Below are 288,358 nucleotides of genomic sequence, written 5' to 3'. Positions count from 1 at the left end.
CTGAAGGACATACCCTCCGGGAGGACCCACCTGTAGCAAATGTTTTTTAGCATCAGGGAGTTTTATTGCTGAGTGGTATGCTCTCCTCTTTGGTTAGAGCCAGAACCTGCAAGATCAGTACGCTGCTAGACCTCCAAATAACATGCCTTCTTTTCCGTGACTCACACAGAATTAGTTCTTTCACTGGATAGGATGTCAGGTGTACTAACACATAACTTGGCCTTGTTGCCATGACCTCTGTCTTCTTTTCTACTGTGTGTGCTCTTTCGATTTTGAAAGCATTCTCTTCTCCTTTAATTGTTGTTTTCCTGAACAGATCCTGCAATACGTTTTCCAAATAGTCTCCCTCTTTCCCTTCTTTCAGTGCTCAAATTTTCTGATTCTTTCGGCAAATCCTGTTTTCCAGGTTTTCACAGTTTTCTAAAAGATACTCGAGCTGGGATTCTAGTGAAGTAATTGTCACTGTGTTCAACTAGGCCATGGCAACATTGAATGGAAAGACTGTTCAGTGGCCTCTACACTGAGTTCATGTTGGTCATATCTCTTTTCATTTCCATCATGTCTGTTGCCAGTTCAGGCTGCAGTTTGTTAAGGCTCTCTGATATTGATTTTTCAAAGATCTTTTTAGGCTCAGCGAGGCAGGCTTGTGGATCCTCCTTTTTGAGCGTGGAGCTTTGATTCACCACCTTTGTAGCTTTCTGAGACCCGTGTACATTCGGGTGTTGTGTCGTTTCTGCTAAGCCTGCTCTGATGATGTAAGTATATAGTTTTTTTTGGTTTTGTGGTCTTTCTCCGGGCCGACATAAAATAAGTCACTAACAGTTTAACTTGTTAGTGGTCGCCCTCCTTTCCCAGCCTCACTGTCCTAGTCAGTGTCTTGCTTGTTTCCTCTTCTTGGTACTAGATAGTCTCAGCCAACATTTCTGCCTATTTAATTCTTCCCTGGATCATTTGAATGGGTCATACTGTGCACACCCCCACTGTTTTTTTGCTAATCGATGCAACGTTGCACTGCCCCCCTTCTAGTATCCAGCTCTGAGCCCCAGGTTTAGAGTCTTGGTATAGGGGCTGCTCTACATCCCATTATTTCCTCTACCAGCTCCCATCTGCACCTAGCACACTGTGATTTCCTCAGTTGCACCCACCTCAAACGTTCAGCGCTGACTGATGTGCACCTCCACAGTCCTCACATCTTTCCTTTTCCCTGGTGTTAGGCTCCTTTCATCTCACTATTCGCCACCCCAGGTAGGCCAACTCTCTCCTCTCTATAATACTTTAATGGGTGAGGCACGGCCGGACCTGCCAATGTCCAGCCTTGCACCTTACAGGGGCCCTCATTCTCAAGTCTGTCGATGGAGCTTTCCTCAGGCCTGTGAATCTCCCTCCCCCCAATCTTCGTTCTTTCCTTCAGTGATCAGCTCTGGACATTGGATCCTGTCGAGAAGCTCTGGGTGCCCAGGGCAATGAACTCACAGACTTCGTGGCTGACACCCTCATACTAGCCGCTTGCCAGTGTACTCCGTTCACCGCTGTCTCCCCTTCATATTCCTGGTCTCTGTCGTGGGTCTTTAGAGTTTACAAGCTTTCTGCACCAGAGTCTCTGCTGGCCAGTTTTCTATATGATAGAGGCCTGTATGACAGAGTCTTCCTATGCTCCATGGAGCCGCAAACTGGAGCAGCAGCCCATCACCATTTGGCACCACCACTGACCCGGAATCCATCTTGGAATCTTTGAAGAGGTCAGAGATTATGGGTAAATGGGTGCTAGTCCTTCCCTAGCCTGGGATAGTCCTGCATTAAGGGCTTGATTCTTGGTGGGAAGTGGTTCTCTCAAGTGGACCCCACTGGTACACTCTTCTTTTGATCTCTCCTGGAGTTCAGGCCTGGAGTCGAAAGATGGGCCTCTTCCCTGCACATGGATCCAAATCTGAGAATGAGCTGTTCCCCAGTTGCTGGTGGGTACAGAAATCTCATTGAACATCCATATGTTCAGAATGACCACAAATATTCAGGGCGCTTTCCTACACCCTACACTAATAAAGGTAGATAGGGCCTGTTGCCTTGTGGGGTACAGTGGCTCCATCCTGCAATCCCCTGCTGGAAGTCATTGAAAGTTCCTTTACCACTTCCACCTCCCCTCTGTTTGCTGCTGGATTTTTTGCCACTACTTTGTTTCATTCCCATGATCCTTATACCTTCCTGGCCTTCAGCATCCTCCATCTGCTTGGGGAAAAACCTGATGGCACTGCAGTTGGGTTGCTCAGTTGGTGAAGCATCATGAGGACCATGCTTTCGACCTCCAAGTCCTATCTGCTCCCTTGATTAATGTCTGATTGATGTCTCTTCCACTACCTGGTTTATCCTAAGACTCACCAGCAGAGGCACACCACCCTAGTTGACTAGGTTGGTCGATGGTCTTTTAGACCTCTTTTCGACATCCGACAGTGGAACAAAAGCAGGTGCTAGCTCCCTGGGTGGAGCTGGTTCCTCACTGACAGCCTTGTGAGGCTCATGTCTCAGCTTTCCCTGAATTTATCTTCTGATATGTTATGTTCTAATATTTTATTTTACATTTTTACAGTCTGGAGTTGTTAACAGAATTTTAATGCCATTTACTGTTTTGAGATTCCAGTAGACCTCACCCAAAGTGGTGTGTGCACATTTTATTTGGTTTTATTTCATAATGTTTAGAGATGAGTCATACTGGATGATGGCAGGCAAGGGTGAAAGAGATTACAGTATTGTTTAATAATCCATTATAATGAAAGTAGCCAGCTAGATCCTGTTATGAATCTTTGTAAAGCAATATCTGTATAAATATGTGGGCTTTGGGGTTTTACTCTTAGTTTCTTCTTTGAAGGTTGCACATTTGCCAGTCGGTTGGACTATAGTAACTGTTTAAGGCATATTGTTGGTACAATGTTGTTTTCATGCAGGTATGGTATATTTAATGTAACTTTTGAAATCCTAATTTGTAGGCTAGTAAGAGGATAGAGATGTGATGATTAAGGTGTCAACACTTACTTAACTATGTGAGGTTGCTGCTAGGTTGTCCATGAGATGGTGCCACTTGTGTGTCAAATGTGCTTTCCAGCTACATCCCTGATCCTCTGAATGGAGTTATTGCCTCTTGGCCTTTTAGTGAAGAGGGGGAGTGGTTGTGCAGGCATGACAACTTGCTAGGAGGAATACCTACAAGGAAAGTCTGGTTGTCTCACAAAGGAGACACCAGAGCACTTTGACACCTGTGGGTCAGTGGGTCAGTGGTGAACCATTGCCTAGCCTGGGTAAAGATCCACAAGTCTCTTCTAGTACTTCCATGGGAGTGGCCTTTCTAAAGGACAGCCAATAAAAGGGAAGAAAGGGCCTTTCTCCCTTACCTCCTCTTAGCATTGAAAGCAGGCTCAACTCCACCTAAGAGAAACCCTTAGTGACAGACCTTAGATTTGGGAGACTAGGTTTCCCCAGGTATAGTTGATCTCATACAGGTTATACTCGGTATGGGCTAGCCCCAGAAACAACCAGATGATTTCAGACTTCTACTCCAGGATAAAAGTGAATGGGTTCCCGTTGAAGACGTACTAACCACTCTCATAGGATTTTTAAAAAGAGAGAGGCTGGAGGGCGGTTGTTGATTTTTTATAGTCCCGCCATCAAGGATCTCTGCTTGTCTTAATCTGAGGACTAGAAACAGACACTGTGCCTCATATACTTGGAGGTCACTTGGGCAATGAAACAGTTACTTGTCAGAAGGGCCCTGTCAGAACAAGCTCAAACTTTTCTGTAGTAGTGATATATAGTTTTTTTTTCTGAGCCCCTGTGAGGAGACAGACTTCTCGCTCTTCCTTATGAATTTGTGTAGTATGCTATGTCAGGGCTCCCTCATTCCCTGTGGTTAAATCTTATGTGCATGAGGGTGTTCAGGTACATGTGGGTTGTGGTACCTCAAACTGGCACCCAACATTGGTGTATGGAGCGCCTAAGACTGTAGGTGGTTTCATAGGGTTTAGTAGCAGTTAGTGTTGCTGTCCTCCTCTCCCTCTCTGTGTCTCCTTAGGGTGCCATTCTGATCCTCTTTTTCCTGAATTCAATATGAAGCCAAATACATCTGGACTTTGGATTCACATGCAGTAAATATGGTAGGAAGGCACTTTTATTGCCCTAAACTTGAAACTAGTCCATTCCAGAGGTCAGTATTGGGTATGACAAGTGCAACACTTGGACAAAGGGGTGGCAGTCGTACCTAAAATTGGTTGCCGTGGAGATGTGGCATTCCTAATACACAATGTCCTGTTTTGGTTCCATGAAAGATTAGGGCTACCTTTAAGTTTGATTGCAGAGTTGCTTTTGAAACAACTACCAAAGGGTTGGAAATAAGCAACCATATGCTGCATGTTCATAGTTCACCTTGTGCAGAATATGAGAACCAGAAGTAGAGTTAATAGTTGCCTGTCTTCTCTTTGAGGGCAAACAGCGATATCACTAGGACTGCCGAAAAGCCTCTGATGCTGCAGCTGCTGTGAGCACAGAGATTTTGTTGTGAATAATTTGTCTTTACGTAATCATACTTATATACTAATTTGGGAAATAATGTGATTATAAACTCATGTTAACACGAAAATTATGCTCTACTTAGTGGCCACCATCAAGCAAAAGGACTGCATATGTTTTCTAATGTCATATTAATATTGCAGTGAGAAAATATTCTGTCTCTTTAAGAGCATGTTCTGTGCTAAAATTAATGCTGGAATAATTTAAGTATTTCTTGGTCTTTACTGAGTCTGAAGCGGAGAAGGCCACTGTGCAATGTTATCTGTATTAAGTGTTTTAGTGTACTCTGCTCTTATGACTTCATTTACGTTGCCTAACAGACTTCATTCATTGAACTTGTATATTTGACTGTAGTTATGTTTCAAACTCGTGTATTTCTTTCAAGGGAATGGTGCAGAAGAAATGTTTCCATGTTTTTGTAATCACTGTCCAGCAACAGTGCATTCGGAAGGTGCCAAACAATGGGTCTAGAGATGCAGCCAGAGAAGGAAGTGTGCAAGAAACATTTTGTATTAGTTCGAGTTTCGTCAATAGAGCAATGGCCAATAAAACTTTATGGAGCTAACATTTTATATAATTGTGATAACTAATAACTGTCTCATTGGATATATTCTTCTCACCTTATGTTTTAACCAATCGCAGGAGTTTAGCAAGTTTACTTTAATGTTCAGTCACCATTGGTTTCGTGTGCTTTTATATTGGACTTCAGAGACTTTACTTTATGCATTTGGTGTGATCTGTCACTTTGACACTTCATGCTTTGCCAGACAGTCTACTGACATTCTGGTGTTTTATTATTTTCTGAGTTTACTATGTCTGTTCAATACTGAACTAATGCTTTAATGGTTTAGTAATCTTATTGTCCAAATTCTAAACCATTCCCCTACCTTGTTCCTGTTCTGATGCTGATGCTGCTGTCCCCCTGATGAAGTTATAATCTGATTGCTGACTACCTTAAGGATAGGTAATTATGTAGATCTGTATATTGTGTTTGTCTTTTGTTTTTCAGGTACCAACTGCTATTGTTTTAATACTGCTGCTTATTTTTGATAGTGCCATAGCTAGATGTTTTCTAAATTTGTGTTACTAAGGGCCACATGTACAAAGATCCAGTTTTGCGACTCACAAACTGCAAGTCTTAGTGACTCACAATTTGCGAGTCACAAAACCAGATGTACAACAGTGTACTTTATACTGTTTGCGATTCCCAATGGGGACGCAAATGACCTACCTCATGAATATTCATGAGGTAGGTCGCAATTTGCGACCCCATTGGGAATGGCCGCCCTCACAGGGAAGGTGGCCTGCTGGAGACAGCAGACCACCATGACTGTGACTACTTTTAAATAAAGCAGTTTTTTTTTTTTTAATGCAGCCCGTTTTCCTTAAAGGATGCATTTCAAAAACCAAAATGAAAAGTTTTCTTTTTAATTTTTCAGAGCAGGCAGTGGTCCGTGGGACCACTGCCTGCTCTGAAAAAATATTTTTGCTGCCATTCACAAAGGGGAAGGGGTCCCCTGGGGACCCCTTCCCCTTTATGAATGGGTTAGCAACGGGTTTGAAACTGGTGCTAGCTGCGATTGTTTTGTGATCGCATTCACGGTCACAAAACAATGCTACATCGGGCTGCGACTCGCAATTAGTAAGGGAACGCCCCTTCCTAATTGCGACTCGCAAACCTATTTTGCGATTCGGTAAATAGATTACCGAATCGCAAAATAGGCTCTTTACATACCAAAATGGTTTTTTTCCTGTCGCAAACGGTCCGATTCTGTGAATCGGGCCTTTTGCTACAGGAATAATGGCATGTACATGTGCCCCTAAATCTTTTACATGAAGTCCAACATGTTAATGCTAATCAATGGTTAGTGAGGTGTTACTCTCATACTCATAAATGGTCATTGATTCTTTTCATTTGTTGATTCAATATATTAAATTTCTCTTGCTCAAATTCTATTGCTGTGGTTTTGTGTGTTCTCTATTGAATTATTCATTCTTACTGCTTTGATTAAGCTTAGTTTCATTCGTTGTTTTAATCAGCCTTTAATGTTTCTTTGCATGTATCAATTGAACTTGAGAATAATATTAGTGACTTTAGCATTGTTAATATAGGGAAGTAAATATTTTAACTTATTAAGAAACTGGTGTGGTTATTAATGGTTGCATTGTTCATGGTCTGTCTACATTGGTTTATAATGATGTATAGTGTATTGTTGACTCACTCTGTAGTCTTAGTGACTCACAATTTGCGAGTCACAAAACCAGATGTACAACAGTGTACTTTATACTGTTTGCGATTCCCAATGGGGACGCAAATGACCTACCTCATGAATATTCATGAGGTAGGTCGCAATTTGCGACCCCATTGGGAATGGCCGCCCTCACAGGGATGGTGGCCTGCTGGAGACAGCAGACCACCATGACTGTGACTACTTTTAAATAAAGCAGTTTTTTTTTTTTAATGCAGCCCGTTTTCCTTAAAGGATGCATTTCAAAAACCAAAATGAAAAGTTTTCTTTTTAATTTTTCAGAGCAGGCAGTGGTCCGTGGGACCACTGCCTGCTCTGAAAAAATATTTTTGCTGCCATTCACAAAGGGGAAGGGGTCCCCTGGGGACCCCTTCCCCTTTATGAATGGGTTAGCAACGGGTTTGAAACTGGTGCTAGCTGCGATTGTTTTGTGATCGCATTCACGGTCACAAAACAATGCTACATCGGGCTGCGACTCGCAATTAGTAAGGGAACGCCCCTTCCTAATTGCGACTCGCAAACCTATTTTGCGATTCGGTAAATAGATTACCGAATCGCAAAATAGGCTCTTTACATACCAAAATGGTTTTTTTCCTGTCGCAAACGGTCCGATTCTGTGAATCGGGCCTTTTGCTACAGGAATAATGGCATGTACATGTGCCCCTAAATCTTTTACATGAAGTCCAACATGTTAATGCTAATCAATGGTTAGTGAGGTGTTACTCTCATACTCATAAATGGTCATTGATTCTTTTCATTTGTTGATTCAATATATTACATTTCTCTTGCTCAAATTCTATTGCTGTGGTTTTGTGTGTTCTCTATTGAATTATTCATTCTTACTGCTTTGATTAAGCTTAGTTTCATTTGTTGTTTTAATCAGCCTTTAATGTTTCTTTGCATGTATCAATTGAACTTGAGAATAATATTAGTGACTTTAGCATTGTTAATATAGGGAAGTAAATATTTTAACTTATTAAGAAACTGGTGTGGTTATTAATGGTTGCATTGTTCATGGTGTGTCTACATTGGTTTATAATGATGTATAGTGTATTGTTGACTCACTCTGTAGTCTTAGTGACTCACAATTTGCGAGTCACAAAACCAGATGTACAACAGTGTACTTTATACTGTTTGCGATTCCCAATGGGGACGCAAATGACCTACCTCATGAATATTCATGAGGTAGGTCGCAATTTGCGACCCCATTGGGAATGGCCGCCCTCACAGGGATGGTGGCCTGCTGGAGACAGCAGACCACCATGACTGTGACTACTTTTAAATAAAGCAGGTTTTTTTTTTAATGCAGCCCGTTTTCCTTAAAGGATGCATTTCAAAAACCAAAATGAAAAGTTTTCTTTTTAATTTTTCAGAGCAGGCAGTGGTCCGTGGGACCACTGCCTGCTCTGAAAAAATATTTTTGCTGCCATTCACAAAGGGGAAGGGGTCCCCTGGGGACCCCTTCCCCTTTATGAATGGGTTAGCAACGGGTTTGAAACTGGTGCTAGCTGCGATTGTTTTCTGATCGCATTCACGGTCACAAAACAATGCTACATCGGGCTGCGACTCGCAATTAGTAAGGGAGCGGCCCTTCCTAATTGCGACTCGCAAACCTATTTTGCAATTCGGTAAATAGATTACCGAATCGCAAAATAGGCTCTTTACATACCAAAATGGTTTTTTTCCTGTCGCAAACGGTCCGATTCTGTGAATCGGGCCTTTTGCTACAGGAATAATGGCATGTACATGTGCCCCTAAATCTTTTACATGAAGTCCAACATGTTAATGCTAATCAATGGTTAGTGAGGTGTTACTCTCATACTCATAAATGGTCATTGATTATTTTCATTTGTTGATTCAATATATTACATTTCTCTTGCTCAAATTCTATTGCTGTGGTTTTGTGTGTTCTCTATTGAATTATTCATTCTTACTGCTTTGATTAAGCTTAGTTTCATTCGTTGTTTTAATCAGCCTTTAATGTTTCTTTGCATGTATCAATTGAACTTGAGAATAATATTAGTGACTTTAGCATTGTTAATATAGGGAAGTAAATATTTTAACTTATTAAGAAACTGGTGTGGTTATTAATGGTTGCATTGTTCATGGTGTGTCTACATTGGTTTATAATGATGTATAGTGTATTGTTTAATATTTAATCTGACGCATCTGATGTTTTCTTTAAAGCGGATTCGGTTCATCAACCTATAGTATGAAATCTGCTATCTAGTCTGTTGTGACCAAAATATAGCTGAGATTTCTGCTTTGACACTGCTCAATTAAACAAGGAGATGGCCTGTCCTGTGTGTATAGGACTTTCCCTGCTTCAGTGAGAGCTCGAGTTCAGTGTTTAGAATACTGGCATGTGATAGTTGGAGAAGCCAAGCCTGCTGAGACCCAGAGCTGGTAATTGCTGCCAAATCTGACTTGCATTCTCCTTTCTCTCTGGGACAGATCTGAAGCACTTGTGCTTGATCCTCTTGCTGCTGCGTGAGAGCCAATATGTGCCTTGCTGATGTCCATTTGAGCCACATGTACCTGCCCTCTGCAGTGCTGTACTCCTTTCTACCAGTGGCATCGATGTCTGTGTGAGCCCTGTGTTCTGGCAAACTGCATCACCATGTTACTTTTTATCAAGCATCAAAAATATCCATGTGAGGTTCATGCCCCTGCACTCAACAATGTGTAGCTCTTCTTCAAGCAATATTGGTGTCAGTGTAGGAGGTGTCACACACCTGCATTCTTGCTGCAGCCCTTTTCCCTATCGAGTAGTCACCTGAGCAAAAAAGTACCGCCACCTGTTATCAGTGCCCACAGACTCTCGCTGTACACTGCCTACTGGCACTGCAGCTCCTTCATCAGCGGATGATGATCTCAAACTGAGCTACCGCCGCATACAAGGATGTGGTGTGCAGTTCCGTCCTCACACATGCTCCCACAACCCTGTGATAGAGACAAGAGAAGAGAAGTGAAACACATCAAACAGGAGAAAGCTCGTAAAGCAGACATTTGAACTTGACTAAAGAGTGGAATTAACAATGCTAATGTATTATCTGGTAACCATGTAAAGATGAAAGCTACAGAGAAGGCACTATGTATTTACGATATCTCTTCCAAAAGACTGTTAGTATAAATTTATTACAGTTACTAACAATTAAAGTCATATATGTTTTATAAAAGAATAACAATGCTTGGATTATTATTTGTATTATGAGAGTTATAGTTGCTGCCTAAACTAGACGTTCTACCACACATCACCCTCCAAGGGTAAACCTTCATGTTTCAATTTCACTTCTCATTGAAAGTCAAAGTCTAAAACGAGCCAATTGGCGATCCAGTTATCTTGCAATAGTACATTACGCCTCTGTTCCCAAACACAGATGCAATATTTGTCAGAAGGACTCTGTGACTCTTCCCCACCCCCTCTGAGTTACACAGGCCTCATAACTGGTCTGATATTTGCTGTCCTTGACTCGGTGATAGTCCCCTACCTAGCTGTTACAGTGCAGGCAATCAGTGTAAGACCAATTCGTCTGGCCATCGCTACTTCTGTACACCCTCAAATCCTTTCAACCTGCCCTGTTCCATTTTCTTGATGCGTTTCCTACTCCATCATTCTCCCCCTCAGGTTGGCGCAGAGTCTCTGGGGGCACAACTGGTATTGCACAGTGAGCAAAGTAGCATTGGGTCCATTTTGGTGTCACCACACTCCCCATTTGTTCCTTCTGCTCTCACAGTATTCCCTGGTTCCATTAGGGTTTATTCCAAGGTTATATTATTGCGACAATCAGCTCCCACTCCAAGTTGGCTAGGTTGGTTCTATATCTTTTAGGACCTCTTGCCTGCATTCCCTACTGTCCGAAAGGAAGCCTCTGCTTTGGTTTCCTCCCTAGCCATTAATCAGAGGCTAGCACCCTTGATGTTAATGTCCCTCTTCTGGCTGTCATTGTAAAGTCCCATGGCTATGACCTGCCTCACTTTTCATGTCCTGCATTTCCTTTCATCTGCTTTCTTTCATTCTCTCATTCATTTCCCACTGCAGTCCTCCTGCTCAAGTGGTGGCTAGCCTCCCTCTTCGTCACAGTGATGTGTTGAACAGTCCTATGAATTAGGTATTATCTTGAAACATGGCATTGGATTATCTATTTGGATCCCTCTGTTCATGACTGGTGTGAAAGCTAGCAGGCTGTGATCACTAAGCAGAGGATCAGCAACCTTTAAATCACCCAAAAGACAGACCGAAGTACGGCTTACCACCACACAGTCCAAAATGGACAACCCCCCAGGAGTTCTATGAGTAGATACTGCAGGGGAATCAGAGGGTAACCTCCCATTAACTATATTACAATCGGTCCTTTCCAACTCGGTCAACAGTACCTTCCCTCTTTTATTTGCTCTTATAGGGTGGGGGGGCGGGGTGGGAGCTAGCTGGAGGGATAGACAATGTTTCCTCTTTCTCAGCATTCCGCAATTGATCTAAGACCGAGTTAGATATTTTACAATTTAAGTACCCTACCAGAATTATATGGGAGGCTGATCCTTTTCAGCAATTTTTCCAGTATAAGAGAAAAACAAATTACTTGGGTCTTCATAACACTCATATCTCCACTTGAGCCTGTAAGACAACAGGCAAGCCACCCCTCCATTTGCATGTCTCTGTTTACAGGGCTTTGGTTCGCACTCCAAGGTAAAAAAATCTTCAAAGACCAAAGCCCCTACACTCCATGTCTCCTGGAGGCATAGTACATCCGCTTTCGATTACGCCAAAAATTGCAGCTTCTCCTGACTGTCCTTTACTCTAGCTATATTAGAATAAGTGACTTTTAGCTCATTGCTAATTGTGAGGACATTGCAAGCGACCATTCTGGGAAGTGCTGGATAGAACACCCTGTAACTAGTCCCATCTAGACAATTCATCTTCACTTACTGCTTGGGTAGAAGAACTGAGAGGTCCCTAAGGGATACCTGTCTACCATGCTAACCTAGGTGGACTTTCAACCCCTTATAATCTAAAGGGTGACCCTTTACTAATGGAAGGAGATTTGGGGGGGGGGGTAACTGCTCTTTGCCCATTACATTAATTTGATGAGGGGGCCATATCTAGGATTCGCCTCCCCTCGTCTTCCTTGAGAGGAATAACATCTATCCCCCTACATTGCAAACATTCAGATTTTCATAATATCATATTTGCCGAAATTTTGAGTGAACGATTACCCTGTTGGTGAAACTAGGCCCTACAGACAATATGGAGACCAATTTAATAACATTACCTTCAATTAGTCTCAGGTTCTCAATTTCAGGAGTAATGAGGCCCTATTTAAAATTAAATCTCCATCAAAAAGAGGGATAAAGTCCAACATACAGGAGTCCACATTGCCCTCCACAGCCTTTGCCTTTTCTAACACCAATTGACTTCTCTTTATTCCAGGACCAAAAAATGGCGCAGCCATTAAATTTAGAGATGATGGAATATAAGACGCTTGTGGCATTTAGTCATCTTCTTTTACTGCTGTGGATCTCTCGGCCAATGTCTTTGCGGGTTTTTTATAGAGTCACCTACAGCCTGGACTAAAGAGAGAATTTGCTCAGGACCCCCAGTGCTTTGTAAATTACCAGAAACTTCTCCAAAGTGTAACTTCCTTCGACCTTTCTTCAAAAATCTACAACAAGGTTTTTTCTTACATTTGCAAAGGATCTCCCTCTTCCCAGGTTTTACTTGCTTTGGATCATCAGTACTTGGCATCTGCTTGGGACGGGATTAAAAAATCGGAAACAGGACCTGCTCAACAGCCTGCTCAACTGCCAGTAGATTTTCCCTCAAATTCTTTACATTTGAGCAGATATTGAAAAAAATCGAAGAGTCAACTGGACTATCTGGACAGAAGACTTCTTTGATGTGCTTCTTACATTGTGGTTTTCCTGCCTGGGAGCCAAAATCGTTTTGATAACAGACTTCTTTATGGTGAGTATTTCTACCCAACAGCGAAGGCCCTTCCAATCCAATAGGTTCCCCAGGACCTGAAAATTAACCATCTTGTCGCCAGTCAATCCTTTCAGTATTGCTGTAACTGTATCAAAGATACAGTCTGACACTCCAACAATTTTTTCTAATAGCTGTAGAGTTTAAAATAAAAGTATTTCCAAACACTGTAAAGAATGTGAAACTTTACTTCTTGGCCAGTAGGTTGGTAAAATTGTGTTCTGCTTACTTCCAGGTCTGAGGTGATAGACAAGTTAGATGTCAATGAAGGATGGTTTGACGGTGTACTACTGAAAAGTTGCAGCCCTGAAGGTGGAGGAAGGATCCCCACAGGCTGGGGTTTCACCTTTTCCCTGAGAATAAAGATCTGACTTTTCCCTTTCAACAGCGAGGATGGCGGGTCCTTATTTCGAAGAGGATTAGATTTCATTTTTGCACAAGCTCTTCCCTGGAGCAAACGGCGAGATCCCAATTTTTTACAGTAATTGTTTCAGGATAATGTCCAATAGTTTAGGCCGGTGACTTTAAGATGACAATTGGTAACAATTTAGGTGATTTATGGCAAATAGTGGTGCAAGGGGTAATGGGGCTGCAAGCTGCACCACAACCTGGAGTTGCTGCTTCTGCTGCACAACCAAAATCTTCCCTTCGGCAACAGGGTCCCTACTGACCACCTTGTCAGAGTGTCTTTCCTTCTTCAGTTCCAGATATTTGAGGTGCTGTTTACCTACCTTTAACAGCGACAAGTCAGAACCTGTACCACTCAGGGGCATCCCAATCAAACTGATGTGAGGGGCAAGACCAGCTTATAACACATACATTAATATAAGCCTTAGTTGGGTCTCCTGATGTTTCTCCTCCACGGTCCTCGGCCAAGTAAAATGCAGCTCTGCTGTGCTCAGCTCCACTCCAGCTCTGCTCAGCGGTCTTGGGGCTGCCATTCCTCCCCCACAGGGCCACCTAGACTACCACACAGGAAACACAATGAAGGCGTGCCATGATGACAACCAAAAGAAGAGCTACTTAGTGGTCATGGCCACCCTCTGCTGCATCTCCTTCAGGTCCTATACAGGTTATTACTGCTTGTGCAGCTTATGCTTAGGGAGCCGCTCCAGGTGCTCGGACACAGCACATTTCCAGTCCCCGGCTCGTGACCCCTCTGAATCACAGTTCGCCGCTGCTGCTCCCTTCTTCCCGGTCTTCCCGGTCTTCCCAGCTTTCTGGTGGCTGCCACAGCTGCGTCAATTGCAGCTCTGTTTAGCTCCAGGCACAATGCTGCAATGTCGCTGAAAGTTAGCAGAGGAGCAGGAGGAGTGAATCGGTGCAGCAATGGTGCGCCGATCTCCCTGCTTCAACTGCCCCAACCACAGCGACAGCTTCAGCCTCAGCACTGCTAACAGTCTTCCTGCTTCAACCGCTGAGCACCACGGTGAACTGCACTGGGAGCACTTCTGGGGCAGCCGGGAATCACTTCCTTGTCACTCATCTTCTGGAGTGTCTCATGCAACACCCAACTCCAAGTTCTGACAATCCATACAGATCCCAACAGCTTACAGCACTATTACCTGTGTTTATACAGAATCACTGGTGTATGTTAGCTTGAAAACAACTACCTGTTTATGTGATATTGACTTGTTTATGTATATATCAAAAGTAATCTATTTTTGCATAAAACAATACGCTGTTCACTGATTCATTCATATATTGAAAAGTTAGATGACCGATGAAGCAATTAACTGCCTATTATACATTATTGTTGACTGGACTATAAGTAATTAATCTAGGAACATTTTCTTTAGACTGTATTACCCAGTTCCATGGGGGAAAATTGGGTTGCCCCTTATCCCATACAACTTTTAGAAAGTTGCCATTTTCTTATCTTAAATCGGGAAACATCCTGAACAATGAGGTCAAAACCACTACTTGCCTGAACCACTACTACTAAACAACTAAAAAGTCTCTACAACTAAGCACTGAACAACTACTGTCTAAACAACAATTGTGCCTGAATAACAATTGCCTGAACAGCTAATTTTAAGGTAAGTTTTTATTTTATTTTTATTTTTATGGTTTATGAGTTGTTTAGAATTTACATATATACATATATATATATATATATATATATGTAAATATATATATATATATACATATATATATATAAGTTGTTTAAAAACCAAAAAGAAAACCTTACCTTAATATTAGTTTTTCAGACAATTGTTATCCAGGCACAATTGTTGTTTAGGCAGTAGTTGTTCAGTACTTAGTTGTAGAGACTTTTTAGTTGTTTAGCAGTAGTGGTTTAGGCTATAGTTGTTTAGGACCTAGTTGTTCTGTCACACATTCCTTAAATCATCTAGTGCCTGCAGTCTGTCTCCAGTTCACATCTGGGCTGGGAGACAGATGGACTTTGTGCATTTCTTCCAAACAGCCACACACAAAGAGAGCTTAGATGTGGCTGATGGACCATCAACATTCTGAAGGCCCATCCTGGGAAGGGTGGGATGGGGGAGATGACACTTACACCTGAATGGGCTGTGTCCTGGTTCTACACATAGGGCTGCATAACCTCTGTAGTGAGTCTGGAGCCAGGGCAGGAAGGGCAGAGAGACTGTGCACTTCAAAGACCTCTCTTTGAAGCCTTCCCCACTCCAAAGGCACCACTGGGTATAAGAACTGTACTTCTGACCCCACCAAACCAGTACATTTCTGGACATGGGAAGAACTCTGCCAAGAAAGGAGGACTGCTGTGCTGCTTCAAGGACTGTCACTCTGGACTGCTGCTATGGAAGAAATGCTTTTCTGATGTGCTATCCTGCTGCCCTCTGCCCTGCTAAGGAAGCACCTGCCTCACTTGAACCCAGAGTGACTCTAAGGGCTTGCTGGCCTGCCTCCAGTTCTTCTGAAGTCTCAGGGATACAAAAGTCGTCAACCCATCATCATCTACAGCACCTGGACTTTGCTTGCTGCAAGTCTTCCCCTGCCAAGTAGTGACAATCCAGTCCTGGGCCCTTGGAACTGGGAATAAAGTGCTGCAACTTCCAAAATCCATGCATTGCTGCTCTTGTGCTGGTGGGAACTGATACATCTCCTTCAATGCCAGTTCATTGCTGCTCGAAGACTTTGCATTGTCGTCTGCGAGGCTCAATTACATCATATCGCATTCATTCCAAAGGGTTTACTGACGATGCATCTGTGATTGCAGAGATCGGTAAAAAACGCATTGTCTGCATCCAATGGGATCAATGCCGACACATCGCCTCCTCTGCTCCATGCATTGGGTCTTCCAAGTCACTGCAGCCTCCATCCAAAGGTACTTTTTCAGCGGGACAGGGTTGGTCCCTGTCTCTAACCCATGCTCCATTGCGATCGGCCTGGACTTTTAGATTTGACCCACTCAAGCGCGACCAGATAGCTCCGGTTGACGCTTTATATTTCTAAGCACTCTATTTGCAGATATTCTTTAAAATGTATTTGTCGGCCTTCTACTTATCGGATTTTTGTGTCTTTTGGTCTTGTTTTGTTAATTTAATTAAGGTCTATTTATCTAATCAGGTGTAGTATCTTTTATGTATTATTTTCACTGTTATACTGTTTTTAGTGTTGCACATAATCTTTACACATTGCCCCCTAACTTCCCAGAGGGTGAGCACAGGTTAATTTATGGTGTGCAACTGACTTCCCCTGGCTAGGACTGTGGTCCCTACTAGAACAGGGTGCATACCTCTGCCAACTAGAGGCCCAACTTCTAACATAGGTGATCAGCAGTGAGGATAGGACTTGCGTTTGTCCAGTACCATACACTGACTGGGTGTACATTACCATTCCACTCAGAAGACCATTACGAGTTTTACATTTTCCTGGTTCTCTCAATTGGTAATTTTTCTAAATTGGACTCCTGCTTCACCTTCAGACACCTGGGACTCTTGTTTTTGCACTAGTAATACCTTGCCAGAACGTACAAGGATATCACTGCAAAGTCTATTACACTGTGAGGTAGCTGAAGGAGTGCTTCAAGGAGAGGGCTCTGCCTGTGAAGAAGAGGTCCACTGAGCAGGGCCTAAAGAAAGCCCTAAATGCTTATGAGGAAGCATGCTGGATAAAGGACACAGAGAACTGGTAGGGTGATGACTCTGGGGATGTGTCTGAGGAGGAGGAGGAGGAGGAGGACCTCTTTGCAGCTCTAAGATTAGAGAAAGCAGAGCCATGGTTATGCCTGGACTCTCCACCAGAGGCCCAAGAGGGCAGTGGCCATGAGAAGGAGGAAGAGGAGAAGAAAAATGACTGGTCAAAGGCACCAGAGGAGAGAGGGGATCCCACAGAGAAGGGGTCCCCTGCTGGATCCATTGCACCTCCTTTCAAACTCTGAGGCATATTTACTATCTGTTGACAGGGCAGCACTGCAAGCCTTCTTGCAGCACTGCCCTGCATCAAAAGGAAAGAGAAGGAATGGACTGTATCTACAAAATTCACTGCATTCCTGTCCTTTTCTCCTGCGTTGGTACACAATGGGCTGCCATGTGCCAAAGGGAGTCTGCGTTGTGGGGATGATTGCTTTTGTGCAGGAAGAGACACCTTCCTGCACAAAAGCAACCATGAAAGGTGTTTTCCTATTTCTTTGTGTGTTGCAGCACACACAGGAAGAGGAAAAAACGAAGATAAATAAGGATGTTTCTCTTCATTGTGCCTCCCTTATGCCTACCCTGGGGAGGCGTAGGCTTTTGATGTATTCCCAGGTTTACAAATTCTTGCAAATCTGGGAGTGAGTCAAAATATCTAGGTGCTGCATTGGAACACCCACTGCAACACCCATGGAACGCCTCTGATGCAGAGTAAGGCAATGCAGCGACTTGCGCTGCTTTGCCTTACTCCATATCTACAAGGCCATGAAAAGCCATGCAAAGGGACTTTGCGTGGCCTTGTAGGTATGAGCCTGTGCCAATGATGGGTCAAAAAAAGTGATGCACCAACAGCGCAAGGCCCTTGTAAATATGGCCCTCTGTCTTCTGAGGAGTTAAAGGACGGACAGACTAAGAGGGACCTGAGGCTGCAGCTGGCCCAAATGACTGCAGAGGGGAGAAGAGCTGAGGCTGACAAAGTCCTAGCAGAAAAGAGGAGGGCTGAGGCTGAGAGGGCCTTAGCCAGAGAAAAACTTGCCATGGAGGCAGCTGAGGCTGAAAGAGCCTTAGAAGAGAAAGAAAACTGGATCATGAACTGAGTCTGAGAGAGCTGGACTTGAAAGCTAAACAGCTAGTAGAGTCTAAGAACAATGGTGGCAGCAAACCTACAGTGTCCAGTGGTGAGGGAGGGATGTACACACCCATGGACTTGGTGCCTGACTTCAAGGAGGGAGATGACATAGGCATGTGGTGTGTTGTGAGGCATATGAGGTCACTCTAGAGGTGCACATGATCCCTAAGGAGGATTGGGGAGCTGGCATATGGAGGCATGTGCTTAGTGGTGGTAGGGAAGCCCTACTGGCCCTCGAGAAGGGGGACAGGCTGAGGTATCCAACCATGAAGGAGACCCTTGCCAAGAGGCATGGCTTCAATCCAGAAGAGTGCAGGTTGAGATTCAGGGACAGCCAGAAACTGTTTCATTGATCCTGGGGGAATTTTGCGAGTTACTTCTGCAAGGCACTGGATGGTGGGGTGAAAGTTAGTAAGGTAAACACTTTTGAAGGGCTGCCCAATTTCATTGCTAGAGAGAACATGTTCAGTCACTGTTTTCCAGAGCTACCCCAGCACTTGGTTGATTGCAGGTTCCCTGACCCCAGGGAGCTTACAAAGGAGGCAGATCTCTGGGTGAGAACTAGAGTGTTTGAGAGTGTTTGAGAAGGCATTGGGGAGTGTTCCTAAGGAGGGTAGTTCAGGTTCCCTTCAACAGAGTGGGAGGGAGGTACGCAGGGACCCAGGCAGGGCCCAGTATGGTGGGGGGAAGGGTCCCATGTCCCTTCTAAGAGTCAGTGGAGAGCTGGGATGGGTAGAGGCCAAGGTGCCCTATTTCAAGTCCCAAAGCTTGGGTTGTTCCTAGACGGAGCACATACAGGGAGACCTGGTCTGTACTGACAGACCATCCACTGGTGGGAGCTCCACAGTGTCAGGAGAGCTTAGTGGGGCTGCTATCACAAGCACCTACCAGTTCTGTTTTCTGGTGATACCACTTCACAGAAGAGGGTACAGAGGGAGGGGCAGGAGGTGGAAACCATCCAGAGTGGGAGGACCAGTGGGTCAGGGGTTGCCAACTCCGAGGACAGAGTGCAGTCAAGGCTGACTGGCCCAACATTTCTAACTTTAAACAGAATAAATGTGAAACACCTAATAGTCACCTTTTCCATTCAAAAAATCTATTTTAATGTTTTTTTCTGGTATTATTCAACCTACCAAAAGTAGTTAAGAAGCTGTTGGTGCTGCTTTTGTTCGAGATCTGCTGCTGAAAGTACAGGAACCAATCCATGCTACACTGTATTGGATGGCAGACCAAAGGTCTACCTGGGCTAGTGTCTGTCACCAACCACTGCTTGGCTGTACAAGAAAGGAAAAGGGAATCAAACAAATCAATATTGATGAATTTACAGATGCAATCATTTCAAAAGACGAAGAAATGGTGAGCGGGGCCGAAGTGAGGAGGTGGGATGAAGCCAAGAATAGGGCTCTGGAGATCCAGTTGCATGCGGTTGGTCCTCATGCATCATTTGTGACTAGCTGGGTCATTGAAAATTATGTTGCCCCAATTTAACCTCAACACTCTCATCCAGTCTGAACAACCTGAGCTTACCCAAGTTCCACAGAGTTCATATCCTATCCTTTAGGACAAACCGAGCAGCGCTGACTCCTCCATGAACACCTTGATCCCAGTAGACCCTCAAGGACAATATGGTAAACGTGTTATTCAGAGAAAACATATCTCATGGCTTTTTGAAGCATCTGCTAGCCAATCTGCTTTGAAAATATGCAAGCAATGCTTGAGAAGAATGGGGTATCTTATTGTATGAGGCAACAGGTTAGCAATTCAATTTTCAAATGTAATGAAATACTCATTTATAAAAAATAATGCACACAGTGAATTGGAATGAGCTATAGAATAGTAGATTTCTACATGAAGTGAATCCAAGGCCTTGAACGTTATTACAATTTCTATTAGCAAGGCTTGACAAATAATACTTACATAAATATATACTGTGGCAATTTAACAGTCCTTAAGGCTACACATCTTGCTTTTATATCTGCATGTCCGGGACACCAGTGAAAAGACATAGGGCCATATTTATACTCTGTTTACGCCGGATTTGCGTCGGTTTTTGTGACGCAAATTCGGCGTAAAACGAACTCCATATTTATACTTTGGCGTTAGACGCATCTAGCGCCAAAGTTCATGGAGTTTGCGTCATTTTTTAGCGTGGACACCTTCCTTGCGTTAATGATATGCAAGGTAGGCGTTCCCGTCTAAAAAATGACTCCGAGGCATGTGCGCCGTATTTATACTCCCGGGCAAAAATGACGCCCGGGAGTGGGCGGGTCAAAAAAATGACGTCCAGCCGTTTTTGCGTCGTTTTTTAGCGCCTGGTCAGGGCAGGCGTTAAGGGACCTGTGGGCTCGGAAGGAGCCCAGAGGTGCCCTCCCATGCCCCCAGGGACACCCCTGCCACCCTTGCCCACCCCAGGAGGACGCCCAAGGATGGAGGGACCCACCCCTGGGACATTAAGGTAAGTGCTGGTAAGTATTTTTTTTGGGCCTGATTTGTGTCCCCCTACATGTCACTATGCCCAATGACCATGCCCCATTGGGCTAGGGGGCATGGCTCCTGTCTTTGCTAAGACAGGAGTCATTTCAATGGGGGTTGGGAGTCTAAAAAAATGGCGCAAATCGGGTTGAGGCGAAAATTTTGCCTCAGCCTGACTTGCCCCATTTTTTGACGCCCAAGCTCCATATTCCCCTACGCCGGCGCTACCTGGTGTAAGTCATTTTTTTTTACGCACACCAGGCAGCTCCGCCGCCTAACGCCGGCTAACGTCATTGAATAAATACGGCGCCCGCATGGCGCTTCAGAATGGCGTTAGCCGGCGTTAAATTTATTGGCGCACAACTGCGTTGGCGCAGTTGTGCGTCGAAAAGTATAAATATGGGCCATAATTTCCTCTGTTGGCCTACCTTAGTAAGAACATTTGGCTTCTGGACAAGTTATCTATCGTCTAAGCATGTTATTCCTATTGTAAACTCGCCATTGCCATAACGCTGTATCAGTTTTCTATCACAAGGTGGGTAGATTCTGTGCATGCTGAGAAAGATTTCGAGACCACATGTAGGACTTGGAGCGGGGGGGCGAGCCTGTGGTCAGTTCTGGGTAGAGGTCTGTTGCTTTGATCTTCGGAGTAAATAATATTCGTTGTTCGGTAATGTTATTATTGCATCCAAGTAGAGATAGTGTTCAATGAAACAACAATCAGGAAGTGGTGGGCGAGATTAAAGCACTGCAGTCTGTATACTGTTAGAACACGTCGAGGTTCAATTAATTATGTAACCCTTCCTCCCACGCTGTTGGAAGGTGAACGCCAAGTGTAGGAACGCTTCACCTGCCAGCCAGCCTATGAGGGGGAATGGTCGGAGGTAAGGTGGTGTGGAATGCAAAGGCAGGGCTTGGTGAGGTTCTAGTGGAAACAGGTGCCTCGCACGTATTGTTCTTAAGGATTAGGCGAAGGGGTTCACTTAAGGTCGGAAGTCACATAATCACGTTGTCATCCTTTGCAGGCATTGCTAACACAAAAAACTCATTTTCTAATTTATTTTATGAATGTGTTGAAGCGCACTCCTACCTCCATAGGAAGGGAGTGTTTTACAAAGATCACTTTATTCTAGCAAAATAACCTAAAATGGCTTTAGGGGAATTTCATTCAGGCAATCTCAGCAAATAAGTACCCACACCTGTGATCTCCTTAAGCTAAATTCCCATCAACACTTGATTTTCCCCGATTCTTGTGCAAGTGGGGTCCTTCATTAGACCTTTAGGTTCTACCTTGTCTGACTACCTCTCTTCCCCATCTCCATAATGTACTTACTCTCCTGTTTTTGTCTCTACACAGGGATTTTATGTCAATTATATCAATTACAACTACTCGTGTTTTTTCTTCTTGAACCACACCCATCTGTTCATCTCTACTGTTTTTTTTTAGGCCTGGTGTTATCCAAGACCACATTTTGCTTCCACCCACCTCAGCATATAACATGGAGTACAGGCTCAGCCTGCTCCAGACATAGGCTTACACTACTGCGAGTGACAGCATTCAACTATTGCACAATGTGCATGCACATCAGAATAATAAGTAGCCCCCTACAATACCAGGGACTATTGGTGCAATGTGTGCTTTTACATAAAATAAGATATGTGTAAGAGTAAAATAGTCATCAACACCAGCAACAGATTTTACCTTTGCATGGTGAATGCACCCAAAGACATTCAAAAGACACATTCAAACAAAATATCATACATGATGAAGTTATGAAGAAAGACGTAAACACAGAGCAATAGAACACATATGATTACAAATATAAATAAATAGACTAATAGACATACAGCGTCCATACCACAGACACACAGAGGTGAAGACACCCCTCTGGGGACGGCCCCTCCGCTATGGTGGAGCAGCGTCTCCACGCTGCTGAAAGCAGAAAAATAAAGTGATAATAAAAGTGTTTTCATATCACTTTATTTTTCTGCTTTAGTTAGAGCGGGGAGGGGCCAGCACCCCGACGTCACCAGGGAGGATTTGTATGTGCACTTCTAATTGTGCATGTCACTTTGGCTGGCCGTTCAAGGCCCGCCAAACTGACATGCGCACTTAGAACCCTCCACCCGGCTGTGTTGCAGAGCGGGGTGAAGAGACCAAGCGCACGCTCCCTCCCACTCCCTGAGTGCCGTTTCTGCCCGCTCAGGCCAATCCTGGTACTTCTCTCATGCTGGAACCAGCATGAAAGGAGCGTCGGGATTCGGTGGGGTGGGGGGAAAGAAGAGAAGAAGATTCGAGGCGACAGAAGCGACAGAGCACCGAGGTGGCAGATATGTTTATTTTATTGTTTTATTCCCCCCGGCCCCCTTCCGTGCGCTGCCTCTCGAGGAGTACCATTGACTTGGGAAACAGAAAAGTACATTTGTAGTACGAGTCTTGCTCATACTTGCGGTTCAGTCCAGTGAGTTGAGAACTTATGCTGTTTTCTAATGGTTTAATAGCCCATTTTCTAAACCCCGTGTTAAGCAGTAGGCAGCCATTTCGTATGCCCATGTTATATTAATGCGTTTGGGTTCTCTTGCCTCTGACATTCTCGTCCTCAGTTCCATGCCTGGAATCGAGGACTACGAAGCAAAGAGAGGATTCTCAATCAGGCTAGCTAAGCTTCTTTCATTCCTTTCACATGAAACCCAGGCACGTTTCTGTAACGGGCATGCTGCGTCAACCGCATATGTTAAGAAAATATATAAAGGTTGGGTACATTTGGGGAGGACATTAGCATTCGATGCCCAATTGGTTTGTGAGGCAAACCTCTGTCTTGCTGAGCAGTGATACCGCTTTATTTGCGCTTAATAGACATGTTATTGTCTAGCGGGGCATAGCGTGTGGCCCTATATCGAGTCATGAAGTGTGAGGGACAGACGACTGAGTTAAGGGAACGCCATAAAGATGTGAAATCCATGTATTAAACAAACTGCAGCGGTTGATTCTCTTCTTCTGAGAAAGAAGGGGGCAAGTATTATTCTGCTACATTGGATTGGGGATATTCCCGTACCATTTTGAGAATGAAAGTCTGCACTGTGTGGTTTGATGTAAGATCCAGCCCATTTTTTACTTCCCTGACCTATTCTGGGCATTCCTCCCAATGGCCAAATGTTACACGAGACAAACAGTTGCTGTATTTTACATTTTGATCTCCAAATGATTTTGCAGATCCGAAGGTACTTCCAAATCGTACATCTAGTACCTCTTCCCTAAATTGTAGCGAGAAAGATGGTTGGTGGAAGTCATTTACGGTATTATTTAATTGCTGGACTTTTCTTTCAAAAACTGTCAAGCTGTCAATAACTCAGGATGTGTACTCTACCAAATTATGTGGAGTGCTCAGACAAGAACGGTGCCTTGTGCGAGCAATTGTGGCTTTTTAGAGTTTCCCACTATTCCTGCCATTTAAGAGTTTTCAGGATCACCATCCGGAGTCCCAGTCGTCCCCTTCTCTTGTCAATGTTTGACCAGGAGTATAGATCGATGTTCAAAGTTTCCTTACCATTCTTGTCACACTTTTCATGAAATAGTGCGAAAAAGCCAAGAGATTTATAACATTAATAATAAAAAAAGCCTGGCATCATGGTCAACGGGACACGTTGAGATGAAGCATGAAGGGTGACCCATGTAATTCTGCAATATCCTGCTGCTCCCCAGGAATGGGGTCCGGAGGGGTGTATTATAAGATATCACTGTGGGAAGGATTCTGCACTTTGATGCCCAACTGACCACCTGTCTTGGATCCGGCACAGCCTCAGAACTGGTGAGGCCAAGACCGCATGATTGTGCGGTCATCCGGACCTGTGCTGCTGTCACCAGGGGTGATGATTAGATCGGTCTGCTCCCTCCTAAACTATGTATTTTTGGGGCTGGGATCCAGATGACAGCAGGGGCTTCTCTGACTTCGTTGGAGAGCAGTCTGTTCTGCCCTGGTATGGAACCCATGAGCTGGCCTAATGTGGTGCCTGATCAGAGGAATTTGCTTGCTCTCACTGTGGCCAAGATGATTCAGGTCCTGGAGTGGTGCACCAACTGGAGAGACCGAGCCTGGTGGCATTGTGAACATATAACAAGAGCCCCAACCTCGCCTACGGTGGAGCTGAGAGAGGTGCCGGTGCTGTTGATCTGTGTGGGACCATGGTGGGACTTGAGGCGCACTCCAGACCCGGGTCTGTATATGCAGAAGGCTGCAGATGAGACCTGTGGGCGGATGGTTAGGAGCAGCGCTCTCTGGGCTTACATAGGAGCTGAATGTGCCCCACTGAGCCTGAAGATTGCTCTGAACTTGCAGAGAAGTAAATCAAGTACCCCGGAGACACCTGACATATTGAGTGAGTCCACAACCTGGCTCCGGGGGAGGTGAACAAAACTGCACCAGTCCCTGACTAGGTTCGAATTCTCTTCTCCCATGTTTGGCTCATAAAGGATCTCCACATGCCCATCTCCATGTGTTGGGAGTACACGGAGCCAGTGGAGTAATTTGATGGAGTCTACAAAATGCTTATAGCCTCGGAATGCAAACAACTTTTCTGGGTGAGTCTTGGGATCCGGATGGTGAGCTGCACAGCCCTCAAGGCTTAGCCCAAGAAATGTGACTATCTGTGGGACTTAACGTTCCTCCTGAACTTTTGGGTGAGTGGATATGTTGCCCTTGAGAGATCCTGGAGGAATTTGTGACCTCTGTGGTCCATCACCAGGAGGGGAGCAGGGGATCCATGCTGGACACTGACTTGGATTGAGACCTCCTGCCTTCTTGTGTGGCCTTGAGGGGGTCTTTCACTTGTGTCCTAGGCATGCAGTGGAACATGTAGGCTGGCTGATCTGTTGTTAGGGAGTGAGACATGGCTTCAGTGACTACAGCCCTGAGGGTGGGTGTATTGGAGCCTCACATGAATCTTATGGACTGGAGACCTGTGGTGCCGGCATGTGCGGGAGAATACTGGGGGGTGTCTTCTGGAAATGAGGGTGAGACAGGAACCACTGTTCGACCTTTGGCAGGATGAGAACTCTTATCCCCTCTGGATGTCATTTTGGTGAAGTGAGAAAACTGATGATGCCTCGATAGTGATAGGTGAGTTATTTCCAAAGATCACAGATGGGGTCTTGGATCAATAGCACTGCAGGATTCTCTTGGGAGCTGAGTGGTATTTTGGTCTCACTTTGAGATCCTGGAGTCATTTGGAGTGCCCGGGGTGGGGTGATTTAGTCTCTTGATTGCTACTGACAGGGGAGCAGGGGTGCCCAACCTATAGACTCTGCCATAGCAGATGAAAACGGACAGGATTGCAGTGGACCAGAGAGGTGGAGGCGGTTTGGAGGAGGGGGGAGAGGTCAAAGGGCCCCCCTACCAAGTACTGAGCCTCCAACAGCACAAATTATCCCCCATCAAGAGTTTTCATCGAAAATTAGAAAACAAAACTGAAGCAATGGAAATATATGTTAACCTATTATGAGCAGACCTCTGTAAGGCAAATGAACAATCCTTGGCCACACTTAAGTTTGTGGAGGAACTGAAAGTCGAATTGTTCACCCTGAAGGCAAATATGTTGTTCCTCTTGGAAGTGACTCATAGACTAGATCTCAAAAAAGAGGGCGCTGAGGGATGGGCCCATCGCAGAAAATTCCGAATTGTCAAGTTCCCTCAGCATGTAGAGTCCAGAGGAACTGAACTTTGTCTAGAACAATGGATTAGGGACATCCTCAAGTAAGAAGGCTTATCTTCATATTTTATCATAGAGAGACACACATAGTTCTACTCCCCCACTAGATGCCTTTCCTAGAGCATTCATTACTAAAATCTTCAATTACAAAGACAGTAAGTGGCGTTTGACAATAAAATAAGCTGAGTGTTTCTTGACTATACACAGAGAGTTAAAAAACTTTCAAAAAGCTTTTCTTGCTGTGAAACAAACGTTGGGAGCCATAAACCTCAAATACATGCTACTGTACCCAGCAAAGTACGAGTTAATTATGATGGTTGATCTCATGCCTGTCTTCACCGGAAGAAGTTTGAAATTGGCTGATGGTATCTCAGTGTCAGTCCTCAATCTCAGTTTTTTTAATCTAAGTGAATAGTGTTTATGAGTGGGTGTTTTGACACTTAAATGCTGATTTAACCCTATTATATATTACAGGTTTGTTTTGCATGGGCATTCACTCGAAAGTTGGGATGCAGTCTTTAACTGAGGTTTGAGGGGGGAATAATGTTTAATTTGTCATGAAGGTCATAATCTGGTTTCAATTTAAAAAATGACGACTTGAAGTTGAGAGTGAAAGAGGTAGAGAGAGGATACCAGGGAATAGTGCATGGAGGTCTACATGCTTTAATTTTGTAGCTGGACAATGCTTCCGTCTGTTAAATATATCACTTTGAATTTCCAGTGATTAAACAATGTGAAAGGTTACAGAGTACTCATATACTGATAATGCAACTCAGTGAGTCAAGCGTTCATTATGTGTATCGCTCTGGGGTGCCATTCGAGCACAGATACACCATCAGAGATCATGAGGGGAGGTACATCATGATATACAGTCTTTTGGATTGTAGCAATGTATGCCTCCTGATAATTTAGGCCCCAAATCAGAATGACAGGGCCTTCTTCTATTCTATATTAGACCTGGGAACTCCAAAATTAGAAGTTCCCTTGAATGGGAGTGGGATTGTAATTGCATAGAGGCTGGGACAATGGATGATGCAACAATAGTCCTGTGGGACTCACTTATGTTCCACTTCAATATATGTCATTGCTTGTGAAATCATTTTAGTCTTCAGCAATTATGGTGGCAGCTAGTTGAGAGAGAGCAGCAATTCTGCATGGATTTTGATTCTACTACAGTATGTTTCCTCAGCCTAGGATCAACCAGATGTTGTCTGTGATGAAGATCAGGGCAGTTTTGGTACTGTGGTTGAGTAAGAATCCAGACTAGGTGGTGCTGAGGAGTTGGTGATCACTGAGGTAGTTGTTGACACATTTGCTGCTGTATCACTATAATGGAGATAAGATGTAATTTATTATGACAGTGCCCGGCTTGTTCATTCATCTTACTTGTATGATCCTTATTAGGGCGAACGTATGTAAGTCAAAATAAAGATGTTAAAAAAATTATAGAAATTCTCATGAATTTATGTCTGGATAAACCTAAAAAGTCCTCATAGAATGGCTATGTCATCCAGAATCCTACATGCCTAAACAATAGGTAATGACTCAATTGCTGGATGGACTCAAAGTTTCAATTAACTTTTTGAAAAAGTGAATCAGGAAATGAAGTTCTATATTTAAGAAAAGTTAGCGCCGCCTTTGCGCCTTTAATTTTTACGCAAAAGTAGCGCTAACCTAGCGCCATATTTATATTTTGTCGGTAGACTAGTCTAGCGACAAAATGCTAGACTTTTCGTCATTTTTGGGAGCATCATCCAACCTTGCGTCATTTAACGACAATGATATGCAAGGTAGGCGTTCCCTCCCCCAAAAAATCATGCTAGCCCGCTAGCGCCATATTTACAACCTCACGCAAAAAAGACGCACGCAAAGGACCCATTCCCAAAAATGACGGTAACTCCAATTAGCGTAAAAATGTTAAAGTCTGGTCAGATCAGGCGTTAAAATGAGACCCACACACTACTGCATAAGGAAAACTCACAGAAGGAGCATTGGCAAGCGATTGGACAACATGGACCTGTTACTGCTATAGTGAGGCACACGCTCGGCACATGCCTAAGACGACAGCAACGAAAACAAGTGCTACCAGCACCACCGCAGCAACCCCAAACACCACCACAGCAGCCACAAAGGCAACGCAGAAGGCAGTAGAGGATATTTTGGCAGAGCAGGACCATCTTTGCCCTTAGGGAAGAAGATGTGACCAGACTCTACCATCTGAAACGGGAGTCTATTGTACGACTGCTGCACCACATAGCGCCAGACATCACTGCGAGTAGAAATTCAGACAACAATTCCACCCATCACCAAACTCCTGGCTGTCCTTCATATGTTGGCGTCAGGATTTTTCCAGACTACTGTGGCACAAGTATCAAGGTATCTCTGAGCCAACATTCTCTGCCTTCCTACCGAAGTTCCTGGACGTCATCATCCGTCTCACACCCCACCAAATTCGGTTGCCCAACACCCAGCAACTGCAGCAGGAGACCAAGCAAGGTTTCTACCAAATAGCTGGGTTCCCACATGTGCTGGGTGCAATGGACTGTTGCTACCGAAGGGTCTTTAGTTTTAGTTTGGGCGGCACCTGAATTACGTTTTAATTCATTCTGAGAGTACTGTTGTACCGTGTAATTTAAAATTTCTTATTCTGAGTGTAGAATTAAGGCCTGAACCAGCTGATTAATTTTTGGTTCTGACCTATCATTTCTGAATATATTTGGACTCCATGGTAAGTCCCATGGCTATGAGGAATGCATGCCATGAAATTGAAGATATTGTGGCTATGTTATGAAATCAAGGATATATCTTCAGAATGGATGAGGGATATATATAGATTTGGAATCTCTCCTTTTTGTTTTTTGTTGTTAGTGTAAATAAAAAAAATATAAAAAAATCTTGTTTTACACTTTTTACGCACATAGGGGTGATGGATAGCTTGGAGGAACTTTTTATCACTACACGGGTTATCACATGGTGTTTTGGCCTCTGAGTTATGATGGACTATGGATTGATGGTTTCCTTTTATTTTATATAGAAATATAATCCTCAAAGACGTGGATGTTAAGGAAAGTATCTAAATTGTGTCAGTGTGGATGTTGTGTATTGGCTTTTTTGGAGGTGAGTGGTGGTCATCGCTTTTAATGGTCAATTTTATCTTATATTAAGTTTTTTTAATAGATGCTAATGTAAGAGTATTGAGGGCTGGACCTAGAAGGTGGTCAATGAAATATCTATTTTGTGACGCTATATATTATAGGAATCTGGGTGTGATTTGGATAATGAATCCGTTTTCCTGGAAGGGGGGATATTGTATCTGGGGATTAGAAATGTGATAGTGTGTATATATATATATATATATATATATATATTCAGTTTATTGTGTTGTTATGTGTAGGTCTGAATGAACAACTCTGGGGAATACAATATTTTGTCCTGAAGAAGGTGGCGAAAAAGGTCTGGAAGTCCACCGAAACGCTTCAACGCTTTATTTTTTCTGGACCCATAGAAGGAGGCTTTTATCGAATAAAGAGTATTGATAATTATCGATAGGCCGATTCCTATCAACATTGGGACTGTTCCATTTTATAGACTATAGTATATGTCTTTTGTTAGTTTCCCTTTTATCTAATTTTATCTGATGTCTATCTTGTGTTATTGATGTTTTTACATTTATGTGTTTGTTTGGTCATTGTATGATCTGGGATTTTGTCCCGAATTATATTAAATATTTGCCTTTGATTCCTCTGATTGTAGCTGATCAATAGAGAGATTCAGTGTGTGTGTACGAGTGAGTTGTGATTGGTTTGGTATTTCCGGTGGGGATCTTTTTATAATTTCACTGTGTTACGTACCCTGTTCCCCCCGGTATTTTGGATACAGGAGGGTCCCCTCTCTATTTCTGTCGTTACCGAACACCTCTACAGGAACTGCAAACATACCCACTCCATCAATCTGCCGGCCATTGTGGACCACCGTGGGATTTTCACTAACATCTTAGCTAAATATCCCGTCAGCGTCCATGATGCCTACGTATTGCAGCACTCTACCATCAACCAGCGGTTCCAGGATGGTCAATATGGCAATGGGCTACTCCTAGGTAAGCCACCATACTAACCATTACACATCAACACACCAAACTTGTGGGACAAACAATACATACACCACACTAAACACACATGGACAGGGGAACATGTTTAGACAACAGTACATATGCCACATGCCACACTACACCGCATTCAATGTACATCACACACACAAACACCCATATGTACAAGTTCCTGGCACCACCTGATTGACACACTACATTAAGGACAGGTGGAGCTAGGTCCCCTTTGCATACAAAAGCCTGGCCCAAACCACTAATGGTGTGCACAGGTTGACAACAAAATACAGATCCTTCACACATAACAATTACCAAGGACTAGCTCAACTATGTGAATTGCATTGGCCATGCCAACGCAAAGCAATTCACATATAGGCACTGCCCCACATTTATCATGGTGTTGAAAACTCAGGTAGCACCAATATGACATGCCATCTGAGTGTTGCCATCATCATCTACATATCACCAAAACATACCAGATATGCCCATTGTGTTCACCTTTTCCTTGTCTGGTGCATAGTGCAGAACACACAGAAATACCACATCACCGACTATGAAGGATCATGTGTAGGAATAAACACTTAACAATTATACCCAGTAATCCCACATCTCCCTACCATGATACAAAGGTAACAACAGTGGACTGTGGCAGCTGGACTACTGACAGTGGACTGGGGAAGGCCAGAAATTCATGTGAATGAGGAGACATGGGACTTAGCAGGACAGGTCCCGTGATGCAGGACACTTCGGAAAACAACATCATGCCCTGTCATACAGGAGTCTGAAAACTTTTGCATAATCGCAAAACATACCATACAACTGTGCCACACTGTGCATATGAACCTCATGCACATGCACATGCCAGCCAGCTCTTGGCTACAACAACACTTTGTGCAGGGGAGGTATTCCAAGGGCAAAGGGGTAGGATCCACATAAAACACAAAGGGCCAAACACCTGTTTCATGGCACACAACACACAAAATAGGTACACGTTTTGCAGGTCTAAAGTGAAGGGACTAAGGGCCACATGTCAGGAAAGTGGTGCATCGTCTGCAGAAGCATCACTGTCATTGTGCCCCTTTGTGGCCCCCTACCATCCCATGTGGGTGCTGTATACAATATACGGCACACCATGACGCAGAGTAGGTGCACTAGTGTCAAGATAATGGATGCCATTGATGGGCTCTGTAGGAATAGTTACAACATTTCTGACCAAAGCCTGCGAAAAGTATCTGCTAAAAATGACACGTTGAAACCTTGGAGATTTCTCTGCACCAATTTTCCAGTCCTCCTAATGGGGGTATTCCCCCCTTGTGCCCCTTGCATACATGATGCCAGTCACAGGCGTACTCTTCCACAAAGGGTCACTAAGTGTCACACTGCATCTCTAGTGCCACATGGAAACAAAAATTATGACGCCATTGCTCCCTACCCTGCACCATGGTGAGCCGTATCTTAGATACGGCACACACATAGTGGCGGTAAAAGGGTGCTAAAGGGGCACAAGGAAAGTGGCGCTGCCCTGGGTGCAGTCCCACTTCCCTATTATCTGCCTCTAAGATTCTGACAATTAACAGTGTCCTGTCCCCCAGTAAGTGTGACGTATGAATCTCAGACATGTATATATGGATGAGTCACATTGCTATATATGTTGTTGGGTGCTACCTATGTCTGTCTGACTGACATGTTGTAGATGGCAATGGGTCATTCCTCACACTAAGTTGACTAGGTCACTCAGCTAAACAAGCGCAGTGTGTAACAGTTGTCCATGCTACTCTTTGTTCACAAATCACAAAGCTATGTTTTCCTGTCATGTCTTGCAGGCAGACCACCATGCTACACCATCAGCGAGGTTTCCACTTTTGAAGACCTTGATGCAGCCAGTAATTGTCACCTTGTGTTTCATATGTGTACATACAGTGCTGTGTATGAAAGGGTTTGATGTGTGTAAAGCCATGTAAAAATGGCATGTGTGTCAATTTAGAGAAAAACTAAAAAATATATATATTTGTTTAGGACATAGAATTAGTTAGTATATGTGTAGCTTTAGTTCATGTTGTCCTACACGTCTATTGTCTCATAAAGGGGGGGGGGCAATGTTTATTGAGTGGTGTTATGTGTGTAAGATAAGTTTAGGTTAAGATAGATAGCTGTAGGGTTAAGTTAAGACAAGCTAGTATAGGTCATCTAAGTGTAGGTTAGTGAGTAGTTTAGATTTTCTTAGTTAGTGTATTGTAGTATCAATGAATCTTGTTGGTTTTCCAAATTATAGTGTGCATGACAATTAACTGTCTGGGTGTTGTCAGGTCTGCCCAGGCCACTTGGTACAACTGCCTTTGGGAATGCTTTCAGTAATGATTTACATGTGGGACTATGTGTATCCCCTACAACCAAAGACCTGTCAGATTGACATTGGTATGACATCAGCAACTCATTACACTTTTCTGCGCAGTTCCTCACTCTCTGTGTAAGGATACAAAATCTTAGGTGACCTTGCAACATCAATTGTTAGTGCAACGTTAATTCACAGATCTTAGGGCCATATGTACGAACACTTTTTCCCATAGACACAGAATGGGTGAAAACCTTTGCTACATCTGGCCCTTAGTGAAAAGATTAGCACATTGCACTCCAGCTCACTTGGGGAAAGGATAATGGCACCTTAACGTCAGCCCCTCACTGTCTTACCTATGCCTATTTTGTTGATCACATCAATGTTGTACTTGTGCATCAGGGAACTTTCCAGACACTTCTGTTCTAAACCACACATGCCGTATGTCAACTTGCATGGATAACTGTTTAATACATGTAATAAAGACTCAGAAAGTTGTTTGTATTCCACAATGCTATCAGTCACTGTAATCATGTTTGGGTCCTAGTGTGTGCCTTTGTGTCTGACAAAAACCACACGTCCTTTCATTCTGTACTCATTGTCATAGCTTCACACAACACGTACACTTGTATCAGTAGATGGATCACTAAATAAATAGCACAACACGTGATCAGGGTGATTTATTTACATGTGCTAGTTTTGTTTTAAATGGTGTGCAATGTCCAGTTCACTCCCCCAATGAGAGATCGCAAGCCATTGAATGTCCAGTCAGAGTCCAAGGGAGAGGGACATGTCATGAGACATGTGAAGGAGAGGTGAGCATCAGTGAGGAGGTGTCCAAATTGACAAATCGGTGGGAATTGAGACAATGGCAGTCCATGCATGATAAGTCAACAGTGGGAGGGTGAAGAGGGCATGTTGCCAGCTGTCATAACATTGGCATGATCTTGAGCACAGAACTAAAAAGATACTGTCCAGGTGCCACTGACTGTAGTTATCAGGTAGTTTCACAAGTAAGATGTTCCTTCCACATCTTCATTCTCTGATGTATCTGGGGCCACCTGCGTCATCAGTAGTGCTGTTGATGAAGTTGAGGGGGGCACATATACATCAGGGGATAGAGATGTGGAATCAAATGTCCTGGCAGCTGCCGTTTGTGTGAATGCAATAGGCATCACTGCAGCAAGAGAAACTGCTGGTTTCGCAACACAGAAGCTACGTCATGGTGGTAGGCAGCCATGTTGTCACTGAGGGAGGCCAGATTCTGCTGCACGGACTCCAGGACATTTTGTATAGACCCCAGCCTGTAATCAGTCATGCTGCTGGCACTTTAGGAGGGCAGTTGTTCCAGCCTCTGCCTTAGGACAGCAGCAATGTTGCACAGGGACAGCTGGAGTCCAAATAGCTCAGAGTGGGTGCCTCTAATGTCAGCAGAGTTTTCCCTATTTGGACTGAGGCACCTCTGCACTCCCTCTAGGCTGCCTGTCATGGTCTCCATCCCCACCCCCACCTGCTGTGCCAGCTCCATCTGGAAATCTACCAATATCCTCTGAAAGATACTGTCTGGGTCCTCTCAGAGACCAGGGCTTTGGCTGTACTGGTCAGTGGTGAGTGTTGGTTGTTGGGTGGTTCATGTGGAGACCACGCAATGCTGTGTGTCCTCCTTGTGACTGGGGAAGGTGTCTGGAAGGTACGCAGGACATCCTGGAGAGTGTCAGCATTGATGGTTGTCAGGTGGTCATACAGATTATCTGTGAAATCCAGGACAGGCAGGTCGCAGGAGGTAGGCCATCATCATCTGCAATGGGATAGTGAAAGGTTAGTTTTTGAATGTAGTGGCTGTAGACACGTGTCATCATTGATTTGCTGCTGGTGGGTCAGTGACATGGTACTGACCCCTACATCAGGATACACATTTATGGACCCTTTATGGCACACAATTTCACGTGAACATCATTTCTGTGGAGTGCCAATTGGCACCCAAGACCCAAGTTCCCAGTTTGTTACACCCACCTTGATTATTTAATCATGGTATTCTCCACAAGTGCCCCTTACAGTGACTTGACTGTGTTACATATGCATGCCATGGGTGTTGTTTGGGATTTGTGCTCACATGACAAGTGGAGATGTACAGAGAAACTTGGTATTAGGTTGTACAGATGTTATGAGTGAGTAACTGACTCCTCTGCCACCACTTTGTGTGTTTTTGGAGTGATGGAAGGGGGTGTGCTGTCCATATGCATCCTCCTAGCTACTTTGGCTCTGCACGCCTGGATCACGATGACCAACCTGGTCCATCAGGAGCCTCTGGGCAGTCGGTGACCCAGCCACAGTCCCAAACCACCACAGAGCCTCCCCCCTCAGGAAACATCAGCACAGCACCCACCCAGTGGGCCCATCCCTCCGTCCCCATGACACGTCAATCAGCAGTGTGTCCACCACTACAGGGACCTCAAGCAAACCCACAAACACAGGACGATCAGGGACCTGGGGTCAGTGGCAGTGGGCACATGGTTCAGGGGACAGAGGCACAGGACAACAGGGAAGCAGAGAGGACTGCTGTGCGACAGAGGGAGGACAGGCCCAGGGAACTGACTCTCCGCAAGGCACTCACCAACATCCTGGGAGCATACCACCATTCCCAGGAGACCATGGGCCAGATACTGGCCAAGTTGCAGGAGACCCAGCGGCTGCAGGAGGGACAGTACCTGGGGATCAGGGAGGACCTGAGGGACATCCACACCACCCTGGTCACCATTGCAGGGGTGCTGGCAGACATGGCCAACACCATGAGGGATGTAGTGGCACACCAACGGGCCCCTGACACTAGCCACACCGAAGAACAGCCCTCCACCTCCGCCGACGCTAATGGACAGGAGGCCCTGCAACTGGAACAACAGGCCATCAGCACCCCACCCCCTGCAGAAGGAGCACCACCACTCAAGCGGTCCCTGCGATCCAGACAGAAGCCAGAGAACATTGCCAAGACCCCTGCCAGGAAATAAGACTCTCTTGTTTGTCATCCTTGTGTCCCACTCTGTCATCCTGAACTGCCATTGCTCCCCTTCCTATGCCCCATTGGACAATGCACCTGTGATACAAATAGACTGGACTCTACCCTGGACTTTCCTCCATCATCAACCCAGCCCATTGCAATGCCCCCTCCACTTATCAGCACCTAAATAAACACCCTTGGAACAAAATCAAATATGGAGTCTGTCAATTGTGTCACAAATGTATTAGTTTCACAAACTGTAAACATTGCACTTCAAATGTACTGTAATATTTACATAGGTATGACCTGTAGTAGCCAGCAGTAAACACACCAGGAGCCCGAGTGGGTCCAAGAGATCTGAAAATAGAGATGGCAAAGGGTACAGTAAGTGGCCATAGAAATAGGGAATTCAGGCTGCCATGCTCAATGTCCAACACAAAACTGCAATGGAAGGTGAAGTTACAGTGTCATACCTGTGAGTCACTGGAAGTACTGTTGAATTAGTGTGGTTCTGTTGTCCACATCTTTTTCCGCTGCCTCTTCTTTGTCACTGTCCACAGGCTCCACCGCTGCCACATGCCCGAGGCTCATTCTCCTGCAGAAAAGGCACCTGGAGTCTCAAGGCCAGGTTGTGCAACATGCAACGATCATCTGGCACACTTTCTTTGGTGAGTAGTACAGGGATCCACCAGTCAGATGGAGGCACCAGAATCTGGCTTCCAGGAGGTCAAAGGTGCGCTCAATGATCCTCCTTGTTTGCCCATGTGCCTCATTGTAACGTTCCTCTGCCCTTGTCCTGGCATTCCTCACTGGTGTCAGTAGCCATGAGAGGTTGGAGTCACCTGCAAAATCGAGGGATACCTGTTAGCTACACACTCACCAGTAGGACCAACCCCACAACCGCATATCAACTGGGTGGGGACCATGGGCTCACCTATTAGCCACACCCGGTGCCTCTGGAGTTGAGCAGTCACACATGAGATGCTATTCCTCAAGATAAAGGCATCATGCACAGAGCCAGGATACTTGGCATTGACATGGGAGATGTACAGGTCTGCCAAACACACCATCTGTACATTCAGAGAGTGAAAGCTTTTTCTATTTCTGAACACTTGTTCATTTCTCCGGAGGGGGGGGGGGGCGGACAAATGCAATATGTGTACCATCAATGGCACCAATGATGTTGGGGATATGTCCCAGTGCATAGAAGACAGCCTTCACTGTGGCCAAATCCTCCCCCTGGGGGAATACGATGTAGCTGCACATGTGTTTCAGTAGGGCAGTCAACACTCTGGTTAGCACGTTGGAGAACATAGGCTGTGACATCCAGGATGCCATGGTCACTGTCCCTTGGAAGAGACCACTTGCCAGGAAATGGAGCACTGACAGGGGGGTATACCTATGGGGTGGCGGTTAGCTGAGATCAGGTCTGGCTCCAATTGGGCACACAGTTCTTGGATTGTGGCCCTATCAAGTCTGTAGGTCAGGATAATGGGGGTCATTCTAACATTGGCGGGCGGCGGAGGCCGCCCGCCAATGTTCCCCCTCCAAAATACCGCTCCGCGGTCGCAAGACCGCTGAGGGTATTTTGGGATTTGCCCTGGGCTGGCGGGCGGCCGCCCGCCAGCCCAGGGCAAATCAACCTTCACACTAGGACGCCGGCTCAGAATTGAGCCGGCGGAGTGGGAAGGTGCGACGGGTGCTGTTGCACCCGTCGCGTATTTCAGTGTCTGCAAAGCAGACACTGAAATACTAAGTGGGGCCCTCTTACGGGGGCCCCTGCAGTGCCCATGCCATTGGCATGGGCACTGCAGGGGCCCCCAGGGGCCCCGCGGCACCCCCTACCGCCATCCTGTTCCTGGCGGGAGACCCGCCAGTAACAGGATGGCGGTAGGGGGTGTCAGAATCACCATGGCAGCGGAGCGCGCTCCGCCGCCATGGAGGATTCCCCCGAGCAGCGGAAAGTCGGCGGGAGACCGCCGACTTTCCGTTTCTGACCGCGGCTGAACCGCCGCGGTCAGAATGCTCGAGGGAGCACCGCCAGCCTGTTGGCGGTGCTCCCGTGGTCGGTGACCCTGGCGGACACCGGCCGCCAGGGTCAGAATGACCCCCAATGTGCCTGTCCTCCATTGACGCAAGGTCCACCAGGGGTCTGTACATGGGGGGATGTCGCCATCTCCCATTCATCCTCAGTGTTTGAACTCTAGGGTGGAAAACAGTGAGCAGATGGTCATATTCAAACATATTTCAACCGTAATAGGCTTTTTTTTCCTTCACAGAAACAGTATGTGAACCCTGAAGTCAGTTGATGTGCCAATCTCTGCTGTGACGCAGTTAGGTGCCATGGCCTGTGCCCCCCTGAAATGGCGTCTGCCTGACCTGTGAGGAGGGACAAGTGGAAATTAGGTAATTCTGCTGGTGTTGGGCACCGTTGTGGTAGGCAGTCGCTGACCGCCGCGCAACATGGCATTGGTTATCATTGGGCCCTATGGGTTCCAGAAGCCAATGTCGATGTAAGCCAGCGGTGACGGTACGCACCGCCGCGGATGTGACCGCCATTTTCTATCTGTGCACTCACTTGCTACCTGACCTTCAACAGGAGAGGACCTACACTGCAAGTGCTGCTGTGACCGGTGTCTGGAAGCAACAATGGCTCGAGTGTCTGGGGAAAGGGCCCCTGCCTTCACTTCGGAAGAGTTGGAGAGACTGGCGGATGGGGTCCTACCCCAGTACACTTTACTCTACGGTCTTCCAGACAAATAGGTGAGTACACTGTGAGCATGATGCGTGGGGCCAATAATGTATGGATTGCTGTGTGTGTAAGCCTCGTGTGGGGGGGGTCTGAGGTGTCCTGGGCAGAGTGCTGCATGTACAGTGGTCAATGTATGTGCGTAAGGGGATGGGAGGGATATGGTGGGCCATGAGTATAACAGTCCGACGGTATGACTAATACCTTTTCTGCTGTTTTTTTCTGCAGGTCAGTGTCCATCAGAAAAAGGGTATTTGGCATGCCATTGCCAAGGAGGTATGTTGTTTCTGGCATTGACCAAGTGGATCCTCTGTATCTCCCCGCCCTTTTTGTTGTGTCACCCTGTCCTTGTGTGCATTAGCATCATCTGGCGGAGGAACAGAGGCACCGGCGACGGAGGGAGCTGCATCCCCCATGGGCCTGGAGGCTGAATCCACCGACGGTGAGGGCACCACTGGGACGGAGGGTGAGGGGAGCACCACGGCGGAGACAGGAGGGGACAGTTCTGAAAGTGATACCTCCTTCGATGGAAGCTCCCTGGTGGTGGCGGACACCTCTGTGCCCACCCCAACTACAGGTACAGCCGCCACCCCCGTACCAGCACCACCCTCCCAGCAGCCCCTCAGCGAGTTTCACGTGCTTGCTCACACAGGAGGGTGGGCATCTCCTATGCCCCAGGCACCTAAGGCCCTGCCCCAGTCAGCCCTGCTGCCCTCAGTGAGGAGGCTATTGACCTCCTGAGAGCCCTCCCTGTTGGGCAGTCAACCATACTGAATGGGTGTAGCAGGTCATTTTCAACAAACAAATGCAGACCTGGAGGGCATTCACTCTGGTGTGGCGGCCCAACAAGAGCATTCCAGGCTCTGGCCTCCGCACTGATGGCAGCCATTGTCCCTGTCTCCAGCCTCCCCACTCCAACTTCCTCTACTCAGTCCCAATCCCCTCAACTCCAGCCTATCCCAAACACACCATCAGACCAGCTATCACCCAAATCAACACACAGAAGTGGCTCAGGCAAACACAAGCACCACACTTCATCTCACAAGCACTTACACAAGCACCATCCAGATGCAAACACACCAACATCTACTGCCTCCACTGTGACCCCTCCTCCTCCTCGTCCACCTCCGCCCAGTAGCATCTCCACTCACAGCTGCCTGCACTACATCCTCATCCACTGCCTCCATCACCAGCACACCTATCACTACACACCCCTCACTGGCAGTCACCACACCCACATCCATGCACACGTCCCCTGTGTCCTCTCCCACTGTTTCTGTGCCCTCTCCTCCTAAAATACACAAACGCAAGCACACAGACACCCAACAGCCGTCCACCTCACAACAGCATCCAGCCCATGCACCTGCACCCAAACACAGCAGACAGACACCTCCTACAACCACTCCCTATTCCTCCACTCCCAAACCTTCCCCTCTTCCCGCCACAGTACCCCTAAGAAGCTTTTCCTCGCCGCCATTGACCTATTCCCTACCCTCCCCCCCTCCGTCCTTCACCTCAGCCACCCAGTCCACGGCCACTGTGGTTTCTGCAGCTACTGCAGATGTGGGAGGCTCCAAGGAGGCACCCATCAGCCCAGCCAGTGTGCCAGCACCACCTGCCAAGAAGGGTCTGCCACCTAGCAAGGGCAAGAAGGGGACACCAGTCAGCAAGGGGAAAGAGTCACCACCAACCAGCAAGAAAAAGACACCTGCCATCTGCCAAGGGCAGGAAGGGGCACACAACACCAGCCATGGCACTTCAGCCGTCCGAGGCTACAGGTGAAGGTCTGGAGGCTACCACCACCACTGCCAGCACCACCTTTGCACCGCAGCCAGCACCGCGACCTGCACTGTGTCTAGCACCACCACATGCACCACCACCAGCAGCACCACTGCCAGCAGCAGAAGCCCCAGTGGGTAGCCATCCGAGGCTGCAGGTGAACGCCTGGAGGCTACCACCACCACTGCCAGCACCCCAGCCTGCAATGCGGCCAGCACCACCACCTGCACCGCGGCCAGCACTGCTACATGCACCGTCGCCAGCAGCACCACTGGCAGCAGCAGTAGTCCCAGTGGGCTGCCGTCCAGAACTGCAGGTGAAGACCTGGAGGCTACCACCACCACTCCCAGCTCCACCACCTGCAGCGCCACTGGCATCCATTGAGCAGCCGTCACCGCCGGTGAACAGTGTGTAGTGGTGACTACGTGGGCTGCAGTGCGTCCTGGCCCCTGCAACACCTGTCGGTGTGACACACAGGTGAGAGACTGTGACTTTGCCCCATCCAGGATTAAGCACACTAGGAACAAGGCCCCCTCCAGAACCAGTGGAAGAAGCCATCCACTTAGCCCCTCCTTGCCAGGATGAAGCATACTGGGCACAAGCCCCCCCCCCCCAAGAACCAGTGGAAGAAGCCATCCACTCAGCCCCTCCTTGCCAGGATTAAGCACACTGGGCAAAAGGCCCCCTCCAGAACCAGTGGAAGAAGCCATCCACTCAGCCCCTCTTTGCCAGGATGAAGCACACTGGGCACAAGGCCCCCTCCAGAACCAGTGGAAGAAGCCATCCACTCAGCCCCTCCTTGCCAGGATGAAGCACACTGGGGCACAAGGCCCCCTCCAGAACCAGTGGAGAAGCCATCCACTTGAGAGAGTGTAACTTTGCACCCCCAGGACCGAGCAGTGGGCAAAGCACCCACTTGAGAGACTGTGGCCTTGCACTCCCCAGGACCAAGCAGTGGGCAAACTACCCACTTGAGAGACTGTGGCTTTTCACTCCCCAGGACCAAGTAGTGGGCAAAACACCCACTTGAGAGTCTGTGGCCTTGCACTCCCCAGGAGCAAGCAGTGGGCATGAAGCCCTCTCCAGGCCAGTGGCATTGTACTATCTTCTGGCTGAGATGCCCCCCCATTCCCCTTCCTCCTGAGGTGCCTGTGTGTTTTCGACCTGATGCCCCTGCAGTGTGTCAAGTGTGCCCTTGGCCTATGTGTTTTGGGTCAGTGGGCCACGGACATTTTAGAGTGGGCATTGTCCCTCCTGTCCCTCCTTTTGTATATATTGTATATATTGTACATACTGTTTATTGGCTTAAGTACATATTTTTCTAAGACTTTACTATTACACTCATTTTACTCCATTCCGCTTGTCCTTGCGTTATACCTGAGGGTTACGGGTGTATATTTAATGTTGTTGCATCTGTTTGTGTGTATGGTGTTGGGGTTGAGGGTGGGGCTGGGGGTGTAGCGTGTTGCATGTGTGTGTCACTCTCTATTTCCTCTGCCACTCACCGCAGTACTCACCGTGGTCGTCTTCGCCAGCGTTCATGTTCCTGGTGTATAAGAAGGTACACCAGCATTGGGAACACCTGCAGCTCGGGCTCCATGGCGTCGTGGTTCTTCCTTGAGTGTCAAGAGGTGAGTTGTTTCCCTTCAGAGTAGTGTTTCTGTCATGCTTTTGATGGTGTTGGTACTGCCACGGAAAAGCTGGCAGATAGGCATGTTGTGATGCAGTGGGAGGTACATTGTCTTCCACCTGGCTGTTGGCGGTTACCGCCGCGATGTTGATTGCTACCGCCGTGGCCTTGGGTGAAAAACACCTTGTTGCATGGGGCCATTAGTTCCAAAGTTCTGTACATCAACCTAGTTCGGACCTTAGATATCAAAAGGAAATTAATCACTTAACTGGGGGAAAACTGCAGTAGGCAGAGCTTGACTGCCTTGATAGCCAGAGAAAGTTCTGCAGGCCTCTACAGTAGGCCTCAGTGCCCCAAAGGTAGATATAGCAAGTGTTCATCTGCACCCCAAGGTATGTAAAAAAAGACCTCTCATCATTCACTGAGCAGGTTGATGTTATATGCAATCACCCAGTGGCATGATCTTTGCTATTTCTTCTTCTACTGAGTTCCATCGGAGGAGGTACTGAAATCCACCAGGACCATTACAGTCTCAGGAGACCTAGATGTGTAAGGGTGGCTCCTCAGGAACAATGCACTCAAGCAAAGCTTAAGTAGTGACACTCTGTTTATGGACATGAGATTTTTCCTCTGGGGGTGGTGGATGGAGACCATCTAGATAGAGCAAGTCTGACATAAGACATTGCAAGGTGAAGCTGAATCAGTCGGAGGCAAAGTAGATTCAGAAAATCTGTTGCAAAGAATTCCACCAAAGGCACTCATTTGTTTTTTCAACGTATTAGCTTTGGTCAGTACTTATAATTAACATTGCAGGAGTAACCTAACTAGCAAAAATAGAACCAAGTATCAGTACAATAGTATGCTAAAGAAACATAAATTGCCTAAAGAAACAATCTGAAAGCCAAATCAATAGGGCATAATCAAATAGCCAAATTAGTATCCTGAGCACCAGAACACTTGTAGGTCAATTCGAGTCTTCTTACAGGGTTTTGAACAATAGAACAATGCAAGTTATAAATAACTAAAAAAATTGTGACACATTTAATACATAGCATTCTGACCAGAATAGGAATCGAAATGTTACATGAAAATAAAAACATGATCTATTTCGGTCAGAGATTTGTATCTTTAAAATATAAATATAGCACATTATGATTTCCTGTGTGGGCATTTCATTACATTCATGTAACTTTCCACCAGAAGAAAAATAACTTTGAGATAAATGTCATTAATTCATTTCTTTCTACAACATTTTCCCGCATGTAGTTTTGGCTGATAAGATCTGCACTTCTGCCAAAACGCGCTGCCGACTTTTCTTCTTGCAATGTTACATCTGTTAGTCATGGAAAGATACAACAGATCAGCAAACCAGGCAGTTTCATGTGATTCACAACATTTTTCTATTTTCCACAGAAAGAAAGACATCCACATTTGTTGTTGTGTGCTTTTATGGACTATTCTGTTAGTAACTACAGAAATGATGTCGTATACATTTCTATTTTGTTAATTAGCGTTCTCAGCAGGTAGTTGGACTGGGGAGGGCCAAGGGACTCCTAACCTATATTTAATAAGCAGGGATCTAGAGTGTTCAGCTACGTTCTGCCAAGATACCACTTCTACCTAAAGGTGTGATAAAGGTGAATTATTTATGTGGAGTTTTTTCAAAGCGCTGCGAGGCAGATTTATGGAAAGTGGCGCCCCTTACCACCTGCCTACCGCCACCATATGTGCGCCGTATTTAAAATACGGCAAACCATGGTGCAGGTTAGGGGGAAAAGCGTCATTTCTCATGACGCTATTGATGTACTCCGCAGGAGTAGCGCCAAAATGTTGTCGCTACTCCTGCAGAATACATGTGGCCCCATTCTAAAAAATGGAAGCCCCCTTTTAACACCTGCTCTTGAGCAGACGTTAAAAGTACTGTAAAAAATGGCGCAAGGAAATCTCATAGATTTCCCTTTGTCATTTTTCTGGCTCCACTAACGGAGGAAAGTTTCCTTTGCATACATTATGCCTGACGCAGGCATAATGTAGCATAGAGGGTTACAGAGTGGTGAAATGCATGCATTGCGCCACTCTGTGAATACGGTGTGGGGATTTCGGCCTCGTTGGGACACATTAATGTAAACAATAGTGATGTTAATGTGACGCAAGGTGGTGCTAGGGCATTACAAATATGCCCCTAAGTGTCATCTTGCAGTAAGTTTGAGGGCTCAGGTGCGCAGAGTCTAGATAAAACATAGAACATCAGGCAACTGCACAGTCCAGCATTTGTTCGTTCTTTATTGTTAAAGAAGCTGTTATATCTTTAAGCATACTCTTAGCATTGTTACTAAGGTTATTCCATAATCCTACACAATTCAGCCCAGTTAGAGGTCGCTTGATACTATGAAGGATGACATCTTTCACAAATTCCTGAGTACAGGGACGTCGTATAGAGCTGCTCTAAATATTACAGCAACAGGATTGCTCCAGATACAAACCAATAGCAACTATGGGAGGACGTCGACAGACTAAGTAGTGGACCTCGTATCTAGTTCATACTTAAGGGAATGATCATCCTAAAGGTTGAGAGCTTCACATTTGTTATAGGAATCTATTTTCTACAGAAAGAAAGGTATCAGATTTTGCCTGCCTCCACAGCTCAGCATCATAAATTGTTGCTGACGATTATGAGTGCCAACTCTTTTCCAGATCCCTGTGCAAGCACATTTTTGCGCATGGACTACAGCACACGTTTAGCACATCCCTTACAATTTTCCACAGTTGAATTTTGGCAGGTTGAACCTACTGAAATTTACCGGGGGACTATATCTGGTAAATACCAGTGCATGTGGGGTATGACGCAGACAGCACAAAACTAATAGTTGTGCCTCAACTGGATGGGCAAACACATGATAGCAGGTACCCATGGGACCCAGTTATCACTGATCCTTCAGGGTATCGATTTTTATAACGCCCATAAAACATTTCCCCTCTAGTCCACTCATAGTGTCGTTTACATAGAGACAAAATGCATATAATCTAAAATTCTGTTGAAATGTAAAAGGTAATCTTATTTGGTGCAACACCCTCTTTTTTCAATAACTAGGAACACCAACTAGAATAAAAGAATGGCAAGGTAGCATATTAAAGAATATGAACTGATTCTTTTGCTATTAGGGGAAAAGAACCAATGAAATATTCCGCACCCCAATACGACATTCTTTCGCATTTGGAGATATTGATGAGTAAGTACTTGCTTATAAGAGAACTGGAAGAGGAAAACAGCAATTTTCAGAACTTCGTTTTTAGCTTCGTCTAGGGAACCAATAAAAAAGATTGAATGACATTGTCACCAAAACACATCTTGATCAAATAGGTTTGGCAGCTGGATATTCTACCTCTCAACCTATGTCGCACTCCAGCTACACTGCTAAAGCTTTTTGAGTTCTCTAACAATATGTCAAAGGCCAAGGAAGTCCGTACTCATTCATTCACATTCACCGACAGTCACTGATAACGCGTCCAGCCCTTAAACTTTACCTGTACCTGGACACATTGGAGGTCGGTGAATCTTTTAACCGAGTCAGGCTCTCCTGATCCTAGAATAGTCGGGTCACTCAGATCAATAATCGATAACTATTGTAATCAGTAATCGATATGCAATTAATGGATCAATATAGCACATCAAAAATCAATAACAGTTGATATTTCGGCGCACCATGACCTTTCAGTCATGAATAACCACACCAGTTTATTAAAAATTAGTGAATTTATTTCCCTATATTAACAAAGCTAGCACGATGTATATAAGTATCAAAACCAAATGATATATGTATATGAACATTACTAGCTTTCCATAGCGGTGGAAGAAACTCAATCTACGCAAAATCTGGATAATGATACATTCAGTTAAGGCAATGCAAATCACTAATATGAGTAACTGTATTTGACTAATTTCATACATTGGTCAGCATAACAAGATTTCAAATTTGCATGGTGCATCGAATGAATACCTCGACTAACCTCTAATTAGCATTGACATGTGGGGCTTCATGCAAAACGAATTTAGTCCACACAAATTTGGAAAACTTCTAGCTTGGGCCCTATCAAAATAGCAGTTGGTACCTAAAAGGAAAAACACAATGCATAATACAATTATCCTTTCATATTTACCAAATACAATCAGCATTCAAGAAAAGTCTTAGTCCCTCAGGTACCGGTTCGATCAGCATGGGGCAAGTTTCAAAGGGGCAAAGTTAAGGGCAAGCTTCCTTGCAGCGGCAAGGAGAATGGGGCAAAGTTACTTCATGGGCAAGACGGGGCAAATCAAAGTTAAAGTCTCTAGGGTGAGAATTCTTAAAGTCTCTTTCTCTCAGATAGAGAAAAGAGCATCAGGGTGTCGTCCAAATGGAGTCTGGCATCTGGCTTCAAATTGGCATCAAGGAAAATGGCTGACTTCTCTTTGTCCAGTGGGTTTAAGTAAGAAACATTCCAAATTCTGCAGGGTCTTCCATTGGAGGGTTCATAGGTTGGCTTCAAATTGTCCAATGAAAACTGTCTTTTTACTAGCGCTCATTTATGCATACATTGTCCTTGGAGCCTTGGAACACAAGTTGTAACATGGTTTGCCAATTATTTTACTATCTGTACCTTCATTGTCCGCACCTGCAGAGACTGACCATGTATCAAAGGGGATGAAACCTACCTAGTACGAAACCTTGAAGATAAGTGCATTAGCCATCTCTACTGGAAAAATACAACTTCAAGCAAGAATATATGTTTCATTAGTTCAAGGAAAAGCCACGCAGTTAGAATCTGAGACCAGGCAACTAGGCCAAAGCCTCTACTAAATTTAAGCTAAGCAAAACAGTTTCAAATCGTGGCATACATTTGCAATTATGACGGATTACTACAATTTTTAATTCTTCATGATTAATAAAGCTCATTTATAATGATGGCGAACTACGCCGAGGGCACAATTTCCCTCGTTCATTATTTTCTTTACTAAAATCACACTACATTATCGTCATCAATCCCTCCTCTGATGACTAATTATGTCATCACATCAAATCTACCCACAAATTTTACTCCATTTAAAATTCTGTATCGTAATTTGGCACTTCAGTCAATTCCCTTTTTCTTTTAATCCCTTTAGATTTTTCTCTATATATTTCTACCATTTTAGTTTGTTCTTTTTCTTCTCTTCTCCTTTCGCGTCTTGTTTTCAATATTTTGATAGCTTTCCATATTCCCCAAAAGCCTAATAAACAAATTAATATTATCAATATTCCCTTCACTATTTTTAGTAACAATCCGTTCCAAACGTTGCTGAGCCAATTTCCCACAGAAGCAAATCCTTTTCCAACTTTCTCCCAGACTCCTGGTTCTTTCAATTCCTTCAAATCTGTACTTTCATTAGTTAAATTTGTAAGCATCTTTCTAATTTTTCCACTGCTGTCTGGTATATATGTACAACAGTGACGTGTACAAAGCATTTTACAAACGCCGCCATCCTTTGCTAAAAGAATGTCTAAGGCAAGCCGATTTTGAAGACTCATAGCTCTTTCTGCAGCGAGTTCAGCATCCATCAGGATTACAGCTCCTGAAAATTTTGTCAACATGTTATCCACAATGGTAGACAACTTTCGTATTTTGATTGAATTCAATATGACCCCTACTGACGGAATCAGTGCTCCAAATATATCTCCTACCACACCAGAAGCTGTCTCCCTTTTCTGAACATGATGTGATTCAGACAGCTTTGGAAATGTCTTTAAGTCGTCCAGTTAATAAATCTTTGGGAACACTATTCACAAATAACATCTCCCATACCATCCTTTAGGAAGACGACAATAGGCGTTAAGTCCACAAATATAATATATTCCAGGAATAACTGGGTCTTGCCCATTCAGCATGAACATCCACTTAGGTTGAAACAAAAACGTATGTTTGCATTCACTCGTTCCCACAAAAACTGTGTCATAATATGATTTATGTCTATTTATGCAGAATCTCCCTACGTGCAATGTATCTAAAGCTATTTTCCCTTGTGTCTTTATTGCGGCAAAAGCATAGTTATCTACAGATGTCCTTTTGTGTAATTCCCTTTCTAATTCCTCCTTCATTTCTTTCTTCCTATCGTCAGTGCGGTCTAAGAAGTTTATTTCCACCGGTGAAAGCAAGCATGTAAGGTTCTCTCTATGCGCGTGAGCTGTGTGAAAAGGTGACAACGGCTCAAAGGAGCCTCTCATCAATTTTATATAACATACGTAAGAGGCATGCTATGATACGTCACCCCTTCCACTACTGAGGTAGGTATTTGTGTGCACACATAACAATCTTTCGCATCCATTGTCTCAACATACTCACTCAACAAGCGATAGAAAACGTTATACGAAAGTTCCTTTTTATCATGCAAATGTCTTTCATCTTGCTCGAGTCTCTTCAGAGCTGTTAGTTCAGTAATAATAGTAGGTTTAGAAGTAGAAGCATCATTCGTCTCACTCTCGTTCTTCCCATGCATTCCAAGAACTATTGCTACAATGATTAGTACGCATGCGGTTATTAGACATATACACATGTATTTACAACACTTCATTTTATGTCTCTGTGTAGTGTAGCCTGTCATGATCTGTATAGAATCAGAAAGTTGAAGACACCTTATCAAAGCGGATTTGCAGATATATACAAGGCTGAATGAGTTCAATGTTCACACAGTTTTCTTTTAGCAGCTTAGTCTCTTATCGGTTAGCAGCGTTGTCTCAAAATCGGTTTCAAAGTCAATCAAGTTAGCAATGTCTTAGCCGGTTGAAAAGTCAATCAGGTTATCAATGTCTTTATTCAGTAAATTTCATGGAGTTTTACTCGTCAAGTACCAAAGTGAAGTTCTGCCTCTTCGTTCTCGAGACTGAGGGATACGAATTCGTCTGACCAATCGTTAGTGGCTATGTATGCCCACTCCGGACCAGAATATCTTTTGCTCGGTATTCTTTTTCTTTTCAATTTTGCATCTCTTTTTTACTCTCTCTCGCTGGTACTTTCTTCCTTGGCCAAGTCTTTCTCTTCACTTGGTGCTGCTGTTGCGCCAGACACTTCCTTTCTTTTCTCTTTCACCTTTGGCCCTTCACTGTCATTTAATGTTTCTCTTATTCTTAATTTTACTGGCGATATGCTTTGTCTTCTTTTTGCACTGTGTCCACTTGATGGACTTGCAACCTCTTCTGAAGGAGTTTGAACAGCTTCGTTCTGCCCTGCCTTGTCTTCTCCTTCTGGGAAGTCAATCAGGTTTTCCTTTTCTTTTCCTGTATCGTCTGCTTCTGGGAAAGCCCTCCTCTGATCAGGCTCTCCTGCTCCTTCACCTGTCTCGAGCTCTTTGCTACTGTTACCTGCTTCAGGCTCTCTGTCACCTTCAGCTATTTCAGGCTCTTTGTCACCTTCAGGACCTTCGTCACTCTCTGAGGCTCCTCCTTGGTCTTCCCCAAATGAATCAGTTGCTTCGTCCTCAGAAAATATTTCTCCTTCCTCTATTTCTACCTGTTCGCTTCTAGTTCCTCTTCGCTCTGTCTCGGCGCTTGGCACTTTGTAATCAGACACTGGTGATTTCAGCGCTTCAACTTCCTCATCTGTGGGACACGTCACCCTCTTCGTGTGACTGGCGTGAATCCAGTTGGGAACTCCTGCACACTTCACAGCGGTGGTAGTTGTCAGAATCACTTGGAAAGGTCCTTTCCAACGGGGTTCCAAACACGACTTCCTCATGTGCTTCTTTATTACAACCCAGTCACCTGCTTTCAGGGCGTGTCCTGGACCTTGGATCGGTGGCAAGGTGGTTGCCTCCACCTGCTGAGAGAAAGAGCGGACCACATCAGCTAGACCTTTGCAGTAGTCTAACACCATATCATCTGTAATATTCAAAAGAACATTTGCAGGAACTGCTGGAAGTCTCATGGCTCTGCCCATGAGGATCTCGTGCGGGGACAATCCAGTCTTTCTGTCAGGGGTGTTTCTCATTGACATTGGCACCAAGGGCAATGCGTCAGGCCTTTTTAAGTTTGTTGATCCACATATTTTCGCCATCCTTGATTTCAATGTACCATTCATTTGTTCCACTAATCCTGATGCTTCAGGGCGGTAGCTAAAATGCAACTTTTGCTCAATGTTCAGCGCTGCACAAAGCAATTTTATTACTTCGTTATTGAAGTGACTTCCCCTATCTGATTCTAAGGAGATCGGGAATCTGAAACGTGGTATTAGCTCTCTCAAGAGTAGTTTTGCAACTGTGAGACTGTCATTTCTGCGTGTGGGGTATGCTTCAATCCAGTGACTAAAAATGCACACAACCACCAACACATACTTCAAGCCTCCATGCACAGGCATCTCAATAAAGTCCATTTGCATCCTGCTGAAGGGGCCCCCTGCTCTTCCAATGTGGCTCAAATTTACTACGGTTCCCTTCCCTGCGTTCATCTGTTGGCAAATGACGCAACGATGGCAAACTGCTTCAGCAACTTGACGGAATTTGGGGTTAAACCAATCAGTTTTAAATAGTCTAATCATGGCATCCCTCCCAAGATGGGCTTGTCCATGGTAGAATCTGGCTAACTGTGTCAAAAGACTGTTTGGCAGAACAAATTTCCCTTCACTTGAAACCCATAATTCGTCTAGTCTCTTTACACATTGCAATTTGGTCCATGAGAGTTTCTCATCCTCACTGACATCACTCTGTAAGGATTTCAATTCATCCATTGTATCTACAACCTTTAGAGCGAAGATTTTGCTTGGTTCAAGTTCTGGCTCATTTATCAAGTTCCACTCATCCCTGAGCAATATACAGTTCAATGCGCAAAACCTTGCGACTTGATCCGCATATCCATTTCCCAGAGAAACATAGTCTTGTCCCTTTGACTGTGCACTGCATTTTACCACTGCTACTTCTCCTGGTAATTGGATGGCATGTAACAATTCTTTTATTCTTTCACCATTTTTCACTGGTGATCCTGAAGAGGTCATGAAGCCTCTCTGTGACCACAATTGTCCAAAGTCATGCATTATTCCAAATCCGTACTGACTGTCAGTGTAGATGGTAACTTTCATTAATGCGGAAAGTTGGCAAGCTCTGGTAAGGGCTACCAGTTCCGCTACCTGTGCAGAGTAAACTCCTTGAAGCAAAGAGGCTTCCAGAACACCTGTTACCGTACATACAGCATATCCTGCTTTCAATATTCCCAGTGCGTCTCTTAAACATGAACCATCAACAAAAATAACTTGATCATTTTCTTCCAATCGGTATCTTTGATATCAGGTCTTGGTTTGGTGCAAAATTCAGTCACCTGAAGACAGTCGTGCTCGATGTCTTCAGCGTTCTCAAATTCTGCATTTTCACTGGGAAACAAGGTTGCTGGATTCAACGTAGTGCACCGTTTCAGCTGCACATTAGGTGATCCCAGAATTATTGTTTCATACCTTGTGAGTCTAGCACCAGTCATGTGCTGTGTTCGGGAACGTGTCAAAAGTATCTCAACTGAGTGAGGGACCATGACTGTTAAAGGATGTCCCATCACTATTCCTTCACTCTGGGTTAGGCTGATACCAACTGCAGCTACGGCACGCAAGCACCCTGCCAGGGCAGCTGCAACCGGATCCAAAGTAGCTGAAAAATATGCTACTGTCTGTTTACGCCACCATGGGCTTGGGTCAAGACAGACAAGGAACATGCATCACGTTCATGACAAAACAATGTGAAAGGCTTTGTGTGATCAGGCATACCTAAAGCTGGAGCCCTACACATGCATTCCTTTAATTCAATAAAAGCATCCATCTCATCTCCTTTCAGCTCTATTTCATCCAGTGCATCCTTCTGGGTCAGTTTCAGTAAAGGTTTTGCTAGGGTTGAGAAATTGGGAATCCATCGGCGACAGTAGCTCACCATTCCCAAAAACTTTCTCACTTCTCTTCTCGTCTTTGGGGGACTCATTTGAAGTACACTAGTTATTCTTTCCTTCATAATTCTCCGGGACCCTTTCTCTATTTGGTGACCCAAATATTTCACTTTCTTCTGGCAGAACTGTAATTTTGAAGGGGACACCTTATGTCCGTTCCTTCCCAAATGGTTCAATAGGGCAATGGTGTCGGCTGTACAGTCGCTTTCTGTCTTAGATGCGATCAGCAAATCGTCAATATACTGTACCAGGGTTGATTCAAACGGTAATTCCAATGATTCCAAATCTTTCTTTAGAATCTGATTGAAAATTGATGGTGACTCCGAAAACCCTTGAGGAATTCGACACCAACTGTAGGCTCTGTCTAGAAATTTGAAACAAAAGAGAAATTGGCTGTCCTCATGAAGAGGCACAGAAAAGAATGCTTGTGATAAGTCGATGACTGAGAACCACTCAGCATCACAGGGAACTTGAAACATTATCAAAGCTGGATTTGGTACTACGGGACAACATTTGATTATTATGTCATTTATTTTCCTCAAATCCCGAACAATTCGGACCTTTCCACTTGGTTTTATTAGTCCCATGATTGGTGAATTACATGGGCTGCTTAACACTTCTTTCAATACTCGCTGTTTTACAAACTCATCAATAGGTTGGGCGACTTTCATGAGGGTGTCTTGTGCCATATGGTACTGTGGGGTCTGGGGAAAGGTTACATTGGGTTTTACAGTCACTCTCACTGGTTCTACTCCTTTGACCAATCCTACCTCTTTCCCTGTCATATCCCACACTTCCTTTCCGACTGTTTCCTGTAACTCAGCAGGAATATCTGCTTCAGTGAGCATTGAATAAAGAGTAATCAGAGGATACTCTTCATCGACAGTTTCCACTTCGTCCCCTCCTACACTGTCCTCTTCTTCCCCATCACTGTTTGTCTGAATTTTAATTCCATCGTTTGAACACATAATCGAACACCCCAATTTGCACAATAAATCTCTCCCTAACAGGGATATCGGGCTTGAGTCACATACCACAAATTTATGTGACCCTTGATAGTTACCAATTCTGACTTGCACTGAATCTGTGATTGGGTTCGTCAGGTACCTATTTGCTACTCCCACTACTTGAACTGTTCTCCCTGAAAGTGGTAAATTTGGTACTTCAATGCTCCTAACAGTGGAATGTGTAGCTCCAGTGTCAACCAAGAATGAAACGCGGTGACCCATAACTCTTCCCTCCACATACGGACCATTTTGATCAACTTCCAGAGATGCTGCAAGCAAACAATTTCCCTCCTCATCTGAACTTTCACTCCCCCATGCATTGTTTATTCCATTCTCACTATGTAATGGGAATTGGTGTACTGTGTCACTTTGATTCATTCCTTGACCCGTGACCTGTTGAGGAAGCATTGCTTGTTGCTGATTCATCGGTGCTAAGGGTATTTGCATTTGCTGATTAGGTACCATAGGAAACTGCTGTTGCATTGGCTGCAATTGTGCCATTTGCACACGAGGCATTTGCACCTGTTGCGATTGCATGGGCTGTAAACCCTGCATCTGGTTCACATTATTTTGATAATTTGGATTTGGACCTCTCAAATTTAGTCCTCTCATATTCTGAAATGCATTGACATCATTGTTTTGCTGACCTACACCTTCCTGCACCATCATTGGGCACTCCCGTTTCCAATGCCCGACGATTCCGCACGTGTGACATGGCATCACCTTCTTCATTGCCTGTATGCCATTTGGAATCATGGTATTCAAATCAGGACCATTATTCACAAAACCTCCTCGCCCTCTGCCTCTCATCTGCGGCTGAAACATAGCACTTCCCTGCTGCTGCTGCAGCATCTGTTGTTGAAAACCTTGCAAACCTTGCAAACCTGTCTGAGCTGCTCTGAGCTGCATCACCTTTTCTTTCAACCTTTTCTGCTTTGTCTCAATCTCATCACTGCAGTATTTAGCATAGTTCAGTACTTCATTGATCGACTTTGACTGCCAACAAATCAAATGCGTTTTAATCATCTGGCTAATTTCGGGTCTCAATCCTTCCACAAATCTGAACACAAAATGGAGCATGTCCTTTGCCTCAATCGTTTCTGTGCCACTATACTTCTTGAACGCTTTCAACAATCTCTCATAGTACGCATGTATAGACTCTTTAACCTCTTGGGCTGTTCTGTCAATCCTCTGCCAATCCACATTTTTCGACACAACCTTGGTTTTCAAGTGCTCGATCACCTTGTGGTACAAACTCATTACCATAGGTGATGGCGCACCTGTGTCCCTATCTCTCTCTGGCTCACTCGTCGGCCAACCTACAGCCCTTTTGCAATCCTCCCACAAATCTGCCGGAACCACGATTTCAAATAAAGTGTTTAGGTCTTCCCAGAGACATTTTGCGAGTTTCACAAATCTATCTGTTTGTTGATACCACTCGATCGGTTTCTCTCTTAATTTAGGGAAATCATCCGTAAAGGATTGAATATCGCACTTGTGCCATGGTACATGTACAAGTTTTCCCCCTGCTGTCTCTCTCATTGGTAACATAGTTATCAGATCGTCATTCTGTGGTGCCTTCTCATTCCGCTCTGGGGTATTTTCTTTCTTTTTGTCCTTTTTCTTAACCCTCCTGCTTTCCCACTTGTCTAAACATCTCCAGACCTGTGCGCTCTGCAGTATCTCTTTAAGGTGTGTTTTCATCCCTGCAGATCTCATGTGTTCAAAGTCTTTTGTCTCAAAGTCTAGCCTGTAACTTCTGCTCAAGTGTTTAGTCTTACCTATATTGATCTCGTTCCTGTCTGCAATTTCCTGTAACTTTTTATGTATGCTGCTTACTTATTTTGTAATTCTAGGCTACATGTGCCTCAGCTCTTCTTCTGTGTATGACTCTAATCTGTTCAGACCCATTGTTCCCTCTACCAGTTCATCTGCCTCCATGCCCAACCTTATTTTATTCAGGTGTTCTTCTCCCTTCCCGCTGGATGTACTCTGTGGGGAGTTCAGGCTGTTGAACCATTGTGTTAGCTGTTGTGCATTCAGTCCCATCAATGTAGCACTTACATCAACTGCCACCGAAGGTTTCTGTAAGGTTTCAGACTCTGAGGTTAACGGTATTAATAGTGGTGGATTTGACCGTACCACTGTTGACGGAGCACAAATTGGAATTTGACTAAATCCCGACAAGGACCCAGATCCATTTGACAGTGTCGCTATCGGAGTTGTTTCTGGAGTGGTTTCTATGCATATTCTCCCTGTCCCACTTTGTGTCATTACTACCCCTTGTTCGCATGTGTTTGGGTTTTCCTGTATGTATAGTGGTACTGGTGGGCCTACAGTGATAGGCAGAGATATTGCATCTGGATTCTGTCTGTTCCCCGAATTCTGTGGCATGTTAATCCCCACATTATGGTTCATCACTGCTGGCATACCTAACTGGCTTTCTGTTACTCGAGTATACCTCGGCACTTCTTGTGCCTGCTTTTGAGGCATCAAAAACTGTGTTGATTCGGCTTGAATCAATGTTGGTCTTTGATAATTCTGTCCTCCCTGTGCCAATGAATCAGATGTCATTCCCATGTTATGCTCGACACAGCAGTGCCTTTGAACCTGTGGCTGATAGTTATCAGCCAGTTTCAATTTAGGCATGTCTGGTATATCCTCTGAATCTGTGGTATTTGTGGTGAGAAAGGCATATCGGAACTGCTCTGCCTCTGAGATATTCTCAAATTCGGTGTTACATTACCCTGTATTGGTTCTGGAGGGGCAGTACTAATGCTTGAGCCTTTTTCGCTTTCCACATATGGTGGCGGGCGATCATTCAGCAATTGTATAATGAACTCCTCATCGTCTGACTCGTCTGACCTTTTCGAGTTTCTGTTGTTCTCTCTATCTCTGGACTGACTCCTGTTTGTCTTATAGGTAGCTTTCCTTCCTTCCGTCTCCACTTCATCAGTAATTGCTGGAAACAATTTAATCCCCTGCAATACATCTGATCTCCAAACCTTTTGTGTGCTGTCCCATCTAGCATCCGCTAGTGTCTTTTCTACTTTTCTTATTCTTGTCTCAAATTTCTTTTGTTGTTGGTTTCTAGCTATTATCTCCCAAATTGCTAGTGCCTCAAACTGTGCTGGTCTTGGAGGTACTTTCATGTCGTACAACGCAAACCTTAGGTTCTCCAAAACCCTTAGATTAAACGACCCTTGGATAGGGAACGCTACACTTCCTTGCTTCTCTGTTAATTTGCACCATTGCTTTAGCCAAAGACATGGTGCTACCCCCTTTTCTTCAATCATGATGTAAGCTGGTGTACCCTCAGGCGGTGTTTCTTCTCCTACATTTGCTTTGATGTAAACGTCTCCCCTCATGGCACTCTTAAACGCTTTGAAAAATTTCATCTTTCCGTCTTTTATTTTTCTAAAATGTGTAATCAATAAGTGACTTTAATTCCCGGAATACTCTTCGCTTGCCTTTCCCCTACCAATTGCGCTTCACGGACTGTGTCGAATCCGTGCGCGACCCTTCTCACCAACCGACCTATCCCAGCGCGGCTCCTAGTGACGTCACACTCACACACACTGCGGCTGACAAAGTCCCGCGGCTTGTCCTCTATCATTCGGCTTCACTCACAAACGAATTTCTGCAATGTAACGCGAGCACTAACCAAAAGAAGAAAACAAATCTGTCGGTTTACTACAGGAAGGGAAATACACTCGCTTCAGAAACCTTAGGGATTTTTCACTAGCCTCAGCAGTTATTCCATCTTTCTCAGTTTCCCGCTTTCGCAAGCAAAATTTGACCCGCAAACTTTACCCTCAACTGATCAATGAACTATTCTAGTGCACTTTAGAATTCGTCAAATCTCAAAGTCGAAAATTTTCTTTCATTCCTAAAAAAATTCATACCTAGTTGTTGACCACGCCCGATCAACCTATAAAACCGACCAGATCACAACATCAAACAAGTGTCTCATACACTTTTCAACATACTCCAGAGTCTCTTGACCTCGCAGGGCCCGTCTCAACATCAACAACCACGTGGACAATTCTTTTTTTTGCACAAAGCGCTACACACACGTGAAGTTCGACGACTTCCCTACTCTCACACTTTGGAGTAACACTCCTCTAATATCTTTTAACCCCCTAAATTCCTCACAAACTTCTCAATTCATCTGCGGCGACAAGCTGTGCAAGCGCAAAACCCTAACTTCTCTCATACCGTCACTAGAAACGCCGAAAACATTTTCATACCTCCATGTGCTCCATTCGCAAGCTCCGAGATCCCGGGAAAGTAATTGGGGACTTAGGGCATCACCATCCCTCTAACTTGTTTTATCAAAGAAAATTCTAACTTAACTCCGTCTATTGCTCGGATGTGGTCCTAAAGGGTTAAACCATCAATCTCTGCTACCATCTACTGATAACGCGTCCAGCCCTTAAAATTTACCTGTACCTGGACACGTTGGAGGTCAGTGAATCTTTTAACCGAGTCGGGCTCTCCTCATCCTAGAATAGTCGGGTCACTCACATCAATAATCGATAACTATTGTAATCGGTAATCGATATTCAATTAATGGATCAATATAGCACATCAAAAATCAATAACAGTTGATATTTCGGTGCACCATGACCTTTCAGTCATGAATAACCACACCAGTTTATTAAAAATTAGTGAATTTATTTCCCTATATTAACAAAGCTAGCACGATGTATATAAGTCTCAAAACCAAATGATATATGTCTATGAACATTACTAGCTGTCCATAGCGGTGGAAGAAACGCAATATACGCAAAATCTGGATAATGATACATTCAGTTATGGCAATGCAAATCACTAATATGAGTAACTGTATTTGACTAATTTCATGCATTGGTCAGCATAACAAGATTTCAAATTTGCATGGTGCATCGAATGAATACCTCGACTAACCTCTAATTAGCATTGACATGTGGGGCTTCATGCAAAACTAATTTAGTCCACACAAATTTGGAAAAAACTTCTAGCTTGGGCCCTATCAAAATAGCAGTTGGTACCTAAAAGGAAAAACACAATGCATAATACAATTATCCTTTCATATTTACCAAATACAATCAGCATTCAAGAAAAGTCTTCGTCCCTCAGGGACCGGTTCGATCAGCATGGGGCAAGTTTCAAAGGGGCAAAGTTAAGGGCAAGCTTCCTTGCAGCGGCAAGGAGAATGGGGCAAAGTTACTTCATGGGCAAGACGGGGCAAATCAAAGTTAAAGTCTCTAGGGTGAGAATTCTTAAAGTCTCTTTCTCTCAGATAGAGAAAAAGGCATCAGGGTGTCGTCCAAAATGAAGTCTGGCATCTGGCTTCAAATTGGCATCAAGGAAAATGGCTGACTTCTCTTTGTCCAGTGGGTTTAAGTAAGAAACATTCCAAATTCTGCAGGGTCTTCCATTGGAGGGTTCATAGGTTGGCTTCAAATTGTCCAATGAAAACTGTCTTTTTACTAGCGCTCATTTATGCATACATTGTCCTTGGAGCCTTGGAGCACAAGTTGTAACATGGTTTGCCAATTATTTTACTATCTGTACCTTCATTGTCCGCACCTGCAGAGACTGACCTTGTATCAAAGGGGATGAAACCGGCCTAGTACGAATCCTTGAAGATAAGTGCATTAGTCATCTCTACTGGAAAAATACAACTTCAAGCAAGAATATATGTTTCATTAGTTCAAGGAAAAGCCACGCAGTTAGAATCTGAGACCAGGCAACTAGGCCAAAGCCTCTACTAAATTTACGGTAAGCAAAACAGTTTCAAATAAGAAATCGTGGCATACATTTGCAATTATGACGGATTACTACAATTTTCAATTCTTCATGATTAATAAAGCTTGTTTATAATGATGGCGAACTACCCAGAGGGCACAATTTCCCTCGTTCATTATTTTCTTTACTAAAATCACACTACATTATCCGCTTTTGGTTACATGATATGTGAATATATGTTGGACCCTCTTTTTCTGCGTCATCATCACTCACATGCCCACACTCTCTCATAGTACTCCTTGGCTCACCATCTCAAACACTGGATCGCTCACTCTACTATTCCATTCATTTACTTACACTGGTGCTGATGCACCACCTCCATTCGCTCGCTGTCACCCGCAATTCAAGCCCCCACTATTTTAATGTGCCGCAGGACACCTTCTATTGTTGGGTCTGGTTCTGATACGCTTGTGAAACATCGACCTACATCGTGGTTCACCAATTTGTGGAGGCTCCTCTGGGACTGAGGGGCGGAGCACAGGTGAACAGCACTGGAGGCTAGAATCCTGACTCTGTTGTTGACTGGGATTACAGCAATATACATCATGTGTAGAGAAGAACTAACTTGTCAGACTGCATTAATAATACATAGAGAGAAAGGCAAAAGGATGCAGAGGATTAAAGAGGTAGAACAGTGAAGGAGAGTGGCTCCTTTGCTCCTAGTGGGGAATTTTATGCTTACTAAACTGGTATTAACTTCAATAGAAAGCACTTATGTACATATTCTGCTTCAGTATGCAGGTATTTACAGCAGAGTCTGGGCAATGAAAGACGATCCCAGAAATGCAGATGAGCTCTCAGCAGTTTTATCAGTGAACACAATCGTCCATTCTGAACAACTGGCCCTACTCCACCCAGACAGCATTTTCGATGGAACTCTTCTTAGGGGCTATTAGAGAAGACGCTGAATAGGAAATTTCAGGCTTTTCCCGAAATTACCAACAAACAAGAACATTTTATCCAATTAAATTTGTATTTCTAAATTTTCTAAATGTACACATATTGTGGACATATGTAAAGTCTGACTGCATTATACGTTCTTTGTGGAATGATGGGCCACCCCCCTTATGTTATTGTACATGTTGGGAGGAAGAGGGTTTGGACTATAGATACAATAATATTTATCATTTTCAGACCTACGATCATATATCAATTAGTGGTTAAAATGGAAGCCCCTATGCAAAGGTAGATGTAAGAAGATGGGTGCACTATATAGCTCAGTTGGGGCCTTATCATGCCGTACACTCACATTTGTCTTCTTGGATCCAGTCAGAGTTATTTACTCAACCTTCAGCTCAACCCTTTGGTAACTATAGCACAGAGCAGCAAGGCTTAGCAAAGGAACAATGTGTAAAGTATTTAACAGCACCCAACAACAAAATAAGAAAGTCACCCAACAAGAGAGACAGCACCAATTTATAAAAAATAGAGCATATTTTTGTAAATTTTTAGATTGCTTAATGACTAAAAATTTTGTAAAGCATTTAAAGACGTTGACATGAACCGCAAACAAGTATTGGCAAGTCAAAACTTTGCAAACTTTAAAAAACTTTGTAAAAGTTTGTAACACTGAGTTCGGCAAATCTGGCCCAGCTTGGGCTACCGAGTCCACCAGGATAGAGGTCTAGGAGTCTAACAAATAAACTTTGGCCACCAGCCCCGTTTTAAGTTGAGTTCCAAACTTTACAGGACAACTGCCATTGACTTCTATGAAGTGGTCCTAATGCTGAGGGATACAGGATTAAAGATGCTCAAATTACGCTCCTGATGCTGTGTGGTCCACAGGGTTGAAGTCCAGACAAGTCCTTGGTCCGCAGGTGAGTGTGGGTGACCCCAGCCGTGTATCTCGGGGTCCCACAAAGTCTTCTATGTAGAGGTCAAAGGACTGCCAATGCAGACCTTCCATTCTTGCAACACAGCACTTACGGTGCAAACCTTTGGTGGGGGCTAGTGTCCCTTTGCTGGATGAATCTGGTCAGCACCAACACCTATGTGTCCAGCAGACTCACATGCAATTCTGGCTAGTTCCAAATTGTCAGTTGAAGTGCCTGGAGTTTAGTAGCAGGAAAATAGCTGCAATGCCTACCCGGAATGCAGTTTGGACTCTTCCAGCTTTAATGTCCCCATTGGTGTTCTGGGAGTTCAGCTATACTGACCCTCAGAGTTACTGGGCTGGGAATCAGCTTTTCTCCAGGCCAGGCACACAGAATAGGATCAAAACTCTACAAACCCAAATTGCAGCAGGTACAGTCGCTCCGGTGCCACAGCCCCTCTTTGTGTGCTTCCAATGAGTTCAGGGTGATCTTCTTCTTGTCATTCTTCACAATCCAGTAAGTACTATCTTCTCTGGTGCCAGTAAAGTGCCCAGAGGGGACAACACAGTCAATAGTGATTGGGCTGGTGGGTTCCCTCCTATCTCGTGACACAGTCCCGATAATGTGTGGCAACTGGCTATCCCAGAGTGCATCTTGTACACCCCAACCAACATGGCTGAGGTCTTCCTCGAGTGCAAGGACCATGATAGCCCATTCCTGCGTGTGTGGCTACCATAGGCAGCCCACCCAGAGAAAACTGGTTCCAAAACCCTTTCTTGGTCCTGGTTCTACCCTTTCTAGGGGAAACACAAGGCTTCCTGTGCGGGAGTGTTGTCACAGCCGCCCTTCAAAGGTGTGATCTTAACAATATACAGCTTGTTTGCCATATGACTACATAGGCCTGACTTATAGGAGGCATATATAGTTAAGGGACTTTGACATTAGTGGTAATAGCAAAGGCAGTTGTGTAGTGCATGCACAGCCTCTTCAGTCTTCAACTGCAGCTGAAAGTCATGTTTTCACTGTCACACACAGAGCAACACAACCAGTGCTGCAGCTCTTGTGTGGACAGTCAACCTTACTTGCCCTTGGTACCTGGTTACCATATTCTAGGGACTTATAAGTAAGTCAGTGCATGCCAATTGGGGATATACAATTACACATAGCACTTGAACAGAGAAAAGAACACTGTCACTGAGGTCTGGACAGCAGGTCTCAGGGCACTCACAGAGTCAAAAATCAGCAGGAAATAGTCCAAAATCGGGCAAAAAGTTAGGGGGAACCTCCAAAAGCCTGCTTTTTCCAGAAGAAGCATGAAATGGCATGTTGTTGCAGTGAACACTGTCCTGTATTTCATCCCCAAAAGACCACAGTGGTTCAGAATGTTAGAGAATGGAAGCTAGTGGGTGCCAGCAGAACCTCAAAGGCCCCTCCATGATTGGCAAACATAACCAGAATCCTTTTGTATTGTCTCAAAGACACTCAAGGATACAAGGTCCCTCTATTTTACTCTTAAAGATAATCAGCATATTCCTCTAAGGACCAGTTCTTAAAATGTGAAATCATCAGTTATAGCAATGAACCTCAGTTATCTAAAATGAGTAAGTGAAGCAGTTGCTGACAGAAGATTCAATTTGTTTTCAGGTTTTTTTGTAATTTAAAGTATTGTAATTTTTTTCTGTACACCTCATTTTAGCAATAGACTTTGAAAATGATTTAAAATGTCTCTTTGTGATTCATCATGCATCTGAACAGGAAGTGACATTACTGGATTTCCCATCATACATCTGCACAGGAGGTGTCATCACTGGATCTCCCATCATCCATATGCACAGGAAATGACATCACCAGTTTTCCATCAAAACTTTCTTTAAAAGAAGCCAAGCAAGAGGACTAATTTTCCATCATCCATCTGCACAGGAAGGGACATCACTGGATTTCAGATCATCCATTTACAAAGGAAGTGACATCTCTAGTTTCCCACCAAAACTATTTTCGCCTAACAGCGGTTGCAGTGTGAACGTGCATCAGAATCATGAACATGTGCACTGCAGATCTAAAGGCAACTCCATCTGTGTGTGTCTATGCCTTGCTATACCTGTGCCCAACGCTAGGACACCTGGCCCTCCACCAACCCACCTCCATTCCATCACCACTCCACCGCAACTCTCTGTGCCCTGAAACACTGTCACACCTCCCAGTGCTGCTGCAGTGCCTCTCCTTCAGGAGGGTAGTTTCATTCTTCTGTGCCTCCTACCATTTCACATGCACCCTCCCACACTAACCCCACTCCTCCTGTGGCTCACACACCTACAACAGACAACCACACCCACCATCCCTAATACACCACTGCCCTCCCGGCTCAACATTTGCTCCCTCTGTATACACGGCACTGAAATTTGGGATCTGATACATGATCACTCACTATATCTGTTCATCCTGTCTGGAACCTGGCTGACTCCTTGCCATTACCTGCAATCATCCCCGGATGCAAGATATCAAGACAGGACAGGACAGGACAAACTGACCTGGAGATGGAATTCCCATCATCTTCAAAGAATCCATCCAATGCTCCACCACCTCAAAAAGCACAACCAGCAAAATGGGACACTTAACATTCAACTGCCTCATCATCATCAATTACACCCTGAGTGGCAGCCTCATTTACCACGTCCACCCCACCCCATAGCCAGGCAACTCCATCACCTTCATCCTCCTCATTGACTTCAACTACCATTTGAAGGACTACACACTACAAATGGAACATCCTGCACCTCTGGACACCTACTAGCTCCCATCTTGACCAGCTTCGGTGACATTGCATTAGGTGAGCCCACACTGATTATCTAATAAGACATCCCCCTCAACAACTGAAGCATACCTATACCATACCACTGCAGAAACAACATAGCTAGACCTTCACGAGAGGCATGAAGAAGAGCTCAGTAGCATACTAGACTACCGAACTCATGCACCGCCTACCTCAACACAACCACCTCCCTTAATCCATTTCTAAGTTCAACACCTAGATCACAGACTGTGCACACAACATGGCTCCTCTCAAAGTCAACAAGCCATTAGAACCAGACCGTAAGCAAGCTGAAACACAGAATAGCTCAGGCTCACCAAATGCCACTGCAAGCAACTTGAATGCAATAGCGAAAAAGTCAGGAGTCTGACAAGAGCACCTAAAAATTGGCCCTCAGATGCTGCCATCAGCAAATCAGAGCCACCAAACGCCGTACGCTCACTGACTGCATTGAAAGCAGCACCAGTAGTGCCAAGGAAATCTACGCTATTGGGAAAGACTTCCTCTTTCCGACAGCCAATTCTACCAAGGTAAACCCCTCTCAGGACCTCTGTGCCCAGCTTTCCCTATTCTCCAACAAGATCACCAGCATCTATGACAACCTTAAGCCCCAAGTAGACCCCTTCCATTCTCATTGCCCTCCTGCACATCTCAACTAACATCCGAGGGACCACCCTGACAGCACCATTACTACTCAAGAAACAGCAACAATCAAGCAATCCATACACTCCATAACACCCTTGGATCCCTTCCCTCATCAAGTCTTCATCAGAGGACTGGACACATCAGTGTAGCCCTCACCCCAATTCTGAAATAGTAAGTCATCACAGCCATGCACCTGATGCCTTGAAATATGCTACAATACCCCCTCTCTTCAAGAAACACTCAGCAGACTTGAAGATGATAGCTAACTACTGGTATATCTCCCTGCTACTCTACCTGACAAAAGCCTTGGAAAAGAAGATAAACACTTAGCCATCCACCTCTATGACAATCACCTCCTTAATACCATTCAATCTGTATTCAGGCCCAACCAAAGTACAGAGACCACCCTCATTGCTACCATCGAAAACATCCAGATGATTATGGACAGTGGTGACTTTGCTGCCCTAATCCTGCAGATCTTTTCCGCAGCCTTTGATACTGGCTCAGTGGCCATCCTTGTCAAACAACAGCACAAAGATGTCATTCAACGAGCCACACTTTGGACTCTTTCACCTCAAACACTGTCCACATTTTCTGTGGAGTTCCATAAGGATCATCACTCAGTCCTATCTTGTTCAGCACCCAGATGACCCCACTTCCCATCATCATCTGCAGGTTCGAAATAAACATAATATCCTTCACTGATGACATCCAGCTCACCTCTTTCTCTCCCTCTAACAAAACAAAGAACAATTGGACCATTTGTCCCACTTGTATGACCGAAATATCCAGATGGATGAAAAGCAACTGCCTCAAGCTCAACAGAGACAAGACAGAAGTAGTAATCTTCAGCGAAGACACCTTGCTGAGGGACTCTGCCTGTTGACATGCCGAAACTAGACCCAAACCCTTAACGTCAACAAGCTGGACTACAACAATGGACTTTATGCTAGAATTAATGCTGAGCAGACCAGAAGACTCCAAACCATACAAAACTCAGTGGCCAGGCCCAACCTCCTACCACACACTCATATTACCCTTCACCTCAAAGAGCTCCACTGGTTATCAATCCACAAACAATCACATTTCAAATCTTCATGCACACATACAAATCCTTAAAAAAAATTGCCCTGTGTACCTCAACAACAGCATAAACTTCCACAAACCTGCAAGAAAGCTCTGCTCAACCGGAGTCCTACTCGAACACACACTCATATATACAGAACCAGATCCGGCTGCTGTACCTACTCCTCCTGCACTCCTAAAGCCTGGAATTACATTTCCCAGTACATTAGAGGTGCCTTGTCAGTTCTTTAATTCTGAAAAAAACTGAAGACCTGGCTCTTCATCTACCTCCAGCTCTGGCTTGGCCCGTGGAGCTCCTGCTTTCAGCACCAACATACCTTTTCAGAGTTACTCATGTAAGATACAAATATAGATAACATAACATTAACTCCTTCATTGGGTGGACCATTACATTCTACACAATTCAGAAAACATCACAATATTAAAACTTAAAAAGAAAATATTGTTATTCCAATGTTGACTGCGTTCAAAAAGAATTGTGGTTTTCATAGTGGTTTTACAATAATAAAATAACAAGCAATTACATGAATACCTTACCACAATTTTCCTAAAGCTTACATGTGGTGTTACGCTCAGAGAACATGCTGTAAGGGAGGAGATGTTCTTTTGGAGATTTTGTTGGTTAACAGCCCTTCTACTTTCCTATGAAATTCACCTTTTTTAGTTCATTTATAGTCCAACCTGCTTCACTATAGAAACTAATCAAGATACTCTTATTGTATTGTTTGAAATATTTGGACTTCAAATTTGTCTTCACCAAGAGAATGAACAGTGCTCTGTGCAATCCCTTATACAGACAGTGGTCGGTCTCTAGCCCTCCTTCTCTCTCATTCCTTTCAGTGTTTGAACACATTACATATTCACAAACTTGGACAGTGTACCAAACATGCTCCTCAAGTGAATGTATGTCGGAACAACGCATGCTGGAACCACGCATGCCTGAGCAACGCAGTCGGATCAACGACTGCATTGTTACCACTAATGCCTTTACCACGAATGCTTTAACAACGATTTTTCTTTGTAAAGGCATTCCTGGTAAAGTCATGCGTGGAATGGCATGCATTGTTCCAGCATGCAACTCCCCTGATCCCCCCCACCCTGCCCTTAAAACTACATCGGCCCCTTACCCCTAAAACTAGCCCGACCCCCCAACCCACCCCTAAAACAACCCTGACTCCCATCCCGCCCCTAAAACCTAAACTATCCCAACCCCCAACCCTGCCCCTAAAAGTACAGTGACCACCCACCATGCCCCTAAAACATAAAAGTACCCCGACCCCCCACCCTCACCCCTTAAACCTAAAACTATCCAAACCCCCCCCTAAAACCTAAAATACCCCAGCCTCGCCCCTAAAAACTAAAACTACCCCAACCCCCACCCCACCCCTAAAAATACCTCAACCCCCCAATCGCCCCTAAAACCTAAAAGTAACGTGACCCCCCTCAACCCCACCCCTAAAACTACCCGACACCCCACCCTGTCCCTAAAACATAAACTACCCCACCCCTAAAACTACAGCGACCCCCACCCCCACCCCTAAAACTACCGCAACCCCCCACCCCCACACCTAAAAGTACCCCAACCCCCCACCTGACCCCTAAAACTACAGTGACCCCCCACCCCACCCCTAAAACCTAAACTACCTCCATCCCCGCCCCTAAAACTACTGCAACTCCCCACCTCCGCCCCTAAAACCTAAAATTACCCGCCCCTAAAATTACCTCAACCCCCCACCCTGCCCCAAAAACCTAAACTACCCCAACCCAACCCCGCCCCTAAAACTGCCGCAACCCCCATCCCTAAAACCTAAAACTATCCCAAGCCCCCACCCCGCCCCTAAAACTACCCTGACCCCCCCACCCCACCCCTAAATCCTAAACTACCCCGACACCCACCCACCCCTAAAAATACTGCGACCCCGCCCCGAAACCCTAAAACTACCCCAACCCCCCACCCACCCTTAAAACTACCATGCCCTCCACCCCACCCCTAAAACCTAAACTACCCCCACCCCGCCCCTAAAACTACTGCAACCCCCCACCCCACCCCTAAACTCTAAAATTACCCAGACTCCCCACCCCCACCCCTGCCCCTAAAAACGAAAACTACCCCAGGCCTAAAACTACCCCCAACCCTACCCGAGCCCCACTTACCTGACCGCGTCCTCTCCGATCCAGAATCTGTTTTCGTCTGCCTCAACCACGTATGTTTTTTGTTCAGACTTGTGTGGTTAACCTCTTCTGTGCCTGGGATGAGGTGGTCTCGTCCTGCTATGGGCCCCCCGGGGGGAGCGCTAGCACTCCCCCGATGGCCAGGCACCCCCTTCCCCTGAGCAGGGATGGAAGGGGAATCGCTTCCCCTTCCACCCCTGCCCCCCCCCGGGATCCCCCGTAGCGCCTGATGACGTCAGCGACCTCATCAGAGGCCTTCCCTCCGGCGCTGGAAGCTCAGCATCCAGCGCCTGATCAAAGGAGAAATGCTTTGTATTTCTCCTCCGATCATGTGGAGGGGGCAGAGAAGCCCCCTCCACATGATCTCAGGCACTGGGCCTACCCACACAAGTGAGGTACCATTTTTATCGGCAGACTTGGCGGCACGCTGGGTGGAAAGAAATTTGTGGCTCCTCTGAGATTCCAGAACTTTCTGTCACCGAAATGTGAGGAAAAAGTGTTTTTTTGGCCAAATTTTGAGGTTTGCAAACGATTCTGGGTAACAGAACCTGGCGAGAGCCCCACAAGTCACCCCATCTTGGATTCCCCTAGGTGTCTAGTTTAAAAAAATGTGCAGGTTTGGTAGGTTTTCCTAGCTGCCGGCTGAGCTGGAGGCCAAAATCTACAGCTAGGCACTTTGCAAAAAACACGTCAGTTTTCAATGTAAAAATTTGATGTGTCCATGTTGTGTTTTGGGGCATCCTGTCGCGGGGGCTAGGCCTACCCACACAAGTTAGGTACCATTTTTATCAGCAGACTTGGGGGGACGCTGGGTGGAAGGAAATTTGTGGCTTCTCTCAGATTCCAAAACTTTCTGTCACCGAAATGTGAGGAAAAAGTGTTTTTTTGGCCAAATGTTGAGGTTTGCAAAGGATTCTGGGTAACAGAACCTGGTGAGAGCCACACAAGTCACCCCATCTTGGATTCCCCTAGGTGTCTAATTTTCAAAAATGTGCAGGTTTGGTAGGTTTCCCTAGGTGCCGGCTGAGCTGGAGGCCAAAACTACAGGTAGGCACTTTGCAAAAAACACGTCAGTTTTCAATGTAAAAATGTGATGTGTCCATGTTGTGTTTTGGGGCATTTACTGTTGCAGGCGCTAGGCCTACCCACACAAGCGAGGTACCTTTTTTATCGGCAGACTTGGGGGAACGCTGGGTGGAAGGAAATTTGTGGCTCCTCTGAGATTCCCGAACTTTCTGTCACCGAAATGTGAGGAAAAAGAGTCTTTTTGGCCTAAAGTTGAGGTTTGCAAAGGATTCTGGGTAACATAACCTGGTGAGAGCCACACAGGTCACCCCATCTTGGATTCCCCTAGGTGTCTAGTTTTCAAAAATGTGCAGGTTTGGTAGGTTTTCCTAAGTGCCGGCTGAGCTGGAGGCCAAAATCTACAGCTAGGCACTTTGCAAAAAACACGTCAGTTTTCAATGTAAAACTGTGATTTATCCATGTTGTGTTTTGGGGCATTTCCTGTCGCGGGCGCTAGGCCTAACCACACAAGTGAGGAACCATTTTTATCGGCAGACTTGGGGGAACATAGACTAGCAAAACAAGTGTTATAGCCCCTTGTCTTTCTCTACATTTTTTCCTTTCAAATATAAACAGTGTGTAAAAAAGACGTCTATTTGAGAAATGCCCTGTAATTCACATGCTAGTATGGGGACCCCAGAATTCAGAGATGTGCAAATAACCACTGCTCCTCAACACCTTATCTGGTGCCCATTTTGGAAATACAAAGGTTTTTTTTATACCTATTTTTGTCATATTTCAGCAAATTAATTGCTGTATACCCGGTATAGAATGAAAACCCACTTCAAGGTGCAGCTCATTTATTGGCTCTGGTTACCTAGGGTTCTTGATGAACCTACAAGCCCTATATATCCCCCCAACCAGAAGAGTCCAGCAGACGTAACGGTATATTGCTTTAAAAAATCTGACGTTGCAGGAAAAAGTTACAGAGTAAAACGTAGAGAAAAATGGCTGTTTTTTTCACCTCAATTTCAATATTTTTTCATTTCAGTTGTTATTTTCTGTAGCAAACCCTTGTATGATCTACACAAATTACCCATTGCTGAATTCAGAATTTTGTCTACTTTTCAGAATTGTTTGGGTTTCTGGGATCCAGCATTGATTTCATACCCATTTCTGTCACTGACTAGAAGGAGGCTGAAAGCACCAAAAGATCATACAAATGGGGTATGTCCCAGTAAAATGCTAAAATTGTGTTGAAAAATGTTTTTTCTGATTCAAGTCTGCCAGTTCCAGAAAGCTGGGAAGCTGGTAATTTTAGCACCGCAAACCCCTTGTTGATGCCATCTTCAGGGAAAAAACCACAAGCCTTCTTCTGCAGCCCTTTTTTCCCATTTTGTGGAAAAAAAAACGAATTTTTCACTGTATTTTGGCTGTTTTCTTTGCCTCCTTCAGGGGAACCCACAACATCTGGGTACCTCTAGAATCCCTAGGATGTTGGACAAAAAAGGATACAAATTTGGCGAGGGTAGCTTATGTGGACAAAACGTTATGAGGGCCTAAGTGCGCCCTGCCCCAAATAGACAAAAAAAGGCCTGGCACCTGAGGGGGAAAAGGCCTGGCAGCGAAGGGGTTAAGGCAGAGGAAAACAGGGTCACTGTTCACAAAAGCATTGTTCCACTTTCACGGACAATGACCCTTGTTGTTCCCGCATCGTTCTTCAGGCTGCTTCCCTCCTCGAGTGATCATGTGGGAATCAGAATTGTCAGCCCCGAGGTTGAGGGCCCCATCACCAGATTAGAAGTCAAGAAATTCAAAAAACAGAAACAGATAATGATATCTTCCCCATCTCTGCATTCAGAAAGTTGAACATCATCTCTCGGGCACACTGAACGTGTCCTATGTCTCCTGCAGATCATGAGAAAACGGAAGAAAAAGCTCTTCATGCAGCTTTTCATTTATCATCAATTGAATGTCTCCAAGCTTTCCAAGCCCAAGTGGACCATCATCTAAGAGGCTCCATTTTCCCTCTGCATCTATTGCACACATTCTTGATACTTTCCTTCTCCCCTTTCATGTATGGTGCTCAGTTGCTTCCTGCTAGGTTTGCCCTATACAAATACTCAAACATATATTTAAAAAACAAAATTAGTAAACTCCATTTCAATAACTACAGCACCTTTTCTATCTCCTGAGTTGCCTACAGCTTCTTTACCTCCGCTAGTTTCTCAAACAATTTTCATTATTCTTTTGTTATTTTATTTTGCTAAGATTGCATTACTTGTCTTTTGTCCTTGCAGAGAATTCTACCTTGCCATCAAGAATGGGAGCTGTATGAGCAAAGTTATTTTTATTTAGAGGAACTCTCCATCTTAAGGACTTAAAACTGTTTTAAAAACTTGATTGGGTAATTTGTGGCTTATCGATAATACTCAGTGGTACAGAATGAATGTTAAAAATGGACTGACCCATTGGTGTTATTTAAACTTATTTTAGTTTGTGTACAGCATACCATTGCATAGCGTGACAAATAAGTAATTTATTTTTTAGCTTTTGCCTGGACAGTGCATCCGCTGTCTTAGTGAGACATGTTGTTTATATTCAGGGGGCTTACAGTCCAGCCATAGCTTACCATTGGTTAGCTTCAGTGTTGCTCTGACTCGCTTTGCTTCCATTTGTCATGGCATGCATGGGTTGTGTCCTCTTCTTGTGTTTGGCCCTCCCCTAGAGCATGGACTAAGTACTTGTGTCCTTTCACTGCTCTGTTGTTGGAGCTACTTTTTATTTTTTAAGTTCAATCACTCCATATGAGTGTGTGTTTCCAGTCTGTATCCCATATCTCTGCCCATATAGCTTCTGTTTGCTTCCACCTGCCCCACTTCCATGTTGTTTCTTTTGCCTCCCACCCCTCTGCCAATCAAGGTAAACAAATCAGCTCATCTATGCCAGTGAATAGGTCTGTTGTTGTGGCACAGAATATGCATATCCTTGTACTATAAAGTGTGACTGGGATTCTGCATGCCTTCCAAATAAACCACACTGCAACATTATTTCTTGTACTCCAACTATCATTCACCAAGTAAAACAATGTTTCTGCCTCGTTTTTCCATGTCCTCCAAAGTACAGTGCTCACCAATTCTGTGCCTTTGTGAAACTCTGACAGACCCCATGAGAGTAGATTCTCTTCAGAGATTAAGGACTCCATAGAACTTGAACTGAGACACTGATGTACGCCTTTGATTGCATTCCTCCAGGCCACTGCACTCTATGCCACTGTACTCTACATCACTCCACTCTATGCTACTGCACTCTACACCACTCTTCTCTACTCTTCACCTTGCCAATCTATGCCTCTGCACTCTGTGTCGCTCCACTCCATTGCATTCTACACTATTCCATCTAGGCCACTGCACTCTATGCCACTCTACTCGTCTCTGCAACCCTCCATTCAACCACTGCATTCTACACCACAGCACTCTGCACAACTGCACTCTATGCAACTCTACTCTACTTTGCACCACTCTACACTACACCCTGCTGTCTATGCCACTCTACCCTAAACCATTCCACGCTATGCCACTGCACTCTACCCTACTGACCTCTGTGTCACTCTACATTGCACCACTCTTCATTATGCCACTACACTCTACACCACTCTACTCTACTCTTCACTGCTCTACTCTATGCCACTCTAGTCTACTCTGCAACACTCCACTCTGTGCCACGGCACTTTATGCTACTCTGCTCTAACCTGCACCACTCTATTCTGTGCCACTACACTCTACACCACACTGCTCAAATCTGCACGACTCTATGCCAGTGCACTCTATGCCACACTATTCTACTTTGTAGTATTCCAGTCTACACCTCTCCACTCTACACCACTCTATTCTACTCTGCACCACTCCATTCTATGTTATTGCACTCTGCACCACTCCACTCTACGTCTCTGCGATCTATACCACTGTACCCTCTGCCACTGTACTCTATTCCACTCTACTCTAATCTGCACCACTCTATGCTGCTCTGCTCTACTCAGCACCACTGTACTCTATGCAATTTCACTCTATACCATTGTACTCTCTTCTGCACCACTCAATCCTATGCCATTGTACTCTACTCTGCACTGCTCTGCTCTATACCACTGCATGCTAAACCACTCACTTTACTCTGCAGAACTCTACTCTCTGCCACTGCATCACAGCACTCTACACCACTCCACTCTGCACCACTGTGCTCTATGCCACTGCACTCTACACAACTTTAGTCTACTCTACACCACACTACTCTATGCCACTACATTCTATGCCACTGTACTTTATGCCACCCTACTCTACCCTACACCACTCTACGCTACTGCACTCCACACCACTCTACTCTGCATCACGCTCCTCTAGGCCATTGCACTCTACACCACTCTACTGTACTCTGCACCACGCCACTCTATGCCGCTGCATGTTATGCCACTCTACTCTACTCTGGATTACTCTACCCAGTGGCCACTCCACTCTATGCTACTTTACTATGCCACAGCACTCTACTCTATACCACTGCACTCTCTGCCACTGCTCTTTATGCCACCTCTCTCTACTGCCACTGCACTCTACTATAGTGCACACCTCTCCACTCTACACCACTGCGTATCTACATTACTCCACTCTATGCCATTCTACTTTCCTCTGCACCACTTTGCTCTGTGCCACAAACTTTGCACCAGTATACCAATCTACTCTATGCCTCTGCACTCAATGCCAAGGCACTCTACATCACTGCATTTTGAGCCATTTCACTCTACATCACTCCACTGTACTCCACACCACTCCAGTGTATGCCACTGCACTCTATGCCACTGCACTATACTCTGTACCACTTTGTGCCACTCCATTCTACTCTACTGCACTTTATGCCACTCCACTCTACTGTAGACCACTCCTCTCTACGCCACTACACTCTATGCCACTCCTGTCTACACCTCTCTACTCTACTCCATTGGGAAGAATTTCGCTTGGGCTCTTTGGAATTCATTCACAGGAGGCCATGAATCATTTCCGGGTTATGCTTGACTGTCGCCAAGCTGAAAGGAAATAAAGCAGCTACTCGAACTTTGAAACCCACGACACTAAGTCAATTCATATCTTAGGGCGTAAATGTGCCAAAGGTACCTCATTTGTATGCACAGCATCCAATTCGCTCTGTGTTAAGAGAGCACAATTTATTAAGCCATGAGCTTTCACTTAGCAAGTAGGTGCTTCCTAGGAAATATACAGGCATATTTATGAAAAAGTGTTGCATCATTCATGATGTGCCACTTTTCTAGTGCCCCATTGCGTACCCCTAACAATACCATGTCTGTGCCGTATTTACAATCTGGCGCACCATTGCGGTCGTGTCACCATTAGTATCATAATTTATGGCGCTAATCTGGTGCTTTGCTGGATTAGCACCATACATTACGGCGCTAATGCAGCAAAGCAAAGGGAGGCCAATTGTTTTCAATGGGAGTGTCCTCTTAAAGCCTGCCTTAGGCAGGCATTAATATTGATGCTAAAAATGGGTCAGTGAAATCTAGTAAATTTCAGAGACATAAGAACGCCTCTCCTTGCATAAATTATGCCTGGCGCAGGCATAATCTGGTGCAAAGGTTTACAAAGTGCGCCACTCTACACAAGCATTGTGCCACTGTGTAAATATGGTGCATGTGAAAAGCCACCTTAATGCCACATTTGTGTGAAAAAAAATGACGCAAATGTGGCGCAGGGTGGTTTAGGGACATCATAAATATGCGCCATAGTGTTTATGAATGAAGGAAGACAAAGATACAAAAATAGTGGAGATGGGAAAATGAAAGGATCCCAAAGAACCTGCACGAATGCGATAAATAGAAAGTGTAGGTTGGTGGTAAAACGAGGTTTGAAGAAGAGGAAAAAGTGGACAGGCTTGGTATTCTGCAGTCACTATGTACGTCAGCACTGGTGGTGGTCTCCTAAAAATTCTTATGCCCTCCGAACTTATTTATTTATTAATGTATGTATGTTTGTAGGTATGCATTTATTTAATGTTACAAATGATCATATTATCACAGTCATAAAATAAATCGTGCATAGAGCATGCTAGTGCTGGAAGTTATCTGGTCCAGCCACCACCTCATCTTCCATTCATTGTTTGTATTGGAGTCCGCGGTTTTTGTTAGGTTTTTACAACATGTTGCGTAGTTTGGTGGCAGCATCCTTTCTGACATCATATGGTATGGCAAGATCCCAATGAAATTTAAAAGATTTCACTGCACCATTTTTGCAGGCCTTCTAGTGCTGGAACTCCCTCCTTGCATACATTATGCCTGGCGCAAGCAAAATGTGGTCCAAGGGGTTACAAAGTGGCACAATGCATGCATTGCACCACTTTGTAAATATGGCGTGGCGGCACCTTAGCATTAAAAAAAATGACGCTCTGGAAGCGCTAAGATGGTGCTAGGGCATTTAAAATATGCTCCTAAGTTTCGGGACCTGCCATTTTACTGACTTTTCTCTACCATTTATAACTGTGTTGGACCAATTAAAAGGCATTTCTTACATCCATGGGCTCCAACTCACTGAGTTGTTACCTCTTGGCCCTATGGCCACTGGCAAACGAGGACAAAGGCTAGGCACAATATAGCACACCTGAATCTTGATGCTTACACCAAACTGTTGGGCACCACTGATCTGTTGCCTGGAGACTATAAACAAAGCAGTAGTAAAATGAGAGATCTGAGGTTTAAGAAAATAACTCTCGTTTCCATGTTGGAGAACATTGCCCGAAACACCCATGGAATATGAATAGTAGAGTCTTATCTCAAAAGCACTAGAAAATTGTTTATGGCCCTACCTCAACCCAGAAGGTGATAGACCATTCTCTTTCCTCATTATTTTACCTGACATGTATTCCTAATATGAAAATAAAGCCAATAAGGAACTTGTATCCATTTAGGACTTCCAAATATTAGCATAAATGTCAGTATAAATATTATTTCAGTATTGTATATTAGAGGACTGCAGTTACTTTTTTTTAATTAAATACTTTATTTCTAACCAAATAAAGTCAGAAACTGTATTAAAGATCTAGGAGCCCCATCTATGCCCCATAAGGGATCATGATTAGGTAGAGCATGGATAGTTCCAAGCAATAGTTCTCCACTGGTTCCTCGCATGTGCACTGAGCTTTTTTGTCTGTGTTATTTGGCAGGCTTGGTCTGCAAGTGTTGGAAGAATGCCCTCAGGGCCTTAGTGCTTCTAGTAGTGTGCACCCCTACACTGGCCACAGAGTGGGATTGTGTTGACCCTGCCATGACCTAACCAACATTGCACACATTTTGTGTCCTCTACATCCATTTGGTGCAGCCTAGAAACCCACCACACAAACCAAGCAAAGGCCCCATTCTCGGATGGGATCACGAGGTAGAGGCTGAAGCTTCCACCGTTTGTGGTCAGTGAGCCAGGCCTAGTGCCAAGGCTCTCAAGGTGTTTTGGTTCTTCAGATAAGGCCACAAAATGAGATCATGAGTGCTCAGCACCAAGTAGTCACAGTCACTAAGTCGACTTGGTGGGAAACTAGTGTTGTGTTTTTGGTGTCAACGAGTGTCCTGCAGTCATGGGTGCACCCGTTTTTGTGCACTTCTTAGCAGCAATTGTGTCTCACTGCCTCAAAACAGGGCTGCAGCAAGCAGCTTCCAGTTCTTTCTGCTTCAGCTTCTAACAGTTCCCTTCCTCAAGGGAATGCCTTATTCATCACATTCAGCACAATTCCTCAACAGTCAGCTACTTCATTCAAAGCAAGCTTCAAACTGCTCTTCTCCCAGAATGTTGAATAACTTTGAGGTTCATGATGAAGAGGAGTTGTTGGCAATCAGTGACCCCACCCTGGAGCACAAAAACGTTCCTCAGCCTCCACTGCTGTTGGACCATAGAATCTGGTAGAGACATTTCGGCACACTTAGTTATACTAAGTTTGCAGACAAAGTTTGTATATTCCATACGTCCAGCTCTCAAACCAGTCTCCGCTAATTCTTGGCTTATGGGCATTCCTCACAGACTACTGCAGCCGTAGTCTTTCTTTTACAGTGTCAAAAGAACGTGGAGTTGAGTCAGGCATCTTGTGTCAGGGAAGATCCCAAACAAAGACACAAAAGGAAGAGACCACCCCATAACAGGATGTGAGTATCACCTCTGGAGAAGAATGAAACAGGAAGGCAGGGCTTTCCCTACAGGGATAAGGGACTCTCTGGTTCTTCTCTTGCACACCCTACAGTATGATCCACTAAAAGGGGCAAGTACCTCAAAGGTGCATGGGAGAAGGCATGCAATTCACGTTGCTGTCCTAAGCTCTCTCCGAGCCTTCATCTTAAGTACCGCTCCAGAGCAGGAAATCACAATGGATTCCAGTGTGGGCACACCACATGTAGCACACAAATTCACACACAGAGCGTCATCCATGTTCCACAGGAGGCCAACAGACACATTTTAAAACACAGAACAGTCCAGTAGGTAATACCCCCTGAAAGGTGGCAAAGAGAAAGGCCTCCATTGTGAGCCCTCTAGAATGCAGAGACCAGCTCTGGGTTTTATCCCTTTTCAAAGAAAGCCCTCAGCACACATACATGATTGTTGTGTCCTCTGGTAAAAAAACTTGCTTTGGAGACAGTAGGGGTGTATGCTCTCCAGAACCATGCAGGGAATCTTTTCCATCTCAAAAGATAACCGCTCTGCCCCCACTATATCCAAATGCCTTGGGAGTTAATCCACCAATGCAGTAGCCCGGTCATCTGATTAAGAAAACAGGTATCTTTATCTGCATTCCCGTGCTGTAGTTCTGACTTGTGTTCCATGGTGCAATCCAAACCCTGTAAAACGTGTGACCATTGGACTAACTAGTGATTCTCTTCTTTAAATTTTAAAAGCGATCTACCACCTGAGGGTTTTATCTTGACTACAAACTTGGTGCCTAACAGATAAGGCTTGAACCTGCAGAGGACCAGCATTTTTGACAGCCCAGTTCTGCTCCTTAGGCAGAAATCTGAGGAGCCTGAAAGTGACTGAATGCTTCTTGCCATTTTCAGTTAATTGCCCGTCAATGACCTCCCCAGCACTCTTGTCGGAAGCACTTGTCTGCACAATGAAGATTTGAACGTAGACATGGGTCTACAAAACTGGTGCATTACACAATACAGACTTCCAGTTATCATAGCCTTCGGTCACTCCTCAGTCAAGATAAGGCACCTATGGTCGCATCGTTTGCCACAAAGAACTTGTAGCACCTGTTGAGGCCTAGAAAAGCTCTCAACTGAGTCTGGATTAGTGGGAGATGCCAAATCCAGAACAGCTGGTACTTTTGTCTCCAAGGGGTGAATCTTCCCATATTCCACCTGATTCCTGAAATACACTACAGAGAACTGACTCACTTAGCCTTTCCTAGCCTTGAAGGTCAGTTTTTCCTTCTGTATCCTCAACAATACCACACTTGTACTGCCAAGGGCAATGGCATCATAGTCTTCAACCCAGTGACGCAACAAAATGTGAGGGGGGCTCCTTGGAAAGTACATCGAGTGAGGGCCCCACCCTCTGGACCCAGTCAGAGACCTGCCACCCATGCACAGGGTACTCTGCTGAGGGGGCCCCCTGGAGTTCAGGCCCCCCTTAACCGTGAGGGCTGGAGGAGCCTTTGTTACGCCACTGCTTCAGTCCAAAGTGCAAATCCTTGAACTGATGGAGTTCTTCGAGTGTAGAAAATGCAGTGTTTTCCTTGGCACCAGATGCCAGCACAAACTGTCAGTAGCCAGTGGTCAGATAAGGCGCGGGTGATAAGATGGACCACATATTGGCACACTCCTGGCAATGCCACAAGTGACACTTGAGAGAAAACTTAAGTCTGAGAGTTACACAGGCGTAAGTTATTCACCCTTAGTTTACTCACTTATGCTAGTTCTAAAAAATGGAAATGCAATGTAATGCATGCAAGCAAAAGTTACTGTTATTTACAGGTACAAATATAAAACTATTCCTTCCTAATTAGGCTCAGTGACACTAACAAATTGAGATATAGCGCCTTGGATGTTAATGAAACAACTATGCGGCACCGATTGTATGCCCCCTATCAGAGGGACACGCAATGCCTACAATGGTTAGCAGAAATTGTGCTAGCATTGACGGTCATTTTAGAATTTTGCTGAGTGAGCGCTTTTGAACTTTGACTGCTTAAAAATATCTATTTGGAAAATAGTACACATAGCTCTTTGTATTACAGTTTTGCAAAATTAAGTACGTCGGGGCTCTAGAGAAAGAAATAGATCTGGTGCAGCGCCGTTTAGCAGTTCCATCTTCTCCAGCTATTTTTGTAGCCCACGACGACCTCCCCATACAGTCAACCTCGCACATAGGATCTCTACCTACAGCGACCCCCCTTTCCCCTTCCCCTGTAGGTACCTTCCAGAAGTCTCAGGGTAAAACGCCAAATGACTCCATTCCATCTGCATCGCTGATTTCGCCGACCAGGAGTTTTTCAAAGAGTGTGCTCTCTACCACCATCATTCCCAATCCCAAGGGCAAAAGGAAACTTAGGGATCCTGTCATTTTAAATAAACGTACCAGGACTCTGAGTCCCCTCCCTCCGACTCAGCTTCCTAATAAGGTTATGGATCCATCCTCCTCGCTTCTTACTAGCGACCAACAGTCAAATGAGTCTATTAGGGTTCTCATAAGAGAAGAGATCTCTAAGTTGCTTCTTCCAATTGCAACCCGCCTTCAAACAATAGAGGAGAAACTAGAAGTTTTTATCAAGACCCAGAAGCCAGTACCCTCTACCACTACAGACACCCAACCCTGTTCTTACCATTCTTACCCTACTCATGAGCAGGTTAGTGTTAATAGACAACCTGCCCTAATGAGCAAGAGCCACTTTTCTTCTTTAAACTAAGATTCAAGCAGTTCCGTCAGAGTACCAAATACTTTGATTATTTCTCAGCTGATGGCTCCAGTCCATCCCACAGAAAGGATATCTCTTCCGTTAAATCCAGTCCCTAGTATTGGTACTTTTAATTCTACTTGTGATCATGTTCTCTCTGGCTCCTTGCAGAGGACCCAGACCATTGGTCCAACTGGAATAAGAACATTGCAACTCCCCCCGGAGTCATGCCCATATGTCTTGGTTATTTCTAATGTGCCTGTACTTAAAACCAAATCTCCGGAATCTTTTACTGAGCTTAAAAACAAGGTTATTCATTGGTTACATCTTAATGCAGGGTTTGCTTTCTCCATGACATCCTCGATCTTGATGGTGAGAAGGGTTGGGTGGGTGGGTTTTCTAGAAAAGATCAGTACAGGGGACTGTATTGTCATCAATTTTGACTCCCCTGCTCTTGTACGGCAGCTCGCGTTAAATGCAGATAGACCATATCCTTTAGTAGGCATGGTCTCTCTGTGTAGACTTCAAGCATTATATCCGTCCGTATGGCCACCCATGAATAGGCAACTATTATTGTTTCGGAAAGTTTCCCGCAACATTGTGACACGGTCCAGCCCTGTTCTTGGTCCTAGACATCCTTCACGGTCACTCTCGGAGATAGATTGACTATGTGATGGCCCGTGGGGAGAGTATTCCAACACTCTTGCTTCTGAGCACACTAATCATACTGTCTCTAATGTTCCTACTTTAGTAATTCCATTGTCTTTGACGGACCCTGATAATCGGGGAACCTCTGACATTTTTCATTCAGCCAATAAGGAGGGGGCTCCTCCTCCCATAATCACTTCTAGGGATCCAGGGCTCTATTGTTTAGATACCTCATTAGATATGATTTCATTGGGCCCAGCACCTTGTGAAGTGTACACCACACAAGACAACATAGATACAGGCAACTATATTCCCCCAAAGGAAGCTAGAAATATCAAATCTAATGATCTTGCCAAGGTTCTTAGTTGGAATATAGCAGGGCTGGAAAGCAAAATGCAAAATTCGGAATGGGTCAATTTATTGACGAACATCTACTATGTCTATTCCAAGAAACTTGGGCGATGGGTCCCAAACATAGACTAGGTTTCAGAAGCTATTGGGTTCCAGCTCGAAAGTCACCGTCTGGGAGACCTTCGGGAGGGCTGCATATATGGTTAAGTAGTTCTCTCAGAAGTAAAGCTGTGGCAATAGATACGGGCTGCCCTGACCTACAGGCCCTATTGTTAATGATCCCCGAGGAGAAACCTTTACTAATAATCAATGTTTATAACAGGAGTGAGGGCACCCTTGTAGATCACGATGCTCTATTTTTATTGGATAGCTTACTTAAAAATAATATTTCTCACTTTATTCTGATTGGAGGGGACTTTTACGTCACATTTGAGCCCAACCCCCTGGTTCAAGAGATATACCAAGAAGAGGATGCCTATTGGGGGATTCCACAGCTAGTCTCTAACAAAAGGCCGAGATTGAACAAAACAGCTTGTTTAGTGGCTGATATTACAATAACTTATGGCCTTTGAGCCTGCAATGGTCGCTCCTGCTCTGACACAGATCTGCAGCCCACTTTCAAACGAGGAAGGTCCAGAAGTCAGATTGATTATATACTCCTCGATATTAGACTGTGGGGCCACATGGTTGATATGAGAGTACAAGAGCATGAAGAGAGTGACCACAACCCATTGATTCTATCGACTAGAGGCCTATTCCCTTTACTTGAGACACCCCATTCTAAGCTTTATGCCCATCAATTAGCTTTATCAAATAATAGACGGAATTTAAAATGGGAGTTTGTAACTACATCCCCGAGCATCTCTCATCAATATACAAACTGCTAGCCAATCAAATGGAGTGTATGCTTCATTACAAAGAAGATGATGAGGGTGATAGGCTTTTAGCAGCCCACAGTAAATTGTTTGATTCCCTAAAACACCTTTTCACAAAAGAGATCACCAGTAATCCCAAGAAAAAGTGCCGGGCACGGTGGTTTAATAATTTATGTAGGGAAGCACAGCTCACTTTATTGAAAGCTCTAAAAACAGGCCAAGTTGAATCTATAAGAACAGCCAGAAAAGATTATAAGAACGAATGTACCAAGGCACGCAGAAGCTGGGAAGAGGCTAGATGGGTAGCTATCCTGGAAACCGCTAAATCAAAAGATACCTCCAGCATTTTGGAAAATAATAGCATAAAACTGTGGAGACTCTGCCTCTGTACCTGGCACATCAATTCTTCCTGCAACCTGGGTTGAGCATTTTGGCCAACTATATGCAGGTCCTCCCGAGGTATCCTTTAGGTCCCTCGATGTTCCAATATCCCAAGACGCTACCCCAATCTTATTTACTTTAGCTGAAACAAGTGCCGCTATAAATTCACTAAATTGGGGAAAGGCTCCAGGTTCTGATAAGATTCCGGGCGATTTATACAAGACAAGACCTGACATATGGGCTCCTTATCTCAATCGAATTTGCAATGCAATCGCAGCTGGAGCCCCTATCCCTCACTCATGGAAAGGGGCTGAGATAGTCCCCATCTTTAAAAAAGGTTGCCCCAATATTCCAGCTAATTATCGTCTGAACAGTCTCCTAGATAATTTTCAAAAAATGTATGCCAAACACATTTTTGTGCCACCTCGATGAATGGATCATGGAATCTAATGCCCTATCTGATCTACAAGCAGGGTTCAGACCTGCTGTGAGCACTGTCGACCAAGTCCTGAGATTCCTGGCAATTAAATGGAAGAATGTGGACTTAGTGGGGGAAATCTGTACGTGGTCTTTATAGACTTGAGAGCTGCATTTGATCTGATCCCCAGGAATATGCTATGGTCAACACTCTCCAACATGGGGGTTCCTTCAGGTCTCTTGAGTCTTATCACCCGGCTTCATGACAACACCTATGCCCTAATTAGATGTGGCAAGGAGGGTGAATTGACAGATCCTGTGGCTATTAATAGAGGTGTCCGGCAGGGGTGCGTTCTGGCTCCTACCCTTTTTTTGCTTTATATCAATAATTGTATCCGTTATTTGGAGAATTGCATAAACGACTCGCCTAAATTGGCTGGGGAAAAAATCCCCTGTTTATTGTACGCGGACGATACAATTTTGCTAGCTAAATCTCATGTGGGGATCCAAAATCTGGTCAGCCAATTTTGTGCTTTCTGTAGGGATTTTGGGCTTGATGTCAATGCAAAAAAAGAAATTTATGATATACAGCTCTTCAAGGAAACAACCACGTGCCAGAATCGAAATGAATTCAATACTGCTGGAGAAAGTGGAAGAGTTCGACTATCTGTGAATTAGATTATCGACCACAGGAAAATGGGAGGCAGCCATTGATAAAGGGGCACTTATTTTAAGTCAAAAAGGTGGGGCCCTAGTTCGTAGGTCCAGAAAGGCTCTGAGTTCCCCTTTGATTATAATTGCCGAGATTTATAATGTCCAAATCCGTGCGGCGGCCCTGTATGGAGCAGAACTCTGGGGATTACATAGGAGATTGGATATTTTACAAACAAAAGAAAACAACTTCCTTAGACAGGTTTCCCGGTTAGGGGTAGGTACCCCAATGATTCCTCTCAGGCTCGACTTAGGGTTAAACAGCATTAAAACCATAGTGGCCCTGAGACCGCTTTCCTATTGGATCCGCCTTTGGATAACTCCCGAACTCGAATCATACAGGGTGCCGGTGAGGGAACTCATAGCTACTCCTCAGGGCCCGACTAAAATTCAATGGCTGCAGGAGATGAAATCTGCTTGGGTTAAAATAGGTCTCCCCCATTACTGGGAACATCCGGAACTGATTCCCAATAAGGCGAGACGACTTGTTAAAAGAAGATACTGGGAAAAAGCCAACGAAGATACACTGCGCCAAAAGGGGCTGGGTAGGTTAACAATAGAATTCCTTCAATTCAAACACGAACCTTGGCCTGAGACTTTTATGAACCTCCCCATGCCACCATATGCTCGTGCCCTTTATCTACAGCAGTGGTTCCCAACCTTCTGACTTCTGTGGACCCCCATTTTATCAGTACTGGAGCCCGGGGACCCCCACTGAATCATTATTGGAACCCGAGGACCCCCACTGAGTCATTTCTGATAGCTGGGACCTAATATTATTATTTTTTTTAAGCAGTCGCGGACCCCCTGAGGAAGATTCGCGGACCCCCAGGGGTCCCCGGCCCACAGGTTGGGAACCACTGATCTACAGCTTAGATATGGTTCCCTGCCGATTAATATTTATACGACCCACTGGTCATCCAGCGTCCCTTCGACTGATAGATGCATATCTTGCCCTCATTATAAAGAAACAATTGAGCATATTCTGTTTTTCTGTCCCTCATACAAGAGCCCTAGAGGAAAGTGGATTATCCCCCTCTGTAAAAATCTATCACTGTTGGACAGAGCCAATGCCACCAGAATATGCAAATATAAAACATCCACACTGGTTGCCTCCTCAGTTACCAAATTTTTATCGGAGGCTTGGTGTATTCGTCGTAGGCTCATTTCGGTGGAGGGCCCCTAGAGCTCTAGGCTGAGCCTTTGTTTGTTTATAGAGGGAGATTTTAACCAGATCCATATCTCTTCGTTCTTTCTTTTATTTTCTAATATATGCCAGGTACCCTGTTATCATTCTGAATGTACTAACTTATATGCAACATCCTTTCCTGTATTTTAGCAAGAATTCCCGACCTTTTTAGGAGCAAACTGTGACCGCACAAGCTTACAGAGATGTTTTTCTTATGTCAAAACTTGCCAATTGTCGTATTTTAAGTCTGATTTTAATTTTAGTTGTAAGGATTTTACTGAAATATTTTATATGTCAGTTGATTACTAGATTTTTATAGTATTACGAATGACTGTTATTATGAATTATGACGAGTTATTGCGATTCCAATGGATTTTATACAACTATGTAAGACTGTGCTTTTCTTTTTAATTTTAAATGGTCCAAACTTTCTGGACCGAATGCATTTAAATAAATAAAAGTACGAGTATCATCGTTATGTCTAAAAATGTTGACGCTTGAAATCAAATCCAGCCTCAATTTCGTCTTGATGTGAGGAAAATATATGTGTTACAAAAAGCAAACTGAAATGTAAAATGGTCTTTTTGAAATTCAAATTGTGATTATACTTTTATTATTTGTTTTTCTGTAGTGCTCAAGGAGTGAAGTGGTCAATTCAGAGCCCTGCCAGTAAAAACATAATATGTTCACAAGGCTCATGGAAATGTGCAACTGAAATATAAAGGATAAGTGTTTAAGAGTTAATCGGGGCATATTTAAGAGCCCCTAGTGCTGCCCCACTCCTGCACATAAACAATCATTCAAAATGACACTTTGGTACTTCTATGTGTGCTGCATTGTGCAGCACACATAGAAGTGCCCAATTGCCATTTTAGATTGTTTATGTGCAGGAAGGGACACCTTCCTGCACAGAAACAATTGATCCCCTCAACGCAGATACCCTTGCACTATGGTGCAAAAAGGCCTGTGTTTGCACCAGGTAGCTTAAACCAGTGCATGGGGAAACACAGGGGTGCGCCATATTCCTCTAAATACGACGCACCTCTGCGTATGAAAAGTGGCCCACTACTGCGCTGCTATGTTTGGCACAGCACCACGCTGCGCCACTTCAATATAAATCTGGGCCATAGTTTCCTAAAGTTATTTGGGATTTTCTTCCTGTACATTTAATAGTAGGTATGTACATTTCTTCACTTCACAGAGCTTTCAAGTTTTACAGGTCCTTTCCTGGCAGCTCACCCAGTCCACGTTTTTTCTTTGCATTCTGGTGTTTGCAGACCTTATTTATTAATTAGGTAAAATGTCCACAAGTGCTGTAATGCAAAGAGAGGCACGTCGACTGGACTCGCTAATTATACTTAAGCCCAGGAAACATAGGAGTGTTCATTTCATATTATGTAATAAATATTTATAAAACCACATATTATTCTTTAAATACAAACTTATTTTTTGCCTCAAATGCTTTCTGTGTTTCATCCATAATTAAATAGATATGAACATCTGGTTTAGTTCTGAATTTCATACATGGTCAACATGTTTACATCTAGCAAATTAGTTCCTTAGGGCCAGATGTAGCAAAGGTTTTTCCCCATTCTGTGTCTATGGGAAAAAGTGTTCGTACATATGGCCCTTAGTTCGTGAAATGATCACACGCTGTACCACAATGAAGCAGGGCCATTTATTAGAACAATGTTGAAAGCTGTTTGTTAACTCCAATACAACATTAACATAACATCAAACCACTTAATAACATCCCTTTCTTCTCCAAACAATTCACACTTGGCACCAATCTTTCACCCCAACGCCCCATACATTGTCCTCATTTTTTCCCTTTCACTCACTGGCCTCCATCCATTTACCTCTTTCTCTCTCACTTACCCTAACATACATTCTCAAATGAAGCCTCCTTGTCCTGTTCCAACAACTCTGCACACCGTCTTCCTTACCCTGTGCTCTACTCATTCTGCCGCCCCCAGGATTGAATACGCCCACATCTGACTATACATTCCCCCAACTACCGCCATATAGGAAACCACATAGGGTTACTGCCCCCCGCTTCACGTCCGTCTTATGTGTCTACCTGTACACTCCTTTGCACCAAATCTACTCATTCCACAGCTTACCAACCACATCCCTCATCTCCATCATATAATATGCATTTCCAAACTGTGACAAATGTACTCCATCATCTCTAAAGAGAAGCCGCTCTTCTTCTTTGATGCCCCCAGGAGCTATCACCTTAATGTCCGTAGACATGCAAAAAAAACCCTCATGGCTCTGTTGAGTTTTATTCTGGCCTTGTCTATGGCCCAATGATTTAAAGCCCCTGTCCACTGTCGCCTAGGAACAAACTCCATCATACCGAACATGCCTGGATCAACTACAAATCTTGCTCCATGTGCTGCAGTAACGTCAAGCCTGACAATTGCACCAGATAATTTCCCTTCAAATGCACATGGAGCATATCCGAGCATCCCCTCTGTGAAACCAATTTTGGCAAAAAACGCAAAATATCGCCCCAATGCATCCACAACCCCACCATAGTACCTCGTGCCTGCAACTGGGTACTGTAAGTTTCCATCCATAGATGAGCTGGCCTGCATACTTAGCTGGCCAGTGCACAAAAGAGTGTCCAACTATCCATGTCACCATTTTGCTCCTCCCTGGACTATTCATTCACCATAATGGCAAAAACAAGGCTTTAATAGTCTCAGTACACCTCAACCACCCTCACCCCTACCTCCCCTATTTCTGCACATAGCGCTCACTGCACCTGGAACGCCACCTGCCTATTCTCCAAATCTGGTTCCAGTCTCATCTCAGCTGCTCCACAGCCATTGCTGCCCCAATCCTGAACGAATGTATCTCAAATCTAGCTGAGTCCATCCCTAATTCACTCAACGCTTTGTGCGGCACTGCTAAGAGTTGGAATGCTGTAACTCTTGTCCTCCTTCAAGACAGAATACCATACTCTGCCTTCACCCCGGCCACTCAAGAAATCTGCGCCTCTGCTCGACTGGGCACACCTCAGCTTTACACCCTTTTCGCAGCCACACCCACTTCCTCCTCCCCACCTGATCTGTCTTGGAGCTCCTCAACCATATCATCAGGTACTGTCTTTTCCAGACAAATCTCACTATGCAGCACTCCTGGAACCCGGATGGACCCCAGCAGCTCTGACACCCTAAACGTGCCAAAGAACATCCATATTATGCATAACCTGAAAAGTGCCCCTTCAAACTCATCCTAACAACCATCAGGCAAAAACAGACACAGTGCGTAGTAACAACCCAAACGTTATGGCGTTTCTCAAACTAGCATCCCATCATTCCTTTTTTCTGTCCCACCTTTTGAGGATCTTCCCCACAATGTCATCCCTCACTGGGTCAAAACCCCAGAACAACTTCCCATAAAAGAAAACACCAGCCAATTTGCCCGCAGTAGTGGTGGGTGATAAACCTTTATCAATTGAATACAAAACAAAATGTATAACTCTGTCTTCCCTGCTTCTCTATTCTTTCCTTGTCAGCCTCTGGGTGCTCCCTTTAAAAGTCTTAAACTCCTTTCATACTAGTCAGTAACTCCTCTTTGTAGACTCTGCTAAAGATTTCTCCACCATCTCAAACATTCTCATTCCCTCCATGCCCAAATGCTATCAGGTAAGGGTGTCTTGCAGTCCTCCATGCTTGGTGCTGGGCTGTGGAAGTTACCACTTTGAACGAGATAAGGAATCTGCTATTTCATTGTTCACCCTGGCACATGTTTAGCCCTGAAACAATGTTCAGTTGCAAGCAGTGCAGCATGTACGGCCTCAACAGTCACAGAACTTTCAGGTATTTCTCCCTCTGTCTGTTCACAAAGTCCACCACGGTCATGTTGTCAACATTGAACATCACGGTCCTGTTCGTCAATTCACTGCCCCACACTGTCACAGCCACCAGCAGTGGCAAAACCTCCATGAAGGCAATGCTCCTAACCTGTTAAATCAATGTGGTGGCCACCTCTCCGCAAAGCACTGTCCATCCCAAAACAGTCCAAAATTGTGCTCCAGCTGCATCAGGGAAAATCTACACTTGCTAAACTGTATTGCCTTCCTGAAACAACAATGACACTCCACTGAAATCCTTCAAGAAGGTCCTGCAGATACAAAGTTCCACAATGACCGCCAAAGAAATAAACTCTCTTAGTGTGGCAAAACAGCACGCCACATTGATATGCTCAGCTCTCTACAAAAAGTCCATTCACCTCTCACCACTATACATGCAAAATTCAGGAACCTGATAGCTTCTGCACTTTCCTCAGCTCCAATCTCATCAGACCAATCACTTAATCCAAAAACGGTTTAATCTCTTGCACCTTCTCACATGGCAACCTTGCCACCAATGCCTCTGTGCCCAACTCAATACCCAAAAATGTCAAAATCTTACTGGGGCCTCTGTTTTCTCTGGGGACAAGGGGACTCCCATATCACCAGCCAACTCCTCAAAATGTTGCTCCGCCTTGCGGCACTCACGGGTATTCCTTCTGCATACAAATAAAAAGTCATCCAAATAGTGGGACAGCTCTTGATGGCCACTGCTCTTTGAAAATGTCCATTTCAAGAATGTACTGAAAGCCTCGAACGAGGTGCATGGTATGGCACAATTCATGGGCAACACTCTGTCCACATACATCGCCACTCCATATTGCATGCTCAACAATGGAAAATCGTCCGGATGCATGGGCAAAATCCAAAAGAAGACAAATTTGATGTTGCATTTAGCTATTTCAGCCCCCTGCACTGCCTCACCAAGTGCACTGCATCATCCACTGAGGCATACACCACCTTTGTGTCATCTGTGGTAATGAAATTGTTTACTGAGGCGCCCTCTGGCCAAGACAGGTGGTATATCATTCTGTTCTTCCTGTCCTCTTTCTTGGGCAGCACCCCTGGGGGGTTGATCATCAAGTCCTCAAGGGACCAGTCATAGAAAGGGCCTACAATTCTCCCCTCCTCAACTTCTTTCTTTAATTTAGTTACAACTACCTCTGGTGAATCCTTTTCTGATCTGAGGTTGTCTGCCCTCCTGCGTCCCTTTGGTCCTTGAAATCCCGCACAAAAACCTTCCCAAAAACCCCATTCCAATTTCAAAGCTGCCTCTCTGTCAGGGTTTACTTCTAGCCAGGGACTCAGTCTCTCTACCCTAACAGGTGTAGGGGACCTTACGGCTAGTAGGTCCTTAGTGTCCCCTCCCCCTTGGCACCTGCCATTCTTCCACTATGCTGGCCAGGGTAAAGCACTGCATAACGGAGTGTCTCCCCCCACAACTGGAACATTCATGGTTGAATTTGCAGGGTGTCTGGAGCAGAAACCCTTATTAAAGTTCCAGCATGCCCCCACATTGGTTCCTGTACTTTCTGGCACATAACCTTCCCCTGTTGAGTGTGATGTGTATAACAGGAGGAGTAAGTGACAGGAAGTCCCCCAGCTGCATGAGTGGTGACTGTTGGCTGGGTCAAGGACATGCACTGTAGCCACAATTCTGACTCCACATCCCCCTACGGTTTGTCAGGATTAATGCTGGCTCTAGTCCTGAACTCCTCATCGTAACTAAGCCATGCATAACCACCAAAATGCATCTGCGCCTTCCGGATAATATCCATGTATTTAAAAAGTACAATTGCACTGTCCTCGTGTCTCTTCTAATAAATGCTGGCATATATAAAAAAAAGCGGATGTCCAGTTCTCCATGGTGATAGGCACACTGGACCGACGTGCCAATTCCCACACCTCCTCCTTGGACCCTTCCTTCACTGGAATGTCTATACATAACAACTGAGCCCTGCCATCCCCACCTCTTCAGGCTAACGTCTTGAGGCATGTTGCACCCCATCAGGATCGCCAAGTGTCTGCCAATCACGTCTGCTGGCATTATCTCTTCATCACCCTCCAGGCTGCGCCAACCTGAAGGGGATCCTGCACCACCGGCCCCTCGAGCCATACCAGCTCCTCCTGTCACTGAGGGTCCCTTGTCACTGTCTGGCAGCCACAATCAATGCCCCCCCCCCACCTCCGCCCCCAGGCCTGGCTGCAAATCCTTCACCTCCTGGCATGTTTTTTCACTTTCTTTATCGTGTGTCCCCACTCAACAGCTGCCTCCCTCTTCCTGCATAAGTGCTCCCATCATTCTTCTGCGTCCCTTAAGAACTAGTGCTGTTCTTTAATCCTTGCCTACAGGCTTACCATCAGCCACTGTGATTGCTGTATAGACTGTAGCCCCGCCAGCCTCAGTGCCACATCCAGCCCTGTTGCACCCTCCCACACTGAGTCTGCACACTCCCCCTCTGGCTTCACCCTTGGCTGGTTTGGGACTCCCCCAGCTTCTTTTTTCTGGTGGACATGCTGGTCGCAGGCCCACCTGCCTGCTCCTGCCCCTAATGGGATGAACTCACTGTCTGTAACTGATGTATTTTAGCCCCCTGTGCCTCTGCAAACACAACAGCCAAATCAGACCTCGTACCAACCAGCACGCTCCTCCCCAGTTTTGGCCCCACTCCCCCAAACTGCTTTGAGCTCCGCGTGGACCTTCCCACTGTACTGTTGCCTTTTAAGCCAGCAAACTGTGCCGCCTAGCTGCCAATCATTTAGGGGGTGCTGCAGGTCGCTGCCCCTCCTTTCTTACTTTTTGACCTCCTGTGAGGAGAACAGGCCGCTATTGCAGCGTGACACCACCCGATGCCGCACGGGTCAGTCGACTCATCCGCACCCATGCCTGCTCCAGGACCCCAGGCATTAAGAGATCAACCTGCCTGGCCTCTCCCAGCATGAGCAAGGCCTCGGGCATGGCCTCATACATGTCCATCACTCACCCTGCCCTGAAAAGAACATTCCCTGATAGCCAGGTGGAGACAGGAAGAGGCTGACTATGCCCTTTCTGACCCTTAAGTACTTTTCCTAACCTCCGTCCAGTCCTATACCCCTGGCCTATCCCTCATCCTGGCTCGTTCCATTTCACGAATACACCCGCTTGGAGACCTGCTTCGTCCGTTTATTTATGTTGTTAGTGCTTCTTCTGTAACTGAATGCTGATGATCGCTGTCATTCTGTGCACTCAGTTGAAGTAAAATGGTAGTCCTTCTTCTATTTTTTGCTAAATGTCCAGTTGTTTTACTTTAAAATCTGGTCACCCTGTCATTCCATGTGACATAAATGCATACTACCTTTGTTAATTAATCCACCGATTTAAGATTTTGATGATTTATGCCCTACTACTCCTTCACCCCTCCACCCTTTCTGCCACCCAACCGTAACAGCGAAGTAAGGTTTCAAGAAACTGAATTATTACTAATGTGTCAGAGAGAGGCAACCAATACAATGTGCTAGTGTCTTTCAGTGATGTATTTGGTCTTCTCTTCTGTCTGGTCTGAAATACGTGTCATTTATCACACACACCGGTGAAAGAAAATGTCGTGTGAAAGAGAGCTCTGAGACGTGGCTACTGTAGCCGCCCTGTATGAACAGAATGCTCAGTAAAAGCAGGCACCATCTGACAGAGACAGATGACAAGGGTGGTGTCAATTTCTAATGGGACATATTTTAGAAAGGAGGGCGCTGAGAGACATATACCATTGCCATTAGCTCTGTAGAGAGAGGCTGATATTCTTAAGAGGAAGGGGCTTTCTTTGTGCAGATAGCATTGCGCATTCCTGCCTCGTAAAAAGGGTCTTGTGAAACGGAGGATGCTGGGAGCTGGTGCACAGTCTGACACTGCTGTGAGAAACCTCTTAAAATACAGACGAGCTTTTATTATGTATTTTATTTTATCTATTGGAAAGTGCAAATATGAAACATGGCCGTGCTCTGAGAAGCAGTGGAACGCTGCAAATAGATCAAGGGGGGTGAAAAGCATTTACTATTCTCGTGGCTTTGGGGAGCATTCTGAGATCACCCAAAAGATAAATGGAGGGAGAGTGAAGGGTTTTTAAGAGAAAGAGTTGTGGGATTTAAAAGGACCGGTGAGACTCTGGTTGGGTTTCATGTGCGGTCCGAGTGCTGAATTCTCTGGTGCGTTTGAGGAGGCCAAGCTGTGAAACAAGAGTGCCTAGAGTGCTGGGGCTGGGGGGCTCTAATGGCAGACAATCTCTCTGGGAGCTGCCAGTGCTGTGCTCTGATCTGGTTGTGGGAGCCTGACAGGAAGACCATCAGCGCCTGTCAGCACTCTCAATAGATTTTTCTGGAAATGAGTCGTCCCAGTAGCTTTTTCTGGCAAGTAGTTATTATCCAACTCTTGTTTGAAAATTCTCCACATGTATAACCATAAAACTGCGGACACGAAGTCTCTCCTCTCACACAATTCATGAACTTCAGCTTCTGCAGTGCCATATAGATACCTGCAAGTGCATTCCTCACTGGTGGAGGGACAACAACAACATGAATGGGATGACAAAACGTTCCACAAGTGGTCTCAGGCATTCTGGAGAGTACTGCATGCCACCCCAAGGAGTAAGGGCAGAAGAAGAAAGGGAAATGCCCAAGAAGGTACCAATCAGCGGATTGGTAAACCTCACCCTGCTTGCACTGTGAGTTATAGTGAGATGATTATGCTTGAGTTGCGTAGGGTGGGGGAAAATAACAATTATAAATAAAGAAGATGTAGCTTTAGGACATAGTGCAGATCGCTGGAGAAGATCTATGTAGATGCTGGCGCAAAAACTGGTGTATGAGGACCATGTTGGAACCATTAGAGTAACTTGTTGCAGACCAAAGAGACTATAATGGCATCAGGTTGGACCAGATACATCATCTGCCACCTGGTGATGAAAGGGTCGGACCAGCCTCTAGGGCAATTAGGCGATACCACATGGTCTGGTTGAACAGATCAGTGTGTGAACCGTCTTTTTTAGCAGTTTATGGGCTTGTTTTATGGCCAAGTTGGCCAATTTTTACTGCTGATTTCTCTGCAACAAACATTAGGTGTCGAAAAGACAAATGTATGGAATCTCCCAAACATTGAAAAATCCCCATACAGTGTGTCTTCAAAACTGGCATGATTTGCAAATGTGAGCAACTTTTTAGCGATCTGGTTCGTTAACTGTGCCCACTTTTATTTTGGTGCCTATTTTTCTGTCCCAGTCCGATCCTAGGTGATGTCAGCACTGGGGACAATAATCATTTAGGAAGAGAATATGAGTGCACCTACTTTGCCTTAAAAAATCTATAGGACTCAGCAGGCATACACCACGCAGCAGTGGAACAAGAAAACTAGAGAGAGATGATCCGCTATATGAACAGCTCTAGAGGGGAGTTTAAAGATGCAGAGGCATAGAAATTAAGTAAAGCATAATGGCAGGATGAAGATTCGATGGCAACAGGGTACCTGAGCCATCAGAAGATTTGCATGAACTATTTGGGCCAAATGAGGCACCAGACATCTTATAATGGAGAAGATTCCGGATAGATCCTGACAAAAACTTTGACATACGAAGAGGAGCTTGGTAGACTGCTAACCCCTTTTCACCAGCCCATTTCACCTGCTGGACGTATATTTTTGTAGTAAACCTACTCAGTGGCACTGAAACTATTTTAAGAGTGGGGTGTTGCCATCAACGTTACATCAGTGGAATCATAAGGAGTGTGACAACCCAATCATCACATAAAATTAACCACGACCATTCAGTAGGACGGTGGTAAGAATGTGTTATGTAGGCTCTGAAGCAGTTTGGCGCACACTGTCACAAATATAATACTATTTTTGGTGTGGTAGCACACTGTCGTTTACAGGCCACATTTTCATTGAAATTGCTACTAAATTTGTGCAGACATGCAACTTTACTGATAAAACTATAAAGTGCACGAGTGATGCTATGTGGAAATCGAATTTTAGTGAATGTTTATCATTTGCACATCACTAAATAAAGTGTTTTAATTTGTTTTGATCCTACCAAAACCTTTGCTTCCATCACATATCAGAATTATAAAAGAAAGTTCTTTATGGGTTCTTCCCTAACTGTTGAAATACTTTGAAATATGTATAGACTTCTTTTACAGGTATTAATGTTTTTGTTGCATGCTAGAAAAAATTACATCTTTTAGCCTTTCCTTTCACACTGACTGTACCCCTTCAAGATTGTCACTTTACAAAATCTTCTCCCATTGCAGTCAGAGAAAGAAAAGCAAACACCAAACTGAATGAATTTGTCAGAAGACAATGCCTTACATTTGACCCTGTCACAAGATAAAGGCAAAATTTAAATGCATCTTTATTGCTCTTTCCCATGAATGCCAGCATGGTTATTCAGAGGTGCTGCAGCATCCCCAGCACCCATAGTTCCAGCACCTATGAGCCTGGTTGGGGACCAAAAAAGTTACACGTTAGTGTTGCTGAGGCCCAACCTATGTGACTTCTTCGAGGCTGAAATTCAGGGCCAGACTGGCTGTAGTGGGCATCAGGCATTTCCCCGGGAGGCTGGAAGGGTGGGGCTGGTTTTCACCAGTTTCAGCTGCAATATAGGCCAGTCACAAAGGAACAAAAGCAGCAGTGCTTTGTCAAACCCCTCGCCCCCGGGAGACTGGGCTGACAAAATTGCCAGGGCTGCTTTGGATTCCAAGTCCAGCCCTGCTGCCATTAGTCTATCCAATAGTTATATCATCCCATGTTTTCCTTCCCCCACATGGAGCCTTGGGCTAGGGATCTGTCCCCCTTTCTTACTCCCACCTAATCATTTTTTATCCCACTTTCTCTTCCCTGTACAACTTTTACCCTTTCCTTTCTTGATTTGGCTGCACACCTTATACTACTCTGTGTGGTAGTGGTTCAGTAGAAGTCACAGCACTGCATACATGCACACCCCCTACTGATGATGGGCATGCCCTGTGACAGTGAATCACCTATAGGCTAATGTTCCTAGGGGCACGCACACAGGTCTTACAACAATGTATGCTTTAAGTGTGCAAATACTGTTTGACTTTTATTCTAATGGAGGTTGAGTATGAAACTTTTGACTGTCTCATGGGTTTCTGCATAATGTTAATAAAGATTGAATTAAAAAAAGATAAACACATGACCATTGACCTCTTTTCTGAATTATAAGAGGGGTTAGGTGTGTATGGTTTGGTGAGGAATCTGTTTTGTTTTAAGCACTAGAAAAGGTTTGTCTACTTCTATTTTTGTTTCCTTAACACTGTTGAAGTTCCAATTAGGCAAGTGATTGATCTATAGCGGAATAATTTCGACCTGAGATGAACAGTTTTACTGCACATATTTATTAAAGTGTTAAAAGAGTGTTATTCTTTTTAACTAAATTGCAAAGCTGGCAAGACATTTTATCATCATTATGATGATCATTGCTGTCTTTTGGGGTATTTAGCCCCAACCTTCACGCCATTTCTTCTTTTGAACTAGGCCTTGACCGCTCATCCAAGGTACCCCAGTAAGTGAAGCAGAGCATCCATCTCATACCCGTACCCACCAGTACTAAATAAAGTGAACGTGAAGTGCTTAGTGCAGTGAGTAGCCTGAAACATAAATATATATATATATATATGTGTATATATATATATATATATATATATATATATATATATATATATATATTTGTGTGTGTGTGTGTGTATATATATATATATATATATATACATATATATATATATATATATATATATGTATCAAACGAAACGCGTTGCCTGTTCACGAGCAATGCAGACATCACAAAGGCAACGTACCGTGGCTCAAATCCAAACAGCTTATTTATTTAAACGGCATGTATCAGCAAACTACCCAACGCATTTCGGAGCCTTCGCTCCTTGCTCACAGATAAATACAAGTTATTTCCTCTTCAATGACATTTATAAAGTAAACTTAAATGTGATAACTGACATAAATGACAGACAAACACATGCAAACACAATTTCGAAAAACATGTCGCCATATTGGAACGTTTCATATTCTACATAGATTCAACTAATACAACAGTATATAAAAATATAAGTGCTGTGAGTTCACTGTAAATTCTCTTACTTACTAAATCATTGTACAATTCTTTTTAGAATGACTAGGAATAAAAATAAGAATAAAAAATAAAAAATAAAAAATAAAAAATAAAAAATAAACAATATTAGATCTCAATTAACAAACTAAGCATTTAGCTAGTAGTATGCTGCATTTTAATCTGAGGCTACAATAATAATGATAAATACACAGTAGCTAAATCGCATATACTATCTCAAACAAAGATACAGATACATTGTTTTCATTTTTAGCTTAATCATTCCAATACACACTAATTACTCAGTTCCAAAATTATAATTCCCTTTCACAATATGAGAGAAAACAGCTTCCTACTTCAAAGTCACTTATTGATTCCAATCTATTAAAGCTCCAAATGGCCAAAATAGGGTTCATATATATTAGCTCTCCTGTATTCCAGTGCTTCTATCCCAGCTTCATCTTCACCCTAATAAATACAAAAATAAAGATGAAAAAATGAAATTCATATTCAAACTATTAGAAAATCACATTTCTTACCCACTAAAACCTAATGCCCAAACTATATGAAAAAAAATATTTTTTATGTTTTATTTTTTAGCACCTGAAATTCTGATTGCAATTAAAAATTCAACCTAGATGCACTGATAATTCTTCATCCAGATTCAGTCCTCCTGGATGAATAGTTCTATATATTGGATAATGAGTTTAGATTCCAATCTCCTTAAGTCCTGCTCCCTGTTTCCTCCTCTCAAATGGATAGGGATACTGTCCAAAACACAGAACTTGGTGTTTTTATGAAGGGTCAAAGCAAAATGTCTAGCAATTGGATACTGTTTATCTTCATTTAATATAGCTCTCATGTGTTCAAGCACTTGTTTTTTAGCTTTCTGAATTGTGCTGCCAATGTAATATTTTTGACATGGACAGCCTAATGCATAAATACTGAATTACAAGTCAGATGTTTTTTAATCATGTATGGTCTTGTTTGTTTCGATAGCTGTATTTTATGACAGCTACTACTATATTTACAAGCTTTGCATGAACCACATGTTAAAAAGCCTTGTTTGGATGTTTGTCTGCCAATTTGTGTAGATTGTACTAAGCACTCACAAAGTTTGTCCTTTAATGAGGTGCATATATATATATATATATATATATATATATATAAGAAACGATGTCCTGAATAGCGTGTTACGGCGCACTTGATTCTCCGGTGGTGCTGGTTTGAGGCAGGACAACCATATTTCAGAAAACAAGATTCTCTTTCTATTTAGGCAAGAGAAAACCGCACTCTGTCGTTGTGCCAAAAAAATACTTTAACTTTAATACATTAGTGAGATCATAAACAAACAAACAGGAATCCCCTGACGCGTTTCGGTCTCACCGGACCTTGTTCACAGGTGTTTCCTGTGTACTAATTTTAGCGCTTTAAATAAAATACTCCAAAGTAACAGAAAAAATACTCAAAGTTACACCACATATCAAAAGTTACTCCATAACATCACTAAATATGTACACTTTAACAAGGAAAAATTAAACGCTTTTCTATATACATGTTTATCAAATTATAACAGTGTTTTAACTACACTCCAGAGTGTTTTTCACTAAATTCCACATTGCAATGCATTCTGGTATATGTAGTTTATAACATGTCATTGAATCAAATTATTTTTGAATATATATTATGAAATCTCGTTTCAGCGACTAATGGAGACTTCAAAACAATTTCTGAGGTGTATTAACAAAAATTATCAAAAATTATAGGGGCCCTCATTAATTATTAATTTATATTCACATTGGATTCATATTAATTTATTGCATATTACCTACAATAGCACAATTCCCAAAGTTTCTTATTAAAGAAGGCCCTCACTAAGTTCTACACCTCTGATCTAAGAATATTAATGTTTGGATATTACTCCTTCAGTCAACTTGTTTTTATAGCGCCAAAATTATGTCTATCTGACAAATGACAACGGGAAAGAGAGCATCTTGTCAATTGATGAAATAAAATAAAATAAAATAAGTGAATGCCAACATCTTATGAGCTGTGACAAACCTTATAGGTGTACAAATAACTCTTCATCTTGATTTAAACCTAGCGGGGTGCGAGATCGGATATCAAGTATATGTCTAGATTCCAGTTGACGCAATTTCTTTTCTCTGTCACCACCACGTTCTGATTTTGGTACCTGATCAATTACATAGAATGTCATAAGTTCCCACTGGCTATCATGTTTCTGTTCCATATGTCTCGCTGTTGCATAGCTCCTATCTATATTGATAGTTGCTCGAATATGTTCTAAAATTCGCTTTTTAGTCTCACATATGGTACTGCCAACATATTTCAACCCACAAGGGCATTCAATCACATATACTGTGAATCGACTTTTACAATTCAAGTGCTTACGTATCACTCTCTCCATACCAGTATTTGTTGAGTACTCTTTCTTATTCACCCCAATTTTACATGCCTTAGAGCTGCTGCATTTACAAAAGCCATTTTTCTGTAGCCAGTTTGTTTTTGTAGTTTGGAAATGACTATGCGTTAATTTATCCCTTAGAATTGCTGTTCTTCTGAAAGTCATTAACGGGTATTGTCCCATGATTTCCCCCACTATTGGGTCCATTTGTAAAATTGCCCAGTGGTTTTCCAAGATTTTGCGAACTTGTGTGGCACTCTGTGAGTATGTTGTTATGAACCTCAGCTGTTGTTGTTTGGCAAGTTTGCTGGCTTGATTTCCTCCATGAATTAGTTGTTCTTGTTATGATTGTTTCACCTGTTTCTGTGCCACAGCTAAAAAAAAAATCGGATATTGTCTTGCCAGAAATCTCTCCTCCGCTAATTTCAAGTGCTTCTCACACTCTTCCGGCTTTGAGCAGATTTTCTTTATTCGTAGAAATTCACCATAAGGAATGTTCCACTTTGTTCGTGGTGGGTGAAAACTGTTAGCATGTAATATGGAGTTCGTAGCTGTTATTTTCCTATGCAGTGAAGTCTGAATTGTCCCCTCTTTTACATAAATTTCTGTATCTAGAAATGTCACACGTGTCGCACTGATGTCATAGGTGAAATTGAGTTTGGCTACATTAGAGTTCAAGATCTTAAAGTATTCATCAAATTCTGACTCAGTACCATCCCAAATAAGAAAAAGGTCATCAATAAACCTCAGCCAAGTCACTACTTTTTGTTGGTAAATCTAATTTTCTTCTGCCCAAGCTATTCGTTGTTCAAACCATCCCATTGTCAAATTCGCAAAATTGGGAGAAAAAGAAAAACCCATTGCCGTGCCCTTAATTTGCAAATAAAGTTGTTGATTAAACAAGAAATAATTATTCATTAGGCAAATGTTAATCATTTCCAAAGGCATCTCATTGTGTTGATAAAAACGTATATTCCTTTGGTTGAGAAATAATTTGCATGCCTGGATCCCTATTTGATGTTCAATGTTTGTGTAAAGCAAAACTACATCCATTGTTACTAATTTGTAGGTATCCTGCCAAGGTATCCCTTCCAATTGTAACAGTAAGTCTCCTGTGTCACGTAAATAGGAGTTCAAATTTCTTGCCAAAGGTGCTAAAAAGAAATCTATGTATTCTGACATAGGTTCTAATAGAGATGCTTTGGCTGATATTATTGGTCCGCCTGGTGGATGTTGCAAATTTTTATGAATTTTAGGGAGGAAGTATATTGTTGGAATTACAGGATGTTCCACTAACAAATATTTTGCCTCTAAATGATCAATGAGGCCTTGGTCTTCCCACCTTAAATACACAACTTTATCTCCTCCTTCAATTTTATTACTGGGTTCCCAATAGCATGTGCATAACAGGTTTTATCCGACAATTGCCGCATGGCTTCTTTCACATAATCCTGTTTGTTTTGTATTACAATGTTTCCACCAAACTAAAATTGGGATGAATGAGAAAGAGTACTCAACAAATACTGGCATGGAGAGAGTGATACGTAAGCACTTGAATTGTAAAAATCGATTTACAGTATATGTGATTGAATGCCCTTGTGGGTTGAAATATGTTGGCAGTACCATATGTGAGACTAAAAAGTGAATTTTAGAACATATTCGAGCAACTATCAATATAGATAGGAGCTATGCAACAGCGAGACATATGGAACAGAAACATGATAGCCAGTGGGAACTTATGACATTCTATGTAATTGATCAGGTACCAAAATCAGAACGTGGTGGTGACAGAGAAAAGAAATTGCGTCAACTGGAATCTAGACATATACTTGATATCCGATCTCTCACCCCGCTAGGTTTAAATCAGGATGAAGAGTTATTTGTACACCTATAAGGTTTGTCACAGCTCATAAGATGTTGCCATTCACTTATTTTATTTTATTTTATTTCATCAATTGACAAGATGCTCTCTTTCCCGTTGTCATTTGTCAGATAGACATATAATTTTGGCGCTATAAAAACAAGTTGACTGAAGGAATAATATCCAAACATTAATATTCTTACATCAGAGGTCTAGAACTTAGTGAGGGCCTACTTTAATAAGAAACTTTGGGGATTGTGCTATTGTAGGTAATATGCAATAAATGAATATGAATCCAATGTGAATATAAATTAATAATTAATGAGGGCCCCTATAATTTTTGATAATTTTTGTTTATACACCTCAGAAATTGTTTTGAAGTCTCCATTAGTCGCTGAAACGAGATTTCATAATATATATTCAAAAATAATTTGATTCAATGACATGTTATAAACTACATATACTAGAATGCATTGCAATGTGGAATTTAGTGAAAAACACTCTGGAGTGTAGTTAAAACACTGTTATAATTTGATAAACATGTATATAGAAAAGCGTTTAATTTTTCCTTGTTAAAGTGTACATATTTAGTGATGTTATGGAGTAACTTTTGATATGTGGTGTAACTTTGAGTATTTTTTCTGTTACTTTGGAGTATTTTATTTAAAGCGCTAAAATTAGTACACAGGAAACACCTGTGAACAAGGTCCGGTGAGACCGAAACGCGTCAGGAGATTCCTGTTTGTTTGTTTATGATCTCACTAATGTATTAACCCCTTAGCTGCTGGGCCTTTTCCCCCCCAATGCTGAGCCCTTTTTTGGCTATTTGGGGTAGTTCGCGCTTAGGGCTTCATAACTTTTTGTCCACATAAGCTAACCACGCCAAATTTGCGTCCTTTTTTTCCAACATCCTAGGGATTCTAATGGTACCCAGAGTTGGTGGTTTCCCCTGGAGGAGACCAAGAAAATAGCCAAAATACAGTGAAAATTTTGTTTTTTCCCAAAAAATGGGAAAAAAGGGCTGCCGAAGAAGGCTTGTGGTTTTTTCCCTGAAAATGCCATCAACAAAGGGTTTCTGGTGCTGAAATCACTATCTTCCCACCTTTCAGGAACGGGCAGACTTGAATCAGAAAACCAAATTTTTCAACACAAATTTGGCATTTTACTGGGACATACCCCATTTCTACTATATTTGGTGCTTTCAGCCTCCTTCCAGTTAGTGACAGGAATGGGTGTGAAACCAATGCTGGATCCCGGAATGCTAAACATTTCTGAAAACTAGACAAAATTCTGAATTCAGCAAGGGGTCATTTGTGTAGATCCTACAAGGTTTTCCTACAGAAAATAACAGCTGAAATAAAAAAATATTGAAATTGAGCTGAAAACAACAGCCATTTTTCTTTATGTTTTACTCTGTAACTTTTTCCTGCGATGTCAGATTTCTGAAAGCAATATAACGTTTTGTCTGCTGGACTCTTCTGGTTGCGGGGATATAAAGGGCTTGTAGGTTCATCAAGAACCCTAGGTACCCAGAGCCAATAAATGAGCTGCACCCTGCAGTTGGTTTTCATTCTATACTGGGTATACAGCAATTAATTTGCTGAAATATGAAGAGTGAAAAAGAGGTATCAAGAAAACCTTTGCATTTCCAAAATGGGATCAAGATAAGGTTTTGAGGAGCAGTGGTTATTTGCACATCGCTGAATTCCGAGGTGCCCATACTAGCATGTGAATTGCAGGGCATTTCTCAAATAGATGTCTTTTTTACACACTCTCTTATATTTGGAAGGAAAAAATGTAGAGAAAGATAAGGGGCAATAACAGTTATTTTGCTATTCTATGTTCCCCCAAGTCTCCCGATAAAAATGATACCTCACTTGTGTGGGTAGGCCTAGTGCCCGCGACAGGAAATGCCCCAAAACACAACATGGACACATCCTATTTTTTTTATAGAAAACACAGCTGTTTTTTCCAAAGTGCCTACCTGTAGATTTTGGCCTCTAGCTCAGCCGGCACATAGGGAAACCTACCAAACCTGTGCATTTCTGAAAACTAGAGACCTAGGGGAATCCAAGGAGGGGTGACTTGCGGGGCTCGGACCAGGTTCTGTTACCCAGAATCCTTTGCAAACCTCAAAAAGTGGCTAAAAAAACAAGTTTTCCTAACATTTCAGTGACAGAAAGTTCTGGAATCTGAGAGGAGCCTCAAATTTCCTTCCACCCAGCGTTCCCCCAAGTCTCCCGATAAAAATGATACCTCACTTGTGTGGGTAGGCCTAGCGCCCGCGACAGGAAACGCCCCAAAGCGCAACGTGGACACATCCAAATTTTTTGAAGAAAACAGAGGTGTTTTTTGTGAAGTGCCTACCTGTAGATTTTGGCCTCTAGCTCAGCCGGCACCTAGGGAAACCTACCAAACCTGTGCATTTCTGAAAACTAGAGACCTAGGGGAATCCAAGGAGGTGTGACTTGCGGGGCTCGGACCAGGTTCTGTTACCCAGAATCCTTTGCAAACCTCAAAAAGTGGCTAAAAAAACAAGTTTTCCTCACATTTCGGTGACAGAAAGTTCTGGAATCTGAGAGGAGCCACAAATTTCCTTCCACCCGGCGTTCCCCCAAGTCTCCCGATAAAAATGATACCTCACTTGTGTGGGTAGGCCTAGCGCCTGCGACAGGAAACGCCCCAAAGCGCAACGTGGACACATCCAAATTTTGGAAGAAAACAGAGGTGTTTTTTTAGAAGTGCCTACCTGTAGATTTTGGCCTCTAGCTCAGCCGGAACCTAGGGAAACCTACCAAACCTGTGCATTTCTGAAAACTAGAGGCCTAGGGGAATCCAAGATGGGGTGACTTGCGGGGCTCGGACCAGGTTCTGTTACCCAGAATCCTTTGCAAACCTCAAAAAGTGGCTAAAAAAAACAAGTTTTCCTCACATTTCGGTGACAGAAAGTTCTGGAATCTGAGAGGAGCCACAAATTTCCTTCCACCCAGCGTTCCCCCAAGTCTCCCGATAAAAATGATACCTCACTTGTGTGGGTAGGCCTAGCGCCCGCGACAGGAAATGCCCCAAAACACAACGTGGACACATCACATTTTTTCATAGAAAACAGTGCCTACCTGTGGATTTTGGCCTCTAGCTCAGCCGGCACCTGGGGAAACCTAGCAAACCAGCACATTTTTGAAAACTAGAAACCCAGGGGAATCCAAGATGAGGTGACTTGTGGGGCTCGGACCAGGTTCTGTTACCCAGAATCCGTTGCAAACCTCAAAATGTGGCTAAAATAACACGTTTTCCTCACATTTCGGTGACAGAAAGTTCTGGAATCTGAGAGAAGCCACAAATCTCCTTCCACCCAGCGTTCCCCCAAGTCTCCCGATAAATATGATACCTCACTTGTGTGGTTAGGCCTGGTGCCTGCAACAGGAATAGATCACACAACGGTCAATGTTGGTCCTTACGTGAGGCAGATGTTGACCCTGGGGTGATCCATTCCTGACACAAGCACTAGGTGTAGGCACTCAAGTGGGGTAGTGTTTTTATCAGGACAGGTGAGGAGTCACTGGGTGGTAGGAATGTTGTGGATCCCAGCATATTCCTGTAGTTTGTGTGACAGAAATGCGAGAAAAATTGAGGTTTTTTTCAACATTTCAGCTTTGCAGGGTATTCTGGGTAAGAAAACTTTGGGGAATCCACACAAGTCACACCTCTGTGGACTCCCCCGAATGTCTAGTTTCCAGAAATGTTTGGGTTTAGTGTGTTTCTCTATATGGCCGCCAAATCCAGGACCAAAAACACAGGTGCCTGCCTTACAAAACCAGTTTGTTTTGCCATAGACAATTTTGATGTCTCCACAATATGATTTGGGTGGTGGAATTTGGGGCTGAACTAAATTGGGGAGCTCCCAAGAGAGCACTCTCTCTCTGCTTGCCGCCGCATTCACCTGCTCTCTAGGTTGGCCTAACCCACTATTACCCAGTTGCACGAACAGCTTGCGAAGGGACAGCAGGACTGTCCTCATCACCTCCCTCATAATGTACTGGACGAGGAGTTTTCGAATGGGACTCCTCTGACTGAAAAATCACTCCCAGAGTCTGCGCCATTGTCCTATCCCTCAGATGCTGTCTCAGTATCTGATGTCTCAGTCTCTGATCCTATGTCAGAGCGGTCCTCTATAACCCGAGTGCAGGCAGCAGTCATCCATCAAGATGCCATCTCTGCTATTGGCTAAACTGTAGGTCTAAAACACTAGCCTACGTAGACAGTCACAAAATCGATGGTGTGTGTGAGATACGTGCAACAGTAGAGGCCACCTTACCTGCGCTTCTTCCCTCAATCAGCACGTACTTTCAAGACACTCAAAAAACACCTTGTCACATACCATTCGTCACAGTCTTTAGCACCTCCTGCGCCCAGTCCAACAATCATTATTGGTGCTCCCACTCCCTCCTCCTCGGATTCCCTCATTACCACCCAGCAAAAGTGCCCTTCATCTCTCCATAGACTTTACTAATGTACTCAGCTATTTACATAAAATACAGATGTGCTCTTTGCAGTAGGCATATAAACCTTCTGCGCTTCTTTATGGCACTAAAACTGCCACTAGACAAGTCGGACCCTTTTCCCCCCAGGGAAACCACACACATATTGACAAAAGTGATATATATATGACAGCCAACCACCTGAAACTCAACTCAAGCAAAACTGAAATAATCCTCTTTGGCCCACACAAAAACACCTGGGACCCCCCATGGTGGCCCACCACGCTAGGCCCTGCACCCACCCCCGCCAACCATGCACGCAACCTCAGCATCATCCTAGACTCCTCCCTCTCGATGACCCAACAAATCAACGCTCTTACCTCCTCATGCTTCAACAAACTCTGTATACTGAAAAACATTCAAATGGATCCCCACAGAGACCAGAAAAACTGTCACTCACGCACTCATCAGCAGCAGGCTTGATTACGGAAACGCCCTCTACGCCGGCACCACTCTAAAACTCAAGCGCAAACTACACGCATCCAGAACGACTAATCCTCGACCTCCGCCGACACAAACACATCTCTCCAGACCTCAAATCCCTCCACTGGCTCCCCATTGACAAAAGGATCACCTTCAAGATCCTCATCCTCGCACACAAATCACTCCACAACACAGGCCCTGCCTACCTCAACGAGAGTCACCTTCCACACCCCCACACGAAATGTCCGCTCAGCTGACCTCTCTCTCGCCTCTGTCCCCCGCATCAAACACACCACCACCGGGGGCAGATCCTTCTCCTACCTTGCACCCAAAACCTGGAACGCCCTCACAACCCACCTTCGCAAGACCCAAAACCTACTTCTTTTCAGGAAGGGCCTCAAAACCTGGCTTTTCGAACAGTGAACCTCCCAGCCCCTTTCCCTCCCCCCGTCCCTCCCCCACCCAGCGCCTTGAGACCCTCACAGGTGAGTAGCGCGCTTTATACATCTCTTTGATATAGATCTACCTCTATATATATATATATATATCTATCAAAATGGCCCCCAGGGAAACCCTACAACATCTAAAAAAAAAGATTGCCCCCACAGGGGGTCACCCTGCCCACGGGCGACCCCCTGTCATTTCATTTTATTTTATTTTTATTTTATTTTATTTTTTTCAAAATCCCCTGGGGGGGGGCGACCCGTTTTCCGGGGGGGCCGCCCACCCAAAGTGAAATCCCTGGTGTCTAGTGGTGTTTCCTGGCCCCCGATCGCAGCTATGCTGCGATCGGGGGCCAGGAAACAGTTTCAGAAGGCCTCGTAAGAAAGGGGAGACTCTCCCCTTTCTTACGAGGCCTTCTGAAACTGTTTCTGGCCCCCGATCGCAGCACAGCTGCGATCGGGGGCCAGAAACAGTTTCAGAAGGCCTCGTAAGAAAGGGGAGAGTCTCCCCTTTCTTACGAGGCCTTTTCAAAGTGTTTCCTGGCCCCCCCGATCGCAGCTGTGCTGTGATCGGGGGGGCCAGGAAACCTGAAAGTGTTTCCTGGCCCCCGATCGCAGCACAGCTGCGACCGGGGGCCAGGAAACACTTTCAGGAAGGCCTCATAAGAAAGGGGAGTGTCTTTCAGGTTTCCTGGCCCCCCCGATCGCAGCACAGCTGTGATCGGGGGGGCCAGGAAACACTTTGAAAAGGCCTCGTAAGAAAGGGGAGGCTCTCCCCTTTCTTACGAGGCCTTCTGAAACTGTTTCTGGCCCCCGATCGCAGCTGTGCTGTGATCGGGGGCCAGGAAACACTTTCAGGAAGGCCTCGTAAGAAAGGGGAGACTCTCCCCTTTCTTACGAGGCCTTCCCGAACGTGGAAAAGGCCGTTTTCCCCATCAAAGCAGGAAGCGGCCGCAAGGCTGCTCCCTGCTTTGATGGGGAAAACACCTTTGAAACGTCAACGCGCCTCGCGGCGCGCTGACGTCACAAAGGGGCGGGTGGGAAGCGGGGGGAGACACGGAAGCTTCCGTGTCTCCCGGGGGAAGTTTTAAAAAAAATAAAAAATCCTCGGGTGCGATGCACCCGAGGATTTATTAATGCCCTTCCTGGTGTCGCCCACTGGTCGTGACCCGCACCAGGGAGGGTGTGTGGGCGTCGGCCAGTGGCCGACGCCCGCACCAAAGAGGTTAAAGTTAAAGTATTTTTTGGGCACAACGACAGAGTGCGGTTTTCTCTTGCCTAAATAGAAAGAGAATCTTGTTTTCTGATATATATATATATATATATATATATATACACACACACACTAAAAAAACAAAGGTTACGGGAACGTTATAGTATGTTCAGATTTTACACACATAAAACCATAAAACCATAGAAATTCAGCTGTTATAGTTATCTCAAGGAACTATAACTTGTACCTTAAGGTAGCAATAACTTGCGTCCCAGCCAAGCAGTTTTCTTACCAATAATTTTGTTGCAAATGTTGTAGGGGTATTACTATTGATGTCATAGGAGATGTCATGACTGATGTAATATGTTGGTTAATTAGCGAATGGCAAGGGGCGTGAGTTATAGTCACCTTGGGGCACGAGTTATAGTATCTTGAGGTAACTATAACTGTAAATGCTGAATTTCTATGGTTTTCGGTGTGTAAAATCTGAGCCTAACTAAAAAAGTCTCTGTAACCTTTGATTATTTAGTGGATTTCTAAGTTTCTTTAAATTCTATTTCCTAACTATAGCACCCCTCTAGCCTTTGTTTTTTTCCTGTGAATTTCTAAATTTGTTAATGTTATTTCCTATCTATGACCTCTTTGTAACCTTAGTTTTTTTCTGTGAATTTCTAGGGTTGTTTTAATGTGAAGAAATATTTAATTATCTTACATTAATCCAACAGTCGACATGCATGGCCAAGTGCTGTGTGGGGTGGGGGGGTTGGCCGCAGGGCTTGGCCTGTGGCCACCCCTCTGCCTGCAGCTAACCCCTTGCTGTGGGTCTCTGAGTGTGAGTGGCTATATCGGTGTGTGAATAGGTATATGTGGGTGTGTAAATATGTAGGTGTGTGTGTGTATGTGTGGATGAGTGAGTGTGTGAATGCCTGTGTTGGTCTCTGAGAAGATGTGTGTGTGGTTTTATGGGTCTATGAGTGGGAGCATGAGTGGCTGAATGGGTGTGTGAGTGGTTGTGTGGGTGTGTAAGTGGGTGTGTTGTGGTTTTATGGATCTGTGAGTGATGTGTCAGTGGTTGTATTGGTGTGTGAGCGGGTGTGTCAGTGGTTTTGCTGTATGGGTATGTTAGTGGATGTGTAAGTGGTTGTTTGGGTCTGTGAGTGGGTGTGTATGTGCTGTATGGCTGTGTCACTGTGTGAGTAGATGTTTGATTGAGTGTGTGAGTGGTTATCTAGGCCTCTGGATGTATCAGTGACTCTACGGGTGTGTGAGTGGGTATGTGAGAGCCTGTATGGGTGAGTGAGTGGCTATATGGATATGTGACTGGGTGTGTCTGTGGCTGTGTGAGTTGGGGTGTCAGTAGTTTTTTGGGTCTCTGGGTGGGTGTGTGAGTGGTTGTATGGGTGTGTAAGTGGGCGTGTGAGTGTGTGGTGGGTGGGTGAATGCGTGGGTGTGTAAATGGCTGTCTGGTTTTCTGAGTGGCGTGTCAGTGGCTGTATGGGTCTGTGAGTGGGTGTATAAGTGGCTGTGTGGTTGTGTACGTGGCTGTGTGAGTGGGTGCATGAGTGCCTGTGTGCCTATTTGAGTGGCTGTGTGAGTGGTTCTCTGGGACTTTGAGTGGATGTGTGAGTGGTTCTCTGGGTCTTTGAGTGGATGTGTGAGCCCCAGTATGGGTGTGTGAGTGGGTGTGTGAGTGGCTGCACTGATGTGTGAGTAGGTTTGGGAGAGGCTGTGTGGGTGTTTGTCAGTGTGTGAGTGTATGTATGTTTTTTTAATTGGGGTCAGAATTTGTGGATCTACCATGAATTCACACGGGGTGGCTGAACTGAGCGCCACAGTGGAACCGTGAATCCTCGCATATCCCTAAAAAACACAGTTTGCGACAATTTCTTATCCATTAGGGGACCCTCACAGACTCCTCCATCATTCCCAGGGGGTCAGAATATCTCTATCATGAGTGCTTTTGTCCTATTTGCACTTTAAACCCGCCCTTCGGGACCCATATACCGATTCACAAAATGGCAGCTTCAGCTTTTCTCTCAGGGGGGCGGAGCCAATCATTGACATTGCTGTTGGCGAGTGGATTCAGGATCTGCCGTGGATCCGCATCTCTAGATATACATAAATATTTTTTCTTTACTAACTGCAAAATTATCAAACAGAATTACGCCATATTAAGTAAATACTCTTTCTGGACTGAGATCTAACTTTCTCTCAAATTTGGTGTAATTCCATCCAGCGGTTCAGACTGTAGTCGTGTCTAAAATCTCTACGGGAAATTGCATGGGGGAAATACATTCTGGAACCCCACCATCCCCCCAGCTCCTTTGCTCAGTCCCCACTTGACAAATATACCCAAAAACTTTCCAGAAGGCAGCTGAAGTCAGTGGCAGACTAGTTTTGAAAACTGTGACAAAGTTATTAGCTAAACAAAAAGCACTTCTCCTATGGAAACTAGATCCTAATTATAACTACCTACTGGCAACCCCCAGTAACTCATCATATATTATATATATTTAAATATATATATATATATATATATATATACATATATATATATATATATATATATATATATATATATATATATATATATATTAATGAAATATTCACTCAACTATACTCCTAAAACCCTGCATGAAATATTGACATTGACTTACTTCCACTTGATTACTCTCCTTTCTTTTTCCAGAGTGACCTTCTTATCGTCTGTCCTCTGCATGCTTTCTATTTCTGAGTACAGCAACTGGCTACCTCATTTCATAGATTACAACCTATACTCTTTAAAGCTCTATCCCTGTAATCTTACATTACCTAATCTCGCCCAGCCTATCTATCTCACCAACCATTCACCTGAAACCAAATAGCCCACACTAATGATCACACATAAATGGTATTGATATAATCTCTCAGAAAGTAACCGGAGGAAATGCATGCATTTTTTGAGAGCATGTGACTAATTACATTAACCACTAACCTTGGGCTTTGGGGTAGCTTGCTACTTGCCATTATGCACTTCAGCACCTCATCGGGGGTAGTAAGCTCTATATAAATACAATTATTGCACAATGTTAAATCACTCAATGATTTTTCAACTACCCTATAAGAGTATGTGAGGTTTTCTTCAGAAGTAACCACTGTTCTTTCCTATGTACTATACAGCTATACACCATAAAACGTTATTGGGATGGACTTGTTGGGTCAGGAGGATAAAATACTATGTTTGAAAGAGTATGAAGGACATGGTGTATGATGGAGAGTTTTAGGAAGTCTTTTTGATTGAATGTAAAGAACTCTTTCAGAGGGAGTTCAGAGGAATACAGTTGACTTGTACCAGGGACAACAAGTTACAATGGTGAACTTCACCTGAAATTACCCTTCGGATTATTTAACCAGAAATGTGGCTATTTTACAACTTTTTTTCTCACATTATCGTTCGAGCATCCTATTTTTATGGTTCCTTCACATGAGGGCTCAACAAGGAGGTTATTCAGTCCACAGTGGGTGCATAACAAGCAACTTACTGTCATGCCCACAAGCAACTCTGGGCTGTGAGCCGGGAACCAGCAGTCTCATGGAGGGGATTGCAATCTTGTGCTAGGCCGTGTGTCTCCGGCAAGTAGGGATTCTCTCGCAATGTTTTGGTTCTCCGATAGAAATGAAAGACAGAATACTTACCTTTTAAGGAATTCTAGTTGCCTTATAAGGATTACGTTTCCACCATAGTTCAGTCCGAATTTTCTTATTTACTCCAGCCCTAAACAAGATGGTGAATTCAGGTTTTTGTATTGTGTTTGTGCCCAAGTTAGCATGTCATGCGTCTATTTACTGCCTGTCTCGATAGAAGAATGACCCTTTACTCAGAAGATGCGCCATAATGCAGTCAGACTATTTCATGTCAGATTTGTCATCCATCAGCCATTATTTTTATCCCTGATTTATTTATCTTCAATTGTTGTTCCCAGTCTCCAGTTCCCTTCAGTTCCGTTCCTTGAGTGGTGTTTGGGCTACTTTTCTGGCTAGTCACCTGGATTTCTAAACACTTATGCCTCCAATCACATGCATATTTCCACCTGAAAATCAGTGCACTTTAGTGTTAGTGCTGGTTGGCTAGTACTTTCATTTTTAATTTAATCCTTTATAGTTCCCCTTTCATTTCTTTGCTTCTCCTCATCTCTTTCTAGGTTTGAGCGGGAAAAGTGTTCTGTCCCTATTGTAAGCTTTCTATGGGCTTGTAACCACACCCATGTCATGCTCATCAGTTTGGTTAGTTCGTGGGCTTGCCTTTTAAAATCTGCTTGATTTCATTAGTGAAAGGCTTGCATACATCATGCCTTTTCCTGTGTTTAGCCCTCCTCGAGCACACAGGACAAATAATGAAAACACAGGAGGCTCTATTTTTTCCGTATCGTTTCTGCACAACTATTTACCTTTCTTTCGTAGGCAGCGCAATCTCTCTGGGCAGTAGTTGAGCACTTTCCTTGACATTGACCCTTTTACATGGATAATTGCACTTTTGCCGGTTACATGGATAATTGAACTTTTGCCAATACATTTCACTGCGAGCGAACTACTGTTTCCTTTTGTGTGTCTGCTTCGCGCTGATTGCGGCCGTCAGCTCCCTTATGTGAAACTGTTTTACTTTTCATTTTCAGCTTCTGTGGCAAGAAAAGTCCAGTTAGGAGTTTACAACGGTAATAGCTCTAACTCGAGCAAACGCGAGACCCATTGCATTACAAATGCTTGTTATTTTAATGTTTCTTAAGAGGATGCAACACATCCACAGGCAGTCCTAACAGGTTGCTTTCTTGCCACTCTTTCATCCGCACTGTGGCGCATGACCACGTCCCTTAAACCCGGAGACCATTTTGGAATGCTATTCTCCATACAGTATCATTGCTTTACCATTTCAAGATAGCCACTGCCTTAATTCTAAAGTCGCGGCCATGATGGAACTTTTAAATAACAATACTCTATTTAAAATACCGCTGTAAATCGGACACCACTGCTATGTTTAATGTCTTTATTGCAAGCATTTCCCAGCTGTGTTTAGATAGCAGCATGTTTTCTTTTTGTGCTAGTATCTTTTTAATTTATATTGCATATGTTGTTGAGTTGTAGGTATTTTATTGCGGTTGTGTCAGAGGTTGAATGTAAAGATGAATCTCTGGATGGATTAATAAATGCATAATTGCAAAGATGAGTGACAGACTGGTTGAATTATGACTTATTGAGTTCTAAGCCCATCTATGATGGTGGGTCGGCCCTGGAGCAGAACACCAGAAACCTGCTTGATGGCATGTTGTTTGCTACAGGGCTGCTTAGCAGCAAACACCCTGGGAGTTGAGGAGAGGGTACTCATTTAAGAAATGGCTTACAAACATCATGGAGCCAGCGACAACCGGGGGTGAGGTATTTAACCTTCTCCATTATCCAGTTCATCAGCTTTAACTGATGTTCCCGCAGTTAAACCCAAACACGGGGACCTCTGCTGCCCGCGACACCGTTTATGCAGCTTGGACACCACACGCGGTGTTTTGAGTTGCTTTATTTATTGTTTTTCATATTAAGTAGTTCTTCGTCGCCTGCTGTGCTGGTGTCTCCATTCCCTGTGTAATTATTGTGTGCGCGCCTCGGTGGGAGGTAATACTGCGCATACCTTCTTAAATAGTTGGACACACAGGGAATGGGCCCAGAGAAGAACAGGGAAAAAAGCTGCCTAGTGTGTAATTTTAGGGAAATAAAGCGTGTGTTGAATTGTTTAGACCGGGGGGCTACTATGCTTGCAGGTTATATTTTGTGCAGAGATTGAAAGATGCATGACCTTGACTTGGCTTTCATAGCATAATTTGACTAGTCACCCTAACATGCACTTAAAGAAACTGATGACTACACTCCTACTTATTCACAACCGAATGCATGTTTATAATTTTACCTGGTCTCTAACCAACAGCGGAGGTCACCAATGTCAATGTCCATTTATTGTTTAGTTAATAAAAACCATAACAATTTACATAAATATATACAATATCCGACCAAGATCCAAATGTTACTATCCCATTTAAAAACACAGAACACGCTGCATTGTAAAAGGGGGAGTAAGAGTTAGTGTCAGCAAAAATCTTGTGGAAAGGTTTTGCAGGAGTGAGGGGAGAGAGTGAGCGCAAGTACCAAGGGTTTAAAGTGCATAGTGTGAGGGGTTAGCAGAGATCGTGAAGAGCGCTGCAAGCAACAAGTCTGAGGGTACTACAGTTGTGGTTATCCAGACAGTTGAACTCAAGATTTGCCCTTAGCCTCCGCATGCACCCGAGAGGAGCGAGATCATCCTAGGTTAAAGTGCATGAATATGGTCAGCAGCGAGATCTAAATCACCCCCACTGTTAAAATGATCGCGAGTGAAGCATGTCATGCTGCTGAATTGCCCCATGTCCACATCCGTTACCACGGTTAGACCTAGAGCCCCTTACTACCCTGTTGTCATAGTTCACGATTTCAGACTGCAATAGTCTGTCATCAGTTTTTGGGTGGAAGGGATGGGATGGGGCTTGGCAGTCCAGAGTCAAAGTTGAGCTCTGGCTTCCTTGATGTATTTCCCGCACCTCGAAAGAGCGCTCACATCGGTTTGGGTAAAGCAAAGCAATGAGGCCTCCAGGCAGGTGCCAACTCTCTGAGTCATTCTGATTCATGCTTAAAATTGCATAGCCTGACCCGCGGGTTGAAATTGGCATGCTGGTAAGCCAAGCAGGTCCATGTAGAGGATATCTCTACATGTCCTTTTGTTGATGGCTCCTGTAAGATATGAAAGCGACTTCCCTGCCAAATATGAATCATTCTTGGGGAGAAATATGTCAGGGGATCTTAAGGAGGAGGTATCCAGTTGGTACAAGGTAAATTGCACCTGCTTGTTGATTGCTTTTTTCCAGGCTGTGTAAGGTACGGCATCAGATTTTAGCACTTATGCCCCTAGTTGAAAAGAGGAAATGGCTTTATGTATTAGCTAGTGTCATGGGTTACCTGGAGTCTCAAACTTGTCTTTCAGGTGGGCCTTAAGCGAGTTACCCTGAGTTTTCAGGACCCCAATGTAGTATTTAAAGGCGTCCAATTCACAGGCCAAAGTTTGTATTGACAGACTGAATTTCAGGTGTAGTCTTGTCCTAAGGATGTAGCTTGGCAGTTGGAATACGTTGCTATAGCAAGTGCACTGTGTGCTCCAGAGTGGGTGTTCAGGCTCCAGGACAGGCCTGGTAGCCATATAACAGTGCAGGGAGAAAGGTCGCCTTCATGACCTTCAGAATAGGTCCAGCAGAGGGCCTTTTTAAGTTTGAATTGAGATGCTTATGACTGTGTGTGATGGCTAAGCCTTTCTTTTACAAGGAAGCTATGTGAGCCTTAGGTTTTGAGGTCACAGAGAGCCAGCCACCCAAGTAGCTGTACTTTATTGCACATTTCGTTGTCTTGCACCCTATTCGCAATGTGAGATGTTACTTGTTCTTATAACGGCCAAAGATCAAGACCTGGGTCTTGTGCTGATTTATCGTACGTTAGTTTTTGCTATTGTATATTTGGAGGAGGCTCAGAGCTCGCTCTATGCCAACTTTGGTGTGGTCCATTGTAACTATGTAAATTGGCCTTATCTTGACGGAACCTGGCAGCCATTTTGCAGGAATTTACCCAGGTCTGCCATGTATAGGTTAAAGAGGATGGGGGCAAGAACGCACCCCTGCTTCAGGCCACCCAGTATGATCATTTTTGAAGTATATGTGGGCCCGTTCTCACTCGAACCTACATCCACAATACAGAGAGATGATTGCCCCTAGATGTTTTGAAGGAACGCCCCACACACTTAGGGGTATTTTCTTGCACCCTTTAGCGGCCTCCCCAACACCACTATGTGTGTGCCATATTTAATATTTTGCGCAACATGGCGGTAGTTAGGGAAGTAGCATTATAATTTTTGATGCTAGTTCGACACTTTGCAGGATTAGCGTCAAACTTTTGACGCTAATCCTGCAAAGCACCCAGAGGCCCACTGAAACCAATGGGAACCTCATTTTAACGCCTGCTCTGAGCAGGCGTTAAAAATCCTGGAAAAAATTATGCAAAAAAATCTGTTAGCTTTCTTTGTGTCATTTTTTCGGCACCTCTAACGGGGAGTGCCCCCTTTGCATACATTATTCCTTGCACAGGCATGATGTAGCGTAAAGCGTTACAAAGTGATGCAATGCATGTACTGCGCCACTTTGTAAATATGGTGCAGTGAATTTGGCCTCATTGGGCCACATTAGCATTAAAAGAAATCATGCTAAAGTGGTGCATGGAGGTGCTAGAGGCTCTTAAATCTGCCACTAAGTTTCATCCAGAGCGTGGGGCGGTCTACCTTACATAAGGCAGCACTGCAATCGATAAAGCAGCAGAACAGTGGTGACTGATTCTTTTGGGCTGCTTTATGGCTCATGACTGCAAGTAGAGAGATGTAGTCAGTTGTTGATACAGGTGCTCAAAACCCTGTTTGAAAGAAAGGCAAAATATTGTTGCCCATGATCCAGGCCTCTAGCTCCTGGAGGAGAGTTCCATCATAGGTTTTGGTCTCTAGGTCTAGAAGTACTATCAAGCGATAGTAAGTTGGATTTGTCGGGTCCCCTTTCTTGAGTATTGGGCAAAGGGTGGATCCCCTTCATGACTCAAGGACTTGGGCAGAAAGAAAGGCATTGTTAGAAAGGGGGTTAGCAGCTTTGCCCACTCCTCTGAGGCCCATTTAAATATACCGTCTGGGAGTTAGTTGGGTCTAAGTGCCCTATTATTTTTCTTTGCCTTCATGAGTTTGCAGAACTGGGCCGGCGAGGTTACTCCCTGCAAGTTGTCTCTAGACTGATCTGCAATCCCCCATATGTCAGCTTGATCGAATGCTCCTGATTGATCGGTGTATAATGCTGTCATGTGCCTCACCCATGCTTTTTCTGAAACTCCAATTCCCTGGTGTTATTGGTGGATTTCAGTTTATTAATGTTGTTCCAAAGACACACTAGACTTGGTTGCTGGAGCATTGGGAATAGTTTAGACCATTCCGTTTCCTCTGAGTCTTCCTTTGCATCCCATGTTAGTTTTTTGTGCTTGTTGCACAGATTGACGATTTTCACGGCAGATTTTACAGTGGGATTGAGCTTGTGGGTGCACAGGGACCTCCTTAACATCCTTCAAGCTGTGACTATATCCTTATTGTACTGATAATGAAAGTGCACCCCTACCATTCGGATTTGGGGTTTGCGGGTGATCCTCAAACGCTAGCAGGGAAGCCCTTAACTCACTTGTGAGACCATCCCACTCATGGTGTATGTCCCTTGGGGGGGGTGGTGTTAAGTTCTGAAGTCATCTTCTTAAGCCATTTAACCACTATTGAGGTATCTGTGTCCCTCCATTTGATCCTTCTTACAAGCTTTATAACTTTGACACCCGTGGAATAACCCAGTGCCCTGCTTTTTGCCACCAAGGGAGCTATTCATTTGTGAGTCAGGGGATTGTGATCTCTTTCAGGCCTGATTGGAATCTCAAAGTTGATGAGACAGCTCGCTAGAGATTCTGAGTGAAAATATTGTCAATAGCCACTATGCCCCCGGTTCCCCCAGCAGACGCTGAGGCAAAGTCACAGAAGCGTAACTCACTGACACACTCAGCCACTCCTTCCCACCGGACACAGCAAACGTGAATTAATCCACACGTAACCGACACCCCTTGATCTCTGAATGCTCCAACAGTGTAGCTCCCCTCAGGAAACCCGCAGGAAACCAACAAAGCAAGACACCTAGATGATTCATGACACCTACAAGAATCCAAACACTCCTGCAGATGACTGGAAGGGAGGAGTAGCAACTCAACAGAAGACTGCATAGCCTACAAGAACGCAGTAACCGCGCACCACCAGAGCTGCAAAGAAAGCCGCCATTCAAGAACGCCTCAGCACCAGTGCTCAAAACAGCAAAGCACTCTTCACCATCATCAAAGAGTTCACAAACCCCGGGACAGACACCTCAGACAACTGCCCTGTCAAGACCTCTGCAACGACCTTGTCACCTTCTTCCATCAGAAAATAAAGGACATTTACAAAGGCTTCAAGAACCAAAACCTGCCCGCACCTCCCACTAACACCACCACAGAACGTACGTTGCACCAGATCTTGAAATCTTGGGTCCCCATCACCACAGAGGAAACCCGGAAACTCATATCTCCATCCACTTGTGAGCATCCTCGGATCTGTGCGCACTTCATATTTTCAACCTGGCCTGTGCCACCATTGCACCAGAGATCTGCCGGACTATCAACTGATCCTTTGAGACTGCCACCTTCCCAACCGATTCGAACCATGCCAAGAAACCTACCGCCGACACAAGGGAGCTGAAGAACGAAGGACCCATATCTCTGCTCCCCTTCCCAGCCAAAGTAACGGAAAAGGCCATCAACCAGCAACTCACGAATATCTTGAGACACACCAGATCCTAGACCCATCCCAATCCGGATTCAGGAGCAACCACAGTACCGAAGCAGCCACCGGCGACATAAGCACCATACTGGACCACCGAGACACGTCTGCACTCATCCTCCTCAACCTCTCTCCCACATTTGACACCGTCTCTCATGCCACCCTCTATGCCAGACTCCACAATGTCAGCATCTGTGATGAAGCACTGGAATGGATCAGATCCTTCTTTACTGGAAGAACACTGAGTGTCAGACTACCACAGTTCACATCAGAACCCAAAGAAACATGCTGTAGAGTACCCCAAGGATCCTCGCTCAGCCCAGTACTCTTCAAAGTTTACATGACCCTGCTCACCAAAATCATCAGACAACACAGTCTAAACATTGTCTCCTACGTTGACATTACCCAACTGATCCTCTCACTGACTGATGATCCAGCAAAGGCCAAGAGAAATTTCCACATGAAGCAGTAGCCACCTGGATGGAAGCCAGCTGCCTCAAACTGAACACAGACAAGATGGAGATCCTCGCACTCGTCTTCACCTACTCTGCTTGGAATCACTCCTGGTGCCTACTGTCCTGGGTAAAGCCCTTGCTCCCCCCTACCACGCACACAATCTGGGCATCATCCTGAACTCCTCTCTGTTCAAGACCCGTCAAATCAACACCGTCTCATTATCATGCTTGGACACCTTCAAAAGATCTTCAAGTGGATTTACACTGAGATGAGGAAGACAGTCACCCATACACTCGTCAGGAGCAAACTGGACTACAGCAACGCACTCTATGCCGGTATCACAAACAAAATGCAATCAAGATTACAAAGTATCCAGAATGCTGCAGCCAGGCTCATCCTGGACATTCCCTGAAAGCTACATCTCCTCCCACCTCAAAAACCTACACTGGCTCCCGATCAACAAACCCATCACCTACAAGCTTCTGACACACCTACAAGGCACTACACAACATAGGATTGGCCTACCCCAACCACCGCCTCACTTTCTATGCACCCAACAGACAACTCCATTTTTCCCAGCTTGCCCTTGCAGCCATTTCCAGAATCTGAAAAAGCACATCAGGGGGAAGATCCTTCTCCTACCTCACAGCCCAGACATTGAACATGCTACCACTCAAACTCAGACAGACCGCATCACTGAAGCAGTTCATGAAGGACCTCAAGATCTGGCTATTCAAGTGAACAGCACACTTACAACAGCGCTTTGAGACCCCACAGGTGATAAGCCACACTATAGAAGTACTGATTGCTTGATAGTTGATATACCTTTAAAAGTGTGGTTGAGGTTCATTTAGAAGTTGTGGGCTTGGGGGGTGTCTTGAGGAACACCACATTCCAGGATGTAATTGTGAGCATTGGCTCAGTCTTTGGCTTCTGAGATTGAGAATGGCCCAAGGAGAGGTGACTAGGAACAGTTTTGTAGGCCTCTACTATTGTAGTTGGCCAACTGTCCCCACCCACCATGGTTGTTACTTCCTGTCGTACACCATACACTTCTCAGATTTTGGGCATATTATATTTTTAAAGAGTTTGCCGCTTTTGAGTTACTTGGGAGACAATCATGTGTTGCACCCCACAGACCCCTCAAAACACTTCTGTGTGACCTTCGGAGCTCCTCTTGCAGTAAAATTCAGGTGTACTTTGAAGGGTGTAAATTTAATAGCGCCATTGCCTATTACTCAAGGTCTCCATCGGCCTCTCTTGACCATGCAGTTATGGTGGCTTCCTAGGGAGACTTTTTCTGGGATTCGGGTGAACTTTACTGATTTTAGATCAGCAGAAGTCAGCATTTTTAGTGTTGGAATATGTTTGAATAGACATAAGAAGTTACCCCTATTGAGTATACCATGGAAGCCCGTGGGAGTACGATATTCAATGAACACCAGGCCGAACCTTTTTTCGCGGCACGTGCATGGAAGCTCCCCTCGGCTGGTTTAATAAGGAATCCAAAACACTTGAGGATTGGGAAGGAGGGAGCCTGAATTTAGCTGCAAAGTGGCCTGTTTGATCAAGTGAGGGCTTGATTTTACAGCCAATCAGCCCCAGGCCATTTGTCAGAAAATTGTGGTGAATTGTGTCAAAGGTATTGCTGACCTCAGGTTTAAAATGAGCCTGCTGGTTGCGTGAACAGTTGCATGTAGTTTACTTTGTTTACTGGGACATGTTGAGGGGGCCATCTGGTCCAAGTTAATGGGCATAAAGCCATTGACCAAGGGGCATTGTGACTGTTGCTGGCAGAAGTAAGAGGCCCATTTGCGGGTGGATTTGCAATAAGTACATTGTGGTCCTAGCCATTTAGGGGCATTTTTATACTCTGTTTGCACCAAATTAGCGTCATTTTTATTTACTCTAATTCGGTGCAAAACTAATTACATATTTATACTTTGGTGCTAGACCCGTCTAGCACCAAGGCCCTGATTTATACTTTTTTTGCACCGCATTAACGTCCTTTTTTACGCAACAGTGGCGCAAACTTAAAAAATATTGGCCCTTATTTATACTTTTTGGTGCAAAACTGCACTAACTCAGTTTTGCGCCAGAAAGTTTAGCACCGGCTTGCACCACTTCTGTGCACCAGCCGGGCACCATATTTATGGAATGGTGCAAGCTGGTGCAAAGGGTAGGCTAGAGTAAAAAAAAAGAAATTACTTTAGTCGGGTAGGGCTGGCGGTATAGAAGAAGGGGGTTTAATACCAAAAAATGAGTTTAGGCAGGTTAGAGTAAAAAAAAGGACTCTAACCAGATTAGCGTAATTTTATGGTGCTAAACCTACCATGTCACATGACTCCTGCCTTACAAAAGGCAGGAGTCATGCCCACCACCCCAATGGCCAGCACAGAGGACAAGGGTCCCCTGGGCATGGCCATTGCACCCTGTGCCATGTATGGGGGCCCATTTCAGGGCCCCCTACGGCATTTAAAAAAATAAAATGCAATCTTACCTGTACTTACCTGGGATGGGGCCCCACATCCTCCGCAGTCCCTCTGGTGTGAGTGGGGGTGCCCCTGGGGCCTGGGGAGGACACCTGTGGGCTTATTCCATGGTGTTCCACCATGGAAATAGGCCCACAGGTCCACTAACGCCTGCCCTGACCCAGGCTTTAAAAATTAGGGCAAAGCAAGCTTTGCCCCATTTTTTGACCCCTCCTCCCTCCCTTGCACCATTTTTGCATGGGAGTATAAATATGGCGTTAAGGCCATAGAGTCATTTTTTGCACGGGAACGCCTACCTTGCATCTCATTAAGGCAAGGTAGATTTCCACTTCCAAAAAATGACTTTAACTCCATAAATTTGGTGCTAGACGGGTCTAGCACCACAGTATAAATATGGAGTTAGTTTTGCACCGAATTAGAGTAAAAAAAAAAATGACGCTAATTCAGTGCATACAGAGTATAAATGTGCCCCTTAGCGTCAAAAAATGATGCTAATCTGGTTAGCGTCATTTATTTTGACTCTAACCTGCCTAACATCATTTTTTTTATGCTAGCCTACCCTTTGCACCGGCTTGCACCATTCCATAAATATGGTGCCCAGCTGGTGCTAAAAAATGGTGCAAGCTGGTGCAAAACTTTTTGGTGTAAAACTGCGTTAGTGCAGTTTTGCACCAAAAAGTATAAATAAGGCCCTTAATGTCTTACAGACTGAGTCAATATAAGAAGGACTGTGTTGGTGTTTATCTCTGTCATTTGTTTCTCTTTGACAGTTGTGGCTATTGAAGCCCCAACTCCGTAAACAGTGTTTTTTGGTGGCTGATTGCCGTTGATCCCTTGGGTTCCCGTTGTTGATTTATTTAGAGAGTTAAATGAAGAGGTTGTGGCTATGTATTCTCTGAGCAGTCCTGCCATCATTGTGTCCTGGAGGACTTGGTTTCTCATTGCTTTTTTTTCGAACCAGTCAGTGCACATATGCTTTCCAGATTCTCCATGGTTGACCTGGGTAGCTCAGAGATAAGTGTTCGTGTTTGAACAACTCCTGATTCATGTTTGTTAAGCTTTGGTGACTGGATGTCATCGGTCTCCCGTGTGGATGTTATTGAATTATTTGGGGCACTTGTTAGAGAACTTAAGACTGTCTTTTCAATACATGGTCCCGCCGGCGATTTGTCTGAAGGGGCATGGGTACTTTTTTCTTGCAATGAGCTCAGTGTACATGTGCCTTCTTTGACTTAGGTGGCAGCTTGAATATGGAAAAGGGTTTTACCGGCCCTTGCCCTTTAAAGACCTGAAGGGTGTTGACTGCCTCTAAGAGCAAATATCTCCTTTGAGCTAGGTGATGTTTTTTACCTAGATGCAGTTTTTAACAGGTTTTTTCAATTTCTTTGTCACCCCTCTCAAAAGAGTAGAAGTTTTTGAGGAGAGTGGTGCCGATTTCTATGATGCTTCCTCCTCTTAGGTCAGGCTCAGAATAGCTATATATAGAATAACACAAGAGGGCTTGGTAGTCATTGTAATGGAAGAAAGGGAGCCGATTTCAGTTTCCTGGGGGACCATTGGTACCATGGCTGAGGAGGGAGAGTGAGGATTGTCAGATGGTTTGACCGGGACTCCTCTGTTCAAGGGCAGTTTTTTTTACTCCCACTCCAGAACAGCAAGTCGTGTCTTAACGCTATCCACAAGGGACCATAGAATTTCAGGCAGCATGCTTAGTTTGTCAATCATGGAGGAGCATAGGTGGGACACATATGGGGCTGACATTGTTACAGTCCGCAAGCATTATGTACTAATTGGCTCTTGTTTCCCTGTCGTTTTTGAATGGCGAGCTGGTGGGTGGTTGTTTCCTTCATTTGCTAGTCCCTCCGGGATAATTCCTTGGGTGTACATCTCCTTGTGTCCAGGTGGTGAGAAGGATTGAAGTGTCTCTTCAATGCGCGGATCCTCAGTACGCAGGTCCTTCCAGCGTAGGCCTGGGCAGGAATACAACCTGCAAGTTTTTAGCCCGGTAGCAGACGATGTCTCTTGGCCCTTGCTGTGTCAAGACCTCCGCAGACCAATTGGGGACAGTGGTTGAAGTCCTTGGAAAGACATTGTGTAAAAGCATTCACTAATTAGCTCCTGGGACACTCCTGGGTCAGATGATATAGCCAAGAGTGGCCTTTCTTGACAGGTGTTCTTCTCTCCTTGGCTACCCTGAGTGTTACAAGAGGCAGAGAGCACACACTTCAAGGAGGCTGATTTAGGAACAAAAGGGGCATATAGGAGAGCACAGAGGTTTTTTTCTCTGGTGCGGCTTTTCTTTTGGGCATCCTCCTAGATCTTTGTTTGAAACCTCCAATTCAACTCTCATCTTTTCAAATGTGAAGTCTGTGAGACACAGATTCAGCTGCGGAATAAGGTGGACAGGTGCCTCCATGCAATGGGCCGCCTGAGGCTAGGGAGAACAGCCGTCTGCAAGCTGCACCCAAGTCTAGTTGGGCTGCTTCCACAGACCAGGGCTTAAGCACACAATGGGATCTAAGCCTGCCGTTACCACACCACCCCTGCATTTGCCTGTTTACACTAAACACTAACTTGCGTTGGCTCAAGTTGAGAGGGTTAAAAGGATCTCTGAGAGTCTGGGAGGGCTCCACTCTCTGTGTCTGGCGATCTGCAGTTGAAGCAGTTAGTCTCAAATGGTAGGCAGTGGAAACAGCAGAAGAGAAGAAAAGATTGGAGGGGTACTCTGGTTTCAGCTCCAACTGGCAGCTTCCAGTGGCAGAGTCTCAGGCAGAGTATCTGGCGCGAGGGCCCAGCCCAGCAGTAGGCCTAGCAAGAAGACCAGACATGAAGCACCACCATTGAGCTGGCGCCCCTCCCCTCCTTTGCTCCTGGCTGAGGTTGCAGGGTCGACAACAGTACCATCAGTAGCTGTGGTGCAGGGTGATGCAGAGCATTATAGAGGTTCAATGCACCCCGGGGTGCCCACTCTCCAACTCCCACTTTTGTGGTCTCTTGCAACCTTCACCCCGCCCGGGGGTGAGGCTGAGGCATCCTGGCTGGGATCCCTCGAGGCTTGCGGCCCTCGCAGCTTTCTCTGTGTCTACAGACACATCCCCTTAGCCGACCTCAGGTTGCCCGTCAATCTCACTGTGGTCATGCCTCCACCTTCATCCAAATTTTGCTCGAGCCATCAGCACATAATATTTCAAAGATAGACCTGTGAAAACATCACATCTACTATAACTACATCATCAAGTTAAACAGAAATTAAGTTAGTGTAATGAATGTATACTTTCCTATATATGCTGCTCGTGGCATTATACAGGTAGGCAATATTTTGGAAGACCAATATTTCAGCCGCAAAATAGGGACATACTTACAACATACAAGCAATCAACCACATTTGTTGATTGGTGTCAAGTGGCGAGTAGGACACCATAAGACTCTCTGAATGGAACGCTACCAGGTCCACAGGCAGAGCAAGGGAAACCACTTCCTGTCTGGGGGACTGAACAGGAAGTATTGGGTGGAGTAGGTCATTCAAAAGCAGGGCATAGCAGGGACTGCTGGGGTGGATTCAAAGACAACCAGGATTAGAACAAGGAGTGCTAGCAAAGTGATTCTTAACCTAACGAGTCCAGGTAAGAACTATTCAACAAGTTAGTAAAGAGGGGGGTCAGAAAAGTTCCTGAGGATGTGTGTTTTCTGCCTTCTGTGACGTATACTGCATCATGCTGCAAAGAAAGGCATCCTCCTACTGACTCTTGCTGCCCTGGCTCCATTTCCCTAAGTACCTGACCCATTTTGCCATCTGCTATTAGTTTGCGTGCAACAGTGCCTTTCTGCTGCCTCCTACTCCCCGGTGACCCATCCTGCAGTCATTGCCCCGCTGTTCCCCTCCCTCCCTTATCTGCGCTCCAGAATCAGAGGCACTGATGGCTGGACACAAGTGCTCAGCTAGGCGGTTACAAGCTTCACTTGCTTTCCTCACCGCACAATCTCTGCACTGAAATTATTCCAGATCCTCCATTATACGTTTACCTGCAGAGTCCAAAACTAAAGAGAGAGGAGGGGAGGCTCAGAGGAAGGGAGGAAGGCAAAGCTAAATCCTATAGTTCTCTTGCTCCGCATTCCTTTTGTTTGCCATGTAAACCATTATTCCAATGTCTGTACAGCGCCGGAAAGCCCATGTTCACACATATAAACCAGCTAAATAAATGAATACGTAAATAATGAATCGAGGTCTCTCTGTCCTTTGACCTATTTCTGCGACTGGGGCTAACCGCTACTTTTTGCGGGAGCCCTCATTTAGTCTTCACAATGTTAAATCAATATTACATTTGAATGTTACTACTTACACCTATGCACATTTTTGTTGTTCCTTTTTACTGATTTTTTTTATCACAATAGAAAGAAGTAAAATAAAAAAAAGAGGGACTGACAGTATGGACCCCAATCCTGGTGGGTGGGGGTTATTGCAGGCCAGTTTGAAGCATTGCCAGCCATTTCCGAATTGATACCTCAATATGGCCAAGAAGCAACCTGTCGGAAAGGAGCTGGTGAATCCCGTGTGGCCGCTCTTCTTTCGCTTCTTAAGTTGTTGATCAGTCTGCACGACTAGCTGCAGCAGCCTGTAAGTTTTATGAGCATTGCTTCATCATGTTACTCCAGTGTCATCCCGTTCAGAGATTGCATTTCACTGAAACAACAGTATCACTGGTCTGAACCTTGAGAAAGCCTGCGGCCACAAGATCTTGGAAGGGGCATGCCTAGGTAGAGAAGCCTGATCTAGCACCTGCCTTAATACATCATGTGGGCTCCTCCTACTTAAATCATACAGTTTAGCCATTAAATGGTTAGTTTGTGAGGCAGCTCAAATAAAGCACGAAGACACCTTGACAATTCTCGTTAGTGTGTTTGCAAACAGCCCATTCTAAGCTTGCTTTTTATGGGCGAGCGCAAAGCGCTCCGTCCATAAAGTAATCTCTCTTTGGGCTTCAAACCACGCCCAGGTCACGCCAGTCTCTTTCATTGGTTCCTGGGCTTGTTCTTTAAAATCTGCTTGTTTTCATCCTGAAAGGCATGCCTACCTCATGCCTTTTCCGAAAACATACGAGGCTCGATGTTTTGAGCCTGGGGTCCGGACTACTTTATCTGTTAATTTTCCCCGCAACGCGATCACACTGGGGTTTACGTAGCGCGATCGCACTCAGTTTTTTCGTTTTCAATTGCAGCGTGATCGCACTGCATTTTACATAGCGCGATCGCTGTGTTTTTTTTCTTTTAATTTGTGTGGCAGGAAATGTTAGGTTAGGAGTTTACAACGCAAATAGCTCCAACTCGAGCAAATGCGAGCCCCGTTGCATTGAAAATGCTTGTTGTAGATGGCGGCAAGCAGGAAATAAGACGTGGTTCTTGGGAGAAGTGTCTGCTTTATCTATCTCCTTCCTTCTCAGTTATACCACAGGAGGCCTTAGATGACTCTGTTGGAGGTCCAGTGTGCGAGCGTGAATGTGGTGTCTAGGTCATTGAGTAAAATCGATTATTTGAACTCTGAGTGTTTGGAAAACTAAGTGAACTAAGCATGATGTTGTGCAGGCTTGCAGGTCGTAAAATTGCCTTCCTGAATTTCTTTTCTTGCTTTTCTAATTAACATAGGTGATTTGGTTGTGAGTTCTTCCCAACTTAAATATTTTATAGATGAATGTATCACTTAGCCTCAATCTCACAGTGCTGCTCACTATGGCCAACATTAGGTTCATTCTTGGAGTCCAGTCATTCACAGAAGAGAGTGTGCTTTAATTGTCCAATTCTGTAAAACCACCAACCTAAATCCTAGTGTTATAATATTGTGAACAGCAATGGACCTCAGTAGTTGGAAGCTGTATCTCCCCAGCTCATTCTGATGAATTCATGATTGTGCTGTCTTCCTTGTGGCATCCCTGTGCTGCAGCAGCTCTTATGCTGTATTTAATAGGAGGGAGTTGTTGTCCCCTATAATCTACTTACTACAACTAGTACTGCCCCACTTTCCCTCCTCACATCGCTCAGTGTGCTGGGCCTGGCCAAAAGTTGATTGCTTCTACCTTTGGGTTAGATATGTGGGTTGAGTCCAACTATTGTTCTATACTCTACCTGCTGTGTGAACCGACAATACATGAACTGGTAGAGGGGTGTAATATCACAATTATTGGCATGACATTTTGCGAAATTCACTTGTTGGTATCTCACATGTTCAGAAGTCACACAAGATTCCGACAGGAGATTGGTTCTACGAGGTGCTTAATGAGAGCCGATGTTTGGCAGTGGGGTCCACTGGCACTTACATTTGAGGTGTACAAATCACAAAAGAGAGGGGGGACTAGGAACAAAGAAAAGTCCATTACCTGGGTTCCCAGGACACCAATTAACTACAAAAGAAGGTACTGTTTCTAAAAAAGACCGCTGAAACAGGTTAGAGGACCAAACTCAATCCCAACCCAGGGGAGTCCTATGCATTATCTTGTGGTGCCCTCACATACCCCACAGGGATGTCATGCTTCATTATTGGGTTGCTCCTCATAGAACTGAAGGGGTCAAGTGTGTGAAGTGTAGGCAGGTAAAGAAAAAAACAATTATCAAAACCGTATAAGAGAGTCCATCTATGATCTTTAATATTGTGGCACTCTTGGGGGGAATAAAAACACTGTCTAAAAAATATGGGCTATGCCAGAGGTACAATGTGCCCACGTAGCCTACACAAACCAGGTCAACATGTTTCTCACCTGGTGGCCTAACTCAATAGGGTCTGCGGTATTTCTTCAGGACCAAGAAGAATTAAAGTGCAAGAAAGTTCAAGAACGCAATCCCCATGTAACCCATTCAGAACATGAAAGTAATGTGAAAATAATGCAAAAATACTGCCCACAAGGGTACTACCTCTTGTATGTAAAGAGTAATGGTAAGTTTCCCAATCTGAGGAATTCTCTCATGTTGTGGTCCCTGTTAATGCAACAGGGTGGGGAAATAAGTCGTTTTCCAACCCTAAATGAAATGAGAATGGTATCAATCCCCATAGGTCGAGGTGAGAGGTTAGTGTACAGCTGCTAGAAATCAGTAACATGATAAGCATGATCGATCTACCCCCTTGCTCACTTCGCCTACCCAACACTTCACACACTTGACCCCGCATTGTTAGGAAACCCTTACACTGACCACTATCATCATCATTTATCATAAAAATAAAGATCTCTGCTAAAGTGACCTGCCTTGGGGCCCATAGGACATTGCAGTGCTAGCCCTTTGAGGAAAAGCCTGATGATAAAGCATTACATCCTTAAGGGGTGTGTGATGGCACCAGGGGATAATGCATAGGACTCCCCTGGGTTGGGACTGAGATTAGTTCTCTAACTTGTTTCAGCGGTCTTGTTTAGGAAGAGTACCTTTTTTGGTAGTTAACTGATTTTTGGGGACCAATACCCTGCAGACAATTAACTCCAACCCTATTCCTCCAGGATACTGACCTCAGTTTTAATTTTTCCCCTCAAATTAAGCGAGCATGATACCACAGGTGTGGACCTCATAGGAGGGCCACGCTGAGTCTTGCGAGAGTACTATATTACCCATGACATTTTTTTTTTTGCCTCTAGGTCTGCTGCACAAGTGCCTGGGGGTCGGTGTGTCCCTACCCTGACCATTATTACCTTATTTTCTAAGTATTTTCTGGACACAGGGACCTAGTACCCAGTCCTCTTATCAATGCTGCAACATTATTCTCTGGATTTAGCCCAGCCAGTCAGTCAAATAGTTTGGTACCAAAGGGGCTCTAAGGAATAAATAAAGCTCCATCCTCAAATCAGAGGGCACAATTTTTTTACATTTCGGTACTGGGGAACCTCTGCTGGACCAACCGTCCAGATATAACATTTTAAACCCTTCAAACTCAACCGTAGCACCTCTTTAAATGAAAATGCCTTGAAAATGGATTAATAATTTTACACCAGATTGCAAAAAGTGCAAGTTTTGAGCAAAGTTCTAACTTTCTGACAAATTTGATGTAATTTCAGTTTTTTAGGTTGAGCGTAAGAGTATGACCTCTTGTATATTTATAAGTATACTTCTTCTGTGGGCTTCCAGCTATTTCATTTGTTAGTTTCAGTGTAATTAAAACATCCTTGCTTGCTAGTGGTCAGTCATGCCTCTTTATCCCTCCTTCTTGTGTGTGGGAGGAGGGCCCAACTACTGTATAATTACGCTTTGTCCTGTTTATCTGGTCTGTAGGGGACTTTTAGTTTTTACTTTGTTTCCTGCTTCTGTCCAGGGAAGCTTCGTTTTTAATTTGCAGAGCATTCTTGCTCTGAGCTTAGATGTAAACAAGGCTATAAATCAGGCTGTTATCTTGGTCACATTTGGTCTTTGTGGGCTCTCTGCACCCTCTCTCAGCTGCCTGGCTCCCGGTCTTCCTTGCCCCAGTGCCAACAACCACACACATACACGCATCTCAGTTCTTGCAGTCAGTACACTCTGCTGCTCCAGTACTGGGAACTGAGGTGCAAATCCATCAGTGCACCTCAGTTCTACCCAGGCAAGGTCACTTCCTTTCCTATTACTGGGACCCAGCCCACATACAGTTCCATTATAGCAGCTGAATTCTAATATCCAGTCCCACTGCCAAGCCAATACTGGACCCAAAAGAGCAAAGCACAGCTCAGCCAGTGCACCTCATGTCTAACATCCAAAGCCACTGCTGATGGTAACCACCACAACCTCGCCGAAATCCATAATTTCTAACATTCAGTGCACATTTATTGTCAGTACTAAGGCTCACACACACGCCCTTCAGAACTCCTCACTTCTGTGGTTCAGAGGCAAAGCCACTCCCATGCTGGGCACCACTTGCAGCTTCACCAGGGCACCTCCAGGCTAACGCTCGTCAACACTGGCACGCCAATACTAGGTTCCACATTTAGCTCAATTAACATACCTCACTTCTGACCTTGTGTGCCCGTTACTATTCCAGTACTGCATCCCACATACAACTCTGTCAGTGGACCTCAACCCTAACATGCAGCGCCCCATTATTCCAATACCAGGAATTACACATCGCTCCGTTTCTCATTCCTCACCCGCTGCCTTTCTGTTATTCCAGCACTGGGCTGGGACACAGCTCTACCCCAAGTCCTGCTCTGAAGCACCCAAATATTGCTGCATTGGGGTTCACAAACAACTTTGCTAATGCACCTCCTGCTGTTCTGCAGTGCCCCCTGCTGTCCCACACTCTGACTTCTGTTTGAGGATGTGGGGGAGCCAATTAAATCTATTCTCAGCTGCCATCTTTGTTTGTGAGGGGCTGTTTCACCTATCTCACTCCATTATTTCCTTTACTCTCAATGTTTTCTTTCTTCCCCACGTTTCTCTTTTCACCCCTCAAAATCCACGTTAATAGATTTGCTCTTTCTTTCAAAGGTTTCTTTCTACTCCTCTTTTTTTATTTCCCTCTTCCTCTTGCTACCTCTCTTTTCTGACTCATAAAAACTTGATTATTTCTTTCCTTGTTTCATTCCTCTCTTTTTTCCTCATCAGGTGTTCATTTCTTTGCTATTTTTCTCTTCCTTTCATGCTTTCTTTGTCTTTTTTATTTGCTCTTTCCTTTGACTCAGTATGCGCCCTTTCACTTTTTTTTAGGTTTTTCTTCCTTCCTTTTTCTGGTGTTTTTATTATCTTTGTCTGTCAATTCACGTTTTACTATAAATCCATCTTTTTTCTGTCTGTATGTGGAAGCTACAAGTTACTTGTCGGGATCCGAAGTGTCAAAGTGGTTTTCCCATTCTGTGTCTGTGAAAAATGTGTCAGTACATACATGCACTGGTTCTCTCGCTGCTTGTTTCTCCCACCATCTCTCTTTTTTCTCGAATGTTCATTTTTCTCTTTCTTTTCACAATTCTTTGTTTATTTCTCTTCATTATCTTTCGTTCACTAGCTTCCTTCCCTTTTTTCTTTTGTCTCACACATTTGCTCTGTTCCTTTTTAGTTATGTTTTCTTTTTCTTGCTCTTTTTCCCTTCTTTCTTTTATCTCTTTGCGACCCCTTCTACTTCTTCCTGTTGCCTGTTGTATTCCTTTCACTTCTCCTTACCTGCCCCATCCACTTTCTTTCCTGAGGCCAAGTTATCAGTGCAGCAACTGGTGCAGTGGCACCTGAGCTCAGAGACCTATGGCCCTCACTCAACTCTAATTCCTGCTGTATTTTCCTACTGAAATTCCAGTCAGCCATTGTCCTTTCTTACTCCAGGGTCCATGACACCGTTACTACGCTACTTGTCCTCTCCATCCTTACTCCCGACTCCCTCTTTCATTTCACCCTCTAACCCGTCCCAAATGATAATTTTGTGACGGTGTTTTGAGCATTACACTGTAATGCCAATAGTTTATTTGTGATAAAGGTTTATATATTTTAAGATAGAGGAAGAAGGTAAATGGAAGTGCTTTAGTTAAATGCTGTGCCACTGGAAGTATATGACAGGAAAGGACAAAACTATAAAGCAGGGTTGACCAATTTATGTGGCAAGAAAAGTCCAGTTATGAATTTACAATGCCAATAGTTCTAACTCAGGAAAATGTGAGACCTATTGCATTGCAAATGCTTGTTATGTATTGGAGAGCAAAGGTTCCTAAGGGAATTCCTATCAATTTGCAACCCCTTACTCTTTTTCTTGGCACACCCATGATGAATCGGTGTAAACTTTCCATGAAAGAGCTGTGTTGGATCAACTTTTTTAGGAAGTTTCATGCAGATTCTGCAAATGGTGCCAAAGTTATTAGCAAAATAATAAAACCACGAATTCTATGGAAACTCTGACCTAACTTTAAATACACCTTGACAACTGTATATTTTCAAGGTATGCATACTTGGAGTTAAGAATAGTAAATCTTTTTTCATCTTTGTACACTTATCTTCAAGATATTGTGGTAGTCAAGTCGATATTCTAGATACAATATTTTGATAGAAAACAATATTTAAAATAGGATACTGTGGTAGAACACTGCTATGTATAGAGATGGTGTAGGATGCATATGCAGTCTGTAAACATATATCCAGGTAAGAATGTTGACGTCACGAGTTTGAAGTGCTCAGTGCTTTGAAGTAAATGAAAGGTGACGGGGATCACTTTACAAAACTCTGCAGTTAACAAATAAAATATTGTATAGGGTACAAATTTATGGTGTAGCTAGACTCTAATATGTTTGCAAGTCTACCTGAGGGGAAGTATCCAATGCTCAGTGCGAAATGAGGACTCACGTACAAGTATTGTGACTTTACTAGGGACTGCCTGGGTCAGACCCTCTCTCTAGTGCTGCTGAGTTATTATTTAGGTCGGTTTGGGGCTTTGTGGCTCAGGCTCTCTTTTTGGGTGTAAAAATCAATATTTAGGTCGGCTGTTTCGTCCAGAGTAGCAGCTGGAGGGCCTCGGCCAGATGTGCAGAGCATCCGTTGACTTTCCACTGGTTTTCTGTTCAGATTATGCTTCTTATAACGCTCCACTGTATCACATTCCCCTGCCACCCTTTATGGTGGTGATCCGGTCTCATAGTAATGTAAACTGTGCACTCAGACACTAGAATCTCATTATAAGTGCCCTGCTATTGGGCCCAATAACCTAACAACCACGGGGTTACTAATACCAGAGACATTAGTAACTTGAGGGGGAGGCAATTATCAGGTATTGTGATGTGTACCTTGAGGGTACCCTCAGAAATGAGGAATTACCAAGGGAATCAATAAGTCTGCATCTGATTCTCCTGATAATTAATCATTTGTCACTGGAGTTTCTCCCGGATAGGTCATCAACTTGTGCAGTCAAATTCTATGAATAAAACACCACATATCTTCGCAGCTCTTATAACTCCAGTTAGCCACCCCATTAGAATTACAGGGCCTACCGTAACGAGACACTACACCTCCTCATTCTGTAGTTTTATGCACATTCACCATACCTATTAAGGCATTCTCAACACAGATATTGCCTATTATCTTACTATTCTATGACATCAAGGTGACTACACTAATAACCAAAAGAAGTGAACCCTCATACCATATAATTCCAGGCCCTCTGAGATCTTTCTCAACAGACCCTCAACTGCGTTGGATAACAGGATACTGAAGTGAATGGAGACCCCGTGATGATGCTACCCACATAATCACCCCACGGTGGTAACATTCACCGTTAAGGGTAGAATACTTGGTTAAGGGTGTGTTGAGAAAGATCTCAGAGGGCCTTGAATGCTAGCGTTATGAAGGGTTCACTTCTTTTGTTTATTAGTGTTTGGACAAAGGAAGCTGAGTGAACCTTACAGACAGCTTATTTCTCACTGGTTTATATGTAATATTCAAGGTGACTACAACATACATGCTTTCCTGCATGATATGAGTGCAGGACTACCTCTAGCAGTTCCCCTCAACCTAATTTCTGCTCCCTAAATTAAGCTTGATGTTTTTTACTGTAATGCTTTTAATATAAATATTAGTATACCCTCACTTCGCACTGGGTACTATTTTCTCTCAGACTAGTCAGGAACAGTTATTGTTCCAGTTAAGTAATACTATTGGTTGGCATTTACAAATATGTAGGTACATGCATAGTATTCTATAATAAAATAGAATCGAAAACCTTTTTTTTCAATTTCATGTATTGTAATTGTAATTGTAATTGTAATCGTATTTATATAGCGCTTACTACCCCTGACGAGGCGTCGAAGCGCTTTTCGATGAGTAGCACGCTACTCCGGTACCCAACAAGAATTAGTGATGGATTAGTATAATTTAATAAGGAGTACAGTTTTAGTATTATTATGAGTTAATTTGAGTTGCGGATATGAGAGTTTGTTAGTTAGATTGACTGGAGTAATGGAGGGGTGGAGGAGGAAAGAAATCCAGAAGTGTTAATTGGGAGTTTATCCTTCATTTACTCAATCCAAAGGCTTGAGATGAATAAAAGGGGAGCGGAGGGGAAAGAGGATGTGGAAGGGTTAGGGAGAGCATAGTAGCAGGGTGAGATGAATGCAGGAAAATTTAGTAGGGTTGTGTGGGAGGTCACAGAGGTAGAGTGAGGTTTGGTGAGTTAGATGTGGAGGTGGAGGGAAGACCTTAGGCAGAGATATTTAGGAGATGAAAGTGGTCGAAGGGATTTGGGATGAGTCCGAGTGAGAATGGAGGATAGTTTGATAGAGACATGACATAAGAGTGATGAGTAGATAAGTGTGATAAAAAGAGAGCAGAAATTCATAGATATCTAGTATAACAACCCAAAAAAAAAAAAAACAGGAGCCATGCAATGATCCACAAACATGCCAGGCACAGAAACAACATATACACATACATACACATATATATATATATTTATACACACACACACATGAATACACACACATATGCACATACAATACATAATTAGAATCATGGGTAAAAAATACTTAGTCAGACAGGTTTAAAAGAGTGTGTGTGTATTTTATTGTTATTGGTTTAGTTTCTGTAAAATGAGCATCGTGGCCTACCCAACCGGAGCATTTTCTACAAGTATGTCAGTAAGCGTTACCTAGCATGTTTTATACGCCCCGTTTATATTGTACACTAAGGGTACGTGATGGGCCACGGGGTAAGCGTCTCCAGCAACCTTGTGTGCCTTTGGCAATGTGATTGTTACTAGTGCGTCTTTGTGGAGATGTCCTTGTGCTTCTGAGCATCAACAACGCACCACCGGAATCGTCGGTAAACGCATTGGGGTCGTTTTGGAAAGCTGTCCATCATTCTGGTAAAAGGCGGGAATTCCTTTACCTACTTCGAGGGTGGACGGGGCGTGGCTCAGCGGGCGGAGCTTACAGGTGCTTTATATAGGGAGAACCTTCTACTCTGTGTCTCCAACAGAGGAAGATAGAACCCGCGCGTCTCAGTCAGATACAGATTACGCTCCAGTACATCATCAGTTCACCTCCAGGATGGATTCTAGATCTTTTTCTGCTATGGGATCTCTGAGCGCACAGCCTTGCTTTATCTTTGCCAAGCCCAAGAGTTAGGGTGGCTTGTCCTTTCCAGAAGCTGAGCTTCAACTGCGGCACCTGCTACGATTATATTTGTAAGTGCTTCCTTTGAGGTTTAGTTTCTGTAAAATGAGCATCGTGGTCTACCCAACCGGAGTATTTTCTACGAGTATGTCAGTAAGCGTAACCTAGCATGTTTTATACGCCCCGTTTATATTGTACACTAAGGGTACGTGATGGGCCACGGGGTAAAAACGTCTCCAGCAACCTTGTGTGCCTTTGGCAATGTGATTGTTACTAGTGCGTCTTTGTGGAGATGTCCTTGTGCTTCTGAGCAGCAACAACGCACCACCGGAATCGGCGGTAAACGCATTGGGGTCGTTTTGGAAAGCTGTCCATCATCCTTGTAAAAGGCGGGAATTCCTTTACCTACTTCGAAGGTGGACGGGGCGTGGCTCAGCGGGTGGAGCTTACAGGTGCTTTATAAAGGGAGAACCTTCTACTCTGTGTCTCCAGCAGAGGAAGATAGAACCCGCGCGTCACAGTCAGATACAGATTACGCTCCAGTACATAATCAGTTCACCTCCAGGAAGGATTCTAGATCTTTTTCTGCTATGGGATCTCTGAGCGCACAGGCTTGCTTTATCTTTGCCAAGCCCAAGAGTTAGGGTGGCTTGTCCTTTCCAGAAGCCGAGCTTCAACTGCGGCACCTGCTACGTTTATATTTCTAAGTGCTTCCTTTGAGGTTTAGTTTCTGTAAAATGAGCATCGTGGTCTACCCAACCGGAGTATTTTCTACGAGTATGTCAGTAGGCGTTACCTAGCATGTTTTATACGCCCCGTTTATATTGTACACTAAGGGTACGTGATGGGCCACGGGGTAAAAACGTCTCCAGCAACCTTGTGTGCCTTTGGCAATGTGATTGTTACTAGTGCGTCTTTGTGGAGATGTCCTTGTGCTTCTGAGCATCAACAACGCACCACCTGAATCGGCGGTAAACGCAGTGGGGTCGTTTTGGAAAGCTGTCCATCATCGTGGTAAAAGGCGGGAATTCCTTTACCTACTTCGACGGTGGACGGGGCGTGGCTCAGCGGGCGGAGCTTACAGGTGCTTTATAAAGGGAGAAACCTTCTACTCTGTGTCTCCAGCAGAGGAAGATAGAATCCGCGCGTCACAGTCAGATACAGATTACGCTCCAGTACATCAACAGTTCACCTCCAGGATGGATTCTAGATCTTTTTCTGCTATGGGATCTCTGAGCGCACAGCCTTGCTTTATCTTTGCCAAGCCCAAGAGTTAGGGTGGCTTGTCCTTTCCAGAAGCTGAGCTTCAACTGCGGCACCTGCTACGATTATATTTGTAAGTGCTTCCTTTGAGGTTTAGTTTCTGTAAAATGAGCATCGTGGCCTACCCAACCGGAGTATTTTCTACGAGTATGTCAGTAAGCGTAACCTAGCATGTTTTATACGCCCCGATTATATTGTACACTAAGGGTACGTGATGGGCCTCGGGGTAAACGTCTCCAGCAACCTTGTGTTCCTTTGGCAATATGATTGTTACTAGTGCGTCTTTGTGGAGATGTCCTCGTGCTTCTGAGCATCAACAACGCACCACCGGAATCAGCGGTAAACGCATTGGGGTCGTTTTGGAAAGCTGTCCATCATCCTGGTAAAAGGCGGGAATTCCTTTACCTACTTCGAGGGTGGACGGGGCGTGGCTCAGCGGGCGGAGCTTACAGGGGCTTTATAAAGGGAGAACCTTCTACTCTGTGTCTCCAGCAGAGGAAGATAGAACCCGAGCGTCACAGTCAGATACAGATTACGCCCCAGTACATCATCAGTTCACCTCCAGGAAGGATTCTAGATCTTTTTCTGCTATGGGATCTCTGAGCGCACAGCCTTGCTTTATCTTTGCCAAGCCCAAGAGTTAGGGTGGCTTGTCCTTTCCAGAAGCTGAGCTTCAACTGCGGCACCTGCTACGTTTATATTTCTAAGTGCTTTCTGTTGAGGTTTAGTTTCTGTAAAATGAGCATCGTGGTCTACCCAACCGGAGTATTTTCTACGAGTATGTCAGTAAGCGTTATATTGTACACTAGGGGTACGTGATGGGCCACGGGGTAAACGTCTCCAGCAACCTTGTGTGCCTTTGGCAATGTTATTGTTACTAGTGCGTCTTTGTGGAGATGTCCTCGTGCTTCTGCGCATCAACAATGCACCACCTGAATCGGCGGTAAACGCAGTGGGGTCGTTTTGGAAAGCTGTCCATCATCCTGGTAAGAGGCGGGAATTCCTTTACCTACTTCGAGGGTGGACGGGGCGTGGCTCAGCGGGCGGAGCTTACAGGTGCTTTATGAAGGGAGAACCTTCTACTCTGTGTCTCCAGGAGAGGAAGATAGAACCCGCGCGTCACAGTCAGACACAGATTACGCTCCAGTACATCATCAGTTCACCTCCAGGAAGGATTCTAGATCTTTTCTGATATGGGATCTCTGAGCGCACAGCCGTGCTTTATCTTTGCCAAGCCCAAGAGTTAGGGTGGCTTGTCCTTTCCAGAAGCTGGGCTTTAACTGCGGCACCTGCTACGTTTATATTGTACACTAGGGGTACGTGATGGGCCACGGGGTAAACGTCTCCAGCAACCTTGTGTGCCTTTGGCAATGTTATTGTTACTAGTGCGTCTTTGTGGAGATGTCCTCGTGCTTCTGCACATCAACAACGCACCACGTGAATCGGCGGTAAACGCAGTGGGGTCGTTTTGGAAAGCTGTCCATCATCCTGGTAAAAGGCGGGAATTCCTTTACCTACTTCGAGGGTGGACGGGGCGTGGCTCAGCGGGCGGAGCTTACAGGTGCTTTATGAAGGGAGAACCTTCTACTCTGTGTCTCCAGGAGAGGAAGATAGAACCCGCGCGTTACAGTCAGATACAGATTACGCTCCAGTACATCATCAGTTCACCTCCAGGAAGGTTTCTAGATCTTTTCTGCTATGGGATCTCTGAGCGCACAGCCGTGCTTTATCTATGCCAAGCCCAAGAGTTAGGGTGGCTTGTCCTTTCCAGAAACTGAGCTTCAACTGCGGCACCTGCTACGTTTATATTGTACACTAGGGGTACGTGATGGGCCACGGGGTAAACGTCTCCAGCAACCTTGTGTGCCTTTGGCAATGTTATTGTTACTAGTGCGTCTTTGTGGAGATGTCCTCGTGCTTCTGCGCATCAACAACGCACCACGTGAATCGGCGGTAAACGCAGTGGGGTCGTTTTGGAAAGCTGTCCATCATCGTGGTAAAAGGCGGGAATTCCTTTACCTACTTCGAGGGTGGACGGGCGTGGCTCAGCGGGCGGAGCTTACAGGTGCTTTATAAAGGGCGAACCTTCTACTCTGTGTCTCCAGCAGAGGAAGATAGAACCCGCGCGTCACAGTCAGATTACGCTCCAGTACATCATCAGTTCACCTCCAGGAAGGATTCTAGATCTTTTCTGCTATGGGATCTCTGAGCGCACAGCCTTGCTTTATCTTTGCCAAGCCCAAGAGTTAGGGTGGCTTGTCCTTTCCAGAAGCTGAGCTTCAACTGCGGCACCTGCTACGTTTATATTTGGAAGTGCTTCCTTTGAGGTTTAGTTTCTGTAAAATGAGCATCGTGGCCTACCCAACCGGAGTATTTTCTACGAGTATGTCAGTAAGCGTTACCTAGCATGTTTTATACGCCCGTTTATATTGTTCACTAAGGGTACGTGATGGGCCACTGGGTAAACGTCTCCAGCAACCTTGTGTGCCTTTGGCAATGTGATTGTTACTAGTGCGTCTTTGTGGAGATGTCCTTGTGCTTCTGAGCATCAACAACGCACCACCGGAATCGGCGGTAAACGCATTGGGGTCGTTTTGGAAAGCTGTCCATCATCCTGGTAAAAGGCGGGAATTCCTTTATCTACTTCGAGGGTGGACGGGGCGTGGCTCAGCGGGCGGAGCTTACAGGTGCTTTATAAAGGGAGAACCTTCTACTCTGTGTCTCCAGGAGAGGAAGATAGAACCCGCGCGTCTCAGTCAGATACAGATTACGCTCCAGTACATCATCAATTCACCTCCAGGATGGATTCTAGATCTTTTTCTGCTATGGGATCTCTGAGCGCACAGCCTTGCTTTAGTTTCCAAAGAAACTATAAATAAATAGAAATATACATATAATCTGAGAAAAATAATTATCCACATAGGCATATGCAGTTCATAGTTGTTTGAAAAAGGTGGTTATGAAGGAAAGAGCCAACTCTTGAGTAGTTTCCTGAAAACAAGAAAGTTATCTGTGGCTCTTATAGTTGGGGGTAATGAATTCCATAGTTTGGCTGCTTGGACGGAGAAGGATGTACCACCTACAGTCTTTTTCTTGTTTGGTGGTGTTCTAAGGCGGGGTGCCAGTCTTGAGCGGAGGGTTCTTTGTTGGATGTATTTGGTAATTTTCTTACTGATGAAAAGCGGTCCTGTTCCATGTATAGCTTTGTGGGTGATACAAAGCAGCTTGAAAGGGCATCTTCTGGCAACAGGTAACCAGTGTAGTGCTCTCAAGCAGGGGAGATGTGGGTTTGCGGCTTTATATGTAATAGTAGCCTGGCTGCGGAATTCTGGATACGTTGTAGTTTTTTCATAACAGATAGAGATGATCCATGGTAGAGGCTATTGGCATAATCCAGTTTGGATAATACAAGTGAGATAGTAGCTTGCACCTTGTGTGGAAATCCGAGGTGAGGGAAAATGCGTCGTAAAGTCTTTAAGGTGATGAAGCTTGTGCGTGCTAATTTGTCTACTTGGGCATTCATAGTTAGTTTGGAATCCATGGTGATTCCAAGGGTTTTTCACTTCCTTGGATAATTGAGGAGGTGGTCCGAGATCGTCAGGCCAGACGCACAGAGGGTCATAATGTTTCCAGTCTCCACATATGAGTATTTCAGTTTTGGAGGTATTTAGTTTGAGATGGCTCCAGGTCATCCACTGATCAACGGCTCTGAGGCAACTGAAGATTTGAGAGTTTTCAATGTTTTTGGGGTCTTCTAATTGAAGTAGTATTTGTGTGTCATCTGCATAGTTGTAGCATGTGAGTTGGAAATCATTGATCAGTTCTGGTAAAGATGTCATGTAGATGTTAAAAAGCAAAGGTGAGATGATTGACCCTTGGGGGACCCCTGTTTTTGTGAGGTAGGGTTCGGATGAGAAGGGGGGTGAGTGGATGATATTTGCTCTTTTTTGGAGATAGGAAGTAATCCAGTAGAGCGCAATCCCTTGTATGCCGGCTTCGTCGAGTCTTTGAGTTAGGGTGTCATGGTCAACCGTATCAAAGGCAGCTGAGAGGTCCAAGAGAAGTAGTGCAGCAACTCCATTTCGGTCAACTGTGTTTTTAAGATCGTCTCAGATTGCCATGAGTGCCGATTCAGTGCTTCTTCCTGGGCGGAATCCAGTTTGGAAGTCTGAAAGTATAGAATTGTCTTCAATGAATTGTGACATCTGGGCGAATGCTGCTCTTTCTATCAATTTGCCCAGGAAAGGTCCATTTGTGATAGGTCTGTAGTTGTTGGGGTCTTGCGGGTCTAGATTTGTTTTCTTTAATAATGGTCGTATGTATGCCTTTTTCAGGTCTGTAGGAAAAGTTCCTGAAGTTAAAGAGTTGTTGATGATTCTTCTTACAGGTGTGGCAGCGGAAGTAGATAGCAGGATGTTCTTGAAGATCTGTGGTGGGCAAGGGTCAGAAGGGCAACCAGAAGGTCTGCTTGCTTTGACCAAATCCATAAATTTATCCTGGGATATTTGTTTGAAGGACTGTAGAGGTTGGGATGGTTTATTCTTAAAGGGTATTTTAGTAAAGGGGTTGGTGCTGATGGTTTTCTTCTGTTTTAAATAGGAGTCCAATGTGTCTGCCTTGGTTGTGTAGTGAGTTGCCAATTTGTTTGTGAAATCTTGAGTGGTGGGATGACTTCCTTCCATGCATGTGGGTTTTCGAAATTCATTGAGAATTTTGTAAAATTCCTTGGTTGTAGATTGAGCATTTAGAATTCTGTCTGAGTAGTATCTTTTTTTAGCTTTTTTGATTGATGATTTGTATATCCTGTTAAGTTTGTGTAGCTGCAGTTTGTCTTGACTGTTGTTTGTTTTGAGCCAGGTCCGCTGCAACTTTCTGATTTGTTTCTTTATCTTTTTAAGTTCTGTGTTTCTCCAAGGTGTTGGTTTTCTTTTGTCATGTTTAGTTTTTCTGAGTGGCATTAGGACATCAAAAGCTTCCTGTAGCCACTCATAAAGTTTAGGTACAGAATTGATTGTATCTAGATCTGTGTTTGCTGTTAGTTGTGTTTCTAAGTGATCCAAATTGAGTTTTCTCCATGGTCGATAGGTGTATGTATGTAAGTGGTTGTGGGGTGTGTTGATTTGTGGAGTTGTCTGTCGGAAAGTTATCAGATGGTGGTCTGACCAGGTGGTTGGTGTGATGCTATGAATAGTAACAAGTTCAGGCTTAGCAAAAATTACATCTAGGATGTGACCAGCGATGTGTGTGGGATTGTGTACAATCTGATGTAGATTCAATGCGAGTAGGCCAGTGGTGATAGCTTTTGGATGGGGCATATTGGGTTTGTCAAACCAAATGTTTAGATCCCCAAGAATGCATAGATTGGAGTATAGTGTAATAAGGTTTGAGACTATGTCAAGAAAGGCATCTGGGAAAGTGGAGTTGTTAGATGGAGGTCTGTAAAGGAGGAGAAAGTTACAGGTGGAAGTTGGAGTAGGGTGGCATCTGGTAAGGAGGGCTTCACAACCTTGTATGGAGATGTTGTCTGTTTTACTGAGGTTTATTGCCTGTTTGAATATAATAGCTAGTCCACCTCCTCTCTTGCCTATACGGTTTTGTGTGATGGTTTGATAGCCTGGAGGAAGGGCTTCGTGCAGTACTGGTGCCATGTCATCTCCCAACCAGGTTTCCGTAATGAATAGTAAGTCAGGTTGTGTGTCTGTGAGAAGGTCGTAGATGTGGTGCTTGTTTTTTGAGAGTGATCGAGCATTTATGAGCTGGCAGTTTAGATAGGGTGTGTTAGTGGTAGTGTTGTTTTGTTTAGTAGAAGGGTAAGTAGTATAATGTGAGCTTGAAGCAGGAGTGTTGCTAGTTGTGTTAACTGTTGGAGGCTCACAATAGTCTTGCTTTTCAACATAGTGTTCCTATTCCAGAAGGTTAAGGAGGCATTTTGTTGGGTCTGTGTGTGTGGGTGGTGAACTTGGTGGCTGAGAGAGCCATGAGGAGTGTAGTGTTTTTTGTAGGGTAGTTTTATTATGAAACAAACAAGGGGATGCGAGGTTGCTATGAGTGGCATGTTTTTTATTTTGTTTGCGTTTGTTTAGTGTGGATGGAGTATGGGTTAGAGGTGGTGGAGGAGCATGTGGATCATGATGTAAGGCTCTAAATTGTGCAATGGAGGAGAGGCGACTGAATGAAGGTTGCTGGGATGGGGTGCTTATGGTAGGTGTTTGTGAAGAGTGGGGGGGTAGGGGTGGAGATAGGGTGGAATTTGTATCCTTTGTGTAGTCTTGGGGGTGAGAGTGGGTATGATGATGAGTGTAATGTAAGTTTGTGTTGCTTTGATGTGCTGATGTTTGTGGTTGGTATTGTTTTTGTGGAATAATGAGAGGGGCTATTGGTGTAGTTGTTTTTGGTGAGGGATTTGTATGTGAGTTAGTGCTGTTAAGTGGAATTTGAGTGTTAGATGGGGTGTTGATGTGTTTTGGAGATGAATGTATGAGGTGTATATGAGGTGATGGATGTGTGTCAGGGAGATAAGTATTAGTTGAGATGACTGGAAGAGGTAATATGTGTGGTGGAGTGAAATGTGGGGATTGTATGGTTGTGTGTAATTGGTGAGCAGGGGGGAAGAGTGTGTGTAGATGATGTTTATGAAGGCAGGGTTTTGGCATTGTTATGAGTTCAGGCGGTCTGTGTGAGGCGAACAGCGGATAGTGTTTTTGGTTAGTATGTGTAGAGAGTGTGTATCTGGGAGACTGAAACTGAGAGAATTGTATGTTGCAGTTTTGTATTGTGTGGGAGGTGGCAGGTAGTGTTAGTGGGAGGGGACAGAGGAGTGTTTGCTGTGAGTATGAAGGTGTTTGACTGTAGTAGTTATGGGGTGTATGTGTATATGTGTTGTACGTAGGGTATTGTGTTGGGTGGTGGGGCAATGCAATATGTCTGTGGTCAGTTTGTGATGCATGAGTTGGATATCTTTGCAGATAATGTGTTTGCATGTTGAGGGATGTGTTGGGGTAGAAACCATTCCTGGTGGAATGAGAATTGGGCAGCATTTTTGGTCCTAGTCCCTAGTCCCTACCTGTCCTGAACAGGCCCAAACAGGCAACTGCCCTTGTCCTCTCCGCCCTTTGCCTCGACGCCCGGGCTCAGACGCCCTGAATCCTAGCCTTTTATAGCACTACTGGCCAATAAGAAGCTGGTCCTAACCCTAGCCAATCCGATTTTAAACTCTGATTTAGCCACCTAATGGGAGACCCAGCCCTAATCACCAGTCACAGCCCTATTTCCTGACCCCCAATCACAGCCCCAGCCCTACAACCAACAGCCAATCAGAATCCCAGCCCTATCCACCAATCATAGCCCTAGAACCAACAGCCAATCAGAATCCCAGCCCTATCCACCAATCATAGCCCTAGAACCAACAGCCAATCAGAATCCCAGCCCTATCCACCAATCGTAGCCCTAGAACCAACAGCCAATCAGAATCCTAGCCCTATCCACCAATCGTAGCCCTAGAACCAACAGCCAATCAGAATCCCAGCCCTATCCACCAATCATAGCCCTAGAACCAACAGCCAATCAGAATCCTAGCCCTATCCACCAATCACAGCCCTAGAAACCAACAGCCAATCAGAATCCTAGCCCTATCCACCAATCATAAATGCATCCCTGGAGCTAGCAACCAATGAAACACCATCTCCCAAAAACCAATCACAACAGTATATGCAACAACCACGAGGAACCAAATAAGGAGCAAGTTAACTAAAAGTCCAGTCCCTGTGGCCTGGGGGGAGGCTACTGCTGCTCTATTCAGTATCTCCTTGGATACAGACAGGCTGAATCCACACTTCCAAGCTAGCAGAGTCTACTTTTCAGGTAAGGGGGAGATTGTTTAAGAGACAAACACTGCAATAGTTCTGGGCGCACACTCTAAAATCGGGCTTTTTTAAGGCAAAAAATACAGGGGGGCAGACAGCTTTTAAGCACAATTTAAATCACACAAACAGATTAAAAACAGTCTCCTAAAACCACACTCTGAAAGATCTATGTAGTCTTTTTACTAAGAATAGGGGTGAAAAAAGGGGGGCAGAGGAGGGGGGGAAAGGGGGGGGGAGCCACAAACTAGCAAGGGAATTCACACAGTCACAGCAAAAACGATTTTGAAACAAACACCACTTTAAAAGAGGCTAGGCTGCCTGAAAACACAGAGAGTCCACAGTAAAACAAACACTTTTTGAACAATTAATACTATTTGACTAGAAAATATCTTTGGGCTCCTTACCTAGGTCTCTTTTCAATCCTTGAACACTGGGCTGTATCAGGACACAGGAGAGATGCACAGAGGAACACAAAATGGAGGTGCCTGTCTTTGGCCTTCCCTCCACAAACTTAAGGAGCCAGAGCAGGTGGGGGGGCGGGTCTCAGGTGCAGCAGAGACTCAGGGAGCCAATCAGCTAATTCCAGTCCCTGGGGCCTTGGGGGAGGCTACTGCTGCTCTATTCAGTATCTCCTTGGATACAGACAGGCTGAATCTACACTTCCAAGCTAGCAGAGTCTACTTTTCAGGTAAGGGGGAGATTGGGTAAGAGACAAACACTGCAATAGTTCTGGGTGCACACTCTAAAATCGGGCTTTTTTAAGGCAAAAAATACAGGGGGGCAGACAGCTTTTAAGCACAATTTAAATCACACAAACAGATTAAAAACAGTCTCCTAAAACCACACTCTGAAAGATCTATGTAGTCTTTTTACTAAGAATAGGGGTGAAAAAAGGAGGGTAGAGGGGGGGAAAAAAGGTGGGGGGGGAGCCACAAACTAGCAAGGGAATTCACACAGTCACAGCAAAAACGATTTTGAAACAAACACCACTTTAAAAGAGGCTAGGCTGCCTGAAAACACAGAGAGTCCACAGTAAAACAAACACTTTTTGAACAATTAATACTATTTGACTAGAAAATATCTTTGGGCTCCTTACCTAGGTCTCTTTGCAATCCTTGAACACTGGGCTGTATCAGGACACAGGAGAGATGCACAGAGGAACACAAAATGGAGGTGCCTGTCTTTGGCCTTCCCTCCACAAACTTAAGGAGCCAGAGCAGGTGGGGGGGGGGCGGGTCTCAGGTGCAGCAGAGACTCAGGGAGCCAATCAGCTAAGTCCAGTCCCTGGGGCCTGGGGGGGAGGCTACTGCTGCTCTATTCAGTATCTCCTTGGATACAGACAGGCTGAATCTACACTTCCAAGCTAGCACAGTCTACTTTTCAGGTAAGGGGGAGATTGGGTAAGAGACAAACACTGCAATAGTTCTGGGCGCACACTCTAAAATCTGGCTTTTTTAAGGCAAAAAATACAGGGGGGCAGACAGCTTTTAAGCACAATTTAAATCACACAAACAGATTAAAAACAGTCTCCTAAAACCACACTCTGAAAGATCTATGTAGTCTTTTTACTAAGAATAGGGGTGAAAAAAGGGGGGCAGAGGGGGGGAAAAAAGGGGGGGGGGGGAGCCACAAACTAGCAAGGGAATTCACACAGTCACAGCAAAAACGATTTTGAAACAAACACCACTTTAAAAGAGGCTAGGCTGCCTGAAAACACAGAGAGTCCACAGTAAAACAAACACTTTTTGAACAATTAATACTATTTGACTAGAAAATATCTTTGGGCTCCTTACCTAGGTCTCTTTGCAATCCTTGAACACTGGGCTGTATCAGGACACAGGAGAGATGCACAGAGGAACACAAAATGGAGGTGCCTGTCTTTGGCCTTCCCTCCACAAACTTAAGGAGCCAGAGCAGGTGGGGGGGGGGGGGTGGGTCTCAGGTGCAGCAGAGACTCAGGGAGCCAATCAGCTAAGTCCAGTCCCTGGGGCCTGGGGGGAGGCTACTGCTGCTCTATTCAGTATCTCCTTGGATACAGACAGGCTGAATCCACACTTCCAAGCTAGCAGAGTCTACTTTTCAGGTAAGGGGGAGATTGTTTAAGAGACAAACACTGCAATAGTTCTGGGCGCACACTCTAAAATCGGGCTTTTTTAAGGCAAAAAATACAGGGGGGCAGACAGCTTTTAAGCACAATTTAAATCACACAAACAGATTAAAAACAGTCTCCTAAAACCACACTCTGAAAGATCTATGTAGTCTTTTTACTAAGAATAGGGGTGAAAAAAGGGGGGCAGAGGGGGGGGGAAAAAGGGGGAGGGGGAGCCACAAACTAGCAAGGGAATTCACACAGTCACAGCAAAAACGATTTTGAAACAAACACCACTTTAAAAGAGGCTAGGCTGCCTGAAAACACAGAGAGTCCACAGTAAAACAAACACTTTTTGAACAGTTAATACTATTTGACTAGAAAATATCTTTGGGCTCCTTACCTAGGTCTCTTTGCAATCCTTGAACACTGGGCTGTATCAGGACACAGGAGAGATGCACAGAGGAACACAAAATGGAGGTGCCTGTCTTTGGCCTTCCCTCCATGTATCAATTTGGAACTACAGTGCAAATGGGGGAGAGTCATTCTTGCATAATGTAGACGTGTCATAATTTTTAGCAAGTATGTTTGCTAATAAACACTTTACATTTATATGTCAATATGTACAGTTTCAGTCCTGAAGAAGTTGAGTGGATGAAACATGCGTTAAATGAACTAGGAGCTAATGTGATAAATAAACTATGGCATTATTGCTCCAAGAAGGAGAACTGTTTTGCTGGACCAATTACACAGCATTTAATTGAAAAGAGTATTATCAGTGGTATCCAAATGCTTTAATGCCATGGCCCCCCCCAGTTGAAAAATAAAAGTCATTGGGCCTGCCTCAGACGTTTTCACAATTATTTTTTAAAGCTGGCAATGTTTAAATGTGTCTAGACTTATTTAAACATTGCAGTTAAGTACTGTTACCTTTTTAAAAATGCAATAACATGTTCCTGCTTAAAACAAACCCCTGTTATCTCTATAATGATTCTTTTGGTCAGAGCCTTACCCCCTCCCCCTGCGATCACTGAGTCCCCCCCTAGGGCGGCCTGTCCCCCAGTTTGAAGACCCTTGGTATTATGCATACAGCTCAAAATAAGGACTGATGTTGCTATGCACTGTGTGCCATAGAATGCTTAAAGTAAAATGGACAAATTAGTAAGACATTTGACTATACAAAACTCTAACTACACTTCAAAATTTAGAGTTTTCTATCTTTAACACAGAGGGACGTTTACTCAGTAATTTACATTGGTGTGCAACTCTTTTTGATGGCTGAGGCAGGTGAGGTCATGTTGTATATGACTACCCCATGACTCATCTATCTGTGCTTAGCTCTTGAAAGCCGGGGCAGATGATTCAGGTGGGCTTTACATAAAAAACTGTCCGTAAGTAACAGTGGCTAACTGAATGCTTTTTACCCCAGGATTCTGAGTGACATTGCAGACAACTTGCTCTCTATTTGAGGCCATTCATATCCCACCAGTAAAAACATTTCTGTTATTCACTGCTTCCTATCTATAGTTTTCTTTGTTTATGCACAACATTTCTAGTGTATATTCTCCTAATAGTAGTAGGTCTGCAGGTGTTATGTGTCAAGCATAGAGTCACCGAAAGGTGCTGTTTCTTTAAAGTCATTTAAAGAAAAAATAAAAAGTGCATTTGCTCAGCACCCATGATATAAAACAAGCATTTTGCAATGTAATAGGTCTCGCATTTGCTCGAGTTAGAGCTATTTGCGTTGTAAACGCCTAACCGGACTTTTCTTGCCACATAATTTGAAAATGAAAAGTAATACAGTTTCACACAAGCGAGCTGACTCAAAGCACCTCACCATGAGCGTGAAGGAGACATATTAAAGGAAAAAGAAGTTTGTTTGCAGTGAAACATATTACCAAAAGTGCAATTAGCCATGTAACAGAGTTGATGTCCAAGGCAGAACCAAACTGCGCCAATGAGGGACAAACATAAAGCATTTACATATGATAAGAAAGGATTTTTGAAGGGCTGGCTGATGAACGAGTGACAGTGATGGGTGTGCAGTGGGCGTGGTTAAACCCCCTGATACATACCAACACGTCGGAAAAGCAGCTGCTATGCTCAACCTAAAAAGGAGCCAAAAAAAGAGCCAGGGGGGGCCACAGACCTTCAGTTGTTTCTTAACATCTTTTGCCGACTAAAGTGATTTATGATATTCCTATTCTTGTTCACTCGACCAAACATCTCTAGTTAAGCAGATGATAATACTATGGTACTGATCTGTGTCACTGTGGTCTAGAGAGAGTTCTGCTCTAAAAGCAAGATTGTTGCTTTTGGTAGGATACACCTGAGTATGTCAATTACATCTCATGCATATGTATCTTTGGCTTTGGCCCTGTACAGAGATCTGCTGTCTTTTGGCTAGGTTCATGCCATTCACATACCACATACAACCTGGAAACACGTCGCGTGAAGAGAATAATAACATTCAATGTGGTGACACATTACAAATTTCAAGGAAAGCAAGAAAAAGAGATTAGATGATAGAAAAGAATTTACTACGTTTTGCTTTTAACTGACATAGTAACAACAGGTGAATTAAGCAGCGCCTGTACCAAACATCCTTTCTTATATTTTAAAATAATTCTCTGATACCTGTTCATTTCTTGATGACAGCATGTATTTATTTAATGGAGTGTTTTCTGGGACATTGACATGTCAACTTGCCACCACTTGGACCCCATTCCAAAAAAACTGCACTAATGGGAGCAGACCCATCACACCCTGGAGTTACTATTATTGGCAGGTATGGTAATTTTGATGGTCTGAAAAACTGTAGCATTATGAACTGGACCTTGTGGATTGACTAAGAAATGAGGAATTTAATTTGCCCCATTCAGTTTGCCTGGTAATTACTCATTCTTGGTCTCACTTTTAGCTGGAGATTTCTTCTGCTTTGACCAGCTGGAGCCCCCAGTAGAGACTACCTGGTTCTGTGGGTTTACCACATTACTCATAATCTCTGATGGGGCTGGAAACTCGTGTTACCATGTCTATTGGAGATCATGAGCAACTCATAAAAGGGACCTTAGTAGCTCATATTTACCAACCAAAAATAGTTGGTGCTTCAGATCTGTTTAACCAAAAATGAAATATTTCTCATTTACTCTTTACCTTGGGTGTTGTGCCTTTTTCAGAGTGGTTGGCGTACACACTGAAAGCTTTTCTAAAAATGGCCACCTTCAGGGTGTTCTTGAATGTAAAAAGACTTGGCATGGCATTCATGTGTCGGTCTAGAAAGGTAAAGAGGCAGTGACCCTATAGACTGATTGATCTGAAATTTGTGTTTGGCGCTCCTAGGTTTTGTCGAGCAGAATGTTCTTGGCTCATTGAATTGGAGATGGTGGAGCAACTTTTTCTTCACACTGAATGCTATGTTTATTAGCTATTACTGAGCATCTTGTACATAGGCATCTGTGTCACAGGGAACCAAGGGACGGATATTAAGTTGGTTGTTGTGTGCTCTGTTTATCTGATGAAGCAGAGCAAATGAAGTTTGATTTATGGAGGGATTCTTATTCTTTTTATTGAGCCCTTGATGATGGCTTTGCAGTAACTAAGGCAGATCAACGTAAAATTTACTGCTGTGGTTCCACAGTGGATCACAATAATTTAATGTGCTCTACCCTGCTCAGCTACCACAAGACACCACCACTACTTCTTCAAGAGAGGCTCTGCAACATCCCATGGCAATCGGACAAGGATCCTCCCACCATGTTCCCATAGCTTCCATTTTGGTAAAGCCCACATTACAATGGGGGGGGAGGGTGGGAGCGGGGGGATAGACAGACAGATACTTTATTTATATCAGAAGGGCCCTACTTAGGTTCAAAAGGGTAGGATGACTGACATTTTTTAAGACCAATAAATGTCTCCTTCACTGAGTGGTAAGCATGCCCAGTACATATGGTGATGTTTTCACTGTTTGGATATAGGCATTTTCTGCTTACATTTAGAGCTGAAAGGGATGTTGGGGGATCAGTAAGGATCAATGAACACAAAAAGTCACTGATGACCTGGAGGAGATCTTTTTGACTCATAACATGGTACCACTAATCCAGAACCCAAACTAAAATGTTCACCCCTTTGGAACCAGACAGGTGAGGGGGTGATTGTAGTAGGCCTCAGGACAACATCTTTTGCAACAGAAAGGGGTGGAAGTGACTGGTCTTTTTGCTAGAAGTATTCTTCAAATAATCAATTCAATAGGAGTCGCATAATTCAGTGCTCTATACATTTATTCATCAAAGTATTCATCTATGTAATTAAATGTTAATCATTGTGCAAATGTATTCATCAAAGTGTCAACAAGTGACTATGGGCCAGATGTAGGTAGGTTTAAAATTGCGACTTGCAATTTGCAAGTCCGTGCGACTCGCAAATTGCAAGTCACAATTTGCTATGCAGAAAGGTGTCTCAGACACCTTCTGCAACTCGCAATGGGGTCGCAAAGACCCACCTCATTACTATTAATGAGGTGGGTCGCAGTTTGCGACCCCATTGTGAGTATGGGCACTCACGGGGATGGTGGCCTGCTGGAGTCAGCAGACCACCATGTGCGTGACTGCTTTTTAATAAAGCAGTCTTTTTTTTTTCCATCTGCAGCCCGTTTTCCTTAAAGGAAAACGAGCTGCCCTTGGCAAAAAAAAAACGAAACCGTTAGTCCATTGGACCACTGCTTGCTCTGAAAAAATATATTTTTTTCCATTCACAAAGGGGAAGGGGTCCCATGGGGACCCCTTCCCATTTGCGACTGGGTTACCATCCACTTCAAGTGGATGGTAACTGCGATTTCATTTGCGACCGCTTTCGTGGTCGCAAATGAAATTGAATAGCATTGCGAGTCACAAATAGGAAGGGAACACCCCTTCCTATTTGCGAGTCGGAAATACATTTTGCGAGTCGGATCCGACTCGCAAAATGCATTTCTGCATAGCAGAGAGGCTTCTGCGCCTCGCAAACGGCGTTTTTCGCCGTTTGCGACTCGCAAACCCTTTGCTTCATCTGGCCCTATATTACATGTAGCAGAAGCCACATTTGTATAATCGAACTTTAATCAAAGTATTTGCTGATGTTAACTGTACTCATTTGACTGTCATTGTCTTTCCTAATATTAATCTGACTGTGACTAAGCTCAAGCCACTCGATTTGTCTCTTTATAAAATGCACTATAAGCTTAGTGATTTATTTTCCCACAAGTGCCTTACCACTGGTCGTTAGTTAGAATACTCTTCTTTCTGTTTATGCTGAGGAACTGTTAGATTAGGGAGCCTTAACTGAAAATTAGCCATTGACCCATGCAGCGTGTGAGAAAGGGAGAGAGCATCCTTTACCGAGAAGACCGTCTTGTTGCAACTTTAAAGGCCGTGCAGTTGTGAGCTTTTTTGTACTGTGATTGGAACGTGGGTAATTTACCTGTTCCTAGGAGACGGTGTATCCTGATTGGTTCATCCAGATGGAGTTCATGGTACAAAGTTTCCAGACACTTCTGTTTCAAGATTGTATTGTGTGTTTCTTAAGAATAGTTAGTAGATCCTGTCCTGACTTCATGGGAGGCTTCTCCGTTATAGCGGAGGAGCATAGCCCCACTATTAAAAATGCCCACAGACTGTGCACTTGTTTAAAGTGCGCATGTCCCTTTGGCCGACCACCTTGCGACGGCCAGTCAGACGTGCACTTTAAACCTTTCATCCCAACAGTCTTAGACCACTGGGTTGAGAGCAAGCACAGGCCTCCAGTGCCCTCAGGAGTGCCGCGAGAGGCCTCTCCCTCCAACCCTTGTGCTTCTCTCATGCATACTAAAAGCATGAGACAGAGCCAGGATTGTTTAAGTGAGTTGGAGCCTGGACAGAAGACGGAATCTGGAGCAAGGAGGATGTCACCTTGCAAGCAAGTTAAGTTATTTTTATTTTATGTATTTTATTTGTTTTATGTACCCTCTACTTGCACTCACCCCCACTCGTCTGCCCGCCCCACCACTCTCAGAAGTTGTTGAATGCCTTGCCTGACTTGCTGAAGTACTCCCTTTCCTGAACTCTGCTGACTTCCCCTACTCGTGGTGTTGGACTTTATGCTTTAATATCTATGCCTATGCCCCTGAACCTTACTTTGGTTCGTCTGATGCTGCCATCTTCCCCTTAAACTTCCTCTTGCCACTTTTGATGTCTTGTTTAGATTAGAGAAGTTTTTTTCTTATTATGGAACCTATCTATTTCTTGTTTTTTTACTGTGTCTCTTGTTATATTGTGCATCTTTGTCCTTATCATATACAAATTCAGATTACATAATCAAATAGATAAATATGCCTAAATGACAAATTGATTCACTGGTTGATCGATTTATAACTTGAATAAAATGTACTAATAAACATTTGTGGTTTGGACACCATCCACTATGTTGTTGTGGTGGCGAATTGGTGTCACTGTAATGGAAATATTGTGCTGATGTTAGCTTCATTTATAAGCTTCTTATGAATAATCCAAGGTCCATATGACCAGTGGTGCAACTTGATAGATATTAAGGTACAGAAGAGTGTGCCAGATCAACTGGTAGTGATGAGGATGGTTTGTCACTGAAGTGTAGGGAGCTAGAAATATTCCAGAAAAATCTAGACTTTGTCCAAGCCCAGCCCATGCCCCTGTAGTCCATGGACCATTTTGGAATATTGGAGATGTGTTGGCACTTCTAAAGGTGGTTGCAGTGTCCGAGGAGTGAGTATAAATAGGGTTGTGCATCGCAAATTGTGTGTGTCAAGCTTGCAGTGCTTGTTTTAATGCTGTGTTGCTCACAGTGTGGTTTTACTTCAAGTCTGATATGGCCGTGAAGCTGGGCGGAGGAGCTAATGTGCTTTTTAGCTTTATTGTTTCTTTATGTAAATGCACATGTGATCGCATAGATACGCTATTTCTCACCAAGAGGAATCAGCTGAGAAGAGAGAGGTGTGGGTGGATTATAAAACGTGCTGATCATAAAGGAATGATCGAAGACAAATAGCATGGGGTGTTTAACTAGTCCACTGGATGGGACCTACAGCCCCAACCTCAGTCGATATACCACTCAATGGTCTTGGTGGGTTGAACATGAACAGGGGATATAGTGAAACTAGTGTTGGCATCTTCCTGTCACTTCTTTGAGTAGATCGTTGATCTCACATTCATCTGATGATGCAGCACTATGAACGGATCTGAGCCCATCAATGACTGGAAATAGATGGCAATGAGAATCTAGAAGAGGCAGAAGTTGAAGGAAAGCAACACAGAGGAGGGGGAGTAATGTAGGTGGCAACACCAAGGGGAGGTAAGCAACATGAGGAAAAAGCAACAGAAGGGGGTGCGCAAAGCAACACGGGGAAGCGGGTGAGAGGATGCAACATGGAGGGAGCAAGGAAAGAACGTGAGGGGCAAATGGAACAAGAGAGGAATGTAAGTGGAGCACACAAACAAGAGGAAGCACAATGCAGAGATCGGGGGATGGGAATGCCCAGGGGTGAAAAAGCAATGGAAGGGGTGGGAAAAGCAAAAGAGGGCAGCGAGAAACCACGTGGGCAATGAGTGCAGCGGAGGAGGAGATGTACATGAGGGAGACAGCATTTTCGCAGAGTCCTTAAACAAAAGAAAAATGTAGTGCCTGAAAACAGAACAGTGGAGGGACTCAAGTAATGGGTCTATGCTCCACCGAAGGGACAAACCTGAGAAGTGGGAATGAAGCTAACATGGCTTAATGAGTTAGAATCAAGCAGATGAGAGCAACAGCGCAGCCAACCACTGGTAAGCAACTGGTGGGTTCTATGCCCACTTTAAGCTAACAAAAATGTCTTGCAACAGAAATTTCATGTGCTGTCTTAGGTGAAACTTTAAAAGCGACCCTTTTTAACTTCCTTCCCAGCACTGGCCACGCCAATAGGGAGGATTTTAATGTTAAGCACATCATGTGTGCGTGCAATACTTGCAAACAACATTTGTGAATGCAGGTGTCTACTTGCATTGGCACATTAAAGTCAGGCCTATTGACTTTGCCAAAGCTTGTTTTACTAAAGGTGTCAAGCAGCACTGTTATATTTATGGCCTTGCACGTTACATCTCAGACAGAAATCAACAAAGCCAATAAACACTGAGGCAGCTAAATGCTGCTACCATGTTGATTACAGATCTTCAGAGTACCAGCCAGCTAAACAGAGCCCAGTGTCAATGTGTACAATGAAAGAATTAATGTGCACGGCACATGTGCTGCTGAATGTACGACCACAGTCGACATATTCATGTCCGTGAGAAGTGAAGATCCACAATCGAATTTTTGCTTTAGATTCTGTATCTCTTGCTTCATCCAATCAATATGTATGTTTTCTGCCGGAAACTGTCCATCCTCACCTAATTGCACTGGTTAGGCATTTGACCATCTGGTATTTCCATTATCAGTGGGCATCAAGTCTCTCCCCCTATGATGCACAGTCTGTGCCTGTTATCAAGTTATGTCTCGACCCCTCTGCCAGCTGCACTGTTGAAAGCCTTCTCCAAGCCAGGGCTGCGTATATTGTTTCTCATCGAGCCGTAGCTGATTTCAGCTGCTGGTGCTTACTAAACGAATAGTGCGACACTTCTTGCTGCACTCTAAACTTCCTGCACACCTCCTATGCATAACTGGCAAGGAAATGGCTCTTTGTTAGTAAAGGAAACGCTTTCACTTGATTTCTCAGCTCAGGCTGGTCACCAACTTTTGTCTAAAAGAACACAGACGTAGTTTAATTTCTCGAATGTCCAAGGGTGGTTTGAGTATCATTTATGGCTAGGATAACCACATGTTCACACCCTTCAAAATACATCAAATGGGAGTGGAGGTGAGTGAGGTCCAAGGTAGCCCGTATTTTAGATAGGGAACCGCTGGTGATCCTGAATACTAATGGGTTGTATTGACTTACATGCTGTTGAGCAAGGATGTCCAGCGTAGGCGAGAAAGTCTGGAAGCATGCTAGGCTTTAGGATAACCACTTAATATTTAAATGAGTAGCATTTAGACTTATGTTATCTACATTCTACCTAGGTATATATCCCGAAAACCTGGCATTCATTTTCCCCTTCGAGGCATACGTTGGGCATGCCGCACTAAAGACATTTTCTTGTGTTGACTCAGCCCCTTCTGTAATAATGTCGAAGATACCAATATGGTGGCCATGGGAGCATGGTTGGTAGATTTTTGCCCGAATATTATGGGAAGTTGCAGGACCTCCATTGAGGCGGTTATTGTACAGTGTCTTGTGGTGGCTAAAGTGCAGTAAACTCTTGTGATCCACTGAACAGCAGCTTTGATCTGGATCCAAATGTCCCACATGACAGAGGAGCACAGTGCAGAGCAGGCAGAAGTAGGCCCGTTCCTTTCAAACAGAGCTCTGCACAGGCCCTGGGAGGGCATCATGAAATTCGGGACGATTTTCAGAAAACAAACAATGACATTAAGGCCATATTTATACTATTTTAGCGTCGCATTTGCGCTGCTTTTTAACGCAAAAGAGGAGCAAACTTACAAAATACAACTGTATTTTGTAAGTTTGCGCCGCTTTTGCGTCAAAAAATGACGTAAATGCGGCGCTAAAAAAGTATAAATATGGGCCTAAATTCGCTCAATGTCTGAAAGGTCACGTTGCCCCAGACATTCATAAATATTTCCATATAGAAGCTCAAAAGTAGTTGGGCAATTTTTTTTCAACACAGCAAGGGAGGCATTTAGAATGGACTCTTCCTCCATGGCGCTATCAGACCTTACAAAATGTAAACAGGCACTGGCAAAGCCAATAGGTCTTGCACTGTCAATTAATTCTTGTTTTGTTTTGTCATGGTTTTTGTAAAACTTGTGGACGGGGTGCAGGGCCCTTGCTAATACAAAAACAGATTGGCTCAAATCAAAAATCTTTTTTGTCTCAGAAAGGCACGCGTTATCATAGTAGTCCCTGACAGTGCAGGAAACTAAGGGGCATATTTTTGAGAAACTGCTGCATCAGCACTGATGCGCCAGTTTTCTTGCGTCGCCCCTGCCCACCTAACAACACCATGGGTGCGCCGTATATACAATACGAGTACCATGGCAGTCCTTAGGACTATGGCGTCAGAATCTTTGACGCTATTGTGGTGCTTTGCTGCACTAGTGTAAAAAATGTTGACGCTAGTGCAGAAAAGTGCAAGTAGGCCCATATATTACTATCAGTGAGTTATTTTAATGCCTGTTTTGAGCGGGCGTTAAAAATGATGCCAAAAAATGTACATTTCACTGCACCATTTTTGCCTGCCTCCTAGCACCGGAACGTCCCCTTGTATACAGGCATAATGTGGCAGGCATAGTCTGGTGCAAAGGGAGGAAAATGGCGCAGTGCATGCATTGTGCCACTTTATAAATACGCCACATCAAAAATGCATCCTTAACGCCACATTAGCAGAAAAATGATGCTAATGTGGTGCAAGGAGGCTCTATGGGTTTGTAAGTATGTCCCTAATTTGTTAGTGGATGTGTTCTTGAGAAAGGGCAGAACACTGTCACTCACAGTGAGGTTAACTAATGGCTACTATGTATGCAGGAATGCAAGGAAGAAAAATGTGAATGACACTACAGACCAGTAGATGTTCGGAGTTGCCCGAAAGACCCGAGAAGTGAGAATAATATGTATGTAAATTTAGTAAAATCAAAAGGTCTTGGCTAACACCAGACCTAAAAATATAAAATACTGATGCCATCAGCTGAAGGAGTACCCAAGGAGCTGCAATAATAGGCATAGATGACAGGCTTGAAAGAACAGTGAATTCTGGTGCTGAAAACAAGATAGGGGTGTGAAAACTAATGTACCACACAGGCACAGTAACCTACAGACGTTTATGGTAGCAAAGAAGGAATTTTCCTCAATTTGCGTGGCTAAATGCTCAGCAAAAAATCTTATATGGAAATATCACAGGAGGAGGTGACCAGCAGACAAAAGATGTCACTATGGTTAAGCCGGGAGAGGCAAATTGAATGGCTTGATTGTGGATTTGGAAAGAGGACTTGTGAAGATAAAAGTTTTCATCCTTGGAATGAATGCTTACGAAGGTCTCTTAATGACACAAATGCCGAATTACTCGCTTTTCCAATGCTTGTAAAATATTGCATAAAAAGTCAAAGAAAAAATACTAGGATAAAAGTAAACACATCTTTTGGTATTTCAAAACTTTACATTGAATTCCGTTTTTAGTTTTTATAAATGGCATGAAACGACCTACCTTAACACATCAGAGCCTTCGGCTCACTTCTTGAGTTCTGCAAGAAGCTGAAGACCTGGTTCTTCACATAAACACCTTGGGGCCATACACCTACACGCCTGCCCAAGCACCGGGAAACCCTTTTGGGTGATAAGCGTGCTTCTACAAATCAATATAACATAACACGATATAACATAACATAACATGGTTTATTTTTTAAATGCATTTCACTCAGGACACTCAAACCAGAAAAGAAATATAAAGAATAAGGAAGGATGGAAAGGGAAATGCTTGCCAAGACCTAAATTACTTTTCTAAAATATTTATCCATTAGTACCTCCGTGGGACCAGAATTATGGTCCTCCAGGATAAGTGTCATGCTAATTTCCAAACACCACCTGATAGCCTTCTTCCAGCCCCTTTGAAAAATCTTTCTGTGCCAAACTTGTGCTTTTATGCAATATGTGGAATGCAGGAGATGCACATACACATCCCCTGCAATAAATCTCTGTTGCTCTGCTTTGACAGACAAGCTGGGGGACATGGGGAGCAACGCAGTGCAGGGGGAGGTATTGGGGGACAACAGCACACAATGGGGAGAGCTAGAAAACACAAGCAAATGAAAAAGAAAAAACAGGGTATATTTACAAGTAAGTGGCGCATCAGTCCCGATTTGCCCCTTTTCTTGTGCGCCCCTACCGCCACCTAACAACACCATGGTTGCACTGTATTTACAATACAGCACACCACGGCAGTAGTTAGGACAATAGCATCAAAAATGTTGGCGATATTGTGGCGCTTTGCTGGATTAGCGCCAAAAATGATGGCGCTAATCCTACAAAGTAAAGGGAGGCCCATTGAAAAAAATCGGAGCGTCATTTTAATGCCTGTCTTGGGCAGGCATTAATAATTGCACTAACAATTGTGCAGTGAAAGCTTGTAAATTTCACTGTGCCTTTTTTAGGGTCCTCCTAACAGGGGAATCCCCCTTTGCATACATTATGCCTGGTGCAGGTATAATGTGGCTCAAGGGGTTACAAAGTGGCGCAATGCATGCATTGGGCCACCTTGTAAATATGGGGCGACGAAAAGGCCACTTTAATTCCAAATTAGCATAAAAAAAGGTGGCGGAAGGGGCTTGTAAATATGCCCCATAGTTTCCAAATATGAGCAGTGGACGACACAAGTCAGACAATTGAAAGGATTGTAAAGAGGCTCTGGTTCAAGGGATTACAAACACAAAACGAGGAAGGCAAGCCATTGAATAAGAACTAAACAAATGAGTATGACTATAATGCCAACCAATGGTAAGCAACAAGTGGACTGTAAGCCCATTATAAGTTCACATTAAGTCTCTGGTAACCGGACTGCTCTCGCTATTTGGTAGGCTCGACCTAACAATTGCCAGAAATGCAAGGTCAGGAAGCTCAAAATGGAAGATGATGGCAGCCATGGTGTAACAGCTGATGCCGAAGCCACCTTGTGCTCTGTGTGACACGATTCAAAAATCCCAATAATATGACATAGGGTCATATGTTTGAGGGGTCCTCTTAGTAGATGAGCGTCGTTTACTAAGAATGATGTGCAGTACCTTAGAATATTGCTTCAGAATCTGTGACTCAAAGTTAGTAATCCTTCGGGACATCTTGTTCCAACAGATTTCATAGAAGAGGGAACATATTGCTAATTCCAAAAATGTTCACACCACTGCAGTGCCATATTTGAATGAAACACCCACTGGCTAATAGCAATATTTACTGGAGCCTTATTTGAATATTAAAGCGGCCTCGATTCGAGCTTGCTTTTTTTGCTGGAGCACTATAAGTAGCTGAACAAATACTTGTAGAATTCTTTATTCCATTATGAGAGGACAGATCCTCAGTTGATTTTCATTGAAACTACTTTTTATATTTTCTTCACATAAAATAATAGTGTTCTTGGCAAAGAGTTCATATTTTCGTATTAATCCTAGAAATCTGTATAACAGTCCAGGTGGAGAAGTGGTATACCGTGAATACACTGTTATTGATATATATGTATTTAGGTGAAGCAGCTGAAATGAGGGTGATCGGTATCCCGGATCCGGCAACCAGAACTGGAATCTGGACTGTGTCAGTGAAATATGCTGACTTTGACCCTATGCAATTTGGCCACACCCGAACACATTCAGTGGCTCAGTGTGCTTTGTGTTCAGACTGATAGAATGCTGGGTGTGCTGGATGTGTTTCACTTTCAGTTCCAGCCGGGTCCAGCAAAAATGCTTTGATGGAAAGACCATCAGCACACGTTTTGTTCAAGTCCCATCCTTGCTGGTGGTAGCTGGAGATTAACACCTTCATGTGAATACCATTGAGGATACAGACACTTAGCTTGTCGTGTCACAAGTACTTTAGAGATAAATTATTATGTGGGGCAGATATTTGAGTTTTCCATGTTCTGTATGTAAAAGGTAGGAGAGATTCATGTGCTGTAAAGAGGTCTGATATATATGTCTATGTTTACTTACAATTCTGACCATTTATATAGAAATGAATAAGTATTTAGTGCTACCCAACAGAACCCTTTTAGCAACCCTAGAATAATAATTGACTGCAACAAACTAAGGTTGTACACTTGAGCTTTCCAGTTTGCTTGCAGCACTTTGATGCATTTAACTAACTCACTGGGCTATTACAAGAATAACAACGTGTGATCTGCAAGTAACAGTAATATTTGCAGCAAAAGTAGTTCCTTATCTAGTTGTCAATACCAAATACATTCTGTCTCCTGCATTTTATATCATTCTGCGCATCAACTGTATGCTATTGTACTAGTCAAGGCTGTGATTAGACTGCACATAGATTTCTCCAGCAAGTGATTTAACCACCAGAGTTATCCTATGGTTATTATACACTGAAAAGTACTGGGTAAACAAGCATGTATAAAGCAGGTGCCTTATCAAACACGATATTTTAAAATGTAGTCTGTTAGTGACCAATACACTAAGTCAAAATTGATTTACTATTACATTTGTCTTTGATGCCAGTGTCTTTGGCAGAGAGCTTTTAATAAATGTTCAAGTTGGCTGTCAGATTGTGCTCTTCCTAACTCCACCCCTCATGAGTCCTCTTTTTTTTGCTTCCATCTATTGACCCCCAACTTCTGGGAAGCAAAGTAAATATTCTCCACTTCGGGAACTCTTTAGGTGGGAATCCCCACACGCTGTTTGGTTGGATGTGGGCGATTGGCACAGAGATGGGAACGGTTTCCAGACTTGAGGAGGGTGCACATGTGTTGTTGACCTTTTGTTTCATAGGATGAAAACTCTCGCATCAGTGAAGAAACAGGCTGGGACAAGGAAATCCTGTAAAAGAATAGTGGGCAGGGAAATAACTAAATAGGAGCCAGTTGGGACTCGGCCAGTCACCCTTAAAGTTGGATTTCCTGTCGAGAGATCGCTATCAAAGCAAAACTGCCATCTCTTGCGCCTTTCGACGGGGGCGTGAAAAAGGCCGCACAATGGGCAGCTTATATGACACCAGCTCGTGCAAACACGCCCAGAGCGAGGCTTGTTTCATCAACAGAGACACGCTCTGTTGCGTCCAATGACAACACACGCCAGCGTGTTACAGACTGACACTTGGCAAAGGACAGCAGCCGTGCTTAACTTGTGCCTGTGGTTGCAGGTGGTTAGAGAAAGATGGGGAAACGGTGACAAAGGGAGAATGCAGGAATGAGAAGCTGGGAAAAGGAGTCAAGAGCAGGAGTCAGGAGTAATCACCCCTGGTGTTTAACAGCTCTGGCATTTGGCGAAGGACTAAAGACATTACTGTCACTTTTATATCTGGCCTGTCCCTTTTTTGCGTAGCTTTGTGAAGGTGTGCCTATACATGTGTGTGTGTTTATACACACACACACACAAATTTACAAGACTACATCTATAAAATTAGTTATGTCTTGACCTCCCACTCTGCACCCCCAACCACCTTTCTCTGCTCCCTACTCTGCCTCTCTGCTGGGAGCAGACAGGGGACTGTGCTGTCAGACAGTAAAAGATAAAATACTTTAATTATTTCATACTTTGTAGGCCTCTTTAACTTATGCTTCCCTAGATGAGCTGACCTTTGTTAATTAATAATCTGACCTTTGGCCCAAAAACCAGGACATTTATTTAAACTTAAGAGAAGTGTCTGGACAAAGGGACAGACCTCTAAAAACCGGGCCTGTCAGGGGAAATCCAGGACGTCTGGTCACCCTACCAAAGAAACACCTTGGGCATCTGCAGTTTTTTTTCCAATTAAGCACTGTGTATATAATCTTCATTGGTTCGCTATACCATCTGTCCCTTATTTTTTCTGCTATATCTTACGGGTATGGTTTTCATCTTAGTATATGGTATACATTTGTTTTGTTCTTATTCATCTGCTACCATGAGAGGCACTCAGTTTTCATATTTATTAAGTAATCACTAGAGCTGGTGATTCCTTATATTCTTTACATTTGATCCTTTGAAATTGATTATACTGTTTTGCTGGGTATAATGAGGGCCACTGGAATTATGCGTCAGAGTTGGCTAAATTATGCAGCATGAAAAGCCAAATTATGTGGCGTAATGCAGAACATTTTCTGATAGCATTCCTTCATTATTTTGTCATTTTTACACTTGTTAGCAATGGTTATGCATAGATTGCACCTCTTTTTAACACCCAAACATAGCAATAAGCAACAGAAAGGTGACCACCCCAACTTTTCAAGGGGCCTTTCACTGCGCTATAACACGTCAGTGTGACTTTAGTAACTTTTTAACTGTTTGAGCTATAAACAATTAATTTCTGTTAAAATCTGCAGATTATACAGCAGATAATGGATTATGTGGAAAATGTGGCAGATTCATAATTATGCAAAAAAGCCCCAGCTATACAATCAATAACTCCAGTGGCCCTGATATTATTAATGTGCATTGTAAAGTTAAATGAACCAAACCGCAATTGCCTTTGTTTTCATCAATTGTATGTATTGAGGAGGATGATATTTTCCTCTAAACCGCCTAGCGACAAGAACGGCTTATCAATTACCGGTTTCCAGCATAACTAGAGTATTCTACCCTCCCTCTGTTCTACTCAATCTAATGTTGGGGTTTAGTCGGATTTACACAGACTCTTCATAGTCCTTTGCTCCTTAGTCTGCTCTGCCAGGCAAGAGGAGGAGAGATGAGATTTGGACAGGAGAAGTGTGCGAAGTGTTGTTTTGGTAGGAACCCTGGCATTAATTACAGATTACATAACATCTATAAATGAGACTAGAAAGTAAGAGTAAATGTACGTGTTTAAGTTATATAGGAAGCAGAATAGAGATCACCATAAACCAGTGCTTAGTTTGCAAATAAAAACGTGCCGGTGCCCAAAGCCCTCCTCTTAAACACAAGACTGCTGCAATTAAATGTGCAGCGTAATCATGAAGCCATCTCGCGCCTCTTAAATCCATTTACAGCCACTCCCTGTCCCTTCAGCTCACTCTTGCAGCTTTCTGCTTTCTCCCTTTGTGACACTTTTTCATTTTTCTCTTCCTCTGTCTTTCTCATATGTGTCTTTTGCTCGCAGCAAATGCTTGAGGGAGAAGTCTATGCGTCGGCCCTCAAAACATAAGTGCTGGTGCTCAGTACCGGCAACAACAAGCACAAATTAAGCACTGCCATAAACCCAGGTCTTGTGTATAAACACTGAGCTCCAATGTACATTTCCACAAACATATTTACACCCAGATATTGTGACAAATGGGCAATCCCACACCACCCTTCATTAGAGTAACTATATAAAGATCTCAGATGTCCAAGAGGGAGCATAGAAGGCAGGGACTATTAGGCTCTCGCAACACCACGATGTGCAAATTGGGTGGAACTTTTCAATTCTTGTGGTTCTCGTCACATAGAGCTCACTGATGCCTACCCAATGAGAAGCTGATTCCAAAATGAAGAACCATTGCCAAAACCAGTACATCTGAGGTTGTGTTTTTATAAAAAGAGGTAGAGGTGGAAACAATAAATGGGGATATAAAAGAGTGGGAGGCTTGTTGATGGTAAAACGTCCCTTGTGTGTTGCAATGCAAGCACTCTATTGCCATCAGAAGGTTACAACCACTAGCATGGGCTGAGCCAGAATGGTATTGACCAGTGCTTAATTTGAGATGGTGGTTGCCGTTAGGGCCCCCGGGCACTCCTTTTTGGGGACTGGCACTTATTTTTCCTCAATAGACATTTTCCGAGAAAAATGGGAAATCAGTTACCAATGAAGAAAGAAGAAACCTAAAGAAGTGAGATAAAGAGGCAAGGAGTGAGTGCCTGGTAGTTGATTAAAGAGGCCTGAGCGAGATCCCAGACTACGTAGCTTTGGTATTCTGAATGCTGTTGTGTAAGAGTGCTGGCAAGGGGCTTCTGAGCAGGGTTTCAGGCATCAGTATCCATTCTTTTGCAAATTAAGCACTGGTTTTGACAAATTCACAAGCAATGGCTAAAAAGAGGTTGGTCCAAAAAGCCAGTGCTGAAGGGTGGATCCAAAACCCACTCCATGTGTGCTGTAAGCAAAAGATCTGATTAGACAGCTCTGCTGTTAGTGAATCAGCAAAATCAATATATAACAGGGATATTCAAAGTGTCCCACAAAGGGAAAAGACGGACCTCACCCATCAGGTGGCAATTGAATTCCCACATTTGGCATGAATGTAGGGGAAGGAGGGATGCAAGACAAAGGATGCAAAAAGATCACACACAAGCCAGTAAACCATGTACAGCACGTGGCAAGAAAGTAAGATCTGGTAAGTTATTTTTTACAATTTAAATACTGGCCTCAGAATTTAAATTTCTTGAAATAGCATTCTCAAGTGGTAATAAGGCACTAGCTTACTTCTGAAATCACTATTGCATTTAAATGTAATGACAATTTGTTTCCACTAGACGCCTCATATTGAAGCAATTTGAGGGTCCTGAGGACATCCTTCACAGGAAACAACCACCAACATGCCATATCTGACACTGTTCGTAGAAACCTTCTAGGCATTCATTAGTGGCATTGAGTAACTGAAAATGTCTCTGTCTATAATGAGAGTAATGAGGTAACAAACGTTTATCCTCTTCAACCCTAGGGTATAACCATTTTATATGGCTTCAGAGTCCATTTACATCTATGCTTAGTACCCAAAACCTCTGTTTCTAGCCAGTGATGATGTACGCCTGCTACCACAGTCACTCTTACCGCAGTCCTTTAACCTATGCTTCCCTCAGGTATCAATGACTAACACCTCTTCTCCTGAGGTGCAGATTATATTTATTCATGAAACAAAGAAGATACATTCAGGGAGAATTTATATAGATAAGTTCAAAATAGGGCCATGTTATATGCTCTAGGTTTAGGAAATCAAATTCTCCTTGCCCTTTCCTATTGGCAATATTTAAAGAGAAATGCGTAATTCAGACTGGAATTGGGGATTTATTACATGTTAGACTTCCTAATGCAACTGTTGGTTCTAAAATGTATCCCATTCTTTCTTTTCTAGGAAGCTAAGGTATGATGGTGTACCTGGGCATGGAATTGATGGAACATTTAATACTAAACAACATAAGTGAGTCTGCTAAGTATTTTGATTGGATTGTGAGAAGTCTGTAATTCTTCTAAACCCCTAAGAGTGAAATCTGCACTTCAAGATAATAATAGGTCGACAGACAGGAGTTATGGGTATTTGCTGAGCCAATACTAACATACATTGGTTTCTGGTGGGTATTTATTTGATTTCTTTAGAGTAAACACAATCACAAAGGCCATGAAATTGTTTTAAAGTTTATAAAGGCTCATCTCACAAGAACATAAAAGAAGAAGGTGACTTGGTATCTCTTAGGTTGGAAGTCCATAATCCTGCTCCATGAGCAACTCCAATTAAAACCTTTTAAAACCTGCCTCTCCTTGAAATCATTCATTGAGGTTCTTGTACCGCTTTACATCTCTTATTGCTATACTACCACCCCTCCATACTGAAATACAACTACCAGGTTTGACTTGCTATATTTTCTATGCTTATGGTGCAATGCCTCATAGCGGCCCTTTGGCTCTGTCCGATAAGATGGCTCACAGTGGCAAACTACAGTGATTTCTAATATGCTTATTTCATGTCAGCTAATGAATTTCAAACATACTCACCCACCAAATATTACCTTTTAATGGTTTAACCATGAGACAGTCTATCATGAACTTGAATGTCTTTCCTGTACTTTGAGTGGCCTATTGCCAGCATGCCTCATTGACATTCTTCATCAAACTGTTCTCTGACTCTACTTTGTACCTTGTCTGATTTTCCTGTCCTCTGCTTCTCATGGCTGTTGTTCACCTTGTTTTTACTAGCCATGTGAGCTGTCTGATTTGTTCCTTTGAATATTGAATATTTGAAAGCAAACAACAAATAAATAAAAAAAAAACAACAGACGTCAGATCCCTCACTAGGAAAATACCCAAATATCCTGCTGCAGCCGCTGATGGTTGGGAGGAAATGGTCGGCATAATTCCCAATTCCAACAAAAACACTTTTTGAGCAGAATCCAAAAATAATGCTAGGGGCAAATATTTCTTACAAATACAGAAAAAAAAGTGCAGTTCATGCTTAAACAATGTGGTGGTTGAATGTGCTGGAGATGGGTTTGAGAAGGGTTTTATACTTGGAGGAGTTTTGACGTTCCTTTGATAATATGCAGTTTTTGGCCTTCAGGTTGTCTAGAAACCATGACAATTTGTGCCTCCTCTATCAACAACTCAGTTAATTGTGCTCTCATCTTTGACACATCAGTACTTGGATTTCACATTGTTTGCCCTCATGGCCTCAAGCAGTAAGATGGCAGGAAAGAAGAGGTGGAATATTTGAAAGGAGAAGAGATCTGGTTGTAGCACCAACATCAGCGCCAAATGCTAGTGGCACATCAAGGGCCATATTTATACTTTTTGACGCAAACCAGCGCCGGTTTGCATAAAAAAATGTACCACCGGCTAACGCCATTCCTAAGTATCACGCGGGCGCCATATTTAAGGATTGACATTAGTCGGCACTGCAGGCTGGTCAGAGTAAAAAAAAATGACTCAAACCAGGCAGCGCTGGCGGATGGGAAAATGGGGCTTGTGCGTCAAAAAATGGTGGAAGTCAGGTTTGAGGCAAAATCATGGCTCAAACTGTACTTGCGCAATTTTTTGGCGCACAACCCCCATTGAAATGACTCCTGTCTTAGCAAAGACAGGAGTCATGTCCCCTTGCCCAATGGCCAAGCCCAGGGGACTTCTGCCCCCGGGCATAGTCATTGGGCACAGTGGCATGTAGGGGGGCCCAAATTAGGCCCCCCTATGCCACGTAAAAAATAATAATAATACTTACCTCAACTTACCTGTACTTACCTGGGATGGGTCCCCCATCCATGGGTGTCCTCCAGGGGTGGGCGAGGGTGGCAGGGGGTGTCCCTGGGGGCAGGGAAGGGCGCCTCTGCTCTGGACTGCTTCCATGGTCAGAGACCATGGAAGTGAGCCCACAGGTCTCTTAACGCCTGCCCTCACCCAGGCGTTAAAAAACGGCGCACATCAGGCTGGGTGCCGTTTTTTTAAGGCCCGTCCCCTCCTGTGTGTCAAAATGACGCAGGAGTATAAATAAGGCGCACAGGCCTTAAAGTCATTTTTTGGGCAGGAACGCCTACCTTGCATGTCATTAACGCAAGGCAGTTTCCCGCATCCCAAAAATGACGCACACAGAGGTTTTTTGACGTCCGCGGGGTCAGGCGTCAAAGTATAAATCAATCAATCAATCACAGATATTTATGGAGCGCGCTACTTACCCGTTAGGGTTCCAAGGCGCTGAGGGGGGGGGGAACTGCTACTGCTCGAAGAGCCAGGTCTTGAGGAGTCTTCTGAAGGCCAGCAGGTCTTGGGTCTGTCGGAGGTAGGTAGGGAGCGTGTTCCAGGTCTTGGCGGCGAGGTAGGTGAAGGATCTGCCGCCGGAGGAGGTTCGTTGGATGTGGGGGACGGTGGCGAGGGCGAGGCTCGCGGAACGCAGTTGGCGGGTCGGGGTGTAGAAGTTGAGTCTGTCGTTGAGGTAGGAGGGGCCGGTGTTGTGGAGTGCTTTGTGTGCGTGGGTGAGGAGCTTGAAGGTGACCCTTTTATTGACGGGGAGCCAGTGGAGTCCTTTGAGGTGAGGGGTGATGTGGCTGTGGCAGGGTGCGTTGGTGATGAGTCGGGCTGAGGTGTTTTGGATGCGTTGGAGTCGCTGTAGGTGTTTCGCTGGGATTCCTGCATAGAGTGCGTTGCCGTAGTCCAGTCTGCTGCTGACGAGGGCGTGGGTCACTGTCTTCCTGGTGTCGGTCGGGATCCACTTGTAGATCCTGAGGAGGGTGCGGAATGTGTTGTAGCAGGAGGAGGTGACGGCGTTGACTTGTCTGTCCATGGAGAGTGCGGAGTCAAGGATGAATCCCAAGTTGCGGGCGTGGTCGCTGGGCATCGGGGGAGTTCCGAGGGTGGTGGGCCACCATGAGTCGTTCCAGGCAGAGGGGAGGTCCTGAGGATGAGGATTTCTGTCTTGTCGGTGTTGAGCTTCAGGCGGCTATTTCTCATCCAGTCGGCGACTGCTTTCATTCCCTCGTGGAGGTTGGCTTTGATGGTGGCAGGGTCGTTGGTGAGGGAGAGGATGAGCTGGGTGTCATCGGCGTAGGTGATGATGTTGAGGTCGAAACGGCGGGCCACTTGTGCGAGGAGGGCCATGTAAATGTTGAACAGCGTAGGGCTCAGGGAGGAGCCCTGGGGGATGCCGCAGATGATGTTGTTGGCTTCTGAGCGGAAGGGTGGGAGGCGAGCGGTCTGTGTTCTGCCGGAGAGGAAGGATGAGGTCCAGGCTAGGGCTTTTTCCTGGATGCCGGCTTCTTGGAGGCGTGACAGTAGGGTGTGGTGGCAGACTGTGTCGAAGGCCGCTGAGAGGTCTAGGAGAATGAGGGCGGAGGTCTCGCCGCGGTCGAGTTGGCGTCTGATGTCATCTGTTGCGGCGATGAGGGCGGTCTCGGTGCTGTGGTTGTGTCTAAATCCGGTTTGTGAGGAGTCGAGAACGTTGTTGTCTTCGATGTGGCGTGTCAGCTGAAGGTTGACGATCTTTTCTGCGACTTTAGCTGGGTATGGGAGGAGGGAGATTGGGCGGAAGTTCTTGAGAGAAGGTGCCTGTTTCGAAGGAGGCGTTGATAATCTTGCAGAGTTGGGGCGCGATGATAGAGTCGGCTTTGTTGAAGATGTGATGGGGGCAGGGGTCAGTCGGTGATCCGGAGTGGATGGAGTTCATGATTGTGCGTGTTGCGTCGTCGTCGACCTTGGACCAGGCGGTGTTGGGGGGGGGTGGCGATGCTACGGTACGAGGTGGTGACGGAGGAGGGTGCGGTCGGGGTGTTGAAACTGCTGTGGATGTCGGCGATCTTGCTGTAGAAAAAGGCGGCGAGGGAGTCGCAAAGTTCCTGAGAGGGCGGGATGTCGTTGACGTTGGTGCTGGGAATGGATAGTTCCTTCACGATGCGGAAGAGCTCTTTGCTGTCATGTGTGTTGTTGTCTAGGCGGTCTTTGAAGGAGGACCTCTTGGTGGTCCTGATGAGGTAGTGGTGTTGGCGGGTTGCGTCTTTGAGGGCAGCGTGATTGTCCGGTGTGCGTTCTTGGAGCCATTTCTTTTCCAGTTTCCTGCAGGTGCGTTTCGAGGCCAGGAGTTTGTCAGTGAACCAGGAGGCTTTCTTGCTGGTGGGGCTGTTGGGGGGTTTCTTCAGTGGGGCGAGGATGTTGGCGCAGTTGTTGATCCATTGTCTGAAGTTGCAGGCCGCGGTGTCTGGGTCGGTGGGCTCATTCGGAGGGTTCTGGGAGAGGGTGCTGAGGAGTTGTTCTTTGGTGACTTTGCCCCAGTTGCGGCGGGGGAGTTGGTGGCTGCGGAGGTGTGCGGTGTTTTTGTTGTAGGTGAAATGGACTCAGTGGTGGTCGGTCCAGTAGGGTTCGGTGGTGTCGTTGAAGGTAACGTGGTCGCTGGTGGAGAAGATGGCGTCCAGTGTGTGTTCGGCGGCGTGGGTTGTTGAAGTGACAAGTTGTCTGAGTCCGAGGTTTGCGAGGTTGTTGATCAACGTGGTGGAGTTGTGGTCGTTGTTGTTCTCGAGGTGAAAGTTGAGGTCCCCGAGGAGTATGTAGTCCGTGGAGGCGAGTGCATGGATGCTTGCGAGGTCGGCGATGGAGTCGCAGAACTGGGCCCGTGGGGAAAGGTTTGCGCCGAATGTGCATCAATATTTTTTACGCACTTTCGGCGCAAACACTATAAATGTGTCCCCAAGTTTGATTGCCTAATTTGCTAAATAAAATGCAGAGATTCAGAGTTTTCCTAGTGCTGCCGAAGGTCAGAGTTGCACAACACCAGGACTGCTGTCTCTAGTTCACCTTATGTCTTTATCCTCCTTCATCCCTTCCATCTCTCTTTGTAACTGTTTTCTTGTCTTGTACTTCCTTCTTCTTTCGTCCTACTGTGTCATTCTCTAACTTACTCTGACCAAGTCAGATGATAAAAAATGAAGTCTCAGTCTCCAAAAATGGACACCGCTGCCCACTCTGTGAGCAACCACCAGCACAAATTAAGCAATGGAAACTCTACAGCCCCAAGCACATTCATCTGACAAATAGACTACTGGCTAGAACATGGGCACTCAAACATTTTTCAAGGAGCTTGATCAAAGACCTTCTCCAGGTCTGAAAAGAAATAGCAGCAGCGGTTGTAGTGCATAATGAAAAGTATGGGAACTGTTATTCTGTGTACAATGGCTAAATGCAACCTAAATTTAACTGTGGGGAATGCATTTTTATGGTAGGACAGTTTAGTTAGGTAATGGTAACTGCAGATAATATGTAATGCCACACACCCGTAAAAGAAAAATAAATGCAACCTAAATTTTACTGTTGGAAATGCATTTTTGTGGTAGGACAGTTTGGTTGGGCAATGGTAACTGCAGGTAATAAATAACGCACACACCTGTAAAAGACAAATAAATGCAACCGAAATGTATCTGTGGGAAATGCATTTTTATGATAGGACAGTTCGGTTGGGTAATGGGCTCACTTCAGGTGTCTGTGGATGTAGCAGGACAGTCATCGATTTGAATGCTGTTATGTGTTTATAGTACTAAAATGTACAAGCCTGTGATAGAAAGAACTGTGAATAAGTCATTCGATAAAAACAAATGAATTAAACACAGTATTACACACAGTATATCAAACGTTGCACACAGTGTAATTAGGCTGTCACAAAATGTGTTAAAAGATTGTGTTTGTTTACAGAGGTTTCTAAAGTTGTTTCCAGTAATGCACTGTTTATATCTAGTAAAAACTCTTTTATAGGTTTCCATTCAAAAGTCAGATTCCAGATTCTATAAATTGAAGCCGATACTGGCTCCCAAGCTGCCTTTAATGTGATGATTACACAATTGCACACATTTGCATTTCTTTCAGGAAGAAGGCACAGTGCAAAGAAAGCTTGCTTCATGTATTTCCCCCCTCTCTCTTCTCTGCCGCGTGGTAGAGGAGTCCCTTCATCTCCCCTTCCAGCCAGTGGAACCTCAACAGTTCAGGGATGGTTCTGGGAACTGTTTTGAACAAATTGATAATGGAGTGTCCTGTGGAGAGATGGACGCAGTCCAGTCTCTCCACGGGAAGCTTTGGGCTGGAAAGAGATGGCCTGAGGCAGGATGGGGCAGGGAAGGGGAGGGAGTTAGTGTAGGTATAAAGGAAGGGGCAGGGTCGGGGATCGGCCTCTTCGCAGCTTGTCGCGCTGCGGATAGTTTTGGAACCGATCCCCAGGGGGCAGGAAATTAGGTGTGAAATGGCTGTGGCGCATGACGCGGCAGCTGTGCGGGCCGCGCTTTGCGTTTTGGGCGCAGCTTGCTGCAGTGTTTTGCTCGGTCCTGGTGCGTTAGACCAGGCCTGGGTAGATATGCAGCACACTACACGTGCTGCTACTCATATCGTGGCAGCGGCGGTTGCCGCCTGCCTCACACCAATTAAAAAGGTGACTAAGAAAGTAAAGGGGGGGTGAGGACGTTGTAAGTCTGCCCCCCAGGTCCAAAAGTGACAGTGGGGGAGCCTAAAGGGCAGAAAATGCTGGTGGGGGAGGGGCAGAGTATTGAGGCAGCTGACGAGGCGACTGGGCCCAGTGCCTAGGGCCTGATGCAGGTCTAGATACCACCAGTGGGAAGGTGAGGTCTATTGGGCAGGAGGGCATGGAGATGCCCCTGGATTTGTCTGTGGCAGCCAGTCTGGCACGGCTGGCAGAAAAGGCTTGGCAGGGGGGCATGGGCGGGGAAGGAAAAGGCCAGAGTTAAAAAGCCCAGGTGGAAGAGAGCAGGGCCCAGGTGGGTGTTAATAATAGCAGGGTGGGTGTGTCAGTTATGGTGCTCACATTGGAGTTGGGGGAGTCAAGAGGAGTGGGTACAGGAGGGGAGGTTTGCCAGCAACAGCCCACTACTGACTGGTCAGCAGTGGACATTGGGACTAGGATACAGGAGCAGAGGAAATTAGTGGCAGAGACAGAGGAGCGGTGGGTACGCCTCTATAAGGAAAGGGGTGAGGCAGAGGGTCGGGCCAGGCAAGCCAAGAGAAAATCCAGGGGGCCCAGTGAGGTACCCGGGGGGCGTAGGTTGGGGCGTGGCAATTGGGTGTGGGTCCCTGATGAGGAGCAAGGTAGGGAGCAGGAGGCTGATGCGGCCTGTGGTGTGGGCAGCGCAACAAGCACACATGGCGCACACAGCCATGTGTGGTGCGGAGAGTCAATGCCAGCAGCAGAGGTTGGCATAAAGGTGGCAAAGCCAGTGGTGCACATTACGGCCTCAGGACATTGGCCAGAAGCAATAGAGGGTCTTCAGTGGCCTTCTCTACACTGCGGGACCGCACAAAAGGAGAAGATGGCAAACGCCATGGGGGCAACTATATGGTCGGCGTACATGATGCAGTGGATGTTGAGGGTGACAATGATGAATGGGATATGGACGAAGAAGACGTGGTTGAGTTGGATTATGATGGGGGTTTGGGTGAATGGGAAGAGGGGGAGATACGCGACAAGGAGGTGAGCGGGGAGCAAGGGAGGGGAGCGGGGCGCAGGAGCAGCACAACCCCCTCTTCTTTTCATGTTTTGCAGACATCAAAGAATGGTGCTGGAGTACGGGAGGTGTCGAGCACGGGAGACGGAGGTCCCAAGGCCTTGTTGGAGGAGACTACTCGGGTTCACGGAGTACAAGGTAAGGGTGACTGGTGGTCCCCTTGGGGTGAGTGGAAGGGCAAGGCTGGTGCGGCCCAATATAAGTCTATTGGAGTGGGGGATGAGTCAGTACATGGCGCATTGGATACCAGTGCCATATCAGTGAGTAGGAAGGGGCAAGAGGCTGAGAAGGTCGCAACACCACAAGGTGAAAAAGGGGATGTGATGATGACCGGGGACAAAGAAAGTGATAATAAAGACGGGGATAGCCATAAAAAACACCTAACATACATGGGTTTAACGATGCCGCTGGGGTGCCAGGTGGTGGACAAGATGAAGGCACGGATATTGAAACATGAGTATGTGGATTATTTAGGCTATTGCATAGAGACATTCAGGCTATGAAGGTTCAAAAGAGGAAGAGTGGGAACTGGCGCGTAGGCCTAGGGTGCCTATCACCATGGATAATTGGACCTTGGCATTCCTGATATATGCTAGTATTTACTGTGAAAAATACGCGGACAGAGGCATCGTCATGTTTAAATACATGGATATTATTTGCAAAGCTCAAATGCATTTCGGTGGTTTTGCATAGTTGAGCTATGATGAGGAGTTTTGGGCTAGAGTGAGCGTTAACCCTGACAAAACGTGGGGGGATGTGGACCTGGAGCTATGGGTGCTGTGGACAGCTTCTTCGCAGTCAGCTGCATACACTCATACAGCTCGTGGTTTTCCTGTGGTCTATAGGCCTTTTCAGCAGCGTCCACCAGGTACCAAGAGCACCATTACCTAACTCAGGAGCGTGTTGGAATTTCAACAAAGGGTTTTGCTCTATGCATCCATGCAAATTCAAGCATGAATGTTCAAAATGTGGGGGGAGACATCCAGACACAGAATGTTTTTCATTGGCCAGTCCAGCGGAGCAGTGGAGATCTTCCAGGGGCAGAGGAGGCCAGGACACTCTTGTGCTGAAGGGCACCTACTCCAATTAAATTGGATAGGTTACTGCCCTGGTTGCGCATGTACCCAGACACAGACATGGTGCTCAAATTGGAATGGGGTTTTAGGCAGGGTTTTCGAGTAGGGTGCCAGGGGCCAAGAGTCAGAAGATGAGAGGAGAATTTGCAGTCAGCATTGGCCATGCCTGACGTGGTAGCGACGAAATTGGACAAGGAGGTGGCAGACGGCACAATTGCGGGCCCGTTTTACAGGTGGCCCATGAAGGATCTTATTGTCTCACCTTTGGGTGTGGTCCCCAAGAAGGCAAAGGGGGAGTTTCGTTTGATACAGCATTTGTCATGGCTGGAAGGGGCATCAGTCAATGATTTTATTTCACCTGAAGATACCAGGGTGGTATGTGCCTCAGTAAAGGTGCAGAGTTGGCCAAGTGTGAAATCAAGGCAGCTTTCCTGCTGCTTCCCATCCACCCAGAGGATTTCTCTTTGCTGGGGATGCAGCTGGGAGGGGCGATTTACGTGGACAGGGTGCTTCCTATGGGGTGCGCAATTTCTTGCGCATTGTTTGAAACCTTCAGTACTTTCTTGCAATGGATATTTGTGCAACTTAGTGGGCATCGGGCGGTGTCACACTATTTGGATGATTTTCTTTTTGTGAGGCGCCACATTCGGTAGAGTGTGGTAAGGCATTGAGACGTTTCGAGAGCTTGGCACAGGAGTTTGGGGTGCCTCTGCCACCAGAAAAGACAGAAGGACCTAGCTGGACACGGTGGCATTCATGGTGCATTTGCCGGCGGATTAAGTTGCCGAAATTTAGGCCCATATTTATACTTTTTTAGCGCTGCATTTGTGCCGCTTTTTGATGCAAAAGCGGCGCAAACTTACAAAATACAATTGTATTTTGAAAGTTTGCGCCGTTTTTGCTTAAAAAAATGGCGCAAATGCAGCGCTAAAAAAGTATAAATATGGGCCTTAATTTCTGCACCAGGTCAGGTTAAGACAGAAGATAGAGCTGTGTGTGGCACAACATCTCCTGGACTACCTTAATTTTGCATGTCGGGTGGTATGGGGAGGAAGGACATTTTGTAGACACATGGGGCTGGCGATGTGTGTCCCTTCCTCACCACAGGATTCGGCTGACGGTAGGTTTGAGGGAAGACATAAAGGTGTGGGAGCTTTTTCTAACGCAGTTTAATGAGGTTTCCCTGGCTTTTCGGGAAGAGGTCAAAGTGTGGCAGGTGCAAATCTTTTCAGACAGTGGCAGGGGCTTCTGGTTTTGGCCTTTTTTGGCATGGATGGCGGTGCGCAGAACCTTGGCGAGCCCATTGGTTACACCAGGGCAGGAGCTTTGTTTTTTTTTTATTCTTCCCATTGTTGCTGGCTTTGGTGGTGTGGGGTGAGGAGCTGGCAAACAAGACGGTAATGTTTCATGTGGACAATTTGACAGTGGTTGAGTTGGTGAACAGACAGAGGGCAAAGGATCTTAGGGTGTTGCGCCTTTTGCGTAGATTCATGCTGCACTGATTGTCTTTGAACATCATATTTAAGGCTGCACACATTCCTGGGGTCAACAATTCTATCTCAGATTCCCCTGTCTCGTTCACAGTGGCAGCATTTCTGTGCATTGGCACTGGGGGCAGAGGAGCACAAGACTGCGGTTCCAGAAGACATTTGGGAGTGGGGGAAGTGATGGTCATTAAACTTGTAGAGATGTTGCTGGCTGAATCCACGGTGAGAAGTTACCGTTTGGCATGGCTGGAATTTCAGGATTTTCAGACGAATGGAGACCGTTTCTGGTGGCAAGGGAGGGGTGTGCTTGAAGCGCGTGTGGTGCGTTTTGTATTATATCCGATTCGCAAGGGTTTGTCCCAGCTACAATTGGGGGTAAGCTGGTAGGTGTGTCTTTCTATGGGAAGCTGTTTTTTGGTAGGGACCCGGCAAAGGATGACATTTTGCCGAAAATGTTTAAATGGTGGGGCAATGCACGATCAGGGTCGGGGAGTATGGTGCAAGAGGCTATTACGTTTGAGCTATTGGTTCAACTGTTACGTGTGTTGCCTGTTTGTTGTGAAGAGGCATATGAAGTAGCACTTTTTCAGTTGTGTATGATATGGATGTTCTTTGGGGCATTCCGAGTGTCTGAATTGCTAGGGGTGGGTAAGGATGGTGGGATTCGGAAGGAGGATGTGCGACGAGAGGGAGCACATTTGGGCATTTGGTTGAGATGCTCAAAAATAGACCAGTTGGGGAGGGGAAAGTGTATATGGTTGGATAAAGGGGGAGGGGGATACATGGCCGGAGCAGGAATGGGACTCTTTTCAGATGCACGTGTCTGAGCAGGCAAGTGATGTTTTTTGTCACATCAATGGGCAATGGGAGGAAGCTTACGGCTTTCCAGTTGGCTGTGATGAGAATGGCTTTGAGGAGGGTTGGAAGGCAGCTGGGTAACTTTGGCACTCATTCTTTCTGGATTGGTTCTGCTACTGAGGCGGCTCGTTTAGGCTGGGATTAGGAACAAATCCGACACATTGGCAGATGGAGGTCAAAGTGTGCGAGAGATATGTCAGGGCGGGGAAAAGACAATACTGTGGAGGGGGGCCTTTGTCATGCATTGATATTTGTTTATTTTTCTAGTTTGTATGTACGGCCCGGAGAAAGCAAAAGCGGTGACATTGCTGGTTGGACATTTCGTTTATTCATAGGGAGGCAAAATATGCTGAGAAGCAAGTTTATGGACGATCCCTGGGACTGCCGAGTAGCAGACATGAGGTGTTGTGGTGGGGGAAGAGTGGCGTGAGGTGGGGCAATTTGCTTCCTTTTATAACTACAATGTTACCGATATGGGGTTGTCCGGATGTGCTAGTATTGCACCTAGAGGAAAATGACTTGGTTTGATTATCAGGGATCACCCTACTGCAACACGTGCAGAGGGATCTGACACTACTGAAGAACAATATGAATGGGATTTGTTTTGTATGGACGGAGTTTGTGCCCAGAAGGAAGTGGAGAGGAGCTTTGAAGCATGGGGCCATTGAGTGGGCCAGGAAAAAACTCAATCGGGCTATGCGGGTGCTCTGTGGGACGAGGGACATCAAAGTGCTGACACACAAAGAGATTAAAGAGAGTGAACAGGGACCTTTTAGAGATGATGGGGTACATTTGTCGAACATGGGGAATGCGCATTACATGATGGAATTGCGTTTTTGCTGACTACCTTGTGGGGGGAGAAGCTATGGAGGAGTGAGCCTGTTTGATTTTGTGTTGCAGTAGGTTCACTCGTGGGGCAGCAAAACACCAAGAGGGTTTATGCTGGATGGCAGTAGATGGGGAGGATGGAGGGTCAGATGCGGGCCTGGCCACCCTTCCACCGGGGAAAACGAAGCATGTGAAGGATGACAGAGTGGAATGCTTGTTTTCAGGGAGGGGACGAATGCAAAGAGTGATGCGTGTCAGAATGGAAGTGGATGCTGGGTGAACAGAGAAGTAGGGAAGGAAGTGAGATTGGAAGACGGGGGAGTTCAAAAGTGAAAAGTTTGAAGTGTTCAATCAAGTTACGGTTATGTTAATGTATATGCTATGATAGCAAGCCTGTCCTAATAAATGGCCTTTTACACTATGGAGAAGGGTGTCAAGTGTTTATGTCCCGATGGAGGGCCCCGTGGAGAGATTAACTCAGTCCAGTCTCTCCACATGAAGTTTCGGGCCGGAAAGAGACAGCCTGAGGCAGGATAGGCTGGGGGGAAGAAAGGGAGGGAGTTAGTGTAGGTATAAAGAAAGGGGCGGGTTGGGGAGCGGCCTCTTCGCAGCTTGTCATGCTGTGGATAGTTAGGGGAGTCATAAGATTTTGAAGCATTTCCATGTTTCCATTGCCTTGTAAATCTGAGAATACATGAAAACCCACAGGTGTTACGTGGGCTTACTCTGCGTTGCCTTACACCATGAACTTACACTTCGTTGCCTTACACCATATCTACGAGGCCATGAAAAGCCACACAAAGTGGCTTTGCGTGGCTTCGCAGAGATGGTTCTGCACTGTGCGCGTCAGAGCATTAAAAAAAGTGACACATCAGCAGCGCAAGGGGCTTGTAAATATGCCCCTATGTTTAACAGGATCGTACCATAAACGCTTAATATGCCAACTATACTGAAAAAAAACTAGCAGTCTTTATGCGAAGGTACTGTAAAGGATTCATTGAACAGTACCAGAAGTAGCAGGAACACTGAAAGAAGTTTTCAATCACAACAAGGGGATCAGTTTGCTTTTTCACTGAGAGAAGGTGTGACAGCTACTGGGATGATGTACTCAAGGCAGTCATAATTCTCAGCAAAGACACCAATGCGTGAATATGCATTGAGAATGCCCTGACTTTTTTCCACACACATATATATATGTACTATGTAATGGTATACTGAAGGCAGAATCAGGGTTTCTGCGGCCACCCTAACGAGTCTGCATCAGGGGTATAGCTATCAAAGATGCAGCAGGTGCAGTGACACCAGGGCCCACAACAGATAAGGGACCCACTTCACTCCAATTAGTGACTGTGTCTTTTGCTTTCAAAAAATATGTATGGAGGCCCAGTTTCTTAGCTTGCATTAGTTAGGACCCATGCAACTCTTGGCAAGCCACTTATTTGCATCATGATGTTCATCGCAATACACTTCTTAACAACCCTACGAGATGAATAGCCCTGAGAACAAAGACCTCGAGTGTAACATTTCTGAAGAGAGCACCTTGCACGAACAAAGAGCCCTCATGAAGAAATCTAGTGGCGTGTTACTAAAATAGTATTGCCAGAGCCATGTGTTTGAGGATTACTGACAGGAGATCGGACTTCCCACCGTGACCCCTTGCACTGGGCCACTCGATGATGTAACAAGTGTTCCACTTGCCTCAGCAAAAAACAGAGGCCTGAACGGCAGGTGATGGGCGTATGCTTAATTAGGGGGAATCTGTGCATCTTTGTCATTTCAAATTGGGCACAGACAAATAAAACAAACACGTTGCTTAATGAAGCAGCAAAAGTAAAACAAAGCACCCAAAGGCAAATCCCGTGCAGATAATTACCACCGGTCTTCTCTGTGGCAACATTTCACAAGTCAATAAGCTATGGGAGGGAGCTCTTCAGGACACGATTTTCTCTCACCCACAGATTTAATTAAATGGTGTGCTGCCAAATAGAACTGTAAGGATGTATGGGCCGCCCTCGCGCGCGCACACCACACCAGGAAGAAGACAATAACATTTTCTTCTTTTCCTGACAGAGATGCCTTAACATTTGCACCTTTACTGCCTGTGCCTAGGTCAAATGTTAAAGTCCTAATTGTTTTTTATTTTTCAGCGGATTCTCTGAAAAGCAAAGGTAAAGCTAAACTTATTGAAATGTCAGGATAGAGAGCAGGCCCTTTTACAGTGGAACCAGGTTCAAATTATGTTGGACCCTGCTCTTACTTTAAGATTTGACTGGCTGCAATTACCTCATCACAGAAGGTGCGCCAGTGCGGGATTTCAAGGGTACCCGATTCAGAGACTTGTAAGTAAGAATTAGGCCATGGAAACGTGTGCTATTGCCAGGGCCCCACTATGCTCTGAGCTCCGATTAGTGGATCTTGAGGTGCTGCCCTCACTTCCAGGCCTGCCAGATAACTCAACTATTGGGTAAACACAGATGCATATTTAAAAATGTTCTTTTGGGTCTCATCTAAGATGCTTATGAGACACTTTGGCCCATATTTAAGAAAAAGTAGTGCATCAGAGCGGATGCGCCACTTTTTCTGCACCCCTCCCCACTGGCACCCAACAACACCATGGTTGCACTGTATTTATAATGGCGGCCGTTAGCACAACAGCAGCAAAAATGTTGTCGCTATTGCGCTTTGCTACACTAGGGTCAACATTTCTGACCCTAGTATAGCAAAGTGCAAGGAGGCCCATAGATTTCTATGGGAGCGTCATTTTAACGCCTGCTTTGAGCAGGCGTAAAAAATGATGCCAAAAATGGCGTAGTGTAATCTCTTAAATTTCACTGCGCAATTATTACGGGCCTACTAGCACCAGCACACATCCCTTGGAATATATTTTGTCTGGCGCAGTCATAGTGTGGTGCAAGGGTTTACAATGTGGTGCAATGCATGCATTGCGCCACTTTGTAAATATGGTGCGGGGAAAAAGCCACTTTAGCACTGCCTTAGCGTCAAAAAATTATACTATGGCGGTGCTAAGGTGGCACTAAGGGCTCTTAAATATGCCCCTTTGTTTACTATAAGGAACTTGAAGCCCACCCGTTAATAACCATTTGTTGACTTCATTGACTCTTATTTTCTGCCTCATAATTGGGCAGTGTGTGCCTGTTTCACTTCCTCTTCTTTTGCTTGGAGCAAGGACCAAGAACTGATTGCTTCATTTTAATTAGTGTCCTTCCACTGCTCGCTGACTGCGTCATAGAGCTTTTTTGCAAACTTTTAGCCATGGTGCACAGCCACGCTGCTGTACACACAGATAAAAAACATTGTAAAAGCCAATAACCCTCCCATAGGCAAGATTTGCCAATGCTTGTTTTAAGTAGGATATGAACTTGTGAGGGTTTAAGTCCATTATTACTTTTATATGCAGAAGGACAGCACACATCTTATCAATGACAATGATACTGGTAAGGTATAGCTTTATAACTAAATAGTGAAATCACCTGTTTGTATTGGCTCCTAGTACATCCATAATGATAATTAGTTATTAAAATACATAGTGCACAAACTAGTAAGAGGCGCAATACAGTGTTTATTGTGGCTAAAGGTTTTTTTGATTTAATGGGTTCACATTAGAAAAGTGCTAACTTCACAGGTCTGGCATCAGAATATCATTTTTAGAATATAATCCGATTTAAACAGTGTCCTGAATATCATCTACAAAAGTATTGTCTCTTTGGTGTTAATAAAAGAAAATCTGCTCCCAATAGGACAATATGTTTGTAAACAATATTTAGGACACAATATTTATATCAGACAATATTTATGCACACAATATTTCAAGATAGATCCCATTTATTTGCATGACCCTGCAGTCAAAAATCTACCTGCAGGGAATCTCAAGGAACGGCTGTGCATTGTAGTTACCAGACAAATAAAATACCCCCTGAACCATACAATCAGGGAACTTAGCAAGCGAGCAACATGAGTCATACCCGTACTCCTTAGTAAGGTTTGGGAGGATTGTCCACCTTTGAGGAAATGTTTACGCCAGTGTGGCCAAACGGTGCATTCCAGCACTCAATTTTCACAGAACCTGACCATTCAATGACAGCTTTTCAAGGGAGTTATCCGGGGATACTGAAGAAATAATCTAAAACATTAAAAGATGCCTACTGAAACTGGTCTTCCCTGAAGAGAGTGCGGAGTCACTGCTCCCAAGTAATATTTGCAAAAAATGGGTCTTTCTTATATATTACCTAGCACAATTTTCAAAATAGTTGGCTAAAAAGTAGGGGTGGGCATAACTTGCATAATTTGCTGTAGAGTAATTATGCATAATTACAGCAAATTTACATGATATAACATGGAATTACGCAAGGAGCACAACTAAGCATTTGGAACTATTTTTTAGTGCAAAATGCACCCTCGTGTCCAAAATTGACTGACTGAGTCAGAGAGAGACTAAGGGCCAGATGTACGAAAGGATTTTACCCATTCTGTGTCTATGGGAAAAAGCTTTGGTACATATGGCCCTAAGTGAGGGTCAGCGAGACTGAGAGAGACTGAGTGAGTCAGAATGAATAAAACTGAGTGAGTCAGAGTGAGACAGAATGTCTCAAAGTGAATCAGAGTGAGTCAGAATGAGCGAGTCACTGTGATAGTGAGTGAGACTGTGTGAACCTGAGTGAGTGAAAGGGAGATTGATTGAAACAGAATGAGTAAGAATGAATGAGAATGAATAAGACTGAGTAAAACGGGGTGGGTCAGAGTGAGAAAGAGTGAGACTGCGCAAGTCAGTGAGACTGGCTTAGACCGATTGAGACTCAGTGAGTAAAAGTGCACCTGCAAATGACAGTAAGTGAATGTGAGTGAATGAGACTGAGTGAGGATGTGCAATAAAGTAAAGCTAAATATAAGTAAGTATGAGAGAATCCCCAAACCCTCTGATAAAAAGTTAGGCTTGTTCACTGGAATTCGAGTGAACAATTACACCCCACCTCTACTAAAGGTCACCAGCCTGACAATAGCCTGCCTCCCCATTCTTCGAAGACCAGGACATTTTAGGCTAGTTCAGGGTTGGATTTATGAGTAACTTTCAAGATGCTGTAACTGAGTAGAAGAGTACTTCTGGTCTGTCTCATTTTCAAAACAAGCTCTTATAAGAAATGCAAATATTTAATCTATTGTGTGAATTAGCAGTACATGAGTCTCTAAAGCTAAATGTTTATGCACCATGCAGTGCATCACGGCAACATCTCCCTCTTTGCAGCTGAGTGTTATGATCATCCTAGGTACTTGGGGGACGCAGCATTTGGGTCAGTGCTAGGGGTAGTGCTGAAAGTGGGCAAACTTGGGGGCACCCCACAATGAAAAGATGTGACTTGGCACTTAAGTTTTTTTACACAGAGTAAAGTACAGCTGACACATCTACACTTGTGATGAGGAGTTTAAGGGCTTAAGTCCCTGGGCTGATGTCTCTGAAAAAGACCAATACCGCGAACCACAGAAGATCTCCATCTTTGAACTGGCAAGTGCCAGTTGCGAACAAACACCACATTTGTCCACTGAAGTCTTGTGGAATGGCAACATGCTAAAGGTCTGGACCGAAGACTGTGGACAGCACCATTGCTGGAAGTGGACAGCACCAGTGGTAGATTTTGGTGGTCCTAGCTGTTGCAGAGAGCAGGGTAATTGTAAGAAAAATTTGGAACCCCTGCAAATCTGTTTTTTTACACTCTGAGGCTATTCGTACTTGACAACCATCTAGAACGGCACTGGCAAAGCAAATTGGTCTGGGATTGCCTGCTGGCACTTTGGCTGTTGTCTGTGCTTGTTTTGTTTAGTTTTTTCATGGTTTTTGTAAAACTTAATTGATGGGTAAGCTGCTGGAAATTGCGACAATATTTTAAAAAATGACTAAAAGCAAAAAATCTTTTGTAGTCTCACAAAGAACACATTGCCATTGTAGTGCCTCACACTCAAGGGAACTAAATTGTGTGAGCATGTGCTGCTGGTGAAAGGACTGAATGCCATCACTCACAGTGAAGTTAGCTAATGGCTTAAGTGGACTGATCCACTACCCCATGTTGTATCCAGTAGCATGTGGAATAAAATTTGAGTGACATAAAAACAGACCAATGGATGAAGAGGGCTGACTGAAAGCCCGGATATGTAAGTAAATTACACATATAATTTTAGTAAAAGCAAAAGATCTTGGCTAATGCCAGATATAAAAATCATAGGTGATTCCAGTTTCACCTGAAGCACTTAGTCAATATTGAATAATAAGACTTTCACACTTATGACATTTGATTTCACTATGATATAATGGTTTGCTCATGCAAAAAAGTGATACAACGACACTGCCACGAACAATGCAGCGAGTTCAGGTTATTAGAGTAGTGTAAAGAATGTCAAACTTTTTATAGAGCCATAGCGATTTGTAAAGCAAGTACATTTTAATGTATTGTAATTTAATTTATGTTGCGCTTACTACCCCTTGCAAGTCGCTGTGGCCCTCACGTCTGCAAATATATACTTCGTCATATGAACTCAACCTGACAAGGTACAAAATGCACACTTCCACTGGGTTTTGGGTCGTACATATTGAAAAAGTTGCATCGATAGAGCACTGATCTGCACGAAAAAAATCATCACTTTCTCTAGTCGTTATTTGATCCTTTTGCCTCCCTCGGTGTGGCACTGAATTGTCTGTCCGGGGGACCTCTGACATTTCACAATGTATGCATTTTGACGTGGCACTGGCTGCGTTCACTTCCGGTGTGCTGTGTTCGCTCGCATCAACAAGGACTGTGAAGTTTTGTTTCTCAAACACGCACACAAACCACAGCGATGTGAAGTTCAGATAAACGATCAAAAATTACAGTGCCTCGTGGGGCCCCACCCCCCTCACACGCGCCTCTGTGCCTCTGCAGCTGTGTAAATCGCCCAGTGTGGCACAAACACTCTGCAGGGCTAGCCAACGGGCTAATGGGCACCTGGGTTGCGGCCATTGTTTGTGACTGCTGCTAATCAGGGGTGTCAGGGAACATTCCTGGTTTCCTCTCATTTGTTTCAAAATACATTGATTGCAGTTTTAGAATAGCTATTGTGTTTCCCCAGTCAACAGATTATTTCCTGAGATTTAGGAAACAAGGTGATGCGTGGATTCGGGATTTGCTCTCACTTCACGAAGACCTAATTTTGTGTATTTTACAGACAAACTTTTTACATGCCACGCTGTCCTCTTTTAATTGGGAAAACACTTAAACGGAAGGACGATGCGTAATTTGCGGACCTTTTCCTTATTTCAGTTTACTTTTATTGCTTAGGCTTAGTGTGTTAGATGAAAGCATTTGCTTGCTGTGAACGAGCATGGGTTGAGATGGGAAATGCGAAATGGAAGGATGTGTGCAGTATGTACTCACGCCTACTTAAATTTGTTCCTCGTCCATTAATCTCCTACTGGAAAACAAACACTGAATAGGAAACAGCATGTTTGCACGCTAAGGTCCAATTAGCATTAACCCAAATGGCAAGTCTTCCAGTGCTTTCCTAGTAGTTATCACACCAAAGCCCATATTTATACCTTTTTAGCCGCGCAAACTTACAAAATACAATTATATTTTGTAATTTTGCGCCGCTTTTGTGTCAAAAAATGACGCAAATACGGTGCTAAAAAAGTATAAATATGGGCCCAAGGGCCTGATTTATGAAAGTTAGTGCCGCCTTTGCATAATTTTTGGATGCAAAAGCGGCACAAACGTACAAAATATGGGGGATATATATAAGCCCCTGGTGCCACTGGAGCGTCACTTTATGTGATGCTCCAGTGGCGCTAACCTCTGCTCCATATTTACAAGGAGGTGTAATGCCACCTTTTGTGGCGTTACACCTTCTTGTACATAAGGGCCCCTCCGACGCAGTTATCTGCGTCAGAGGGGTGTGCAACGGGTGTTGCTGTGGGCATGAGATTTCGTAAACCTGAGGCAGCGCCAAAATCTAACGCCACCCCAGGGGTGGTGTTTGCAAGGCAGAAAGAGGAGGAATACTTTTATTTCTCCTTGTTTTTTGCTTTTTCTATGTGTGCTGCATTCTGCAGCATGAATAAAAAGAACACAATGCCAGAAATGATTGTTTATGTGCGGGAAGGTGTCCCTTACTGCACATAAACAATCGTTTGAAAATGACGCTTTGGCACTTCTGTGTGTGCTGCATTCTGCAGCACACACAGAAGTGCCAAAGCTCCATTAGTGATTGTTTATGTGCTGGAAGGGACACCTTCTCTCACATAAACAATCACACCCCTCATCACAGACATCCTTGCACGATGGTGCAAGGATGCCTGCATTGGCGCTTAAATTAAGTGCCAGCACAGGGGACAACAGGTGCACCATATTCACTTAAAAATGGCGGATCCCTGCGCTGTGAAAATGATGGAGCACGGCGCTGGCAATTTTGGCACAGCATTGCGCTCTATCATTTTCCCATAAATTTGGGCCTATAATTATATTTTGTAAGTTTGTGTCACTCTTGCGACAAAAAATGACACAAAGGCAGTGCTAACTTTTCATAAATCAGGCCCCAATTGTCTTATCACTGTCCTGGTAGCCCACACTTGCTTTCCTGACATGTCTTTTTTGTCACATCATGCTTAAAGGCCTTCCTTTTTTCATGCACATATTTTTTTTATTAAAGATGATTAACTGTGCAATAGCATCGAATACAAAACAGAGACACATACCTTTTATTACATTTATAGCATAATTGAATCCGGTCGTTAATTCTGTACTCTAGTCCGAACATATTTAGCTTATTCCGTCTTAAGAGAGTAAATATATTCCTTCCTACTAACTCTGATCATTTTAGGATGCCACTTTGCCAGGGCTGGTGTGGTGATATATGAGCAACAAATTGGATGAATATCACCTTCCAGTCTAAAATTGTATACCCAGATGGGTACATCCAGAAAGACTAATCTGGGATGGGATGTACAGAGGGTACAGATCTGGCTAGCCAGCTATTGATAAATTTAAAGATCGACTGCAAATAGTTCCCCAGAGTAGAATAGCCCCAGAACATGTCCCCAGTTTCCTTATTTAATTTTTACGCGATGTGAACAAACAGTAGTGACACCCCCAGAGAATGTTTCTAAGTTTATTATCCATTCTCTGTAAAACGTCATCTATTGCAGATTTGACTACAGAATACTATTTTTTGTCAAAGGGTTGAATTCGTTCCATACATACTAACTTAATAGAATTTAAGTTCAGCTCTTCTATTTATCCCATATTATACCTATCGAAGCAAGAACACGTTTATTCAACTGTACATGCCAAAACTGTAGCCTACAAATTATTTTGATTGCTCAATAATAATGAAATATCAGATCTGCAATATTAAGGATTTCTGTAGTAGGCACTGGACTAAAAGCTATTCAAAGCATCTGGAACTCAACCACTGTCAGATCTTTTAATAATCTGAGGAGTGTAAGCAATCATCAAATGATCTCTTTTACAGACAGCTTCTATTTTTTGTAATCACAACTTCTGACCACTTATCCAGAAAATCCCCATTGATAAATGGAAAGAACCTGTCACGTCCTGCAAATATAATTTCTGTATGGGAGTTTAAAATTTTCATCAATGAAAGAATGATGTTTGCTGCTTCACTTTTACTCCCAGAGTCATAAAACAAATAGTTTTGAGGATTAAAGATATTTGATGGGTGTAGGTTAGTTGAAATATGGATATATATTTATTCACTTGGTTGGAAGTGGAGGTTAGATAATATGCTTGTAGATTCGGAAACAAGCATCTCCCTCTAGAAAAAAATGATTGATGGAATGCAGCCCTGAGTAGTTACAAGTGGCTGAGATTGAGTTAAGCATTTCATCCATCACCTTATTTGTTTTTTTCGTTGAGATATCCTAAATGTGTCAGTTATTCCCAGAAGTTGGTCCTGTACTTACTGTTGACAGGTCTGCTGACAGGACTCAAACTATATCTCACTAGTGAGGCCTAACTGGACCAAAACCAGTCTGTGGTTACCTGTGTTCATGTTCAGAGGGGACATGGACTGGTAGTTGGGGCTGGACTATTCCTATTTGAACGTGACCAAGGATGGTTTACATATGGACGGTTCCCATCCGAGGTGGAATGGTGAGCAAAAAAAGGAAGGACTGGGATGGAGTCCCAAACATTAATTACCAGTGAATGAATTTAATTCAAGCCTTCCATCCATCACATTTTTGTTTCCTTAGTCGTTTATTTGTATGTCATAATTCTGTCATTAGCAAGTGTTTAATTTCACATCTGTGAGTGTTTATTTGCCTGCATCTATCTTTCCATTGTGGGACTTGTGTAAGAGCATCTATTTTAGAGACACAGGTTACTGAATTTTCTTATTGCTCTTATTTGTCAGTGGACATTCGTACGTTTACGAGAGTAGAGTTATTTTAAAGGAGCACTTGGCACCGTCATTACATTAATTTCCCTTAACTATCATTGTTTTACAGGCAAGATAAAGCTCACGAACCATTTCCTTGTCTTACAGGAACCTACATATTGTTGCAGTTAGCTCTTATTATCAAAACATGCTCCCTTTCCCCCGCCATAGTCTGCTGTCTTAAAGGGCATGTAGTTTACCATAGGCCCTGACTGCTGTTTGTATGTATTTTTATCCTTCTTGTGGTCCTGCTGTGCTGCCCGGGTGATTGGAAACATTGGAAGCAGTCTATGAAAAAGTTACCAGTTTATTAGTGTGATATTTTGGGAGAGGGTGGTAGCGATGTGTGATGGAATTTTACCCTTGGACTACTATCCACTGTTACCCAGTGTAACTGCATATGTGTGGTATGCCCTTGCCTATATGACAAGAGTTTGAACTGCAACAAAGGGATTCAGATAGGAAGGAGTGGCACATCATTTCTGGAAGATGTGTACATAGTACATATCACTGTCTACTCCATCTTAGGAGCATGAAAAGCATTCAGTGTGAAGGATCCCCAACACCATTTCCTCATATCACATGAGAATATGTGACCTATTAGCCTCACCACTTGGCCACATAACATGTCAGTGGTATCGGACACAGAGGGAGAAGATGCTCCTCCAGATATCGTCCCACCTCTTTTGGACGTCATCCTGTGAGTGCAACACATTTGTTACAGCATTTACCTTCTTCAGAATTCTGTCTCACATTTGCCTATGCTAACCCATGGTGGTTGTGTGCACCTATGCTACAAATTGTGGCTCCATTATCACAATTTCATCCACCATTCCTGGTACCGGATTCTCTGAGAACTAAAGGTTCTTCAGGATGCTGTGGCTCAGGATGCAATGAAGTGATCCATGGCAGCGATTAACTTGAAATATGGTGGATGGTGGGCAACCGCACTAAAATTGTTGAAGGTATGGCAGGTGTATTGTAACTCAGATCAGATTAATATCTGGAGATAGTTCTTAGGTAGAATCATCTTTGACTAGATTTCTCTCGGGAATAAGCCAGAACAAATTAAATCCTTTCTTCAGAACTGAAAATAATAACTCTGTCACAAGCTCCTCAATTAAACTCTGCTGACAATATGAAAAACTTTGGCACACCACATTCTTTACAAAACCTACATTAACTAGACCTGTTCATTTGCCTGACATTCATTAACTCTCCAAAAGGATATTACTAGAGGCAGGTTGTTTATTGGGTTAGGAGTCACTATGGGAAGAGCTCTTTAGATCTTTACATTTTATAAGAAGCATAATTCTTCAAAGCATCACTCCAAGATTTAGGTACAAAAGAAAATAAAACTGTATTTAGTGTGTAGAAGAGCCTAATCTTCGTGATAATCATTTTTGTATTACTGGTGCATTTTGTCCGCTGTAATTTATCACTTAGCCGCTCAACCACTTATGTAGGGCACGACGCACATTGAAATTGGAGCTTTTGACATTTATTACATCTGTAGACAATGAGAGTGTGCAATCTACAGATCACACATTTGAATTAAAGTGGACCAGCTTAGGCTTTCAGCCTTGGACGTGAATAAATGCATTCTACTGAATTGTATAAGAGGTCAGCGGTTATTTATGGAACTGTAAAGCTGTACAACAACAGCAGAATGTGATGCATAAAAGAACAAGTTAATAATATTATCATTTTTATGATAATTATCATCATCATCATCAGCCCTGTTTTGCAGACTTATACCTCTAACTATAGCTAAACATGTACCTTCCAATTATCATGTTTGGTAGTTGGCAACACTCCCTAAATTTCATATCCCGCCATCCTTTTACTGCACCATAAAGCTCCAAATTCAGATGACCTCTTGAACATCGTCACCTGGGCATTCTCATCTTTATTATTCCTAAACAAGACATAACTTTCGGGGGGGGGCGTAGCCACGTCAGCGACCAAGATGGCAGCACAGCTCTGAAGCTCTGGCCTCTGAATTCCCCTAAACATCGGATTTTAGCCCTCAGAGGTTGGTGGCCTGGTTCTCGGCTCGGAAGCCCCACAGTGACAGGGTCTATGTGTGATGTTGAGGCCTAGGGCTACTGAGCCCTGCCGGGTCACCCCCACCATCTAAGACATTATTGAGGCTCCCATCTTCAGTCACTGGCAGCCCCGCGGAATGGTAGCCTAGACAGCACAGGGGAATTTTCTGGCTGTGTCCGCTCACTGGGAGAAGCACACAGTGGGCTGGTGGCATCTGAGGCTGGCTCGGACCGTGTCACACATGCCTTGAACTCACCGTCCAGCCTGATGGCCGGATGTGTGTCTTGTTGTGGAGCCTCCTGAAGGGGGCCGGGCAGCACCCCTGAGTAGCGCCCCACTGAGTGAGTACCGGACCCTGCTGTGCAACATATCTGAGGCCTACCTCGTCTCTGCCGGAGACTGTGCCGGGGCCCTATCACTACCATGGAAGGGGACTCAGCTGTCTGAGGGACCCTTGCTGATGCCTGACCTGCCGCACAGTCCTCTACTTCGGCGCAACAATCCCTGCTTACCTGGCAGCTACCTAGGAACACATGCTCAACTCTCCTCCTCTCTTTGTGGCCTACACGGGCTTCCCTATAAAGCATATGGCTCAGAGATCTCAGACAGCATAAATTGCCCTTTCAGCTCACAAAAGACACCAACAAAATGGAGGCCCCAGTGGATATGGAGGGGGGCGCGTCTGGCTCTCCTGGCTCAACACAGCCGAGTAGAACGGAGGCCATCATGGCGCAGATCTGTGTCGGGTTCCCTGCTATAGATGGGCGATATCACACACTTACTGGCAGGCTGGATGTAAAGGAGGAGCATTTGGAATGCCATAAGGGTCGTCTGGATGGCGCAGAGGAACACTTTTTAACACTAGGGGAGGGAGCGTTGCAGACTGCAAAACAGCTGGATAAGTTGGAGCATCTTCTCAAGACTGTGGCCATAAAGAATGAAGATTTAGAGGCCTGGTCCTGCCGCAAAAACCTGCGCATAATTGGAGTGGTGGAGTCTATATATATGGGCAGGATGTATCTGCTCATTGAACGCTTACTTTCCAAACTGTTTGTTCGCCAGCACTTCACACCAACGTTCCTGGGTGAGAGGACCCACCACTCTCTGGGTCAGCAGGCGATCCCTGGGGCTTCACCACGCCTCATTGTAGTCCCCCTGTTAACTTTCGGGACCGTGTCACAGCAATTTGTCTGGCGCAGGCAATGGGACAGGTGCAATAGTGAGGTACTATGCTCTCCTTGTTTCCTGACTTCGCCTTGATGGTGCAGGAGCCACTCCGCAAGCACTCCAAGGATAAAAATATATAAGGATATGGAATGCTCTACGCGGTGCATCTGCGGGGTGATGGAAATGGCAAATCAAGGATTTTTGACACTCCTGCTGATGTCCAGGCCTTTCGCAAGCGATATGCCAAAAACCATCCACCTTCCCACCATGACTCCCTAGCACACTCCCAACTGGACCTCCCTCTTTCTGCTAGCTCGATCATCTTCCCATCAGACTGAACCATGTTTGCACACCCTGTGGGCTGGCTCCCGCTGCACGCTTGCTGCCTGACTGCTGCACTTACCGCACAACTGTGCATAGCCTGGCAAATCTGACCGATGAACATCTCTGCAATAACTATTGGCCTTAATCTTGTCTACATTGACTTACTTCCTTTCTGCTTATGGGGAACAGTTGCTGTAGCGTTGCTCTCCCCCAGAGGTGTACACCGCTACATGCATAATCCGTGTTTTTATTTTTTGTTGTTAGTTTAATTTGGGTTGAGCTCATGGGAATTCGCTGGGCGTCTGAGGGCCTAATATGAGTGGGGAGTGGTAGTGTCTTATTGTTTACTTTGGTTATGTTTGTGTGTTTGTCTTTCACGAAGGACCTGTTTCTAAGTTGGCACAATGCTGGATCATTACTCATAGCTTTGCATGTTAATGTCACGTAACACCAATGGCACGGGTATTGGGCTTTCCCTAATGTCCTGGAACATTAGGGGTATCAACAACCCCCCACAATGATGTTCAGGTATTACAATACATATCCCGCCATAATATCAAAATAGCCTATTTGCAGGAGCCATCATCCCCCAGGGTCCACACACGCCTTTGTTTCCTCCAGGGGTTCATGCCTGTATCACTCTTCTTACACCACATCTTCCTGAGGGGTATGTTTACTTATTCACAAATCATTTCCCTTCTCTTCCAGTGCTAACTACACTGACGACAGCAGCAGATGTGTTGCAGTCACGGTGCTCCTGGCAGGCCACAGCGTCCTCTTCCTTGATATCTATGTTCCTAATGGTAGATTCCTCTGAATTCTTCAATGACCTGCAAGCCCTCCTTGGATGCGTTGAGGTAGATTACATTATACTGGGGGCGATTTTAATGTGATTTTGGACCCACTGCTGGACATGACTCCTCATTTCCCAGTTGCCAGCCCACTGCCACCAAGCCCTTCTTGACAAATGTGAGACTCACTCACTTGCAGACTCCTGGCGATATTGCCACACAACGTCCCCAGGTTACACTTTTTACTCCGCACCACACAATACGTAGACCTGAACAGATTATTGCCTACTTTCAACTAAGACCCTGTTATGGCTTGATAATGTTTCCCACCTGCTGGGCACTCTGTCTGATCACTCTCCAGTTCAGATGGCTCTGACTGTTCTCTTCGATGGTGGAGTGGAGCGCGACTGGCAGTTACCATGCAATGCCCTACATGATGAGGTATTCAGGAAATATTGCAAGCGGGTATAGTAGAATACTTTGCCCTGAACAGGGGCTCAGTTACCACACAGGCCAACGTATGGGAGGCCTTCAAGGCCTACATTCACAGGGTTCAGATCTCAAAGCACACAGGGGTGCTGCAGGATATCGGTAGGGCCCTTGCACGAGTCCAGCGGGAACTGGAAGAACTTGATAGTGTAGATGGGCAACAGCAACATTTCCCTCAACGACAGCGCCGTACCACCCTATTGGATGAGCTTTGTGAGTTTGCCACTTGCGAGGTGGCATACTTAGAGAAATACGCAAGGGCCCGTCACTATGGAGCGAGCGAGTGGCCTGTCCACACCCTATCCTTTTTAGAATTGCAATGGACTCCCTGGTCCGACACCTCCAAGAAACGCACCTGCACCAGGGCTTGCAGTAGACCCAGCCCACTGCTTATGTCACTCTATGCGAATTACATTTCACTATTTGTGTATCTTTCAGCTGATCATATGATTTGGTCCATTTTCGGGCCTCTAAATTAACTGAGGCAAGTCTGAACTTTTCCCACTTACCAACACCACCATGCAACCGGAGCTTGAGTTCCCCCTGTGCTCGTGCACGGTTAAGTATTTGGTCATCCATATACACCACGACAAGGAGCAGGTCCTCTGATTGAATTATGGTCCAGCTGTGTGGCTTGGGACAGACTGACAGCACAGCTGGAGGGCTGGATTTGGCTGCCACTCTCTCTGGAAGGCCTCATTGCTATCATTTAAATGGTGGCCCTCCCCTGGTTTTTTGTATTTTTTTCAAAATATACCCATTCCTTTCACCAATGCTTTCTTTGCCATGCTGTGAGGCTTGCTCTTCCTCTTGATCTGGGCAGGCCGCAGACCAGGGTTCAAGGTATCACATTTTCAACTGTATTACCTTGTGGCACAATGTCAATATGCCTACCACTGGTACCACCAAGATGCAAGACTATCGTATAATAAACCGGAGAGCGACCAAGCAGGAACAGTTCCATTATACTCTATCCTACCACGGGGCATACCTCTTGATCCCATTGATATCCAAACCCTCGCCACCCTCTGCTGGGCATGGCCCCAACTCCTACAGGTACTTGGGGGTGACCTTTTGTACTCCCCATCTCTGCCACTTGCGGATAATCAAGGTTTACCCATAACCTGGAAACAATTGTTAAGCGCAGACTTTCAAAATATACAGGACTCACATTCGGGGATTTTTTCCCATATAGGCATGTATTATGAGACGAGCGACTCAGGGAGCCGTGGGAGCGGGAACTGCAACTCCCACTCCTGGAAACGATTTGGTATTATTGCTGCCAGCAAAAGAAAGCTTGTCTCCTTGAACCACAGGCACAAGCTTATTCAATTAAAATTTCTTAGGCACGTGCATACCACTCCAAGCACACTGGGCAAAACAGATCCCACTAGATCCTCCAATTGTCCTACGTGCCATGTTGAGGGTGCCGATTTCACACACTTGATATGTACCTGCATCCGGGTTTGGGGTTTCTGGTCTGAAGTCTTCACTCAACTCTCCTTAATGGTGGGATGCACCTTAGCACTGGACCCGCTCCTTGCTTTATTAGGATATGTGCAGGATGTGCCTATGAGGGTCCGAAGATTTGTTGCATTAGCGCTACTGTTGGCAAAGCATGAAATTGCTGTGTCCTGTGTGTCTGGATTGAGAGTCTGGCCTATTGTGATACCACTAGTGAGAAATATGCCAAATTGCAATCCCCTGCTGCCAGACCAAAGGACATTCGGCAACCCTTCCAGGACTATATACTATAGCACGAGCAACAGGACTCCGATTGAGCTTTCATTTTGTTGGATATACACACAGCACGCTACATCCCCTCTGGTGCTAACTCTCCGCTGGACAGCTGACTTTGCTAGCTATGTTTAATATTCTCTAATCTGCAGCGCTCTGTATTGTAGCATGTGTTCTGTATTGTGCTAGGATTTACATGATTTTCTGTTTTTTCATCTCGTATGGTGCTTCTCGCACAGTTGCCTTTGATCACAGAGCATGCTATTTTGCTCACGTAATGGGCTGTTGTCTGCATGGTTGATTTATACTTACAATGATAACAAAAAAAAAACAAAAAAATAAACATAACTCTCACCCACTCTTCAATCTGCTGGTCCTCTCTCTTCAGTGAGTGCTCTGACAATCTGTTCTTAATTCATCATTCATATCTTATTTTTTTTTTAAACAATGTACCAGGACTATAACATATTACTTTAAAATCATATGGCATTCATGTAAGCCTAAACACTGCATATATGTTTGTCCTTGTACATAAAACATATCTTTCAACTTTCATGTTTTCCTAAAAACCCTACCTTTTCAGAATTATTACCAAAACCCCTGATCTCTTCTACAGTATGCACACATGCTTTCTGGAATGCCCAAGTCAAAGCCTTGACTTTCATTTTAGTAATCTGAACACAAACAATGTGTAAGGGCTTGCTTATGCTGCAATTCCCGCCTTTTAATAGAATGTGGCCGCACTCATTTATAACTTGTCCATGATCTTAAGGAATACACAAGAAGGATACCATATCATCAGAAACGATCCCACCACACTAAAAAAACAAGTTAAAATCTGTGCCTTTCTGGTTGTGTCTGTTACTACCCAGTTGCAGGGAATTCAACCTTCCCAGCGTTATAAAATGTTATGGGGCATATTTATACTCCGTTTGCGCCGAATTTGCGTCGTTTTTTTCGACGCAAATTCGACACAAAACTAACTCCATATTTATACTTTGGCGTTAAACGTGTCTAGCGCCAAAGTTCATGGAGTTAGCGTCATTTTTTTGCGTGAACACCTTCCTTACGTTAATGATATGCAAGGTAGGCGTTCCCGTCTTAAAAAATGACTCCGATGCATATGCGTCATATTTATACTCCCGGGCAAAAATGAGGCCCGGGAGTGGGCGGGTCTAAAAAACCTGCATTAGCGCCGGATTTTAGTGCCTGGGTCAGGGCAGGCGTTAAGGGACCTGTGGGCTCAGAATGAGCCCAGAGGTGCCCTCCCCTGACCCCAGGGACACCCCCTGCCACCCTTGCCCACCCCAGGAGGACATTAAGGTAAGTCCAGGTAAGTATTTTTTTTTATTTTTTTTTGTGGCATAGGGGGGCCTGATTTGTGCCCCCCTACATGCCACTATGCCCAATGACCATGCCCAGGGGACAGAAGTCCCCTGGGCATGGCCATTGGGCAAGGGGGCATGACTCCTGTCTTTGCTAAGACAGGAGTCATTTCAATGGGGGATGGGCGTCGTAAAAAAATGGCGCAAATCGGGTTGTGGCGATTTTTTTGCCTCAGCCTGACTTGCACCATTTGTGGACGCCCATACGCCATTTTCCCCCTACGCCGGCGCTGCCTGGTGTACGTCGTTTTTTTAACGCACACCAGACAGCGCCGGCGGCTAACGCCGGCTAACGTCATTGAATAAATACGGCGCCCGCATGGTGCTTCAGAATGGCGTTAGCCGGCGCTATTTTTTTTGGTGCAAAACTGCGTTAGCGCAGTTTTGCGTCAAAAAGTATAAATATGGCCCTATGTTCCTAAACATCAACCAGAAATCTTTGAAACCCCTTCTGCACATTTATCAATGCAAATAACGTTGGGTAAAATAACAACCTACGTTTGGGTCCCATTTTCAATCTATATTCAAGCAAAGCTTCAGTTATTGTATCCGTGCAATTAGCATACTTGAAAGAATTACCTGCTGTCCATGTTAGTCAGATTTTATTTATTCTGAAGAGTACATTTGTGGCCTAATCGAGAACAAAGTACACTGTTCTTTCTAGTACTAAAATGATAAAAGACTAAAGTATGTTTCCCTCTAGTACTGCCTATATTTTCTTGCCTGTTGTTTTCATGTTTATTTAGACATGATCATTTTCAACGTGATACTTTTACTCCCTATTTTAAATTTGGCTGATTGGTCGCCAATCATTAGAGACTCAAGAGCTTCCCTCCGAAATGTTTTTTTTAATTAAAGTAAAGTACATTTACTGCCACTCAATAAAAAATTTGTGATTTTATCCTTTCCCAAAAAGGTTTGAGTATTGAGCCGGATTTGACCACTAAATCTGTAATAGATCTGTTGAGGCCACCAACAAATTAAGTTAAATATCTTCAAAGGGATTCCATTAAATCTTATCAAAAAGAATAAGTCATAACTAAAAGTAACCCCCTTGATCATCCGTGCATTGTGGTCCCCAGATTGCTAAATAAAACTATTATTTGAAGCAAATAATGAACTTAATTTTACCAATTTTAAACTGCAGTCTTTTTTAAACCAATTAGGCTGCCGGTAACACATTTTCTTTCCATGCTTGTGCTGTTAGGTCAGTGAGTGCTGCATTGTCTGCTATTCTTTCTGAAGGAATGGCATAATTTATTTAGCAGCACAATACGAAAAACTAATTCCATTAAATGCATGTTTAATTATTTTATTTGTATTAAACGGAGACTGCATTACATTTCAATGCTTATATTTTCATTCCCTGCCTAATAGTTAGACATTCTTGTATCATTTTCATAATACTCAAAACATAATCTTTGCATCACTATTCCTAAATCGTTGGATAAATTTAGTGTGAATTACTGTTCCTCTCAATAAGACAAAAAAGCGACTTTCATACTGATGATTGTGAAATTGTCCTGTGTGAGCATAAGTATTCTTGTAATTTTTCTTTCAAAATCCTCCTGCTTGCCTAATCCACTTTGCATTTTCCTTTAACATCACATTTACCCTTTCCACTAAATCATTTGTCTTCAGGTGATAAGAAGGCATTATCTTGTCATGTTTAATTACTTCTCAGAATCTCCACATCATACTTAAGAAATCTTAAATTTGATTCCACCAATATGCTGGCGATACTCAGTTTCACCTCTTGATATCATCACCCAATAATCTTTCACTTCTTGCCTACGCCTTCCTGATGGTTCAAGATTGGATGACAATCACTACTTGAAATTGCAGGAAGCAGGTTTGACAGGCCATGTCAAAACATACCATAGTGCAATCAACTATTCTATCAAGACTTGAAAATGTAAATTCACTCTAAACAACCTTCCTCAAAGTACCTCTTCTACCATTAATAGAAGCTCTGTGTGTGATGGATTGCCTTGTCACAGGTAACAAATGATTAAGTCACATCACCTCATTATAAAAGTTCTCAAATGGGTCCCGATCAACACTTGATCAATACAATTTTATACACAGCCACTTTCTTTTATCTGTCCAAAAGGCTGACATTTTCAGCACTACACTGGCTTTGCGCTAGCTTTTCCATGGCGGCGTTCCCGCCATGGAAAGGCTGGTGGAAAGTGGGGTTGTAATCAGCCAGGAGGCGCTGAGTTCAGTGCCGCTGTGTCTGGTTACAATTCCTGCTATTATTCCCGGCGGGGACGGTGGTCCCCTGACAGGTCCACCCTCCAGGGTTTTAATGTGGAGGTTGGACCACCACAGTTGCGGTGGTCCAACCGTCACCGCGAGGCTGGCGGTCTTTGAACTGCCAGCCTCATAATCAGGCCCTCAATCGTATTCGGATTCTTTTGCCAGAATATGAAACTCTATCTTCCTGCTCTCTTATAACTTAAAAAAAGTTCTTAAACAGCTTCTTTTCGACAGATTGTTCCAGATTGGATCCATCAAGTTGGCATTTTGATTACTCCCATTTTCCAGCAAATCTTTTTTGGCTACTCTTTAATCACCCAATGGACTTGGCTCTTCATGATCTCCTTTGTTTTCCCACCATTACTCTCCAGTCCTCACTAAATCTGATACAACCAGGCTCTTTGTCACTTAACTCCATATATTTAATTAACAATGTAATTTATGTATTGCCATAGCTGACTCTTGCTCCTGTTTCCCATAGGTTTGTTTGTCTTTTCACTACTCTATTTTATTATTGTCCTCATTCTTTGGTTGAAATGACTCTCAAATAACTGTTTAACTTGTTCTCTATTTCATGTTTTCATACTCATTTTCACGACAAAGGTTACCAAACACCAGGGGTAAATCTTGTTCCCAGGCATCATGCAGAATAATTCAAAATGTATAAAAAGAAAAATATAAATACAAATATTAAAACATGCAAATTCCAGATTACAGATAGGAGACCAGAATATTAATTACAAAAGTTATCCATGTAGTATTTCGGCCAGGCCCACTTAATTTTGAAAACAAGGCAATGAAAATAGGAATGAATGGCAGCTGATTCCTGCTATCTTGCGATACTTCCTTCCAGTTCTCACACGGTGCCACCTGCAGATTCACAGTTTGGGATCTGCAGCTGATCTAGCAATCTAGTATTGTTGATAATAAAAGTGTTAGTCAGGTAATCTTTGACTAAAGTGTTAGTAGCCATCCATATTGTACATAGTACATTTACCTTGATTTGCAAGAACACAAATGGCCAACCACGTGTTTATCTTTGGTGGACACCTGCTCAAATCCATACAAGCCAAACATCCACAGGGCACCTTTCTAATCTGCCTACAGTTCAAGGAAATATATATGCCGGAAAGTTGTGAAGCAGTATAGCAGCCTATATAACACAATATGTTGCAAAAAAATAAATCTTCTGTCTTCTGTGTAAGTCAGGGACAGACTTGTAAAGATGAAAAAGAGCTGACTTCATAGAAAGTGAGTATTTCTGGTAGAAACCAGCCACTGGAGTCAAAGGTAACCCCTAAATTCTGTCCTGAGGAAACTGGCTCAATCTTAAGTCACATGGCTGTTGGTGAACCTAATATCAGCTCTACAGAGGAGATGGAGCCTAGGTGCAGAATTTCGGTTTTGCTTGCATTTAGAAGTAAGTAGCTATTTCACATCCGACCTTTCATGGACAGGAATAGTGATGCACCATTATTACCTTCATTGAATATGTCACACAGCTCTAATATTATTGCCAGCATACATCTGACACTGTAGACCCTGGGCTGTAATGACCTCTGCCAATACAACCATGGAAATGTTACTTAAATGTTCTCAATTTTGCTTTTTAAAGTAACTACTTCATTAAGAACCACTGAGGTGACCTACAACAAGCCTAATTATTCTTCCTTTGACCGTTAAATGTCTCAACTCAGTTCATTTATTTCAATGTATTAGATACAATGTAGCATCCGATTTTTCAGCGATTCCAGCTGGATCAACTGAAGACAAGACCAATAATATTTTTGTCACTCTTTTTATATGCTATATCCTACATGCATACTTTTGCCAAATTTGGGCCTGATTATGAGTTTGGCGGATGGCTTTGCTGACCGCCAGACCAGTGGTGAGAAGACCACTGTCGAGGTGGTAGTCCCCCCACTAGCACTATTATGACTTTCCCACAGGGCTGAAGGCAGGAGTCAAGGTTCTCGCCCATCGGCCCAGCGGGAAAGGTGCGGCAGCTTTGCCACCAGCTCATAATGGAGCCGGCGGCAATGCTGCTGCACAGAAGAGGTACCAGCACCCTCGAAATGCGCCCTGTCTTAACAGCAGAGAGTGTGCATTTTGAGGGTGTTGGGCAGGGCGGCCCCCTGCAATTGTTCCCTGCCAGCCTTTTAATGGCAGCTTAACCTGAAAAGGCTGGTGGAGAACAAGGTTGTAATCAGTAGGGCGGCTCTGACTTCAGCGCTGCCCTGGCTGATTACAACGTGCACCGCCGTGATCCTGTCGGGATCGGAGATACTGGCGGGGACGGCGGTAGGTTGGCAAGCCTGTACTGTAGCGGTCCAACCGCCCCCACTGCATGGCAGTCTCTTGTCTGCCAGAGTCATAATAAACCCCTTAGTGTTGATAAGTCTTTGAAGGGAGGTTGTGTTGCTACTAATTTTTATTGTTAGCAAAGCGAAAGATTGATTTTCAATCCTATATCACCGTAAAATTGTTTTCCCAAAAGTCCACTTTAAATGGAAACAAAACCCCAATAACAAACTAGAGCCCTGTACTTTTGTGAAGTAATTTAGATGGGTAAGGCCAATGCTATGAAAGCAAATGCTATTTTCTATTCCTTTCCCTTGTTGTACTGGGCCAAAATCATCCGTAATTCACGTGTCTTTGCTTTCAACAAGAGGTATGGTAGTAAAGCCATTAAAAATAACTTACATTTTTCCATAATCTACCGCTTGCTACTCACTAAATGTTTTCTCAATTATTTAATAAAAACGTTTTGGCGAAATTTGATGAACACCTTATACATTTTAAATAGTTATCTGTCTATGTTGCATGTATTTATCACTGGAGGGCACTTCGTATTGCTGCTCCTTTCTTAGCCATGCTGAGTACACAGCATTAAACATCCAAATGCATTTTTAGATTTATTTGCCGTTTTTATGAAATACTCAAACACCTATTTGCTAGCAGAAAACGTTAGGCGAGGATGTTAAAAAGCACTTCACATGTTACGCCTGAAAGGGCAAGAATCGAAGAAGAAATAGAAGTAGTCCAGGAGCCTAAAGGAGGAAAGTCTCATCTGTAAACTTGCCAGGCTTAGGCATCGAGTACATTTGCTTTCCAGGTAGGATGTCTTGTGTATGGAATAGAATCCTGAAAAAGGTGACTAAAGGGACACGTTTTAGTGTGCTAGACATAAAAAAAGATGTCCTGTTTTCCTCATATGTCCCTTCTGGGATCCTGACAGAAAACACTTGCATCCTTCATTGTGACCATCATCTCTTTAAAACCGGATAAACAATTTCTGTCACCCCTTTGTTTTAATGAAGATTGTTCACTTTCCCATTTGATTAACGGGACATATCTACAGGCTTCAATCACTTAGAGACCTTTTTAATCACAATCATGCCTTCTTTACACAACTATTCTAGCTACCTAAACAAATACTTTTTTTAATGGAATCCAATCAAATCCAAAATAATACATAGGGCACTGCAGACCCTAAAACTGCCAAGCACTACCACTGCTCTGGACCCTCTTTGCTCCTTCCTGATGGACAGGGTCCAAACAGTCAGTTGCAGTAATTTTGGAGCAGAGACTTTCAAGCTCCCCTGTGGGGTTTTGCAGGGGTCCTCCCTCAGCCCCACCTTACTTAATTTGCATTTCTCCCCACTCGCTGAGCTGGTGCACTCGTTTGGCTTTCAGGTGTTATCCTATGCAGATGACCCTCAAATTATTATCTCCATATCAGACAGTCTGCCGCTGGTAGCAGATAAGTTCAAACAATGTATGAGTGGCATCAGTTGTGGATGAAGGACAAATGTTTAAAAATGAGATTTTGGTTTTTAGCCCGGAGCATTCAATGTAATCTGAACTTTGGTGGCCAGAGACTTGTGGTCCTTTACCATCTACGGTTGAATCTGCTAAGAACTTGGGGGTTATGTTTGATAACACAATTACTTTTGACACCCAGGTCAGCAGGACTGTGAGCTCCTGCTTCTTTATTATCAGAACTTTGAAAAAGATCTTTGCTTTTATCCCAACTGAACTCCAAGTAGCAGTGGTCATCGTTTTAATCATATCTCGTTTAGACTATTAGAACGCTCTATATTTGAACATCAAAAAGTCCTCGCTGATTAGACTACAGGTCATTCAGAATGCGGCAGACCACCTGGTCCTGAATGTGCCTAAACATCTCTGGGTGAGGGAAGGCATTTGCTCCCTTCACTGGCTGCCAGTCGGAAAGTGGGTGAGATATATATATATATAGCTCTTTGCATGGTCTATCCGGCTGTTCACCATCAAGGGCCTGTACCTTTCAGAACAGCATTCTACTCGTACATCCCTAAAAGACTGCTTAAATCATTCTCAGGAAGGTGACCATCCCTGTATTCTGCAAAGCCAGGTGCGGGAGCCGCTCCTTCTTGGTAGATGCGGCTAAATTATGGAACACTCTATACCTGTGCGTATTGCAACTATGGGTTCTTTGTTAGTGTTCAATAAGCACCTTAAAACCTGGCTTTTTTCCCTTCCGTGAATTTAGCTCCTCAGTTTATGTGGAAGTTTCCTTACCTACCCTAGCACTTTGATGCCTGGTTCAGTGTGTTTTACAATTTTCATTCCATTCCATTTCATTCCACCGTACAAAAACTCAGAAACAGAGAGGAAGGCACTAAAAGAAGAATAGTTTATTGATCTAAAGGTACCCACTTTGTTTTTTTTACAGACGGCTTTGGAATGTATTTTAGGCTTGCTTGATTAAATGAAACCTTTTACAAATTTCAGGTTTGTTTTTACATTTAAGTAATTCTTTCTATAGGGCACATACCTCTCTGGTTCATTCCCACCTCTTCCCTGTTCTTGGTTGCCACAGTTCTTTTGCACTATACAAAAACACACACATTCATTCACAAATATATCAAGATAATTAATAGGCCTCTTCATGGTACTGGTTTCATTTTTGTACTTTTTAGTTCATGCAAAGATCCTTAGACAACGTTCCTCCTAAAACAAGACTGCTGTGTACACAAGCTTCTTGATATTGAATTCTTTAATTACTACTTCATTCATAAGACTCCTAGATCCTCACTATTGATGTTTCTTGTGAAATATTCCCCCCTGCTCTGAAGTTAGTTCACACAACTCATCTTCTTCACCTAACTTTGGAAAATGCATTTCTTTCACACTCTTGGTATATGTTTCAGTCCTAACCTAGAGACAGCTTTAGCCAACCTCATGTTAAAAAAAATCATGTTAAAATACATACATATATAGAAGGATGAAGGGGTTATGGGTTGCTCACTTCATCCATTGATCTGTTCAATTATCATACAGTTTTTATTTTCATGTAACCGAAGCATGGCACGTGGGTTAACGAGTCAGCCACTTCATCCATTAGCCATCTTGCACTGTGAGTGATATCATCTTGCCTGATCACAACTGCACAGCTGCCTAAAAGGGAGTGCATTTGAGTGCCACAGATAGGGTGCTTGAGTTGCTGGTCTACCTCTTTTATAATTTTTGTATGTTTGCTAAGCATTTACTTCTGCATTATTCATGTGCTTGCAGAAAAACCTATATAAATAAACAAATGCGCAGTTGCAAAGGCCAGGCCTAATGGCAGTGCTTATTTTATATGGCATGATATGAGTTTCACTTAATTAAATGAAAACTACTACTGCAAGAGTAACATTTACTTTTTACTGTCTCATTTGTTTAGGTTTTGGCTTCCAGACAGACTTGTTGCAAAACACCTATAACATACTTTGGGCTTACAGCCTCCCACTGCTTAACAATAGTCAGCTTTATTGCCACTCTCATTTGCTTGCTTCTTATTTGATGGCTTGCCTTCTTCTTGTGGTATTTGTCCCTCCCTTGGAGCATAGGGCCTAATTAAGAGTAGGGGAGTCCTAAGACCGCTGCACTCGCAGTGGCCACCTGACTGTGGCAAACTTGGCAGTCCGACCACCAGATTACAGTGCTGGCGGTCAGACTGCTAGGAGACCGCTGTCACCTCCAGGATAATGGATCCCAATGGTTTGCCGGCGGTGCAAGTTGTGGTCAAACACTGCTGATCACGACTTGCCTTTCTGCTAGCCTTTTCATGGTGGGGTCACTGCCATGGAAAGGCTGGCGGAAAGGCAGGAACGTGGCCACAGGGGCGCACCTGCAGTGCTCAATACCATGTTGTGGACAGTGCAGGGGCCCTCCTGTCAACACACTCAGAATGTGCAGTGTCTTCCATGGCAGACAGTGCGCATTCCAAATATGCTGCCTGCACCAATAGTGTGGCAACATTGGCCTTGAGCCGTAGCCAATGCCACCACACTGTTGGAGCCGGCTGACCTGGTGGGGAACTTGTAATAAGGTGGTTGAAAGGCTGTCAGCTTGGCAGCAGTCTCTACACCATCATAGTGGTGATTCGACGGTCGGACCACCACACTCATAATTAGGGCAATAGTCTCTTTACCATCCCTCTATTTGGCTGACTTATATTCTTCCACTGCTCACTCTTAGGGAACTATGGGCCTCATTATGAGTCTGGCGGTCTGAAACCTGGAACACCAGACCCGTGGAGAGGAGAATGCCACGGAGCTGGCGGTCTCCCCCAGGCCCTATTTCTCATGGAGCTGAAGCCAATGTTGTTGCACAGAGGGTGTCCCAAGCAACCTCGGAATGCACACTGTTTGCCATAGCTGACAGTGCGCATTCTGAGAGTGTTGGGCAGGGGAGTCCCCGCACTGCCCACAACATAGTTGTGGGCAGTGCAGTGGCCCCCCTGTGGCCTCCAGCACTGTTCCTGCACCAGCATTTTCACAGCGGAGTTACCACCACGAAAAGGCTGGTGGAAACTGGACTCATGATCAGCACGATGGCGCTGAACTCACCGCCACAGTGGCTAACCATGACTTCGACCACCGTCACCCCATCGGGAATCCTGTTTCTGGTGAGGACTCCGGTCCTCTTGCCATCCGACCACCAGGGTCATAATCTGGAGTGCAGCGGTCCAACCGCCACCGCGAGGCTGGCGTTCTCAAGACTTCCAGCCTTGTAATGAGGCCCTTTGATTTGGCTTTGGTGAAGTACTCCATGTTAGAGCATGTGTTTTACATTTATATTCTCTGTGTGCTTCTCCCTTGCCAACACCTGCGTTCTGTGTGGCCCTTTCTCTCATGTATTGCTCCCTCTCCCTCTCAAGTGCTTACTCCAACTCTGATCTCCATGTTGCTTTCCCCCTCATGTGCTTCTCTTCTCTGTGCTCTTACCATCATGTGCTGCTTGCTCTCTCTCATGCATTTTCCCTGACCCTGCCATTACATTCTCCTTCAAATGGTGCTTATGCCCTCCTTTCCCCAGCCGCTCCCCTACTTGATCCTCCATTGCTCCTCCACCTCCACAGTTCCTTGTCCCTTTTTTATGCTTTTGTAAAAAAAGTATTTTTTTAATTTACAGATGCAAGTGGCATCACGCCTTCAGTAAAAAAAAAAAAAGAAAAAGCAAAGCCAGTGACACCAGCATCATTCCACTGGCCCCGTGTATGCATGACACACTGCACACAAGCCTTCATGCATGCGCATGCAAACAGAATGATGTTACTGGCAACAGTGGCCTTTTTCTGACCATATTGTGTGGCCTTTTTCCTTTTCTGTTTTTTTGGTCGATGTTGCACAGCATTAGCTAAAAGCATTTTGCTTTTAAGCCAATGTGTGAATAGGGTAAGATCTATTGACTTTTCCAAGGCTTGTTGACCTATGTTTACAGTTTGTTGCATTATGTTCTTGAGTGTCTGTTAGACTCCCTTGACTGACATTTATTCCCTTTAAACACAATATGGTCAGAATAATACTGTATCCCTCCTTACTGTTACTCACTGATTTAAGACACAAAAAAAGATAGTGCATCCCATTAGGTTCGGTCTAGCTATGTTTACAGTTTGCTGCAGTGAGAATTGCAGGGTAACCAACACCTTCCATGTGTGTTTTTAGGGGTGCAGAACTCTCAAGTTTCCCAGGTCCATCTGTGAGAAGGTCATACAGTTCAGTTTTATACTTTTGATTCTGGGACTTGTAGTCCTAATTTTATAGTGAGATAAAAAGGGGTGAATATGCCAGAATTTAAAGGAAAAAACGTGACTGGGTGAGCTACTTGTGCATGGACCTGGGAAAGTTTAGTGCTCTGGGATTATTGATGCACATGGTCACTACACCATAAATCACGTCACCAATGAGCCTTACAAATTTGTATAAAACTGCTAAACCGCCCAGTATGTGACAAAATTATATACGCACCCATCTTTGCTGTATGTACCTGGGACAAATGTGCCTCCCGAGATTAACTGTGGTCAGATAACACTCTTGTAGTACATTCATTTAAGTATACTTCCTCCAGTCTATAAGGACTAGGCAAACACCTGTACACTCTTTGCTCAACAGAACCAAACTCCTCTTTGCCTTCAAGCTTAAAATGATTAATCTTTGTAATAGGCAAATATTAAGAAAGAAATACCTCTATTTATTCTACTGTTTACGGTGGGCGTTCCAAAAAAAATGGTGGTTTTAAGACTGGCACATTTTGTTTAATGGCATACGTTGGTAAACAGTGGTGCACAAGTCCACAGCCCCACCTCTCCACTTGCTTCATAATATTGCTATGTAATTGCATTTAAATAGCTTTTACTATCCAACATCGCATAGAAGTAATTTACAGGGGGCAGCACGCAACTCTGGGACAGTAGCAAAGTGTACTTTCCTTGTACTGTAGGATGGCTTGTGTAGAAAAGCAGGTGTGTATTGCTACCATGGTGGCTCAGTAAGTTAAATACTAAGTGCTGATATGTGACGTGAGCGACAGGCTATAAATTCAAATTCAAGCAGGCAGACTTGCACTCACATTTTTCTGAGGTGCGCAATTTGGTATTTGGACAAAATATAGAGTTAAAAATATCAAGGCACACAAATATCGAGTTTTTAATATCGTGATACTAAATATCATGATGCACGGATATCATTGACAAAAATATCGATTTTCTAAGGTAAGTAATATCGATGTTAAAAATATCTATGTTGTTAATATCGTTCACAAGAATATCATTGTAAAGAATATTGGGCCAGATTTAAGAAAAGTGGCGCTGCACCCAGTGCAGCACCACATTTCCTGCACCCCTTAGTGACCCCTTAATGCCACCATGTGTGCGCTGTATCTAAGATACAGGGCACCATGGCGGGTATTTAGGGAATTGGCATCATAATTTTTGACGCCAGTTCGGGGCTTTGCAGGATTAGCGTAAACAATGTTGACGCTAATCCTGCAAAGCCCATTGAGGCCCCTTGTAAACAATGGTGTGCCTCCTTTTAATGCCGTTAAAAGTGCCGAAAAAAATGAGCAAAGAAATCTCTTAGATTTCTTTGTGCCATTTTTCAGCCCCCCAACGAGGGAACGCCCCCTTTGCATACATTAAAGTGTTGCAATGCATGCACTGCACCACTTTGTAAATTTGGCGCTGCAATTTTGGCCTTGTTGGGCCACATTAACATAAAAAAATTACGCTAATGTGGCGCAAGGAGGTGCTATGGGCTCTTAAATCTGCCCTGTTGTTTTTTTATTATCTTTATATATTGTAGTATAAATTTTAATTGTATATGCCATAAATTGTTTGTATATTTATTGTTAATGTTTTTAATACAGTTTGTAAAATTGTTGTTGTTTTTAAATTTAATTTGATTATTAATTGTCATTTTTAGTGCTTTTGCAGGTTGTGGGGTTTGTAGGGTTACAAGGTGGGTAATAAATTAATTATAATTAATCAATAATTAATTTGAAAGATATTATTTCATTCTAATTGATTATGTAAATTGAGTAATTAATTTTTTCAAGTTATGTTTTAGGTGCATTTTGTGGGGTTTGTAGGGATAAAGAGTGTGAAGTTAATTATAATTAATTAATAATTACTCTTTAACTAATATTAATTATGTAATTGATAATTATGGAAATCCTGTAATAAACTTATTTCTTCATTATATATTAGGTGCAGGATGTGGGGATTGTAGGAATAAATGGTGGGAAGTTACTTAAGTAATCATAAATTAAAAGATATTTATTCATTTATTAAAGCTTGTTGTTTTATTACTTAATATGTTAATTGTGTTATACCTTTTTTCCATTACATTATGGGGGTTATTCCAACTTTGGAGGAGGTGGTAATCCGTCCCAAATGTGACGGATTTACCACCAGCCGTATTACGAGTTCCATAGGATATAATGGACTCGTAATACGGCTGGTGGTATATCCGTCACTTTACCGTCACTTTTGGGACGGATTACCACTTCCTCCAAAGTTGGAATAACCCCCTATATGTATAATATTTGTTTTAACTAATAACAATTATTTTAAATTGTAATAATTATGTAATTTGTTTTATTTTTGTTTAAATGTAGACATCGTTTTTATATTTAGAATTTTATATTTTTGGGTAGTTAAGAGAATTGTTACAATATGTTATTTGTTTTAAGTTAATTATTCTCTCTCTACTGTTGCACAGACTGGAGTGGGAATGGTGTTTTTTACACCTCATGATTCTTATGCTTTCTCTACTATTGCACAGACTGGAGTGGGAAAAATAAATTTTACCACTCCTGAGTCCAACACTTTCCCTACTGTTGCACACCCTGCAGTTGGTTTAGTACATTTTACCCCTTCTGCATCCAGTTCTTTCCCTACATTTGCATGCACTGGATTGGGAATAGTAAATTTGGCCCCACTGGTGTCCAACGCTTTCTTTACTGTTGCCCAGAGTGGAGTGGGAATAATACTTTTTACCCTTCCTGAGTCCAATGCTTCCCTACTTTGCTCTGACTGAAGTTGAAATAGTAAATGTTACCCCTTCTGTGTCCCAAGCTTTCCCTACTGTTTTTATTATTTCAGCAGTTTAATAGATTTGTTAGCATTGTTTAAATATTTGGTATTAATATGTGTATTTGTTATATTTTTAACGTATATATATATATAAATGTATGTAATTTAAACATATTTTTAGTAAAAAGTATTTTTAACTATTGTTAACTTTTTATGTATAATTAAATTGGAAATATGTTACTTATTTTTAGGTTTACTTGTTATATTTTTTCTTTTTTTTATTTGTATGTAAATATAGATATATGTGTGTCATATTGGTATATTTAAAAAAAATAGAAAATTGTAATACAAATTAAAATTATGGTTTATAATAGTTTTAAATTATATATATATATATATATATATAAATATACACACAAATATATATGTGTGTGCTTGTTTAAATAGGTATATATTAATAAATGTTTAATTATTATTTAAACACATTTAATTTATTTTATATATGTTAAAATATTTAAGATCTGCTGTTTTAACTATATATACTGTACATATATAATATAAAACAAAACTATATTTTTGTGTATCTTTTTCGATAGTGTTTAACAATATTTGTCTGATGTTTTGTTTGTCTAAATAAGTATATCTTAATATATGTTTAATTATTATTTTAACATACTTAATTTATTTTATATGTGTTATATGTTAACATAGTTCATATTTACTGTTTTAACTATATATATATATATATATATATATATATATATATATATATATATATATATATATATATTTTGGTACAAACAGGTAACCAGAAGAGAAAATAACAAGATAATAAGATACCCTTGATCTTGGTTTGTAGCAAGTAAAACACACAAATCTTGAATATTTTGAATAGACATTGGCATTTTATTAAAAAAGACATAGACATTGGTCAAAAAGTAGATGAACGTCCTAATATAACGTACAGGAAAGTACCATTGTCACAAGATAAGTTAGTGAAAAGTCATTTTGAGCTACCATTGACATCTCATTGGCTGTCAGCTTCACAAAAGGGCTTCTTCTGATGCAACAAATGTAAAGCATGTAGAATTGGCAGCAACAGAAAACAAATAGTAGATCCCCATGGCAGAGCCTTTACAATTGCCGAAAGAATTACATGCAATACTACATTTGTAGTATACGTGATAGAATGTCTTTGTGGCATGAGGTCTGTGGGCAGTACTATTTTGAAAAAACGAATCTTAGAACACATAAGAGCAGTTCAAAATGGTGACAGCAATTATGCAATGACTAAACATCTGAGAAATCATGTGGGAGAAAATTGGCTACACATGAGTTTCTCTGGTATAGCGGTGGTAAAGAAACATGAGAGAGGAGGTGACAGAGTTCTAAAGCTGTGATGCCTAGAATCAAGGCTGATAATCAGATTACGGACTAAATCCCCATATGGGATTAATGGGGATGAAGAACTTTACTGTCATCTTTAAGTTGTGTTATAATTCTAAATACATGCAGAAAGGTAATGGTCCATGCATATTATTGTGTGTGGAATTAGGACTAGCCATTACATGAATATATAGATATTGATACATATGGAGATGAATATCACTCATAGTATAGAGAATGTTAAGAGCTGTCTAGAGAAAGAATCAGAAAGGGATAGCATATAAAGGAGATATTTTCCCAGTATCAGTTGAGCAGCAAATATGGGATTTGTCGCCATGAGAGATAACTGAAGATTTCAAAACAATAGAAAAGGAAACCCCAAAAGTGGATAATATACTGTATGAACAATAGGGGTATATATGGAAATATTCCTTTTCTTTCGCTCTTTTACTTTGTAGCTAAAAAACTTGCTGGTGATGATAATAGTTTTAAATGATATATATGTATATAAATATACACACAAATATATATGTGTGTGTTTGTTTAAATAGGTATATATTAATATATGTTTAATTATTATTTAAACATATTTAATTTATTTTATATATGTTAAAATATTTAAGATCTGCTGTTTTAACTATATATACATATATGATATAAAAAAACTATATTTTTGTGTATCTTTTACAATAGTGTTTAACAATATTTGTCCGATATTTTGTTTGTCTAAATAAGTATATATTAATATATGATATAATTATTATTTTAACATACTTAATTTATTTATACTTAATTTATTTTATATGTATTATATGTTAACATAGTTCATATTTACTGTTTTAACTATATATATATATTTATATATGAATACATTGAAATTTTTAGTGATTGATCATGTGAAAAAGGACCCACGTGGGGGGGACAGAGTTGTAAAACTGAGGATCCTTGAGTCAAAATACATTATTGATTTTGAGACCCTTGCCCCACAAGGATTATATCTAAGTGAGGAATTAGCGGTACACTTGAGAGGAAATTAAATTAATTTCCTAGCTTCTTTTGATACGACCCAAGATGTTTTAATTAGCAATTATTTATATTTTCATATTGCACTGTTGGGATGACTTGGGGTGAGTGATTAATATGTATTTTACTAGGTATTTTGGTAACATGGATAGCACGGTTGTTTTAGGAGTCATCAACTTGTAGACTTATTTATTTATTTTTGGATTAATCAATATTTATAAATTGATAAATATATTTATTTACACAGTACTATTTATAAATAGCTTGGATATTATATTAGTATTAATTGTTAAGCTAGAGCGGCTTAATAATAGAAAAATGTAAAAACAAGATGATTAATAGTGAGTCATAGAAGTTGGTTTTCTCTAAGCACTGGGAATTGGTTGTATAATATAAGTGTAAAAATAACAAGTACTGTGGGTATGAGCAAATAAATTGTGATTTTTTTTAGAAGACAGTAACTCTATATGGGTGGATTGTAAGAACAGGAGAAAGATCTAAAGATTGGAAGAAATTTATTATATATAAATCAGTTATTAAAAGTCGATACAGTAGAGATGACAAATTGAAATGAATAGAATTTACTACTTTAAGAAAAGTTATATTAAACACTGCTGTCTTTTTGACTAATCTTTAGCATTTTGGCATGTGAATAGATACACTTCAAGATGGCTGCCACACTTTCCCTCCTGAGAAACCTGTCTTCAGAATTAGTCCTTTATCTATGTTATTGGTAATTTTGTGGTTTATATGTCACTAGCATGAATTTGAATAGTATTGTGAGCAAGGCTACGGCCGAAACACGTCAATAAATGTAATACTGCATGGCCTTGGTGTCCGGTTTCCTTTTTCTGGATGGAGAAATTGTTTTGAGCAAGAATTTTGTGCTCCTGGAACCCGCACCGGACCGCTTATGAATCCGCCTCGGCATCTTGCCAGGATTGCGTTTGTCTGTTTGGAATATATATATATATATATATATATATATATATATATATATAATATAATATAAAAAAACTATATTTTTTGTATCTGTTTTTCGCTAATGTAAACCAATATTTTTTTCTATATTTTTGTACTTACCTTTATATGTATAGAATAATTATATTTTTATGATCGATATTTTTGACAGGATATTTTTGTAGCACAATATTTTTGGTTTAGATATGTCAGTGAACCATGCAATTTATGTGCCATTAGATTGTGTGATTTAAGTGAACTTCTATTATTTTGTTTTTGAGCTGTCTATTTCGTACTACGGGGTATGCATGTGACAAATGTTATGGTGATGTGTAATCTGCTGGTGGATCTTCTCAGAGCGCTGTGGGTATAATAAGTAGGTTTCAGTAAATTGGTGAGAATGGTGCACCATCATGAATGCACTGTGAAAGTGTTAGAAATGTGGTCCCTAGTTGGCAGTGGTTTGCACCCTGTCGAAGTAGGGACCCTCACTCTAGTCAGTGTAAGGGAGTCACACAGCTAAGATAACACCTGCTAGCCCCCTTGGCTCAAGCAGTCAGGCTTATCTCACAGGCAATGTTTAAAGTATTTATACACACACAGTAACACAGTCACACCTTCTCAAAATCTGTGACTCTCTTACCTCCTTCTTTATGAATAAAATCAAGGATATTAAAAAGAGTATTCCATCTGGTCCCCTGCAGAACAGCCCCTCATCTGGCGATATAAATCTTAGCCACCTATCATCATTCTTGACGATTAGCAAAGCGGACCTATTGAAATTATTTTCTAAAGTCAAATCAAGGTCACCTAATGATATCTGTCCCCCAAATGTCTTAAAAACTGTACTTACCCAATTCCCAAATTTGGTACTATCTTTCCTCAATCAGTCTCTTAAACAAGAAGTAGTCCCTATATCCTTCAAAAGGGCAATTGTAGTCCCTTTACAAAAGAAAGCTGGTGAGGACCCCCTTTGCCCAAAAAATTATCAACCAATTTCCCTCCTCCCCTATTTGGCAAAACTGCTGGAGGCGCATGTAGCTCGTCACCTCTGCTCATTCATAGAGGCATCAGACTATCTTGTCCCCTGCCAAGTGGGTTTTCGACCAGTACATCAGCTGAGGCCGTGATTCTTTCGGTAGCCGATGACATGCTCAAGGAGGTAGACAATGGCAATTCTCAGGCTTTAATACTTCTTGATCTGTTGGCAGCCTTTGACACGGTCAACCATGCTGTTTTGGATGACCACGTAAGGGCTGCAGAGCTGCAATATGCAGCATTTAACTGGATTGTCTCCTTTCTAAAGTGTAGATCCCAATCAGTCAGACTCCCATCATTTAACTCACCTGAAGTTCAACTGAACTGCGGGGTGCCACAAGGTACCACTTGATCACCTCATCTTTTTATTCTCTATTTTCGGCCACTAGCCCATTCCTTCATAAGCATGAAAGTTAATTTTAATAATTAGGCTGACGACATGCAACTCCTGTTTTTCATTGATAATACCCCTAAATCTAAAGCGCATTTTCAAGACACTATGCTATTTATCCGGGATTGGATGAATAGCAATCATTTGAAATTAAACTCTGATAAAACAGAGATAGTAATCTCTAAAAATAGGTTTGACCACTGGAGTCCCTCCTTTTGGCCTAATGAGATGGGTACCCCGCCATCTCCGAAGAAGGAGGTAAAAAGTCTTAGCTTTATCCTTGATGACAATCTTTCCCTTAAACAGCAGATAGGCTCAGTCACATCTTTCTTCTTTCTCCAACTACACAGGATCAAGAAGATAAAGAAATTCCTCACTTCTGAGGCCTTGGTTCGAGTTGTAATCACCTAAGTTAAGTCAAGGATCAACTATGCTAACTCTCTCTACTTGAGTCTCCCTATATTCCTTTTGGGCAGGCTTCTGCTGATCCGAAATCAGGCTGCTAGACTGATTTATTGACTTCCTAAGTACTGGCATTTCTCCTATGTGACATAAGAACTTCACTGGCTACCCACTGCACAGAGACCAACGTACAAGGCTTGCGCTTGCTGCACTATTTTTAAGGCCTTGCACACTAACAGTCCAGTCTTCATAAAACATCAGATCCACAAGTACATACCTATTAGGCACCTTAGATTCACCCATCTACATTACCTAGTGGATCTGCAGTTTAGGAGGAGTAGGATTGGCAGAACCCGGTTTTCAGTCAGTGCTCCCTGTGTCTGGAACCTCTTGGCTCTGGAAATCAGGAATATCTCAAACTATGGAAAGTTCAGACAGATGTTGATGACTTTGCTCTTGAAGCAAGATTATTAATTAATACCTTGAGATGTGCGGACACAGTTACCTAGTCCTAAGAAACCGTCTGGTAGATGTGCGCTCTATAAATCAGAGTAACATAACATAACAGTGAAAACACCACAAAAGTACTCCACACCAGTTTAGAAAAATAGCCAATATTTATCTGAGTAAAACAAGACACAAACGACAAACATCCAACACACACAAGTAAAGTTATGAATTTTCAAAGATTAAATCTTAGAAAAGCACTTAGAAACACAATAGCTCCAACTGGGGCTATCACGACATTTTGACGTAGTCGTTCCCAGCAATCCGACGCCACTCGTGAGGGAGTGTGGGTCAGTCATGGAGTCACATGGACTCAGGTACATACAGTACCTTGGAAAACAAGGAAACAAAAGACATTGCACAGAGTCAGGGAGGTGAGGCGTCACTGGAGCTGGTGCTGTGTTGGTTCCTTACTGCTATGGGGAGGTTAAGCGTCGGTTCCTTACTGCAAGATAGGGAGGGAACGCATTGGTTCCTTACGGTTGTAAGGGAGGTGATGTGACATCAGTGGAGAGGCATTTCATCCTTACCATAAGGCGAGGTTGATGAATCCAGCAGGTGAAGATGCAAGGCATCGACTTTGCGGTGTCGCGATCACACCACAGAGCCCACAGACGCTGCAGTGGAGTCAGAGATGGGTGTCACGGAGGTGCTGTGGCAGCATCGGGTTTGAGGCGTCGGCAACGGTCGTGGCACTCAGCAGGGACCTCAGGCAATGGTGCTGAGTTAGACAGCTGCACCAGTTCTAAAGTCGCTCTGGAGTTGATGTGCTTGTTTCTTCTTTGTTACACCAGAACTCACTCCCAAGGGCCCAGGAACTGGATTTGGCAACACTTAGCAAGTCAGAACTCTCAGCAAGAGAGCCCAGATGCTGGCAGTCTGTGATGTCCCTGATACTTCTTAATTGGAGACAAGCTCAGTCCAAGCCCATGGAGAACTTTTGGAAGCAGGTTGTAGAAAGTAAAGTCCAGTCCTTTCACTCCCAGGACAGAAGCAGCAAACATCAAGCCAGCACAGCAAAGCAACAGACAGAGTAGCAGTCCCTCCTTTAGCATCCACCTCTTCTTCCTGGCAGAAAACATTGTGGGGTCAGAGGTCCAGCACTTGTACCCATGTCTGTCTCTGAAGAAGGCAAACTTCAAAGAAACGTCTTTGTAGTGCACAAGACATAGACTTTCCTGCACTGGTCCCAGACACACTCCAGGGGGTTGAAGACTGCTTTGTGTAAGAACAGACACAGCCTTATTCAGGTGCAAGTGTCAGGTCCTCCCACCAGTCTAGCCCAGGAAGACCCATCAGGATATGCAGGACACACCTCCGCTCTCTTTGTGTCTAGACTGTCTAGAGGGAATTCACAAACAGTCCAACTGTCATCCTGACCAAGACATGTATACCACAGAGAGGCAGAGGCACATAATGGTTAAGCAAAAAAAGTGGCATTTTCATACTTACAATTTAAAAACCAACTTCATCAAAAGTTGTATTTTTAAATTGAGAGTTCAGAGGTCCAAAAGTCCATATCTTTATCTGCTCCCAAGGGGAAATTACGTGTAAATGATATTTCAAGGCAATTCACATTTTACTCTATGGGAGAGATAGTCCTTCCAATTGTGAAAATTGAATTTAACAGTATTTCACTACCAGGACATGTAAAACACACCAGTACAAGTCCTACCTTTTAAATACACCCTGCCTATGGGGCTGCCTAGGGCCTACCTTAGGGGTGACATACATGTAGCAAAAGGGAAGGTTTGGGCCTGGCAAGTGAGTGCACTTGCCAGGTCGAAATGGCAGTTTAAAACTGCACACAGACACTGCAGTGACAGGGCTGAGACATGTTTGCAGGGTTACTTACGTGGGTGGCACAATAAGTGCTGCAGGCCCACCACTAGCATTTAATTTAACTTACTAGTAAATCAAATATTCCATTCATGGATAACCCAATCACCAATACCATTTAGACAGAGAGCACTTGCGCTTTGGCACTTGTCAGCAGTGGTAAAATGCCCAGAGTCCTAAAGCCAACAAAAACAAAATACAGCAGACAGTCAAAAAATAGAATGGTCAGAGGCAATCAGTTTGGGATACCCCAGCAAAAAAGGGCCATTTCCAACAGAAAGGCTGCAACGTTCGAGGGAGTCTAACAAAAGTGACATTTGGGAGTTGGTCTGTGGAAGAAACTGCATTAAGAAGATGATTTTCAGATGGGAGCTATATCTCTAAACTAGAGCCCTTATCATAGGGGTCGTCGTGTGGGACCTTTGGCCTTGTCAGAAGGGTCCATGCATCACCTTTCTATCTGAGGCTGAATCTGCGGCTGTTGTCTGAAGCATGGGGCCAGCAGGATTGGTATCCAAAATGTGGGTTTTGTTTGCACATCTACTTAATAAGAGATCCATACATTGTGTACTAGTCTCTGTCCTGATAGTCCATCTGACTGTCTCCTCCTCTTTCACACTCTCGCTCTTTCTCTCTGTTTTGTGTGAGAGAGCTGGGGAGGGTGTTTTGAGGCAGCTCTTGGAGTGTATAGAGATAAGCTGGAACTCAAATACCCGACAGAGCAACTTGAGTAATCTTCAGTTTGCGCACAGAGCATCAGAAGTCTAGGCTCCCAAGTTACACTTCTGTCAAATTGTGGGCTAATTAACATTCTTTAAAGGCTGTAACATAAAATTGAAAGTGATTTGTCCCTCATGTAATCCTGTAGGGCATTATTCAAATGTATAATGAGCAAAGTTTCAAACGTTTGAAACTTTGCAAATTGGAAATTTGAACAATTCCCTTGGAGATCACCGCATGTCATTGTACCACCTCTTCAATGCATGCACTATGGCGCATGACAATAATTTCACATTCACTACACCTAACAGCTCACAAATCATATCTAGGTAGGTACATGTATAGATAACAACATTAATAATATACTTACCAGACGATTCAGTCGTAGGTGATGTAACCACTGTAATAGTATTGTAGGTCAAAAGTATCCACCATGTTATAGGGTCACACCACCTACATAAGCATAGGCATGTCCTTTCTGGGGTATTGGGTAGTGCCATACGTGTATTCTGTTCTTCATACGTGCAAGCCGCTACCCAATGTCAACAAGCCCCACCTTACACCAGGGTCAAAAAAGTGGCCTTTTCATGTCTGGCAAGGCAATTGAACATAGATCTGAATTGCACGAGCAGAGGTTACTTTGTTTAAGAAGACCCCCAAAAGTGAGTGCCAAACACAAATCATTTCACAGATGTGTGTATTTCATATTTCACGGAGCTGGCGTGAATCTTACCAGGAGCACAGGCGTGTAAGTACGAGCATACGCCTTGTTAAATTCTGTGGTTAAAGATACTGGGCATCTAGAAGCGTAAAGAAGTTTTCCAGTTTCTTTGTGGTAGGAACAATGAGGCGTGCCATTGAGGCCAGGAAGGGGTTGAGGCATCATGAAGCATTTCCTTTGACTGGAAATGTAGATATATTTTATTTTTTCCTATTATTGCAGCCACAGAAGAATTGTGGACAGAAATGCCTGTTTGTCTTTCCAGAAGCTTCCTTAATGCTCAGCTGAGCTTCTGATGCATGGGACAGGAATTGTTGTATCTGGCAAAAGCGGGCATGCAAAAGAGCAAACGCAGCACATTTCAGGCCTCTTTTGGCCCTTTTTCTAATCCAAGGGAAAAATGTACCAGCCAGGTCTTAAAAAGCAATAACATTTACTGCTGCGTCACGTTTAATGAGGTCTGGGACTCTGTCGGCCACTGGCAGTCTGTGGTTCTGAAAGGAGAGATTTATGTGCAGGACGACTGGCAGCCCTAGCCTGAGAAAGCAGCTAATTAAATGATAATTAACAATATTAGTTAGGCCATCAGGGTTTTCCAGGCACTGGGAAAGGACGTGGCTTTCCTTTAAATGTTTTGTTTTGTTGTGTTTGTGTTGTCTTTTTTGAGCCCACGGACAGCTCGTGGCACTGAAGGTCGCAGGTCGTTGCAAGTACTTAGTGAAACAACAATACATCTCAAAGACCAAACCAGTTCCCCCCTTACGGTGATAAATACCAACGCCTTGTGCAACGAATGACACGTCTGCAAACGCTTTGAACCCACATGGGGCAAGAATTAGGCAAGTCCACTTCGCATTTAAATTGGAGGGTGTGTGTGGGGGGGGGGGTCGAAATATTATGGAAACCCTAAAAGTAGTTTTAAAGCGTTTTAGCAAGGGGGCATGCAGCTGGGGTAATAAAACGTGGAAAAGTGTCAAAACAGTAAGATGAAATTCAACTTCCTGACACGTTTTCTTCATCGTGGCTCGCGCTGGGCGCGACAACATCTTCTGCCTTTAAAAAGATAAAGGTTGCATTCAGTCTCCTTCCTAGAAACACCTATGCCTCATCACAAATGTACAGACGCCAAAGTGGTCCTGGGCAAGAAACCATAAAGAAAAGTAACGGAATATCTCTCGTTTAAACACATCTACAAATAGTGCTCAGTTTGCCTTCATTTTCCACTTCAATATGGCCAGAAATAAAGCCACAATCCTTCGCATGTGGCATTACACTCGTATTTACGTACGCATAAGGAGAGTGAAAGGCGAAGCAAAAAAAAAAAAAACATCTCATATCCAATTAGTGTGATTAGGGTGACGCAGATAGGATTAGCGCACACGCCCAGAGTAATTTTCATTTTAAATTAAATCCCAGTTGCGTTATATAATGTCTAACCGTCATAATATCATGGTGTTATTTATGCTTCAAAATATAATAATGCCATTAAATGTATTTTTCTACATTTTCTCACATTTGGAAGAGCTACATATCATTTGATTTTATTTTCTCTTTTTAAAATCAGACATTGGTTTACTCCGCCCCTCATCCAGACTCTGCAGCAAGACCCGGGATTTTCTAATTAGGTATATAAACGCTCCAAAGATAGCTCACTTACCTAACCTAAGTGACTTACATCACTAAGTGAGCCACAGAGGAATATGACAGGCAACAATAATAGGTTAAGAGATATATTAGGATAACAAGATAGGAGGTATTGTCTCAATTGCTACCTTCTACGCACTTAATGGTCATATGGTGCCACAGAATGCTCCGTTTACTCTTTTCCACTGGCCTGCCCTCCTCCACGGGCCGGTGTCCGCATATTGAAGCTTCACTCCTTTCCCTACCATACCATCTCCTCTGCACATATGAACACATTATACACATGTACAGTTAAATGTCTGTATTTTCATTCTCCCTGCTAACCAAGACTACAGTAAGGCACATAAAACATTGTCCTCAAACATTGCAGCAAGACTGGCGTTAGAATAGCAAATGATACTGTTCGCTGTGCGTAAATATTTGTGAGTATTTCGGGTGGCATGGATACACATGGTAGATTCAACAGTTCCGATGCTGGCAAAACCATAAGGCGAGGTAAGGCATCTATCTTACAGCACCACCAGCGGGACCCTGAGAAGACTCCAGATGGCAGCTGGAAGATGCAAAACTACGAGTTGAAGGGAGGGGTGGAGGACAAGATGCAATATTAGCAAAATTAACATCCACCTGAAACGGCCAATAGACTCACACCATTTGTGACATAGAATGGGCCCCGCCCCCCAGACCAGCCTTGCCGGCCTTGGGTGCGCAACCACAACCACCTGTGTTTTGGCCCTGGCGACCCTGCCCTAGTGACCATTCTCCCAGGCTGGGAGAGCCTTGTGAATGAGGCAATAGAGGTGCTGAAGTCCCCAAGATTAATGTGACCCACTACCCTGCCCTTCCCCATACCCGCCTGGCAATCGCTAATGAGACCACCTCTGGAGTCGAGATCGAAAGATCTCTGGCCATACCCCCAAACTCAACATGCGCACACTATTCTGATCTTGTAGCACACTATTTGAGTTCCCATAGTAGGGAATTTCTCACCCATGATTGCTTGAAAAATTGGTGAAACCTTTGACCCAATTCATCAATATTTAGTCCACCATTTTCTTGTACTGCCAGTACGCACAATCCTAGAATTAGAGCATTCTTTACACTGCTTACTCTCCTCCTCATATATTTCAACATCATTTCCTTTCCAGATCATCTCCTTCACTTCAACTGACACATGCCTGCCTAATTGGTCAAGCTCAGAAGACACATCCCCCAACCCAATGCTTGGTAATCATACCTGCTGGTGTAGAATTCTTGGTAGGCTGTTGGGCCCTAACTGTCGCCTGCGTGGCCTGAGCCACACCGTCTGAGTTCTGAGTACTGGCAACAGCTGCATCTGGGCCTCTGTAACTACAGTCGACCCCCAACCAGCTACTACACCTGCCCTAGCCACCCTGGCTTGCTGACCCTGTACATTATACCCACCCAAACTGTCCAAATGGGCCACTAACCCCCTGGTCCTTTCAGCATTATCACGCTCAGCATGTGCCACTAACGCACCCCCATTAGAGGTGAAGATAAAATTCTCACTTTTGATAACCATGGCAAAGCACTGTCTCAGTTAGCCACAAGATCAGTTTGTCCCATGCTAGTCCGTAGCGTCAACCCCAATAGCCACGCAGGTATTGCCACTTTGGACAATGTTATTATTCACAGCAGGCACTATCACTGCAGACAAACCATTCTGTCCTTCCACCCTAACTACCCCACCCACCAGGAGAATGAATGGGGTAACCTGAGAACCATGACCACTTTTACTGCTTTCAGCCTGTTTCCTACCCTGCTTTGTTACTGATGAGAATGCCACACTTGGGGGAAGCTCAGCCTCCTAGGCCTCTCTGACAGATCTGCTGGCTTGGGTGCTTGTCCCCCTGTGGGACTGGTGGGCACAGGAGCACCAACAATTTGTCCATTGCGTCCAATCTGTGCATCAATACCTTCATGTCTGCCTCTAAATGTGGGCACTTGTTGCCCCTTCTAGACCCACCAGGCATGTTAGTAGGTTTAGACGATAGCTGGTGCTCCCAACAAACAAAGGTTGAGACTGCAACCCGTGCCCCTCCTTTCCCCCGCAAAAAACCTGCTGCCGCTGAGGCCTCCCAGCACCCTCTAGAGCTGTTACCGAAAGCCAAAAGCTCCCAGGTCAGGTGGGAAAAAAGCACCAGGCCCGCGCAGCTCCCAGAGGGCATGAAGGGAAATGCCAGCAGCAGTTGGCATCAGATGACTGCACCGCCAAATCCATTCCTGATGCCAAGTGTCTGCAACAGGGAGCGGGCACAAAAAATCCCGCTTCCCACCACACCACCCCTTCTAAAAGTGGGGCCTTTATGCCACTGGCAGGCCGAAAACAGCCTTTCATCCCGAAATGACTATGCCCTTCAGGGGATGACACAGAATCAGTCACGGCCCGGCTTGCGGCGCACAACCACGATCACTGGTTCTTTTACCGCAGTGACCCCACCATAGTGATGGCTTTCCTTGTCGAAACTCTTGAGAAAGCCTTACAAGAGGTGTAAAGTGCATTATAAACAACAATACATTAAATATAGGATTTCTCTGGAACAAGTTCCTTTTAATCAGTTACCCATTCTATCTACTTGATTCTGTAGCTGGCAAACGGGCTGGAGACAACTACAGAACTGCAGAGAATGCACGGGGCCACCCCAATCTGGGGGCCTTATGGTGGCTGCGCCGGGCCATAACGTGGGGTGGAGGTTGTGGAGCATCAGACTCCCCAACCCCACCCCTCAATGAGAACATAGCTGATTGGCTGTAGAGGAGCCCGCGGCCCCGGAAGCACTCTTTGTGCTTCCGGGGTCGCACTCAGAAATGACGTCACGCGGCCGGCCTTATAGGGGGGCTGCGGTTGACGAACAGGTCTTTCTCACGCTTGCCATTCTGACCAGGGGTTCCTAGTGGCCGCAACAAGCCGCAAGCCATTTAGGGTATTTTTTTTCTGTGTCTTTGGTCTATTTTTCTTTGTTTGGGCTACTTTTGGGTGTTTCTTTCTTCAATTATTACAGTTTTTCTCTCTGTGCACATTTTCTAACCTTATTTAACGCGTTTTGTGCTCAATTTTGCAGGTTGCTTTTTTTTTGCAGCATTTCAGGGAAGAAGAGGATGATGCAAGTGGCCCAGTAAGCCTCACGGGGGCCGTACAGGTTTGAGCTTAGCTCACCTGACCCCAGTTATTCTCGGTGGCGGCTCCTGTGGGGTTCCTGGGCTACTAGGTGAGAGGCCACCTTGCCAATTTTGTGTGGGGAGCGTTCAGTGGTCATGTTTTTTCTTGGTAGATAGGGTTGGGAACGGTGTTAATATAACTTCAATGCGGCCTGAGGTAAGTGCATTGCTGGTAGTGGATGCGGGGAACGCTGGAAGGGAAGGCCAGATTCAGACGGCAGAGCAAACTGGGGGCATTGTGGTCCCTCCACAAGACACAGTTGCGGGTAAAAACACTGGAGCAGCCAGTCAGCGGGATCTTGTAGTCCACTTGATGCCTGTATTGCCGTGTTTGTCTGAGATGGGGTTGCTGTCCACCAATTTAGTGGGGGGGGGGCAGTTATCCAGGGCTGATGAGGGAGACATTAGGGAACAAGCGCGACAATTGGTTTTCAGGTTAGGCACTGCAAAGAGTGCCCAGAGGTCTCAAGAAAAAGGGCCAGAGTCTAACACTAGCGAAGGGGATCAGGGGGCCAGCTCTTTCTCCCCAACCCCTACGGGGGGGGGGGGACCAGTTGACTACTGGTGCGGCGTCCACGACACGACTGGTTACATATGCATCAGGCGCACCGGCAACCCAGACAGTTAAACCCCACAGCGGTGGTGACCTCTACAGTGACGACTTCGGTGGCCCAGGGAAGTGCAAGTGCAGGTACTGGTCACCCTTCACCCCTTACGGGCTTGGGGGATATTTGCTCGGAGCATGAACAGTTAGGGCTACATGTACCGGTTGAGGTGAGAGAGAAGATTTGGAAGGGGGCGTACATCGATATCTTTGATTTACTGGTTGACAAAGCTGAGAAGGAGGAGGTGTGGCGTTGCAAAGAGTGCACTCATTTGAGAGACTGTGGGCATGGGCCACAAAGAAGGAGAGTAGAGGAGTCTTTGTCCAACTGGGTTAGAGTGTTCTCCATTTATCAGGCCATTTTAGCTGAACGTTTCAGCGACTTAGGTGCGCAGTTAGCTTGCTATCAGAACAGGATCGTGGGGGCGCACGATGAATATGGTGGCACAGCATTGAAGAAATATAAGGAATTCAAAAGAATTAAGGCATATAAGCCTTCATTGGCATGGGATCAGATACACATAATCACTTGGTTGCGTTATACCAATCGCACTCAGGGGCCGGGTCAGCAGCCTTTTCGTGGGCCTGCAGGGACAGGCGCAGGAGCCTCAGGGGGGTACTGGGGCCAAGAGGGGGGCCACTGGGATTTCAACTGGCGCACTTGCTCACGTTCCCCTGGGACATGCCGTTTAAAGCACTGCTGTTCCTTTTGTGGCCAGGCCTCCCACCCAGAATTCAAGTGTTTTAAATCACAAGATAAAGGTGCCAAGAACCAAGATTGAGGATTTGGGGTGCGTGGGTCACACAGGAATTTTTGATAAGGCTTCGTCCCCCGTTAATCTTTTGGCTATGGTCCCTTGGCTTAACGTTTACCCCAACCAAGGAGCTACGAAGATGTTGTATCTGGGCTTTAAGGGTAGTTTTAGAATACCAACTCATGATTATGTTGGCTCGCCCCATTGTAAGAATCAGCTATCTTTGTGTTCCAACCCCGGGGTGTAGAGTAAGAAAATCAAGAAGGAACTGGCTTTTGGGTGGTTGGCGGGCCTTTTGATGAAATTCCCATGCAGGGCTTTGTTTGTTCTTCTTTAGGGGTAGTCCCCAAGAAAGAGCCAGGGGAGTTCAGACTGATTTACAATCTGTCCGCTTCAAAGGGGCAGTCAGTGAATGAGGCCATTGATGGGGCATTGTGTTCGGTTAGGTATGCTTCCCTGGATCAGGCGATTCAAATGCTGCAGGAGCCGGGGCCTGCGGCTTTGATGGCGAAATCGGACATTGAGTCTACATTTTGATTGTTGCCAGTGCATCCAGAGGACTTCGGTTTGTTGGGTTTCCAGTGGGAAGGAAATATTACTTTGATAGGTGTATGCCTTTTGGCTGCTCTGTGTCCTGTCCCTATTTTGAGAAATGTATTACCTATTTGGAGTGGGTATTTAGGGACAGGGCGCGGCACAGGTGGGTTTTACACTACTTGGATGATTTCCTTTTTCTGGGGCCTGCTAGATATATTCAATGTGTTGGTGCGTTAGACATATTTAAAAAACTCATGTGGGAATTTGGAGTTCCACTTGCGGAAGGAAAGACGGTGAGGCGCCTGTTCCACGACTGAATTCCTAGGGATAGAGTTGGACTCAGTGGCAGGTGGGTCCAGATTGCCCTGGGAGAAGGTGGTATCTTTTTCACACACGCAATGAGGTCTTGTCTAAGGGCACAGAAGGTGACACTTCATCAGTTGCGGTGCTTGGTTATACAGCTCAACTTTACGCTGCGAATCATACCCATGGGGCGCCCCTTTTCTAGGTCAATTGCCCAAGCCATGTCAGGTTTAAAAGTCAAACATCATCACACCAGGCTTTCCAATGAGGTCGAACAAGATTTGGGAAACCTTTCTGTGTGACTTTAATGGGACGGTGGTGTGGCCCAGTCCGCCAAGGTCTAACGAGGAATTGGGACTTTTTACTGATGCAGCTGGGAGTGAAGGCTTTGGGGATGTATTTGGTACAGCATGGTGCGCTCAACGATGGCTCTTATACTGGGTCCAAGAGGGCCTAGTGGCTAATATTGGTTTCTTGGAGCTGTTCCCAATTTTAGTGGCTTTGTCTATTTGGCCGGAGGGATTTCGGAATCAGTCGGTGATTTTCTGGTCAGATAATATGTCAGTGGTTGAGTGCATTAACCAGCAAGCAGCTAAATGCAAGATGATCCTAAGGCTGCTGAAAGAGATAGTATTGTTATGTTTAAGGTTGAATGTAATCTTCAGAGTTAAGCACATACCTGGAGTGTTGAAGAACGCTGCTGACGCACTCTCCAGTTTTAAGATGCAGGCTTTCAGGTCTCACCTCCCTGGAGCCGAGGAGTTCCCAACACCCTTTCCAGAGCATCTGTGGCAGATTGGTGCCAAGGAATACCGGACCTCGTGGCAGCCAGTTTAGCACCCAGAACGCTGAAGGCCTGCCAGGGAGCGTTTGGAGCATATGTTAATTTCAGGGGTGGGGTGGTATCGTGTACTTGTTTTGATCCAGCCTCAATCTTGGCATTTTTAGAGAAGTTTTGAGGGCTGAGGTGAAGTCAATTGCGCGAGCCAGGCGTTACTCCGCTGCTATTTCTTTCTTTGGACAAATATGGGGGCGGCCCGATGGCACAAAATCATTTTTGGTAAGAAGGGCCCTTAGGGGATGGCAGCGAATTCAGGGCTCTAAGCCAGACGCTCGGCGGCCCATTGATGTAGCAAAGATGGGGCCTTGCTTGTCACGTTGGATCGTGTTTGTACTTCTCCCTGGGAGGTCACCTTATTTAAGTCAGCCTTTACCCTTGCCTTTTATGGTGCTTTTAGATTGGGTGAACTGGTCGTTCGCAATAAAAGGGGCACCTCGGGGGGTCTGCAGTTGGCGAGTGTTCATTGGCCAGAGGGGCCCGGGTGTCTGGTGATTACTATTCCCTGCCCTAAGGCGTATCAGGATGGAAAGGAGGACCATATTCTGTTGCATAGAGCCCCGGGTAATGCATGTTGTCCTATACAGAACTTAGAGGTCTTCCTAGTGAGGCATGCTCCAGGGGAGACCAGTGCGGTTTTCGTGCATGCGGACGGCACGCCACTTAATAGGTACCAATTCTGACAGGTACTCAAACGCTCCCTTCTGGCAGCGGGTTTGGATGCCTCAGATTTTGGCACTCACTCCTTTAGAATAGGGGCGGCCATAGTGGCAGTGGCAATGCGATTCCCAGGAGCAGCAGTTAAGAGAATTGGAAGGTGGTCATTGGATTGCTACAAGCGATATGTGAGACTGCATATGCTATGAGTTCATGTCCTTGACACCTCGCTTTCTTTGTGCTCTTTGTATACACCCGACGCAGGTATTTGATGGTTCCGAAGACTCCGATGCAGCAGGAGTTGCTGGTATCCTTGAGGTGTGGATAATCAGGCATTCACATGTCCGACGTGCAGGTGAACTATTTGCAAGAAGTGCCTTTGCGTAACGCGCATCGGAGGCTGGTGTCCGTATCTCTTTCTTTGGTCGAGGCGGACTGGAGCTCACTCAATGAAGGACATTCCTGGATTCAGTGCCCACATTAGGCTACCCGTCTCTGGACATCATTGTTCTGCACCTTGGGGGTAATGTTCTGGTTGCTCTAGAATGCAGGCAGCTTTTCGAACTGGTGATATCCGAAATTGGTTGGTTGGCCAAAAAACTCCCACAGGTAGTCCTTGCTTGGTCGAACATGATTCCTTGTTCTTTCTGGAAGGGTGGGATCTCAGTGAAAGCCCTCAATGACTCAGTGAGAAGAATCAATAGCAAATTGGCAAAGTTGGACTCCAAGGTTGGCTGTGATCTCGCATGGTTTCATCAATGGAGACAGGTTTTTTCTGCAGGATGGAGTTCATCTTTCTCGAGTGGGCTATGAAATGTTTTTAGAGAATATACTCACCTGGCTCTCTCAGCATACGTGACCTCTTCCTGGGGGGGATGCATCATCGTTGGGAAACAATGTGGGCCTGTGGTGGGGTGAGATCATGACTGGGAAGATAAATGGGAACCTTTTTATTGCAAAATTGGGTGACAAGCTAATTGGACCCTCCAAGGGGTGCTGACTGGGAAGAGTGGACGACACACAGGCCCGCGGGGGGTTGCGAGCGGTCGCTGGTATCTGGCCCCTAGGCCCAACCACCCGCGCATGCGCAGAAGGTCAGAAGCGAACACTGGCCCTTGGGGGGGGGGTGGAGTCCCAGGGTGGTGGGGGCACCCAAAGGTAGGTAGCCTAGCGAACAGCCGGGGCCCCCCCACAGCAATCCAGTATGGAAGGTGAGAGAACACACTGATGGAGATCCTACCCCTGGGGTTTGTAGAGTAAGGAGGGGTAGGGTTTGGGGTATGTGAAAACAGTCATGATCTCATTCACAGCCACCAACATTGGGTACGCAGGAACAAATGTTTTTTCAGTCAGTGACAGGAATGTGGATGTATTAGCGTACTCTGTTAAGGCTAGGCAACCCTTGAACTCTGTAAATACTTTGTGAAGATGATTGTGGTTACTGCGTATAATTTTTTGATTAACAATATTTTGACAATAAAATACAGCCGGGCGTTTACGACCCCTAATCCCAAAGTGAAGTGCATCTAAGGTTTTAATTCAAGCTTACGCGGGGAGGCGGTGAGTGGTGTTGGTGGTAAGAGGCCTCGGCGATACCCGGCCATGTGCACGGGGCCATCCCAATCAGGGGGACCCCGCTTATGGCGGCTGCGCCGGGCCAGAACTTGGGGTGGGGGTTGGGGAGCGACAGGCTCCCCAACACCACCCAGCAATGAGAACACAGACGATTGGCTGTAAAGGAGCCCGCAGCCCCGGAAGCACTCTTTGTGCTTCCAGGGTTGCGCTCAGAAATGACGTCACGCGGCCGGCCTGATAGGGCGGCCGCAGCTGGTGAGCGCATCTTTCTCGTGCTAGCCGATCCGACCAGAGGTTCCCAGTGGCCGCAACAAGAATTACCCACCCCCCTCCCCCTGTTGTTGGGCATCTGTCTCTACTGAATTAGTTCCTTTTCTTACAGTTAGATTCAAATGTCTAAATATCCAATTGTCTACATGCTAACGATTTGTTTTTCAGGTGACTCGATTTGTGGTGAGTGGACAGTTATAGTCTGTTAATTTGTCGTATTTTAGGTATGATGTGAGATCATGACTGGTGAAGTGCATCTAAGGTTTTAATTCATGCTTACGCGGGGGTGAGTGGTGTTGGTGGTAGGAGGCCTCGGCGATACCTGGCCATAAAAGTTCTGGTTGATTTTATTCACGTAATGAAACTGTTTACTTCTGTGAAGCCATGTCATAACAAGGTTGATGTAACTTAGTGTGCATGAATGTGTTTTTTATTTATTTGCCTTTGAGGAAACTGGGAATTGTGTGTTTTCTTCATTTTGAAGTGCCTAATTATACATTATAATTAGTTTTTTGTTTTGGTTTGCAAAATTGTTTGGGCTTCCATGTTTTTGAGTATCTTAAAGCTGACATAGTGGAGTTTTACTTTAAGATTCAACTTCATTGGTGTTAGAGGATGATATGCCCATTTTTAAAATTTACTTCAAGATTACCGTCCAAAAAAACAACATTGGCAAATATTATTAAAACATATGTAAACGAACAACAATTGTTTATTATTTTATTTATTAGGTACACTTCTTCCTTCTGAAGTTGCCCAAATAACTTCCTTCAATAATCCTGGCAGTTTTGGTAAATGCTTGGAACAGTTTGATAAATATTTACATTTGAATATGTCAGACTTTTTAGATGTGGATAAAAGTGAAGCATAGCTACTGGGACAACGCCATGGGGCCAGGGTTTATGAATTTGTGATGTAATGTAGTGCATCTAACTATGGCTATTCTAAGAAGTCACAGTAAAAATCAGTATCCACTGGGCCAGCACATGACTCTCACAGTAGTATTGGATTATAGAATTATAATTATTACTGAAAAATAAAGTTACATATTAATTATTTTGGTTACATTCTTTTTTTTAAACAAAAAAAAATATATTTTTTTAATAAACATAATTTGGCCAAACTCAATGCAGTATTTTGATTTTTTGTTTGTATCTGTTTATTGACTTTTTTCATTTTGCGGTACAAAGAATAAGACAGCATACATTTATAGGGGTAATGCCATACAAACAACAAAGGATGTCATGACATACAAGATACATCAGCAGTGTTGTTAGGCGGAAGGGGTAGACGGCGTCAAAGGAGTCAGTAAGAGGAAAATGAAAACCAAAGACCAGCCCTAGACTATGAGACATGCTTCAACAATACGTCATTTTACATGTAATAGGAGACCAGCACTTTAACCCTTGTGAATATACAGGAGACGAGGGCTGACAAGTGAATTGTTAATAATTTTGGTAATACACATAATAATAATATAACAATAACTGATCGAAATAAATAACATAGGAAACCATACGACTTTGAGCCCCACCCAGTTCCCACTCCCACCTCAGACAACAGAAATGCACGTCTCTGCTATGAGTTGCACATGACGGAGGCTTAATGGGAACGTTTATATGCAGGGCACCCACTCCAAATGAGAGGAAAGGGCTAATGGATATTAATATTAGATGTATTGTCCAACTCTCCCTATGGGAGGTCAGTATTGCTGTCTACATCATGTGGGGAGTTAGATTAAAGTTCAGATATGATTGTGTCTCAGTAAGGGACAGATGTAAGAGCCACTAGAGCCACTGGATGCGCTAACCATTGCTTCATATTTACAAGGAGATGTAATGCTACTTTTGTGGCGTTACACCTCCTTGTAAATATGGGCCCCTCCAACGCAGTTTTCTGCATCAGAGGGGCGTGCAACGGGTGTTGCAGTGGGCTTTCCACCTCAACACCCATTGTTTTTGACACTGCCCCAGATTTACGCGTAATCATAAACCTGTGGCAGTGCCAAAAACTAACGCCACCCCAGCGATGGCATTAACATGGCAAAACAAGGAGGAATGCTGTTATTTCTCCTCTTTTTTCCTTTTGCATTCTGCAACACACATAGAAACACATAGAAAGAGCAAAATGCCATGGGTGGTTGTTTATATGCAGGAAGGTGTCTCTTCCTGCACATAAACAATCATTCCAAAATGACGTTTTGGTACTTCTATGTGTGATGCATTTCGCAGCACACATAGAAGTGCCAAATCACCATTATAGATTGTTTTTGTGCAGAAAGGAACACCTTTCTGCACATAAACAATCTATGCCCTCAACGCAAACACCCTAGCACTATGGTGGAAGGATGCCTGCGTTGGCTCAGGCAGCTTAATTCAGCATCTGCCAGGGGGAAACGCAGGGGTACGCTGTATTCCTGTAAATATGGCACACCCCTGCATTTCAAAAGTGGTGCAGCACTGCTATTTTTGGCACAGCACCACACTGCACCACTTTTGAGTAAATCAAGACCTAAGTGGTAATGGGATATTGCCTTAATCCAATGTTATCTTCCCTGTGTAGGGCAACACTTTACTTCTGTGCCCAATTGAGCATCGAGCGTGTCGAGTCAGTCTCAATGCTGCACTTTCATATTGCCTAACTGTAACCACCAAAGGCACACACACACACACATATATATATATATATATATATATATATATGTTTAAAAAAGTGAAGATCAATTTTTTTTTTTTTTAAATAAGTTCAATTTAAAATGTGGTAAGTATTGTTGAAGCAATATTATTCTGACATTAGTGAAGTATATGTAACGTTTAGGCAGACGCAGCTCCTCTGCTAGGGCGGAAGAGTGTCTCCCCCGCCAGCAGTATCAGATGTAAACCTTTTAATACAAAATGATAATAAACTATGTTTATTATTATTTTGGATTAAAAGGGGCAGGGCATTGGGGCTGACGAGCCCTGAGGGGAGTGCACAGAGCACTCCCCTCAATGCGCATGTATGTTTGGCCGGCCGTCTCGGGCCGGCCAAACACACATGTGCACAGGGCTCTCTCCAGTCTGGCACTGTGTTGCTGGGCTGGAGAGAGCCTGCACAGACTCCCAGTCTGCCTGGGAACGCCCTGACTGGGTACTCCCAGCCAATCATGACGCTGCTCTCAGCAGGATTGGCCGCAAGGCAGGCTGGGAGCCTGTGCCTGCAGCTTGGAGCGACAACGGGCAAGCGGAGCAGCGCAGCGCATAATTAAAATAAGTTTTTATTATTTTATTTCATTCCCCCCGTGCAGTGCCATCCGCCCCTTTCCACAAGCCACCACTGCATTTAGATTTATAAAGCCATGGATTTTTTTTTTTTTTTAGGTATGAGTGGTTGAAATGTTTTTTAGGGTTGAATTACTACTGTAGAGCTACTTCACTAACACATGAATTTTAAATGTTAAAGAGCTCTTAACTAATGCTAATGAGCACTATGCACTAATTTGCACCATAGTGCCAAGGTGTGTGTGTGTGTGTACATGTGTGTTTTGGGTCAAGCATAGGTTTTGTAACAGAAGGTTATCCTTCCATTGCAAAGTATTAAGCTGTGACATACTCAAACATTTTTCACAATTTGTACGTGTGTTGTATAGTGCAGCACACGTGCAAAGATGAAAACATTTTGAGAAAAGAAAAAACTTCAAGCTTAACGCTTGCCTCGTGTAGGCATAAATGGATTCCGCAATGTCCTATCTAACTTTTTAATAGATTGGGTTTTGTGTAGAAATTCATCTGTAGTTTCATGGCAACACCCATATAACACCAATATACTGCTCTCTTGATTGATTTATTGCTCCCTTAAAACACAAATTATGATTGGCTTCAGAAAGTAAATTTTAACACACTTGGCACCTACCTAGGATCACCTTTGTGACACAGATCCGGTACAAAGTTTTATTATATTTCCCTAGTTGCTTTGTGAATTTTCTCTGCCATCTTGCAAGAGATAAATGTGCTGTATGCTAGATTATTACTACTCCGGTTAATTTCTGGGCTATAGCTGCTGTGATCCAAAAGCACCGAAAATTTATGTTTTTGACTCACCCATCAATGATGGTAAGTAAGGTTTACCTTCTTTTTTTAGACATGGGTTATTCATTTGTTTTGGACATTACATTTGCCATCACAAATGTTGAAACAGCTGGGGTTTTCTTTTTCTATGTTAAAATAGTTAAAAACAAATAACTCACCCACTAATAACAGAGAAAAATTGCTTAATTTATAGTTTGGCAGATGGGTTACTCCATCACAAACATCAAGCATATCCTATTTTTCTTACTACATATGGGATAAAATATCCCCTTTTGTACATTATAAGAATACTGCAAGTCACTCAGGAATTCAGTGACCATAGAGATGCATAAGGCCACAGGCAAAGTTCCTTTATTGGTCACGGCTCTCTGGAACCCAAGATTTACTAACTCTTTGTGCTGGTTTGGTGTCACAAACCAGCATACCGTGTAGGTTTAGGATTTAATTACTATTTCATTTGTTTTCCATTGCACAGTATACATAACATAATTTCAAATAGCATAACGCACTAATTTTTATTATTTTGAGTCAAGGAGTGCAGTGACATGAACATTACCATATCAATCCCACATGCTCGGTTTCACCATGGACTGCATACTAAACAAGCATTTTCAATGAAACGGGTCTCGCATTTGTTTGAGTTAGAGCTATTAGCGTAGTAAAGCAAAAACAAATGCAGCGCGATCGCACTATGTGAAATGCAGTGCAATCGCGATGCGTGGAAAATAAACATATAAAGTAGTCCGGACTCCAGGCTGAAAACATCGAGCCTCGTATGTTTTTGGTACTTTACCGGTGCTGTGTAGGTGGGCTAAACACGGGAAAAGGCACGAAAAGCCCACAAACCAATGTAAGTGACTGACGTGGCATGGGCGTGGTTTGAAGCCCAAAAAGAGATTACAGAATGGACGGAGCACTTTGTGCTTGCCCATAAAAAGGGCTTTAGCCTTCATTGAAAAAATGGCACCTACTAGAGCCTGGCATAAGGTTGAAAATATGTTCTTTTGTCTTACACATTTTGTGTAGATCCTGAACCAGCTCTCACTGCACCGCTAATCGCTCTATAATGCCTGCAGTGTAGCACCTCCTGCTTCCTTCTGCCCACTTTTTGGGCAGGCCCCAGCTGCCTCCCCACTGTTCTTCCTGCTCTTTTTTTGCTTCCCTAATTTCAGGCCCCCACCGTGTCCCACTGTTTTTTCCCGCTCCTCTGCACTCCTGCCCGCTTCCCTCCCCCCCAGGAACTACTTAATAGCAGTCACTGCATGACCCCACTGAGCAGGTTCTAAACCAGCTCTCCCTGCACTGGTATATCCATAGCACTCTATAGCACCTGTAGCGTAGTGCCTCCTGCTTCCTTGTTCCCATTTTGCTGCATTTTGAGTAGGCCCCCACAGCCTCCCCACCATTTTCCTGCTCTGTTTTAACTTCCCCGCTTTCAGGGCCTCATCCGGTCCCACTGTTTTTTCCCGCTCCTTCGTGCTCCCACCTGCCTCTCACACCTTTACCCCTCCCACTTCAGGACCTATTTAATGGCGGTAGCTGCACAACCGCACAGCAGGTACATGGCTGGCGCACTAATGGTAAATGAAATGAAAACCAATCTGTGCCTGTCCGCACCTGGACCACGCCCAGTACCTGGAACCCTGGATCTCCCTCCACCCGTCGATTCTCTGCCACCGAACTCTGGGCCTTTCCCCCTAGGAATCGAGACAAGAACTGGGACAACAAATGCTACATCTCCTCCCTCCGGCCCACGGTCGAAGACTTCACCTGCCACCACTGCCACCTCACCTGCAACACCCAGACCTACACCGCACAAGCACAGCCCCCCTCCAAGCCCACAAACCATTTCCAATGCCTGCTAATCAACGCACGCTCACTCTGCAAACAGTGGCACCAACAAAGTCACCCCGAAAGGAGTTCTGCCACCATAAGATCAAGCAGGCCCCCTAGGTGGTTCACCACCGAACTATGCACATCCAAGAGAAATTGCAAAAGGCTAGAAAGACGATGGCATCGCATGAGGGACCTTGCGGACCGAACCACATTCATAGATGCGCTAAGCAAGTAGCAAAGAAGGTCACCCTACTCAGCCGCATTGCAGAAAGCACCAACCATCCAAAGGAACTCTTCAAGATCATCAAAGAGTTCTCCCAGCCAGCAGCCACGAAAACATGATCTGACCTTCCCAGGCCCTCTGCATCTCTCATGCTGACTACTTCCACAACAAGATCAAAGCCATATACAGCAACTTTCCTCCACAACCCACCAACATAGATCATCTTCTGTCTCCATCTGAGGACTCCCCCAGCCACCTCATCACAGACTGAATGCCACTATTCATACAGGAAACAGCTACCGTCATGACATCAGCCCACTGTGGCACACCCAACAACCCCCGCTCCACATTACATCTTCAACCTCGGTCAGAAGGAGATCAGTAGTTTCCACACTCACATCTGCAACACCTCCATCAAGACTGCTACCATTCCAGAAGCTTGGAAACAAGCAAAGGTCAAACTGCTCCTGAAGAAACATTCAGCCGATCCCAGCGAGCTCAAACATTACTGCCCCATCTCTCTGATCCCCTTCCCAGCCAAGGTCCTGGAAAAAACCATCAACAAGCAACTCTCCGAACACCTTGAACGACACAATCTGGTAGACTCCACCCAGCATGGTTTCCGTTCCAACCACAGTACAGAGACCACCCTCATCACTGCAACAGACGGCATCAGGACCCCCCTAGACTGTGGAGAAAAAGCAGCCCTGCTCCTCATAGATTCAACATCATCTCCCACATCACCCTCACCTCCAGATGCCACCACACTAGGATCCAAAGCAAAGCCCTCAAATGGATCCATGCCAGCATCACAGGCTCCACCCAGAGGGTCCACCACCTACCCTTCACGTCAGAACCGAAGAGCAACATTTGCGGTGTCCCGCAGGGATTGTCCCTAGCCCCACCCACTTCAATGCCTACATGACGCTGTAAGCCAAGCATGCCCCTCCCATGGACCCAACATCACCTCCTATGCCAAAGATACTCAACTAATACCTTCCCTCTCCGAAGACACATGTCGCCAAATGGAGGCGATCCAGCTGCCTGAAACTGAACACTGACAAAACGGAGGTGAACATTTTCAGAAGCAACTCCTCCCTGTGGGTGACTCTTGATGGCCATCCATGCTCGGACAACCTCTGACCCCTACGGACCATGCACGCAACCATGGCATCAACATCAACATCAAACTAACCGTCAAACAGCAGATAAACACAGTGGCCTCCTTCAGCTTCCATAACAATCGCGTTTGAACAAACAGATGTCAAAATTCAGGCCTAATTACGAGTGTGACGGTCCAAGGACCGCCACACTCATGTTGATGATTGAACCACCACACTCCGGGCAGTCCGACCGCCCAATTACGACTTAGGCGGGCAGACCCACCTGAAGACCACCATCCCCACCAGGATCACAGACCCTGATGGGGCGACGGCGTTTGGGCTTGTAACCAGCTATGACAGTGCTGAACTCAGCACCGCCTGGCTGATTACAACTCCACTTTCTGCCAGCCTTTTCATTGTGGGGTCTCTGCCATGAAAAGGCTTGCAGAAAGCCAGTGCAGGGGCCCCAGGGGGTCCCTCACTGCCCATGCCATGGGCCCTCTGCCGAGCACCACAGCGCCCCCCTGCCCAGCACTGTCAGAATGCGCACTTTAGCAGACAGTGCGCATTCTGAGGGTGTTGGTGTGCTAGGATATTGGCCATGGCTCCCTTAAAGAAGCCAAGGATAATATTGTAGCACTGTTATGGCTGCTCAGCCCAGCGGAAACTCGTATTCAATGTTCCCACTGTTCAGCCCGGCAGGAACATTGTGATACCTACGGGGGTGGTGTTCTCCCCACAGCTTTGATAATCCCATGGTGGGACTGCCAAAGTCGTAATCAGGGCCATAGTCATATGAATAAAAATCTAAGATGATTGAGTTTATGTAGTACATGCAGGAGAAGACAACTTAAACCATTGCATAGGATAGTAGTCGAAAGTCTGATTTTTTTCATTACTATATGTTTCATTAAATATGTAAGATATTTGCACCTATTGTCAGCAAGATTTCCAGAAAGATCAGACAATCATTGATAGGAAACTATTTTAATGTTAAAGTGTTTTTCAAACAGCAATACTTTAAAACGCAAATGGTTTTAGGAAATGCCCCAATAATGCAATGTTAGTAATACATGTTCGCTTACGTAGTGTAATATCTCACTCTATGTTATTAATTGTAATTATTTGGAAAACTAATATATTTGGGTTGAATCCAAAACAAATATTCATTATATAAATTTTTTGTTCTAAGAAGTGCTGCAATATGACTACTCCTATTGTTGAATAGTTTATTAAAATATTTTAATTTAAATAGATGATAGTTCATGCTTTTTAATTGTCTTAAAATATTTTAGCTACCTTGAATGATATCCAAAGAAGGATGAGGTCTATAACGCAAGTGAGATAAAAGTGCATACAGAGAAAGGCTGCACCATCCCGATCATCTTCATGATCAACATCATCCCCAGTAGTCGCAGCAGCACAATAAGGATAACGCAGTCAAAAAAGGCACACTGGACTGCAACATTACAGATGTGGACTACAAAATTCACAGCATTTAAAAAAACTTGGGCCCATATTTATTATTTTTTAGCACCGTATTTGTGTCATTTTCTGACGCAAAAGCGGTGCAAACTCACAAAATACAGTTGTATTTTGTAAGTTTGCACCACTTTTGCGCGCTAAAAAGTATAAATATGGGCCTTGGAGTACTATATTAGAATTATACATAGACAATTAAGGCAATTACCCATCCTCATGCAAGGATGCCATGAAGTGGTATACACGATAGCCCAATAAATTACAAAAGGCTAATATATTTTCGTATTTACTGAGTTGTTGTTTGGCATAAAAGTACAGTATACTTTTGAGATTTTAGTTTAGTACAAGATTTATTAAAATAGGTTTAGTTTGGTTTAAGTTGGTTAAGATCATGCTTTTCTTATAAAGTTGTATAAAAAGTTTCAATGTGTGTTAATAGGGCGTGGGTTAATATAATATTGTGTGTAATTTAGGTTTCATTTTTTAATGATAATACATTTTCAATTTGTTAATTGGTTAATACAAATTTTAAATTAAACTGTAGCAATATTTTGCCAAATTGAAAATTTCTTTACATTTCTTTTTCATAAATTGTAAAAACTAAAACACAATAATACTTCTTTAAAAAATAAAATTGTAATAATCATTATTTATTCTATTCATTTAGCAAACACCCTGTTAAAAAGAAATATGTAAACTTTTAAAATCATATGGCCCATATTTATACTTTTTAAGCTCCGCATTTGCGTCATCTTTTGATGCAAAAGCAGCTCACACTTACAAAATACAATTATATTTTGTGAGTTTGCACCTCTTTTGCGTAAAAAAATTACGCAAATGTGGCGCTAAAAAAGTATTAATATGGGCCTATATGTTTAATTATGGAATATTGATAATGTTCTAAATTCAAATTTAAAAAAATGCATTGTTCGATATTGCATTTCACTTTTTTACTAAGAAAAATACATTAATATCATTTCATCTTGTCTGTTCCTCCAGTGTATCTGATTCTATTTGAAAAGATGTTTTCTCAGAAAGATCTTCATTTACATTGTCAATTTCTTCAGCACAAGTAATAAAAGCACTTACGGAGATTGCAGATTCAAACAAACTGCTATCATTTTACAACCTGTTTGGGAGATGCAAATATTGTGCAGGTGTGTAAATCATGCCATGCAGGCCAACTGCCAAAAATGATGATAATGTACGCTAGGAAATGCCATCAACCCTGGCACAAGTACTTCGGAAACATCCTGGTCCAAGCAGATGTAATACCTGAGAGCTTCACCTGTGCTGGAAATACATGTGAGCATGCAGATTTGGACTTCAAATTTGGTACAGTAGACTAGTGGCCCTGTCTTTATTGCCCCCAGGGCCCGCCTTTCTTCAGATAGCCAGCGCTGGTTTGCATCAAAAAATTTACCACCAGCTAACGCCATTCCAACACGCCGAGCAGGCGCCTTATTTATGGATTGACGTTAGCCAGCGTTGCCTCTAACCGGGCAACGCAGACGTAGGGAAGAATGGGGGTTGTGCGTCAAAAAATGGGCCAAGTCAGGTTAGAGTAAAAAATCATGGCTCTAACCGGACTTACACCATTTTTTGATGCACAACCAACATTGAAATGACTCCTGTCTTAGGAAAGACAGGAGTTAAGCCCCCCTGCCCAATGGCCATGCCCAGGAAACTTTTGTCCCCTGGGCATGGTCATTGGGCACAGTGGCATGTAGGGGGGCCCAAGTTAGGCCCCCCTATGCCTCTTAAAAAAAAAACTTACCTCTACTTACCTGGGATGGGTCCCCCCATCCATGGGTGTCCTCCAGGGGTGGGCGAGGGTTGCAGGGGGTGTCCCTGGGGGCATAGAAGGGCACCTGTGGACTGCTTCCATGGTCAGAGACCATGGAAATGAGCCCACAGGTCCCTTAACGCCTGACCTCAGCCAGGTGTTAAAAAATGGCACAAATCAGGCTGTGCGTCATTTTTTAAGGCCCTCCCCCTCCTGTGTGTCAAAATGACACCGGAGTATAAATAAGGCGACATGCCTTAATGTCATTTTTTGGACGGGAACACCTACCTTGCATGTCATTAACGCAATGCGGTTTCACGCATCCAGAAAATGAGGCACACTGCTGAATTTTGACATTCGCGGGGTCGGGCATCAAAGTATAAATATGGTGGTAGGTTTGTACCGAATTTGCGTCAGAAGATTTTACGCAAATTTGGCACAAACAGAGTATATATATGCCCCTCAATTTTACTCCCTTTGTGATTCTCATCCCCTATCCTTTGGGCATCTTCCCTTCCTATTGGTGATCCTGGTGGAGGGCCCTTTTAATCTCTCTGGTCACGTCCTGGCTGAATACCTTAGACAAGTAACCAGCCTGTAAAACACAGATTTGCTTCTTGTCGCCTCTCTTACTCAGTTGCTAAACTGGAGGTGAGAGTCCCTGGGAGGGGGCAAGGGAGAAGAAAGGGAGAGGGGGAGAAAGGTAATCAGAGGCAGACTAATAAAAAAAAAAAGGTTTTATGTGCAGCCTGCACTCCGGAGAAAATTAACTGAGCTGTTGCCCGGAATAAAAGCATTAATCAAGACAGCTCAAGGGTTGAGCTACATATGGACCCCTCTACCTGTAGGCGCCCTGGGCCAAGCTTGCTCATGCCAAAAGCTGGCCCGGACTGAGTGTATCATACTTAAGGATATCCTACTCCCTTTGATCTATCAATCGGTGTGTGACCCTCCACCTAAATATTCTTGCCTTCCTTTGTCTTCTTTGGATGTTAAGCTGTTGCATTCACTGCCAGTGCTGAAGAATGAAAATGTTCCTGGCTTTAGAATAAATCCTTGATGAACTGTGTTTTGTTACTTTATATACTGCTGAGGTTGTGCTGATTTTTGCCCTTATCTGGACCATAAGTACGTTTTTAATGAACATTCACATTTGTGTTACACTACGTGGGTCTGCCTCAGAAAATACATGTTTTTTTTGCTATGGATTTGTTTGGAAACACCCACTTGCATACCTTAAAATTTTTCATACAGAACGACCCAATGCAGATTTTGCACCACACAAGGAGTAAAAAGTGGTGCAAATTCAGCACTCTGCAACTTAGAAAATAGTACTCACACCTTTGTGCTGGGTTGCTGTTAGAAATGGGGTCTCTAGTTGGCAGTCAGTTTACACCCTGTCCAAGTAGGGACCCTCACTCTAATCAGGATAAGGGAGCCACATAGCTAAGATAACCCCTGCTCACACCCTTAGTAGCTTGGCAGGAGCAGTCAGGCTTAGTTCAGAGGCAATGTGTTAAGTATTTGCACCCACACACAGTAACACAATGAAAACACTACAAATGGACACCACACCAGTTTAGAAAAATAACCAATACTTATCTAAGTAAAACAAGACCAAAATGACAAATCCAGTATAGACAAGCAAAGAAATGAATTTTAAAAGATTAAATCCCAAGAAAGTGCTTAGAAACACAATAGCTCCAACTGGTGCTATTATGTTCCCAACAGTCTGAGTCTCACTGACCTCAGGTACAGTACCTTAGAAATGAGGCAGAGTCAGAGACATGGCACAGAATAAGGGAGGTGAGGCATTGCGTGAGCTGATGCAGCATTGGTTCCGTACTGCTGCCCAGGAGGTGAGGTGTTGCCTCCTTATTGCTAGGCAGGGAGGTGAGGCATTGGTTCCTTACGGACGCAGCAGAGGTGAGGTGGTGCCAGAGGTGAAGGGTTGGTTCCCCCATGATAAAGCGTGGTGGATGAGTCCAGTAGGTCAAGACACCATGAGGCAATTTCATGGTCACACCACATGCCACAGCGGAGTCGGGTGTCACAGACATCGGTGACACAGCACTCGGGACTCATGGTGTTGCGGGACTTCAGAGGGGTGTCCTCAGGCCTGCGTTGTTGGTCCCAGTCATCACACTTCAGCGGGGACCACGGCTTTGGGTGCAAGCAGCAGTGCGGAGTCAGGCAGCGGTGCCGGTTCCGGAGTTATCTGGAGTCAGAGTGCCGGGTTCTGCTTGTTTTATTCCATACTTAACTCCCAATGGCCCAGGAACTAGAGTGGGCACCTCTTGGCAAGTCAGGGTCCTCAGCAAGAGATCTCAGAGGCTGGCAGGTGAAGTCTTTGATGTCCCTGAGACTTCTTAAAAGGAGGCAAGCTCAGTCCAAGCTCTTGGAGAAACTTAACAAGCAGGATACACAACAAAAGTCCAGTCTTTGTCCTCTCCAAAGCAAAAGCAGCAACTACAGATCAACTCTGCAAAGCACACACAGCAAAGGGGCAATACTACTCCTCACAGCTCTTCAGCTCTTCTCCTTGGCAGAGTCTCCTCTTGATCCATAAGTGCTCTAAAAGTCTGGGATTTTTGGCTCCAATACTTATAGTCATTTCTGCCTTTGAAGAAGTCAAACTTCAAATGAAAGTCTTTGTAGTCCACAAGTCCCTGCCTTTCCTGCCCTGGTCCCAGACACACTCTAGGGGGTTGGAGACTGAGGGGCATATTTATACTTGTTTTGTGCCAAATTTGCATCATTTTGTTTACTCAAATTCAGTGCAAAACTAACTCCATATTTATACTTTGGCGCTAGACCCATCCAGCGCCAAAGTTATGGAGTTAAAATCATTTTTTGGATGGGGAAACCTACTTTGCGTCAATGAGATGCAAAGTAGGCATCCCCGTGCAAACAATGACTCTACAGCCTTAGGACCATATTTATCCCCCGTGTTGAATCACGCATGGAGGGGAGGAGGGGTCAAATAATGGTGCAAAGCTTGATCTGCATCATTATTTAATGCCTGGGTCAGGGCAGGCGTTAGGGGACTGTGGGTCTATTTCAATGGTGGAACACCATGGAATAAGGCCACAGGTGCCCTCCCCAGGCCACAGGGACATTCCCATCCACCCCAGAGGGACAGTGGAGGATGGGGTACCCTATCTCACGTAAGTATAGGTAAGTACAGGTGAGTATTTTATTTTTAAAGTGCCATTGGGGGCCCTGAAGTGGGGCCCCCTACATGGCATTGGGTGCAATGGCCATGCCCAGGGGACCCTGGTCCCCTGTGCTGGCCATTGGGGTGGTGAGCATGACTCCTGTCTTTTCTAAGATAGAAGTCATGTGGTAGAGATGGTTTTGCGTCAGAAAATAAAGCTAGGCTGGTTAGAGTCTTTTTTTTTTTACTGTAACCTGCCAAACATAATTTTGTGCTGCAAACCCCCTTCTTCCATACTGCCAGCCCCACCTGGCTAACGTCATTTCTTTTCCTTCACGCTAGTCTACCCTTAGCACTGGCTTGCACCATTCCATAAATATGGTGCTCGACTAGTGCTCAGAAATGGTGCAAGCTGGTGGGAAACTTTTTGTTGCAAAACTGCGTTGGTGCAGTTTTGCACCAAAAAGTATAAATCAGGGCCTAGATTGTGTAAGGACAGGCACATCCCTATTCAGGTGCTAGTGTCAGCTCCTCCCACCACTCTAGCCAAGGAAGACCCATCAGGGTATGCAGGGCACACCTCAGCTTTCTTTGTGTGACTGTCTAGACTGAATTCACAATCACCCCAACTGTCATCCTGACCCAGATGTGTATTCCTCCACCAGGCAGAGGCACAAAATGATGAAGCAAGAAAATACCCACGCTCTAAAGGTGGTATTTTCAAGCACACAATTTAACTAGCATTTGCAATGCAATAGGTCTCTAGTTTAATTGAGTTAGAGCTACTGGTGTTTTAAATGCATAACTGGACTTTTTTGCTACATTAATTGGTCAACCCTGTCACATATTTTGGTCTTTTCTACCACATAATTCCAGTGACCCTGAATGTAACTAAAAGACTAGCAGGCTTACTGAAATACTTTGTTTTCAAACAGGACCCTTACAATACAAACTACTCCAACATGTAAAACAAAAGATTTAGCCATAACAGAGCTTAAAAATACACTGAATGGTGGGATGGGTTATTATTTTGGGGTCCCCACAAACCTAGTGTGGGATCTAGAGACAAAGAGCACATTGTGGTGAATGTTTTGAGGTGGTCCCATTGTCCTACGATAATCACAGGCTGAGTTCTGAGCACAAATGTTTTGTAAAAAGAATGCCCTGCAAAGAATTATGGGGCAAGTTTCTGAGTGGTGCAAATATTGTAGTATGTTGACTGTAATGCTCAAAACAGCCTGATAAGACACCACAATACAAACAGCATTTATAAAAAACATGGTCATGTAATCATATAGTTTGTCCTTAGACAGCATAACCACATGAAAACAGAATATGAAAAGTAATGTAGTGCAACCATATATTTTGCCCCTAGAGAATGAAGAACATTACAGATTTTCAGGGCTAGCAGGCCTACTGCAAGGAAACTACAAACAAGGCCCTTAAAACAAAAACTACTCCTAGCTACAGAAAAATGCTCCTGCCATGAGAATGCTTAAACAGACATTGAAATTGTAGAAGGGGCTATTATTTTTGGGGTCCCCACTCACCTAATGTGGGGATTCAGAGATGATCTAGACAGAAAGCGAAAGTTGTGGTGAATGTTTTGGGGGTGGTTCTATTATCCTATGACCACCACAGGCTGAGTTATGAGCAAAAATGTTTTGTAAAAAAGGAGGCCCTGCAAAGCATTATGGGGCAAGTTTCTGAGTGCTTCAAATATCGTAGTATGTTGACTAATGCTCAGAACAGCCTCTAGAAGATGCCACAATAAAAATAGCATGTGTAAGAAACAGGGTCTGGTAACCATATTGAAACAGAACAGCATAAAGTAATGCAGTATAACATTATATTTAGCCCCTAGAAAGTGCAGCGCATTATACATTTTCAAAACTAGCAGACGTACTACAATGATATTACAAACAAGGCCTTTAAAACATTAACTGCTCTCCTCTATAAATACACAAATTCCAATCATTAAACAGCTTTAAAAAATACTGAATGGTGGGAGAGGTTATTATTTTGGAATCCTCACTAACCTAGTGTGGGGACCCAGAGATGACCTAGATAGAAAGAGTGTATCATGCTGAATTTTTTGGTGGTAGTCCCATTGTCCTAGGACCACCACAGGCTGAGTTTTGGGCAACTGTTTTGAAAAAGAGTGCTTGCAAAGCATTATAGGACAAGTTTCCCCGAGTGCCGTGAATATTACAGTATCACGTCTCCCACTGTGCTGGGATATACACTTTGATGATTTCTGTGATTTTATTTAGATAAAGCATTTACAATCACAAGGTTTTTTTTTTAAAGCAATGGAGCACGAAGGGGAGAGACAAAAGCAAAATTTAAATGACTCTGATTCGGTAACAGTGTGAACAATGTAATGAGCGATCCAATACCGCAGAGTTCACCTCCTTTGCGGTCAAAGCGCCATGGCTGCCATTGAGCGCGAAGGGGAGAGACAAAAGAAAAAAATAGTTTGCCCTCTCGCAAGTATGTTGGCAATCGTGCAATAATCCATGTAATAGGGTCACTCTACAAGGCGTAACAAATGTGAAGCATTTACCAATTACATGAAGGGATTGTTAAAAGGCAAGCCCTGCAACGAATGAAAGTAATTGGCTTGAGATGGGCGTGTTTAAAGCCCACAGACTAAATTACAGCAGGTCAAAAAGCAGTACTTGGGTGCTGCTATGCTCAATCTAAAAAGTATATTTTTAAATGGTGGGTTCAGAGACCACAAACTCCATACCTCTATCTGTTCCCAGTGGGAAATTAAACTTAGGAGATATTTCAAGGCAATGCCCATGTTCATGTATTGGAGAGATAGGCCTTGTAATAGTGAAACCTGAATTTGGCAGTATTTCACTATCAGGACATGTAAAACACACTACTATTTGTCCTATCTTTTAAATACGCTGCACTCTGCCTATGGGGCTACCTTGGGCCTACCGTAGGGGTGCCTTCAATGTACTAAAAGGGACAGTTTGGGCCTGGCAAGTGGGTGCATTTGCCAGGTCGACATGGCAGTTTAAAACTGCACACACAGACACTGCAATGGCAGGTCTCAGACATGTTAACAGGGCTACTCATGTGGATTGCACAATCAGTGCTACAGGCCCACTTGTATCATTTCTGTTATAGTCCCTCGGCACACATGGTGCACTACACTAGGGACTTACTAGTAACTCAAATATGCCAATCATGGATAACCAATCATAATCACAATTTACACAAAGGGGACTTGCGCTTTAGCACTGATCAGTAGTGGTGAAGTGCCCGGAGTACCAAAACCAGCAAAAACGATATCCAGCACACAGTAAAAAAATAAAGCAGGCAGAGGCAAAAAGACAGGGGGAAACCACGCCAAAGATGCCAGGTCTAACAGTTGCATGACTCAAGTATGTCATAGGAGCCACGAAAACCTGGGCCCTCATGTACTAGGCCACTTCCTCTTAATTACATTGTCTATGTTTCTGATGAGGGATTCTTGGCAATATTTTTTAAGCCACACTCATTTACAACTTCAGAGTCTCCAACTTTTTAATCCGATATGGTCCTTGACTCTCATCAGACAGAGAAAAATTGCTACATGGTGTTTCGCTCCATCTGATCCACACCAGGTTTTACTGGGAGTGCGCGAATCATAGCCAATTTTACCAACCTGTATTTCTCACCAAAAATCGCATGAGGCTTTGACTGCAGCAACAGCCAAGCATCTTTTGCCATTGTTTTTCTATGAGGGGAGTATACAATGCTCCCCGTTAGAAAGAAAACTTCCTCTTCCCTCCCCAATCCCACAAATGATTCCTCAATCACCACCCCACCCAAAGGCCTTAAATGAGAGGATAAATATATGCAGATAATATGGAATGGCAAATTTGGTGTGGTTTTACAATTGAAAAAATCTGCCTCATGTGGTAATCCCCCATTCTAGAACACTTTACTCCACATTGCACGGTACTCGTGTGAAATTACCGCATGGGATGGTAACTAGGCCTGTGACGTTGTCATTACCGAATACTGTGCAACCTATAATCTGGGCCTTAAGGCATCATTTGGTTTTTGGACTTAGCTGAAATCACCATGGCCCTGATTTATACTTTTTGGTGCAAAACTGCATTAGCGCAGTTTTGCACCAAAAAGTTTAGCACCGGCTTGCACCATTTCTGTGCACCAGCCAGGCACCATATTTATGGAATGGTGCAAGCCGGTGCAAAGGGTGGGCTAGCGTAAAAAAAAAAAAACATTATTCTGGTGGGGCTGGCGCTATGGAAGAAAGGGGTTTTACACCAACAAATGACATTAGGCAGGTTAGAGTAAAAAAAAATGACTCTAACCTGCCGAGAGTCATTTTCTGATGCAAAACCATCCATACCACATGACTCCTGTCTTAAAAAAGGCAGGAGTCATGCCCACCACCCCAATGGCCAGCACAGGGGACCAGGGTCCCCTGGGCATGGCCACTGCACCCAGTGACATGTAGGGGGGCCCATTTCAGGGCCCAATATGGCACTTTAAAAAATAAAATGTAATACTTACCTGTACTGACCTGGGATGGCGCCCCCCCATCCTCCACAGTCCCTCTGGTGTGGGGGGGGTATCTCTTGGGCCTGGGGAGGGCACCTGTGGGATTCGTCCATGGAGTTCCACCATGGAAATAGGCCCACAGGTCCCCTAAGGCCTGCCCTGACCCAGGCGTTAAAAAATGGGGCAAAGCAAGCTTTGCCCCATTTTTTGACCCCTCCTCCCTTCTGTGCACTATTTTTGCATGGGAGTATAATTATGATGTTAAGGCCATAAAGTAATTTTTTGCATGGGAACACCTACCTTGCATCTCATTAAGGCAAGGTAGGTTTCCACTTCCCAAAAATGACTTTAACTCCATAAATTTGGTGCTAGAGGGGTCTAGCGCCAAAGAATAAATATGGAGTTAGTTTTGCACCGAATTAGAGTAAAAAAAATGACACTAATTCGGTGAAAACAGAGTATGAATATGCCCCCTACTAGTTTTAATGTTTAAGGTACTGCATGCGGATCAGTCTACATTAGCACTCCTCCGTTTCACCTTTTTACTTTCTCCGCCTACACCTCGTATGACAAAATAGAGAGCACAATGGACATTGTTCTAGCATGATGCAGTGCATCGGTTTAGTAACTATGTTTGTTCTCAAGTGACTTTGCTAGGGAAGCGCAAGCATCTCTCTTAGGATTGCTGAATGAATCATCCAGGCGCTCTTGCAAAGTTTTTATTTTGTCAGAAGCCATAGCTCATGCAGGGTCTGTGCATGCCCAAAATCTGCATCAGATCTGATATGTTTTTTGATTAGGAAATGTTAGAGAAAGAAAACAAACAGGCCCAATGGCTTCTGATTGCACACCATCACTATCTAATAAGTTCCTACCACCAAGCAGAGATTGCCTGTCAGATAAACAGCTATTTCTTAGCCTTTATGGTCAGCATACGGAAGTTCCTGAAGCTGAGAAAGACAATGGGTGTGCAATGTCATTAATTTTTTTGTGTAGAGCAATGATTGCCAAATCCGGGTCTTTTAGCGCTTAAAAAGTCATAAAAACTGCAGTTTGTAGAATGTCTAAGAGGGTTTGAAGGAGGGAGATGGGTGGCTACAGGCGCGGGACATAGAAAAATGACTACTATATTAACAAAAACCTACATATAACACAGGCACAAATAACAAAGCTTCAAGCAAATACAGTTAGAAGATGGCGATGGCTGATGTGTTCTATATTTCAAGTAAATATGGGAACATTTGGGTCTGGGTAAGGCAAATTGCACAGTGCGGTGAGACCCTGATATTGTTCCTTCAAACATGAGAAATCCCATACTACAAACCATGTTTTCTCATATTTGCTGCCCAGCAAATAGCCATTCCGTCACTTCAGCTCTTCTTTCTTGGATTGTGCCAAACTACTTTTTGAACATATTCTGCCCAGTAGAAGGCAATGTGAGTGAAGAGCCAATAGGATGTGCAGTAAGGTTTGTAAAGGGACATTTTGTGGTTCTTTGTTGATGGTTTCAGCAACAGTAACAGCCGGTGCAGCTTGTATTGAGAAACCATCGTTAAAGAAATGCTGTCAACTGCAGTTGTTACTGTTGAAGTTTCTACATAACGGAAAGCGGATAGGGCTGAATATATTTGCATCTCTGCAGTGTACGGAAGGTAAAAGTGTTAAACAGATGGCAGCCAAAGGGCGATGAATAGGAGCCACTAATTGAAGAGAGAGGTTCCCATGAAGAAGAATGAGGATGTCACCAAAACCAGCATTGCTAGATATGTTTAAAAAAGAGCCCTCTTCGCGTGCCACACAGAAGCAGGAGAAGCAGCCAGTTTTGTATCAGTTTGTATTAAAATGCTCATCATGGACCCCAGAGCCTAACAAAATGCTCTGGGAATGGAAAATGCATCTCCTTGTTGGCATGGAAACAATATCAGGTGCACAGGAAAATCAAGAGTCGGCACATCCTGTGTGAGGCAGGGGATGTCGAGGCTTGACGGTCGGAAGAGTCATGAATCGATTAAATCATATCTAAAGAAGACACCATAGGTTACCCAGGCACCAACACTACACACGCATGAAGTGTCCCTTTCTTTGTATTCTATAATGTTGTCTCGATCTAGGTCAGATTCGTTAGGTAAATGAATTGTTAAGGAGGGTAAGCGTAAAAGTACATTTCAGGACACCTTCCCGAGACATAAACTGAAGAGAGGCAGGAAAAAAAAAAAAACTGTGTTGTTGCTATCAAGAAAGAAGCCGATATAGGCACAAGTATATAGAGTCGTGGCGGCTTGCTAACCTGTAGAGGGACGGGGCAGGAGCAGCACACGCGAGGGAGGTGGTAGCATTTAATTAAAAAAAAAAAAAACCTTACCTCCTCTGCTGCCACGCCACTCCTCTCTCTCTCGTCATCGCTGCAGGTAGGCACAGGCTCCCAGCCTGCCCTGTGGCCAATCCCGATGCTGCTCAGAGCAGCATCAGGATTGGCTGGGAGCACCCTGGCTAGTCGCTCACAGGCAGACTTGGAGCCTGTGCAGGCTCTCTCCAGCCTGGCAACACAGTGTCGGGGTGGAGAAAGCCTACTGCGCATGTGTGTTTGGCCAGCCTGAGACAGTCGGCCAAACACACATGTGCTCTGAGGGGAGTGCTCTGTGCATTCCCCTCACTGCCCATCACCTCCATGGCCCCGCCCCTTTCTCCACAAAGGGATAATAAACCTAGTTTATTATCTCCTCGTGGTGAAAGGTTTTCAGCTTCTGCTGCTGGCTGTAAGGGGCAAGGGAGGCGACGCTCTGCCTCCCTACTGGAGGAGCCACCCCTGAGTATATGCCCCGGCTCCCAGCACAGAGCCTGAAATAAAAATAGTGGGTGAGCAGAACAACATCAGCCGAGATTGCCATAGCTTCAAAATTCTCTGGTTTGCAGATTTTGGAGCAATGCAAAATCATTCTGACGATCACAGTGCGGCTCTTTTACATCTAGTTAAATCAGATTTAACATAAATGTCCGTGAGATCCTATTAGTATGTTGTAGAGGGACATTGACGCTGTTTTCAATGCTGGTCTTGACAATCATTTATTACGTGAAACAAAAGTTTTCAGTTTTTGTCCAAAGACACTCTTTTACCCCCATAATTGATTGCCCCCACCTTCTCAAGATTAAAAATATCTGTATCATCCTCCTATTATAACATCAATGTCTGTCGAAAACTCACTGTATCAGAATCTGTACAGTCTGATAATTTTTGACAATTACTTTGTGTTTATCTCCGATATGAAATCATTAATGGGCTTCCGGGTCAAACAATGTATGCCTTATACAGAAAGAATCTCAATTAAAGTTTCTTTATTTGATTTTACACAAGAGGTGTCGATGTTTGCCTCTGATGTGCCAGGGTCCGTCTGACTGTGGCTTGGCAAACTGGACCAAGTACAACCCCTTCAGTACTTGACTCAATGGTGACCAGTCACTGGCTTCTGAAGGAGGTAGTTTGGGGGTGCTTGAACTCAGAACTCAAGAATCACAGTTCCATGATAACGGATTGTCCAATTCAAGATTTACTTTAAAAAAAAGTATTTTACTACACACCAAAAATAAAGTGAGTAGGCACGATTTTGTGAACTTTGTGAAGGGGCTTACTGTGCCTGTATGTGCTATACTTTTCATTTCCCATGCTCCCCACCTCTGATGGGGATGGTTTTCCCTCTGTCATGAATTTCTATGGTAGCATGAATAAAGGATAAGGTATGGATTAACCTCCTCAAGCTTGCTCAATGTGCTCAGTTTATCACAGTTCAAAAACAGTTTCTGGATTCTCACAACGGTGCACAACAAAGAGATTGAAGTCCTTGCAGAGATAGGGGCTGATGTCAAACGCCTTCTGGGTCAAGATTCAGGTAACCTGGTTTCATGTTGGCTCTATGGGACCGATCTGGTCATTGCCACACTCTTACCTGCTTCTGGGTGCTAGGCTTTCACTCAGGTCCCACTTTATGGGGCTAAGTTGTAGTGCAGCAGAGGAAAGTGATCACACCAGTCTTTAGGTAACAGTGGAGTGGCATAGGATGATCCCCAGGAGTATCTCTTTCGGTCACAGAAGCACAGAATGATCCACAGTCAGACATCTTTGGGTCATGCAGTACAAGTTCAGCTATGGCCACAGTTCCTGCTGTAATGGCATCAAGGAACCATGATAAAGTGGCTCCCACCTGGAACTGCAACCATGAAGGTTTGATGCCCACCAACACCTGAGGTACACAAATTACACTCCTCTGTCCTCCTTCCTCTGGTAGCCCCAGCAGCACTGAGGTTTTACTGTTTCTGACTATTTCTGGGCAGTTATATTTCTTGCAGTAGGAAGGTTGGTTTCTGGGCACCTCAGGTCAGATAAATGCTTTCCTTCTGCAAGGCAAAACTAAAGGTGATGTACCCTCACCAGAGGGAAGCTGAACATTAGGCAGCCACCAGTCCTGGCTACCCAGCAGTTCCCTAAGTACCATGTGGATCACTCCCTTTCTTGGTCATAGAAAACCTTGAACTGGAATCATGTAGGTCAGTGGGTCCCAATTTTATGCAGTCAAAGCAGACAGTAGACGTGAATCCACCCTCTGCACTTTTAAAACCAGTTTGGGGTGGTTTTCCTTTCACGTACCTTTTCAGCCTTCTCTAACGACACAGCCTGTGTGTAGACTGATGTTCCTCACAGTTGGGTAGTCTTCATCCTGGAACATTAACACAAAGGAGGTCATTATGAGTTTGGTAGATGGAAAAGGCCATCAGCCAAACTCCCGCAGTCAGGTTACAGTCAGTGTGGTCCCCGTCCTGCGGGCCCCATTAAGAGTTTCCCACTGGGCCCAGCGGGAAACAGCCTACAACACTGACGCTGGCTCATGATAGAGCCAGCTGCAATGCTGAAGTGCATAGGGTGCACCAGTACCTGTCGAAAATCTCGATGGGACTGCCCAGGGGGGCCCCTGCACTGCCAATGCCAAGTGCATGGGCAGTGCAGGGGCCGCCCTGGGGCACACTGCACCCCATCTCCACCAGCCTTTACATTGCGGGGCTACCGCCATGTAATCGCCAGCTGAGAAGGGACTCGGTGTGGGTTGGGGTGGACTGGATTGGGGTGGTGTGGATTGGATTAAGATGGATTGGATTGGAGTGGGGTGGAAGTTTTGGAATGGGGTGGATTGGATTGGGGTGAACTGGAATGGAGTGGATTGGAGTTGACCAGATTTGAGTGGGAGGATTATGGTGGATTGGACTGGAGTGGAGTGTGGTGGACTAAGGTGGACTGGATTAGACTGGAGCAGGTTGGAATAAAGTGGATTGAATGGATTGAAGTGGGCTTGGTGGATTGGATTGGATTGGAGTGGGGCAGGTGGGGTTGCAGTGGATTCTATTGGAGTGGGGTGGAATGGATTAGAGTATCTGGACGCAGTTGGATTGGATCCATGAGGTGAATTAGAGTGAGGCAGATTGGAGTGGATTGTTTTGGATTTGAGTAGAGGAAATTAGAGTGGGGTATATTGTTTTGAGTTGTAGTGGGGTGGAAGTATTTTAGATTGCAGTGAGCCAGTTTGGAGTGGGACGGATTGTTTTGGATTGGAGTGGGGCAGAACGTTTTGGATCAGAGTTGTGCACATTGGAGTAGGACAGATTGTTTTGGATGGAAGTGAGGAAGATTGTTTTAGATTGGAATGGGGCAGATTGAAGTGCGGCAAATTGTTTTGGACTAGAGTGGGGCCACTTGATTTGGATGGGAGTAGGGCAGAGTGTTTTAGGTTGAAGTGGGACAGATTGTTTTGGGTTGGAGTGGGACAGATTGTTTTGGCTTGGAGTAGGGCAGATTGCTTTGGATTGGATTGGGGAAGATTTTTTCAGATGGGAGTGGGTCAGATTCTTTTGGATTGAAGCGGGGCAGATTATTTTGGAGTGGGGCAGATTATTTTGGATTGGAGTGAGTCATGTTGTTTTAGATTGGAGTGGGGCAGCTTGTTTTGGATTGGAATGTGGCAGATTGTTTTGGACTGAAATGGGGCCGACTGGAGTGGGACCAATCAATTTGGATTGGAATGGGGCAAAGTGTTTTGGGTTGGACTGGGCAGATTATTTAGGCTTGGGGCAAGGCAGATTCTTTTGGATTGGAGTGCAGCACATTGGAGTGGGGCAGATTGCTTTATATTGGAATGAGGCAGATTATTTTGGATTGTAGTGGGAAAGATTATTTTAGTTTGATTGGGGCAGATTGTGGTGGGTCAAATTGTTTTGGATTGGAGTGTGGCAGGTTGTTTTGGAGTAGGGCAGAGTATTTTGGATTGGAGTGGGGCAGATTGTTTTGGCGTGGGGCAGAGAATTTTGGATTGGAGTGGGGCAGATTATTTTGGATTAGAGTAAGGTAGATCGTTTTGGATTGGAGTTGGGCCAATTGGAGTGGGACCAATTGATTTGGACTGAAGTGGGGCAGAATGTTTTGGGTTGGAGTTGGGCAAATTGTTTTGGTTTGGATTCGGGCAGATTGTTTTGGATTGGAGGGGGGTAGTTTGTAGTGGGACACATTATTTTGGATTAGAGTGGGACAGGTTGTTTTTGGATTGGAGCGGGCAAATTGGTTTGGATTGGAATGGGGCAGATTGGTTTGGATTGGGGTGGGGTAGGTTGTAGCGGGGCAGATTGTTTTGGATTGGAGTGGGGTTGACTGGAGTGGGCTGATTGATTCGAATTGGAGTGGGGTAGATTGGTGTGAAGCAGATTGTTTTGGATTGGACTGGGGCAAATTGTTTTAGGTTGGAGTGGAGCAGATTGGAGTTGGGCCGATTGTTTTGGAGTGGTACAGATTGTTTTGGATTTTGAAGAAGGCAAACTTCAAATGAAAGTCTTTGTAGTCCACAAGACCCTGCCTTTCCTGCCCTGGTCCCAGACACACTCTAGGGGGTTGGAGACTGAGGGGCATATTTATACTTGTTTTGTGCCAAATTTGCATCATTTTGTTTACTCAAATTCAGTGCAAAACGAACTCCATATTTATACTTTGGCGCTAGACCCATCCAGCGCCAAATTTATGGAGTTAAAATCATTTTTTGGATGGGGAAACCTACTTTGCGTCGATGAGATGCAAAGTAGGCATCCCCGTGCAAACAATGACTATGGCCTTAGGACCATATTTATCCCCCGTGTTGAATCACGCATGGAGGGGAGGAGGGGTCAAATAATGGTGCAAAGCTTGATCTGCATCATTATTTAATGCCTGGGTCAGGGCAGGCGTTAGGGGACTGTGGGCCTATTTCCATGGTGGAACACCATGGAATAAGGCCACAGGTGCCCTCCCCAGGGACATTCCCATCCACCCCAGAGGGACAGTGGAGGATGGGGTACCCTATCTCACGTAAGTATAGGTAAGTACAGGTGAGTATTTTATTTTTAAAGTGCCATTGGGGGCCCTAAAGTGGGGCCCCCTACATGGCATTGGGTGCAATGGCCATGCCCAGGGGACCCTGGTCCCCTGTGCTGGCCATTGGGGTGGTGAGCATGACTCCTGTCTTTTCTAAGATAGAAGTCATGTGGTATGGATGGTTTTGCGTCAGAAAATAAAGCTAGGCTGGTTAGAGTCATTTTTTTTTTACTGTAACCTGCCAAACATAATTTTGTGCTGCAAAACCCCCTTCTTCCATACTGCCAGCCCCACCTGGCTAACGTCATTTTTTTTCCTTCACGCTAGTCTACCCTTAGCACTGGCTTGCACCATTCCATAAATATGGTGCTCGACTAGTGCTCAGAAATGGTGCAAGCTGGTGGGAAACTTTTTGTTGCAAAACTGCGTTGGTGCAGTTTTGCACCAAAAAGTATAAATCAGGGCCTAGATTGTGTAAGGACAGGCACATCCCTATTCAGGTGCTAGTGTCAGCTCCTCCCACCACTCTAGCCAAGGAAGACCCATCAGGGTATGCAGGGCACACCTCAGCTTTCTTTGTGTGAATGTCTAGACTGAATTCACAATCACCCCAACTGTCATCCTGACCCAGATGTGTATTCCTCCACCAGGCAGAGGCACAAAATGATGAAGCAAGAAAATACCCACGCTCTAAAGGTGGTATTTTCAAGCACACAATTTAACTAGCATTTGCAATGCAATAGGTCTCTAGTTTAATTGAGTTAGAGCTACTGGTGTTTTAAATGCATAACTGGACTTTTTTGCTACATTAACTGGTCAACCCTGTCACATATTTTGGTCTTTTCTACCACATAATTCCAGTGACCCTGAATGTAACTAAAAGACTAGCAGGCTTACTGAAATACTTTGTTTTCAAACAGGACCCTTACAATACAAACTACTCCAACATGTAAAACAAAAGATTTAGCCATAACAGAGCTTAAAAATACACTGAATGGTGGGATGGGTTATTATTTTGGGGTCCCCACAAACCTAGTGTGGGATCTAGAGACAAAGAGCACATTGTGGTGAATGTTTTGAGGTGGTCCCATTGTCCTACGATAATCACAGGCTGAGTTCTGAGCACAAATGTTTTGTAAAAAGAATGCCCTGCAAAGAATTATGGGGCAAGTTTCTGAGTGGTGCAAATATTGTAGTATGTTGACTGTAATGCTCAAAACAGCCTGATAAGACACCACAATACAAACAGCATTTATAAAAAACATGGTCATGTAATCATATAGTTTGTCCTTAGACAGCATAACCACATGAAAACAGAATATGAAAAGTAATGTAGTGCAACCATATATTTTGCCCCTAGAGAATGAAGAACATTACAGATTTTCAGGGCTAGCGGGCCTACTGCAAGGAAACTACAAACAAGGCCCTTAAAACACAAACTACTCCTAGCTACAGAAAAATGCTCCTGCCATGAGAATGCTTAACCCCTTAGCTGCTGGGCCTTTCCCCCCCAGTGCTGAGCCCTTTTTTGGCTATTTGGGGTAGTTCGCGCTTAGGGCTTCATAACTTTTTGTCCACATAAGCTAACCACGCCAAATTTGCGTCCTTTTTTTCCAACATCCTAGGGATTCTAATGGTACCCAGAGTTGGTGGTTTCCCCTGGAGGAGACCAAGAAAATAGCCAAAATACAGTGAAAATTTAGTTTTTTCCAAAAAAATTGGAAAAAAGGGCTGCCGAAGAAGGCTTGTGGTTTTTTCCCTGAAAATGCCATCAACAAAGGGTTTCTGGTGCTGAAATCACTATCTTCCCAACTTTCAGGAACGGGCAGGCTTGAATCAGAAAACCAAATTTTTCAACACAAATTTGGCATTTTACTGGGACATACCCCATTTCTACTATATTTGGTGCTTTCAGCCTCCTTCCAGTTAGTGACACGAATGGTTGTGAAACCAATGCTGGATCCCGGAATGCTAAACATTTCTGAAAACTAGACAAAATTCTGAATTCAGCAAGGGGTCATTTGTGTAGATCCTACAAGGTTTTCCTACAGAAAATAACAGCTGAAATAAAAAAATATTGAAATTGAGCTGAAAACAACAGCCATTTTTCTTTATTTTTTACTCTGTAACTTTTTCCTGCGATGTCAGATTTCTGAAAGCAATATACCGTTTTGTCTGCTGGACTCTTCTGGTTGCGGGGATATAAAGGGCTTGTAGGTTCATCAAGAACCCTAGGTACCCAGAGCCAATAAATGAGCTGCACCCTGCAGTTGGTTTTCATTCTATACTGGGTATACAGCAATTCATTTGCTGAAATATGAAGAGTGAAAAAGAGGTATCAAGAAAACCTTTGCATTTCCAAAATGGGATCAAGATAAGGTTTTGAGGAGCAGTGGTTATTTGCACATCGCTGAATTCCGAGGTGCCCATACTAGCATGTGAATTGCAGGGCATTTCTCAAATAGACGTCTTTTTTACACACTCTCTTATATTTGGAAGGAAAAAATGTAGAGAAAGATAAGGGGCAATAACACTTGTTTTGCTATTCTGTGTTCCCCCAAGTCTCCCGATAAAAATGATACCTCACTTGTGTGGGTAGGCCTAGCGCCCGCGACAGGAAACGCCCCAAAGCGCAACGTGGACACATCCAAATTTTTGGAAGAAAACAGAGGTGTTTTTTGAGAAGTGCCTACCTGTAGATTTTGGCCTCTAGCTCAGCCGGCACATAGGGAAACCTACCAGACCTGTGCATTTCTGAAAACTAGAGACCTAGGGGAATCCAAGGAGGGGTGACTTGCGGGGTTCGGAGCAGGTTCTGTTACCCAGAATCCTTTGCAAACCTCAAAAAGTGGCTAAAAAAACAAGTTTTCCTCACATTTCGGTGACAGAAAGTTCTGGAATCTGAGAGGAGCCACAAATTTCCTTCCACCCAGCGTTTCCCTAAGTCTCCCGATAAAAATGATACCTCACTTGTGTGGGTAGGCCTAGCGCCCGCGACAGGAAATGCCCCAAAACAGAACGTGGACACATCAAATTTTTTCATAGAAAACAGTGCCTACCTGTGGATTTTGGCCTCTAGCTCAGCCGGCACCTGGGGAAACCTAGCAAACCAGCACATTTTTGAAAACTAGAAACCCAGGGGAATCCAAGATGAGGTGACTTGTGGGGCTCGGACCAGGTTCTGTTACCCAGAATCCTTTGCAAACCTCAAAATGTGGCTAAAATACCACGTTTTCCTCACATTTCGGTGACAGAAAGTTCTGGAATCTGAGAGGAGCCACAAATTTCCTTCCACCCAGCGTTCCCCCAAGTCTCCCGATAAATATGATACCTCACTTGTGTGGTTAGGCCTGGTGCCTGCAACAGGAATAGATCACACAACGGTCAATGTTGGTCCTTACGTGAGGCAGCTGTTGACCCTGGGGTGATCCATTCCTGACACAGGCACTAGGTGTAGGCACTCAAGTGGGGTAGTGTTTTTATCAGGACAGGTGAGGAGTCACTGGGTGGTAGGAATGTTGTGGATCCCAGCATATTCCTTTAGTTTGTGTGACAGAAATGCGAGAAAAATAGAGTTTTTTTTCAACATTTCAGCTTTGCAGGGTATTCTGGGTAAGAAAACTTTGGGGAATCCACACAAGTCACACCTCTGTGGACTCCCCCGAATGTCTAGTTTCCAGAAATGTTTGGGTTTAGTGTGTTTCTCTATATGGCCGCCGAATCCAGGACCAAAAACACAGGTGCCTGCCTTACAAAACCAGTTTGTTTTGCCATAGACAATTTTGATGTCTCCACAATATGATTTGGGTGGTGGAATTTGGGGCTGAACTAAATTGGTGAGCTCCCAAGAGAGCACTCTCTCTCTGCTTGCCGCCGCATTCACCTGCTCTCTGGGTTGGCCTAACCCACTATTACCCAGTTGCACGAACAGCTTGCGAAGGGACAGCAGGACTGTCCTCATCACCTCCCTCATAATGTACTGGAAGAGGAGTTTTCGAATGGGACTCCTCTGACTGAAAAATCACTCCCAGAGTCTGCGCCATTGTCCTATCCCTCAGATGCTGTCTCAGTATCTGATGTCTCAGTCTCTGATCCTATGTCAGAGCGGTCCTCTATAACCCGAGTGCAGGCAGCAGTCATCCATCAAGATGCCATCTCTGCTATTGGCTAAACTGTTGCTCTAAAACACTAGCCTACGTAGACAGTCACAAAATCGATGGTGTGTGTGAGATACGTGCAACAGTAGAGGCCACCTTACCTGCGCTTCTTCCCTCAATCAGCACGTACTTTCAAGACACTCAAAAAACACCTTGTCACATACCATTCGTCACAGTCTTTAGCACCTCCTGCGCCCAGTCCAACAATCATTATTGGTGCTCCCACTCCCTCCTCCTCGGATTCCCTCATTACCACCCAGCAAAAGTGCCCTTCATCTCTCCATAGACTTTACTAATGTACTCAGCTATTTACATAAAATACAGATGTGCTCTTTGCAGTAGGCATATAAACCTTCTGCGCTTCTTTATGGCACTAAAACTGCCACTAGACAAGTCGGACCCTTTTCCCCCCAGGGAAACCACACACATATTGACAAAAGTGATGTATATATGACAGCCAACCACCTGAAACTCAACTCAAGCAAAACCGAAATAATCCTCTTTGGCCCTCACCAAAAAAACCTGGGACCCCCCATGGTGGCCCACCACGCTAGGCCCTGCACCCACCCCCGCCAACTACGCACGCAACCTCAGCATCATCCTAGACTCCTCCCTCTCTATGACCCAACAAATCAACGCTCTTACCTCCTCATGCTTCAACAAACTCCGTATACTGAAAAACATTCAAATGGATCCCCACAGAGACCAGAAAAACTGTCACTCACGCACTCATCAGCAGCAGGCTTGATTACAGAAACGCCCTCTACGCCGGCACGCTCTAAAACTCAAGTGCAAACTACACGCATCCAGAACTCAGCAGCACGACTCATCCTCAACCTCCGCCGACACGAACACATCTCTCCACACCTCAAATCCCTCCACTGGCTCCCCATTGACAAAAGGATCACCTTCAAGATCCTCATCCTCGCACACAAATCACTCCACAACACAGGCCCTGCCTACCTCAACGAGAGTCACCTTCCACACCCCCACACGAAACGTCCGTTCAGCTGACCTCTCTCTCGCCTCTGTCCCCCGCATCAAACACACCACCACCGGGGGCAGATCCTTCTCCTACATTGCACCCAAAACATGGAACGCACTCACAACCCACATTCGCAAGACCCAAAACCTACTTCTTTTCAGGAAGGGCCTCAAAACCTGGCTTTTTGAACAGTGAACCTCCTAGCCCCTTTCCCTCCCTCCGTCCCCCCCCCAGCGCCTTGAGACCCTCACAGGTGAGTAGCGCGCTTTATAAATCTCTTTGATACAGATCTACCTATATATATATATATATATATATATATATATATATCTACATAGATATATCTATAGATATATCCATGTACCTAGATATATCTATCTACATAGATATATATATATATAGATATATACATATATTTTTTTTTAGTTGTTGTATGGTTTCCTTGGAGGCCAAAATGGCCCCCAGGGAAACCCTACAACATCTAAAAAAAAAATTGCCCCCACAGGGGGTCACCCTGCCCACAGGCGACCCCCTGAAAAAAAAAATTCCCCTGGGGGGGGGGCGCGATCGCGCCCCCCCTCCAGGGGGCACCTACCTTTTTTTTTTTGGAAGAAAATTATGCCGGGGGGGGGGCGGCCCGTTTTCCGGGGGGCCAGGAAACACTTTCAGGAAGGCCTCGTAAGAAAGGGGAGACACTCCCCTTTCTTACGAGGCCTTCCCGAACGTGTAAAAGGCCGTTTTCCCCATGAAAGCAGGAAGCGGCCGCAAGGCTGCTTCCTGCTTTCATGGGGAAAACACCTTTGCAACGTCAGCGCGCCTCGCGGCGCGCTGACGTCACAAAGGGGCGGGTGGGGGGAGGGGGGAGACACGGTAGCTTCCGTGTCTCCCGGGGGGAGTAAAAAAAAAAATATATATATCCTCGGGTGCGACGCACCCGAGGATTTATTAATGCCCTTCCTGGTGTCGGCCACTGGTCGTGACCCGCACCAGGGAGGGTGTGTGGGCGTCGGCCAGTGGCCGACGCCCGCACTTAAGAGGTTAAACAGACATTGAAATTGTAGAAGGGGCTATTATTTTTGGGGTCCCCACTCACTTAATGTGGGGATTCAGAGATGATCTAGACAGAAAGCGAAAGTTGTGGTGAATGTTTTGGGGGTGGTTCTATTATCCTATGACCACCACAGGCTGAGTTATGAGCAAAAATGTTTTGTAAAAAAGGAGGCCCTGCAAAGCATTATGGGGCAAGTTTCTGAGTGCTTCAAATATCGTAGTATGTTGACTAATGCTCAGAACAGCCTCTAGAAGATGCCACGATAAAAATAGCATGTGTAAGAAACAGGGTCTGGTAACCATATTGAAACATAACAGCATAAAGTAATGCAGTATAACATTATATTTAGCCCCTAGAAAGTGCAGCGCATTATACATTTTCAAAACTAGCAGACGTACTACAATGATATTACAAACAAGGCCTTTAAAACATTAACTGCTCTCCTCTATAAATACACAAATTCCAATCATTAAACAGCTTTAAAAGATACTGAATGGTGGGAGAGGTTATTATTTTGGAATCCTCACTAACCTAGTGTGGGGACCCACAGATGACCTAGATAGAAAGAGTGTATCATGCTGAATTTTTTGGTGGTGGTCCCATTGTCCTAGGACCACCACAGGCTGAGTTTTGGGCAACTGTTTTGAAAAAGAGTGCTTGCAAAGCATTATAGGACAAGCTTCCCCGAGTGCCGTGAATATTACAGTATCACGTCTCCCACTGTGCTGGGAGATAAACTTTGATGATTTCTGTGATTTTATTTAGATAAAGCATTTACAATCACAAGGTTTTTTTTTTAAAGCAATGGAGCACGAAGGGGAGAGACAAAAGCAAAATTGAAATGACTCTGATTCGGTAACAGTGTGAACAATGTAATGAGCGATCCAATACCGCAGAGTTCACCTCCTTTGCGGTCAAAGCGCCATGGCTGCCATTGAGCGCGAAGGGGAGAGACAAAAGAAAAAAATAGTTTGCCCTCTCGCAAGTATGTTGCCAATCGTGCAATAATCCATGTAATAGGGTCACTCTGCAAGGCGTAACAAATGTGAAGCATTTACCAATTACATGAAGGGATTGTTAAAAGGCAAGCCCTGCAACGAATGAAAGTAATTGGCTTGAGATGGGCGTGTTTAAAGCCCACAGACTAAATTACAGCAGGTCAAAAAGCAGTACTTGGGTGCTGCTATGCTCAATCTAAAAAGTATATTTTTAAATGGTGGGTTCAGAGACCACAAACTCCATACCTCTATATGTTCCCAGTGGGAAATTAAACTTAGGAGATATTTCAAGGCAATGCCCATGTTCATGTATTGGAGAGATAGGCCTTGTAATAGTGAAACCTGAATTTGGCAGTATTTCACTATCAGGACATGTAAAACACACTACTATTTGTCCTATCTTTTAAATACGCTGCACTCTGCCTATGGGGCTACCTTGGGCCTACCGTAGGGGTGCCTTCAATGTACTAAAAGGGACAGTTTGGGCCTGGCAAGTGGGTGCATTTGCCAGGTCGACATGGCAGTTTAAAACTGCACACACAGACACTGCAATGGCAGGTCTCAGACATGTTAACAGGGCTACTCATGTGGATTGCACAATCAGTGCTACAGGCCCACTTGTATCATTTCTGTTATAGTCCCTCGGCACACATGGTGCACTACACTAGGGACTTACTAGTAACTCAAATATGCCAATCATGGATAACCAATCATAATCACAATTTACACAAAGGGGACTTGCGCTTTAGCACTGATCAGTAGTGGTGAAGTGCCCGGAGTACCAAAACCAGCAAAAACGATATCCAGCACACAGTAAAAAAATAAAGCAGGCAGAGGCAAAAAGACAGGGGGAAACCACGCCAAAGATGCCAGGTCTAACAGTTGCATGACTCAAGTATGTCATAGGAGCCACGAAAACCTGGGCCCTCATGTACTAGGCCACTTCCTCTTAATTACATTGTCTATGTTTCTGATGAGGGATTCTTGGCAATATTTTTTAAGCCACACTCATTTACAACTTCAGAGTCTCCAACTTTTTAATCCGATATGGTCCTTGACTCTCATCAGACAGAGAAAAATTGCTACATGGTGTTTCGCTCCATCTGATCCACACCAGGTTTTACTGGGAGTGCGCGAATCATAGCCAATTTTACCAACCTGTATTTCTCACCAAAAATCGCATGAGGCTTTGACTGCAGCAACAGCCAAGCATCTTTTGCCATTGTTTTTCTATGAGGGGAGTATACAATGCTCCCCGTTAGAAAGAAAACTTCCTCTTCCCTCCCCAATCCCACAAATGATTCCTCAATCACCACCCCACCCAAAGGCCTTAAATGAGAGGATAAATATATGCAGATAATATGGAATGGCAAATTTGGTGTGGTTTTACAATTGAAAAAATCTGCCTCATGTGGTAATCCCCCATTCTAGAACACTTTACTCCACATTGCACGGTACTCGTGTGAAATTACCGCATGGGATGGTAACTAGGCCTGTGACGTTGTCATTACCGAATACTGTGCAACCTATAATCTGGGCCTTAAGGCATCATTTGGTTTTTGGACTTAGCTGAAATCACCATGGCCCTGATTTATACTTTTTGGTGCAAAACTGCATTAGCGCAGTTTTGCACCAAAAAGTTTAGCACCGGCTTGCACCATTTCTGTGCACCAGCCAGGCACCATATTTATGGAATGGTGCAAGCCGGTGCAAAGGGTGGGCTAGCGTAAAAAAAAAAAAACATTATTCTGGTGGGGCTGGCGCTATGGAAGAAAGGGGTTTTACACCAACAAATGACATTAGGCAGGTTAGAGTAAAAAAAAATGACTCTAACCTGCCGAGAGTCATTTTCTGATGCAAAACCATCCATACCACATGACTCCTGTCTTAAAAAAGGCAGGAGTCATGCCCACCACCCCAATGGCCAGCACAGGGGACCAGGGTCCCCTGGGCATGGCCACTGCACCCAGTGACATGTAGGGGGGCCCATTTCAGGGCCCAATATGGCACTTTAAAAAATAAAATGTAATACTTACCTGTACTGACCTGGGATGGCGCCCCCCCATCCTCCACAGTCCCTCTGGTGTGGGGGGGGTATCTCTTGGGCCTGGGGAGGGCACCTGTGGGATTCGTCCATGGAGTTCCACCATGGAAATAGGCCCACAGGTCCCCTAAGGCCTGCCCTGACCCAGGCGTTAAAAAATGGGGCAAAGCAAGCTTTGCCCCATTTTTTGACCCCTCCTCCCTTCTGTGCACTATTTTTGCATGGGAGTATAATTATGATGTTAAGGCCATAAAGTAATTTTTTGCATGGGAACACCTACCTTGCATCTCATTAAGGCAAGGTAGGTTTCCACTTCCCAAAAATGACTTTAACTCCATAAATTTGGTGCTAGAGGGGTCTAGCGCCAAAGAATAAATATGGAGTTAGTTTTGCACCGAATTAGAGTAAAAAAAATGACACTAATTCGGTGAAAACAGAGTATGAATATGCCCCCTACTAGTTTTAATGTTTAAGGTACTGCATGCGGATCAGTCTACATTAGCACTCCTCCGTTTCACCTTTTTACTTTCTCCGCCTACACCTCGTATGACAAAATAGAGAGCACAATGGACATTGTTCTAGCATGATGCAGTGCATCGGTTTAGTAACTATGTTTGTTCTCAAGTGACTTTGCTAGGGAAGCGCAAGCATCTCTCTTAGGATTGCTGAATGAATCATCCAGGCGCTCTTGCAAAGTTTTTATTTTGTCAGAAGCCATAGCTCATGCAGGGTCTGTGCATGCCCAAAATCTGCATCAGATCTGATATGTTTTTTGATTAGGAAATGTTAGAGAAAGAAAACAAACAGGCCCAATGGCTTCTGATTGCACACCATCACTATCTAATAAGTTCCTACCACCAAGCAGAGATTGCCTGTCAGATAAACAGCTATTTCTTAGCCTTTATGGTCAGCATACGGAAGTTCCTGAAGCTGAGAAAGACAATGGGTGTGCAATGTCATTAATTTTTTTGTGTAGAGCAATGATTGCCAAATCCGGGTCTTTTAGCGCTTAAAAAGTCATAAAAACTGCAGTTTGTAGAATGTCTAAGAGGGTTTGAAGGAGGGAGATGGGTGGCTACAGGCGCGGGACATAGAAAAATGACTACTATATGAACAAAAACCTACATATAACACAGGCACCAATAACAAAGGTTCAAGCAAATACAGTTAGAAGATGGCGATGGCTGATGTGTTCTATATTTCAAGTAAATATGGGAACATTTGGGTCTGGGTAAGGCAAATTGCACAGTGCGGTGAGACCCTGATATTGTTCCTTCAAACATGAGAAATCCCATACTACAAACCATGTTTTCTCATATTTGCTGCCCAGCAAATAGCCATTCCGTCACTTCAGCTCTTCTTTCTTGGATTGTGCCAAACTACTTTTTGAACATATTCTGCCCAGTAGAAGGCAATGTGAGTGAAGAGCCAATAGGATGTGCAGTAAGGTTTGTAAAGGGACATTTTGTGGTTCTTTGTTGATGGTTTCAGCAACAGTAACAGCCGGTGCAGCTTGTATTGAGAAACCATCGTTAAAGAAATGCTGTCAACTGCAGTTGTTACTGTTGAAGTTTCTACATAACGGAAAGCGGATAGGGCTGAATATATTTGCATCTCTGCAGTGTACGGAAGGTAAAAGTGTTAAACAGATGGCAGCCAAAGGGCGATGAATAGGAGCCACTAATTGAAGAGAGAGGTTCCCATGAAGAAGAATGAGGATGTCACCAAAACCAGCATTGCTAGATATGTTTAAAAAAGAGCCCTTTTCGCGTGCCACACAGAAGCAGGAGAAGCAGCCAGTTTTGTATCAGTTTGTATTAAAATGCTCATCATGGACCCCAGTGCCTAACAAAATCCTCTGGGAATGGAAAATGCATCTCCTTGTTGGCATGGAAACAATATCAGGTGCACAGGAAAATCAAGAGTCGGCACATCCTGTGTGAGGCAGGGGATGTCGAGGCTTGACGGTCGGAAGAGTCATGAATCGATTAAATCATATCTAAAGAAGACACCATAGGTTACCCAGGCACCAACACTACACACGCATGAAGTGTCCCTTTCTTTGTATTCTATAATGTTGTCTCGATCTAGGTCAGATTCGTTAGGTAAATGAATTGTTAAGGAGGGTAAGCGTAAAAGTACATTTCAGGACACCTTCCCGAGACATAAACTGAAGAGAGGCAGGAAAAAAAAAAAACCTGTGTTGTTGCTATCAAGAAAGAAGCTGATATAGGCACAAGTATATAGAGTCGCGGCGGCTTGCTAACCTGTAGAGGGACGGGGCAGGAGCAGCACACGCGAGGGAGGTGGTAGCATTTAATAAAAAAAAAAAAAAAACCTTACCTCCTCTGCTGCCACGCCACTCCTCTCTCTCTCGTCATCGCTGCTGGTAGGCACAGGCTCCCAGCATGTGCTCTGAGGGGAGTGCTCTGTGCATTCCCCTCACTGCCCATCACCTCCATCACCTCCATGACCCCGCCCCTTTCACCACAAAGGGATAATAAACCTAGTTTATTATCTCCTCCGGATGAAAGGTTTTCAGCTTCTGCTGCTGGCTGTAGGGGGCAAGGGAGGCGACGCTCTGCCTCCCTAGTGGAGGAGCCACCCCTGAGTATATGCCCCGGCTCCCAGCATAGAGCCTGAAATAAAAATAGTGGGTGAGCAGAACAACATCAGCCGAGATTGCCATAGCTTCAAAATTCTCTGGTTTGCAGATTTTGGAGCAATGCAAAATCATTCTGACGATCACAGTGCGGCTCTTTTACATCTAGTTAAATCAGATTTAACATAAATGTCCGTGAGATCCTATTAGTATGTTGTAGAGGGACATTGACGCTGTTTTCAATGCTGGTCTTGATAATCATTTATTACGTGAAACAAAAGTTTTCAGTTTTTGTCCAAAGACACTCTTTTACCCCCATAATTGATTGCCCCCACCTTCTCAAGATTAAAAATATCTGTATCATCCTCCTATTATAACATCAATGTCTGTCGAAAACTCACTGTATTAGAATCTGTACAGTCTGATAATTTTTGACAACTACTTTGTGTTTATCTCCGATATGAAATCATTAATGGGCTTCCGGGTCAAACAATGTATGCCTTATACAGAAAGAATCTCAATTAAAGTTTCTTTATTTGATTTTACACAAGAGGTGTCGATGTTTGCCTCTGATGTGCCAGGGTCCGTCTGACTGTGGCTTGGCAAACTGGACCAAGTACAACCCCTTCAGTACTTGACTCAATGGTGACCAGTCACTGGCTTCTGAAGGAGGTAGTTTGGGGGTGCTTGAACTCAGAACTCAAGAATCACAGTTCCATGATAACTGATTGTCCAATTCAAGATTTACTTTAAAAAAAAGTATTTTACTACACACCAAAAATAAAGTGAGTAGGCACGATTTTGTGAACTTTGGGAAGGGGCTTACTGTGCCTGTATGTGCTATACTTTTCATTTCCCATGCTCCCCACCTCTGATGGGGATGGTTTTCCCTCTGTCATGAATTTCTATGGTAGCATGAATAAAGGATAAGGTATGGATTAACCTCCTCAAGCTTGCTCAATGTGCTCAGTCTATCACAGTTCAAAAACAGTTTCTGGATTCTCACAACGGTGCACAACAGAGATTGAAGTCCTTGCAGAGATAGGGGCTGATGTCAAACGCCTTCTAGGTCAAGATTCAGGTAACCTGGTTTCATGTTGGCTCTATGGGACCGATCTGGTCATTGCCACACTCTTACCTGCTTCTGGGTGCTAGGCTTTCACTCAGGTCCCACTTTATGGGGCTAAGTTGTAGTGCAGCAGAGGAAAGTGATCACACCAGTCTTTAGGTAACAGTGGAGTGGCATAGGATGATCCCCAGGAGTATCTCTTTCGGTCACAGTAGCACAGAATGATCCACAGTCACACATCTTTGGGTCATGCAGTACAAGTTCAGCTATGGCCACAGTTCCTGCTGTAATGGAATCAAGGAACCATGATAAAGTGGCTCCCACCTGGAACTGCAACCATGAAGGTTTGATGCCCACCAACACCTGAGGTACGCAAATTACACTCCTCTGTCCTCCTTCCTCTGGTAGCCCCAGCAGCACTGAGGTTTTACTGTTTCTGGCTATTTCTGGGCAGTTATATTTCTTGCAGTAGGAAGGTTGGTTTCTGGGCACCTCAGGTCAGATAAATGGTTTCCTCCTGCAAGGCAAAACTAAAGGTGATGTACCCTCACCAGAGGGAAGCTGAACATTAGGCAGCCACCAGTCCTGGCTACCCAGCAGTTCCCTAAGTACCATGTGGATCACTCCCTTTCTTGGTCATAGAAAACCTTGAACTGGAATCATGTAGGTCAGTGGGTCCCACTTTTATGCAGTCAAAGCAGACAGTAGACGTGAATCCACCCTCTGCACTTTTAAAACCAATTTGGGGTGGTTTTCCTTTCACGTACCTTTTCAGCCTTCTCTAACGACACAGCCTGTGTGTAGACTGATGTTCCTCACAGTTGGGTAGTCTTCATCCTGGAACATTAACACAAAGGAGGTCATTATGAGTTTGGTAGATGGAAAAGGCCATCAGCCAAACTCCCGCAGTCAGGTTACAGTCAGTGTGGTCCCCGTCCTGCGGGCCCCATTAAGAGTTTCCCACTGGGCCCAGCGGGAAACAGCCTACAACATTGACGCTGGCTCATGATAGAGCCAGCTGCAATGTTGAAGTGCATAGGGTGCACCAGTACCTGTCGAAAATCTCGATGGGACTGCCCAGGGGGGCCCCTGCACTGCCAATGCCAAGTGCATGGGCAGTGCAGGGGCCGCCCTGGGGCACACTGCACCCCATCTCCACCAGCCTTTACATTGCGGGGTTACCGCCATGTAATCGCCAGCTGAGAAGGGACTCGGTGTGGGTTGGGGTGGACTGGATTGGGGTGGTGTGGATTGGATTAGGATGGATTGGATTGGAGTGGGGTGGAAGTTTTGGAATGGGGTGGATTGGATTGGAGTGAACTGGAATGGAGTGGATTGGAGTTGACCAGATTTGAGTGGGAGGATTATGGTGGATTGGACTGGAGTGGAGAGTGGTGGACTAAGGTGGACTGGATTAGACTGGAGCAGGTTGGAATAAAGTGGATTGAATGGATTGAAGTGGGCTTGGTGGATTGGATTGGAGTGGGGCAGGTGGGGTTGCAGTGGATACTATTGGAGTGAGGTGGAATGGATTAGAGTATCTGGACGCAGTTGGATTGGATCCATGAGGTGAATTAGAGTGAGGCAGATTGGAGTGGATTGTTTTGGATTTGAGTAGAGGAAATTAGAGTGGGGTATATTGTTTTGAGTTGTAGTGGGGTGGAAGTATTTTAGATTGCAGTGAGCCAGTTTGGAGTGGGACGGATTGTTTTGGATTGGAGTGGGGTAGATTGGTGTGAAGCAGATTGTTTTGGATTGGACTGGGGCAAATTGTTTTAGGTTGGAGTGGAGCAGATTGGAGTTGGGCCGATTGTTTTGGAGTGGTACAGATTGTTTTGGATTAGAGTGGGGAAGGTTGTTTTGGATTGGAGTGGGGCACATTGTTTTGCACTGGAGTGGGACAGGTTGTTTTGAATTGGAGTGGGCAGATTGTTTTGGATTGGAATGGGGCATATTGTTTTGGATTGGAGTGGGGCTGACTGGAGTGAGGTAGACTGGAGTGGGCTGATTGATTTGATATGGAGTGGGGCAGACTGGAGTGGAACAGATTGCTTTGGATTGAACTGGGGAAAATAGTTTTGGGTTGGAGTGGAGCAGCTTGGAGTGGGGCACATTGTTTTGGAGTGGTACAGATTGTTTTGGGACCAATTGAAGAAGGGCAGATTTCAGTGGGGAAAGTTTTTTTAGATTGCAGTGGTGCAGATTGCAGAGGGGTAAATTGTTCTGGATTGGAGTGGGGCAACTTGTTTTGGATTGTAGTGAGGCACATTGTTTTTGAATGGGGTACATTGTTTTGGATTGAAGTAGAGCAGATTGGAGTGGGGTAGGTTGGGAGGATTGGAGTGGATTGGATTGTGGTGAAAGGGTGGACTGGAGTGGTCTGGACTGGATTGGATTTGTCTGTGGTAAATTGATCTGGGGTGAGGTGGGTGGATTTGTGTTGATTGAAATGGGGTGGATTGGGATGTTTGGCACAATTGTGTGTCAGAACCTAGTTTCGGAAACTGCACATAACAAATAAATAATGTTGCTTTTCATAATCATCACTTGAGACCAGTGCCCACTAGCGAAAACAAAACAAAACCTGAGTGCAAAGTGAAAAAAGAAGACCTGACAAAATAAAAAAAAGAAAGTTAACTATAGCACATACAATTTTGCAATTTTGCTTGTCTTGCTGGGCACATTTTTGCCAGTCACACGCCTTCTGTTTGCAGGGCACTTGAAGTTAAAAAGAACAAAATAGTACCTCAGTCATGTCGGAAGCAGAAGACAGGCACTGATTAAGTTGAATCAATCAGTGCTTGGTCCCTGCTCCACAGAGAGGAAAATAAATGATGCCAGGCCTGCAGTGAACAATTACGAGGCTTTAAAGAAGAGTGCCAGGCAAGCCAACAATTGGTAAGCAATGGGTGGGCGCCAAGCTCTTTTTTGTTAACATAAGTGTCTCGCAAGTGAGACGCATGTGCTAGCGCATGCTTTCACAGATTCAGCCATAAAAAATCAATACAGTTAAATCATGCGATGCTAACAAGTGTGGCTGTGACAAGGAAAGCACCATACTAAAAGCGAGGATTTTTGATGAAAAATCCTTCTACTGTAAAACCGGTCTCTTCTCATTGATGAAAAAGCCTTAGTATGTTAATTTGATTCCACTATACTGACAAGAAATAAAGTGTGTTTTTATCACGACCAGAGATTTATAGTTTCCTCTTGGCATTCCCTTTGTTTGATACTGCATTATATGCTATGCACCCTACTTTTACCCTCTTTGTTGCTGTAAGCAGAGTTTGCCACCTGAGCTAGCCAATTCCCTCCTATGACGAGTGGATAGTGGGTGTGTCAATTCAAGACAAAATACTAATATCATTAAATTGAATTGAATTGAAATACAGTCCTATGCATGAGGTATAGTTGGCCCATAAGTGTTACACTTCCTTTTTCTTGGCCTCGGTTGAATGACATTTTAGATTAGAATCTGTTTAACACTCTTTGTCTGTAACTGACCATTTCAGCTGTTCTAAAAGAGAAATATTGCGTATCTACTCATCCTCTGAAATTGCTTGCTTTTACAAGTCAATATCAGTCTTAGGACTCCTTGCTGAAATTCGCTCAGGTGTCAACTCTTGGATGCCATTAGAACACAAAAGGCAAATAAAGAGAAGCCTTCACACGACATGGTTGCAAACAGAAACCCATAGGGACAGCTTCGAAACCATAAGTCAGCAATGAAGCCATTAAAATAATGTGTAAGCAGAGCCCCACGTTTTGAAGCAGCCTCTATTGGACATAGAATTGAATTGCATCAGAAGCACTTGAAAAGAGGCTCCAAGCCTTTCAAGAGAAGAGCCAAATAACATTTTTGCAGACAGGGCAATTTCGAAAAAAGAGAATCCTTGTTATCATTTTTCGATGCGAGACATACAAATTTATGAATTTCTCACATGACCTTCAACAGATTAAAAACTCTTGATTTAGTTAATTCAAATGGATGTTTTCATTCAGTTCCTTGTTGCAAACACATCTCCTCTGACACACTGGCAATGAATATTACCATACTGAAAGTTGAGAGCCATGTTGACAGAGGATTCCCCCCATAAATGGATGTTGAGAAATCTCCTTTTGGGCGAAACTCTCCATAAAGGACAGTCCATCATGCCCACGAGTTAAGGTAGTATTTCATAATACATCATGCGACTAGAGTCAGAAACTTGGATTTAAAGGAACTTTAAAGGAGAATTTGCACTCATTCTCTGTATCCTAGTATTTTGCTAAAAGTAGGTATTGACAAAGGTTAATGCCCCTGAAGTCCTTGACCTATACATTCACATTATTCCATCTAATGAGTTTCAGATTTTTGTTGGTCATTGTGTAAGAAGTTTAACAATTGGAGAATTGTAAATTTAGATACATTTTTAAAGACCCTCATAAAGATTTAGGATGCTCACTAAAACAGGTTATCCTCTTAGAAAATCATTGAGTAGGGAATACGATGATCTGCATGTACAAACCAATACAAGGGGTTTTAGAATCCTTGTTTCCTTCTTTTTTGAAAACTCTCCTTTATTTTGGAGTATGGAACAACTTTTGTAACAATGAGCATGTGCCATATGGTTGAGTGAAAAATATGGATATTGATTAAGCTATTAAGCTGCTCTTTAGCAAGTGATTCTCTCTTCACAGTGAAAAGTAAATCACTTTGATAATTCTGTCTCTTGTCAAAACGGTGGAGTAATTACATATTAACTTGATAGATTCGAGTTTATTTCCACTAGCCACGCGATGCAGCACTTTGAGGTGGAAACTAGTGAGTGTTCCTCTCACTACCCAATATATTTAATAGTAATTCAGAGAGCTGCTGGTATTCTAGTAACACATGTGTGGGCAAACGGAATACTCACCAAAGAGAGAATACCTCGTAAATTCGGTACTCACATTTGACCTGTCCCAGACATACCACCTGTGATGCTGCCAGAATTAGCAAGAGATTAGTCACCCTATATTAGGGGCCGTTCTGGCGTAATACCTGGTCATGCCAAAAATGACTGACGATGTGTGTGATGGCTAAGCTGTAGAAGGTTCTGTCACGTGGATGTCTGACTTCAGTTGCCTTACAACAGACCAATCAAACATTGGGGTGGACGGTGAATAGGACTTCTGCCACTTTTTTCACATGTGCCACTCCCGTCCTCCTTAATCACAATTTTTATATTGTGAGGGTCTTATAGGCTACGTACTATGTGAGCTTTATCTTTATTTCCCAAGCACGAGTACTACGTGGCCGACTTCTGGTGATCGTGTTTCAGTGCCTTGGCGAATGTCACAGCTCAAGGACTTCTAATTTCCCAGTCCATTACAGTCTTCATCTCCTAACTGTTTTGCATTGTTTTGAACAGATTTCAACATCACCCCACTGTCTTTAGGCAAGGTTTTCGCTGTCAAGTTATTAAAACCATGGGGCACCTACAATCATATCTGCGCACCCTCTAATAGCCACACCTGCAAACTCCTCATTGCTTGCAGCCTAATTGACTCTGCTGGTATCAATCTCTGCTCAATGATCTTCTCTTATAGTTACTTTCTCTGGTCATCCTCTGCTTCTTAAGCGCTTACAAGGCTTTCATGAAATTATGACACTATACAAATCAATGTTTCGGCAACTTTTTATTTGTAATCCATTTTAATATCTGGTTTATGTGAAGGGATAATAACTGAAATCGCAAGAGCATGATTTTGGGAGGAAATCAAATTTTGTTTTTTGTGCAAATATCTTAATCTGAAATGGTAGAGTATTTGCAAGACCAATTATGTTTTGTTACCTATATATATAGGTATATATGTTAGATTGTTTGATTGGGTTATGTTCTTCTTGGTTATTTTGACTTTCAGGTAAACCTGTGTAGGAGGCTGGCCTGGTTAGTAGTGGGTACCAAAGGTACTTACACCTTATACCAGGTTCAGTTATCCCTTATTAGTGACATTTAGTCAGTGTCTAGAAGCCAGGCTGTCTAGAGGTAGCTGTAGGCAAAGCAACCAAGGCTGAACTACAAGACATGCAAAGCTCTTGCAATACCACTGTAGCCACACAGTACTTACACACATGTATGACAATACTCAGTGTTACAAAAATAAAGGTACTTTATTTTCGTCACACAATGCCAAAAATACTTTGTAGGCTATACCCCCTTAGGAGGTAAGTAAATAACACAATATATATACTAGTAACCAGAAACAGGAAGTACACAGTATGAAAACAGTGCAAATAGTGAAAAACACAATAGGTTGGAATGGGCCTAGGGGGAACACAAACTATTTTCTAAAAATAGTGGAATGCCAAAGCCAGTTCCCCACCTAAGCACGTGTAGTGTGTAGAGGGGCACTGGGAGTGTAAGAAAATGTACCCCTGCCCAGAGCCCAGGAAAGCAGGAGTAAAACACAGCGAGTTTCCGAAAACAAACTAGAAGTTGTGATAGAAGATAATGCAAGAACCAGAAGAGACTGCAAGACACCAATGATGGATTCCTGGAACTGAAGACCTGTGGAAGAAGGGGACCAAGTCCAAGAAGCGTTCAGTGAGACTAGGAGACCCTCCTAACCCGGATGAAGGTGCAAAAGTGGAACCACCAGTGAGAAGACAAAGTCAGTATTGCACCAAAGAAGACAGATGTCGGTTCCTGGTTCATGCAGAAGATGTCCCACGCCGGATGGATGAATGCAGTCTGGTTTGCATAGCTGGATTCTGCCACAAGCCTTGGCACACGCAAAGCTTGCAGTTAGAGGAAAATGGCGCTGCCCGGGACCCGGAGGGACCTGGTGGCCTCTACCCTGGAGGGGGAAACAGAGGGCACTTTCAGCAACTCAGATAGCCCTCAGAAGACCAGGCAGCGGGCACAAGAGTCCCACAGCATGGGGACAAATAAGGTGTAACTGGAGGCCCATGCAGCACACCACAAAGGATTCCCATGCCGCCGGAGAACCACTCAGGAAGCTGAGCGTCGCAGGATGGAGTGTTGGGTGCCTAAGCTGTGCTGTGCGCAAAGAACTTCTTGGAAGGTAGCACACAAGCTTTGGCAACTTCAAGTCACACAGTGCACAGGGGTACTTAATTCCACCAAATTTGGACAGCTGGACAGTGGGACTGCCGGAGTCACTTTAGTCCACCACCCGTGTGGCTGGATCCAGGCGTGTCATCTGGAGAGGAGGTTGAAGCCACTGATCGTCGCTGCAGAGAGGTGCCTGCTGAAACAGGAAAGTGACTCAGTCACTCCACAGAAGATTCCTTTGGTTCTTCTGGTGCAGGCTGAAGGCAGGCAGCCCTCGGAGGATGACTGACCTGGAAACTGTTGCAGTTGCTGGCAGGAGCTGAAGATACAATGTTGTAGAAGTCATCTTTGCTTCTTTGTTGCAGTTTTGTAGAGTTCCTGGAGAAGTCAGCGATTGATCCTTCAGTAGAAGATCAAGTAAAGGATGCAGAGGATTCCAGCTGGAGTACTGCAATCCGAATCTGAAGAAACACCCAAGTAGAGACCCTAAATAGCCCTGAGAGGGGGATTGGTCACCTAACCAGGTAAGCACCTATCAGGAGGGGTCTCTTACATCAACTCCTGGCACTGGCCACTCAGATGCTCCCAGAGTGTCCTACCAACTTGGAATCCAAGATGGCAAAACCCAGGGACACTCTGGAGGAGCTCTCAGTACCACCCCTGGGGTGGTGATGGACAGGGGAGTGGTCACTCCCCTTTCCTTTTTCCTGTTTCACAGCAGAGCAAGGACTGGGGGTTCCTGAATTGGTGCAGACTGGATTATGCAAGGAGGGCACCATCTGTGCCCTTCAAAGCATTTCCAGAGGCTCTGGGAGGATACCCCTCCCATGCCTGTGGCATCCTCATACTCACGAAGTCCTGGAAAATGGGCCTCGACGACGTGGGGGCACCTTTGCTAGGGCAGGGGTGCCCTCACACACAGGTACTATGCACCTATCTTTCAGGGTCTGAAGGTTCGACATATAGGTGACTTATAAGTGACCTGGTGCAGTGAAAATAGCTGTGAAATAGTGCTTACACTATTTCACTCAGGCTGCAATGGCAGTCCTGAAAAGTATACCAATTTGGAGTGCAATACTGGGATACCAGAATGTAAGTATTTGAACCAGAGAGAGCATAAGCACTGGAGTTCTGATTAGCCGGGCTCCAGTGACACAGTTAAGCATACTGTGAAAACAGTGAAACAGACTGACAAGTAGGCCACAAACCATGAGCACTAGGGTCCTGGCAAGCAGGATCCCAGTGACACAGTTACAACACACTGACAGACACTGACAAACTGCCCAGATATGGGGGTAACCATGCTAGAAAGAGGCTACTTTCTCACAACCTGCGCAGCACATGCTTTTCATTACACTGTATTTATAATAGAAAAGCTGTTTTCGGAAAGGTGTGTATCACAAATCATGGCGTATACCATTCTAGTTGATTAATTTGAAGCTGAGAGATGTCGTAACTGTCATTAAAAAAACACCAGAGGCTCAAATTAGATGCGATCGTCCAACCAGGCAAGATGGCATCGCCTAACACAGTGAGAGGCATCGCCTCACATTAATTGTAACTGTACCCTGCCAGAGGTATTGCTCACATTTACCTCGCATTACTAACATGCCTTTGATTGAGTGGTTTAGATTTCTTACGCTACCCCCAGGGGACATGCACTATTGTGGTGACCTGACAGTGCTGTTTGATAATGGATCACCGTGTAAACACAGCATTACCAAAAATTCCTCAGGTGGTGCGATTGGAGAAAGGAGTAATGCTATCCTGCTAAGATGGCTTTGCAAAGAAATACCATTTCACCCTCATCTCCTGAGCTACACGTGCTACATCCTTGGTTTCAAATAGCCACACTGCGGGCCATGAAGAAGTAAGCAAAGCACAGTCTGGTGAAAAAAAATGTATTACTCACCTTTAAGAGCGTCATTTACTAGAAGCGTCAAAATCCTAGCATTCTAACGAGAGGGCTTTTGCCAAGTGCATTGCTTGGAGTCAGACTGGAGTGAGTCAGCTTCTCCTTTTGCTAAACCTCGCAAAGTAGACTTTTTGTTGTATTCAAAACTTTGAAGACATCTATTTTAGGAACTTTAAAAAAAACGAGCCCCTTAATCCCTCTTAATGTATGAAAGAATTGCTAAGGCATTGGAAGGGCTTTATATATATATATATAAATATAAATTAAATTGCTTAGGAAAAACTTTAAAGAAAAGATCTGTTCTCGTTCGGCCAGTTGGCCAGCACGGTGCATCTCTCTGAAGTACGGCGTGCTTTGAGGCCACCTAAGATGCGTTTGGCATAGTATCACTTCCGCCAGGACACAGACGAAATAGGCTTGAAATGAAAGGAATTATGTTACGTCTTGTGCGCCTTCCAAATAGTGAAACCTGGTTTGTAGAGCGTAAGAGGGCTCGGCGCGGTAACCGATATGACAAAGGAACGTCATTTTGTCTCTCTGAAAATGGCAGCTGCAGCACATGTGTTTTTCTCGTTTAATTGACATGGCAGGGCGCTCGAGCCTGGGCCTCCCTCAACCAGTAACCATACATTAAAGTTTTGCGGCCGTTTATTTTTCTCAAAGTATATCATTTAGCCCTGACTATACGTTGCTATTATTTACATATTTAAAAACGTACGTTACCGAATCCAAGCCTCACACAGAAAAACAAACTGAACTGCTGCAAGACCGATGGACCCAGTGGTGAAACGAAACTTGAGTGGGCCACCCTGCAAGGTACATAGACTCGTGAAGGAGGTCTATCCCCACACAACCAGAAGCTGTCAGGCCAGGGGCCCTCCGCCAGTGCACGCCGCTGGGGCTGCGGGTACCTTTGTTACACTAGTGGATGGACCTAGTTTTACAGGAAAATCAAAACAGAGTGCCTGGGCGCAATTCATAAAACTGGTTTTGAAGTTCGGTTTCTCCTTTCTTTCGGTCGAATTGTATTATTAAATTGCACAGCCAATGTAGGCAGTGTTTGTCATTGATTTTAAAATGGGTGCCAGCTCTAAACAACCTCAGGCCTGGGGGTCCTGCCAATCGAAGTGGAGGTCTAAATTACATAGCAACGTAGAAACACTGTCCATTACATATGTCAATTGTAAATCATGGGGAGCATTCATTAAAATTAGTTATGCAATGTTCAGTAGTTGATGGTGTTGCAAATTCTGTACAAAGACCTTTTGGCCAAGACACTGCACGCTGTGCTTCACATGCATTGCTCACATAATCTGCTGCGGGGGCCTTTGTTACGCCTGTGATATAGGCCTATGTCGCCTGCAGTCATGAGGGTTAACATTGGTACTCCCCAAGGGCGCTGGCACAAAACCCCGCACCAGTACTTCCAGTTTTATGGCCTCTATGGTGACACATGTGGATGCCCTCCTTGCCTATCAGTGGCCAAAGCAGTTGTCAACAAGTCCCACTGGCCAATTTTAGATGTCTGATTGAGTGGATCGTCATAATTTATTTTTCTTCAGTTTCTCTAGAGGAGACACTGTACCCAATTTACATCTTACACTTTGAATCACCCCAATCTAAGAGTTGTTCCTCCCTTACCTCTTTTTTTCACCCTACCCACATTAACCACCCGTTTCCCCTTTTGGCTCTCCTCCATTCTTTCTCTCGTTCTTGGCGTTTGGTTTAAAAAAAAAATCTGTTGTCATTTGAAAGTGGCAAGGCCTTTGTTGCCACTTTTTCTGAAGTTCTCCGTAAACTGCTCTGATAAAACTCAATGTGTCTCAATGTTATGCAAAATCATAAAAATAAGAAAAAGTGTGATGGAAGCCATGTTACCTGTCGGGACGGGTCTCTGGCGTGCTGCGCAGAAATGACGACCCGGACACAGGTGTTTGGTCACAACCTTTTACTTTAAAAGTTGTACCGGCGTTAACCTGTTCCCGCATTCCCACATTTATTTATAGCCTTCCTTCCGTCCTCCTGGTGCGATCCATCTCGCACCTCCGTCAGGGGGGGGCTCCTCCTTCCGAGCACTTCCGAGTCTGTGCAAATGGTGTTGGCCACTTCCTGTGTCAACACTACATCCCTCCCCAGGGGAAGAGAGAAATAACTAAAATGAAACAAACACAAACTTGAGATGATGCTAAAGCTTTTGTGGTCTCTGACAAAACAGGATGTTCTGTCTCTCCTTAGGTCTTCTCTGTTAGAGTCAGTCACACTCAAAGTCTGCATATCGCCGAGAGGGGGCTGGGTTGTGCCTCAGCATGTACCTTTCTCTCCCAGACCGGTCTGACACTGGGATCTGTTCTGCGCTCTTGTTAGGTGTCTTTGCTCCTGTGGGTTGGTCTTGCACTTGTTCTGGTGCTGGATGAGTTATCTGGTGTTCTGTGGTGGTCCTCGCTCCTCCTCTTGTCGACTCCTGGCATGCAGGTTCCCCGTGTGAGTCTGTCCTTTCATCCGTGCTGCTCACCCCGTTCTCGCTGGGTGTCGTTAGGGACAGGCATTTGAAGAATGCCATGCTGCGGGTCACAGTCTCTGGCCCCCGCCGGGTTGTCACCATGTTGCCTTTTACGGCGGTCACAGTCCACGGCCGTGTCTCAAAAGACAGACTGAACTTGCCTCCTGGGTTGCGGTCTTTGACCAGGACAGCATCACCTACCGCACTGTTACCACCCGAGCTCTCCGTTTCCTGGAGGCATATTGTTGGACCTGGCTTTTTGACAGGGACATCCCCAAACCTTTTGCCTCCTTCCTCCTATTTTTTCTGACCTGTTGTTGTTGGCTTTTGACCTCTGGACACTTTACCACTGCTAACCAGTGCTAAAGTGCATATGCTCTCTGTGTAAATTATACTACTGATTGGTTTATCCATGATTGACTATTTAATTTACTTGTAAGTCCCTGGTAGAGTGCATTACATGTGCCTAGGGCAGGTAGATTAAATGCTACTAGTGGGCCTGCAGCACTGGTTGTGCCACCCACCTCAGTAGCCCCTTAACCTTGTCTCAGGCCTGCCATTGCAAGGCCTGTGTGTGCAGTTTCACTGCCACTTCGACTTGGCATTTAAAGGTACTCGCCAAGCCTAGAACTCCCCTTTTTCTATACATGAGTCACCCCTAATGTGTGCCCTAGGTAACCCCTAGAGCAGGGTGCTGTGTGGGTAAAAGGCAGGACATGTACTTGTGTGGTTATATGTCCTGGTAGTGTAAAACTCCTAAATTCGTTTTTACACTACTGTGAGGCCTGCTCCCTTCATAGGCTAACATTGGGGCTGCTCTCATACATTGTTGAAGTGGCAGCTGCTGATCTGAAAGGAGCAGGAAGGTCATATTTAGTATGGCCAGAATGGTAATATAAAATCCTGCTGACTGGTGAAGTCGGATTTAATATTACTATTCTAGAAATGCCACTTTTAGAAAGTGAGCATTTCTTTGCACTAAAACCTTGTTGTGCCCTTCAATCCACGTCTGGCTAGGTTTAGTTGACAGCTCCTTGTGCATTCACTCAGACACTTGCTGGAGAAGAAACCTGAACCAGAAACTACATCCTGCCAAGAAGAACTGCCTGGCTGCTAAAAGGACTCACCTGTCTGCTTTTCTACAAAGGACTGCTGCCCAACTCTTGTCTGGCTGTAAAAGTGCTCTCCAAGGGCAATTAGAGGAGTATCTTGCAGGGGTTGAGGCAAAAAGACTCTTAGCCCTGGAAGAAGAAAAGATTGCAGCTCAAGAGCTGAGCTGTAAAGAGCTGAAACTGGAGGCCTGAAGGGCTGAGTCCAGTTCAGATGGTGGCAGCAAAAATCTTGCATTTAGTACTGCTGAAGAAGGGCACAAGCCCAGAGATGTGGTGCCCAACTTGAAGAAGGGAGTTGACACACCCCATCCGGTTCAAGGGTATGAGGTAGTTCCCATTATGCACAGGGTCCCTGAGAAGGATTGGGGAACTGGCAGAGGGAGTCATATTCCTACTGGGGGCAGGGACACTTTACTGACTCTAGCAGAGAGTGACAGAGAAAAGGGTTCCCCCCTGGTGGACGTCCTGGATATAGAGTGTAGAGACATCCCAGAAGAGTATGGGTTGAGTGTCAGGGACAGACAGATACTGTCTCACCAGTCTCAGGAGGGTGAGGTAGAGTGCTTTTCCAAGGTTGAGTTACTGGGTGGTTGGGTGAAGGGTACTGTTGTTAATACATGTGAAGGGCAGAATGATGTAATTGCTGGAGAGCATATGTCTGGTCCTTATTTTCCAGAGCTACGCCAACACCAGGTGGAGTGTGAGTTCTCTGACCCCAGGGAACTTACAATGGAGGCAGACTTCTGGGTGAGTACCAGAGAGTCTGAAGAGGCATTTGGGGGTGCTCCTGAAGGGAGTGGTCTAGGTGGTTCCCAACCGAGTGAGGTGGGAAAGGATTGTAGTGTCCCAGGTAGGTCCCATGTCCTAGAGGGTTCCGTGAGGGAACACCAGGAGGGAAGCCTAGCCTGTACCGTAGGGCCACCTTTTGAGGGAAGCCCCGCAGTGTCAGAAGAACTTGGGGGGGGTGACTGTAGCCAGCATCCCAACAGTTCTGGTGTCTGGCAGTACCCCTCCTAGTGAGGGGGTGCAGAAGTCCAGACATAGGGTTGAGAGGGGGTTGCAGACCCCAGTGGAGGACCTTGAGAGTCAGGGGACAGCTCTGAGAGCAGAGCCCCCCAGGAATGACCCAGGTGAAACCATTTCTGGTTTGGGGGAAACCCAGACTCTGCCGGATGGGCAGAGGTCGGGAGACCTGCGCCAACCAGACTCTTGTGTGGCCCTTGGGGACGGTGTGTCCCTTGTGGGGGGTGAGAGTGCCCCCCAGGAAGTCCTGGCATGCCAGGCAAAGATTCAACCTCAAGGTGGTGACTCTGGGTTGGATACCCAGGTTCAGAGGTTAAACTCTGACCTGGTGGGAGGTAGGTGTGCCTCCCAAGAAGTCCTGGCCTGCCAGGCAATGGTTCAACCTCAGGGTGGTGACTCTGGGTTGGCTAACCAGGTTCAGGGGATAAACTCTGACCTGTTGGGGGGTAGGTGTGCCCCCCAGAAAGTCCTGGTGTACCAGGCAGTTGTCCAACCTCAGGGTGCTGACTCTGGGTTGGATAACCGGGTTCAGAGGTTAAACTCTGACCTGGTGGAGGGTCAGTGTGCCCCCCAGGAAGTCCTGGCATGCCAGGCAAAGATTCAACCTCAGGGTGGTGACTCTGGGTTGGATACCCAGGTTCAGAGGTTAAACTCTGACCTGGTGGGAGGTAGGTGTGCCTCCCAAGAAGTCCTGCTGTGACAGGCAATTGTCCAACCTCAGGGTGTTGACTCTGGGTTGGATGACCAGGTTCAGAGGTTAAACTCTGACCTGGTGGGGGGTAGGTGTGCCCCCCAGAAAGTCCTGGCGTGCCAGGCAATTGCCCAACCTCAGGGTGGTGACCCTGGGTTGGGGAACCAGGCTCAGAGGTTAAACTCTGACCTGGTGGGAGGTAGGTGTGCCTCCCTGGAAGTCCTGGCCTGCAAGGCAATGGTTCAACCTCAGGGTGTTGACTCTGGGTTGGATAACCGGGTTCAGAGGTTAAACTCTGACCTGGTGGGGGGTACTAGTGCCCCCCAGAAAGTCCTGGTGTACCAGGCAGTTGTCCAACCTCAGGGTGCTGACTCTGGGTTGGATAACCGGGTTCAGAGGTTAAACTCTGACCTGGTGGGGGGTAGGTGTGCCCCCCAGAAAGTCCTGGCGTGCCAGGCAATTGTTCAACCTCAGGGTGGTGACCCTGGGTTGGAGAACCAGGTTCAGAGGTTAACCTCTGACCTGGTGGGAGGTAGGTGTGCCTCCCAGAAAGTCCTGGTGTGCCAGGCAGTTGCCCAACCTCAGGGTGGTGACCCTAGGTTGGAGAACCAGGTTCAGAGGTTAAACTCTGACTGGTGGAGGGTCAGTATGCCCTCCAGGAAGTCCTGGCGTGCCAGGAAATTGTTCAACTTCAGGGTGGTGACTCTGAGTTGAATGGTCAGGTGCAGAGGTTAAACTCTGACCTGGTGGGGGGTACGTGTGCCTCCCAGAAAGTCCTGGTTTGCCAGGCAGTGATCCAGTCTGAGGGTACAGACCCTGGGCTGGAAGACCAGGTTCAGGGTGTCCCCCCGGACCTGGAGGGAGGGGCTACTGATAACAGTGCCCCTACCATGTTGTCTTCTGAGGAGGCCACTCCTAGTTGGAGGGTGCTGGACCCCAGAAGGGAGGGCAGGGGGAGGGAAGCCTCACCCCGGGCCCTAGTCCAACCTGAAGGTACAGACCCCAGGTTGGAGGGCCAGTTGCAGGTTAACAGCCCTGCACTGGTGGAGGAATGGTACAGGGTGACTTCTGTAAGCACCCTGACCATGTTGGACTCTGGGGGTACCGCTCCAGGAGGGAAGGTACAGAGCCCCAGAGGGGAGGACCAGGTTCAGGCTGTCATCCCTGACCTGGTGGAAGGGGGAGTGATTAAAGGGTGCCCAGCACCTGGGGCTACCACCCCCCACTCTCTACAGCCACAGTGGTTGGAGAGCTTTGAGAGGCCTGGGGCCTGGCTCTCATCCCTGGCAGCTGTCAGTAATCACTGTGGCTTGCTGTCCGGGTGGACAGGGTTATCCCTGGGGAGGGGACAACTGTCACACCCCGGGGGTAGAGTGGGCAACACCACTGTGTTGGTCATGGTGGTACTATCCTGCTCCTGGGATACATCTGTGAGCAAAGTAAGGTTAGGTGCTGCACAGATGGGATCCGCAGGTAAGGAGAAAGGTTCCCCATGGGTTGGCTTAGTGGGCCCTGAGAGTATGGACAGAGGGATCCAATTGGAGTCAGGAAGGCGAAGAACTGGAGCATGCCCCTGCTGTTGTGGGCCTGGGTCCTTGTTCTGTCGCCTCAAACAGGGAAGTACATCAGGATAGTGATTGTTCTCCCCTGGCTTTAGGCTGGGAGGGGGTCATGTTGGACCTGGCTTTTTGACAGGGACATCCCCAAACTTTTTGCCTCCTTCCTCCTATTTTTTCTGACCTGTTGTTGTTGGCTTTTGACCTCTGGGCACTTTACCACTGCTAACCAGTGCTAAAGTGCATATGCTCTCTGTGTAAATTGTACTACTGATTGGTTTATCCATGATTGACTATTTAATTTACTTGTAAGTCCCTGGTAGAGTGCACTACATGTGCCTATTTAAATGCTACTAGTGGGCCTGCAGCACTGGTTGTGCCACCCACCTCAGTAGCCCCTTAACCTTGTCTCAGGCCTGCCATTGCAAGGCCTGTGTGTGCAGTTTCACTGCCACTTCGACTTGGCATTTAAAGGTACTTGCCAAGCCTAGAACTCCCCTTTTTCTATACATAACTCACCCCTAATGTGTGCCCTAGGTAACCCCTAGAGCAGGGTGCTGTGTGGGTAAAAAGCAGGACATGTACTTGTGTGGTTATATGTCCTGGTAGTGTAAAACTCCTAAATTCGTTTTTACACTACTGTGAGGCCTGCCCCCTTCATAGGCTAACATTGGGGCTGCTCTCATACATTGTTGAAGTGGCAGCTGCTGATCTGAAAGGAGCAGGAAGGTCATATTTAGTATGGCCAGAATGGTAATATAAAATCCTGCTGACTGGTGAAGTCGGATTTAATATTACTATTCTAGAAATGCCACTTTCAGAAAGTGAGTATTTCTTTGCACTAAAACCTTGTTGTGCCCTTCAATCCACGTCTGGCTAGGTTTAGTTGACAGCTCCTTGTGCATTCACTCAGACACTTGCTGGAGAAGAAACCTGAACCAGAAACTACATCCTGCCAAGAAGAACTGCCTGGCTGCTCAAAGGACTCACCTGTCTGCTTTTCTACAAAGGACTGCTGCCTTGCTGTTGGCCTGCTGCCTTGCTGAACTCTTGTCTGGCTGTAAAAGTGCTCTCCAAGGGCTTGGATAGAGCTTGCCTCCTGTTCCCTGAAGTCTCAGGACCAAAAAGACTTCTCTCTTCCTCTTGGACGCTCCGTGCGCCGAACTTTTCGACGCACAGCTTGTTCCGCGGCAAGAAAAACGCCGCACACCGACGCTGATCGACGCGACACCTTCGGGACGACCGAAACTTTGACGCACGGCCTCGCAAGGACAATGCCGCCCGACTTCCCGGGAGAAATCGACGCGACGCCTGCCGTGAGATCGAAACTTTGACGCATGGCCTCGCAAGGACAACGCCGCCCGACTTCCCAGGAGAAATCGACGCAACGCCTGCCGTGAGATCAAAACTTTGACGCACGGCCTCGCAAGGACAACGCCGCCCGACTCCGCAGGAGAAATCGACGCGACGCCTGCCGTGAGATCGAAACTTAGACACGCAGCCCCGCAGAACGACGCGCAGCCGGAAAACAAGCAGGAAAATCCACGCACAGACCCGGGACATCTGGTACTCCCGCAAACCACAGTAAGAGACTGTCCACGCGCCGGAAAACGACGCATGACTCCCCGCGTGGAAAATAACGACGCAAGTCCGTGTGTGCTGAGGAGAAATCGACGCACACACCAGTTTTCCACGTACCTCTTCTCCTGTGGCCCTCTGAGGAGATTTTCCACAGAAACCAGGTACTTTGTGTTTGAAAGAGACTTTGTTTACTTTCTAAAGACTTAAGACACTTTATATCACTTTTCAGTGATATCTTTACAAATTCGTATTGCAACTTTGATCGTTTTGACCTGAAGATACCCAGATAAATATCATATATTTTTCTAAACACTGTGTGGTGTATTTTTGTGGTGTTATGCTATGGTGTTGTATGATTTATTGCACAAATGCTTTACACATTGCCTTCTAAGTTAAGCCTGACCTGCTCGTGCCAAGCTACCGGAGGGTGGGCACAGGCTGATTTTGGATTGTGTGTGACTTACCCTGACTAGAGTGAGGGTTCTTGCTTGGACAGAGGGCAACCTGACTGCCAACCAAAAACCCCATTTCTAACACATATGCATTTGTGTTGGCTCTCCTTGTTGCTGACCTGTCTGGTGGCGGTGGTTGTGTTGCCCATGATGGGTGATGTGGGATGACATCTGTTACCGTTCTACCGAAACAGAGTTGACTTGGGGTGACTCCGGTGGTGGCGTGAGGCATGACCCTGTATTCCCTTAGGAAAGTGTATATTGCGCTTTCTAGGTTCCCAGCTTCTGCCACAGTTATGCGGATAACCTTATTTAGGGTTTTGACGAATCTCTCCACCTCTCCATTTGCTTGTGGCCACAGGGGTGTGATGCGCTGGTGTTTGGTATTTGTGGAGGCTGGGAAGTCCGCCCACTCATGGCTATTGAAAGGAGGACCGTTGTCCCTGCGCACCTCACCGAAAAACCCATGAGTGGCCACGAGTTTCTCGAATTTTGGGATAACTGTGTGTGCGGATGTTGAGTGTACCACTTCGACTTCAGGGTATCAAAAATAGTCGTCCACTACTATGATCATGTAGGACCTGTCAGGAAGACTCCCAAAGTCTGCGCTTACCCTTTGCCATGGTGCTGAGGGCCCCTGCTCTGTGATGACCGGTGCTGGGGTGTCTGGATAGCCACTCGCTTGGCAGACGAGACACCTTTTGACGGTGTCTTCTACAAGCTTGTCCAAACCTGGGAACCACACCTTGTTCCGGAGGCGGGCCTTCAATTTGATGATGCCTTGATGGGCTCCGTGCGCGAAGGACACAGTTCTGGTTGTCAGGCTGGATGGTATTACTAGGCGGAAACCTCTCAACAGGCAGCCTTCATTGCTCACCGAGCATTTGTGGCATACGTTGAACAGTGCCTGTAGGCAGGCTTGGGCCTCCTGTGTGCAGAAGGTGTCTGGGCGTTGAAACGGCCGCCAGTCTCCTGTCAGGGTGGCTGTTATGACAATTTGTAGGCATTTGTCCTGGTTGGTTGCTGTTAACACTTCACTGACCGGTATGGGCAGAGGTCTGGCTCAATCTACCACAAACCGCACGTACTCATCTGTTTCTTGGGCCTCTTCTACTTCTTGGGGTGTGGCCAGGTGATCATGATGGGACAGAAAATCCGCAGGGTTCTTTGTGCCTGGTTGGTATTCGAGTGTGAAATCAAATTCTTGGAGCTGCAGGATCCATTTTTCTATTCTGGGTGGTGGCTTTGAGGACGAACCTTTGAAAAGAGGCAACAGGGGCTTGTGGTCGGTCACCACGGAAAACGACTTGCCATACAGATAGAGATGGAAATGGCGGCACCCCCAGTGAATGGCGATGGCCTCCCGTTCAATTTGTGAGTACCTCCGCTCTGTTGGTGTGAGCGTGCGGCTGGTAAAGACGATGGGGGCCCACTCCCCGCAGTCTTGTTTCTGTGCTAGCACTGCTCCTAGGCCTGTGGGACTGGCGTCGACAACTAGCTGTGTGTGGCATTGAGGGTCAAAGAATGCTAGCGTGGTGTCGACGGAAAGTGCGTTTTTGGTGGCTTGGAAGGCATGCTCTTGTTCCCCGCCCCATTCCCATTGGTGGTTTGCTTGCGTTAGCCGTCATAGCGGTCCGGTGATGTCTGCAAGGTTCTTCATGAAGCAGCCACAGTATGGGACCATGCCTAGGAAGCTTCGGACTCTCGAGACTGATGTGGGCGCTGGGGCTTCTTGGATGTCTCTGACTTTTTGGGGTCTGGTCTGACGCCGTTCTTGGAGAACTGATATCCAAAGAAGCAGATCTCCTCTTTCAGGAATTCGCATTTCTCCCAGTGGAGCGTTAGTCCTCGTTTCTGTAGTCTCAGGAATACAGCTCGCATCCTCTTTAGGTGTATTTCGATGGTGGGGGCGTGAACCAGAATGTCGTTGCTCACGTTTAGGACTCCTGGGAGTCCTTGCAGGACTTCTTTTATGACATGTTAGAAGACTTCTGCTGCACTAGATATGCCGAAGTTGAGTCGCTTGTACCGCCACAGGCCATTGTGTGTGGAGAATGTGGTTATGGGTCGTGACTCGGGCGTAGCATCATCTGGTGGTATCCTGACCGGAGATCCATTTTTGAGAATCAGTTTGATCCTGTTAGATCGCTGATGATATCATCTATGGTTGGAGTCAGGTGTCTTTTTCTTTTGATTGCTAGGTTTGGCATGAGCATGTCGACACAAATGTGGACAGCATCAGGTTGCTTGGGCTTCCTTGCAACTACGATTGGAGATACCCACGGTGTGGGGCCTGATACCCTTAAATGATGCCTGCTTGTTCCAGGAGTTGGAGTTCGCGTTCAACTTTGGGGCGAAGGTGGAATGCCACTCGTCGATGTCTGAGGGATGTGGGGGTGACCGAGTCGTCTATGTGGAGCCGGAGTGGGGGCCCCTTCAGGCAGTCGATGCCCTCGAATAGGGAGCTGAATTTCTCTGGTAGGTATCGGAGCGCATTAGCATGGATGCTAAACGCGAAATGTACTAGGTTGAGGTCTTGGGCAGTTTGGCAGCCTAGCAGGAACCCTGCGCCATCTTTGGAGACGTAGATTTTTGTGGCTTTTCAGGTTGCACCATGGGAGATTTCTGTTGTGAATGCCCCCGCAATTTCTAGGGGTCGGGTGTTTCCGAACGCAAATACCTGTACATTTGTGGGTCGGAGTGGCGGCTGCGGTTTGGGTAAGGTCTTATATATGTCCATGGCCATCAGATTTATGGAGGCGCCGGTGTCTACTAGTGCTGGTATGGAGGATTCTTGGATTACAACTTGGCATGTGGGTAGTCGTCGGCTCCCAATGGCGTGCACCACGTGAACTGTGTGCTGGTCGTTGTCCATATCGCTGTCCGAGTCTGGGTCTGGCGTGGTTTCGACCATTTTTATTGACTTCCTCGTGGTGTTAGCTGTTGGTTTGGGTGTGGATCTGCAGACTTTCGCAAACTGGTTGGCTTTTCCATATGCGCTGCACGTTTTGTCCCAAGCTGGGCAGGTGGTCGGATGTGGTGCCGGACCGCCGCACCACTTGCATGGTTTACCTTTTAGCCTTCCTTTATAGCTGTCCCCTTTTGGTTGCGGTGTATTCGCCGTCACCGCGTTGGCTGCCTCCGCTTTCCCCTGGGCCGTTTGCACTTGTTCCACCTGTGCCGCTCGAGCTCGCGATAGTTCCTGAGACCGTCCGAGGGTGAGGATTTCCTTCATGGGCATGTTTGGTTGTTGCAGGATGCGCTCTCGGAGCTTTGATGACGAGCACCCTTGGATGAATTGTGCCCGGATTTCGTCCTCCTCGTCGGGCAGTGTGCTGGCTAATTCTTTCAGTCTGGCATAAAAGACGTCGACGGACTCGTCTGTTGTTTGGCGGGATTGGAACCTCTCTTAGTCTGGGTTCGCATAGGGCTCAAAATGTGCAGTGATTGCTCCTTTCACGGTTTCGTATGTACGCGGCCTCACTTCAATTACTGATTTAAAGACTTTGTGGATGTCTGCCCCGCCGATGTAGAGAAGGAGGGGTCTTCGTCTTTCTGGCTGGACATCCAGGGCTTCAAAGTATGTTTCGCGGCACTCCACTCAGACTTTCCATCTTGCGGCTTGGGTGGGAGGTGCGCCCCTGATGGTGAAAGGTTCCAGTGGTGGTATGCCGGCCCTGGTAAGGAGAGCTTTGGTTGCGGTGAGGTAATGTGTGGTGGCCTGGGCTTCACTGCTTTCACTAGTGCGTGCGGGCTTGAGGTAGTTTTGCTCGGCGTTGATTCTATCTCACTTTCTCCTTTTTCTTTTTTTTTTTGAAGGCAGGAAAAAAATATTTTTTGGGAAAAGGGAAAAAGATTTTTTTTCTTTTTTTTTGTAGCTGTTGTGTGCCCAAACTGCTGCTGTTGTGGTGCCCTTGTGCAGGTTTTGGGTGCTGGGGGCTGGATGTGACACAGGCTAGCAGTAAAATGGCTTTTCTCTGGGTCTGTAGGCTTATTGCAGCACGCGCGTGGCAGCCCTCGTTAATCGAGGGGGTTTTCTCACCTGAAGCGGACACTCGCACTGGGTAGGGCTGTCCATATAAAATGACTCTTCCGATCGCGGCTGGCGCCGATTCCTGGCGTGTTGCCTGAGCTGTGCTGAAAGTCAGGGCAGCTGTTTCAAAGTAAGTGCAGCCGCCGAACTGTGCGCACTGTGTCTTCCATTACTGAGGTTTTTTGGTTTCGCCAACCGTGCGGCGGTGTTGACAATGTCCTGTGAACTGCCGGACGGGTTCTGGAGACGGCAGGCGGCTGTCGGGTTGCCGTTGTGCCACGTTGGGCCGTGCAGGTGAGGCAGAGCACCAGTCAGGCTGGTAGTGCGCTCTGGGGTGATGCTGCTACCGATCGCGATAGGCCCACCTCGTCGCCAACTGTTGTGATGGGTCGCTTGCGCACTGCGCATAAATAACGACTGACACAGGTGCTTGGCCACAACCTTTTACTTTAAAAGTTGTACTCCCGTTAACCTGTTCCCTCCTTCTCACCTTTATTTATAGCCTCCCTTCCGTCCTCCTTGTGTGATCGATCTCGCACCTCCGTCAAGGGGGTCTCCTCCTTCCGACCACTTCCAAGTCTGTGCAAATGGTGTTGGCCACTTCCTGTGTCAACACTACATTACCATTGCCCAGTTTAATGGCAATAGATTCACCCATGTCAAAGGGACAAAAATCTGAGTCGGTCTTCATGGGAATAAAACGTGTGATCTGCAGCAAGCGACGTTTCAGCAGGTAGCACTCAACTCACCGAGCCATAGTGCCATCTATGGTCTGAGTAACTAATCTTGGATGGCACCAAGTTTGAGGAAATGCATCCAGGTGGTACTCCTTATGTGTAATAATGAATTTTATTTTATAAGACCAGAGTACTGAGTTGCTCTCGCTTAAAACCTATAAATATGACCCTACATATGACCTCCATGTACAGAGATTTGGAGTGTGCAGCTTCTCTGACTCCATAAAGGTGGGCACAATTGAATACCACTTTTTAGGCTTGATACATGCAATTCTCAAGAGAATTATAGGTTTTATACTTATGCGTGAGTAGTCATCTGTGTGAAAACAGTGAGCTACCCTCTCTCATGTAAATGACACGGGATGTAACAGCTCAAATGTTTGTGCATACAGTGTACATCTACTGTGGAAACCCACAAATATGTAGGTGAGGGGCTGGCATCAGAGGGAGATGGAGTCACAAACATTGTAGTCTGACCGCCAATTTATGCATTATGGGCCTCATTTACCAGGCCCTAGTGCCACCGGAGCATTACTTTTTGTTGTGCTCCGGTGGTGCTGTGCAGTGCTACTTACCTACAAAGTGGCGTTATGCCCCTTTTCCTGACTCAACATGGCCTTGTAGATATGGGCCACCCAATGCAATTTTCTGCAGCTAAGGGGTGTGCAATGGGTGTTGCTGTGGGCGTAACCACGCAAC

The 288,358-nt window shown here is 44.5% G+C and overlaps 1 long non-coding RNA gene across 1 annotated transcript; it reads right to left on the bottom strand.

Annotated features, from left to right (window-relative positions):
• Positions 1-95,294: 95,294 nt before the first annotated feature.
• On the bottom strand, positions 95,295-249,446 carry LOC138272825 (uncharacterized). The gene is made up of 3 exons (XR_011200260.1): positions 249,375-249,446; positions 156,348-156,488; positions 95,295-95,982 (listed from the first exon to the last, which is right to left on the bottom strand). It is a non-coding gene; the product is annotated as an uncharacterized lncRNA (long non-coding RNA).
• Positions 249,447-288,358: the final 38,912 nt, after the last annotated feature.

Source organism: Pleurodeles waltl, chromosome 2_2, assembly GCF_031143425.1.
Source record: "Pleurodeles waltl isolate 20211129_DDA chromosome 2_2, aPleWal1.hap1.20221129, whole genome shotgun sequence".
Classification (NCBI taxonomy): Eukaryota; Metazoa; Chordata; class Amphibia; order Caudata; family Salamandridae; genus Pleurodeles; species Pleurodeles waltl.
The sequence above is the reverse complement of the archived record's forward strand: the minus strand, read 5'-3'. Positions and strand labels throughout refer to the sequence as shown.